This window comes from Moschus berezovskii, chromosome 24 (genome assembly GCF_049115385.1).
Source record: "Moschus berezovskii isolate FMDL1 chromosome 24, NW_MosBer_1.0, whole genome shotgun sequence".
Lineage (NCBI taxonomy): Eukaryota > Metazoa > Chordata > Mammalia > Artiodactyla > Moschidae > Moschus > Moschus berezovskii.
The window spans coordinates 44,618,589-44,860,398 of record NC_142483.1 but is presented as its reverse complement, the minus strand read 5'-3'; the positions used below and the strand labels follow the sequence as shown (position 1 = coordinate 44,860,398).

The 241,810-nt window shown below is 44.3% G+C and overlaps 6 protein-coding genes across 10 annotated transcripts; 2 read left to right on the top strand and 4 right to left on the bottom strand.

The window, feature by feature from the left end:
• Nucleotides 1–44,742: 44,742 nt before the first annotated feature.
• Nucleotides 44,743–67,513, bottom strand: TATDN2 (TatD DNase domain containing 2). Of its 2 annotated transcripts, none has more exons than XM_055414466.2 (8): nucleotides 66,688–67,507; nucleotides 66,123–66,554; nucleotides 58,593–59,087; nucleotides 52,032–52,901; nucleotides 50,041–50,168; nucleotides 48,703–48,886; nucleotides 48,110–48,285; nucleotides 44,743–47,731 (listed from the first exon to the last, which is right to left on the bottom strand). In XM_055414466.2, exons 2-7 carry the CDS (start codon nucleotides 66,546–66,548, stop codon nucleotides 48,145–48,147), a joined length of 2,244 nt encoding a protein of 747 aa, XP_055270441.2. In that variant the 5' UTR covers nucleotides 66,549–66,554; nucleotides 66,688–67,507; the 3' UTR covers nucleotides 44,743–47,731; nucleotides 48,110–48,144. The 2 variants fall into 2 exon arrangements, 1 of the variants encoding a protein (XP_055270441.2); XR_008684245.2 differs by lacking the exon at nucleotides 44,743–47,731 and adding an exon at nucleotides 48,406–48,501 and having other exon boundaries at nucleotides 48,150–48,285; nucleotides 66,688–67,513.
• Nucleotides 67,514–70,480: 2,967 nt separating this feature from the next.
• On the bottom strand, nucleotides 70,481–144,432 carry IRAK2 (interleukin 1 receptor associated kinase 2). Of its 2 annotated transcripts, XM_088831780.1 has the most exons (14): nucleotides 143,494–144,432; nucleotides 139,674–139,796; nucleotides 120,778–120,960; nucleotides 98,008–98,154; nucleotides 92,048–92,139; nucleotides 89,991–90,185; nucleotides 89,843–89,907; nucleotides 87,438–87,552; nucleotides 85,514–85,623; nucleotides 83,384–83,579; nucleotides 78,819–78,881; nucleotides 76,643–76,843; nucleotides 72,327–72,618; nucleotides 70,481–71,328 (listed from the first exon to the last, which is right to left on the bottom strand). In XM_088831780.1, the coding sequence occupies exons 1-14, from the start codon at nucleotides 143,756–143,758 to the stop codon at nucleotides 71,216–71,218; spliced, it is 2,160 nt and encodes a 719-aa protein (XP_088687906.1). In that variant the 5' UTR covers nucleotides 143,759–144,432; the 3' UTR covers nucleotides 70,481–71,215. The 2 variants fall into 2 exon arrangements, with proteins under 2 accessions (XP_088687906.1, XP_055270440.2); XM_055414465.2 differs by lacking the exons at nucleotides 139,674–139,796; nucleotides 143,494–144,432 and adding an exon at nucleotides 129,219–129,403.
• Nucleotides 144,433–148,966: 4,534 nt separating this feature from the next.
• Nucleotides 148,967–156,332, bottom strand: BRK1 (BRICK1 subunit of SCAR/WAVE actin nucleating complex). Its single transcript, XM_055414464.2, has 3 exons — nucleotides 156,174–156,332; nucleotides 149,894–149,976; nucleotides 148,967–149,622 (listed from the first exon to the last, which is right to left on the bottom strand). Exons 1-3 carry the CDS (start codon nucleotides 156,289–156,291, stop codon nucleotides 149,596–149,598), a joined length of 228 nt encoding a protein of 75 aa, XP_055270439.1. The 5' UTR covers nucleotides 156,292–156,332; the 3' UTR covers nucleotides 148,967–149,595.
• Nucleotides 156,333–158,407: 2,075 nt separating this feature from the next.
• On the top strand, nucleotides 158,408–162,858 carry FANCD2OS (FANCD2 opposite strand). The gene is made up of 2 exons (XM_055413370.2): nucleotides 158,408–158,610; nucleotides 161,873–162,858. The coding sequence occupies exon 2, from the start codon at nucleotides 161,881–161,883 to the stop codon at nucleotides 162,415–162,417; it is 537 nt and encodes a 178-aa protein (XP_055269345.1). The 5' UTR covers nucleotides 158,408–158,610; nucleotides 161,873–161,880; the 3' UTR covers nucleotides 162,418–162,858.
• Nucleotides 162,859–163,374: 516 nt separating this feature from the next.
• On the bottom strand, nucleotides 163,375–216,774 carry FANCD2 (FA complementation group D2). 3 transcript variants are annotated; one of them, XM_055414430.2, is made up of 44 exons: nucleotides 216,529–216,774; nucleotides 214,744–214,836; nucleotides 212,968–213,108; nucleotides 212,090–212,157; nucleotides 211,822–211,925; nucleotides 211,369–211,429; nucleotides 210,492–210,544; nucleotides 208,349–208,427; nucleotides 206,885–207,009; nucleotides 204,826–204,913; nucleotides 204,180–204,284; nucleotides 203,569–203,669; nucleotides 203,085–203,193; nucleotides 202,857–202,892; nucleotides 199,136–199,279; nucleotides 197,557–197,691; nucleotides 196,083–196,214; nucleotides 194,753–194,863; nucleotides 191,053–191,162; nucleotides 189,905–189,965; nucleotides 188,737–188,856; nucleotides 188,228–188,301; nucleotides 187,781–187,927; nucleotides 187,131–187,231; nucleotides 186,715–186,830; nucleotides 185,565–185,673; nucleotides 184,704–184,814; nucleotides 184,323–184,435; nucleotides 183,114–183,257; nucleotides 181,192–181,305; nucleotides 179,989–180,117; nucleotides 179,732–179,850; nucleotides 176,237–176,347; nucleotides 175,058–175,188; nucleotides 174,142–174,235; nucleotides 173,390–173,512; nucleotides 172,481–172,574; nucleotides 171,601–171,672; nucleotides 170,849–170,887; nucleotides 169,832–169,906; nucleotides 168,978–169,052; nucleotides 166,472–166,618; nucleotides 164,908–165,003; nucleotides 163,375–163,819 (listed from the first exon to the last, which is right to left on the bottom strand). In XM_055414430.2, the coding sequence occupies exons 2-44, from the start codon at nucleotides 214,805–214,807 to the stop codon at nucleotides 163,739–163,741; spliced, it is 4,362 nt and encodes a 1,453-aa protein (XP_055270405.1). In that variant the 5' UTR covers nucleotides 214,808–214,836; nucleotides 216,529–216,774; the 3' UTR covers nucleotides 163,375–163,738. The 3 variants fall into 3 exon arrangements, with proteins under 3 accessions (XP_055270405.1, XP_055270406.1, XP_088688085.1); XM_055414431.2 differs by having other exon boundaries at nucleotides 216,670–216,774; XM_088831959.1 differs by lacking the exon at nucleotides 176,237–176,347.
• Nucleotides 216,775–216,795: 21 nt separating this feature from the next.
• Nucleotides 216,796–231,494, top strand: EMC3 (ER membrane protein complex subunit 3). Its single transcript, XM_055414458.2, has 8 exons — nucleotides 216,796–217,115; nucleotides 221,529–221,586; nucleotides 221,921–222,014; nucleotides 223,424–223,528; nucleotides 224,246–224,327; nucleotides 226,303–226,382; nucleotides 227,158–227,240; nucleotides 230,837–231,494. Exons 1-8 carry the CDS (start codon nucleotides 216,961–216,963, stop codon nucleotides 230,963–230,965), a joined length of 786 nt encoding a protein of 261 aa, XP_055270433.1. The 5' UTR covers nucleotides 216,796–216,960; the 3' UTR covers nucleotides 230,966–231,494.
• The last annotated feature ends 10,316 nt before the right edge of the window (nucleotides 231,495–241,810 follow it).

Genomic DNA, 241,810 nt, shown 5'->3' with positions numbered 1-241,810 from the left:
GTGGCACTCTGGCTGGCAACTGAAATCCTGCTTCAAGCCGCTGCAGGATGAGACAGCTCTGTTTCTTTCCAAATAAGGTCACATTCACAAGCACTGGGGATGAGGACTTCAAAAACGTCTTTTTAGGGGCCACAATTCAATACATAAAGTCACTCAGATCAAGGAAAAGGAGATAAAGCCTTAGGCCAGCTCAGGACGGAGTTAGAACTGAGGAGTTTTGCAAAAGGCCAAAACGAGGAATGCCGGGAGCTTAAGTCATCCTGGCAACTCTGCTGCCTGAACAAGCCTGGCCCAGAGTATGTATTAATTATTATTAGCCATTTGTTTAACTGAGAAATGGACAGAGTGAAGAGAGGAAGAGACAGGGAAGGTTGGAGAGAAGGCCCAAGACACAAGACATTCACTCCCTACGTCATCACAGGCCACAGCCATCCTTCCTGTCTCACTGTAACCGGAATGGGGGATTTTGCACATTCATATTCCCTCCCTGGCCCCTGCAGCCTCTTAAATCTGTGACTTTGACCCCTGAAGTTGAGGGAGAGTTCGAGTGGGTCTCCCAGAACTCAATGGGTCATCTTTTGTCCATAAGCCATCTCTGAGGTTTGTTTTCATTGCTTTTTAAATAAATGTGGGATAAGGTATTCCTCGCCCCTCATAGACCCAGTTCAGGGTGCTCTAGTTAACATCATGGTGTTAGTAAGTTTCTTAATTTTATCTTTTATCATCAGATCATAATCTGCTTACTCAAACATTTGTAGAAACAGTAATGAGCTGTTCACAATATTGGGCACTGGGCCATCTGGGCCTTTTGAATTAGAAGCTTTAACCCAAGTCCTTTCTTGCTGAGTCTGCAGGTCTCTGGCACTCTGTGCCCAAGCATATCTAAGGCGCATGTAGATCTCCTGGGAGTCTTGTTAAAACACACAGTATGATTGAACAGGTGTGGGGCGACACCTGGGATGGGAAGCCCGTACTGACACCGAACGACACGGATTCAAACTGCTAGGCCACGAAGAGTTCTTCCACAATAGCAACCACAGTACCACCGTCGACCTCATACATCTGGCCAGGAGAGTTCCGCGCACTTAAACCTAACGCGGAAAGCAGCATATCACGGAGGGAAGGCTCCCCGCGTCTCTGCCGGCGACCGCCCCTCGAGGCCCTCGCTGAGCCTCTATTGGCCACCCGACCCAGGTGAGCGTCCCGTCACGTGAGGCCGCCGTCCAATCGCTGAGCTCCCTCGATCCAGCCTGGTGTCTGTCGCGGCGGGCGCACACGTGGCAGGAAGGCCGGAGGCCGCTTGGGCTGAGGTGTGCGCCGCTGCCTTCCCCGACGCCTCCCGCGGATTCTCACAGCACCTCCTGCTGCCTGGAGCGATGCGGCGCTGCTTCTGGGAAGTAGTCAAGTTCCTGTGCACCCGGGGCACATTCGCTTCGCTGAAGCTGGCCTTTGGAAAGAAGGTGGAGCCCGGGACGCTGCTGCGGCGGGGAAGTGGGGAAGGCGGAGGACGGGCGCTGCGCGGTTCGGGGTGGGGGGTGGAGTGGGGCTGGGGACGCCGAGGATCGCCTCATCCGCAGCCTGGCGCTGCAAATAGCGGGGGCAGGAGAGTATACGTCGACTCGAAGTCTCCCAGTCTTCATCCATTGTAGGTGGTAAGAGATTTCGGGGACTGAGGCTTGTTCTTTTAGCAGGAACGTAAAGTCTGCTCTCCGATTGGGATAGTCCGCTTTCGAGGAAAACGAACACCTACCTGCACACTCTGTGAATTTAAGCCGTTTTGCCTGAACACTACTTTCCACGTGACTCAAGATGAGAAGCCTGTTGCCCATCTCTCGCTGGTAAAATCTTTCTGTCTTTGCGCCAAGCCTTAGTTGCGGCACGGGGATTAGTTGCAGCAACTAAAAGTAAAAAAAAGAACCTTGGGAATTAGGGATATCTTCAGTAGAAGGGAAGACTGAACGAAACGTTTTGGACATTCCTCCGAAGCTGAGAATTCCAAAACTGGCTCCCCATGTCGGTAAAGGTGTGACTTTTTGCCTCTCGCATCAGGAGTCATAGGCCAGCTTCTCCTTGTTTCATTGTATCTGTGTACCTGGGGTTAGGCTGTGACCTGGACAGTAGGCAGTCTGATTCTTTAGATTTAAAGCTTATTTTGGGCTAATCCAATGGGAGCTGCTTGAGGTTGAGGTTAGTATCCTGTTGAGATTAGTATCTTGCTTGAAGTTAGTATCTGTTGGGTGGAATCCTTGGAGTGAGTGAGTGACCATGATGAGCCATGAGGTTTTCTTGTCTTCTCAGTTGTGCGCCAGGCCTTCATAGGCCTTTGTAGGAACAGGCTGCCACTGGCGCATAAAATAAGCAGGGTGACAAAATACAGCCTGTTATACTCCTTTCCCAATTTTGAACCAGTCCTTGTTCCATGTCCAGATTTGTTGCTTCTTGACCCACATACAGGTTTCTCAGGAGACAGATAAGGTAGTCTGGTATTCCTGTCTCTTTAAGAATTTTCCACAATTTGTTGTAAACCGCATAAAGGCTTTAGTGTGGTCAGTGAAGCAGAAGTAGATGTTGTCCTTGAATTCCTTTCCTTTCTCTGTAATACAACCAATGTTGGCAGTTTGTTCATCTGGAAGTTCTTAGTTCATGTACTGCCAAAGCCTAGCTTGAAAGATTTTGAGCATAACCTTACTTGCATGTAAAATGAACACAATTGTATAGTAGTTTGAACATTCTTTGGCATTGCCCTTCCTTGAGATTGAATGAAAACTGACCTTTCCCAGTCCTGTGGCCACTGCTGAGCTTTCCAAATTTGCTGACTTACTGCATGTAGCACTTTAACAGCAACATTTTTTAGGATTTTAAATTGCTCAGCTGAAATTCCATCACCCTAACTTTGTTCATAGTAATGCTTCCTAAGACCCACTTAACTTCACTGTCCAGGATGTCTGACTCTGGTTAGTGACCGCACCATCGTGGTTATCTGGGTTATTAAGACCTTTTTTGTATAGCTCTTCTGTATATTCTTGCCACGTCTTCTTAATATCTTCTGCTTCTGTTAGGTCCTTACCATTCCTGTCCTTTATTGTGTTCATCCTTGCATGAAATGTTCCCTTGGTATCTCTAATTTTCTTGATGAGATCTCTAGTCTTTCCCATTCTGTTGTTTTCCTCTATTTCTTTGCATTGTTCACTTAGGAAAGCTTTCTTATCTCTTCTTGTTGTTCTCTGGAACTCTGCTTTCAGGTAGGTCTGTTTTTCCCTTTCCCCTTTGTCTAACTTCTTTTCTTTCCTTTCCTCAGCTCTTTGTAAAGCGTCCTCAGACAACCACTTTGCCTTCTTGCATTTCTTTTTCCTTGGGATGATTTTGGTCACTGCCTCCTGTACAATGTTATGGATCTCCACCCATAGTTCTTCAGGCACCCTATCAGATCTAATCCTGTGACTATTTGTCATCTCCATTGTATAATCATAAGGTTTTTGATTTAGGTCATACCTTTATGGTCTATTGGTTTTCCCTACTTTCTTCAATTTAAGTCTGAATTTGACAATAAGGAGTTCATGATCTGAGCCACAGTAAGGTCCAGGTCTTGTTTTTGCTGCAAGAATATAATCAATCTGATTTTGGTATTGACCATCTGGTGATGTCCATGTGTAGAGTCGTCTCTTGCATTGTTGGAAGAGAATGTTTGTTATGACCAGTGCGTTCTCTTGGCAAAACTCTATTAGCCTTTGCCCTGCTTCATTCGGTACACCAAGGCCAAATTTACCTGTTACTCCAGGTATCTCTTGACTTCCTACTGTTGCATTCCAGTCCCCTATAATGAAAAGGACATCTTTTTTTGGTGTTAGTTCTAGAAGGTCTTGTAGGTCTTCATAGTATCATTCGGCTTCAGCTTCTTCGGTGTTAGTGGTTGGGGCATAGACTTAGATTACTGTGATGTTGAGTAGTTTGTATCTTATATCATGTGAATGACAGTCAAAATTGTTTGTTACCTGCACCCTCATCCTGTGAGTGACTTCAAGTATGAAGCTACTCAGCCAACTCTAATCCCTCGGGGCTTCCCTGGTTGTTTGAGAGCCCTCTCAGCTCTCCTGAGCCTGACTGCTGGACTCAGGTCTCCTTCCATGTTCCCTGCAAGAGAGAGGAATATCTTAGCCAGCAGGCTGGGGATGAGAAGGGTTGTCCCCAGCCTGGCCCCTCCTCCCCATGCATGTAGCACGTCATTGCTCTCCTCCATTGCTTGCTGCAGTTGACAGATGTGCTTTCTAGGGCTCCTTTGTGGCTCCTAGTGACTGGGCTCTGGACTAGCCCACCTCTCCAGCTTCTCCCTTGCTGCTTCCCTCACACTCCTGCTCACCATGCTTGAGTTACCCCCACCTCTGCGTCTCAGCAGTTGTCAAGTCCACTCCTGTCATCCCACCTCCAAGCTTTTGTGCTTTTTCTTTTGCCTTGGATTCCCTTCCCCTTCCCCTCTCCCTGGAAACCTCCTAGTCATCCTTCCAAACCCCCAGGGCACTATGTGCTGCTCTTTCTGAGCTCCCACAGGGACCAAGGCCAAGCTGTGATATACAGACTTGATAAGCCCCACTTTGACACATTGAATCCTCCAGGTTGGATCTCCTTGCAGTTCACGGGACTCTCAAGAGTCTTCTCCAACACCACAGTTCAAAAGCATCAGTTCTTCAGCACTCAACTTTCTTTATAGTCCAACTCTCACATCCATACATGACCACTGGAAAAACCATAGCCTTGACTAGATGGAACTTTGTTGGCAAAGTAATGTCTCTGCTTTTTAATATGCTGTCTAGGTTGGTCATAACTTTCATTCCAAGGAGTAAGCGTCTTTTAATTTCATGGCTGCAGTCACCATCTGCAGTGATTTTGGAGCCCGGAAAAATAAAGTCAGCCACTGTTTTCACTGTTTCCCCATCTATTTGCACCGGATACCATGATCTTAGTTTTCTGAATGTTGAATTTTAAGCCAACTTTTTCATTCCCCTCTTTCACTTTCATCCAGAGGCTCTTTAGTTCTTCCTTGTTTTCTGGCATAAGTGTGATGTCATCTGCATATCTGAGGTTATTGATATTTCTCCCAGCAATCTTGATTCCAGCTTGTGCTTCTTCCAGCCCAGCGTTCCTCATGATGTACTCTGCATATAAGTTAAATAAGCAGGGTGACAGTATACAGCCTTGACGTACTTCTTTCCTGATTTGGAACCAGTCTGTTGTTCCATGTCCAGTTCTAACTGTTGCTTCTTGAACTACATACAGATTTCTCAGGAGGCAGGTCAGGTGGTCTGGTATTCCCTTCACTTTAAGAATTTTCACAGTTTGTTGTAATCCACATAGTCAAAGGCTTTGGCGTAGTCAGTAAAGCAGAAGTAGATGTTTTTCTGGAACTCTCTTGCTTTTTCGATGATCCAGAAGATGCTGGCTTTTTTATCTCTGGTACCTCTGCTTTTTCTAAATCCCGCTTGAACGTCTGGAAATTCACTCTTCAAGTACTGCTGAAGCTTGGAGAATTTTGAGCATCACTTTGCTAGCATTTGAGTTGAGTGCAATTGTGCAGTAGTTTGAGCATTCTTTGACATTGCCTTTCCTTGGGATTGGAGTGAAGACTGACCTTTCCATCGTGATTATCTGGGTTGTGAAGATCTTTTTTATATAGTTCTAGCAGAAGATATTAAGAAGAGGTGGCAAGAATACACAGAAGAACTGTACAAAAAAGATCTTCATGACCAAGATAATCACAATGGCATGATCACTCACCTGGAGCCAGACATCTTGGAATGTGAAGTCAAGTGGGCTTTAGAGAGCATCACTACGAACAAAGCTAGTGGAGGTGATGGAATTCCAATTGAGCTATTTCAGATTCTGAAAGATGATGCTGTGAAAGTCCTGCACTCAATATGCCAGCAAATTTGGAAAACTCAGCAGTGGCCACAGGACTGGAAAAGGTCAGTCTTCATTCCAATCCCAAAGAAAGGGAATGCCAAAGAATGCTCAAACTACCGCACAATTGCACTCATCTCACACGCTAGTAAAGTCATGCTCAAAATTCTCCAAGCCAGGCTTCAGCAGTATGTGAACCGTGAACTTCCAGATGTTCAAGCAGGTTTTAGAAAAGGCAGAGGCACCAGAGATCAAATTGCCAACATCCGCTGGATCATGGAGAAAGCAAGAGAGTTCCAGAAAAACATCTCTTTCTGCTTCATTGACTATGCCAAAGCCTTTGACTGTGTGGATCACAATAAACTGTGGAAAATTCTGAAAGAGATGGGAATACGAGACCACCTGACCTGCCTCTTGAGAAACCTGTATGTAGGTCAGGAAGCAACAGTTAGAACTGGACATGGAACAACAGACTGGTTCCAAATAGGAAAAGGAGTACGTCAAGGTTGTATATTGTCACCCTGCTTATTTAACTTCTATGCAGAGTACATCATGAGGAACGCTGGGCTGGAAGAAGCACAAGCTGGAATCAAGATTGCTGGGAGAAATATCAATAACCTCAGATATGCAGATGACACCACCCTTATGGCAGAAAGTGAAGAGAAACTAAAAAGCCTCTTGTTGAAAGTGAAAGAGGAGAGTGAAAAGGTTGGCTTGAAGCTCAACATTCAGAAAACAAAGATCATGGCATCTGGTCCCATCACTTCATGGGAAATAGATGTGGAAACAGTGTCAGACTTTATTTTTTTGGACTCCAAAATCACTGCAGATGCTGATTGCAGCCATGAAATTAAAAGACGCTTACTCCTTGGAAGGAAAGTTACGACCAACCTAGATAGCATATTAAAAAGCAGAGACATTACTTTGCCAACCAAGGTCCGTCTAGTCAAGGCTGTGGTTTTTCCCGTGGTCATGTATGGATGTGAGAGTTGGACTGTGAAGAACGCTGATCGCCGAAGAATTGATGCTTTTGAACTCTGGTGCTGGAGAAGACTCTTGAGAGTCCCTTGGACTGCAAGGAGATCCAACCAGTCCATTCTAAAGGAGATCAATCCTGGGTGTTCATTGGAAGGACTGATGCTAAAGCTGAAACTCCAGTACTTTGGCCACCTCATGCGTCGAGTTGACTCACTGGAAAAGAGTCTGATGCTGTGAAGGATTGGGGGTGGGAGGAGACGGGGACGACAGAGAATGAGATGGCTGGATGGCATCACCGACTCGATGGACATGAGTTTGAGTGTACTCCGGGAGTTGGTGATGGACAGGGAGGCCTGGTGTGCTGTGATTCATGGTGTCACAGAGAGTCGGACACGACTGAGCGACTGAACTGAACTGAACTGTGTATTCTTGCCACCTCTTCTTAATATCTTCTGCTTCTGTTAGGTCTATGGCATTTCTGTCCTTTATTGAGCCCATGTTTGCATGAAATGTTCCCTTGGTATCTCTAATTTTCTTCAAGAGCTCTCTAGTCTTTTTCATTCTATTGCTTTCCTCTGTTTCTTTGCACTGATCACTAAGGAAGGCTTTCTTATCTCTCCTTGCTATTCTTTGGAACTCTGAATTCAAATGGGAATATTGTTCCTTTTCTCCTTTGCGTTTCACATCTCTTCTTTTCACAGCTATTTGTAAGGCCTCCTCAGACAACCATTTTGCCTTTTTGCATTTCTTTTTGTTGGGGATGGTCTTGATCCCTTCCTCCTGTACAATGTCACGAACCTCCATCCATAGTTCATCAGGCACTCTTGTCTATCAGATCTAATCCCTTGAATCTATTTGTCACTTCCACTGTATAGTCATAAGGGATTTGATTTAGGTCATACCTGAATGGTCTAGTGGTTTTCCCTAAGTATGAATTAGGGAATAAGCCTAATTTTTTAAGTATGATTTTGTCAATAAGAAGTTCATGATCTGAGCCACAGTCAGCTCCTGGTCTTGTTTTTGCTGTTTGTATAGAGCTTCTCCATCTTTGGCTGCAAAGAATATAATCAGTCTGATTTTGATATTGATCTTCTGGTAATGTCCAGGTGTAGAGTCTTCTCTTGTGTTGGTGGAAGAGGGTGTTCGCTATGACCAGTGCGTTCTTTTGGCAAAACTCTGTTAGCCTTTGCCCTGCTTCATTCTGTACTCCAAGGCCAAATTTTCCTGTTACTCCAGGTATCTCTTGACTTCCTACTTTTGCATTCCAGTCCCCTATAATGAAAAGGACATGCTTATTTTAGGGATGAAGAAACTCAGTCTCAGAGAGGTTGAGTGATTTGCCCAAGGTCACACAGATAATGAATGCCCAAATCACTAGGTCAGCCCAAGTCTGTGTGGCTCCAGGGTTTGGTGCTCTTAATCGCTGTAACTATCCTGGTTCCCTCATCAGCACATTACAGCCCTGGAGAGGTCCTGTGGAAGAGGAGCCTGATTTACATTGTCTACTAGCATTCTTCAGGTCTCAGAAGTCACCTCCTACCCCTTTGAAGGTCCCCGATGCTCCCAGGAGCAATCTTCAGGTCTTCCTGATCTAACCTGACCCCATTATTGTACCAGTGAAGAAGATGAAGGCCATGCAGAGGTCTGCAGTGTTCACACATGTGGGTCAGACACGCAACCAAGGCCAGACGTCAAAATTGCTGAGAGTTGGCCTCCCTGAGCAGTTCATGGAAAGGGCAAAAAGTGGATCTCAGAGTGTTGTCCTGAGCAGACCCTACCTCCTATCCAGACACCTGCTGGATACCTAAGGATGGTTGGTGCTGACCCAGACCCTCTCACTCTCAATTTAACAGGTGTGCCTGCAGAAGACCATAGGATACAATGAGATGTTTCTCTAAGATGAAGATTAGTCATTTTTCAAAGTGCAGAGAGATATATGTCTCCATCTAAGAAGATGGGGAACTGTTCACTGGGTCTCCTCATTTCAGAGCTATGTTATCTTGATAAGAGGATGAACTGTTTATCTGTATTGGTCTTTCTGCTGTGCACCCTGGATGATCAATAGAACCTTGCCCTGGAACTGACAATTAGATATCCAGTTTCAACAGCCCGTGGCCTGATTGATCAGTAATACTTTTTTTTCTGGTTTTAGAATTTTGTTTATTTCTCACTTAATGTGTATAATTCAGTAGTTTGTTATTATATTTACATATGTATCAGCCATTACCACTGTCTAATTCCAGACCATCTTATCACCACAAAAGAAAAATTCCCCAGCTAAAGATCCCACATGCCGCCATGAAGATCAAAAATTCTGTGTGCCACAACAGCCAAACAAATAAACACTAAAAAATATAAAATATCATTGCCCACATCTTAAAATTAAATATCCAGTCTTTATTTTTGATTTAGTCATACTTGTGATAGCGCAGAATAGTGGGACAAAGTAGGTGATCAAATTGTTAACCCCACTAGGGGATTATAGAAAAAAATGTACGGGAGACCCCTGTATATTAATGATGACTCAAAAAAGCAGGTTTGCTTATCCACAAAACCAGGCAGGCTTGATCAGCAACAGAACCACGCAACAGGGCCTGCCCCCAAACAAAAAAACAGTGGTGGCATGAGACCCACATCCTGCCCGGTGAGCTCAGTGTGTTAATGACCCCTAGGACATGCTCTCTGCACACAGAAAAAACATCAATTTAAAGAAAAGTGATATTTCACATGGAAGATCCTCATTATACTGTGACCTGAAATAATTCCTCGCATAATGCCATGACAGTCCTGGTTTCCTTTTCCATGCTCTGTTCTTTACAGAAAATCACTAAGTGCATCTCATACGCAAGGAGAGGCTGGGGCGGGGAGGCTGGAATAAGCTTCTCCATTATAAAAGAGAAACGACTCCCCACATTATTCACTCATCATTTTTGTATAAGCAATATATTTCTTCATTTATTCCTATAGTTATCTTCTAAGATTCATTTGGAACCCTATGTGTTTATTGAATATTTTATATTATCATTCACTGCTGTGCTGTTTGTCATTCAAGGTGATCTCCAATTGGCCATTGGGAACTTTTTCAGGTTGGCTCTCCTTCCCCTTGATGGGCCACCAGACTTTTGATTTAAGCATTATTTATTGCCTCTATAAGATCCTTCAGTCTCCTGTGTATTTCCAGTTTCCATGGTCAACTCAATATTTCTTGCTTCCTTCACTTGAGACTCAGACTTTTACTTTTGGGATAAAGTAAAAAAGAAAAAGTCTCTCAAAACTCTTCAATAATCTCTTTGGAAATAAATAGTAGATTGTAGTTGTTTTTTAGTAATTAATGCCTGGGATGAAGTTTTTCACAAATATCTTCTTCCATTTTCCAAAACTGGTCTCTTATTACATTGAAAAGATATTTGTGGTTCTGAGGAAAGATGAAGTCACATAATAACAAAGCCATACCTAGATTTTTTTTTCCTTTCTATTTTTTTGGCTGCGCCACATGTAGTATGCGTGATTTTAGTTCCACAGTTAGGGAGTGAACCAGTGCCCACAGCAGTGAAAGGGTGGTGTCCTAACCACTGGTCCACCAGGAAAGTTCCACAAACCCGTACCTAGGTTTATGACTACCTCCCTGCAGTGTAAGTACTGGCCGTCTTGACCATCACACTGAGCCCATCCTGGCATAGAAAGGAGTCAGGTGATAATTTTTTTCTTTCAATCTGAAAGGATACTCTCCATGATTCTCCTTTCTCAATGGAAGAAAGGGTGTCAGGAATTTAGGTATATATTCATGTCAGAGAAAGTGCTTCTTCAGGGTTTGATTCTGGTTTAGTGTCACAACCACACAGGAAGATGAAATAATTCTGAATCTTGGGCTGAACTAGCAAAAAAATTGGGATTATAATTTCCATCAATTTAGTGTAATTCTCAATGACTTTGATGTCTTGGTGTTGAGTCCAACTAATACTTCAGCCTGACTTTTAAGATACTCTTAAGGACTGAAACCAATTTGTTGTTCATATTAATGACTGGAATCAGACACTAAATTCTCAGGATTATGCAGGTATGTGCCTGTAACACCACATGTTTATAATAAAAGGAGTAAGGTGATTGTACAGAAATCATTATGTCCTGGGCAGAAATGGTGTATCCAAATGACAGTTGCTGAATAGAACAGTGTTCTCTAACTGAGGGTGTATGAAGTGCTTAATGGAGACAGTAAATTTTTTCCTACTGCAGATGTCAGTGGTCTGTCATTTTGATGAGATGGCCTTCCTTGTTGAAGAAAAGGAATCAATTCTTAAGCAGATATAACTGGATTTCAGAGAATAGAAGTCAGGCTCCAATGTATCTTGTGATATTCACTCTTTTTAAAAAATAATCTATCAATAAAAATGTCCAATTCCAATTCAATAAAATGCACAAGATTTTATACATGAGAGATTCAATGTTTGCATAACTTTTATGTTAAAATAAAAGGCCAATCTCTTTGATTACTGTTTCTTAATTCTAATCCCCTTCATTCTCTTGTTTCATAACTGCAGCGTATCCAGGTTTTTGGTTTTTTTTTATCTTGAACTTTGTTCAGTTTGCAGCAAGGAAATGCTAAAGTTTGTTTGTTTGGTTGAGTGGCAGGAGGGATCCTTGTTCCCACACCAAGGATGAAACCCGAGCCCCCTGCAGTGGGAAGATCCGAGCTTCAACCACTGGACCACCAGGGATGTCCCCAGGGTTTTTTTTTGGGGGGGTGGTGGTGGCTGCACTACACTGCTTTTGGGATCTCAGTTCCCTGACCAGGGACTGAACCCAGGCCATGGCAGTGAAAATGCTGGATCCTAAGCTGAAACTGCAATACTTTGGCCACCTCATGCGACGAGTTGACTCACTGGAAAAGAGTCTGATGCTGGGAAAGGTTGGGGGCAGGAGGAGGAGGGGATGACAGAGAATGAGATGGCTGGATGGCATCACCGACTCTGTGGATATGAGTTTGAGTGAACTCCGGGAGTTGGTGATGGACAGAGAGGCCTGGCGTGCTGTGATTCATGGGGTCGCGGAGAGTCGGACACGACTGAGCGACTGAACTGAACTGAACTGAACCACTAGATCACTGGGGAACTCCCTTTATTTATTTCTATTTTTAAAGATTTTTTTAACGAGCCATTTTTTTTAAAGTCTCTTGAATTTGTTACAATATTACTTTTGTTGTTTTTATGTTTTGGATTTTTGGAGGTGAGGCAAATATGACCTTAGCTCCCTGAGCAGGGATCGAACCTGCACCCCTTACATTGGAACTTGAATTCTTAGCCATTGGACTGCCAGGGAAATCCCCCTTTTGTTTTTCTTTGATAATTATTAGAGGATTTCCTAATCTTCTGAGATATATGTATATAAATTGTATTTGCACATTGGTCAGTTTTTAGTTTATTCTTTCCTGTGTAATTCCTGAGTATAATTATTAAACAGTCATTTATAAGGGAATGGCATATGATACAGTTTTATGTGCCAGAAGGAGCAGTAAATCATAATATAACTGTAAATGCATGCTTGTGGGCTTATCATATAAATACATGTATAAATACAATCTTACTCATGTAGTGGAGCGGGCAGTATTAAGGAGAAGCCTGTTAAATAATTCAAGGATGAAAGGGAGCCCCAAGTGTGCAATTATGTATCTGAAATAATGCATTTTCTTAGAAATAAATGCAGCCTAGAAACTGGGAACGGAGAAGGCAATGGCAAGCCACTCCAGTACTCTTGCCTAGAAAATCCCATGGATGGAGGAGCCTGGTGGGCTGCAGTCCGTGGGGTCGCTGAGGGTCAGACACGACTGAGCGACTTCACTTTCACTTTTCACTTTCACACATTGGAGAAGGAAATGGCAACCCACTCCGGTGTTCTTGCCTGGAGAATCCCAGGGACGGGGGAACCTGGTGGGCTTCCATCTATGGGGTCACACAGAGTCGGACACGACTGAAGTGACTTAGCAGCAGCAGCAGCAGAAACTGGGAAAAACTGCACAAAATGAAAAGCATGTGAGATGGCCATTCAGAACAGGTGGGGATTACATGGCCGTGTTCAGTGTATAACTGAGTGCCTGTTAGGGTCACATGATCAGTATTAAGACGGCATCACCTGCGTGCTTCCCCGAGCCTGTCTGTTGGTCCTGTGGGAGAGTCAGTGTTGCGTTAACTAGGTGCTCCAGGTGATTCTGAGGCGAGGCCCGGCTTAAGCACGTGGTCTTCTGAGTACATCTGTGAGCGCTGAGGCCAACTTAGAAAGAGGCAGCAGTCTGCTCTACGCAGGCTTGGGAGGGGGACGCCAGTGCAGCCCACATACCCTGCCTGCGGTGTTTTGGGACATTTGTGAAGAGAGAACACAAAAGGACAAACTCACAGCTTGGTCTCCATGTAGGACCTGTTTCTTCCTGAATCTCTCCTGGGACACAGGAGTGGAGAGACTGGCCTTTTCACCTTTGCAAGTTGGGCTTTGAAAGTTTGGCTTGTGGAAAGCGGGGAAGAAGCTGTGCTGACGCCATTCATGAGGCATAATCTCAAGACGCTGGTGTCATTCCTCAACATATTTTTTTTTTTTAACTTTCTGGCCAAACCCCACGGCATGCGGGATCCCAGTTCCCTGACCAGAACCCACATCCCCTGCACTGCAAGTGTGGAATGTTAACTACTAGACTGTCAGGGAAGCCCTCCTCAACATGATATTGATGAGAAAACAACTCGGAGCAGGAGGAAGAAGAGAAAATGGCAGCATCTCAGGTAAATATGCAGGAGACCTGGGTTCAATCCCTGGGTCGGGAAAATGCCCTGGAGAAGGAAATGGCAACTCACTCCAGTATTCTTGCCTGGAGAACCCCATGGACAGAGGAGCCTGGTGGGCTACAGTCAGTGGGGTAGCAAGAGTCGGACACAGTGACTAAAGCATCGTCACCAGGTAAATACCCTGCCCTGGTTTAGAGGCTGTGTCCCCTTTTCCTCCTGAAATGCCATGGATTGAGAATGTACAAATCAGTAATTCTCTCCTGATTTCTTGTCTAGAGAGGTTGTTTTCAGCCTGATTTTTTTCCCCTTTTATTCTTGTGATAGTCATGGCCAGCTCTTTAAAATACTCTTTTGTCCCAGAACCTTTTCTCCTTTGTCTGAATCCAGCCTACTTATAGAGGATGAAGAATTACCACCATGAGTTCATAACTTTCAAGTATTGGAAATATTCCCTTGGACATCAACAAGGGAATGTACTGGTATCCAAGATTCCCGTTGAGTTGGGTTTAGGTGTTTGGATTTTAGGTAAGTGGGAGAAAATGTAGTGATTATATCTGGATACATTTTTTATTTGGAACAGGATTGAGAAAATGCACATATAACTGACTGACTGTACACCTGAAAATAATACAACATCGTTAATCAACTATATACACTCCAGTATAAAATAAAGTTTAGAAAAAGAAAATGCACATATAAACAGGATGACCTTAGTAATCTTGAATCCCTCATAATGTTCTAACAAAGTTGCAGAGTCTATTTTCTATAGTTAGGAAAGTCTTGCTATTTAAGTGGACTGTTAGGAACACAGAATATGGGAAGTTTGTATGGATTGAAATTGGCAAACAAGTGACATTTTCATGATTGTTTCAAGTTAAGGTTTTTTTATTTTTGCCAGAAACGCCCACGCAGTGATACTGTGTCTTTCCTTGTGCTTTAGTTGTCTGCTATCCATTTATCCTCTGACTTCTGATCTTTACTGGTTCAGATGCTTTCTTGGAGATTCCAGCACTTGAGAAGTTTGTGTTTTTTTCCATTTAATCTTTAATAAGGATCTTTGAAATACTTTGTGAGGGGTGTGCATAGACCATTTCAGTTAATGTAGAAATGCCATTTCTTTTCTTTTTTTGAGCAGACGTTTTGTTTTTATTATACATCGAAATGTTGTTGCTTAGTTGCCAAATTGTGTCCGACTCTTTTGTAACCCCAGGGATTGTAGCCCGCCAGGCTCCTCTGTCCATGGGATTTCCCAGGCAAGAATACTGGAGTGGGTTGCCATTTCCTTCTCCATCCATTTCTTTTTCCTTTTGCTTTGCTTGTCATTGGTTTTGAAATATGAACTGTGTAGAGTTAGAGGCACTGAGAGTTGAGTGCAGCCTTTGGTTTGAGGAAAGGTAATAGTCTGCATGGGTGTCGCCCACATTCCCCATTGCTGTCAGCTTTAGGGGCTGACTCTGAGACTGAAGGGCTTAGGAAAACGGGGAAGGAGATGTAGGAGCTCATTTTTTCCCAAATCTGCCACATGAAAAAAGGATGGGGAGCTGTGGCCTTTCTGCATTTCAAGGGGCACCTGTCTCAGAGCATGGGAACAGGTGAAAGTGCAGTGCTGATGCCTTCAAAGATGCACAGGTGTGATTTCTTGCATAATATGGCCGGAGAAAGAAACCTCGAAATGGAGGAGGAAGAGGAAGGGGCAGGTTTTCAGGTAAAGTTTGTGATCCACATCAGAGGCTGTGTCCCCTTTCTTACTGAAATCCTGTGTACTTAGAAATTGTGCACATTTACTTCTGACTTCTGGGTGGTGCTGACAAATTTAGTTTTTAATACATTTTTTTTTCTAGTAATAGCCCAGGTTAGCTCTTGAGGATATTCCTCTCATATCCCACCGCCTTCTCTCCATTTTCTCCCTCCAAGGTCTCTTCAGAGCCTGAGGAATTCCTGCCATGAATTAGCAATGTGCAGATGTTGAAAATGTTCCCTTTTTTTCAGGTCCACTTAGGGGTGTGTTGATGCACAGGATTCCCACTGGTTGTGAGGGTGGGTCCTGGCCTGTCAGTGAAGAAGGAGAATGTGCAATGTCTGGGTCCTGTCTGGAAGCAGCATCAGTCTGTATAGACAGGATAACGAAAGTGCAGCAGTAAAACTGTTGCTGTACGACTTAGAATGACTCAGAGTTCTGAAAGAGAGAGCTCTCAGTTGCCTCAAGGAAGTCCTATTTAAAATACACCCAAGTACAGGACATGACAGTTATATATGGTTTTAAATGTGTTTAACCTGCTCTCATGATTAATTGTATTTTTGTGCCAAACTGCATAGCATGTGGGATCTTAATTCCCCAACTAGGGACTGAACCCACACCCGTTGCATTGGAAGGCAGAGGATTAACCACTAGACCTCTGGGGATATCCTTGATTAATGTGTTTTTTTTGTTTGCCATCATCATTGTTTTTTGTCAGAACTATCCCAGCAGTGATGATGTGTGCATTGGTCATCTGATAGCAGTTTCTCCCATTACAGCTAATGTTAATTTTATTCATTTGATTCCGGGGCTGTCTGCCAAGGTTCCTCGACTGAAAAGCTAATAATTTTCCCGTCATCATTTATAGGGTCTTGGAGGGATTTACTGAGAGATAGGTGTTAAAACCCACCACATCTCATGTGAATACTCGCCCTGACTGCTTCATTTTCCTTTACTTGTAGATGGCTTTGAAAAGTGGAGGCTTTCACCTTTGTTCAGGCTTCTGTAAGTAAATGTTCTGTAAATTGCAATTTTATTCCACAGTCATGTACAAGAATTCGTTTTATTACAATTTGTATCTCCAGGAAAAGAAAATGAGTCCTATAGTATATATTCAGGTACCTTAAAGTGCTCCAATCAGCACAGGTGAGAAGTAAAATCATTTTAAGGAAATAGGGGTTTGTTGATGCAAAAAAGAATCTTCAGGATGTTTCATCTTGTCCTCATGTCTTGAGTTGATCGGGCTCTTTCACTCTTGATCAGTGATCATTCTAGATATTTTAAATGAGATGTTGCCCACGTCTTAAAATCAGATATCTATTCCTTTTTTTAAAAAAAAAACAACTTTATTTTGTATTGGGGTATAGCCAATTAACAATGCTGTGATGGTTTCAGGCAAACAGCAAAGGGACTCAGCCGTGTGTATACATGAATACGTGTATATTCCTTAGTTTTGATTTATTAGTACTTGGAAGTAGAGTTAAGCAACTGCAAATTAGAAATGCTTCCTAAATGTTTTAAAGGGGCTGTCAGGAAATACTATTTGATGAAATAATTTTCTGTAACTTAGAGTAGCCTGTCTTCTCTACTGAACACTGTACTAGATTGGAAATTGTAGAATCTCAGGGATGAGTCATGTTCCTTTTTTTAATAAACAGGTCTTGCTATCTCTAAGCTGAACCTGGTCACCTTTTCTGAGCAAAGAGAGGAGCCCTGGGATGTGAAGAAAAGGAGACAACAGTCATACACCCAGGTACGTGGGGATGAATAAAGCAGATTGCGCAGGGATGATGTCCAAAGGCGGAGGAGAAACCGAGGCTGTAAAATGTTGTTTGGGAAACTCTGCTTCACTGGGAATTACTTTGCGAATCCAGGTTTATGTGTGTTGCCGTCACAGAGGTGCCTCTCCTGCTCCACTCGTATCATGCTCCTAAATCATCTCAGGGCTTTCCTTTTGCTCTGGTGATCTTCCATGGCAGTCGGGGTGAGAAGCAGAGGCTTCCCCCCGCCAGCAAGGGATGTTCTAACTCTTTTTCCATTGCTTAGGGGGGCCTGAGAAAATCTGTGCGTTCACAGAATTCCTTTATGGAGTTTGTGTGAGTTTCTCCTCCCTTATCTTGGGAGGTACTTGTCTCCTAGAGACACCTGCACATCCGCTGTGACACCGGGAATGTGAGATAGACTGACTGTCCCCCGTTCACGTCCGTGCGGAGCAGACTTCCCCAGGGCCCAGACCCTCTACTAGTCTCAGAAATGAACCTGGAGCCTCCCAGTGTATACCCAGCCTCATGATGGAATAACCTGTTGATCCTGGGTTCTGCCAAAAACTAATTGACAGCAGCTCTGGGGGTAGTTCTAAAAAATACACAAATGATCCCAGTGGGGAATCAAAGATGGAAATGACTTTGAACATTGCTTATCAGAATTTCCCATCTATAGCAATCACTTAGGGATCTCATTAAAAAACAGATACTAGGGCCCCACACTCAGAGGTGATGACTCTCCAAATCTGGGATGATGGTCATTAATTTGAAATTTGAATGACCACTGAAATTTCTTCCCCCAGACCTCATTTCCGGCAGGATTAATCTAGAGAAATCAAGAACAGCGCCTGAGTGCCTTACACACAACCACCCTGTCTGAACACAAATACTGCCATTTCCCAGTGAAGACCACCACCACCCCTTTCTGAAAAGAGGACATTCTCTGCTCACCACCTGCCAATTGAGCAGGACCTGGGGAAAGCAGTGGAGTCTGAGCAAGACTGTTGTGAGGGACAACAGGTATTCATTCACGAAAGGAATGTTTCATGAGGATCTACTGCATGCTCACAGGTATGTGTTTAAGACACCGCTAAGATCCACACATTATGAGAGCTGATTGTTGTAATCTGCTGGGGATTACCTGTTCATTATTGGGGACTGGGTATTCTGTGTTCATCTTTACCAGGAGGATTTAGAGGTCAGACTTGCCTTCATGGGCGTAGAGATTATCTTTGTTTCTTCTCTTTCATTATCATGGATAATAAAGATAAAATCTACCCACCAAATTTCAAGTCCTTTCCTCTCCTTCCCTTGGGCTTCTCTTGTGGCTCAGCTGGTAAAGAATCCACCTGCAATATGGGAGACCTGGATTCAGTCCCTGGCTTGGGAAAGTCCCCTGGAGATGGGAAAGGCTACCCACTCCAGTATTCTGGCCTGGAGAAGTCCATGGATTTATAGTCCATGGGGAGCAAAGAGTTGGACACGACTGAGCTACTTTCACTTTTCCTCTCTTTAATCTGAGTCTGAGCATCAAAAATTATAAATGCCAGATCCAGTCACAAAGGTGACAGAGTTTCCAGAACTTTATCAGAACTGTGGTCTCTGAGCTGCTCTTGAGAAGCATGACCAGAGAATGGGGGCGGAGCCATGGCAGGACATTTTTTCCTTTCATGGTCGTGTAAGTGATCATTTTAAATGGACTGTGAAATGGTGTTTCCTCTTAGGCTCTGCAAGTCTTGATTTTGGAAGAGGGACTATATTCTGGATGGAAACTCTGGAGCAGCAGAGCTGTACCCACAGTGTTAAGCCTCAGTGAGAAGCAGAAATCTGGGGCATCAGATGGGCTGCTGTTGATGTGGGATTTATCCTGGGTAACCAGTGTCCCTGATTCCAGTCTGCTCTTGGGGCAGATGCATTGTTAGAGGTACTAGATTCAAGTCACTGTTTCACCTGCATTCCCTGTGTGTGCCTGTGTGGAGAAGAAAAGGCAAAAAAGGGAAAGGCTGTCAAAAACCCTAGCTAGGATAACAAGTGAGGGGACCAGGAGGAGTGGGAAGAGACTGCACTGAGAGTCCTCAGCGCTGGTGCACCGGAGCGAGCATTCAGGGACTGGAAGAGGAGTGTGCCCCATGTGAAATGCGGCCCTGTGTGTTAGAGTACTAATTTATGCCCGTTTCAGATTCTAAGAGTTAATCTGAACCTGCCTCTTTTAGTTCCAGCACCCTCAAATCAAAGGTTGTTGAGAGCACTTTATCTGCCTGGTGAACTTCTACTCATCCTTCAAGAACAGCTTCTTGATTCGTGTCCTACTGCTTTTCTCCCCAGTGCTGGTCATAAATAGTTGTAATATTTCTACAATCTCCCACTAGACTGTAAACTCCATGAGGGCCTGGACAATGTCTTATACACAGTTCAGTACAGTCGCTTAATCTCGTCCAACTCTTTGCGATCCCATGGACTGCATCACGCCAGGCCTCCCTGTCCTTCACCATCTCCCGGAGCTTGCTCAAACTCATGTCCATCGAGTCGGTGATGCCATCCAACCATCTTGTCCTCTGACGTCCCCTTCTTCTCCTGCCTTCAGTCTTTCCAAGAATCAGGGTTTTTTCTAATAAGTCAGCTCTTCACATCAGGTGGCCAAAGTATTGGAGCTTCAGCATCAGTCCCTCCAATGAATATTCAAGGTTGATTTCCTTTAGGATTGACTGGTTTGATCTCCTTGCAGTCCAAGACTCTCAAGAATCTTCTCCAACACCACAGTTCAAAAGCATCAGTTTTTTGGTGCTCAGCCTTCTTTATGGCCCAACTTGCACATGCATACATGACTACTCGAAAAGCCATAGCTTTGACTAGATGGATGTTTCTCGTCAAGGTAGTCTCTGCTTTTTAATACACTGTGTAGGTTTGTCATAGCTTTCCTTTCAAGGAGCAAGTGTCTTTTTATTTCATGGCTGCAGTCACCATCTGCAGTGATTTTGGAGCCCAAGAAAATAAAGTCTGTCACTTTCCACTGTTTCCCCATCTATTTGCATGAAGTGATAGGACCAGATGCCATGATCTTAGTTTTCTGAATGTTGAGTTTTAAGCTAGCTTTTTCACTCTCCTCTTTCACTTTCATCAAGAGGATCTTTAGTTTCTCTTGGCTTTCAGTCATAATGGTGGTGTCATCTGCATATCTGAGATTGTTATTATTTCTCCCTGCAATCTTGATTCTGGCTATGCTTCATCTAACCAAGCATTTCACATGATGTACTCTGCATATAAGTTAAATAAGCAGGGTGACAATATATAGCCTTGATGTACTCCTTTCCTGATTTGTAACCAGTCTGTTGTTGTATGTCTGGTTCTAACTTGCTTCTTGACCTGCATACAGATTTCTCAGAAGGCAGGTCAGGTGGTCTGGTATTCCCATCTCTTTCAGAATTTCCCACAGTTTATTGTGATCCACAGAAAGGCTTTAGGGTAGTCAATGAAGCAGAAGTAGATGTTATTCTGGAATTCTTTTGCTTTTTCTGTGATCCAGCGATGTTGGCAATTTGATCTCTAAATCGTCAGCCTTTTTTAAATCCAGCTAGAACACCTGGAAGTTCTTGGTTCACATACTGTTGAAGACTAGCCTGGGAAGTTTTGAGCATTACTTTGCTAGCATGTGAAATGAGTGCAGTTGTGAGGTAGTTCGAGCGTTCTTTAGCATTGCCCTTCTTGGGACTGGAATAAAAACTGAACTTTCTAGTTGTGTGGCCATTGCTGAGTTTTCCAAATTTTCTGGCATATTCAGTGTGGCACTTTGACATTGTCTTTTAAGATTTAAAATAGCTCAACTGGAATTCCATCACCATGACTAGCTTTGTTTATATACATATATAATCATATATATGATCCATTCATATATATACATGGATCCAATCTTTCTATATCCAGCTATTTCTATGTCACCTTGGATTTTATCTCTGCATGTCTGTGTAGCTGTCTATTGTTAGAGATTACAATCTATATCTACCAATATATCTATGTAAACAATTTCATATCCCTGTATTTCCAGCTATACCTGTTGATCCACAAGTCTTATCTTTCTACATCTCCAGTTCCATTTTTCTCAGCATATATATCCACCTCCCTATGTTACTCAAATTTGGTATGTTGTCATCAAACCTCTTCAATTACCTCTCCCCTCATCCAAATATCCCTTTGCCAAGTCTCAGTGTGATATCTCTGGCTGGGAATCTGTTTCTGTTGGGGAAGCGAGTTCATTTGTGATGCTTTTGGATTCCACCTGAATGCTGTAGTATGTATAATATTCATCTTTATCTATATGATTTCCTGGAGTCAGTGTGATCATCTGAGGGACTATCAATGTGGAAGAACTGGCGTGATTTTCTTGGTGTTTCTGGCTGAGTCATCAACCATTGCATGTATGTAGGCCACCTTCCGTATCTACTCATCCATGAATGGACATTTTGGTGTTTACCAATCCACTCTTCTGTGGAGTGCTGCAAGAGACATTGGGGTTCAGGTGTGATGGAGGATGGTTTACTCTCAATAGCCGCCAGGGAGTGTAATTTAGTGATCTCCTGGTAGGTGTATTTTTCACCTCTGAACAAACCTGCAGGCTGTGTCTGTAGAGAGCCTGTTAACAGTCTCCACTCTGTGCAGCAACACGACGGGGTTCTGTTTTCTCGACGTGGCCTCAAACATTTGTTGTTTGTAGCGTTAGCGGAGGACCAGCGCCAGATGCCACCTCGGTTGTCCTTATGCATGGCCGTTGTCTTCGTGGTTGAGAGGCTGAAGAACTCTCCGAGCTCGTTGACATGTTGTAATAGTGAGGAGCATTTTCACCTTGAAATAGGTTCTGAAATTAGGCACACTTTTGCATTCTTCTAGTATTACCGACCACAGGATGTTTCTCCAGGGCGGGGGTTGGGGGGGATCATTTAGGGCCCGGCTGCTGCTGCTAAGTCACTTCAGTCGTGTCTGACTCTGTGTGACCCCATAGACGGAAGCTCACCAGGCTCCCCTGTCCCTGGGATTCTCCAGGCAAGAACACTGGAGTGGGTTGCCATTTCCTTCTCCAATGTGTAAAAGTGGAAAGTGAAGTCGCTCAGTCATGTCCGACCCTTAGCAACCCCTGCAGGCCTTGTGAATATCTCTAGCCTTAAGCACCAGGTTTGAAAGTTGTTGTTCCCAGAAATGTCCACAAGGCGGCAGCACTTCTTCGTGCCGGATCTAGGAACGGGGAGACGCTAAGCTTGAACCAAAGTTGTGTTTCTGGGTTGTACGTAGTTTGCACAGTGCCATGACAAACCGATAAGGGCTTGAGGGTCATTGCTCCCCTTGACCCTTCAGGCGCCCAGTCCCAGTCATATCGGAAGCCCTGCTAAAATGCTGTGCTGAGGCCCATGTCTCAGGAAGCTGAATTGAGTGCAAAGCAGAAGGCTGAGATGGGGAAGAGAACCCCGGGGGGACATGGAGACAGGGTGATTTTGGAAAGCTCTTTCAGCACACAGCCGTACGGCGTTTGTGGGTGTAGGGTAAGGGAGTTAGAAAAGGCGAGGTTCAGAAAAAGGAGGAGCCCGGCACTTTACAGGAACAGCTCACCTTTAAAGAGGCGAGAAGGGGCAGGTCAGTGAACTGCTGCACTTACCCAGGAAGAGAGTAAGTATATATAGGCTTGTATGTGGAAAGCTACTGTCTGAAGGGGGCCTGTTCTTCTGCAAGGTTGATCGGAGTAGTTCTCTCTTAAACGGCTGGGGCAAGGAATTGTGGAGATTGGCAGAGGCTGGCCCGGCTGAGAGTTGGGTGTAATCAGCCTTAATGTCCATTTTTTCTTCGGGTGAGTGAGTTCTTTGTTTTGCATAGAATGGTGGGGAGGACCTGGAGGGGAATTTAAACTCCAGGCTATTTTGAACCCCGTAACTTTCCGTCAGTGGGGGGCAGTAGGCTTAATGTGGGTGGAGGAGGGCCAGCCTGTATCTGAAGATTGAGGTGCCACGCACAGAGGACGAGGCCCTCCAGATGCTGGGAAGGGCTGATTTGCATACCCATCCTCCCAGCTCCCTCAGCCGGGAGACAGCCCACGCTTGGGACCCACGCCTGCCCAGGCCCATCGGATGTGACACCAGCGAGCCCATCAGGAAGGCGGGGTTGAGCACAGGCCTTGGGGTGTAGTTTCTCGCTGTGGTCTAGGTTGTATTTTGATGGGAGTAGAGTGACCTTGCAAGGGTGGCTTGTTGTCAGGTGCCCAGCCACGCGATCCCTCTGTCGGTATTCGTTCACCCATTCTCTCTGTGAATAACGTAATGTACGTTTGAGTAGAGTTCCATGTTTCATTCAGGAAGCTGTTCATTATCCTCTCTCTACCTGTCTATCCTGGGCCTCCACCAAAGCCTCAGTATACCTCCCTGTCTGTAATTCTGTCTTTCTCTTTCTGGCTGTCAGTAAATTGGTCTACCTGTGTTTATATCTCTGTCCCTTCATTTCTATCTGACATTCATCAGTCTCACTTTCTATGTTTCTCTCTGTGTATTCTTCTCTCAAGCCCGTGAATCTGGCTACCTCTGTATCCATCTGAGTCTGTCTCTCTGTAGCTCTGAATGTGTCTGTCTCTGTTTCTCTCTCCAGGTACCAATGCAGACAGGAAGCCAGCTGTTGGTCTGCCTCTGTCTCTATCCCTCTCTTTCTCTCTGCCTGTCCGCAGCTGCCGGCAGGCCTGTTTATCTGCGTTTCTGTGCCCTCTCAGCTCTGTGCGTCTGCATTTTATGTGTCTCCGTGGCTCCAGGCTCCTCTCTCCAGCTCTATCACAGTGTCTCTGGATTTCGTGCCCCTGAATCTCTAGATCTTTATAAACATTTTTATTTGTCTCTCCATGCATCTACATGATCAGGTATTTATTGATATATTTCAGTTCAGTTCAGTTTAGTCGCTCAGTCGTGTCCGACTCTTAGCGACCCCATGAACCACAGCATGCCAGGCCTCCCTGTCCATCACCAACTCCCGAAGTTCACTCAAACTCATGTCCATCGAGTCGGTGATGCCATCCAGCCACCTCATTCTCTGTCGTTCCCGTCTCCTCCTACCCCCAATCGCTCCCAGCATCAGAGTCTTTTCCAGTGAGTCAACTCTTCGCATGAGGTGGCCAAAGTATTGGAGTTTCCGCTTTAGCATAAGTCCTTCCAATGAACACCCAGGATTGATCTCCTCTAGAATGGACTGGTTGGATCTCCTAAGTAAATATATCAATGGCTTTCCAGCGCTTCAGCTCCCTTTTTGTCTGCATATCTGTCCACTTCTCTGTGTCACTCAAATTTGGTATGTTTTCCTCCCATGCTCCTCTTTTACCCTCCTCTCATTTTAGACATCCTTTTGCCGAGTCTCAGTTTGATGTCTGCGGCGGGGACTCTGTTTCTGTTGGGGAAGCGAGTTCATTTGCGATGCTTTGGGATTCCAGCTGAACGCTGTAGTTTGTATACTACTTATCTTTCTCTGATTTCCTGGTGTCAGTGTGATCAGCTGAGGGACTATCAACGTGGACGAACTGGCATGATTTTCTTGGTGTTTCTGACTGGGTCATCATCCATTTCATGTATGTAGGCCATCTTCCATATCCGCTAATCTGTGAATGGACATGTTGGTAATTTCCATTGCTTGACTCTTCTGTGGAGCCCCGCAGGAGGGGTTCAGGTGTGGACAAGGATGGTTTTCTCTGGACAGCAGCCCCTGAGTGTGATTTAGTGATCTCCTGGTAGGTGTATTTTTCACCTCTGAACAAACCTGCAGGCTGTGTCTGTAGAGAGCCTGTTAACAGTCTCCATTCTGTGCTGCAACGTGGGGCGGGTTCTGTTTTCTCCACGTGGCCTCAAACATTTGTTGTTTGTAGAGTTAGCAGAGGACCAGCGCCAGATGCAACTGCGGTTGTCCTTTTGCATGGCCGTTGTCTTCATGGTTGAGAAGCTGAAGAACTCTCCAAGCTCATTGACCTGTTGTAATAGTGAGACTTTTCGCCTTGAAATAGGCTCTGAAATTAGGCAGGCTTTTGCATTCTTCTAGTATCACCAACCACAGGATGTTTCTCCTGGGCGGGAATCATTTAGGACACCACAGGCCTTGTGATATCTAGATAGATGGATATAGAGGTAGCTGGAATCATGGACTTTAGGGAGGAATATAAACAGAGAAACATAGGTAGTGAAACTACTGGATGTATAGATAACGAACGGATAGAGATATCAATGTAAGTAGATAAATTTATTGATATCTAGATTGAGAAATAAAGACAGAACTAGAGATTTTCTCCATGTGGATAAAACAGAACCCCCCCCCCCCACCGTGTTGCTGCACGAAATGGAAACTGTTACAGCCTCTCTGAAAACACAGCCTGTAGGGTTGTTGATAGGCGAAAAATGCACCTACCAGGAGATCTGCAAATTGCACTGCAGGGCCACTATCCAGAGAGAACCATCCTTCTTCAAGACACCTGAACCCCAATGTCTCCTGCAGCGCTCCCCAGAAGAGACAAGCATTGGAAACTACCCAAAATATCCATTCAGAGATGAATACGGAAGGCAGGCTACATACATGCAATGGATGCTGACTCACCCAGAAACACCAAGGAAATTGCGTCCCTTGCAGCCACACTGAAGGACCCTCACACTGACTCAAGGAGACCAGTTGGAGAAGGATGAAGAGACTAGTGTCCCCAGCAGAAACAGATTTCCAGACAGAGACATCAACTGAGAGTTGGCAGAGGGATGTCTGGAACGAGGGGAGACGTAATTGAGGAGGTTGGGATTAAAACATACAAAGTTTGGGTGACATACGGAGGTGGAGAGGTGGAAAGACAGTGGGAGAGTTAGATAGAGCTGTAAATATATCATTCGATACCAGTTTATGTAGCTACATGGGTAGATAAAAATGTATATCAACACGTAGCTACAGAGAGATCAGAAGGCTGAAACTCAGAAAGAGTGTGAGAGAGATCTAGCTGGAGATGGGGAGACTGGATCCATAGAGTGATGGATAAAACAAACAAATTCACAGAGGATGAAGGGACATAGACCTTCCAGCAGCTGCAGAGAGAGATGAATACAGACAGAGGGCAGATCAACAGCTGGATTCCTGGATACATGGGTATCTGGGGAGAGAAAAACTCAGATACAGAGATAGAAACATAGCTAGCTAGAGAGACAGACAGACCTAGATAGATGGATACAGAGGTAGCTGGAATCATGGACTTAAAAGATGAATACACACACACAGAGACAGTGAGGCCGATGGATGTATAGATCACAAATGAATGGATAGAGACATAGGTAGAGAAATTTACTGATAGCCAGATAGAGAAAGAATTATAGATAGGGAGGTATACAGAGAGTTTGGTGGAGGCCTAGAAAGATAGTTAGAAAGAAAGTTAATGAACTGTGACTTCCTGGATACAACAGGGAGTTCTCCTCAACAGTGCATTCTCCTCATGAGGAACGCTGGGCTGGAAGAAGCACCAGCTGGAATCAAGATTGCCGGGAGAAATATCAGTAACCTCAGATATGCAGATGACACCACCCTTATGGCAGAAAGTGAAGAGGAACTCAAAAGCCTCTTGATGAAAGTGAAAGAGGAGAGTGAAAAGGTTGGCTTGAAGCTCAACATTCAGAAAACAAAGATCATGGCATCTGGTCCCATCACTTCATGGGAAATAGATGGGGAAACAGTGGAAGCAGTGTCAGACTTTATTTTTTTGGGCTCCAAAATCACTGCAGATGCTGATGGCAGCCATGAAATTAAAAGACGCTTACTCCTTGGAAGGAAAGTTATGACCAACCTAGATAGCATATTAAAAAGCAGAGACATTACTTTGCCAACCAAGGTCCATCTGGTCAAGGCGATGGTTTTTCCCATGGTCATGTATGGATGTGAGAGTTGGACTGTGAAGAAAGCTGATCGCCGAAGAATTCATGTTTTTGAACTGTGGTGCTGGAGAAGACTCTTGAGAGTGTCTTGTACTGCAAGGAGATGCAACCAGTCCATTCTAGAGGAGATCAATCATGGGTGTTCATTGGAAGGACTGATGCTAAAACTGAAACTCCAATACTTTGGCCACCTCATGCGAAGAGTTGACTCACTGGAAAAGACTCTGATGCTGGGAGGGATTGGGGGCGGGAGGAGACGGGGACGACAGAGAATGAGATGATTGGATGGCATCACCAACTCGATGGACATGAGTTTGAATGAACTCCGGGAGTTGGTGATGGACAGGGAAGCCTGGCATGCTGTGATTCATGGGGTCGCAAAGAGTCGGACACAACTGAGCGACTGAACTGAACTGTAGAGAATGTGCAAAGGAATACTTACGTCTGTACAGACAGATGGATCAAGTGGCCGTGCTCCTGAAAAGAAGTTAACTTTGCAAGTAAACTGTACTGCAAGAAAAGATAGAAATCACACAAGAAAAGAAAATTAAACCCAAAGGCCTGCATTCAACCCCTCCTTCCTGATGGGCTGTGGTGGTGTCACATCCATGGGGCCTGAGCAGACAGCGGTCCCAAGGCCAGGCGTGGTGAGGCTGCGGGAACTGCGGAGGATATGCCAGCTGCTGATCCCCCCACTGTATCTGGATTACCTGTCCCTACTTTTCCAGTCCTGTCGCCACTGCTGAGTTTTCCACATTTGCTGGCATATTGAGTGCAACACTTTAACAGCATCATCTTTCAGGATTTGAAATACCTCAGCTGGAATTCCATCACCTCCACTAGCTTTGTTTGTAGTGATGCTTCTTAAGGCCCACTGGACCTCTCACTCCAGATTGTCTGGCTCTAAGTGATTGACACACCATCACGGTTATCCAGGTCATTAAGATCTTTCTTGCATAGCTTTTCTGTGTATTCTTGTCACCTCTTCTTAATCTTTTTGGCTTCTGTTAGGTCCTTATTGTTTCTGTTCTTTATTGTACCCACGCTTTCATGAAGTGTTTCCTTGATATTGCCAGTTTTCTTGAGATCTCATTCTCATTCTGTCATTTTCCTGTTTCTTCACACTGTTTCTTTAAGAAGGCCTTGTCATCTCTCCCCACTATTTTCGGGAACTCTGCATCCAGTTGGGTATATCTTTCCCTTTCTCCCTTGCCTTTTGCTGCTTTTCTTTCCTCAGCTATTTATAAAGCTTCCTCAGACACCCACTTTGCCTTCTTACATTTCATTTTCCTTGCGATTGTTTTGGTCACTGCCTCCTGAACAATGATACGAACCTCCATCCAAAATTCTTCAGGCAGCCTATCAGATCTAATCCCTTAAATCTATTTGTCACTTCCACTGTATAATCATAAGGGATTTGATTTAGGTCATACCTGAATGGCGTAGTGGCTTTCCCAGCTTTCTTCAGTTAAGCCTGAATTTTTCAGTAAGGAGCTCATGATCTGAGCCACAGTCAGTTCCAGGCGTTGTTTTCATGGACTGTATAGAGCTTCTCCGTTTTGGCTGCAAAGAACAATCAATGTGATTTTAATACTGACCATCTGGTGATGGTCAGACTCCATGTGTGGAGTCGTCTCTTGGGTTGTTGGAAGAGGGTGTCTGCTATGACCAATGGGTTCTCTTGGCAAACTCAGCCTTTGCCCTGCTTCATTTTGTAATCCACAGTCAAACTTTCCTGTTATTCTGGGTTTCTCTTGACTTCCTGCTTTTTTATTCCAGTTCCCTATGAGGAAAAGGCTATCTCTTTTTGGTGTTAGTTCTAGAAGGTGTTGTAGGTCTTCACAGAATGGGTCAACTTTATCTTCTTCAGCATTGGTGGTTGGGCCATAGACTTAGATTACTGTGATGTTGAATGGTTTGCCTTGGAAACGAACCGAGATCCTTCTGTCATTTTTGAGATTGCACCCAGGTACCACATTTCAGACTCTCTTGTTGACTATGAGGGCTACTCCATTTATTCTCTAAGGGATTCTTGCACATAGTAGTAAGTATAATAGTCATCTGAGTTAAACTCGCCTATTCCTGTCCACTTTAGTTGGCTGATTCCTAAGATGTTGATGTTCAGTCAAGCCATCTCCTGCTTTACTATGTCCAATTTACCTTGAGTTCTGGACCTAATATTCAAGGTTCCTATGCACTATTGTTCTTTGCAGCATCAGACACATCTTTTACCACCATCTTTCAACCAGACCATCTGGTTTCTACCACCACCAGACACATCCACAACTGAGTGTCACTCCCCCTTTGGCCCAGTGGCTTGTTTCTTACTGGAGCTGTTAGTAATTGTGCTCCAGCAGCATACCGGATGCATTATGACCTGGCGGCGGGGGTGGGGTGGGGGGGGGCGTATCTCCCTGCGTCATAACTTCTTGCCTTTTCATACTGTCAATGAGGTTTTCTAGGCAAAAGTACTCAAGTGGGTTGCCATTTCTTTCTCTAGTTGACCACATTTTGTCAGAACTCTTCACTATGACCTGTCCTTCTGGGGTGGCCTTCATGGCTCGTAGCTTCACTAAGTTATACAAGCCCCTTCACCACCACAAGGCTGATTCATGAAGGGAAAGCTGGTGCTTAAGCGTGCTTAATATTCACAAGGCCTGTGGGACTATAAATGACCTCTTCCCTGCAGTTGGTAAATCAAAACAAATTCAGTACAGGGCCAACTCTTAAGATGCTATTTCAAGAGCAAAATTTTCCTCCCATCCTTTAAAGAAAAAAAAAATCACATGAAAATATGCTCAGCATCTTTGGGTTTTCCTTGGTGGTCCAGTGGTTAAGAATATGACTTCCCATGCAGGAGATGCAGGTTCGATGCTCTTGGGGAACTAAGATCTCACTTGCCTCAGAGCAGCTAGGCCCAAGGGGTGAACCCGTGGGATGAAACTACTGAGCCCACGTGCTGTAGAATTCATGTGCCACAACTAGGGTAGCCCATGCCACAATGAAGACCCTGAATGCTGCAACTAAGACGCAATGCAGCCCAAAAGAAAAATATATAATTTTTTAATTAGAATAAGGACCTACCATATTCCCTTCAGGCCTTGGTCACCTGGGCTGGTATCTCGTCCCTAAGCAGGCTTGGGTTCCAAGGCTAGACTCTCCTCTGACTGAGGGTGCTGGGGAGGTTGTACCAACAATGAGCCCCCTGGGACCTCTAGTGTCCGGTCCCCTCTGGATGTGACAACAATCTTTAGATCCAGGTGGCCCCTCCTGCAGCTAAACCAAGCCTAAAGGACCCCCCAAATGATGTTCGCTTCAGGCGAGAAGAGCTTTGAAAAGTCATCTGGTCTCCCATGTCCTCTGAGTTCCAACTTCCTTAGGGGCACCCCACTTACAAATAACCCCTCAGCATAGCAGCTCGGCAGAGATTCCAGTCCATCTGGAGGCGAAAGGAGAGGAAGGAGCAGTAATGAGACACAAGCCCTTGCATATTTGTGCTGCTTCAGTTCACCTCAGTTCAGTTCAGTCGCTCAGTCGTGTCCGACTCTCCGCGACCCCATGAATCACAGCACGCCAGGCCTCCCTGTCCATCACCAACTCCCGGAGTTCACTCAAACTCGTGTCCACAGAGTCGGTGATGCCATCCAGCCATCTCATTCTCGGTCGTCCCCTTCTCCTCCCGCCCCCAACCTTTCCCAGCATCAGAGTCTTTTCCAGTGAGTCAACTCGTCGCATGAGGTGGCCAAAATATTGCAGTTTCAGCTTTACCATCAGTCCTTCCAATGAACACTCAGGATTGATCTCCTTTACAATGGACTGGTTGGATCTCCTTGCAGTACAAGGGACTCTCAAGAGTGTTCTCCAGCACCACAGTTCAAAAGCATCACGTCTTCGGCGATCAGCTTTCTTCACAGTCCAACTCTCACATCCATACATGACCACGGGAAAAACCATAGCCTTGACTAGACGGACCTTTGTTGGCAAAGTAATGTCTCTGCTTTTTAATGTACTGTCTAGGTTGGTCATAACTTTCCTTCCAAAGAGTAAGCGTCTTTTAATTTCATGGCTGCAATCAGCATCTGCAGTGATTTTGGAGCCCAAAAAAATAAAGTCTGACACTGTTTCCACTGTTTCCCCATCTATTTCCCATGAAGTGATGGGACCAGATGCCATGATCTTTGTTTTCTGAATGTTGAGCTTCAAGCCAGCCTTTTCACTCTCCTCTTTCACTTTCATCAAGAGGCCTTTGAGTTCCTCTTCACTTTCTGCCATAATGGTGGTGTCATCTGCATATCTGAGGTTATTGATATTTCTCCCAGCAATCTTGATTCCAGCTTGTGCTTCTTCCAGCCCAGCGTTCCTCATGATGTACTCTGCATATAAGTTGCTGGTACACTACTCTAATTGACAACCCAGGAACAAGGCTTTCCTAGGGCTCTGGCTGCCCCAGTAACCAGAGTTGGCATGAAGAAATCCTGCCATTTTGTGGCCATTGCTCGCAACTACAACTTGCAAATTGGTGCTTAACTTTCATTCACAAGAGCTGTGGGGATGTAAATAAGTTGCTCCTACCCTAATAAGATGGGCTGGAGAGGCCGCCCAATCCAGTATTCTTTGGCTTCCTTGTGGCTCAGCTGGTAAAGACTCTGCCTGCAATGCAGGAGGCCTGCTTCAATCCCTGGGTTGCGAAGATTCCCTGGAGAAGGGAAAGGCTACCCACTCCAGTATTCTTCTCTGAAAAAAGCCATGAATGGAAGAGCCTGGTGGGCTGCAAAGAGTCAGATATAACTGAGGACTAAGCACGCACACACAAGGCATGGGGACAACCAAAATGTCCATCGATAGATGAACGGATAAAGACATGCTACATGTACTGAATGGACTATGCCTCAGCCAGAAAACAGGAGATGATGCCATTTGCAGCAAAATGGATGGACCGGGAGATGTCCACACTAAGTCCAGTAAGTCAGACAGAGAAAGAAATATCACTTACAGGTAGAATACAAAAATTGATACAACTGAACGAATTTACAAAAGAGAAACAGACTCACAGATTAGGGTTACCAAAAGGGAAAGCTGGGGAGGATAAATGAGGAGGCTGGGTTTAAGCAACACCCACTAATATTTATGGGCTTTCCTGGTGACTCAGACAGTAAAGAAGTCTGCAATGCAGGAGACCCAGGTTTGATCTCTGGGTTGGGAAGATCCCCTGGCGAAGGGCATGGCAACCCACTCCAGTATTCTTGCCTTGAGAATTCCATTGACAGAGGAGCCTGGTGGGCTATAGTCCGGGGACTCACAAAGCACTGGACACGACTTAGCGACTAAAACTTTCAGTAACATTTATAAAATAGATAATCAACAAGGGACTACTATAGAGGACAGGGAAGTCAACATTATGTCATAAGCTATGTGCAAAAAGAAGCCAAGAGAAATTTATATATAGATATGTATACTTATACCTGAATCACACTGCTGTACACTTCAAATAAACAACATTGCAAATCAACAATACTCCAAGATAAAATAATCTTTAAAACATAAAAGATGCCTAACAAAATTCCCTTTGGCCACAGGAACCTGGGCTATTAGCACATCCCTGGGGCCTGAGGAAGCTGGAGCCAAAGGCTGGAGTGCCACAGGGCTGACAGTCTAGGCCACAGAGCATGGAGAGCACAGGTCTGATCCTAACCAACCCTGAACCAAAGATCACCTCTCCCCAGAGGCCCCAGGACCCTGACCTGAAAACAGAAGTCACAACAGCAGCTGGGATTTACTGAGACCTGTGTGAAACAGCACAGCCTTCCTGTGTAGGCACATACCCCTCACCTTACTGATGAGCAAACTGGCAAGAAGTTCCGAAGCTACCACTGCCAGGATAAGAAGCTCAGATACACGTGGTGTTAGTTGCTCACTTGTGTCTGACTGTGACCCCGTGGACTGTAGCCCGCCAGGCGCCTTTGTCCATGGGGATTCTCCAGGCAAGAATACTGGAGTGGGTTGCCATTCCCTTCTCCAGGCAATCTAACCAATCCATGGATCAAACCCAGGTCTCCTGCATCGAAGGCAGATTCTTCACCATCTGAGCCACCAGGGAAGCCCTCAAATATATGTGGAGAGGGAGTTTATCTTCAGTTCAGTCGCTCAGTGGTGTCCAACTCTTTGCGACTGCATGGACTGCAGCACGCCAGGCCTCCCTGTCCATCACCCACTCCTGGGGCCTACTCAAACTCGTGTCCATCGCGTTGGTGATGCCATCCAACCATCTCATACTCTGTCATCCCCCTTTCCTCCTGCCTTCAATCTTTCCCAGCATCAGGGTCTTTTCAAATGAGTCAATTCTTCCCATCAGGAGGCCAAAGTATTTTAGTTTCAGTTTCAGCATCAGTTAACACTGGTTTAAGTTACACTATTCTCTGAAGGCCTCTGGGGTCCAGATCCGAGTGGGTTCCCACCCCAGTCCCACAGCAGGGGTATGCAGCGAGGTACTTTCCGGGCACGTCTCTGCTCGCTCAGTGGTTCTGACGTCCTTCACCCGCTTCCTTCCTCCCCAACCCAGCCTCAGCTCTTCAGGATGTGCTTGGGGTGGTTTCCAACCTGCAGGCACATTTCTGTTTTCAAAGATAATGGAGAGCCAAAGTCAGAGAGCATGGGTTTTTGCCTGTGGGTGGTGTGTCTCCCCACACCCGGCCCTACTTTCAGGCCTTCTGGGCCCCTAGGCCTGAGCTCAGGTAGCCCCCAAGGGCGAAGTCCTCCGGGTGACACGCTTACACTCTGCTGGAACTGAAGGAGGGGTTCTAGCCTCCACAGTGGGTGCGTTGGTGGTGAGAAGCTTCCCAGCAGAGGTACTGATACTCGGCCCCTGCAGTGCCCTGAGGGGCTCAGCCAGCCCCTCCTGGGCCCACACTGTCTCTAGCGTCTCCACAGGGGTCCAGTGCCCCCCGAAGTCCATCTGCATCAGGAGGTCACTGGATGACCGCTGGTCTGTAGGTGCCCAGTATGCTACTGGAGATGAGTGGAGAAATAACTCTAGAAGGAATAAAGGGATCCTCATGCGACGAGTTGACTCACTGGAAAAGACTCTGATGCTGGGAAAGGTTGGGGCGGGAGGAGAAGGGGACGACCGAGAATGAGATGGCTGGATGGCATCACCGACTCTGTGGACACGAGTTTGAGTGAACTCCGGGAGTTAGTGATGGACAGGGAGGCCTGGCGTGCTGTGATTCACGGGGTCGCGGAGAGTTAGACACGACTGAGCGACTGAACTGAACTGAACTGAACTGGACTGAACTGAACTGGACTGAACTGAAGCAGCACAAATACGCAAGGGTTTGTGTCTCATTACTGTTCCTTCCTCTCCTTTCGCCTCCAGATAGACTGGAATCTCTGCCAAGCTGCTATGCTGAGGGGTTATTTGTAAGTGGGGTGCCCCTAAGGAAGTTGGAACTCAGAGGACATGGGAGACCAGATGACTTTTCAAAGCTCTTCTCGCCTGAAGCGAACATCATTTGGGGGGTCCTTTAGGCTTGGTTTAGCTGCAGGAGGGGCCACCTGGATCTAAAGATTGTTGTCACATCCAGAGGGGACCGGACACTAGAGGTCCCAGGGGACTCATTGTTGGTACAACCTCCCCAGCACCCTCAGTCAGAGGAGAGTCTAGCCTTGGAACCCAAGCCTGCTTAGGGACAAGATACCAGCCCAGGTGACCAAGGCCTGAAGGGAATATGGTAGGTCCTTATTCTAATTAAAAAATTATATATTTTTCTTTTGGGCTGCATTGCGTCTTAGTTGCAGCATTCAGGGTCTTCATTGTGGCATGGGCTACCCTAGTTGTGGCACATGAATTCTACAGCACGTGGGCTCAGTAGTTTCATCCCACGGGTTCACCCCTTGGGCCTAGCTGCTCTGAGGCAAGTGAGATCTTAGTTCCCCAAGAGCATCGAACCTGCATCTCCTGCATGGGAAGTCATATTCTTAACCACTGGACCACCAAGGAAAACCCAAAGATGCTGAGCATATTTTCATGTGATTTTTTTTTTCTTTAAAGGATGGGAGGAAAATTTTGCTCTTGAAATAGCATCTTAAGAGTTGGCCCTGTACTGAATTTGTTTTGATTTACCAACTGCAGGGAAGAGGTCATTTATAGTCCCACAGGCCTTGTGAATATTAAGCACGCTTAAGCACCAGCTTTCCCTTCATGAATCAGCCTTGTGGTGGTGAAGGGGCTTGTATAACTTAGTGAAGCTACGAGCCATGAAGGCCACCCCAGAAGGACAGGTCATAGTGAAGAGTTCTGACAAAATGTGGTCAACTAGAGAAAGAAATGGCAACCCACTTGAGTACTTTTGCCTAGAAAACCTCATTGACAGTATGAAAAGGCAAGAAGTTATGACGCCGGGAGATAAGCGCCGCACCCCCCCGCCAGGTCATAATGGAGCCGGTATGCTGCTGGAGCACAATTACTAACAGCTCCAGTAAGAAACAAGCCACTGGGCCAAAGGGGGAGTGACACTCAGTTGTGGATGTGTCTGGTGGTGATAGAACCAGATGGTCTGGTTGAAAGATGGTGGTAAAAGATGTGTCTGATGCTGCAAAGAACAATATTGCATAGGAACCTTGAATATTACGTCCAGAAATCAAGGTAAATTGGACATAGTAAAGCAGGAGATGGCTTGACTGATCAACATCTGATCACAACCTGGTCGGGTGGCCAGCACTGCCACTGAGGGCTCTGTGGCTCTGGGGAGCCTGTGGCCTTTGGGGCATTCGATTTTCCTCCTTATGAAGTAAGAGGTGCAGCCTCCCGGGTCTTTAAGGTCCTGTTGGGTCACTCCTCCCCTCAGGAGCCTTCATAGCCTCTCTCCTCCAGATCCAGCCCCAACGCCTTGTCCCAGCAGCTCCTAAACTGTGCTTATCCTCCCCTGGCATCTCCTTCGAGACCTTTCCTTATGATCCATCCCCCTCAGAGGGTGCTCTGCCACCCTCCTCTGAGCATCCCACCTTCTGACTGGGGCTCCACACAGTCTGCACTCATGCCTGCTGTTCATCTCTGCTCCCGCCCGCTGCCTGCCTCAGGACTTCCCTTCAAAGCTCTGCTGCATTGCCAGTGGAATGCTTCCTACCCTCCCAGCCAGAGCCCGGTCAGAAGTGAATTCTTCCTCCAACACACTAGAAGGTCTACGCAGACAACTCACCGAGCCCTCAGGAGCCCTCGCCTGAGCATCCCGTGTCATGAAGGGGTCCGGGGCTGGCATGGAATCCCCCACGTGGTTGGCGAACTCTTCATCCGAGAACATCTGACGTAGCAGAGGCTGGCCAGGGTACAAAAAATAGTTGTCATCTGCATGTTACTTGACAGGTTATAAAGGATTTCACACCATCATCTCAGTTAATCCTGAAAGCCACTCTGAGAGGCAGCCCTGAGCAGGGGGACGCTGAGTGACCTCCCCGAGGCCAATGTGTCTGTGGTCACCTGGGCAGCACCAAGTCCCAGCTCTCCTGCCCCCCGGGCCCCCTCTGCTCCCTCTCAGAACCTGGCTGGGATTGGGGAGACAAGCCCACACATTAGGAAAGGCTGAGCCAAGCCATCACCACCACCCAGAAGAAAGCACTGGCCTTCAGCCCCTGTTGGAGATGGTCCCTGCCCTGCTCTCGTGCAGTTTCTTCATCTGAAAAATGGCCTTCCCTTGGAGAGGCCTGAAAACTCCACGAGCTGGAGTCCTACAGGCTTGAGGCTGTGAGAGCCAGAGCAGAATCGCTTATGGATTGCAGCAAAGGCCAGGGCAGGACACGCTCCTGAGATCGAGTGATCCTGTCCCTGGAGGAAGGGAACAGTAGACAGGCCAAGGCCGTCGAGCAGCAACACCGGGCAGGACTTGGGGCCGCCCCGCTCCCTCCCACCTAAACTCAGGGCTGAGCATGCCTGGGGACAGGAGGAACAGACAGCCACCCCACGGGGCTGCCCCAGGCCAACCCAGCCATCTCTCAGGGCATCTGACCTCCGCTGCTGATTTCTACCCAGAGGACATCACGAGCGTTTTTAGTTCCCAAGGAATGTTAATCAGCACCCGGAGGCTGGGCTGCCCTGAGATGGGACTGCTGTTTAAAACAAACAGGGGCTTCCCTGGTGGCTCCGTGGTAAAGAATCCTCCTGCTGATGGGCTCGATCCCTGGTCTGGGGAGATGCCACAAGCTGAGGAGCAATGGAGCCATGCGCCACGACCACTGAGCCTGTGCCCGCAAGCCTGTGCTCCGCAACATGAGAGCCCCCACTTGCCGCAACTAGAGAAAACTCCATGCAGCAATGAAGACCCAGTAAATGAATCCCAGGCAGGCACTCTGGCGGCTCTCGTCTGTAGGGACCTTTTTTTTTGGGTTTATCCCGCTCTGACAACTGAGTATCTGCAGGGCCATCTGAACACAGTCTCCTGGGACCTTGCTGGTTCAACTTCCTCATCCCTCCTCAGAGCCTGGGACAGAGGACTTGGGGGTCCCGCTGTCAAACATTCCGCCTCTGAATGAACATTCTTGGCAAAGAGCACCCACGTCCTTCCCCTGCTCCTGCCTGGGGGAGGCAGGCACACAGGGGCTAAGCTGTCTACTCAGCAGTTGCGGCCCCAGGTCTAGGTCGGAGCCCTAGGGCTGATTGCAGGGCTCGGGGCACAGGGTAGGGCAGAGAGGGGATGGAAGGAGGGCAGGGCAGGCATGTGGTCCGGAGTCTCTCCTTCAGGCCCGTGTGTCCCCAGCCAACTGAGGCCATGCCTGCCCCGGGGACCGTCTGCAGCCTGCTGCACTCTGGGTGGACTTGGCCAGCGTGGGCTCCAGCTCCCTGAGCCTCAAACATCAGAAAGTGCAGGTGAGACATCTCCCCACAAGCCCTGAATTCTGAATGGGGAAACTCCTTCCAGCCCTGCCCAGAGCTGTGTGACTTGCAGTGGCTGACACACTCTGGGCTTCAGCCTTCCCCCAGAGCACAGAGGGGGCCTCTAGGTCTAAACGCGGGCCTGTATCTCGCTCTGTTTCCAGACGGACAGGGGGGCTTAGGGCCCTATGGAGAACACCTCCTCTTTCCAGCAGAGAAAGAAACCCAAGAAGCCAGCAGTCACACCAAAGCCCCGAGGCCCTGGGAGGCTGGCTTGGCCCAGAAGTCAGGCAGAAAATGCAGAAGATGAACTGTAAATCCAGGTGGGTCTCTGCAGTTTTATGCCTCCGGCAGTGGAAGGGACAGTGGACTCTGTACCACTAGGCTCTGGGAGGTCTTTGCCCAGCAGGCAAATACCTAAGTAACTTTGCTGCAGCAGGATGAGCCCCAGCAGAGAGGAACGGAGGTGCCAGCAGACACCAGGCGATCACAAAGGGGAGCCAGCAAACACACCAGGAAGAAAGCGCTGCTCATAGACTGGAGACGTTTCCCTAGAGAAAACTTTCTGATGGACTCAGGGACCTCTCAGACCTTATCTGACTTTATCTTATGGGGGGCAGCATCATGAACAGGTGAGCTGGGGGCCCAGGTCTCACTGAACCCCACCTGTAGACGAGGATGGAGCCCACCAGGCTTGCTTAGGCTTTGCTGAATTGTGCACGGAGGGGCACGGAGGACTAGGAGAGAGAGGGCGTGACGGCGTTTCATAAGGGACCCCACCTGTGTGGGGAAGGTGGGTGCAAGGAGGTGTGCGTGCTTAGAAAACCAGCGAATGGTCCCGACAAGAGTTAAGGTAGAGAAAGACCTCTGTACAGGGAAATCAGAATCCCCCGGGTGCCTGGTAACTACTGTGCTGTGCCCACACCTCGGTCTCTCTTTCCGCTGCTTCACCCTCCTGCTTAGCATTTAATCTCTATAACCACCCGTGAGGTGAGTGAGGCTGGCCTTAGGCCCTCATTTAGAGACAAAGGACAGAGGTTCAGCTGGGAGAGCTCACTGGCCTGAGGGGCCACAGCCTGGGTGGGGCAGAGGTGGGACCCCTGGTCTGGGGGGACTCCAGTCCCCAAGCCTTGTATCCCCATCACCAGTCTGGCAGAGAGAGAGCATGTAGCCCAGGAAGTCTCCTCGGCCTCCCTCCACTGACCCCAGCCTCTCCCCTGATCCCTGAGTCAGGGCTGAAATCCCCAACCCACAGCCTCTGACCCTCGCCAGGCGCCTCCTCCCACCACGTGTGAGATCCCACCTGTCACATTGCTCCCGACACCAGTCTGCAAATCCTTAGACTAAAATGAGGGAACTTTCCCAGTACACCAGCCAGGTCCAGCAGGGCAAGAGAAGCCCAAAGGCAGCTCAGGTGCAGAAGTTTCTAGTTTCCACAGAGGGAACATCAGGCACTGCTTCAGCTAGAACTGGGAGTCGTCCGCAAGTCCGGAGGTGGAGGGGGCCGTGACACAGGCCACGGCTCTGGCTCTGCTCTCCAAACCCCTCCAGTCCTGGGGTCCTGTCTCGATCATCGCAGGTTCCTCCACTCCCTCTGAACTTGTTTCCCAAAATGGAGTTTCAGACCTAGACGCTTTCGAGACCAAGTCCCACCCGCATGCGCCCAACCGCCACGCACCAGATGAGACGCTGAGGCCGCCTGAAGCCGCTCTCCCGCCCAGCCGCCGCTGCGCCTCCCGTCAGTTGCTCCTCGCCCGGCTCCAGGGTGCAGTCTGGCCTGGCAGGTCTCCAGTTCGGTGCCCCTAGAGCTGTGCAAGGTCTGCCTGGGTCATCTGACCACTCGCATCAGCCAGGGGGTGGAGGGAAAATGAGTCTGCGCTGAAGGGAGGGAACAGAGGGGCTTCAGGTCCCCCCAGATCAGTGATGTCATCACTCACTCCATCTTCATGGAGACGAGGTGGGTGGAGGTACGTTTTAAATAGGGAACCAGCACGTATCTGTTGTTTTATTAACATCTCTGAGCATCTCTGCTCATCTGTGAAATGGGAGCCACAGTGGCCCCTACCTGGAGGAGAAGGGCTTGACCTGAGCCTGACTAGGATGAGGGCTGCACGCCAGGCGCGGTGGCAGCAGCACTGGGCTCAGAGGGGCTCCCGGGCTGATGGGTTCCAGTCTGCCGTCTGGCCCTTGCCACCACCTCCCTCTCCAGCCCCGGGCATGTCATACAACTTCTTAGGGCCTTAGCTGCTACACCTGAAAATGGGGCTGACACGTCCTGAGTGGAGGGCAGGGGGCAGAAGGACCCCGGGCTCCTTTTCAGCCCCAAGATCTCTTTGTCTACTCATCCAGAATCTCAGTGCCCAGCACCGCCAGGAACCCACGTGGTTACTGGGGTAACGTGAAGGTAAACAGTCTCCACTACCCAGGAGAAAGAGCTCTGAGCGTCAAGAAGCCATCTCACAGGCTGCTGAGCAAGGAGGGCTTGTGGGGTACCCTCCCTGTAGAAAGGAAGAGATGGAGCCCAGCAAGAACAAACTTGGCTCAGAGGATCCTTCGAGGAAAGTGTCAGCTTCCTGTCCGATTTTCCACAGAACAAGGAAAGGCCTGTGCAGTCGAGAAGAAGACCACCTCAGAAGGGAAGAAGGCAGGGGGCAGGCGCCGCTCCGCAAGCTAGTGCTGTGTCCACCAGGGAGAGCCCTGTCCCCAGATCACCCTGCCGGCATCTGAAACTCTACCGCTGGCCGTTCAACCTTCTGCCTTCCAAAGCTGCAGGGATGGGGGAAACTCATTCTAGGGGACCCCACAGCTTTTATCAGTAACCCCCTCAATGGTAAGGATGGAGGGTGCAAGGTAAGCCCTTAGAGATGGTGAGGACCAGCAGTGACGCATATGCACTGTCATGGGTGAAGCAGGCGGCTAGTGGGAATTTGCTGCAGAACACAGGAGCCCAGCCCGCTGCTCTGTGACAACCTGGGGCGGGGAGGGGGCTTCAGAGGGAGGGGATACATATACTTATGGCTGCTTCATGCTGTTGTACTGCAGGAACCAACACAGCATTGTAAGGCAATTATCCTTCAATGTAAAAGATGGTGGGGGTAATAAGACCGGCCCAGGAAGGAGGGTAACCTGGCTGAGGGGTGCCTGCTGGACCCCAGGTCCTTCTCTCTCCCTGAGAGCCCTGGGCCTCCACTGGGATGAGGGTGGGAGGTGAGGGGCGGGGGTGGGAGGGTGTGACCTCTGACAATTCCTGGGCCTTTCTCCTATAGTTCAGTGCCCCCTCTGACGCCGGGATCAAAGCTGTCAGGGGCTCAGTCCCACCAGCACAGTTAGACCCTGGGGAAGTTTCTTCAGGATGTCCTTTGGAAGAAGCCCATGGTAAGTCCTTGCCCAAGTCAGGTCAACTCCAAGTTTTTGCTGGAGTCCCAGTGTGAGTCTGCCTACGGGTAACAAAACAGAAGTTTTCTTCCCCACCCTTGCCTCTCAAGCTTCTGGTTCCTCTGTCCCAAATACAGTCATCCCTCAGTACCTGCAGGGGATTGGTTCCAGGACTGCCCCCCTCCCCCCTACATTTAGGGGATGGACCCCAGTCACACAGTCCACACTCCGAGGCCAGTGCTCTCCCCCTGACAACACACCACCTCCATCACCCTGTGGAAGAAAAGCCAACTGTGACGGCACCAGCAGGACAGTGGGCAAAGCGGCAGGGCTTTTAGGTGGGCATTTTTTGTTTTTTTCCAGCTACGCTTTGAGGCACGTGGGATGTTAGTTCCCCAACCAGGGATGGAACCCGTGCCCCCTGCCGTGCAGGTGCAGAATCTTAAACCCTGGACCGCCCGGGAAGCCCCAGACATGGCACTTTGACTTGACCTCTCAGTTTTCAGAAAGCCCGATCGGCAAGTGACCGACCCTGAGACCAGCCACCTCTCCGTTCTCCCAGAAGCGCTCAACTGGATTCCAGAACACCTTCAAGACCACACCCAGCTCTGAGGGGTACTAGCCCGAGGTGAATCAGTGCTCAAACTGGATGCTGAAGGTGCAAAATGTTTACTTCACCAAAGAGGAAGATTTCACATTTCACTGAAAAACAACCCCCAGCCAGCCAATTCTTGGTCTGTGGTCAATGGGAAGAGAAGAAATGAACATGTAGCAAGGAGGTGTGCATGCTTAGAAAACTAATTAGAGCCACACCCACAGCGGGGAAGTAGGAGCAGCGGACGGGGGACAGAAAGGAGGGAGGAAGGAAGGGCGAGACAGGAAAAGAGGAAGCCAGGCAAGGGCCCTTTAAATGCCAGAGCTGCTCAAGTGCAAGGAAAGGTACATGGAGAGCTTCTTAACCACCAGTGAGGCCTGTGTGAGCAGGGGAACTTCTGGTGACGCCATCAGAGCCACTGAACTGACGTTCAAGGGCAGAACAGATGCTGGGAATGTGAAAGCCCGAGTCTGAAGCTGGACACAATTGGGGTGCAAACAACAGAGCCACTGCCAGACATGGCTGACCTGACCTCTTCCCCTTCCTCCTGGTCCATTGAGAAGACCCGGCACAGCAGACACCACCTCACGTGGCCAAGGCTGGCCATTGCCTTGGCTCCTTCATCGATCTGGGACACTAGGGTGACGTCCCAAAAGCCTTCCAACCCTAGCTCACAGCTGAAGTGAGCCTTGATCCTTAAGTTCCACCACTGAAGTCCAGTAACGACCCAGTCTTCCCGGGGGAATGTCCCTTATCAGTCACGTGCTCTTTGGTGTGAACTGCCTCGAGCTAGTGACGAAGGATGGGTGATCACGGGGAGAAGCACAGCCCACCTCAACATATGCGCACCCATTAAACACACGGGACAGCCCTCTGTGGAGCTGGGGTGACGGCCACACTGGAGAAACCCTTGTCACAGGGGGCGAGCCAAGTATCTTCTCCAGTGAAATTCTGGCCACCAAGCACTTAAGACAGCCCTGTAGCACAAACCACTCATCATACTTGATGGGCACCCCGATACCCCCACCACCATCCCTCAGCAAGGTGCCATGCGTGGCCCGTGGAATGTCACCATGATCAGGCAACCTCTTAGAAGTGCAGAATCTTGGGCCCCATCCTTGCCCTAGAAGATCAGGATCTGCTTTTTAACAAGACCCCAGGTGCATATATAATGGCTTAATGCCCACAGGGTCCTCCTGTTCAGGCAGCAGAGCCAGGTGGCCCCACCTGACTTAAAATGGGTGTCAATTCTCATATGACTTTGGAAAATGCAGGGGACCCTCAATGAAAGTGAGATTGAATGAAAAGGCTGTCCTGTTTCCTCTTTCACTTACCTCCCTGCCCCCAACTCTCTAAGCTGCAGCTCTGCCATCAACTCCATGCCTGTCCATTGGGCAGACCACACACACACACCCCTTTCATCTCAGGAAACCACACACACCTATTTGGCTGTGTAGTGACTTAGCTCACTGAGCTCTTGCCTCTGAAAGCATCTGTCTCTAAGGGATGACCCCAGTTTGAAAGGCATTATCCCCATTAGGGGGGCTTCGCAGGTGCCAATGCAGGAGACACAGGAGATGTAGGTTCGGTCCCTGGATTGGGAAGATCCCTGGAGAAGGAAATGACAACCCACTCCAGTATTCTTACCTGGGAAATCCCACAGACAGAGGAGCCTGGCGGGCTTCAGTCCATTGGGTGGCAAAGAGTTGGATACAACTCAGCACGCACACACCCCCACTAGAGGAATCTAAGGTATTGGAAAGCAGGTGAATGATTTGGGTGGAGGAAGCGAAGTCCACCTCCAGTGAGCCAGCTTTACTTTCTGATGCAGAGACCCACATGTGGGCCTGGGGCTGAGGCACATCCCAGCTCTAAAACTTAGCAGGGGGGCTAACCTGATTGTTGCTAGCAATGCCCAGAGCCCTTTTCTCAACATCCAGAGGAGGAGCTAAGGCCCAACCATCATCAAACAGCCCAAGAAACCACCTCCTAACCTGGAGGAGCAGCAGCCAGTCAGGTTTCAGGAGAGGATGGGTGCCAGGCTCTGAGGAACGCTGGTCACCTGTTGCTCTCCCACTTGCCCAGGTCATTCATTCCAGAAACAGATGTTAAGCACCCACTCTGGACGGGGCTCACTGAGCTGGCCCAGGTAGCGTGGTGGGGTGGGACGCTATGGGCCTCAGACTCAGACCCAAATGTGAACACCAGCTGTCTGATCCAGCCCGTGACACTGGACTTCTCCGGCTCCTCCCGTGTAAAACTCACCTCCCTGGTCACTGTCAAGACTGAACACAGAATCTCCCTGGAGGACATCTGCACACAGTAGGCATTCAACTGTCCTAGGGGCCACCTTTTACTGCAATCCTGCTGTGCACCAGGCACTGTTCTAAACATGTCTCACATGAATTTAATGTAATTTCAGTTAATTTCCACAACAAACCCACTTAAGAAGACTGAAGTTTAGAGGAATTAGGTGACTTCCCGAGGTCACGTAGCGAACAGGTTTCCGACTTACCCTGAGCTGTGGGCTTGGGCCTAGGCTCCCCCACGTTCCGCTATTCTCGACCAATGTCACCCTCTTGCCCTGCTACAGCCTTTTGTTTCCATTTTTCATTTTCGTTCATAAGACATGGGATCAACTTGGAGTAGGCCAAGGACAATTTCAGGTTGACAACTGGAAGAAATAAAAACTGATCGCAGGGAAAACAGGGGACACACTTGAGAAAATGGAGCATTTCAAGCATCCCACATCAGCCTTCTCGGACCTTCTCCTGCCCATGTCACTTCCCAACAACATTAACTTCCGGCTCTCCGAAGCAGGTATATTTACGCCCCGGGCTGAGCAAGTTATTTGCGCAGGAAAAACAAAAACAACAACAAAAATGTCCTTATGAAAAAATTGTTTTATAAATAATATGCCCTGTACATTAGAATGACAGCACGTGTATTTAACTTCTTACACACTTACAGGGGTGTAAGAAATTCCCTCAGTGTACACAGAGTGAGACCCATGCTTAGCAACCACACTTTGGTCTGAATTCACTTCCAAACACTGTTGACAAACGAGCATTTAAAGCAAGCAAGAGGGCTGCCTGGCCACTGGCCAACAGTTCTGCTGCCGTTCTGGGCACTTTGTTCAAGCACCATACAGTGGACATTTGCCTGGATTTTACAGAAATGAGTGACATAAAAATGAAAGTGCTCGCAGTAAATGATTACTATTGGCCCCAAACTTAATGCCCAGAGAAAGATGTAAAACACCAGGAAGGCCAAGAGTAGATTTCCAGCCGCACAGACTGTCTCTGTGTCAGGCAGACACAGCTGCCGTGCGCTCAGCTGGGACGGAGCTGAGACACAGTGAGGAATGTGCTGGAAATACACAAACCAATGACTGTGCGTCCCAGATGAGGCATCAACAGATTCCAAATTCATCAACTGTTCTTGGAACAGAGCCTCCCTTTGGACAGGCTTACTATTGGCTTGAGCACTTGTGTCCAAGGATACCTTAAGACAGAGCTTCAAGCCAGGAGGAAGTTCTGTTTCACTGCGTGAAGTTTGCCCAGAGGCACCAGAGTTCACAGTCCAGAGCTCACAGTGCAACGGAGTCATCAACAACACCCTCTTTATTCCATTTTTTCCCCCTCCTGTTTCATTGCTTGGGAACAAAGAACGTGTCTGTTTTTCAAGGCTAAGAAGCAGAAGTGTATCTGGGTGTTCCTGGGCAGTAAAACGACAGTAAATCCTCAGAAGCAGCAGAGATGTGGAGAAGGTACCCAAGCTGCTTACTTCCAGCTGAATTCTGCTGAAGCACAGACATATTCGAGAAGGTCTCCAGACCTCTGGATCCTTAGGATACAACGCTAGGAAACAATCAAACCACTGCTAACACTCTGAGAAATACAAACAAACATGGAGACCATGGGAGCTGGCTGATGATCCATCACTTTATTTTCAGAAAGAGATGGCCAAAGGGGACGAGGGGGCAAAGATACAGAGGCATTCCAGCAACACAGCAGAAACAATCCAGTTGGCCATCCAAAAGCTAAATGAAAAACAGTGCCAACTGGTTTTCACCACCCCCACCCCGCCTGCCACAGGTCACGTTTCACTGTGTAACAGAAATGAGAATCCTTAATCCTGGAGATAAAAGTAGATAGCACCTGGTGCTTCACCTCGGCAGGGAGACTGCGATGGCTCACATACATCCACTGAGCTGTCACTCTTAAATCACTGCACGCGGGCCCAGCTGGTTTCCCTCGCTGGTGTCATGATTTCTAGGCCTTGCTGTGAAGGAGACGGCTAAGTGGCAGTTCATTTGGGGAACAATGAAGCACTCTGAACCACTAAGTCCTCCACATCTTCCAAGCAGGAGAACAAGGCTCTGGATGCCCCAGATCTGAGGCACAGCTGATCCGTGGAAGGTCGACAGTGAATCAAGGCCCACTTCCCAGGCCAGCAACTTAGGTACCCGGGCAAGGAGGAAATACCACACACAAAACGCCAAGTCCTTTTCCTTGCAGCTCATGAAGTTCCAAAGCACCTTTCACAAACACCCAGAGGGATCCAGCACAAGTGACGGATCTTACGATTTCAGCTACTGGTCCCTAAGAAACGAAGGACTCAGGGTGGCCTGTCTCACTGAGGAAGCTGGGATAAAAGGATCATTTTGTGCCAAGTGCAGAGCATCCTCACTCTTAACCTCTGTCTTAACCTTCCAGGGTCTGTATGGAACATACCTTCACAAGGCACCAGCAGGGCATAGAGCACAGCTCAGAATTTGAGACGGCCTGGCTGCTCAGAGTTCAAGGAGGGACTGACTTCCACCATGGAGAAGGAACACAGTGGAGGCCAAGGTGAGGGAGAGCCCCAGGACGGGAAATGGGAGATTCATGGACATCAGGCCTCTTGTTCTGCATAGGGCTGGGCGGCGCCAGCAGAGCTTTGGAGAATTAAACTGGTTTACCTCGCGACCCGGGTGGGGCGCACAAGGGGCCATTACGAGAGATGGAACAGAAGGAATATTTTTGGTCCAACGCTGCAGGAGAAGGGGGCAAAGTGGAGGCCAGCGGGCTGAGACCCCCGAGGGCAGGCTAGCAGACAGTTTCTGCGGAAGACTGGACCCTTACCAGTTAGTTCAACACAACTGAGCTGCAGCCCTGGGGGCCTCAGTAAGGGGGAAGAACACCTTCCCTGGGGTCCTTGTCCTCAAATAGGCTTCCTCCTCAGGTCCCCCAATCGATCCAGGTTTTCCTCAGCCAGGACTTGCCCTGGACGATGAACGCCCCTCGGCCCTCTCTGTGTCAACAGCAGTGGAGCCAGTGAGACCGCAGCGGAGGTCCCTCAGCCAGTGCTGACGCGGAACTGACACCGGCGACAGCGCGGGCCAGACTGAAGTTATCCAGGGGAGCGAGGGGCTCCTTCACCGGCCACCGGAGCATCAGCCTCCAAGACAGGTCTCCGGCCAACATCCCCAGCGATTCCCCACTCGGGAGTTGTGTTTAGAGTGGAGAGCCACACCACTGGCTCAGGCGCACTAAACGAGGAGCAGTGTGACTTCAGACAGACTGCCTGCGCCATAAGCCGTGGAGACAGGCTTGGGGTGGGCGAGTCTGCTGCGCCCTCACACGCTCCTCTTCTGCCCGGGTCGCCCTGGAGCACCGCGGCCGGGAGGCCAGCCCGAGCCCCTCGCCCACCCACCCCACCCTCCTCCACCCACACCAGCCTGAAGCAGAGGCCTCCGAGGAGGTCCCAGGAAAACACCCAATCCAGGTTTCCTCCGTCCCAGCTGGCTCGCCAACATCCTCGAGCGGGGACCCACAGGCAGAGCTCACACGGCCTTTCTCCTGTCAGGCCGCTGGTCATCCTGCAGGGTGTGGGGAAGAGAAAAGGATGAAGGTTAAACTCAACCTCAGGGGCATCCCTGGTGGCTCAGCAGTGAAGAATCTGCCTGCCAACCCAGGAGATGCAGGTTCAATCCCTGGATTGGGAAGATCCCCTGGAGAAGGCAACCCACTCTAGTATTCTTGCCTGGAGAATCCCATAGACAGAGGAGCCTGGAGGGCTCCAGTCAATGGAATTGCAAAAGAGTCGGACACAACTGAGTTAGCACACGAACTCAAGTTCACTCAAGACAGACCAGGCTCATTGCTCACCCCATGTTTACCTGCTCCACATTTATAGAGACCAAGTCATTTTTTGTCTTGGTTTTGCAAAACTACATACATAATATGATCTTTCCCACCTTTTCGAGGAGACTCCTGGTGGCACCCTCCCTGCTTAGAGACTGTAGAGGCGGCAGGTGTTCTCACGCAGGGTGGCCAAGGTGCTGGCAAGCGGCAGATCTTTGACCCTGGCGATCTCTCGAACCGTGTGCAAGGCCAGGCCCGGGTGGGCGTACTGGCAAAGGCTCTTGGGAACCTGGAAGACACCAAGCATTCAGGACATCGCTGTGCTTTCTGTGCATAGCTGTCAGGCACATGTCCCTCCCCGGCCCTTCCCGAGCAGGGCCTCTTTGGAGCTGTGTAGAGACCCCTTTACCTGCAGGTGCAGGGAGAGTCCCAGTCATGGGGGCTCTGGGTGAGCAGGGTCCCACGTTCCTTGGACAACCCTCTACAGGGTAGGGCTTTGCACTGCCTGGAAGAGAGTGGTTACCCTTCAGCTTCTCAGCCCCCTAGACTTTGGTTCTGCAAAGCAACAGAGAGGAGACATCTACACAGCCAAAGGCGGGACCTGGAAAGGTAATGGGGGCTCTGGTCCTGCCAGCTTTGCATGGGTGACCGCCCGCCTCCCACCCTCTCTCCTCAGCGCCTCAACTCAGCTTGAAGACAGCCCTACCTGTCGAGGCAGGAAATAGGGAGCATCCGTCTCTACGATGATCCTCTCCAGCGGGATCTGTTTCAGAGCTTCCCGGGCCTCCCAGGCAGAGGAGTAGGTCAGGACGGCTGTGAAGCCCACAGACATGTTGGGAAAGTGCTCCAACAGGGGCTCGATGACCGGGTAGCTGCCGGTGAAGCAGTGCCTGCAAGGAGAATCCCACATCAGGATTCTCTCATCACCCACTCTGCCGAAGCCCCAACTCCCTCTAGACATTTCACCTCTTCTGGGTTAATTTTGGTGGACAAATTCCCAAAAATGCAAAGACTGCATCCAAGGGAAGGACTCATAATCGACACAGTCAGAAGCAGAACTGACAGCTGCAGCCCCTCTGGATCGCGACGACTGTGGGCAGAATTTACATCCACGTAACTGAAGAAACCGGAAGGGGCCTACAGGTGAATTTTTCTTCTCTTAACCTGATACCTGTCCATGTTCTTAGTATCATACACATCAGCCCAGAAGGGCCGAGTGACTGTGCCTCGTCTCATCTCTGGTGGCCATTCCACTCAGAGGCGTCACTCTTTGCGCCTGGGTGCCTGGAAGGCAGCAGTCTCGAGATCTGACGGCCCCACACTCTTCAGTCACCTGTCACAACCGGGCTTGGGATCTAGACTGTGTTTCTTCAGTTAACCCATCTCATCCATCTTGGCATCACCTCTTGGCCCCTTTGTAGCCAGAGGCAGCTAAGGGCCCGTGCTCAGGCTCCCTGTGGCCACTTCAGCCCCACACCCTCTGGGGAGTCACCAGCGGACTGCCTCTCACAGCTCCTCCAGGGCCCCCTTAAGCCAATCCCATGCCCAGAACGGGCACATGGCAGGAGGTTGGTGAGTTTACCCAGCTAAAGAACCCCTAGATAACATTTAGAGAAGACACCTCCTGGACTTTAAGGGGGGTGGGGGGGTGGGAAGGGATGAGCTTTCAAACTGCAAGCAGGAGAGAGAATTTCTCTTCCAGTGCCCTGGAATGTTCTCTGTGTGTTCAGTCACTGGACCCACAGCAGCTTCTCCCCAGACCAACAGCTCTCGTTTCTGAGAGCCAAGCCTCCGTTACAACCTGCTTCATGGGTCACAGTGACTCAGGGTATGAGCTCAAACCATATGGAGCTGTCATTTTTTATGTAAAAAGTGGTCAAGTTTCAGAAATTTCATATGGGTCAAAATGATAATCTCTTGAAAAGATTCTATGAAAAGACCTACCATTATCAATGCTCTTCTCACTGCATTTGTTTTTCCCAGTAACATCCTAGACAGAGGGACGTGGTCACTTCATTTGCCCGCTGAAGTTCTAGGCTCTCACCTGTGAATCTTGTAGTCTGGAGGCACAAATTTTTTCATGATTTTCAGCAGATCTTCATCAGCTTCTCGGCAGTGGATCACCAATGGCTTCCTTAGAGACACAGCCAGCTGTAGCTGCCTCTCAAACACCTGGGAGAAGGTAGCGACAAACCCTGTGGGTGAGGGCCATTCTGGATGTCTGTTACCTCCAGAGCAGCCAGTCCAGTGGGCAACCCCCACCATCTCCCATCCTTTGTTTTTAAACTCTGAAATGCATAATAATAGCTAACACCTGACTGCTTACTAGGTAGTATTATTATTTAGGTGTATTATAACCTGTAATCCTCAAAAACACCCTATGATAGGGTGCTCAGTCCATCAGGTAAAGAAACGGAGGCTTCGAATGAGGTCAAATAACTTGCAGTTGATTAGCTGGAGCACCCCGATTCAATCCTGAACCCAGGCTCTGCATGGAGCAACCACTAGGCAATGCTTATTTGGGGCTCCAGGGGCGGGACAGGGCTCAGGAGCATCACTCCAAGATAAGTGACCTCTCCACTGTCTCCGCCCCTACTCCCACTCCCAAGAGGGAATCCATCACCTTGCACACCTTTTCCTACGCAAAAAGTTCCATGGATACATCTGCACGATGCCTGACTCTCAGAGGTGCTCAACTATTTGTGGAAAGAATAAATACTAAAGTTATTTCCCGCAACTTGCTTTCTTAACCAAAATCAGATCTCCTGCTAGGTGAATACCTACAGATGCGTTACATTGAAAACACACACACACAAAATGCTCTTAATATTTCTATGAGTAGTTTTTTTCAATCATAGAATATAATTCATGTTTGAATTTTTCACATCAAATTAGAAGATGTTTTTGAGTCAGGTGATTCACTTGAGAATGACATTTTCAAGTCCAACACTTGTACTACCTCGTCTCAAGATAGTGGCAATGAGCCAATACCGATTCTGACATAACTCAGGTTTAACCTGTGTTTTCAACTAAAGGAAAGTGAGCCAGGAAACCAACAACATGGAATGCTTTCAAGGACTTTAACGAAGAGCTAATCCCACTACCAACAGCCCACTGGAGCCTTCTCTAACATATCTGCCCTCCTTGAACTCCTCCAGAGGCAGAAGGCTGCAAGAGATTCTAACTTCAACACTTGCTTCTAAAAAGCTACTATTTACATAATCAAACTATTATAGACAGGGTGAAACATTACATGTTTGTTAAAAAAGCCTATTTTTCAAAGAATATTTAATGAAGTGGGAACATTTTCACGGTGGAAAAAACATTCAAACTACTACTTTCCTCTATAAATCTCCTAAATCCTTTTTTAAAAGGCATGTGCATACAGCACTCATTTCCCTGATTCTTTGACAGGTGCTCATAAGACATGCCACCAACTGTCCCCTGCAACTCTCCAAGGGATAGCGACAATAAAAATATGAATTCCAAAACACATCTGAATTTCAAAAACTATTAAGAAGAAAGAATTGTTAGGGTGCAGGAACAGTGGCTGCAATGGAGCACATGTCCTCCCCAGGAGTCAGCTGAAAAAGAACAAGAGGAAATGCAGCTCACTGCGAGGGAAAAGTCATGGTCGCTGTCTCTCCTGGATTTTGGGAAATGATTATCTTTGCTCATTTGTGTGTTCTGCAAATATTCTGCAATGGGCACACTAACTTTAAAATCAGAAGAAAAACATATTGTTTAGTTAAACAAACAAAATGTGTTGCTTCCCAAGAGGAGTGGAAGCTTTGACATTTGTATCATTAGCTGTAAAGGTCATTCAGCCCCTACCCGCCTCTTCTTTCATAATACAACTGAAAGGAAAGAAACAGCTTGCGAAGCCTTTGACCAATGACATCTGGGGTTGGGGAGAGGGGGTCTGGATAAGAGCAATCACGTGTTTGGAGATTCTGATTCTTTAGTTCCCAAAGTGGAGAAACCCTTATGTAACAGCTGCAGGAGGAAGTAACACTGCGAGCAAACTGACGTTACCTTGTGCTGCTCCGGGACAGGCGTGGTGCACTTGTGAGAGTAATCCAAGCCCATCTCCCCAAACGCCACGGCCTTGGGGTGCCTCAAGGCCTGCAGAAGATTTCTTTCTTGACTCTCACTGTAGTAACGTGCAAAATGCGGGTGACAGCCAAAGGCACCCCACACCAGATCCTCCTGCAACAGGTCCTCCCAGAGGCCATCCGTCAGGGTGCGAGGATCGCAGAAGTCAGAGATGCAGCCCTGAAACTCCTTAGGGAAGGAGCTGCTGTAAATCTTCCTGAACTTGGTGAAGGTCCCTTTGAATGATAGCTTGGAATAGAGCATGTCCAGGTGACAGTGGGTGTCGATGAAACCCTCCAGCCTGGGCTCCCGACGGCTCCTGGGCAGGGAGCTAGAGGCAGGTTCCTCACCCGGACGGGGCAGCACGTCCTCCTGGAATGTTCTTTTCTCCTTCATGTGTCCTTCTTCCGAACTTCTGGAGAAACGAGATGAACGAGACTTCCGGGATCTGCCTTCCTCGGCAGCCTCAGGCTCCCTGGAGGTGAGCGGGGGGCTCACCGTCGAGGCGGGGGAAGAGCCCCGGCCGCTCCTGCCTGCCTGCGTCGTGTCGCTGCCGCCACTGCCCATGGACGGGTACCCGGGCGTCTTGGGACCGCTGGCCCAGTAGCTGGCGTAGTCACACCAGGGACTGCTGTACAAGTGAGCCGGGTACATGACGTAGTCTGTGGGGAAGGCAGAAGCCTCTGGAACTGCAGAGGGTTTTAGGGAGACGGGCTCCTCCTGAGAGAACCTGGCCGTGGAAATCTCCTCCACGTCGGACCAGTCACTTCCTGAAGAGGTGCGCTCCATCACCACCTCCCGGTCCTTAGGCTGCAGAGAAGAAAAGAGACAGAAGGTTTGCCTTTGTCCTGTGTGAGGACAGCCTCCCGTACTCGGTCACCTGCCAAACAGAAGCCCTGGCCGCGGTGATGGCACGGCATTGACTCCTCAGCCCACTTTGTCATCTGGCTTCCTGATTACTTCCCAGAAAGTGAGCCAGGTTACCATGGAATAAACTTGGGATCATGGTGTCATGTGCCCTCCCTGGAAGGGAGGCTGTGCCTACATTCCCTCTGTGAAGAACCCCTCTTGGAAAAAAACTACTCTCTAGGACATACAGGGTATGGGGGGGGTGCGGTTTTTAGAGAAAAGCACCGCTCAGCATCTCATCACTAACAGCAGGTCTGTTGGACATTCAAAATATACCACCATGCAGTTGGAGTGGTTTGAAGGTGTGCCTGCAAATTCTTTGACTTTACTCTCCATTGAAAGGTGGGGTCTGTGACCCCTCCCCTTGACCCTGGGCCAACAGAGCCAGAAGGGACTGCAGCTTCCAGGACTAGGTCAAACCAGTCTTGCTCCTCTGGGGGAGGTTGACTACCGTATGACTTCTGAGCACCCACATGCTAGAGAGGTCACAGGTAGGTGCCGAGCACCAGCTGCTGGACATGTTCACATGTGAGCACGTCAATAAAATACCTCTCACATACACTAACAGATAATTAACATCTTTGCAATCTAGCTCTTCAAAATAGATTTTACTATTTCCTTTTCCCCCAACAACAAAAGTTAATTTGATTAAAATTATAAAAAATGTCCAAATGGAAGGTGAGGGTTTCTCCTCAAAATAATACTTCCCTTTTCTGAGGGTTCACTTCATATTCAAGTCCTCACAAAGTCTCTTGTAGTACAGATAGAGTCTTTTATTTGAAGAAGATAAATGACCCTAAACAAAACTCAGTCAAGCTAATTTGAGAATTTAAAGAGTTTCCCTAAACTCTTTTTTTTTTTTTGAAGAGGGGAGATGGGAAGCAAAAAAGGTTAACAGATTTAATAATTATTCCTGGGGGTATGACCTCACAATTCTGTGCTAGACATCATTTTAAACAAAGGTTTTAAAGATAGTTTTTAGTTTTCTATAAAGATAACTTTTTAAAAAGCAATAAGGTAAGTGGTTATACATGAAATTACACTGGAAATTTAACTGAACAAACTGAATGCAAAGGGAACAGCTACTTGCAATGTGGGAGAGAATTTCCAGGGACAGAATAATAGAAACCAAAAAGTGCTACATCGTATCAGTGAGATCTCAGCTACAGGAAACTCTACAAGTCAAATGGCACCTTTTTTTGTTTGATATATGTAACAACAAAGAACATGGGGAAAGGGGAGGAGGGATCTACAGAGACTGGGAGATTTAACACTTGAGAAAATGACACATATGACTCTTACATCCTGCTTCAGACAAACTGAAACAATCATGAAACAGGGAAATTTATGAACTGAACTGAATCACTGACTGGATACGTGTGCTCAGTCGCTCAGTCGTGTCCGACTCTTTGTGAGCCCATGGACTGTAGCCCATCAGGCTCCTGTGTCCATGGGGTTCTCCAGGCAAGAATAATGGAGTGGGCTGCCATTCCCTTCTCCAGAATGACTGGATAGTTGACCCTATTAAGGACCGGGGGGACAGGGCAGAGGGAGAGATCAGAACTGTACTTATGCTTCTTTTTCCCTAAAGGTCCTAATTAGATAAACACTAAAATATTTATGGGTGAAATGATATGGTAGGTCCAGTTTTCTTTCAAATAATTTGTGGAGAGAAAAGGGATACAGAGCTCAAACAAGACAAGATTGGCAGTGAGTTAACACTTATTGATGATAAGTAATGGGTAGGTGGGTAATTTTCATAAGTATTTTGAATATCATAATAAAAACTTTAAATGGAAATAACAGCAATTAAAATTCCAACTCAGATGGAAGGGTAGAGATGTCTTCTAGCTGCTTCACAAACTATCATCTGAGGATACTGGTTAAAAAAAAAAAAAAACTAATTCTGCAGGTCCATCTCAGACCTCGAGTCAGATTCTCATTCATCTCATCAGGGAAGTTCAGGAAATCATATTACACGACTCAAAAGTAACTCCAGTGACAACAAACACTATGTCAGAGAAACATGTGAAAAGGTTCAATAAAACAAATATGAGGGGGTGGGAAATGGCAGAGTGGGGGGAAATGACTTCAAAAAATGCACATGTACCTAGAAACATGTATGATAAACACACTTTGAAAGACTTTATAGTCAAGTTGGCCAGGAAAAGGTTTTGGATTTCCTTTTTGGGAAAATCAACAATTACCTATACTCAAGACGGCCTAAGGTTCAAGTGCATATGGTGAAATTTAAAGTTGCATTTATGAAGAGTCTACTATACACGAGGCACTGAGCAAAGTATTTTCATGTATTAATTTAGGATTCAACAAACTTCAACCCACAAGCCAAATCCAATGCACTGCCTGTTGGTTTAAGTAAAGTTTTATTGGAATATAGCCAGGCTCATTCACTTAAATATTGTCTATGGCTGTTTTGATGCTATTAGAGAAGAGCTGAATAGTTGCAATGGAGGCCTTAAAAGCTCAAAAAACCTAAAATATTTACAATCTGGTCCTTCACAGACAGAGTCTGCTGATCCCCGTATTAGTCTGTGATAACACTTAAAGAATCATGCCTTTTTATATAGAGGAAGAAACGGGGGCTCAAAGAAGTGACTTTCTCAAGATTACAGTATAGCCGGCAGAGCCAAGATATGAACTCGTATGTCTGATCTCAACACTCATCTGCTGCCCTACCCAAATATACACTCAACAGGCAATCTAAGTGTCCAGTCTGATAAACGGGAGTTTGGGTTCAGAAGTTTGGAAAGTTCACCCATACCAGGGAACTCCAGGCAGCGAAACAATGACCTGCATTAGACAGGAGACCCAGGCATTACACACTGGGTTGGCGGGAAAAGTAGTTTACAAAACCTACTGCTCTTGGGGTTTCCAATTAAATACAGCACGTGTGCGTTTGTCCTTCCTGCCAGAAAACTCTTATTAAAGTTATAGGAAATGGACTTGAAAAAGCATAAACCTATGAAGAGAAAGCATACAGAAAAAAGAGCAAAGCAAACTAAAAAAATAACCAGATACTAGAAAGCAGATAGAGGAACAGTCACTGGATAAGCAGATCACAGATGGCCAAAACCTAGGCCTGCAGTGAGAAAAACCCCGAAACATGCTGAATCATACTACAGGACCCCGGAAGACTCAGGAATTGGAGGTATCAGAGCTCTCAAAATGCAGGTGAGGCTGGAGATGAAAGTAAGAGGATTTGTGAAGTTAGAGCCCCAGATCCTTGCTCCCATCCTGTACAGATGGGTCTGCCCCTTCCCCGCCCAGCAAAACATAAGGTTCGCGCTTGGAAAAGTTAAGCCAAGGAGCCTGTGGAAGAATCAGGGACAACAGACACACAGCTGAGGGACATCACATGTTAGATGCTGATGAACCCAGGCGCCTCCCTCAACCTGACTCCTAAAACACTAGCAGCTGGACCTGTGCTCCTGAGCAGAACACTGGAGGATTTGTCCCAGCGCCCCCCCCGCCCCCCGCAGCCTCCGATGATAAAACTACAGGTGACCACCTGATGTTAAAGGCAGCAGTTGATAAGCCCACCTGGGCACCAAGACTTGCTACTGGCTTTTAATGCTTCACTGTTAAAATAAGAACAGATACCCGAAACATCTGAGGAAAAGCCTACCACAAAAGATGACACCAAAATATTTAGGGGGAAAAAAACAAAAAAACAGAAGAAAACTCTGAAAAAGTAGTGCGGAAAGAAAACTTTGAAACAAACTTTTAATTCAAATTCTCAGAGAAACAAGAGAAGGTATTATTACCTCAAAATGAAACAGGATGTCTAAAAAAGGACAACTCAAAAAACTGAGCCAGTGGTTTATAATTTAAGTAAGCCCAGAATTTTAAAAGCATGTGTTATCATCACATGCACTCTCCTTAATTATGCAGAAAGAAAGCAGAGATGACAGGAGACAGGAAAAAAGCAATCGTAAGGAATCAAAAGGAATACACCTCAAAAAAAAAGAAAGGTGGGGAGCAGGCTACTTATGTGACAATACTGAGAAGAATTTTACAGCACTGTTAGGGGAAGCACACTGACTGAAACCGCCCCCCCTGGCCAGCCACCACAGTAACCATTTGCACGAGCTCTGTTACTACAGGAGGTCCTGGTAAGGAACACGGGAACTAATAAGCCACCAACAACCAGAAGAGTTCGGGAAAGGTCAAAAGGAGACACCACATGTCCAACCACCACCTCCCAGAATCCTCCTCTCTGGCACCCATCTTGGCTGAACAAGGCGTGCACCACCAGGAAGGGCTCGGAGTCAGAATGACTGGCTAAAGACAACCCGGAAACTGATCCCATCACCATAAAACCCGAGACTGCGAGCCAGTGGCAGAGCTGTTCTCCTGGGTTCCCTTACCCTACTGCTCTCCACCCGGGTGCCCTTTCCCAATAAAATCTCTTGCTTTGTCAGCACACGTGTCTCCTCAGACAATTCATTTCCGAGTGTTAGACAAGAGCCCAGTTTCTGGCCCTGGAAGGGGTCCCCCTTCCTGCAACAGTACTAGCAGTTTGGAGATGAAACAGTCATAAGAACAGAGAAGACTACAGGAAAGAAACAAAATAAGATGAACTTCAAAGCAGATCAACTTTTATAAGATCGGAAATGTAATCAGAGTATACGAAGTCAGCTATGAATGCGGTCATAATAATTGTAAATAGATTTGACTAAAAATTGTATCATGAACCAGGGAGCTACAGGAAGGCAGAGAGGATACATTTACACATGTGGGTACCCTCGAAGTGTAGAGAACTAAATTCTCATTTCCTGTGCAGAAAGTCCACAGATGTTCAAATTTTAAAAAAATAAACAATGTGAAATTACTTAGAAACACGGACTAGAAGAGATGAAAGGGACTACCTCCGAGTAGCAGTCATGAAGGATGGGCAGAGATGGGAACCACAGAGGAATGTTTTTTCCCTCCGAATCAGAAGCAGTGTTAAAAACCTTCAGTGTTATTCCGTGTCACTCTGCTTCCTCTATAGCAACAGAAGTTTACCTGAATGTAGCGTTTCCCAGATGGAAGTCAGTCTGGAAAACCACTCTCTTGCAAGTGTTGGCCAGATTCTTCTCAACAGACATGAGCAGATACAATGGGGACTACTTCTGAGCCAAACTCTTAAAAGGGAGAGAATGTACTTTGCTCTTCTCCCCTTCCTCCTGGCTGCAATGTCAATGTAAAGTGTGGAACCTGGTCACAGCAGCTCAAACCAGAAGATGGAAACCACTGAGGGGCAGCAGAGAGTCAAGCAGAAGGCACCCGGGTCCCTCACCCCGTGGACCCATCCTCTGTAAGGCAAACTTCTTAAGTCAATGTTATTTTGGCCTTTGTTACACAGGAAAATCTGTATCTTAACATATAAATTCTAAAACAAAGCTAGCACTGAACTGAGGTTTCTTAATAAACCTGAAAGGCATGATACAAGCGAACTATCACTTTGTTTCCTGAAGCCCTGGGTAAGTCAAGGACTGTGTTGAATAAGTAATATTTATGATCAAACTAAAAAGACCAAGGACATGTAACAAAACTCAAAACTCCCTGCTTGACCTGAGCTTGACTCACCTTCTGGCCATTCAAATGCGAGTCAGAGTCGTCCAAAAACTCCAGGGGTGGAGAGCACTCTTTGGTGACCATCCTTCGGCCACCCAGGGGCTCCTCGCTGGGTCTCTCCTGAGGGTCTATCACCACCCTCATATCACAGAAGCTGCTCTTCTCCAGCACAGCGTCCCCCTCCTCCGCTCTGACCTCTGGGGTGGACTCTTTCTCCTTCTGAGGAGCAGCCACGCTGACACTCCCGGCCGGTCCGTCTCCGCGGCGGGGGCGCTCTGCCACGTGGGGTTTTGCCCTTGGGGCCGCCTCTGCCTTCCTCTTTGGCATGGACTTTCCCAGGATGCCCTGGATGGCCTTTAGGTAGATCATGGCAGAGCCCTGGTCTCGAAGTCTATCCCTCTGCCTTTTCTGGACCTTGTGTGGTTCCTCCGTTGTACCATTTTGACCCTCCGCTTCCACTGCCAATTCAGAATCCACGGAGCTACGAGGGCTATCTTTGGAATCAACCTGGAGGAAGAAAATGAGAAATTATGAAAGGTGATTTCATATACGAAGCACTTAGCAAATGAGACATTAGTAGAGACGTCATGCCAGCCCTCAGCACATTCAGCCGCTGTTAACCATTTCAGTAGAAACTGGGCTAGAAGAGCCAGCTAAAAGAGGTGAGGGGGCTATCTCTGAGCAGCAGTCACGAAGAATGGGCAGAGATGGGTACCACAGAGGAATGCCTCCGCCCATCCTTTCTCTACAGCTGCCACAAGGAGCTCTACAATCTGGCAACATGACACTGCCCCTACAATGCTTCAATGGCTCTGTGTCTGCCCGACGCCTGAGTGTGACCCCGGAAGCTCCCCTCCCCGGCTGGCCCCCAGACTTCCTTCCAGCATCATCTCCTGCCTTTCTCCACTCACCCAGGTGTCCTGGGAATGAGGGAAGCACTGGAGAAGGGGGGAAGAAGGGCCCTGGAATAAGCAGTGCACCAAGCCATCAGAACAGCATTTCATAATCCTTTTTGGACACACACTGTTCTTGTTTCCTGAAATGTCCTTGTCCATCGAGAGAACTCAAATGACACCTCTTCTGTGAGGACTTTCCCAACGCTTAGTCACTCACTCCTCGGACCCCTCGTACTCCAAATATCCCTGTTACCACACTCCACGCATCGCACTGTGCTGAACTGTCTCATTCTCTGCACCACCAGCCCCAGCACAGCCTCACCCAAGCACTGGACCTCCACTGAGTGAAGCAGGAGACAGGATCCCCCGGGAAGGTCTCATCACTCAAGAGCCAAGATGCGCAATGCTTTCTCGGGTCTGGGCTGCGTGACCCTCTAAAGGGCCCCTCACAGCAAGGACGCTGCCCTCTTCATGTCCCTGCTCCTCCCATCTCATGATGGGCCAGGATGAGCAGGTGCTCCCAGGAGGGCAGCAGCCTCAAGAACACTGGCTGTGAAGTCAGACTGACCTGGGATTATACTGCAGCTCTGACCTGTACAGGCTGTGTGGCCTTGGTCCAGTCACTTAACCTTTCTGAGTCTCATTGTCCCAGGGTCTACATACATAGCAGGTGCTCAAATATTTGTTCACTGATATCTAAGCATTTGTTAAGACTGAAAGATAACATTGCCATCAACTATACTTCAATTAAAAACCAACAAGCAAGCTTAAAATCTTAACGGTTTAGCATAACTATGGCTTCAGTTCTCAAAAAAATAAAACAGCTAACACTACCCACCTCACAAGACTAAGAATTATGTGAATGCACCTGATGTGAAGTGACTCACTGGAAAAGACCCTGATGCTGGGAAAGACTGAAGACAGGAGGAGAAGGGGACGACAGAGGATGAGATGGTTGGATGGCATCACCGACTCGATGGACATAACTTTGAGCAAGCTCCAGTGAGGGACAGGAAGGCCTGACATGCTCCAGTCCATGGGGTCACAAAGACTCAGATACAACTGACCAACTGAACTGAACAGAGGTCCAATATCGAGATTTACATTTGACAAGCTCTAACTTCCCAGGCGGCATTTGGTAAAGAACCCACCTGTCAATGCAGGAGACGTAAGAGACACGGGTTCAATCCCTGGGTCAGAAAGACTCTCTAGAAAAGGAAATGGCAACCCACTCCAGTATTCTTGCCTGGGAAATCCCATGGACAGAGGAACCTGGCGGGCTACAGTCCATGGGGTTGCAAAGAGTTGGACCTGACTTACCGACTAAACCTCCTTCTCCAGCACATCATAAAGTTCAGACTTTTCCTTCCACTCTTCCCTCCCCAAACTGAATTAAAAATTTGGACATGTCATCAACAGATGGAGAGAGATTTCACGTTCCCAGGTTGGAAGAAACAATATTGTGAAAATGATTATACTACCAAATGCAAGCAACAGATTTAATGCAATCCCTGTCAAACTACCAATGATATTTTTCAAAGAACTAGAACAAAAAACTTCACAATTCATATGGAAACACATAATACCCCGAATAGCCAAAGCAGTCTTGAGAAAGAAGAATGGAGCTGGAGGAATCAACCTTCCTGACTTCAGATTATACTACAAAGCTAGAGTCATCGGGAGAATGTGGTACTGGCACAAAAAAAGAAATAGAGACTAATGGAACAAGATAGAAAGACCAGAAATAAACCCATGCACCTATGGGTAACTTATTTTTGACAAAGGAGGCAAGAACAGTGGGGCAAAGACAGCCTCTTCAATAAATGGTGCTGGGAAAACTGGATAGCTACATGCAAAAGAATAAAATTAGAGCATTTCCTACACCATACACAAAGATAAACTCAAAATGGATTAAAGACATAAATGTAAGACCAGAACCTATAAAACTCTTAGAGGAAAACATAGGCAGAACATAAATCAAATGATGACGTAAATCAAAGCAATATCCTCTAATGACCCACCCCCTAGAGTAATGGAAATAAAAACAAACAAGTGGGACCTAATTAACCTTAAAAGTTTTTGCACAGCAAGGAAACTATAAACAAAGTGAAAAAACCACCTCAGAATGGGAGAAAATAATAGCAAATGAAACTGACAAAGGATTAATTTCCAAAATATACAAGCAGCTCACACAACTCAATACCAGAAAAACAAACAACCCAATCAAAAAGTGGGAAAAAGACCTAAACAGACATTTCTCCAAAGAAGACATACTCGTGGCTAACAAACACATGAAAAGATGCTCAACATCGCTCATTATTAGAGAAATGCAAATCAAAACTACAATGAGATATCACCTCACACCGGTCAGAATGGCCATCACAAAAAGTCTACAAACAATAAATGCTGAAAAGGGTGTAGAGAAGAGGGAATGCTGTCGCACTGTTGGTGGGAATGTAAGTTGATACATCCAGTATGGAAGACGGTATGGAGATTCCTTAAAAAATTAGGAATAAAACCACTATATGACCCAGCAATCCCACTCCTAGGCATATACCCTGAGGAAACCAAAATTGAAAGAGACACATGTACCCCAAGGTTCACTGCAGCACTATTTACAATAGAGAGAATATGGAAGCAACCTAGATGTCCATCAACAGATGAATGGATAAAGAAGCTGTGGTACATACATACCAAGGAATATGACTCAGCCATACAAAGGAATGCACTTGAGTCAGTTCTAATGAAGTGGATGAACCTAGAACCTATTATACACAGTGAAGTAAGCCAGAAAGAGAAAGTTAACCATCATATACTAATGTATATATATCATATATAGTGAATCTAGAAAGACAGTACCGATAAATGTATCCGCAGGGAAGCAATGGGGAAACAGACAGAACAGAATTCTGCACACAGGGCGGGGCGGCAGGGAGCCAGAGGGTGAGACATATGGAGAGAGTAACACGGAGACTCACGTTACCATATGAAGAACAGACAGCTAGTGGGAATCTGCTGTATGACTCAGGGGACTCAAATGGGCTCTGATCAACCTAGAGGAGTTGGAGAGGGAGATGGAAGGGAAGTTCAAGAGGAAGGGGACATATGTATACCTATGGCTGATTCATGTTGATATTTGACAGAAAACAACCAAAGTCTGTAAAGCAATTATCCTTCAACTAAAAATTTTAAAAAATTCGGATATGTCATTCTAAAGACTAAACATAAGGTAGATGAAGGTGCTCATAATAGAGACATTTAACCTTCTCTATAAAGTAAACGAAAATCATCAACTACCATTAGAATCTGAAGGATTTCCCTGGGGGTTTAGTGGTTAAGAATCTGCCTGCCAATGCATGGGACATGGGTTAGATTCCTAGTCTTGGAACTAAGATCCCACATGCCACGGGGCAACTAAGCCCATCTGCCACAACAAACCAAGCACAGACCAAAAAAAAAAAAAATCTGAGAAAACCTTGCCAACAATTATCCTGGAGGTAATAAGGCACAAACAAAGGAGATGCTGGCGAGCAGGAATCTCTAATGATTCCAAAATGCCAGACCATAGCTAGGTCTAAATGTGTACCCCACAAAATTCAAATGTTGAAATCTGATCCCATGGTGGTGTTATTCTGTGTGTTCTTTGGGAAGTGATTAGGTCATGAAAGTGACTAATTCTTATTGACAGGATTAGTATCCTAGTGAAGGGGCCCCAAGACAGCTTCCTTGTCCCCTTCTGTCATGTAAAGACATAAAGAGAAGTCTGTGACCCAGAAGAGTGAAGTGAAGTGGCTCAGTCGTGTCCAACTCTTTGCGACCCCATGGACTATAGCCCACCAGGCTCCTCCGTCCATGGGATTCTCCAGGCAAGAAAACTGGAGTGGGTTGCCATTTCCTTCTCCAGGGGATCTTCCTGACCCAGGGATCGAACCCAGGTCTCCCACATGGCAGGCATACGCTTTAACCTCTAAGCCACCAGGGAAGCCCAGGTCCTCACCAAGTTGGCACCCTCATCTCAGACTTCCAGTCTCTAGAATTATGAGAAATTTCTGTGGTTTATAAGGTACTCAGTCTGTGGCATTTTGTTACAGCAGCCAGAATTAACCAAGATAAACATCTTGCCCTCGGAATATTCCATGACCTGGCAGAGACTTCTGTGCTGAGGGGGACACACAAAGCTCATCATGGACCTCTCCAAGTCCACGAAGCAAATGCAGAAGGGCAGGTGGATGGGTGGGAAGAAGGCAGGTGAGTGGTGAGGGGGCTTTGACTTGTTAGATAAACAAGTCTGCAAATGACTGCAGAAAAAAGTGGCGGAAGAGGGGCAGAGAGAGGGGAAGGTCAAAGAGACATTTTCAAATTCATCAAAATGAGTAAAGTACTGCACCTTGTTTTCAAACTAACAAACCCTCTCTAGGGAGAGCACTTAGCAGTGCTAGAGAAGGATAGTTGGAATTGATCCTCTCAAGTCTCGTAGTGTACTGACATGAATGATCTTCCAAAAGCGCAAATCTGCCTTCCCTCTATACAGAGCTCCCTAATGGCTTAGAATCAATCCAAATTCCCTTGGCTCGTAACACCCCACTGCAAGCTGCCCCCTACCTAGCTCCTCAGCCTCCATTCCACCAAACCATATCCTGAGGCAGTCTCGTGACTTCTTCAGGCCTCCCTCCAGACACCATGCTCCTGAGAAGCCACCTCGTGGGGCCACCGTTCAACAGAGTGCTTGACACACAATCCTCACTTAAGTGCTTATGACTGACAGCAAGCCAAGGGAAGAACCCCAAGACTTCTGAGACAGGACCAGACTGCTCATCTCTCCAAGGTAAACCGTGCCAGTGGTAAAGCAGGCCCTTGAGGCCTGGAGGAGAGACGTGTCTGCCATTACATGAGACCACGCCCCAACAGGGGCCACACCCTCAACTCTCCAGTTTCAGCCCCAGAGAACTGGAGCCCAGCACGCAGCACCCCTGAAAGACTAGGCTAGATTCTTCCTCGCCTCACGACCTGGTTATTGAGATTCAATTTAATCAACTGATCGTTTTACCCTGTACCCCAAACCACTGAAACTTCAGCAAGGATAAATGACAAGATCAAACTAGCCTCATGTTTACCTCATCTACATGTGTCACATTACATATACTTCATATTACCTATACTTATGTCAAAGACAAAGCCTTTCAACTCACCATTAAATTTTTAAAAAAAAAATCAATGTGCCCATACAAGGGTTCTGACCGTGAGGGCCACATTGAAAACACATGGACCACTTCTCCTAAGGATAACCACCTGCCAGCAAGGACACAAGAGTTAAATACAGCCTCACTTCTCAGTTCCACATCAGAAACCACTCAGCAAAGGCTTTAGGACAAACTGTTTTCCTTCTGGCTGGTTCTGGGTTTTTTCATGATAACTTTATTTAGGGACAGCCCCTCTTACCCAAGTAAGACTTTGTCTTTCTTTGCTCCTCCATGTACAGAACTCCCCACCTTTAAAGGCCCATACCTCCAAAACCTAGAAAGCATATCCCAAGCAACTGGAAACACTGCCTGGCACAAGCTGCTGCTGCTGCTGCTGCTAAGTCACTTCAGTCGTGTCCGACTCTGTGTGACCCCATAGACAGAAGCCCACCAGGCTCCCCCGTCCCTGGAATTCTCCCGGCAAGAACACTGGAGTGGGTTGCCATTTCCTTCTCCAATGTGTGAAAGTGAAAAGTGGAAGTGAACTCGCTCAGTCGTGTCCGACCCTTAGCGACCCCACGAACTGCAGCCTACCAGGCTCCTCCATCCATGGGATTTTCTAGGCAAGAGTACTGGAGTGGCTTGCCAGTACAAGCTAGGACCTCGATAAATATTTGATCAAAACCTAATTAAAGAGGTGGCTGACGCTCACACAGTAGCCGACAACAAAAACTAGGACTCGTCTCCTCCCTCTAACCCGACTGGAATAGACTGAACATTTCCAAATTCACGTTCAACTTTCTCTCTCACACACACAGTGCAGGTGCTGAGGAAACTTAATTAATCCTTAAAAAAAAAAAAAAAGTGGGTGAAATGCACCTCCTCCGTGAAGCACTCCTCAGCCTACTCCCCAACATTATGAAACCCTCCTGTGTGTTCCCACTGGGGAACTAAATGTTGAACCTCTAAAATAACCCTGCCCCACCATGCAAAAGCCTAACGTGCTAGAAAGCATAACCTTGGTGAAAAGCCACACCAAAAACCAAATCCTTTTTCTTGGTTCTCTGCCTCGAGGTACATGGCACAACTCCGTAAATGACCAACTAAATTACATACACCTATGTCTCTGGAGCAGGCCAGCCATCTGGCACTGATCAATCTCCACCATGACTGACAGTTACAAGCACGTGAGAAATACTTCACTACCAGGAAGCTGCGCCCACAGCCGTGCAGAACCTCAAGAATTTTAAAGTAGTTTCCAAGTGCTGGCAAGTTTGCAAACTACCTCTCCACGGAACTTCAGGCCATCCCCTGGTGTCTATCCAGTTTGCGCTCAGCCCACTGGGAAGACCCCAGAGATCTTAACAGACATCTTTTTCTTAGCATCCTTTCACCAAAACTCCACCGCCAACATCTCAATCCAAGTGGAAAGGCTTTGCCGTTTGCAAGGCGTTGGGGCCACTTACCTTAAGGCTGCAGGCTTCCTCCTCGAGAGAAGCCATTTCTTCTAGAGAAGGTCTGACAGAGCGCAGAGGGGATCCCCCTGACGAACGGAACCCCTGTGAGCTCGGAATCAGGCCTCGTTTGCAGGCGGCCCCACCCACACCTGGGCCAGAGGAATGGGAGGAGGAGGAGGAGGTGGAACTTCTGCGGCGGGAATGCGAGGAGGAGGTGGAACTCTTGTGGCGGGATGAGCCCCAGGACACATCGTCCTCCTTCTGGGCTTTCAGGCGCTTGGGGCTGCTGGCCCCTCCTGAACGCGACACAGAGCTGTGAGCTGGGCGGCTGGAGGGGGCCACATCACTGGGCTCCCGGAGGCAGCTGCGCTTGCGGGAACTCCGATCCGAAGTGCTGCTCCAGTGGTGCTTGACCTTGCGCCGCTCCGACGCCATGGGCACCTGCAAGGTAAACAGGCGGCCGGGAGTCCACCACCACCCCTGCTGGCTGTCCCTTCTTCAGCCTCCCGCCTTCCCGGGAACCCCTGGGGGAGGGCAGGCTACTAGGTCACAGCTAGGGGACGACTTCACTGACCTTTCCCCTTTTCTACTGCCCATCACAGTTCTCAAGGTTTCAGAGACGCTAAAGCGCTTTGGAGAAGTCCAGAAGGTCCCAGGATTTACTAAAGGTTTCCTTCGATTAGGTTTCCGAACCCACAACGTGCTTCCGCGATTACCAAGAGCTTCAGTTTGCACAGCGCGACTTCGGGGATGTCAAAGCGCTTCCGGAACTACGACGCGCTCTGATCGAGTTTGCAATACAAAGCCCTTCGCAGATGTCAGAGCTTCAAACGGCTACAGGGCGCTGTTAGGTCCACACCTGGAGGCCAGTTCTGCAGCCCCTGGGCGGGCCCGCGGCCGGGAGGCCCGGAACGCCGAGCGCGGGCCGCAGAGCAGGGCCAGACCGGCACGCAGCCCGCCCTGCCCCCGAGGCCCAGCCGACCAGCCCCGGGCCGGAAGGGGGCGAGCCGCCGCTCAGCCGGCGGCGCCCGGGTCCGCCTGCTCAGAATATCCCCGAGTCTGCCCCGAACCCCGTCCCTGCTCTCGCGGCCCGGACGTCGGTTCCGCAACCTGCACCGCCCGGACGCCCTGCCCTGGCCGCCCGCTTGCCGTCCGCCCCAATCCTGCGGGGCCGGCCCTGCCTCCGCCGGAGCCGGGACCACACCAGCCTCTGCTGGACCCGCCTACCGGAACGAGCCGTGCGGCCCGCAGCCCGGCGTGCGGCGAGGGCGGCTCCTGCTCTGAAGAGAGGGCGCCCATTGCTCAGATCAACGAGGGGCGGAGCTCCGAGCAAGACGGAGCTCCTCTGTTGGTCAGTAAGTCTGGAGGCAGAACCCTTCGCCTTACGAAGCTCGTCCATTGGTAGGAAGCTAGACGGGCGGAGCCACACACGTTAGCTCGTAGAGCTCGAAGCAGAGGCGGGGTCGCAGTTCCTCAGGCCTGCGGATAGTGGAGGAAGTGAGCACCGACTGATCCGTGCTCCCGGGGCTGTTCCCTGCTGCTCAGCGCTCTCCCCTTTAGCAGGACTCCTTCAGATTCAGATGCGCTGATCAAACCCACACTGGCGTCATCACTCCATTTACAGAGCAGGAAACTGTGGTTCAGAGACCCAGTAACTGACGGATTTGGAATTAGAAATTAGAAACCACGGCGGGGGGGACAAAAGACTACACAAAAATGTAAACTATCCTCTGGCAAACAAACATCAAAGTTAAAAAACAAGGTACAAACTTGGAAAGATGTTTGCAACACATGGCAAGGGGCTCATGTCCTTACTATGTAAAAACTTTGGCAATAAGATAAGTGGGCAAAAGAAATGAACTGATGAACGTAATAATCACAAAATTGATTAAATTTCATGTTGCCATATGAAAAAATGGCTCCATTTTCACTCACTTAATGAGTACAAATGAAATTATGTTTTCACCCATTAGGTTCAGTTCAGTTCAGTCGCTCAGTCGTGTCCGACTCTTTGCGACCCCATGAATCACAGCACGCCAGCCCTCCCTGTCTATCACCAACTCCCGGAGTTCACTCAAACTCATGTCCATCGAGTCGGTGATGCCATCCAGCCATCTCATTCTCTGTCGTCCCCTTCTCCTCCTGCCCCTAATCCCTCCCAGCATCGTCTTTTCCAGTGAGTCAACTCGTCACATGAGGTGGCCAAAGTATTGAAGTTTCAGCTTTAGCATCAGTCCTTCCAATGAACACCCAGGATTGATCTCCTTTAGAATGGACTGGTTGGATCTCCTTGCAGTCCAAGGGACTCTCAAGAGTCTTCTCCAACACCACAGTTCAAAAGCATCAATTCTTCGGTGATTAGCTTTCTTCACAGTCCAACTCACATCCAGTGATTAAAAAGCATGATGATATTCTCTGCAGTTGAGGATGTGCAGAAATGCACTCCCATACATCACCAACTGACCTTATACTGATGTAACCTGTTTGGAAGGTTTAGTTGCAGTAAGAATGAAAACAATCTCAGTATCCAGCAAGTGAAGTTAGTTGTGTAAATTACAGAATAACCATACAATGGAAGAGCAGGCAAAAAGTAGGAAGTTCTCCAAATGTACTGTTGAGCAAGAATAGCCAAGAAAGACAAGAAAAAACAGAGGATCCAGATTAAATGAAAATACCCTGTGTGTAGCAAAAAATGAGAAGTGGAGCCTCAAGATACAAAATGTTTTATGTCTGAGTAACCACTCTGTGTGCTTCTAATAATTTTATTGATATAATTTACATACTATAAAGTTGACCAATATATAATTCTATTATATTTTCGTATATTTAGAGTTGTGCAACCATCACCATAATCTAATTTTGGAACATTCATCACTCTAAAATCTTGTGATCATTACCACTTCCCTCCCCAAACCACTCCCTGCTCCCCAACACACACACTCCTAATTTCTGCCTCTATGGATTTGCCTGTTCTGGACGTTTCACAAAAATGAAAGTATATTTGTGTAAGGTCGTGAAAACAGGAGTCTCAAGCTGTAAGGAAATAACCCAGACACCAAGGGAAAGTAACAAGCTTTATTGGCAGTGCGCTCCCAGGCAGAACCCACTGACCGCAAGAATGGCCATGAGGAGTTCTGCCCCGAACAAAGGCAGGGTGCGATTTTTATGTCTTCGGGGCAGGAAGTGGCATCATATAACCTGGACAGGCCTAAAATAAGGTAAAGCTTGGGAACGCGAGATTGTGAATGGTCAGCTAGTCGAGGTGGCGAGACCGGGTTGGTCACTCTGGAGGTCAGGAAGGAGGGTAGATCTCCGCAGAGGGTTATTACATCAGAGATTCCTCAGTGGTTTGGCGGGACTTTTTCCCCTCCGGCGGGGGATGAAGAGGGGAAGAAGGAGACAAGATAGCCACCAGGAAGGGGAAGCCAAGAAGGCCACCGGGTCCGACCTTACAATATGTTTGGCTTCTCTTAGCATTATCTTTTCAAGTTCACCCATGTTGTATCAGTACTTCATGTTTTATGGTTGAATACAATTCCACTGTATGCATATGCCACACATTCTGTTGATGGGGCATTTGGGTTGTTTCTACCTTTTGGCTATCATGGATATTGCTGTTATAAAAACTGGTGTCCTTTTTGGGGTACATAACACAGACTCTAGTTGAATCCTCACAGCCACCAGAGCTTAAGACAAAGGTGTCAGTAGAAATCGCTGTCCACCTGGGCTGGAGCCCACTCAGATTTCTTATGTACTAGTATAAAGCTGACTTTGCTGGGGGGCTGTTAAATACCCTTTTACTATCAAACCTATGAAACTGGTACTTTTTATCCTCCCCCATTGTACAGATGAGGAAACAGAGGCTCAAAGTAACTCCCTAATTTGGCCCAAGATCATCCAACTATTAACAGTCAACATTTTAGAGCCAGTGTCCAACCTCTTAGCTACCCCACTACACCACTCATGGATGCAGAGAAACTTCTCCATATCATCTGGACAGACAACTAATTATGATACACATTAGCTTTACCAATGTATTTTTATCTTACAAAATAAAAAAAAATCACTATGTTAGGCTTATTTAAAATAGGATACACTGAATTTAAACTAGCATTTTAACAAAAAGACTTGCAACATGACTTTTCAGAAATAAACCCATTGCATAAATGTTAGTTGAATGACAAAAGTAGACAATGTCCTTTTTAAAAATTTATTTAATAAAACAAGATGTGCATTTTCCAAGTATTTCTGTAGCCATGTCACTACCTCTTCCTCCCCAACAGCCCAGGGAGGGAGAATGAATGAATGCATGTTACTTACAAGGAAACTGAGGTCCCAGAAATTAAATGCTTGACTTAATTAGCAGCAGAATCAATCATGAAACTTGTTCCCCTGGTTCTTCATCCAGCCATAAATAACACATACTCTCTAAATAACAGCTCCATTTAAAGTATTATTGTTAGTGGGATGGGAAAAAAAAGGTGAAGAGTAAGCATTAAATAAATATCTGTGAATTGCAAGATTTCCAAAAGAGAAAGCAGAGAAATCTCCAGTGCCTTCTGTCAAGTGTCTGGCATGTGTAAAACTTGAGACCTTGAGGAAGGAGTGAAGAACCGAACTGGGATGCAAGTTGAAAGTCTTTGAAGTCATGGAAGTTTGCAGGTGGCTGGTGGCAAATATGACCTAGACAGCTTAGCTTCGGAAAGTGCCATCAGCACTCAGAACGCTCCAGTGGTTGTCGAGGGTTAGAGCCAGGCAATGGCGTCTGCGGGGGTGGTTATCATCACATACTCCCAGAACCACAAAACTGCCCACATCCTGGGCTCACGTACCAGGGTTTCCACTTCCGTGTCCTGATAACCCAGAGCTCTGATTGACAAATCCCGGAAAGGAAGAGGACCTCATGGGTTTTTGTATCTTGGAAAGCTGAGTCCTATCTCCCCTGACTCACTCTGAAAAAGTGGAAGTGTCTTTCCACCTGACCCAAGGGAAGCTGATGTTTGGAGTTTCCTAGGAGATCTCAATTCTTCCTTAGATCTTTTTCTTGATCTGATGTTCATCTTTCCAATGGAGGACGAGGGTCCTCAGCTGTGTTCAAGTCATCAGGGGCCAAAAAGCTCAATGCTATCCAGTTTTTCTTCTTTGTAAAGCAGGATATTCTCCATGAGTTTCCTTTTGGCCTCATTGATCTCGATTTTCCACGAAGTCTCTGTAGCTGACATTCAATGTAAAGAAAAGCAACTTGAACACAACGTAAATACCTTTTGTGACTACTGACAGCTGGAAATAGTTACTATTATTGTAATTCTAAGAAAGTCAGACTTGGTCAGAGTTTTTCACTTAAATCGGGGTTCTGAATCAGGCCTAAGTGGAATGAGCATTGCCACTGCTTCTGCCTTTGCAAGGAAAACCTGCCACCTACCCCTGCCTTTCAGAGAGGAAGGGCTTCCATGTTTCTCCCCTGGACCTGGGGGGCAGTGTTAGAATGAAGCTTACACTCTCTCTTTTTCCTCTCACCTCCATGTAGGAAGAGGAGCAACAGGAAAGGTCAGAGTCTGAGACACTCACGGAGCCACATTTACTAGGGGAAGAGGATGCTGAATTGTAAAGGCCTTCTGAATGCTTATTTCAGAAGAAACCTGGTGTATCTGGACCCAGGAGGCAGAAATAGAAAGTATCTTTGTAAGCAGCTGGCAAGGTGTGAAGTGAGGATGAAAAGGCAGGCGGCAACAGACCACAGGAAGCTTTGCTAAGCAAGTCCCAAGGAGAGTTTTTACTTGGTCTCTAAGTGCAATGGGAACCACAGAAGGGCTTTGAACGAGGGGTGACAGGAGTTGTTTTTAAAAAACCACCGTGGCTGGTCCCTGGAAGAAGAACTGGTGAGGGACCAGAGCAGATCAGGGAGGCCACAGGGAGGCTGTACAGTCATCCAGCAAGAGGAAAGTAGCTTAGACGAGGGGGAGGGTTACGGGGACAGGCAATGCAAAGAAGCAGATGGAGGTGAAGGGTATTTAGGTCAACAGAGAGGCCTGAGTGAGGGACTGGACATTGGGGCTGGGGGGAAAAGGAGGATGACTCTCTTCATCCAGTCAGCTGGCAGGTGGACAGCTGAATAACCAAATTAATGCGTGAATGAGGGAGAAAAGGAACAAATGACAGGCTGAGTTAAGGGACATAAATGACCATGTATAAGCACGGAGACACCACGCTTACCATCCTGGGGAGACTCTGGAAGGGCACAGGCCTCAGCCAAGGAGTCGGCTTCCACTGCTCCACCAGCCAGCAGCATGCTTTCTTCATCTGCTGTCGAGGGAGGCGAGGAGGTAGCCCCAGCCCAGGGTGCAGCCCTCACGGAGTAGGAGGTGTTGAAGCTGGAATTGTCCACATCATCTGTTTCTTCTGGGGTGTTGGAGGAAGAGCCTGTGCCCTCGGAAAGCCCACTGTAAGGGAGTGAGGTCTCCGGATCTCTCAGCTGCTCTTCCACAGCGGCCACAGAGCTACACACCTTGGGGAAGAGACACAAGAGCACTCATCAAGAATTCTTCCTGAAATTAAACATCTAACAGATCTCCCAGGCAGGGGGACAGAGAGAGATGCTGAAGAACTAAATGATTGTTGCTTTGCCTGGAAGAACAGCAACCTTCCTTTGAAAAGAGCTGACCTCACCACCGTCCACCTCAGCACATGACCCAGATGGGTTAATCTCAGTATCGCATCCCTGTGACCTTAATGACTGGTCCAGATCTGAGCATGTGACCCAAGTAGGCCAATCAGAATCCTTCTCTGGGACTCTTGCACCTTTTATTGAGGAAACACTGTCTTTTCCTTCCCAGTGGCACAACCAGATTCCCCGCCTCACAAAGAAAATGTGTTTACAGTAGAAGAAACTGAAGCTCCCACACAGAGTAAAGCAGGGGCTAGAGATGGGGTGGTGTGCGGGGGTAGAGAGAGTGAGCACAGGGCCACAGGCACAAGAGGTTCAATTGTTGTACTTTTGCTGCTTGAGGCCCTGGGCCTAACTGCCCCAGCAGTGCCTATCCTGCCTGTGGTGGGGGTAAATGAGCCACTAAATTGCTCATGCACAGGCTCCCTGCTTCCTTCTCTCTCTCTTTCTGTCTACACGTCTGTGTGTCTGTATCTGAGAATTTGAATTGAGTTTCTATCACTTTCAACTAGAAATGCCCTAATATAGATACTTCACCTGAGGGCTTTTCTGCTTAGGGAGGTTAGGAAGATTAAAGGCAGGCAGGGAAGAAATATTTATTCCTTACACATGTACTCTGTCTCATACAAATGGCACACAAACCTACCCTTAGTAAAAACAACAAATCTCAGTTGCTCAGTGCCTTGCAATTTACAAAGCACCTTTGACACACGACGTACAATGAGTTTTTATAAATAAAAATTTAAAAGATCAGAGAGGTTAAGTTCCTTGCCTAAGGTCACCCAGTCAGTGAGTGGCAGAGCTGACCATTAAACCCAAGTCTGCTTGTCTTCAAGTCCAAGCCTTCCTGATCTCTCCTCTTCCTAGCTTGGTTGTGAAATACTGGGGACAAGGACCATTTCTCATTCCTCTGTGTATATGTATAGTGCCCTGTCCCTTTTATTCTACATAGCAAATGCTTCCTCATGCTTCAAGGCCCAGTTTAAATGTTACCTTTTGAGATAAATCTTCACAGGATGTGCCCAATAAATACTTGTCAAGCTAAAAACTACAAAACTACATAACTCGGTTCTGGCCTATGGGGTGTGAGAAAAAGTGAGGTGTGCATTTCCAAGTCACACCCTTAAAAAGAAGAGGATATGTTCTCCTCTTAAACTCCCTTTCAGTAGTTGGGATGTAAATGTGATGGCCTGAGCTAAAGCAGCCTTCTTGGACTCTGAAATGGAAGCCACATGATAAGGATCAGTTCAGTTCAGTTCAGTTGCTCAATCGTGTCCAACTCTTTGCGACCCCATGAATCACAGCACGCCAGCCCTCCCTGTCTATCACCAACTCCCGGAGTTCACTCAAACTCATGTCCATCGAGTCGGTGATGCCATCCAGCCATCTCATTCTTTGTCGTCCCCTTCTCCTTCTTCCCCCCAATCCCCCCCCAGCATCAGAGTCTTTTCCAGTGAGTCAACTCTTCGCATGAGGTGGCCAAAGTATTGGAGTTTCAGCTTTAGCATCAGTCCTTCCAATGAACACCCAGGACTGATCTCCTTTAGAATGGACTGGTTGGATCTCCTTGCAGTCCAAGGGACTCTCACGAGTCTTTTCCAACACCACAGTTCAAAAGCATCAATTCTTCGGCGCTCAGCTTTCTTCACAGTCCAACTCTCACATCCATACATGACCACTGGAAAAATCGTAGCCTTGACTAGACAGACCTTTGTTGGCAAAGTAATGTCTCTGCTTTTTAATATGCTTTCTAGGTTGGTCATTGGAGAAGGAAATGGCAACCCACTCCAGTGTCCTTGCCTGGAGAATCCCAGGGTCGGGAGAGCCTGGTGGGCTTCCGTCTATGGGGTCACACAGAGTCGGACACGACTGAAGTGACTTAGCAGTAGCAGCTAGGTTGGTCATAACTTTCCTTCCAAGGAGTTAGTCTTTTAATTTCATGGCTGCAATCAGCATCCGCAGTGATTTTGGAGCCCAAAAAAATAAAGTCTGACACTGTTTCCACTGTTTCCCCATCTATTTGCCATGAAGTGATGGGACCAGCTGCCATGATCTTAGTTTTCTGAACGTTGAGCGTCAAGCCAACCTTTTCACTCTCCTCTTTCACTTTCATCAAGTGATAAGGATAGCAGAGCCATAATACAGGAGCCTGAATCCCTAATACTGCGACACTGCCACATCAGCTCTGGACTGCCAACATTCAAACTCTTGAGCTAAAAAGAATAAACTTCTATCTCCCTTATTTTGGAGTCTCCTCATCATAGCAGCTTCTTTGAATGTACTTTAACTGATACCCTGAACAAAAGAATAAAACAAATGAAGGTTGAGGGAAAGAGATCTTTTTAAAGCATAAGTCTGATTATGTTCTGCTCCTGCTTAATACCCCCAGTGACTTTCTCAAAATCCTGACTGTGCCTGCAAAGCCCTCTACTGTCAGGTTTTTATCCCCAGCAGCCTCATCACAAGCCACTCTGCCCCATGTACTCTGTGTTCTAGCCACTCTGACCTTCTACCAGGCCCCTGACCTTGCTAGGCTCTCTCTCAATTCAGGCTATTTGCATGTATTGTTCCTTCTGCTTGGATTGCTCTTCATTTGCTTACATATTACTTCTTTGGGAAAGTCCTGGGTGGGGCTCCCCTGTCATACACCACTCACCAGTTACTGCACAATGTCTGTGAACTCTAAGAAAGCAGAACTGGGCTTGCCTTGTTCCCCATTTATCCCCAGGGTCCAGCACGCCACTGCTGAATAAGCAAATGCACTCAGGTAGCTGGAGCCAGCCCAGGCTGAGAGTCGGGACTTGGTCTCTGGCTCCTGCCACGTCCTGGTGTAAAAGATCATGAACCTGAGGCTGAGCCAGGAATCCAGAGGGCTCTGACCAAAAATCCCTCTGGCCTCATCCCCAATTCTCTGGGTCTCGACTTCGTCTGTAAAATGGGAGGCTTGGCTATAAGCATTGGTGCTTGAAGGCTTTATTGTTGTTGTTGTTTTTCCAGCTACCAAACCCTTTCCTCAAATAAAATACTAAGAACCCAATACAGTTGTGAGAAGTGACAATGGATGTCTGGTTGGAGTCATAGGTAGGGCCTGCAGCTCTCTTTCTGCTAAAAGGTACTCCCAAGGAGCCCCTCTCTGCCAGACACCACTTAAAAATCACTCAGTGGGATAACCTCTAAGAGCCCTCTCAGGCAGTTATTTTGTCTTAAAAAAGACATAGTAAATTTGGTTCCCAAATTTATACCTACTACCAGGGAAACCACCTCTGCATATCCTATCCATAGGAAAATGTTTTATCTGCTGCAGTGGTTGATTTCTGGTGTGTCTGCCTAGTCCATAGGCTAAGAAATGATACCTTTCTCTGGGACCTGGCCCTGCCGCCTGCCAGGCTTGATCCCCTGGCCAAGAGGTTTATATACTGAACGCCAACCTTACCTGATTGCCAACAGGTGGACACCTAACTCGAGCTAAGCCAATGAGCTTCTCTCACTAAGAGGCAGAAATTGGGGCCTGGAGACTTGGCCACTTACTGAAAACAGAACTATGACATGTAAATGAATATGGCTGTATCCCCTGACCAAGAGGGTGGAGGGAAGGAAAAGGGGCCCACAGAGAGGATGAGGAATAAAGCAGGTTCAGGGAAAGCAGATGGACTTCTGCTACATCTGAGAGTATGGTCCGAGGCCTCTGACTCCAGCTTAGCTGCTGTCAGCTCCAGCAGACACTGCTGTTTGCAACCAAATGTGGCTCTGGAGTATGAAATCACTTCTTGGTGAAGGGGCTGGTAAAGGGATCGTAATGAGCCCCTGGTAAAGCCAACTCACAGACAGGGCTCATCGCTAGGGAAGGGCTGAGCTTCAGGCTCACCTCTGCCAGGCTGGCGTTGCGCTTCCGCAGACAGAGGCAGGCGGCCATGACCAAGGCTTCGGCGTGGGCCTCCAGCAGCCTCCCTGCTCTCTTTTCCAGGTATTTCTGGCAGATCTCCTTGGCCATCTCTTTCTCCACACCCGTCTTCCTGGAGCAGAGCGATGTGGTGCTGCTGGGAATTTCATGGAGCAGTAAATCTTTCTGTGGGAAAGAGTGGAAACACCCCCATGTGAGGTAAAGGGGTGTAGGGTCCAGACACACATGCCCCACCCACCTCCAGGATGGCACCAGAGCTGCAAACACTCCAAAAACCAACATGGTTTTTCAAAAATAATTGCAAGGATTCTAGAAACAAGTAAAACAGCCAGAAACTGGAGAACGGCTAAATTCCCCACATGTACAGGGCATTTCATAGCACACTCATATCATCATGCAGGGGCTTAACCTTTCTAGGCCTGGGTTGCTTCATCAGGAAAATGGTTATAAGATTAACACAAATTAAAAGACACAGTGCATAAAGTGTGGTACTTGACACAGAATCAACATTCAATGCTCTATTAGTGATTGTAATTAACAGTAATAATAGCTACCATTTATATAGTACAGTATAGCATAATTATAGTACAATATAGTATAATTATACTAATAACTCACCTTATTAACATTTACAGGAAAATGTTAGGATGTAGGATTCTGGCCCATATATATTTAATAGGAGATGTACTATATAAGTAATACTATGTATATTTTTATATTTTATAAATTTTGTACATGTTATATTTTATGCTACTTAGCAGAAATCTGAACTATGCATTAAACAGAAGATATGCTATATAAATAACAATACATTTTGTATGTATGCATTTACTTATATAAATAGGTTATAAATATATTACTTGTATTGATTAACTAGATTAAATGTAGGAAATTAATACACCATCTGAAACAAATGAGAACCTATACAGAGTGATTGCCCTGAAGTTACGGTGTAAGGAGACGCTCTCCAGTTGGCTACTGCCAATGAAATCATGGGTCTCGTCCCGTGGAAGTGTGAAGTCTTAACCACTGGACCACCGGGGAAGTCCCTATTGTCATTCTTTATTTCTTTATTTTTGGCTGTGCTGGGCCTTCTGCATGCGGGTTTTCCATAGTTGGGGTGAGTGGGGGCTACTCTCTAACCAGGGTGCGCAAGGGCTTCTCATTATGATGACTTCTCTTGTTGCAGAGTACAGGCTCTAGGGCTCATAGGCTACAGAAGTTGTAACACATGCCTCTAGCTCCCTTGTGGGGAGCTAGACCAGGACCAGTGATCCTAGCTCATGGACTAGGGATCAAATCTCTGTTCCCTGGAGGATTCTTAACCACTGGATCTCCAGCGAAGTCCCCACTATTGTCACTTTTTTAACCAACTCCCAACTGAATCCACTTGCCAGTGCAGGAGACGCAGGAGACTTGGGTACAATCCCTGGGTTGGGACGATCCCCTGGAGGAGAATACTGCAACTCATTACAGTATTTTTGCCTGGAAAATACTACAGACAGAGGAGCCTGGCAGGCTATAGTCCATGGGGTTGCAAAGAGTAGGACATGACTGAGCACTCATACACACATATATAAAATGTCAAACACAGAGTTCGGTTATGTCATTATATTTTTGAAATTGACATTATACACATACACGTGTATATTTGAATGACAGATGTTATAAACCTACAAAATAGAAATTATTTAGAAATTATTATAGAAACCTAAAAGGGCTGAAATTTACTTTTACCAATTTAAAGACAAATGCTAGGACTTCCCTGGTGGTCCAGAGATTAATACTGTGTTTCCATTGCAGTAGGTGTGGGTCTGATCCCTGCTTGAGCCCACATGCTTCATGGTGTGGCCAAAAAAAAACAACAAAACCAAACAAACCCTATTTGATTGCCTGACAGGTAGACAGAAGAAATAGATTCCCCCCAAACATTCTAAACTCTATTTTCATGCAAAAGTAGTTGTTGTCTGGCTGGTAAAGGGGGAAGGTTACAGCTGCTTTGCACAGGTACAAATCAAACTCTGGATTGAGGCCTCATTAGCATCTGTAAAATGGGTACAGATGGGTACAGTGGAAGTTCCTGCCCTCCCCACTCCTCGACCCCTCATAGCTGGGAGCCAGAAGGGGTTGGTTCCCTTACCAAGTAAACTGGGTTCCGGTTGTTATCCATCGCAGGGATGCCTGTGAGGACCTCAGCTAACACCTGGAGAGAATACAGAGTTAGCACGGTTCAGACACACACGCACAAGTTCACACAGGAGATTCTGGCCAAGAGAGAAGCTTCTTCTCAGGAATACAGTCTGAGCTTCAGGCCTGGCTCTGTCATTTGCCAGTATAGACACTTGCCCCAAATTTGGAATGTGTAAACATCACTAAACACCTCCTCTAGCTAAACACCTCCTCTAGCTAAACACATCACCCAGCTGCTAGGAGAGGTTTAAACTGATAGCAAAGCAAGGAGGATGAAAACCAAATGTGTGTGTATTACCGTCAGATACACACACACAAACAGACACACACCCTTCTCTCTCTATATATATATAAACATCTATCTGTATACATACATACATATGTATACACATACACTATATATTAAAGATATTTTCATTTAAAACCCATCAGAAATAGTAAGCAGGCACTGCTATGTTAATCTCAAGAAAAGCAGGAATCCACATGCAGATATCTATTCCAGACAGAAAATCTTGGCAATATCCATAGCATTTTCATCCACAGGGTTTTATTAACATTATTTGCTCATTAATTAATCCATTCATGAAAGGAACACAGTCCTGAGCTGGTGTAAGCCACCACCAAACTGACAAACTGTGATTTGTATCTTAATAAATGGGAGACCTGCTTTGAACAGAAATTCTCAGCAGCGGAAACAGCACACTGGCTAAGGGGTCTACAGTCACACAGGCCTGAGTTCATATTCCAACTCTGTTCCTTACATGCTTGGGTGATCTGTGGGCAAGAAACTAAAATCTGAGCCTGTATCCTTATCTGGTACACGGTGATCTAATGACTGTATATATGAGGGAGTGGGTATTCCAGCTTAGTGTTAAATCTCCCTCCAACAACTCTCAAAGACAGAAATAAGGTCCAATTACTGCCAAGAAGTACAAGCTGGAATCAAGATTGCCAGGAGAAATATCAATAACCGCAGATATGCAAAAGACACCACTCTCATGGCAGAAAGTAAAGAGGAACTAAAAGCCTCCTGATGAAGGTGAAAGAGGAGAGTGGAAAATGCTGACTTAAAACTCAATATTCAAAAAATGAAGATCATGGCATCCAGTCCCATCACTTCATGGCAAATAGATGGGGAAACAATGGAAAGAGTGACAGACTTTATTTTGGGGGGCTCCAAAATCACTGCAGATGGTGACTGCAGCCATGAAATTAAAAGATGCTTGCTCCTTGGAAGAAAAGCTATGACCAACCTAGACAGCATATTAAAAAGCAGAGATATTACTTTACCAACAAAGGTCCGTCTAGTCAAAGCTACGATTTTTCCAGTAGTCATGTACGGATGTAAGAGTTGGACCATAAAGAAGGATAAGCGCCAAAGAACTGACTGAACACTGGTGTTGGAGAAGACTCTTGAGAGTCCCTTGGACTGCAAGGAGATCAAACCAGTCAATCTGAAAAGAAATCAATCCTGAAAGGAGTGGTGCTGAAGCTGAAACTCCAGTACTTTGGCCACCTGACGTGAAGAGCCTGATTAGAAAAGACCCTGATGCTGGGCAAGATTGAAGGCAGGAGGAGAAGAGGACAATAGGGGACGAGATGGTTGGATGGCATCACCGACTTGATAGATGTGAGTTTGAGCAGGCTCCAGGAGATGGTGAAGGACAGGGAGGCCAGGCGTGCTGCAGTCCATGGGGTTGCAAAGAGTCTGACACGACTGAGCTACTGAACAACTGCCAAGAATTCCTCTTCTACCCTGAAAGGGCCTGCAGCGTTACTAACAGACTGCAGTGGCCAGGAGGGGGCAGCAGAAGGCACTCCTGCAGCTGGCAGAGGGAAGCCAAGAGAAAAGAGACTCCAGTTGAGGTCCTGCCAAGACTGGAAAGAAGAACAAGAGAAATGAACAGACAAACTTCCTCTGCCTCTTCCACAGGGCAGGCCCTGTGCCAGGCCTTTTACAAAAATTACTTAGCACTCATCAAAAAAACCCAGTGACTTACTACTATATAGCACAGGGAACTACATTCAATATCCTTGGATAAATCACAATGGAAAAGAACATAAAAAAGAATGTATATACGTGTATCACTGAGTCACTATGCTGTATAGCAGAAATTAACACATTGTAAACCAACTATATTCAATAAAAAGATAAACAAAAATAACAATAACAACAGAGAAAGGCAGTGTTCCCCACAACAAGAACCAAAGTTGAAAATCATACCATCCGTCAGCAGCAGGGCTGAGAAAAAGATTGAAGGGAGCCAGTAGGCACTCACTTAATGAATGAAAGGGAAAGTCAGCTGTTACATCAAGATCTGAGTTTAACAGTCAAGCATAAACAGAAATCAGGAGTGAGAGTGGGAAGGCGGGGATAATTATAATAATTAACAATACTCCCCAAAATAATAACCATATTGATCAATGCAACATACTCTGCTAACCAGTTTATACATGTTATCTTATGACTCTCATTCATCTCTATATGTATCATTACCTCCATTTTACAGAGCATAAAACTTAGGCCCAGAGTTATCGGTGATACCCTAGGTCACGCAGCTGAAAGTAGCTGAGCTGGGGCTCAAACGCATGCTCTTCAGCTCTACACTGTATGTGCCTGGAAGCCTAGGGGTTTAGTTCCACCAGTTCTTATGGGAGGAGGATCCTGGGCTGACCCTGCTGAGCTTCGCTGAGCACCCCCCACAGTGGGGCTGGTGGAGGTGAGGAGACGATGAGGCAGGAAAGAACTGGGGGACAAGTAAACCAGAAGGGCTGATGGGCCAGGAGACAGAGGGAAGCAGAATCTGGTATGTGGAAGCTGGGCTGAGGGCAGAAGGTGGCTCAGAGGAAGGGCATTAGTGGAAGAACCAGACAGACTGTGGTCAAAGAGAGGAAGTGCAGAGTTTGAGGCTGGAGACGAAGAGAGAAGGCAAGGGCCAAGATGCAGCTATTGGCTCTAGGCAGAGGTCAACCAGAAATCATCACTTTTCTCAACCCAAACTTCCCAGACTGGGATCCCCGGGTATCTGATGTTTAGAGATGCTAAGAAAACAAGGTTCCATAGTCAAGGGAATTTGGGACATGCTGCATACCCTTGCCTCACTATTACCAGATTAGAGACCATAACCACATGAAAGGCCCTGGTTAATTTTTATGGTAACTTTTTTTCTGCATAACCTTGTTCAACCCAGCATTTCTCAAACCTATTCAGTTCAGTTCAGTTCAGTCGCTCAGTCGTGTCCGACTCTTTGTGACCCCATGAATCACAGCACGCCAGGTATTTCTGCTTCATTGACTATGCCAAAGCCTTTGACTGTGGATCACAATAAACTGTGAAAAATTCTGAAAGAAATGGGAATACCAGACCACCTGACCTGCCTCTTGAGAAACCTGTATGCAGGTCAGGAAGCAACAGTCAGAACTGTACATGGAACAACAGACTGGTTCCAAATAGGAAAAGGTGTACGTCAAGATTGTATATTGTCACCCTGCTTATTTAACTTATATGCAGAGTACATCATGAGGAACGCTGGGTTGAAAGAAGCACAAGCTGGAATCAAGATTGCTGGGAGAAATATCAATAACCTCAGATATGCAGATGACACTACCCTTATGGCAGAAAGTGAAGAGGAACTCAAAAGCCTCTTGATGAAAGTGAAAGAGGAGAGTGAAAAGGTTGGCTTGAAGCTCAACATTCAGAAAACAAAGATCATGGCATCTGGTCCCATCACTTCATGGGAAATAGATGGGGTAACAGTGGAAACAGTGTCAAACCTATTGGAACATATCGAAACCCTTTAAACACATCAAACCTATTGAGATCTCAGGGAACTGGTGTATTATAGAAATGTGCTTTGGAGATTGCTAGACTCAGACCATGAACTCTTGGGGGAGGGACTATTTTAGTTACATTTATAGTCCAAGTGCCTGGCACACAGTAATGACGGACAGCAGTGGTGATTAGGACATGGGTTGGATGGCTGGATGGATTCTGAATGGATGGGTGGCTGTTGCATGAATGGTTGGATAATAACTGGACTGATGGATGGACAGATGGACTAAACAGACAGATGAACAAACAAGAAGAAATAGACAAGTGAATGGATAATTAGATGGCAGGCTGAATGCACATCAGGGAAACTATCTGTAACCTATTGGAATCTGGACACTCATGGGGAGGGGGAGCTTTACTTCAATGGTTGGCAAACTTTCTCTAGAAAGTAAATATTTCTAGAGATATGTACTTTCTAGACTAGATGGTAAATATTTTAGGTTTTGTGAGCCACAAACAATTTCTGTCACACATTCTTTTATTATTGCTGCTGTTGTTGTTATTCAGTCTATTCTTAATTATAGGCCATAGAAAATAGGCCATAGGCCAGTTCTGACCTGTGGGCCATAGTTTGCCAATTCCTGCTATACTTTGTGGAACATTTCTAGTTTGTGCTTACAGAGGAGCCATGGGAAGGACAGATGTGTGCAGGCCTTGATTTGAGCACAGAAGGAAGCTCTTACTATTCCACAGCTGAATATGTCCACTCGCTTTGTCAGCTGCCCCACTCTGATGAAATCTTCCGGAAGATATGCAGTGGAGGCCTGGAAAAGGTGGGTCTTCATCATGGTGTATTTTGATGTTCTGTTGACAGGACATGGGTGAGCCATCGAATGAGCCAGCTTGGGGGTGAAGTTTTGGTCTAGCAAAACATTGGAGCTGTGGGAAGGAAGGCAGAGAGAACCTTCTTGTTTGCAGGTGGACAAGAAGAGGTTGCCTTGGAGACCCTTTTGGAAAGCAGCTTAGTAGTGAGCAATGCCAGCAAGCGAGGGTCACTGAAGACCCTCAACAATTTTATGAGCCAGTCCTGATGTGGGGGTGGGGATCGGGAGCCCACCTTCACCAGCAAATGGGGATCAAGCTAAGATCAGTCCTGCTGCCCCAGAAATGGCATCTGGTGGCTAGAGAGGTGTGGCCATCCTTATCCCCACGGCTGTCAGCCCTGAGCCCAGAGGCTGTACTGGCTCCATCTCTTCTGAAGCTGTTCCAACCCCCAGCTATGGCCTTGCTGACTCAAGTCTAAACGTCAGCATTCTTTGGGACTGGAGCTGCTCAGATCATGGGGAATAAGATGAACAGTAAAAATATTCTTAGACTTAAGCATCTAATCTACAGGAATGAATACTTTCAGAAAGTACTCCAAAGGAAAAAAATTTAATTTTTAAAAACTAACCTACATGTATAAAAATATTCAAACTGGGGACTTCTCTCATGGTCCAGTGATTGACTTCACCTTCCAATGTGAGGGGGTTTTGGGGGAGAATGGATATGTATATGTATGGCTGAGTCCCTCCACTGTTCACCTGAAACTATCACAGCATTGTTAATCGGCTATACCCCGATACAAAACAAAAAGTTAAAAAAAAAAGATTTCGCCTTCCAATGGAGGGTGTGTAGGTTCAATCCCTGGGTAGGGAGCTAAGACCCCACATGCTTCATGGCCAAAAAAAATCAAAATATAAAACAGAAGCAATATTGTAACAAATTCAATAAAGACTTTAAAAATGACCCACATCAAAAAAAAAAAAAACACCTTTAAAAGAAATATTCAAGCTAACCCTAAATGGTTCTTAAAAAGTAGGTACAGAGAGCAGTTCTCCTGGGTTCCCTGACCCTGCTGCTGTTCACTTAGACACCCCTCTTCAATAAAGCCTTTCGTTTTGTCACCCCAAAAAAGTAGACACCAATTCCAGTATCGGCTATTAGGAGTCGTTATGTAAATTATGGGCAAATACCTTCAATGGAAGACTAAGAAGTACCAAAAAATTGATGACAAGCAACGTGAGGAAATGTTTAAATCATGGGGGAAAAGAGACTATGAATTGGTAATCAGGTAATAGTGCTATCCTACGGCTGAGATATCTGTGTTGGCAGGGGCTGGAAAAAAAAAACAGCAGAGAAATGGAGGCCATGTGGTGAGTCAGGATGACCTCTTGCCCCTTCACTTCCTTTCTTGCTATTACAATTGTTTGCGCAATCCAATAAAAATCAGCCGGGAGAAAAGAGGAAAGGGCTTCCACTGGCCAAAAGAGGAGCGAACTCTGGGGAAGTGCGAATTCTATGGTTTCGAGGTCACTGTTGCCAGATCTTCTGGTATCTTCTGGAATCCCTCTCCATGTTCCTAGTCTTGGGAGCACGGTACTGAGATTCTGGGGTGCACACCTAACCTGTGTCACAGTATCTGTGACAATGGATGTACGAACGAGAGCAGGTCTCAAAAGCCCAGGGAGCCTGGCAGTCACAGCCCACAGCTCGAGGACCCAGTCCAGATCAGCTGCTGGAGGGGAAGTGAAATATGGCAGGGGAATGGAAGGCTTGTGGGGAAATACCAACAAACTTGTTGGGGAAATACCTTTGTTTTGGAAAGACAAACATGGAGACAGGCAGTCATGCTGACAGCAACCAGGGACAAAGTACACCCTAGAAACACTGATGTTTCAAGGAATAGTAAAGAAAAAGAGATCCAAGAGAGGCAAGGAGGGGCGAGAAAGTCAAAGAAAAGAGAGACCAAGGGAGAGGAATGGGACCCAGCAGTGTGCGTGGTCTCATCCCTGTCACCCCAGCCTGAGCGGGGCTCAGCCCTCCTCTCTCACCTCTTGACATTGCCGTGGATGATCTCCAAGCTGTGCAGGTGCTCCACGGCATGAAGCAGTCCTGAGCAGATGCTGATGCGCTGGGGCCAGGGGAGAGGGTCTGAGCCACCCTAAGAGAAAGAAAAGGAGGAGAAGATAGTGACATCTGTGCCCTTCAAAGTCTCAGTGGACTTTAAAGTGGCAGAGTCCTGGGATCCCGTGTCTCCTCCAGCCCTCAACTCCTCTACAACAGGGCTCAGCCAGCATGGTTCACTGCCAGGGAACTGGTTTTGACATCAGACAGATCTAGGTATAAATCCCAGCCCAGACACACACTAGGTGTGTGACTTTGGAAAAAAACACTCAACGTCTCTGAGCCTCAGTTTTTTCTGATATAAAATAGAAACGTTAATCCCTATGCTTTAAGGTTGCAGTAAGGATTCAAAGGAGTGAATGGTATGCCCCCAGCATAGTGCCTGCCACACAGTGGGTGCTCAATAAATAGCAGCTTTTTTTATCATGACTATCATGCAGCAGTTCTGGAATTCTTCTCTAAGAGAGGCTGCTTGGGAGAGGAGCTAAGGACTTTATGTTGGCACATTAAGCACATGAGCAGATTTTAAAAGTATTTGGAGAGATTTCACGAGAGCTGATAGAGATTATGGGTGATCTAAAGCCCTCTATACCTCCACTGTTGTTCTAAGACTGAATGCCCAAGAAAAACCCCTTCTTATTTTTTAGGTGACCTCTTAGATTCTACATCCTCTAAGAACTGGCCTTGCTAATATATTTCTTCTCAAAAACTCTAGAATCTGGAGCCACATGAACCTCGTTTAAACTCTTGCCCTGATACACATCAGCTGTGTTTCTTTGGGTAAGTTATTTTGCCTCTCTGTGGAAGAGACTCCTCTTTTTGAAAACTGGGGAACCTCTGGGGTTGTGGCAAGGCCTGAATGAGATGTACAAAGCGATTATCACAGTGTCCTGCCCACAGTGAGAGCTCAGCAAAGCTAACGATCATTCTTATACCATGAATAACTACTTTGTCTGATCCCTCCCAAGGGAAGCAATAATTCTCTTGTGGAATAACTTTTGTCACTCTGTTTGAGAACTTTATGAGAAGGAGGCTTGTTTGTCTTAAGATTTATAACATTAATAGATATAACACTCATATGGTATGATATGCAAAAGGTCAAATGAGTATGTGGTAAAAGTTTGTCTCCCAACCTGAGCCCTGTCTACATAGTTCTCCCCAGATCTCTCCATAAATATTCCACACGTTCACAAACAAATAGGAATTTATTAGAATATCATTTTTAAGAAAAATTTATCTCCACTTTCCATACTCTGTATCTGTTCATTCTTTTTCTTGTCCTAGTGCATTGGCTTGTACCTTCAGAACAATACTGGATAATATAGCGCTATGGGTTACCTTTGTCTTGCTGCTGCTGCTGCTGATAGTCACTTCAGTCGTGTCCGACTCTGTGTGACCCCATAGATGGAAGCCCACCAGGCTCCCCCGTCCCTGGGATTCTCCAAGCAAGAACACCGGAGTGGGTTGCCATTTCCTTCTCCAATGTGTGAAAGTGAAAAGTGAACGTGAAGTCGCTCAGTCGTGTCCGACCCTTAGCGACCCCACGGACTGCAGCCTACCAGGCTGCTCCATCCATGGGATTTTCTAGGCAAGAGTACTGGAATGGCTTGCCATTGCCTTCTCCGACCTTTGTCTTACTCTTGACTTAAATGCCTCTTTGTCAAAAAACTTTTTAAATAGGTTTTTCCTGTAAGATGTTTAGCCAGATCTTATCTATCTTGTCCCAACTCCTCTACTTGAAGGGCCACTCAATGGCCCCCTTCCCCTCTGGATTCCTTTAAGTCCTTAATCCTTGATTCTATAAGTGAGTGCTGCCTAGTCCTGTTCTTTGACCATGACCCAGCCCCTTACCTGACCCTGGAGTCTGTCCTGTAAAGAACCATTTGCCATGTATGGGTAAATCAAGCTGTAAAACTGTTCTCCGGTGCAGCAGCCCAGCAGAGGTAAGACGTTGGGGTGGCAGCATCTGAAATTAGTTATCAGTGCAGGCATGAGGAGTCAGACAGAAAGAATAATCAAAGACTGCTCCATTTTCTACCTCCTCCACCTCTTCTGTCCTCTCCACCCGCTGAGGACACCAGGAAGCTCCCAGGTACCAAATGCTCTGACTCCTGAGGGTAGAGAGATGACAACTGCATGCCTTCAAGATGCCTGAAATCAAAGAACTCAAAGTACATGATACCCCAACCACTTGTGATTCTTCACAAAATCCTCTTCTGGTAGATTGAAAGTCACTGTTCCCTCCTGACCTCCTACCTCTCTGACAGCTCTTCCTCGGCCTTTTCCACTAAGACCCTCTTCCTTTGCCTTTCTCTGAAACCTGAGTCTCCCTGGATGGGCTCATCATCTCATTGTATAAGCTGCTCCAACAGGGATCTCTCACCTCTACAAAGTGCACCCTCTCTATGAACCACCCCTACATCTCTCCAGGTCCAACCCACAGCCCAGACCTGAATGTCAGTGTGCATCCCAAAGTTCCAGGTCAACAACCTAGACTCAACAAGTTCCAAACCTGATTCTCCAGCCTCAGTTATTTGCTCAACCAAGGGCACCACCAACCATCCAATTTCCTAGAAACCTCCTTACCTCCCCCATCTAATTAGTCACTTTTCATTGTCATAAATAGCTTTCAAAACACCCCCTTCATTCTCCCCTCCTCCACCTCAAGGCAGACCCTGATGGACTCTCCCAAACACTGTTTCAAGGACCTCCTGTCTGATCCCTCAGCCCCTCTCCAGTTCCCACTAGGCCATCCTACTGTACTACTGCACACTTTTCACCCTCATTAGCTATTTACATTTCGCTCTCCCCATGGCACCATAAACTTCCCCAAGGCACAGGCTGTGTTTTCTTCATGTCTGCACTCCCAAGAACCAAGAAAGGCCTTGATGACTCACATTTGCCAATGAATGAATGAAGCAATGGCTGCTTACTCCAGGAAGGCACTATACCCAGATGGAAAGGGAATCAGATTTCCAGTTTCCATTAAGAATGTGTGTGTGTGCGTGTGTGTGTGTGCGTGCATGTGTGTGTGGATAAGGTTGTGTATATATGTATATGTGTGTGTGTTTGTGTGTAGTCATACATATATAGGAAGAGAAAAAGGACTAAAGAAAAAATATAAAAATCTGAATAATGTAGTAGTAATTTACAGATGCTATGGAAAATCGGTGATTTCTATTTTCCTCTTTAAAACTTTATTTATTTCTTAAAATACACCACAATCATCACACACTGCTTGCCCGAGACTGCATATTTGGCAGAGAAACTCGGAGAGTGACTTGCCAGCTTGAATGACAGCCGGTTTCCAGCACACTGCAGAGGCCTAGTATGTGTGTGTTAAATCCATCAGGCAATGACAGCGGGGACAGGACAAGTGTCCAGGTCTGCAAATGTCCTTCCCCCTCTCTTTCCCAGTCCCCCTGCCCCCACTAAGCTCTGTGATGGGAGGTTCACTTTACTTCTCCAGCCTCAGTTTCGTCATCTGTGAAATTCAGGTTTGAGGATGACTTTTGAAGGCCCTTATTGCTCAAGACCAGAGGTAAGAAAATTTCTCTATAAAAAACTAGACAGTAAATATTCTAACCATGGTAGGCCATCTGGCCTCTGGGACAATTCCTCCACTGTGCACGATCATGAAAGAGCAGCCACAGATGACACGGAAATAAATGAGCACAGCTGGGTTCCCATAAACTTCATTATAGATGCTGATATTTGAATTTCACGTACTTTTCATGTGTCATGAAATGATCTTCTTTTTATATGTTTAACCCTTTAAGAATGTAAAAACTATTCCAAGCTCTCAGGCCATTGAAACAGAGCTAGACCTGGCTAAGCCTGTGGGTCATCATTTGCTTTTAGAGTTGGAATCAGTACACTTCTGCGCATATCAAAAAATGGGACAGAAACAGATTCCTCCCCCCTGGAAGAAAGGAGTTGAGCCAACTGAGCCGAGGTTCTTTCATAATTCTAATCCATGCACATAGTGGCTACAGAGAAAAAGCATGGAAGGAGTCAGATCAACCAACCAAATTCCAGCTCTGCCACATACTAGCTGTGTGATCTTGGACAAAACACTTAACATCTCTGTGCCACAATTTGTCCATGTGTAAAATAATGTGATAATAGTAGCCATGTTACAGGGTTCTTATGAGGATTACATAAAGAAAATGCTTAAAACTTGTTGCCACATAGGAAGCACTATATACAGGCTAGCTATCATCACTATCAAAGTATTCTCCAAAGAGAAGGCTTACCTACGACAAATTTGTACCTCTGCCTGGAAGAATTTTGCAATTGATCCTGGACCTGAACAGGCCATCTGTGGGAAAAGACATTGAAACATAAAAAATCCAGCCTCACTATGCAGCCTCCACCTCTTACTGGAAACAAAGAAGTGCCCACCTCTCTGAGCTTCTTGAAGATAAACGGTGTGCCATGCTTTTGCCCTCTGTAGACATCAGCAAAGGTCCCCTCACTGATTTTGTGGCTTGGGTTGAAGTTATCAGTTGCCTGGATCACATCTACCTCACTCCAGAAAAGGTCATCGCCAGCCAGGCTTGAAAGTGTCTCTTGCTTAGGAATAGAGGCACTGAAATCCTGGAAATTCAGAGAGAAGAGACAGAGATTAATATGGAAAGTACTATTTTCCCTACCACCTCAGCGAATCTCAGAACAGCAGAACTGAGGGGTGAATGGGATCATCTCATCCAGTGAGGAGGAATACAAAAAGGACAGATCCCAGCTCCACTTCTAACTTGCTCTGTGACCTTGGACAAGCTACTTAACCTCTCTGAGCCTTCACTGCCTCATCAGCAAAAATGAAGATAATCATAGTACCCTGAAAGGTAAAATGACCTTTCTACCTATAGATTAACTACAATGTGAGTATTCCCAGCCCACGGTCAATGTTTCCTTTATTTTTTATTTTCAGTTTACAAAGGTGAGCATCAGAGGGTCAAACAACTGAAGTCAGATTCCACTCCAGGTCAGTGACTGGGCCGGTACCCCGGTCCTACACATGGTATACATGCTGAGAAGCAGGACACAGGTCCACATAACCTATGTAAGTCTAAGAAAGACAGCCCTCCTTAAAATAGGTAAACATAAATTTCCATTTTTTAAAGTTATATATGCTTTTATAAGGAACTCCCAGGTGGCACAGTGGTAAGGAACCCACTAGCCAATGCAGGAGATGTGGTTCAATCCCTGGGTCGGATAGATCCCCTGGAGTAGGAAATGGCAACCCACTCCAGTATTCTTGCCTGGGAAATCCCATGCACAGAAGAGCCTGGCGGACTATAGTCCACAGGGTCATAAAAGAGACATGACTGAGCATGCATGCACAGCACAGCGTAGGATGCTCTTATAAACAGTTTTAAAGAATTAGAGCCAGGGGCTAATTATGCATGATCCTATTATCCTCTTAACTGTTATTCAAGTTTGGTGTAATTCTTGCCAGTTAGATATATGAGGATTTCTTTTTTTAAGTTGGGATTGTGGGAATTCCTTAGAAGTCCAGCAGCTAGGACTGTGCACTTTGACTTCAGGGTTCGTGGGTTTGATCTCTGGTCTGGGAACTAAAGATCCCATAAGCTGCAGTTCAGCCAAAAAAAGAAGAAATATAAAGGATAAATAAATAAAAACTGAGATCATGTCACACATATTGTTTTGATTTCTGGTGTTTTCTCTTAACATTACTTGATGATTATTCTCCCAATTATTCAGTTGTCTTTAAAAATGATTAATTATTAAACTATAAATCACTTTGCTTAGGTGACAGTCCTATTTATGGAAGAGCTCCACTGACCAGATCCGTGTAGCACTGGCTTTCCTGCCAGGCACCAAGGCACTTTTAGGGGCCCATGAAAATGTCTTAACATAATTTCTTTCAAAGTCTAAAGAATAAAAATGTACTTTTTACCTTGAAGAAAATGTTGAAATTTTTAATCCAACTTGGATTATGTTCATCTTTATACCACTGCAGTCATAAAATATGATTTTAAAAAACAAAAACATTATTAAATGAAAGAAAGAGCCCGGAAAGGCAAAAAGTGCTTAAGATTTACAAAGTCACTTGTGACCCTGGACCCAAATCATTAAAAATTCAGGATAAATCAGATATATTTTGTATTGAAAAAAGGTTGGAGGGAAGGCATGTTCTAAGCAAATGACTACTGCTACCAAGATATTTCGTGGGGTGAGGAGGATGCCAATTATCAGCTCTCATTTAAATACAAATAATGGAAAAGCTCATTAAAAACTAAAGTGCACCGTCTCCCCGACCCCCTCTCCTGTTTTATTGAGGGTCAGCACTTAAGAGTCTTAGAAGTTCAGAGTAATTCGATGGGGTTCTCCCCTTCACTCTGACCCCTAACCCCCAAACTGGTCTCAGGGAATAAACACGTTGCATTTTTGAAAGACAGTCAAAGCCGGGGGTTACACTCAGGGTGGGGGTTTACCTTTGAGTCAGCTGAGGCAGGCTGGTCGGTTTTTAAGGAAGGAGAGGCATGTTCAGGATGGGCTGGGAGGCTGACTCTGGCTACAGTAGGTCCTGGAAAGGAGAGACAGTGGATCAGGCCTCGGCTGCTGGAGGAAGGTGGGAGGGGTCCCTGACTGGTCCCCAGACCCCGCCAGTGTCTCATTCACACCACTGACACTGTCGATCCTGACGGCAGCCATTTCCTGACACCCAGGCACTAGCCTGCAGGCTGCTCACATGTCACCCTGTGGGAGATTTCTGACAACCCTGTGGGTTGGCCCTATACAAAGTCCCCCTGTGACAGGAGGAGGAGAGGAGGCGCTGGAGGCGGCTGGTTGCCCAGGGCCACACTGATGGCAAGTGGCAAAGTCAGCCTTCAAAGGGAGCTCCGTGTGCCTTCGACTCCTAGCCCTAACCCACCTCCCTCAAAAGCAGCTGAGAAGGACACAAGTGAATCAGCTACAGAGCCTGACTGCTAGAAACCTCCATGTGGCAGGAATGGCAATAACCAGCCTCCCGGGGGAGAGGCAAGAGAGGTCTGCCTCAGTGAGTTGTGAGATCAAGGAAGGTTTCACAGAGGAAGGAACACTTGACCTGGACCTCCAAGAGGGGAAAACGTTTGCAACAAGTAGCTGTGAGGGAGGGAGGGCACCAAGGCCGTGGAACCAGCCCATGAGGAGGTATGGCAGTGGGAAAGCCCAGGCTGTGGTAAACATTCCAGGCACGCTGGGTTAGCACACACTGAGAATATGCCGGGCTCTGTTCCCAACACTTCCCTGACCTAATTCGTTTCACCCTCTCAACAGTTCCAGGAGACAGACTCATCATCTGCTCTTTACAGGTGGTGAAACTAAGGCACAGAGAGGTGACCCCACCTTTCCAAAGACACCCAGTCAGTGGCCCCAGAGTTTCTGCTTTCATTCTCTTAGTGAATGGAGGAGATTCACAAGAGACACAGGAAAGTGGACCCTGGCCAGAAGCCAGAGCTTCAGATGTCATCGTCTGGAAATACCCAAGTGGTCTTACCTCAGGGCTGGCCTCTGTGTAACAGGGGGCCGGCCCTTCCAAGGGAACCTGACTTTGGCCCCAGGGTAGCAGACCAAATCTACCTGCTTCAAGTATGTCTGGCTTACATCATTAGGAAAAGAGTGATTAATGTGGAACTTTGGCCATAAAAATTAAATCAGAAGACTGAAAACAGCACCATGGTGAAGCTAGAACCAGCTTTTCAAAACTATTTACCCAGGCAGCTAGCAGAACAAAACTCACCTGATACAAAGTCTGAGGCTCTTTCATTCTCTGAGAGGAGGGGCCACCCTAAGCCTCTCTCCCTGAGTTTTCTGCTGCTTCTAGAGGTTTTTTTTGTTTGTTTTTTGCTTTTTTTTCAGCATTGGCTATATTTGGAAGGACTACGCTTGAGAAGGTACCATGTTGGTACACCCACACTGCACCAGAGACCCCCAGAATGGGGGTAGTAACAATAAACACCCCTCCCCAAAATACACAGGTGTACACACAGTCACACATTCCCTCTCTGTCCCTCAGTGCACTGCAACTTAAACTGAGCTTCGGAATAAGAGCTATAGCTCAGACACGGATATTAAACTCTCGGCCAATAAAAAGGAAAAAATAAAACCAGAATAAATGAATAAAGAAGATGGGGTATTTTTACTCAGCCATTAAAAAAAATGAAAGGGAAAAGGTTGAGGTAGAGATAAATTCGGAGCTTGGTTTAACAGATACACACTACTATATACAGAATACATAACCAACAAGGACCTACTATATAGCACAGGGAACTACACTCAATATTCTGTAATAACCTATAAGGGAACATAACCTGAAAAAAAAAGAATAGAAATATATATTTGTATAACTAAATAACTCTGCGGTATACCTGAAACCAACACAACATTGTAAATCAACTATACTTCAATTAAAAAAAATGAAAAGGTAAAAGAAATAAAGTAAGTAAAACCAGCAACAGATTGCAGACCAGCTGCTGGTAGTATAACTGACCAAAGACCAGCTGTTCATTCAGATCCCACTGTGCATCTGCCCCCAGGCTGAGCTTGCCACAGCTGCTCCACCCCACCCCCACCCTTGCAGACTGGGTGCAGAGGGGCGGCTCCCTGGGTGGGCGCTCCACCCACAGCTGCTCCATCTTCAGAGGCCTCCACTGTTGCCCTGCCATCTCTTGGGCTCGGCTCAATGCCCTTGGCCTGAGTCACAGTGCTCATAGTCGTCCTCCTCCTAGGCGTGGGTATGCGTGCGTGCTGCTCCACGCTGTTTTTTTTCACTCTGCTCTAATTCACATCTTAAGTATTCAGCGTTGAATCCTAGTCTTTGGTGCATGTAATACACGCTCTAACACCTGTGTTCCATGTATACTAGTGGGCAGAGGCTCCACACTCTGGGAACAGCTGCTCCAGGCCAACTCAACTCCCCCGCTGCTTCTTTCCTGCATTTCTGCACAATCCGTTCTTCCCACCCCAGGGTGGCTGCACTAGGCTGCACATATGGTCCCTCACCCTTTCCCACTGCCCAGCAATACCCAAGGTCAGCAGTGGCCTCACACAGCCATGATTCTCTGGTCTGATACCTGGGGTTTGCTCTGGGGGCTGCACCAGGCCTCTCAGTGTAGGAGGATTGCTAAGGTCTGCTCTCGTGACACAGGAGAGGTACTAGGGGTGGTTCAGTCTGTTTGCTCTCTGGTTTGGAGAGTGGGGGAAAAGGAAGTGGAATTTGGGCCAGTACTGCAAAGCTGAGAAATCAGGTAAGAACAAGCCTTTGCTTTCTTTGAAAACACTCATGGAAGACACTGGTCTACACAAATGTCATTTCCAAAACACTAAGAGTTCATCTTTCGCGTGCCATTTCCCATAGAAATTTTTCTAGAATGTTTGCTTCCTCAAGCCGAATGCACCGAAATCTTGTCCTGCTGAGTTGCATCACTGCAGGCAGGGTGCTGTATCTTATTTCGGAGTTTTCTGGATCCTGCCCTGTGTCAGCCTCTCCTGCCTCCCTGTCTCTTTCTTGGTAGCAGACAGAACTGAGCTCCAGTCCTGGCTCTGTCGTTACTAAAGATTTGAACTTTGGTGCGTTGTGCCTCATTTTAGCTTTCTCAGATGTAAAAATGAAGAACAACAAAAGAAAACAGTAATGTCCGTTCTGTGTAGAGTTTTTTTCCAGATTAAAAGATGGCACAAAGCACAAAGATCAGCCTCTGGTACCTATGGGGTACCAAGGCTGGTCAAAGTACATATAGAATGAGAGCAAGTCAATTCTGATGGACAGCGATGCCTCTCCTATAGGTAAGGTTTTGTGACAGTTAATTCAGCCGCTCAGTGCCCTTTTCTCTGAAATCTAGCTTTGAGCACCTGTTTGAGGAGGTACTGAGGACTGCCCGTGGCTCATCTGCTTGTGTATTTTCCTTTTCCATATCTCTCCCTACTTCCTCCCCACCTACTGCCAGGGGATCAGGAGACACAGAGGTTAAGATGTGAACGCTGGGACAACTCACATGAGCTGAATCCCACTCCCACCGCTTGGTCAGCCACGGAGTTTTCACAGGTTATGTCTCCTTCCCTAGCTATCAAGAGCCCTCCGCCCTAGGTTGTCAAGCTGATTCAGTGACTGCCAGCAGGCACCGTTCCCACCTGTCAGTCCTCCTCCCCAGCCACCTTTGCCTCCACATTCTCCACTCTCCACTCCTGTGAGAGAAATAGCTGGAACTTTGGGGCCCAACAGAACCTTGGGGTTTTCCCAAGAGAAGACCAGCTTTGGGTTATTTGAGGAAATTAATGATCACACCCATATTTTCAGCTTGGGCAAAGACAGACAATAGACTTCCTGTCTCAGTCTACAGATAGTTATCATCCTGACTTGTCTAACATGTCCTCCCAAGTGCCATTCAAGAAAGCGAAGGGTGCGAAGGCGGGCAGAGATATACGGTGCTTGTTTCCACAGCAGCCGAGCTTAGGAACCTCCAAAGAAGCTGCTCTGTCAGTAATCTTCTCAAGCCTCACCCGCATTCCCCTAGAATTTCCCTATTTTATTATTTTCCTTCCCTTTGGCTATCAACCACTGTCATATGAGCTGTAGCACCATATACCCTTATCTTTAATCACTGGTCAGAGTTCTCCCCTTAACAAAAAAAACTCTTTAGCTGTAGGAAATAATTCAAACTACTTGGACTAGAATTAACTTTTCAGACTCAACCTAGCTGGGGTGTCTGGAACATTCCTAAGATCAGCTAATGCTTAATGATCATCTACACGGTGGCAACCCCAAGGCATATGATTACTTCCCACACAGGATGATGTGATTTCTATTATTATGCCCATTTCTTAGATGAAGAAAATGAGTTACAGAGAGGCTAAGGTAGTCAGTCTCCTGCTGGTGAAGACAGAACTGGGATTCAAATATAGGTCTGCCAGATGCAAAAGTCCATGCCCGCTCCTCTCAGCTGACACTGACCCTGGCTTCGGGGCCACATCAATGAATTTGGGAGGTTTCATGGATTTGGGGTCTCTGGCTCTCTTCTCAGGAGACTGCAGAAGAACAGAAGGTGGGTGGGACTCTGGGGGAGACGTGGGAAGGATGGCATGAAGAACAGGTCCCCTGGGGAAGTCACCTGCTGGCTGAGTCCTTCCCCAGGCACAAGGAGGTGGAGACAACTGAAGTGGGCTGAGCGGCTTTGGGGCAGTGGTGTGTGCAGTGGTTGGGGACATAAGCATTCAAATCACATGGCTCAGATGCTACTTCCTACCCACATGATATTGAGCAAGTCACTTTCACACTCTGTACTCAAACTCCACAGGACAAAGCAGCAGATCTGTGCCAGGCAGAGGGGAGGAAGGCTGTGGGGCAGGCGGCACCCCTGGGCAACCCCCAACATGGCTGCAAGGGCCAGGGACCTGGGGTGGGCAGATGAAGAGGTCACTAGGCTCCCTGCCCAGAGCCCGTGCTGGGTCTTGGGAAATCAAAGGTAAAATATCTGGACCCATAGCATATGAACTTGATAGGCTATAGGAAATAATTCAGACTACTTGGCCTAGAATTAACTTTCCAGACTCAACCTAGCTGGGGTGCTTGGAAGGTTCCTAAGATCAGCTAAGGTTTATAAGCATTTACACGGTGGCAACTCCAAGGTGTATGATTCCCTACCACACGGGATGATAACCTCTCTGTGTTTCAGTTTCCTCATCTGTGAAATGGGGAGAAAAATAATACCAAACTCCTACAGTCAGCTGAAGGTTAAAAAGATCAACATCTTTGAAGGGTAAATTTAGAACAGTGTGTAACACATACAAAGCCCGCTGTTACTGAGTTTCTTTGTCCTTTTTACAAAAATGGGGGACTTCCAAGGTGGTGCAATGGTTAAGACTCTGCTCTGCCAATTCAGGGTTCAACCCCTGGTTGGGGAACTAAGATCCCACATGCTGTGCAGTGAGGCCAAAGAAACAAAAAGGTCATAGATGGCATATATCCTTTTGTCATCTGACATTTTCAACCTCAACACATCACGGGCCCATTTCCATGTGTATATACATGCGCTCTGTTGTGTCCGACTCTTTGCGACCCCGTGGACTGTGGCCCACAAGGCTCCTCTGTCCATGGGGATTCTCTAGGCAAGAATACTGGAGTGGGTTGCCATGCCCTCCTCCAGGAGATCTTCCCAACTCAAGGATCAAACCCAGGTCTCCCGCATTGCAAGCAGGTTCTTTACCATCTGAGCCGCCAGGGAAGTCCATGCATACTCATCCCTATATTATTGTTAGCAGGATTTTACTGTTACCACCATCTGTGATTAATTTTGCCACCCACACTTGTTGTTTCCAATTTTTTGCTATTATACTCTGAGCTAAATAGCCTTATAGATAAAACAGTTCCTTGAACTCTCCTTTAAATTAAAAAATTAAGTTAAATTAAAACTACCTGAGCCTGGAAAGGTGGGTGGCCTCACAGGCTGCCCCGTTTCTTGCTTATCCTCAGTGTTTCTTACAGAAGCTGCCAAAGGCTTTCCTGGTTTCACAGTATCCAAGAAGTCTGGGATGGAAGACTTGATTTCAAGAACTGGTTTCCCTGAAATGAGGTAGGAAGAAAGAAAGCTATTATCATTCAATGAAGTGGGTTAGCCATCGAGAGGTTGGATGGAGAAGTCAAGAGACTTGGTTCAGAGTCTGGGCTTGGCTTTAAATTCATGTGCCCCCGAAAGCTGTTTCCTTCTCTGGGCCTTGGCCTCCCCACGTGTAAGGTACAGCGCTTGGACCCAACAATCTCTGCGACTGTCCAGCTCAGGCACTCTGAGTCAGACACACCTGACTTCCAATCCTACCAGCTGTGGGGCCTTAGATAAGTCACTTTCCTTCTCTGAGCCTGTTTTTTCACCTATGAGACAGAAGTGATAGTCGTGATAACATCTGCTTGCTTCCCTCACAGGGCTGTTGGGAGGAGGGAATGAGAGTGCAGACATGAAAGGGCTCTGTAGACCATAAGGTTCCCCGAACACATGGGGGAACTCAAAGACCTCCACCCCGCTGAGCCCCTTAGTATACTTAGTTGAGCCCCTAAGTATAAAAGTACTGCCAGTCTTCCAGCTTCCCCTTCCATGAGCAGTGCAGACATGTACATCCTTCCCTGTTGTAGAGATGGGAAGCCAGAAAATAGCAGCCACGTCAACTGCGAGCCATGATGTCTGATCAGCCCCAGTTCTGCAAGCATGAAATCCTCCCAAGGTCCTTCAGTGCATCCTGCCAGAGATGAGGACTCTGAGGCCTGAGCAGGTTAAGTGGCTTGTCCGAGATCACACAGCCTGAGTAGGCAGGACTGGCTAAAGGAGCCTGGGTGGAGGTCAGCTGCCTTTTGAGAGTAATCACTTCCTCTTTGCAGAGATTTGGGAAACCCCAAAGGTGCCGGAGGGTGTGTTTCCACCAGCTTTCACAGAGCCTGCTCCTAAGAACCGGCTTCCTCTCCACTCCCACAGCACTGCCGTCCTCTCAGATTGGTCCCAGCCTCCAGCTCCAGTGGCCTCCAGAGCCCTCTCCAGGCCTCATCTTACTGAGATACCTTCCTGGCCCCGCCACTTCCCTGCTTAAAGCCCTTCTGACTCCCCACTTCCAGGATAAAACACACACTCCTCTGACACCCTCCCCACTGCCTCCCAGACCAAATCCAAATTCTACAGCCCTGCATTCAAAGTCCTCCACCTCCCAGTGGTGGGAGGTGGACCCATATTTTTTGAGAACAAAAAAACAGAGTGCCCTGAAGTGTGTGGAAGACCGGCCACTCGCTCATTCTCACATGAGCAGTGGGTGGGGCTTCAACGAAACACCTCCAGCCTTTGGGTCTGCAGGAGCATTTATTCTAACAGGTAAACTGCATCTTGGGGCTCCCCGGGGTGGCTCGTCAGTAAAGAGTCTGCCTGCCAATTCAGGAGACTCAAGTTTGATCCTGGGTCTGGAAGATCCTCTGGAGAAGGAAATGGCAACCCACTCCAGTATTCTTGCCTAGGAGAATTCCATGGATAGAGAATTCTCCTAAGCTAGGCTACAGTCCATGGTGTAGCAAAGAATCTGACACGACTGAGCAGGCACACAAACTGTGTCTCTCTGTAGATAAAACCGATCATTGCTATGGGAGCAAACTTCTCACACAGGAGCTTTGGGACTAGAACAATAATAATGCCTAAATTAACGACACTGCACGTGGAAGGCCATGCAGATTTATTTGATGTTCTCAACAATCTCTGGTGGCTGACAGATATCTCTGCCTTTTATTTTTGAGCATATTGAGGCTCAGATGGGTGAAATGGTTTGTTCCCAGCCAAACAGCCGATGGATTCAAACCTGGGCTGGTTTCACTGTTATTCACCCAGCAAGGACAGAACCACTTACATGCAGTGTCCTCAGCACTCCTGTTCCCTCTGCAGGTGGCTCGGCTCTGGGGCAGCCCCACCCAAGGAAAAGCAGGACAAAGGGTACAGGGTGCAAGCAAGTGAGGAAAGGCCAGAGGGAATGCACAAAAGTATCCAGAAGGCCGAATGAGGGATAATGGGTGACTTTTTCCCTGTTTCCTTTACTGGCACTGACATACTCTTCCTTTAAATGGAACTATCTTATAAGATGGAATTCCCAGTTAGCTCAGCTTGATAAAAAATCCACCTGCAATGCAGGAGACCCCAGTTCAATTCCTGGGTCAGCAAGGTCCCCTGGAGAAGGGATAGGCTACCCATTCCGGTATTCATGGGTTTCTCTGGTAGCTCAGATGGTAAAGAATCCGTCTGCAATGTGAGAGACCTGGGTTTGATCCCTGGGTTGGGAAGACTAACAGGAGGAGGGCATGGCAACCCACTCCAATATTCTTGCCTAGAGAATCACCATGGACGGAGGAACCCGGCAGGCTACAGTACATGGGGTCACGAGGAGTTGAACACGACTGAGAAACTAAGCACAGCACAGCACCTTATAAGACATTTTTATCTTATAAAGAAGTAGCAGAGTTTAGCTGCTCAGAGTCCAGGTTTTGGCAGGGACACCAGTTTCATCACCTCCCAAGTGTGTTGACTTTGGACAACTTCCATGAGACTAAGAGGAGTCAGCATATGTTAACTGATTAGCTCAAAACATGGGAACTTAGTGGTGGTGGCGTTATCATATTTTTTAAATACTGGGTTATCTCTTTGCTAAAAAAACCAAACTTATTTATTTAGCTGCACTGGGGCTCAGTTGTGTCATGTGGGATCTTCGGTTTTCATTGTGGCATGCAGGATTTTAGTTGCTGCACATGGGATCCAGCTCCCTGACCAGGGATTGAACCCAGGCCCTCTGCATTGGGAGCATGGAGTCCCAGCCACTGGGACTTCAGGTTGTCTCTTAAGCAGCCCACATACTGGGTGTAAAGAATGTAGGGCTGGAGTCTTTTCATTTTCATTTAACATAACTCTAAATCATTCACAATTTTTGTTGTTTTCCTGCATTTGTTTTTTTATGTTGTGGTAAAATACATAAAACATAAAATTTATCATCTTAATAATTTTACAGTTCAGTGGCATTAACTGCATTTACACTAAACACAGCTAGAGAGAAGCCAGTATACCTGCAATGAAGAGCCCACATGCCACAATTAAGACTCGACACAGCCAAATAAATAGATAAATATTATTTTAAAAAAGAAAAGTGCATTTACACTGTTGTCCAACCATCACCATCATCCATCCAAAACTTTTTCATCTTCCCAAACTGAAACTCCATCCTCTTCCCAAACTGAAATTCACGCCACCCCATCTGGGGGCCCCAGAGGTCATACACTTCATTTCTCCCCACCTGGGGTCCTCAGGCACCACGCTGCCCCCATTGCCAATCCCATCAGGGAGAGGCCCTTGTGATCCCAGAAGGTTCCTCCCCAAGGGCAGCCCTGCCAGCAGGATTCATGGACTCCCACGTCTTTGCTTGTGTCACACACTGCCTTCCTCAGTTGCTGGGTGACAGTTTCTTATAGAGACTGACAGTGGGGACAGTCACCAGTGGTGAAGACTGATTCCTGGGAAAATATGGAGCAGAAGCGAACACCCTAGGAGCAAGGGGCCCCCGGGCCTCTCAGAGCCCTCTTCTACCCTCTCTGGCCTGGGGAGATGGCCCCTTGACACACCCCGCTCTCCACCAACTGCCTCGTGTGGGTCTCATATTTCTCAAAGGGTCACGTCCAAGCTGTCCTCATGACAACATCTGTGTATGAGGCAGAGGGCCAGAGGTGGCTCTTCTGTAGCTCCAGTTCCCCTTGCTCTGGGCCAGTCGGGCCTGCTGGTGAAGGGGATCCCAGACAGCCCACCAGAGCAGGAGATGCTCCCAGATATTCCGCTTCTAAAGGTCCCACCTGCACCCCAACTGGCACCTTCCCCATCCGAGGCCTGACTGAGCCTGTTGCGTCATCAGTCAAATGGGAGTGAAGGTGACCATCCCGGCCTGACCTCACTTCAGTGACCTATCCCTTTCCCCTTTGCCTTTCTGCACAGACTTTTGCCTCTCGGTCAAGATCTATTTGGTAGGAACACCAAGGCCACCCACCCATCTGTGGCTGACCTCTCTGGCCTCCACCCTCAGGAACAGAAACGGCTTCGTTACATTCTCACCCTAAGGAGAGTGTGCAGTGACATGCGGGAGCCTACAGCTGGCAATGTGGGGCTGGGGCACACACCCAGCAGGGGCTCCAGCCTGAAAATGAATTCGTCAGAGCATTTCTGCTAAAGTCCACTCGAGTCCCACCTAATCACACACAAGGGCATAGAGGACAGCAGATGGAGCCCAGCTTCAGGCCTGCGATAGCAATCAAATTGAGAAGCTTTAGTTTCCTGTGAAACCCCCGTCTCAGCACTCTGTGGGTTTTCAGATGGTTTTGAGATGTAGACAATAAATAAACATGATATATCTTCAGTTTGACTCTTGGGTTGCTGGTGCCCAATCTGAACTGGAAAGTGCAGGGCATGCTTTTGCTTGTCTATTTTCCTACCATCAAACCCAGGAGTGGGAGAAACTGTGGCTTTTCCCCTCTTACTGCCTGGAAACTGATCCGTGATAGCTGAGCGGACACAATGCCCACTCCTTTGGGCCAGTACATATAGCAGAGTGTCATTGAAATAAAAATAGAATATCAAAGGCAGGATAGGGCAAAGGAGGTCATAAGGCTCACACAAAAGGGTCATGATGATCTTTAAATCTCACCAGTTTCCTGTCTGCTAAGACCAAAAAGCAAGTCAGTGACATCATTTACTCCTATTTCTGATGTACGGGAGCAGCCTCACACTTCCAGGAGACAGCACTCTTTTCTCCGCTGCAATTACATGTTCAAAAAGAGTCCACACAAAATGTTGATTTTGCTGGATCATGAGAACCAAAAATAGGAATTGTGATCACCAAATAGAAGCAAGAGAAACTGTGGGGAAGCTTCCAGAGCCAGCCCCTCTTAGGCTGGATTTCTTAACCTTCTGAGCTTCATTTGCATCTTCTATGGAGTCAGAATAATTATAACCCTTCTATCCCAGGACAATCCCAGGACTCAGTGGAACCAGATACAAAAACCAGATACACAGCTGGGCCAGTGACGGGAGAGGGCACAAACCGTGACTCAGTCATTCTCTGTCCTCTCTTGCTGCTTAAAAGACACAGAGGAAGAATCTCTGGTCCCAATTTAGGTTCTCTGAAGAAAGCATCTGGGGTGGACAGTTAGTTCCAACAGTTTAAACCCTCCAGTGGACATGTGAGTCTCAGTGGGCAGTGGCAGGGCCTTGAAGGTGCAGTGGCCGTGGTGCTGAGTATTACAGAAGCCCAAATAGAGGAGAGCTGTGCCCTGCTTCTGTCCGCTTTGTCGTTGGCAGCTGCCCTGCTCACACCCAGGAGGACAGGCAACTTGGGGTTCTCCTGTCGAGACCCCTAGAAATGGGAGGAGATGCCAAAGCTCAAAGTAACATCTTTGGTGGCTGTGGGAGCCAAAGGGTTGAGGTGTTGGTTCTCAGATCAATTAAATCAGAGTCTGGATGTTTTCAAAAGCTCCCTAAAAAAAAAAAAGAAAGCTCCCTAGATAAGGCTCAGAATGGCGGGTTTAACCCAGAATGATGAGGATTGAGCTTCCAGCTCCAAGGGGCAGAGGAAGGGAGTCAGAAGCGTTTCTCTCTGCTCTCTCCACAGTTCCCAGGGGACAGTGGGTCTGATTCCTTTTTCTCTCCGCTTTGTATTTTCAGGATGCCCCACTCTTTCTAATGAGCCACAGATCACATGTGCTGTGGAGCCCAATAGTGAACTCAGGGCTTCCAGCCCACTCATGCACACTGCAGTCAGGCTCGTGGGCAAAGGAAATTCTCCAAGTTTCATCTGACAAGTGGGATGAGGAACTGTGCCCTCCGCCCCCAGAGATGATGAAATAAGTAAGTGCTCAATAGTTATAAGCTACTACTGTAATTTACTATTGTTATGATCATCACCCCGAGTTTAGGTCAGGCGTTTTCTTCTCCTGTGTTTTCCCATACGTGTAGCCTATTGAATTCAGATGACAACTCTGGGGGGAAGGCCCAGTTGCTATCTCTAGGTAATACATCAGCAAAGTGAAACCTGACATAGTTCTCTTGCTTATATTTTGTTTATGGAGGCCCCACTTCCTTTGGTCGAAAGGCTTATGCATGCTGGGCCCTTGGCAGAGGGCCCTGGGGTCTCCTCGCCAGGGCTGACAACTCGGGAACATTTGATACAGTGGCAAATCCGGGAGCCACGCGCTTGAGCAAAGGGCACTCCAGCTGCCGGCAAGGTATTTCCCCGATGAGCAAGTCTGGAATTTCCCCCACTCTTCACAGCCCTCAGCTGAGGGGTGTTACCTCAAGGTAAACAGTGATGTAGTATTTATATATTTGTCTTTATTTTTTGTGTTTATTCTGACTCATGTGGCTTAAATAGATCCCTTTGAGAGTAAATAAAAGTGATTCAGCCCCTAAGTGAAGAACCCAGGTGCCGGCTGGCCACGGCAGAACAAACAGAACTTTCTGGACCCTCTCTTTTCCTTTTCCTTTCCCTCCCTGGGCATCCAAAGTCCATACACACACAACCCTAGAAACTCCCAGCTCAAGCTAGACATGAAGTTAGGCAAGTCAGAGGACATGACCTGTCTTCCCAATCACTCTATCTAGGATCCTCCATTGAAACTGTTCCCCAGCTGCTAAAATGACTCATCCATCCTCATTCACTTACTCACTGTGTTAGGGACAGGGGATGCCGACTGTTATCAAAACCCACATGATAGTTCAAGGATATCTAATTATAAACTGGGAGGAGTTCTGCACTGAAAACAAGCTGGAAGAAGGGAGGGGTGCCTGACACTTACTTACATGGGGTGTCCAGAGCAGGTTTCTGTGGACAGGTGCCATTTAAGTTGAGACTCAGAAGATGAGAGGGATGAACCACGGAAAGAATGCAAGGGAGCTGGGGGTGGGGGGGTGGGCATGGACCAGCACTGTAAAGAGAAGGAACAGCATGTGCACAAATCCTGAGGCAGAAGATAGTTCGGGGTATCTCCTGAAATGAAAGACGACCCTAGTGGCTGAACTGAATGAATGGGAGGGTGGGGGGAGTAGCCAAGATGAGCTGAGAGAACTGGGCAAGGGTTAGACCCTGTGAGGCCGCGTGGACCATGGTGAGGTAGAATCTTGTAATAAACCCCTTTGAACTGAGCTACCCTAGAGCTGAGACGGTGCTTACCAAACAGTCATTTGCTCCCCTCAGACCCCAGCCTCCCTCGCAATTAGGTTGGGGCCACGTGACTGGTTCTGGCCAATAGGTGTTAAGTGGAAATGCCATCGTCACTTCCCAGACAAAGCAAGCCTCGTCCATACCGTTCCCTCCACAGTGACTGTGGAAACCATGCATTCCTGATGACCTACCAAGTGCCAGAAGGCAGGAAGCAGCCCTAGACTCTGAGAAATCGATCTTTGCTACACTGAACAACTAAGATTTCCAGGTTTATCTGTGACTGCAATGTACCACAGCCCATCCTGATTAATGGGCAACCTCAACGTATGGCTAATGCTCGTAACCCAGAGGAGCTGCTTTCCACAGCGTTGCATAGAGCGGGAGCTCAGTAAACCGCAGCTTCTCTTCCTCCAGCTCCCACCCGTCCTCTCTGAAAAACTGGGGACTGGTTGAAAGGCACCGCATGCGCCTCTCTGTCCATGCTCACGGACTCCCAAGAAACCCACGGTGATCAAAGCCTTGCTTATTTCCAGTGGAATCACTAATGTGTGGAAGGAGGGTCAGGAGACCATGCTGAGTCACACAGCAAGGATGTTCAAAAAGCCTAGTGCCACCTATGTTCTGAAGCTTCCCCCTTTATGAGACAATCAGACAGGACAATGTCTATGCCTGTCTTTCAGAGGGGAAAGTGAGACTTGATGCCATCTGGTGATGTCCCCCAGCAGGGGTTAAGGTCAAGCAGACCTGCATCCTTTCCCAGCCCATTGCTTACTTGCTGTGTGGCTTTGGGTCACTTACTTAATCCCGGTGTCTCAGTTTCCTCATCCATGAAATGAGAATAGCAAAATTTGTGAGGCAAGATACTTGCCCAGCACATCAGGTGCTAAATAAAAGTTACAGCTAGCATTCAGTTATAGCATGACTCCTGGCTGCGATGTGGTGGGAGGGGGTCCGAGGACTTGAGTCCTTCCCACACTTTGTTGTTCCCTAGTGGTAGGAAAGGAGAGGATGTTGGGGAAATCTCCAGGAGAACACACACACCAGCCCTGTCTGGTCCTTGCAACTGCTCAGCTTCTTTGGGAGAGAAAAGGTTTGTTCTCTTCCATTTCACTTTAGGAAACTGGACAACAGACAGAAACTCCCCACCCAGTGAGAACCCAGCTCCAGGAAGGAAATGACGTTGGTTGAGCCACCAAACAAAAGTTAGAAACTGTGAAGGTTGCTCAACTAACAAGAGACTGTGTGAAAACTGGGAAACTTGAAAGAACAAACTCCCAGGAAGATGACAGCAGCAGATGGGAAGAAGAAACCTGCTTCACCTCCCTTGGAGTCCCTTCAGGTTCCAGAAGCTTCTTGCTCTCCTATTCAGCCGACACCTGCAACATCAGAGGCCCCTGTTCCTCACCACGGCCAGAGCAGTGGAGTTACTCCCTCCCAAACCTTCTCTTCACTCCTGATGAAAGCTGACCTGACCATGGCCAAGCATTGCTCCTTTCCACCACTGGGCCTTTGCACACACTGTTCCCTCTGCCTGCAAATGCCTGTGTGGTTGGCCCACCCATCCTTTGAGTGGAGACTCAAGTTTCAGTTCCTCAGGGAAGCTTCCCCAGATGAGATCAAACCTTCCCCTCTCCCACCCTCCTACCTACCTACCCACTGGACCTACACTTCTCCACTGAGCACTCCTGCTGCAGCTGGGTACCCAACTCTATGCCATCATCCTGTTCATACCCAGCTCTCAACTAAACTGCAAACTCCTTCAGGTTGGAGAGCTAGTCTGTATTTTCATTGCTGTGTCCTCGGCACCTAGCGCGTGGTGGGCACTTGATAACATGTCTCAGTTCACTGCTGACTCTCGTCTCCAGATTCTGTGTGTCTAACTCCCTATGGGAAAGAACAAGGGAGAGTTTCACCTCACAGGTCAGGCACAGCTGGTTTCATGCCTTCATGCTCAGAGCTAGAGCCATCAGACCACTGCTGTTGGTAGGTTCAGCTCCTGTGCCCACCTTAGCGGCATTTCATCAGCTCTGAAGCTCAGCCGTTGAGGACAGCCAACCTACCTCTGGCTGGAAGCCCACAGCTCTGATACTTTGGCCTCTGCCTTGATTCCAGCTCCTGAGACCCCAGATGCCAGCACACAGCCCTCTCCCTAAGCCTGGTGGTCAGGAAAAGTCCCCATCAGGAGAAGGACTCTCAGGTTTTAAGCCCCGGGTGATGGCTGACCCTAGGTCCCAGGGTCAGACTCTTCTGATGCTGGCCTGACCATGTGAATGCCGCCCCTGATGCCCCAGGTTCTCCATCCTGAGGCTCCCCTGGGATGCCCAACAATTGCACCATGGCCACCATTTACCAAAGCAGTGACTCCCACAGTGTACTGGTTCCGTGGGAATATTAATAAGTATCAAATGAAAAGAGGGCTCCGTAATCAAATGTAAATGGAAAATACTGGCCTGAATAGGTTCCTTTGTTATAGAACTTATCAGAGCCTTAAAACATTGATGTGTATCTTAGGGGGCACTGATAAAGCATACAGATTGCCCAAGGTTATTTTTTCATGAACCTTTTGTTTGCAGGGGGTAACTTGCTGGAGAGCACGAGCAAGTGATTTGGGAAATGCTACTCTAAACCATGAGTCACACTGCGGACATCCTATGCATATGGTACTTTCCCCATCACAAGAAGACATTTTTCAATCCAATACAAAGGCCCCATTCCTCTTCCTATCCTGACTCAGAGACTGGGGCTTCACTTAAGATCCTGCTCTTCCCTATGGGCTCAGAAGAGCCTGGATGTGAAGACATCCATGGAAAGTCACTTTATGTCTGGTCTCTGCCAGAAGTCGGGAGGTGAAAGTGGAAAGGGGAGAGTAATAAAGGGCAACGTAAAGTCACTTCATCTTACAAAGTGAAGCATCAAGAGGTACTGCCTAGGCACTTCCCTGATGGTCCAGTGGTTAAGAATTTGCCATCCAGTGTGGGGGATGCAGGTTTGATTCCTAGTAAGTGATGCTAAAGCTGAAACTCCAATACTTTGGCCACTTCATGTGAAGAGTTGACTCACTGGAAAAGACTCTGATGCTGGGGGGATTGGGGGCAGGAGGAAAAGGGGACGACAGAATGAGATGGCTAGATGGCATCACCGACTCGATGAACATGAGTTTGAATGAACTCCAGGAGCTGATGATGGACAGGGAGGCCTGGCATGCTTTGATTCATGGGGTCGCAAAGAGTTGGACACGACTGAGCGACTGAACTGAACTGAACTGAACTGAAGGGAGCTAAGATCCCTCTCGGCCAAAAAACCAAAACATAAAACAGAAAATACGTTGTAACAAATTCAATAAAGACTTTAAAAATGGTCCACATCAAAAGAAATCTTAAAAAAAAAAAAGGCACTGTCTAGAGCTGATGGAAAATTCATTAAATATGTAATGATATTCATTAAAAGTTAGAACAACAAACTACACACTATAGAGGAACTAAAAATCCATCTACAGATTACAGAGGATATAAATGTATTGCTATAAACATATTGGGAGGAATGGGGAGAGGAGGTGTGTATGTTGCCGGCCAAAATCTTAGCCTTCTCTGCCCACCAAAGTTAAATAAAAAATATGAAGACTGAGTTTGGAGGAAATAGACGGCTTTTATTCTCAGCCAGTAGACAGGAGAACATAGTAGGCTCATGCCTCCAGAACTGCGTCCCTCCTCCATGAAGAGTCTAGGGACTTCTATAAGGCAAGGGCTTGCAGTCATGAGATGGTGATGAGGAACTAAGGTGACAGGATCTTGATTTCTTCCTCTTGCATTGTTTCAAAGACAGTCATAAACTGGCATTGGTAATCCAATAACTGAGTATGATAGGGGGCTCTGCGACCCTATTTTTGATGTGTAACTACAAGGGGAAGGGTAAACACCAGATAGGGGATGTATTTAGCATAGAGTCAAAGAAGAAAATGTGCATTGTAGCTCCTGCAGAGTTAGGGGGCAGAAAAGCAAACTTAGTTACCGAAATGCAAAATTAAGAGCAGTTAGACTGAAAAAACAAGGAATGTTCAGGCCTGCTCACTGATTTTTATCTTTATCTTCTTTGTTCTCAGAAAAGGGAAAAAGAAAAACTCATAGCTCTTTTTTCCTTTTTACTGCAACATGTAGAGCCAAATTCTCTTCTGGGAAGTTAATGGATAATATTTAAATTGATATATATGAAAAGAACAGGATAAGCCCATTATTTAGAGATAGTGCAAATGTGGTGAGAATATCCATTCCCCTTGTCTTCCTGCATTCTAGAGAGAAAGCTGCCTGGATAAAAACCACATTTTTAAGCTACATTCAGACTTCGCCTGCAGCTAATTATGGTCATGTGACTAGGTTCTAGTTAATAGAACTTAATGAAGAGATGGGAATAACAGACCACCTGACCTGCCTCTTGAGAAATCTGTATGCAGGTCAGGAAGCAACAGTTAGAACTGGACATGGAACAACAGACTGGTTCCAAATAGGAAAAGGAGTACGTCAAGACTGTATATTGTCACCCTGTTTATTTAACTTATAAGAAGAGTACATCATGAGAAACTCTGGGCTAGATGAATCACATGCTGGAATAAAAACTGCTGGGATAAATATCCATAACCTCAGATATGCAGATGACGCCACCCTTATGGCAGAAAGTGAAGAGGAACTCAAAAGCCTCTTGATGAAAGTGAAAGAGAGTGAAAAAGTTGGCTTGAAGCTCAACATTAGGAAAACTAAGATCATGGCAGCTGGTCTCATCACTTCATGGGAAATAAATGGGGAAACAGTGGCAGACTTTATTTTTGGGGGGCTCCAAAATCACTGCAGATGTTGACTGCAGCAAGGAATTAAAACGCTTACTCCTTGGAAGGAAAGTTATGATCAACCTCAGTTCAGTTCAGTTCAGTTCAGTCGCTCAGTCATGTCCGACTCCTTGCGACCCCATGAACCACAGCACGCCATGCCTCCCTGTCCATCACCAACTCCCAGAGTTCACTCAAACTCATGTCCATCGAGTTGGTGATGCCATCCAGCCATCTCATTCTCGGTCGTCCCCTTCTCCTCCCACCCCCAATCCCTCCCAGCATCAGACTATTTTCCAGTGAGTCAACTCTTTGCATGAGGTGGCCAAAGTATTGGAGTTTCAGCTTCAGCATCAGTCCTTCCAATGAACACCCAGGATTGATCTCCTTTAGAATGGACTGGTTGGATCTCCTTGCAGTCCAAGGGACTCTCAAGAGTCTTCACCAGCACCACAGTTCAAAATCATCAATTCTTCAGCGCTCAGCTTTCTTCACAGTCCAACTCTCACATCCATACATGACCACGGGAAAAACCATAGCCTTACTAGATGGACCTTGGTTGGCAAAGTAATGTCTCTGCTATTTAATACGCTATCTAGGCTGGTCATAACTTTCCTTCCAAGGAGTAAGCGTCTTTTAATTTCCTGGCTGCAATCAGCATCCGCAATGATTTTGGAGCGCAAAAAAATAAAGTCTGACACTGTTTCCACTGTTTCCCCATCTATTTCCCATGAAGTGATGGGACCAGATGCCATGATCTTTGATCTTGAAAGATGATGCTGTGAAAGTGCTGCACTCAATATGCCAGCAAATTTGGAAAACTCAGCAATGGCCACAGGACTGGAAAAGGTCAGTCTTCATTCCAATCCCAAAGAAAGCGAATGTCAAAAAATGCTCAACTACCGCACAATTGCACTCATCTCACACGCTAGTAAAGTCATGCTCAAAATTCTCCAAGCTAGGCTTCAGCAATATGTGAACCGTGAACTCCCAGATGTTCAAGCAGGTTTTAGAAAGGGCAGAGGCACCAGAGATCAAATTGCCAACATCCGCTGGATCATGGAGAAAGCAAGAGAGTTCCAGAAGAGCATCTATTTCTGCTTCATTGACTATGCCAAAGCCTTTGACTGTGTGGATCACAATAAACTGTGGAACATTCTGAAAGAGATGGGAATACCAGACCACCTGACCTGCCTCTTGAGAAACCTGTATGCAGGTCAGGAAGCAACAGTTAGAACTGTACATGGAACAACAGACTGGTTCCAAATAGGAAAAGGAGTGCGTCAAGGCTGTATATTGTCACCTTGCTTATTTAACTTATATGCAGAGTACATCATGAGGAACGCTGGGCTGGAAGAAGCACAAGCTGGAATCAAGATTGCCGGGAGAAATATCAATAACCTCAGATATGCAAATGACACTACCCTTATGGCAGAAAGTGAAGAGGAACTCAAAAGCCTCTTGATGAAAGTGAAAGAGGAGAGTGAAAAGGTTGGCTTGAAGCTCAACATTCAGAAAACAAAGATCATGGCATCTGGTTCCATCACTTCATGGGAAATAGATGGAAAAACAGTGGAAACAGTGTCAGACTTTATTTTTTGGGGCTCCAAAATCACTGCAGATGCTGATTGCAGCCATGAAATTAAAAGACGCTTACTCCTTGGAAGGAAAGTTATGACCAACCTTGATAGTATATTAAAAAGCAGAGACATTACTTTGCCAACAAAGGTCCATCTAGTCAAGGCTATGGTTTTTCCCGTGGTCATGTATGGATGTGAGAGTTGGACTGTGAAGAAAGCTGATTGCCGAAGAATTGATGCTTTTGAACTGTGGTGTTGGAGAAGACTCTTGAGAGTCCCTTGGACTGCAAGGAGATCCAACCAGTCCATTCTAAGGGAGATCGATCCTGGGTGTTAATTGGAGGGACTGATGCTGAAGCTGAAACTGCAACACTTTGGCCACCTCATGCGACGAGTTGACTCACTGGAAAAGACTCTGATGCTGGGAAAGGTAGGGGGCGGGAGGAGAAGGGGACGACCGAGAATGAGATGGCTGGATGGCATCACCGACTCTGTGGACATGAGTTTGAGTGAGCTCCGGGAGTTGGTGATGGACAGGGAGGCCTGGCATGCTGTGATTCATGGGGTCGCGGAGAGTCGGACACAACTGAGCGACTGAACTGAACTGAACTGAGCTTCAAGCCAACCTTTTCACTCTCCTCTTTCACTTTCATCAAGAGGGCTTTGAGTTCCTCTTCACTTTCTGCCATAAGGGTAGTGTCATCTGCATATCTGAGGTTATTGATATTTCTTCCGGCAATCTTGATTCCAGCTTGTGCTTCTTCCAGCCCAGCGTTCCTCATGATGTACTCTGCATATAAGTTAAATAAACAGGGTGACAATATACAACCTTGAAGTACACCTTTTCCTATTTGGAACCAGTCTGTTGTTCCATGTACAGTTCTAACTGTTGCTTCCTGACCTGCATACAGATTTCTCAAGAGGCAGGTCAGGTGGTCTGGGATTCCCATCTCTTTCAGAATGTTCCACAGTTTATTGTGATCCACACAGTCAAAGGCTTTGGCATAGTCAATGAAGCAGAAATAGATGTTTTTCTGGAACTCTCTTGCTTTCTCCATGATCCAGCGGATGTTGGCAATTTGATCTCTGGTGCCTCTGCCTTTTCTAAAACCTGCTTGAACATCTGGAAGTTCACAATTCACATATTGCTGAAGCCTAGCTTGGAGAATTTTGAGCATGACTTTGAGCGTGTGAGATGAGTGCAATTGTGTGGTAGTTTGAGCATTCTTTGGCATTCCCTTTCTTTGGGATTGGAATGAAGACTGACCTTTTCCAGTCCTGTGGCCATTGCTGAGTTTTCCAAATTTGCTGGCATATTGAGTGCAGCACTTTCACAGCATCATCTTTCAGGATTTGAAATAGCTCAATTGGAATTCCAATACCTCCACTAGCTTTGTTCATAGTGATGCTCTCTAAGGCCCACTTGACTTCACATTCTAAGATGTCTGGTTCCAGGTGAGTGATCACGCTATCGTGATTATCTTCGTCGTGAAGATCTTTTATGTACAGTTCTTCTGTGTATTCTTGCCACCTCTTCTTAATATCTTCTGCTTCTGTTAGGTCCATACCATTTCTGTCCTTTATCGAGCCCATCTTTGCATGAAATGTTCCCTTGATATCTCTAATTTTCTTGAAAAGATCTCTTGTTTTTCCTATTCTGTTGTTTTCCTCTATTTCTTTGCATTGATCGCTGAGGAAGGCTTTCTTATCTCTCCTTGTTATTCTTTGGAACTCTGCATTCAGATGCTTATATCTTTCCTTTTCTCCTTTGCTTTTCACTTCTCTTCTTTTCACAGCTATTTGTAAGTTCTCCTCAGACAGCCATTTTGCTTTTTTGCATTTCTTTTCCACGGGGATGGTCTTGGTCCCTGTCTCCTGTACAATGTCACGAACCTCCAGCCAGAGTTCATCAGGCACTCTATCTATCGGATCTAGTCCCTTAAATCTATTTCTTACTTCCACTGTATAATCATAAGGGATTTGATTTAGGTCATATCTGAATGGTCTAGTGGTTTTCCCTACTTTCTTCAACTTAAGTCTGAATTTGGCAATAAGATAACCTAGACAGCATATTAAAAAGCAGAGACGTTACTTTTCTAACAAAGGTTTGTCTAGTCAGGGGTATGGTTTTTCCAGTAGTCATGTATGGATGTGAGAGTTGACTATAAAGAAAATTGAGGGCCAAAGAATTGATGCTTTTGAACTGTGGTGTTGGAGAAGACTCCATGGACTGCAAGGAGATCCAACCAGTCCATCCTAAAGGAAATAAGTCCCGAATGTTCACTGGAAGGACTGATGCTGAAGCTGAAACTCCAATACTCTGTCTACCTGATGTGAAGAGCTGACTCATTGGAAAAGACCCTGATGCTCGGAAAGACTGAAGGTGGGAGAAGGGGATGACATAGGATGAGATGGTTGGATGGCATGAGTTTGGGTAAACTCCAGGAGTCAGTGATGGACAGGGAGGCCTGGCATGCTGCAGTCCATGGGGTCACAAAGAGTCGGACACAACTGAGTGACTGAACTGAACTGAACTAAATAAGTGATAAAAGTGCATCTTTCAGCTTATTGCCTTAGAAGGAAAGAAAAGTCCCCACTCCTTTCTGCTGCCTGGAATATGGAAAAGAGAAGAGGAGCTGAAGCGAGAATCTCAAACCACAAGCTGGAAACCACGTGTTCAGGATAGCAGGATAAGGTAGGAAAAAAGCTTGAATCCCTGATACTGTGGATCCACCCTATCAGCCTTTTTGCCAACACACACACTACTAATGGAGAGAAAGCGTCTTTTAGTTTAACTTGTTATTTTGGCCTTTCTTATAGGAGCCAGGGTTTCCCTGGTACCTCATCTAGTAAATTATCCGCCTGCAATGCAGGAGACCTGGGTTCAATCCCTGGGTTGGGAAGATCCCCTGGAGGAGGGCATGGCAACTCACTCCCGTATTCTTGCCTGAAGAATCCCCAAGGACAGAGGAGCCTGGCGGGCTACAGGCCATAAGGTCTCAAAGAGTCGGAAACGACTGAATGACTAAGCACAACACACAGGAGTCAGATCAATATAATAATGTTAGAGGGGGCAAGGACCCAGATATAGCAGGCTGGAAAGCTGATTACTCTTCTTATACCAAAGCAAAACTGTCACCCGTGACCCTTGGAAGGCAGTCCATGTGCTAAGAAATCCCGTAACTCTAAATGGAGAAGCTGAAAATGTTCTGAAGGTTGGTGTATGTGGCTTCTTTTTCAAGAGACCTCCAACAAAGGGAGAAGAACTCCCATAGAGCCAGACCCTGTTAAAGCAGAGATGAAAATGATGATGCAGGCTGTAGTAGAAAATCCAAGTTGACCAAGAACCACATCCCCTGTCAGGGGTCCCAAAGGGGTGACAGCATGGCCCCAACCCTTCTCATCCACACTCCATACTTCTCAGTCCACCACTATCTGCCAGACACAGAGCCCAGAAGCAAAAGTCAAAAGAAGAACACTTCCGTCCCATCCCAGTTATTGTTTCAGGAGGCCTCAGGGGAGGCTCCAGGTGTGCACCTTAATTTAGGGGGCAGTGGAGGGGGACAGGCTGAGTACACAGGCCACTAAGTAAAAGATCAAAGCTTTCAGGGCTAAGAACTAAGCTATCCAGGTTGGATCATTAGCTGTGGTTATCACATACAGAACTGATTAGAAGCCAAGAGACCAGAAATATCTAGCATTTCGAGGGAAATATATTGCCAAAGAAACCACAAGCCTGGTGTGACAAAAGCTGGCCATTATTTGACCCCACAGCTTCTCTGAGGCCCCCAAACCACTTCTCCCCAGGAAGGGAGCTGTAAAAGCCATGTAGCCCCCTACAAGGGCAGCCTCTCCAGGTCCCACTTCCGATGAGACCACAGATAACAGGGAGCAGGGAAGCTCCACCAATACTTACCTCACCCCTCAAAACAGGGTCAGAAAATCAGAGAACCAGGTGCTGGAACAGCAGTTCTTAAACCTTTATCTACACCGGCAGTCAAGGTAAGGCCCAAGAACCTGCATTTGTAACAAGCTCCTGGGGGATGCTGAGGCTTATAAGTCTAAGGAATACATTTTAAGAAACATTGGTCAACTAAGAAGAACAAGGGGCTGCCAGACGGACCAAGCAAAGGACTCACTCCCCTGCCGGAAGAGACTCCCTTGGGGAAAGGGTGAGAACATTGTGTTTGTGGGAAGAAGGATACATACAGATATTGGCCCAGAGCAAAGGGCCAAAGGGAGACAGCTGTCCTTCCAATATGGATCCCCTCGTCTTCTAGAGTAACAGACACTTCAGTTGTGCACACAGGCTCCCAGCTACAGATCACATTTCCCAGCTTCCCTTGCAACTGCATGTGATCATGTGACCAACCTTGGCCAATGGCCTGGAAGGGAGGTTACACTGCAGTTCCCAGGGGATCATGCCTTTCTTGTCAGCTGGAAGGCATGTGTGGAGGTACAGAGTCTTTTTTAAGTCTTATTTAAGTCACTGCAGTCTGCCCCTAGTAACAGCAATGAACCTGGGGTGCTAATATAGGAAACTACCAAGAAACAGCTAAAGGAGTAAAAAATGTTGACCCTGGCAAGCAGATTTGCCAGAAAAAGGAATGGTAAGGCTTCTGTACTAGTTTATTCTAATTTTTGTAACATTTAATGTCTGACAATTGAATATCAATGGTCTTGGCAATTAAGGCTGAGAAAATATCAAGGAACAGAGACCCACACACTCAGCTCTATACACAATGAGACCAGCATCCCTTTGAAGGACATGATTTCAAGAGACAGAACACACGTGTAGCCCTCCATGAACCCCACACTCAGTGTTTTGGTTCAGGTACAACCTTCGGAAGGTCTCTGCTAAATACAAATATATTACCTACAGTCCTAAGTCTCTGAGGCTTTATATGTGGGATTTTTGGTGTCTGGTTTTCAAGCTCTGTTTTACTCAAACCTAAAGTTCTCTGAAAAGTGGTGGGTAGAAGTCATGTGCTCAAACTGCTATGGGCAGCTGAGCAAGCTCATAAACAGTCTTCAGCAAGTAAATGCAAAGCAAGGTTTAACTAATGCTACAATTAGGGCTTCCCAGGTGGCACAGTGGTAAAGAATCCACCTGCCAATGCAAGAGATGCGGGTTCAATCCCTGGGTCAAGAAGATTCCCTAGAGAAGGAAATGACAACCCACTCCAGTATTCTTGCCTTGGAAATACCACGGACAGAGGAGCCTAGTGGGCTACAGTCCATGGGATCTCAGAGTCCCACAGGATATATGGACTAAACAAAAGCAATGTTACAATTAGGGAAGGGAAAACTGATCTAATTGGCTGGAATAACAGAAATTTAATATGCCTCACTCATGCCTTTTGTATCCAATTTCAAAAAGTGACGAAGATTTACGGCATCTTTTTTTTTCTAATTAAAAAAAAAAAAACAGAAAAACAAAACCCAAAAAACCCCCAAGACACAGAAAGGGGAAGCGTATTGCCTGAGGACTGAAAGCAATAGTGAAAACACAACCGAAATCCCAAAACAAATCTCTCTTCCTCAGGCAATTTTAATCAGCAGAGCTAAGGAGGACTGGGGAACAGAGGCAGACAGTCACAGTCCTGAGAGGTTACAGGCAGTTGGAACAGGAAAGTAGGGAACTGAGTAAAGTTCTAGCAAGAAAGGCTGACAGATAAATATTACTGTTTCCTGGAAGACCAAACACTGAGTGCAGTGAAGTTCCCACGAGAAAAGCTAAGAGTGAGGACCCTGATCCAGGCGCGCCTGGGTGTGACCAGACCTGTGCCCTTGGGGGAGGCTCTGAGCCATTCCTGACCTCAGTGTCCTCTTAGTGGGAGAAGGGGCTCCTTAGAAGCACCCACCTCAAGGAGGTTCTGGGAGGAGCCAATCTCAGCGCCTGGCACCTCAAAAGTGCCTAGTCAGTGTCAGCTTCTGAGTGTCACACTGCAATGAGTGTGTTTCTCTGAATCTGGCATTATGCTGTGTGTTGACCTCAAATTGTTAAGAATATGTTCAAGATTAGTCAACAGTCAGGTTTTGACGTCAACGGCAAGCTGGTGTGTCCAACGAGAGATGTGTCTCAATTCCTCAATTCCCCTAGGCCTCCAGACACCCCTGCAGCATCCCAGTACCCTAAACCAGTGTCCTCCCCAAAGTGGCCTAAGCAGGAGGTCCCTCCATTCTGGCTGACCTGACCCAACAACAGCTTTCCTACTCCACTCTGCAGTCCCCACTCTCTACAACTCTCTCTCTTTTTTTTCCCCTTTCTCTCTTTTTAGCATCCTTGGACAGGCACAAATTTCCTTACCTCTTTTTGATCCCATTTAGAGTTTATCACTAATTCTATCAAAACATGAAAAATGTTTGAAAGCACATCTACTCAACTCAGAGTGTACCACATGTCAGGTTCTGGGGCTGCAGACAAGCCAGAGAGGGATCTGCAAGCAGCTACACAGGACAGGTGTTGGTCACATCAATCACTGTGTGTGATAGGCCACCCTGATAGCTCCTGATTTATCCCTGAGGATGGAGGTCTCTAAGTCCCTACTCCTCCTCCTGGAAGCCCTCCCTGATTCCAGAAGGCAGGTGCTGAACTGAGGTCTGTTGGTTCAGCCAGGTTATTCCCAGCTCAGGAACCCCAGATAGGACAATTCCAGGGCCCACAGGGTCTCCCACAGGCCGGTGGGGTTCTGAATGCCCTTCTGGCTACCTCTCACACCAGCTTTATGCTAGTTCCTTCAACACCCCCGGACCTTCCCTCTACCCTGGGCTCTCTTACTCCAACTCCTCTCATGGGTGCTTTCTTTTCACTCTTCCAACATCACCTACTCAGATGGGCCTTTCATGACCTCTTGCTTTCCCACCTGTATTCCAGGACCTCGGACAGCACCAGGCACTGGGCAGGGGTTCAGTAAGTACCCGTGAGAGGCCAGGCTCACTGCCCCACACTGAAACGGTCTCTTTGGGAACATGGGGTGGGGGGCCCAGGTGTAGATAATCAGGCCCCCTCATCACCCTGCCTCTGCTGAGCACTGGCTGAACACCAGGCCCTTGACATATTCTATTTCTTCAGTTTCACTGACACCCTTCAATGCAAGGAAGTTATTATTTATTACCTGTTAATATATTTCCAGATGTTCAAGCAGGTTTTAGAAAAGGCAGAGGAACCAGAGATCAAATTGCCAACATCCGCTGGATCATGGAGAAAGCAAGAGAGTTCCAGAAGACCATCTATTTCTGCTTCATTGACTATGCCAAAGCCTTTGACTGTGTGGATCACAATAAACTGTGGAACATTCTGAAAGAGATGGGAATACCAGACCACCTGACCTGCCTCTTGAGAAACCTGTATGCAGGTCAGGAAGCAATAGTCAGAACTGTACATGGAACAACAGACTGGTTCCAAATAGGAAAAGGAGTGCGTCAAGGCTGTATATTGTCACCCTGTTTATTTAACTTATATGCAGAGTACATCATGAGGAACGCTGGGCTGGAAGAAGCACAAGCTGGAATCAAGATTGCCGGGAGAAATATCAATAACCTCAGATATGCAAATGACACTACCCTTATGGCAGAAAGTGAAGAGGAACTCAAAAGCCTCTTGATGAAAGTGAAAGAGGAGAGTGAAAAGGTTGGCTTGAAGCTCAACATTCAGAAAACAAAGATCATGGCATCTGGTCCCATCACTTCATGGGAAATAGATGGAAAAACAGTGGAAACAGTGTCAGACTTTATTTTTTTGGACTCCAAAATCACTGCAGATGCTGATTGCAGCCATGAAATTAAAAGACGCTTACTCCTTGGAAGGAAAGTTATGACCAACCTTGATAGTATATTAAAAAGCAGAGACATTACATTGCCAACCAAGGTCTGTCTAGTCAAGGCTATGGTTTTTCCCATGGTCATGTATGGATGTGAGAGCTGGACTGTGAAGAAAGCTGATCGCCAAAGAATTGATGCTTTTGAACTGTGGTGTTGGAGAAGACTCTTGAGAGTCCCTTGGACTGCAAGGAGATCCAACCAGTCCATTCTAAAGGAGACCAATCCTGGGTGTTCACTGGAAGGACTGATGCTAAAGCTGAAACTCCAATACTTTGGCTACCTTATGCAACGAGTTGACTCACTGGAAAAGACTCTGATGCTGGGAAAGGTTGGGGGCGGGAGGAGAAGGGGACGACCGAGAATGAGATGGCTGGATGGCATCACCGACTCTGTGGACATGAGTTTGAGTGAACTCCGGGAGTTGGTGATGGACAGAGAGGCCTGGCGTGCTGTGATTCATGGGGTCGCGGAGAGTCGGACACGACTGAGCGACTGAACTGAACTGAATATATTCCCACCATGGCCATATCTGTAGGGGGGCAGTTTGTAACACTGGTACTGAGTTCACCAAAACTTAAAATATACAAACTTTCAATGCAGCCATTCCAATGTTGGGAAAATCATCCCACAACTAGATTCACATGTGTGCAAATGAGGTGTGTGTCCCAACACTGTATACAATAGGCAACTGCTAGAAGCAACCTGAACACCTATCAATAAATTGCCATACATACGTCATAGGAATACAACGTCAGTCCTGACAGAAGATCTCAATAGGAAACAACCTGGAAGATCAACTGCCAGGTGAAAACAAAGGGGACATCTGAGTGCATGGTCTTCTCTCTACCATCTGTATTAGAAGTGTTGCAGATACATATAAACATTGGCCTAGAAAATTTCTAGGAAAATAGACAAGAAATTGTAACCAGTGGTTACTTCTTGGGATGCCAAATTGGGAAAAGGGATGAGGACATAAATAATTTTTACTGCCGACTTTCTTGAATTGTTATGTTATAGCTATTTTTAAATTTCTATTTACTTTTGCAACACAGAACCAACATTTAAAAGATGCAAAGAGTCTGACAATAAAAAGTCAATAAAATAAAATCTCTCTCCTGGCCACACCATTCCTCTCTCTGGGGGTGACCACTGTTATTAATTTCTTACTTGGTGGTAAGAAATGTTTTTAAGATCAGGAAAGCTTTTAAGGCCAGAAAGCACAGCTCCTGCTGGCTGTGAGGGGACTTTGGGGACTCACAGTTGAGGATGATCTGGGCGGCGCGGTAGAGCTCCAGGTGGCACAGGAGGTCCAACAGCTGCTGGACGGTGGCCTGCCGCATGCCCCACCACCACAGCAGCTCTCGTGTGATGCTCACACCCTGGGCCCGCTCCATGGACTTGATCTTCCGCAGCTGGGTCAGGTCTGTGATCACGTAGGAGGCTGGAAGGTGAGCACGATAAAATACTTAAGAGTCAGAAGGGCAGTCCCCCCACCAGAGGGTCCCCATGCTAGCCCGGCTCCATCCATCACAAAGCCACCTACCCCTCACTCTACCTGAAATTCCACCATGAGTTGGGCTCCAACGGCAGCCCAAGTCATTCAACACTGCCAGGACCAGCATGCTCACACTTGAATGTAAATGTCACCCTGGGCGGCCACGCAAGACTTTAGGAGAAAGACCACTGGACAAGAGGGTCAGGGGCCCTGAGCTTTAGCTGCTTATTTGCTATGGACAAGACACTTCCTCAGGGGGATGGGAGTCTCGGTTTCCTCAAGTGTAACAGAAGGTGAAAGAACTCTGCCTGTCTTCCCTTCCAAACAGAAGCCCCATGTAGGCACTGTTTGAGCCTCAGAACAGAGAAGAATGCCTGGCACAGAGTGGGGGCAGGGCCAGGACCAAAGTGAGGCCGTGGAGCCAGCGGGGGGGCAAACTCTAAGGAAGTGCTCACTCTCAGGGCTGGTCCTGCACCTGAAGCAGCCGGAGAGTAGATGCCTCCTATAGTTTTGCCCTGGGCATCTCATTCTCCTCACCTCTAAGTCCCAGCCCTGGCAGGGGAAACTGGATGAATGAATCAATGAATCCACAGCCTGCCGTCCTCACAGAACTGTTATAAGGAGCAAGAGAGCCATGGATCTAAAAAGTACTCTGCCAACTCTGAAGCACTGTACAATTTACAGGGGGGTACTGTCTACAATGGGCTTCCCTGGTGGCTCAGCGGTAAAGAATTCATCTGCAATGCAGGAGATGCAGGAGACTTGGGTTAGATCCCTGGGTCGGGAAGATCCCCTGGAGGAGGGCGTGGCAACCAACTCCAGTATTCTTGCCTGGGAAATCCTATGGACAGAGGAGCCTGGCAGGCTACAGTCCACGGGGCCGCAAAGAGTTGGACATGACTGACGCAATGGAGCACACATGCACTGTCTACAATACTAAAACTAATGCATGCCTTCTTTTCATTTTTTATTACAAAGTTAATGGTTGTTTGCTAAAGAAAATTTGGAAAATGCAGGGGCAAAAAAGCTAATAAATGACACAGTATCCCACTAGGATACTTTCCATTTCTAAGACTCTCCCCTTTAAAACATACAGGTGTGCTTCTGGATGCAGTTGTTGCCAGACTGTAAGAAAGAATGTGTAAGTAAGACCTTACTTACTAACATTATACCATAAGCATTTTTCAAGTTGGTTACAAGCTCTTCATATTTAGCATTTTTTGAATGGTCACATAGTATTCTGCTGAGTTTCCTGAAGTGAGGGAGGCATTTACTTATTTATTTTTAAACTGGGACAAAAACAATCAGACTTCAGTTTCAGGATTTCAGAAATCATGGAGCAGACATCTGTGTGAACATCAAGTCAGACATTCATTCAACAAAATATTATTGAGCTCCAGGCCTGTGACAAGCTCCAGAGATACAGTGGTAGGTCAACCCGAAGTCCACAGAGCTTTTCTGTTTGAAAATATACAAACATAAGTGAACTGAGTGGGAAGAGCAAGACGAGAGACTGGGATTACATAACGATGGAGTTCGAACGCCAGGCTACAGTGTGAACCTGATCCTAAGAGCCACGGACACCAGGACATTATGAAACACCTCAGAGCTGGGGAGGGACATGATCCTATTGTACAGTCCCTGTTCCTCTGGAGGAATGGAGAAGGCTGTGACAGCCTCCCACAGACAGAAAGCCTCAGGGAGAAGTGCCCGGTTAGAGATGGAAAGTTCCTGAGTTGCAACCTTAGTCACTGGAAACCCCAGGCCAGATTCCTGGTCCGCGGGATGCGATGTCAGCAGGGTGAGGGGCTGCTTCCAGTGGCAGAGAGAAAAGAGTGGAGGGAAGAGGAAGGAACCCCTTCCTCCCAGCCCTCCGTGCACACAGGCTCACCTCCCGCTCTCTGGAGGCAGCATGATGTCATGGGAAGAACAGAAGCCGCCCCCAGGGCTCCATTGCGGCAGCCCTCACTTCTGTGGGCTGCACTTTCCTCACAGGCAATGTGGGAGGAAGAGGAATTAAACCCGGAGTTGCCCTGCAGTGTGGACACTGTAGCTCCGTGAAAGTGACATCTCTCACAGCGCTGACCTGTCAGCATTTAACAGGACCCTGAAATCAGAGTCAAGACAAGATAGAGATCTCAGCGGGATGAGTCACTGCCGAGTGCCCTGCTGAGTCCTTGGCTCTTTGCCCAACACTCACAAGCAGTACCTGGTCATCACCTGTGGAACATTTGGAAACTGGGAGAAAATCAAAGCCCCCATGATCACCCCACTTGGAAGACCCCAAGGAAAGCACTGGTTATACTCTTGTAGGCTCTCCTATCAGAAATAAAAATACATGCTTATGTCAGCAGGGTGGATGTTACAATCACAGGCTCAGGGACCAGACACTGCATTCTTCTCTTTTTTTTTTTTTTTAATATTTATTTGGCTGCACCAGATCTTAGTTGCGGCTCTCAGGATCTTTAGTTGTGGCATGTGGGATATAGTTTCCTGACCAGGGTTCGAACCCAGATCCCCCACATTGGGAGTGCAGAGTCTTAATTACTGGACCACCAAGGAAGTCCCTAGACTTTGGATTCTGAGGCCTGGGTTCCTATCTTCTCTTTGCTACTTATTTGCAGTGTGCTTAGGGAAGGCTTCCCCTCACCTCTCCCTGTGCCCCAGTTTCCTCATTTTCAAATGAGGAAAACAATGGCACCTGCTTCAGTGGTTGTTGCAAGGATTAGATACATGTAGGATAACATACCTGTGATATAAATGCTCGCTGTAATTGTTAAGCCATCTATACTCTATGAAAACCTGCTTTCATCCCCAATGGTTAACACTACGTGATGACCATCCCTCCTGGTCTGGGATCCTGACTCCTGCAGGACACAGGAGAAAACCTTGCCCATCTTCAAAGCTCTCTGGAGCAGAGAGGGAACAGTCTCCAGAAATGATCTGCCCTTGGATAAAGTGCTCCTTGTCTGGACTAACCAGACTCCTTCCTGGTTGAGGGAAAGGGAGAGTGTCTTGTCCCCTAAGCCTCTCAGCAACTCATCCCCATTTTACAGATGAGGAAACTAAAGGCTCAGAGAGAGGCAGTCACTTGCCTGAAGTCACACAGCTGCGCAGGGACAAAGAAGGGCTGTACACAAAGACTGGTATGTGCAAGAGAGAGGAAGAAGGGGAGCCATCTAACAAAGAAATCCCTGCCCCAGGGCCCCTCGAAATACACCTGGAATGAGTGAAACTGTAAGAAGCCTGTTTTCCCCCAAGGGGAAACATCAATGCAGTCACAATCATAGGGAAACAAACAGGAGGCAAACACATTATCTGCCAAAATTGTCAAATCCAAAGAGTTTGCATATTTGTGACTGTATGATTTTTGAATCACTTTATGGATTTTTCCACCTCCATTCTCCAGTATCACAATCTGCCCTAAGGGATGATTGCTTCTAAAAGGACTGGCATTATCTGTAACAGTAAAAAGCTAGAATGCCATTAAAGAAAAAAAAAGAATAAATTGTGGAATTTGCAGTAAGGTCTTTCAACAACAAAAAAGAGACTAGCAGAAGCCGAGACTCTTTAGGGCTAAAAGGACAATCACAATTACTTGTGCTGAACAGAAAACCATGAAGTGCTGCCTTGGCAAGGAGCTGCTACCTGGGGGTCATGGCTGGCTCCCAGCCCAGTGACCTCTGACTCAGCACAGACACAGGGCTCCAGGCCATCTTATGTCCTCACTATTCCCACATCCGACAGCCCATCATTCACTCAAGTGGTACTGAGTGTCTGTGCACCAGCCGGGCACTGCCCCAGGCACTGAGAATATAGAAGCAAACCAGACAGGTGATGTCCCTGCCCTTACGGCGCTTACATTCTCTGGGGACAGACAAACATAGACAAATAAGGAACAAGGTCATAGCATGTTAAGAGAAATGAAGAAAATAAAACATAGAGATGAGATTAAAAAAAAAAAAGAGGAGACAGTCAGCTTCTCAAACAAGGTGTCATATGAATTGAGAACTGAAATATGCCCCCCAAAGATGTCAGTGTCCTAAACTCCAAAACCTGTGGATATGGCACCTTACATGACAAAAGGGACTCTGCAGATGGCATTAAGCTAAGAGCTTTGAGATAAGATTATCCTGGATTATCTGAGTGAGCCTGAGAGTTTTACATGAGGGAGGCAGGAGTGTCCGATTCAGACACTACAGAAGCAGAGGTCAGAGAGAGTTGAAGTCTTTGACAGTGGAATAGGGGCCACAGGTCAAGGGATGCAGGCAGCCTCTAGAAGCTGGTAAAAGCAAGGAAACAGATTCTCCTCAAGAGCCTCTGCAAGGACAGCTGCCCTGCCAACATCTTGGTTTTAGGCCTTCTGACCTCCAGAAATGTAACACAATAAAGGCTGTTTTTAAACCATTAAATTGTGGTAATTGGTTACAGCAGCAATAGACGTCTAATAGAGACTAGAAAACCAGCCCTGGGGAAGAAGGGGGAAGAAAGTCCCAGACAGAGGGAACAGCAGGTACTAAGGCTCTGAGTCTGGACCAAGGAGGCTAGCATAGCTGGAGCAGGGTGAGCAAGAGCTGGGTGTGGGAGGAGAGTCACATAAAAGTCAGTGAGGCTCACATTGTGCCAGATGGGGCGGGCCTGGTGAGGAATTTGGATTATAACCTAAAGCACAATGGGAAGCCTCTGAGGACCATGAGCAATTCTGGTGTCTCCAGAGTCTAAGGTGTCAGAGGTATTCTCCACAGAGGATGTACAAATGCACATTAAGAGACACCCAATACCATTAGTCATTATGGAAATGCAAACCAAAACCACAGCAAGAAATCACTTCACACCTCCTCGAACTGCTCCTCAGATGGCTAGAAACTCAGAAAGATGGACAGTAACAAGTGCTTGGATGGAGGGGGACATGGAGAAATTGGGACCCTCATACAGAGCTGGTGGGAATGTAAAATGGTAAATGCATTTCTGAAAATAGAGTAACACTTCCTCAAAGTGTTAAACATAGTTACGCTGTGACTCAGTAATTCCACTCCTAGGTATCTACTCAAGGGAAATGAAAACATACAGCCACACAAAGACAGACACAAATGTACACAGAAGGATTATTCATAATAGTCAAACAATGTAAAGAACCCCAAATGTCCATCAGCTGTCAGATGAATAAATAAAATGAAGTACCCCCATACAATGGAATATTATTCAGTAATAAATAAAAATAAATTAAGCACTGATACACACTAAAATATGGATGAACTGTGGAAAGGTGCTAAATAAGTCAGGTGCAAGGAAGTACATATTTTATGATTTATTCCATTTATATGAAATGTCAAAAATAGGCAATGCCTAAAGCTGGGGGGAAACAGGAGATGTGTTTGGGGGTGTTGGGAGAGATGGTTGAGGGGTATAGTGTTTCTTTCTGGCGTAATTAAAATGTTCTAAGGGTCGCAAAACTGAACTGAACTGAAGATTGATATGGAAATGGATATACAACTTTGCATATACTAGATGCCATTGGATTGTACACTTTAAATGTGTGAACTGCATGGCAGGTGAATTATACCTTAATGAAGTTGTGCTGTTTTTTTTTTTAAATCGTCGTATATGGAGAACAGACTTGTTGCCAAGAGGGAGGGAGATGGGGGAAGAATGGATTGGGAGTTTAGGATTAGCAGATGCAAAATGTTAAATATTGAATGGATAAAAAACAAGGTACTACTTTACAGCACAGAGAACTATATCCTATAATAAGCCACAATGGAAAAGAATTTTTAAAAAATATATAAATATATATAACTGAATCAGTTTGCTGTACAGCAGAAATTACAACACTGTAAATCAACTATAATTCAATTTTTAAAATTTTTAGTTTAAAAAAAAAAGGAAGAACTTCACAGGAGTGCCTTCTAAATTAACATCCTAGAAACAGAAGTTGTTCTGGCCTTCATAACTGAGGCCAACACGGAAAAAACTAGAGAGAGTCTCTTACATAAAGTGTTTGTCCACTAGCCAGGAAACAGTCAAAAGTAGTTGAATCACAGATCATCTGAACAAAGGGTCACAGTGCAGTCTAGAAAATCAGATGATGACAGACATTCTCAGAGATGCCCTGATGTGTTACCCACAGACTACTTCTGCAGGGAGGAAAGGGGAGGCTGAGGACCAGGGAGGGGAAAGATACAACTTTTCAGGGGCCTGATTTGCTCATTTAACCTAGTACATCTGCTATTTTTTTCCCACTAAACAGTTAATAAAAATACACATTGAAATAAAAATCAAAGTCTGTGTTGCTAAAGAATACTGCTTGGCAAGGAGAAATAATTGTGATACAGTGTAAGTGAAAAAAGTAGGCTAGTAGAATGTACAAAAGTACATGATTTTTAGAAAAGAGACATAGGCATTTAGAACAGTCTTTGGGACTCTGTGGGAGAGGGTGAAGGTGGAATGATTGGAGAGAATGGAATTGTAGCATGTATATTATCATAAGTGACCAGTCCAGGTTTGACGCATAAATTTTCCTCTGTTCATTTCTTTGCATTTGTGCTTTTTTAATAAAATTCTTTTAAAAAAAAAAAAGAAAATGTATATTCATAAATAAATATGCTTACGGAAAAAAATGCCTAGAAGGTATAAGACACCTAGCACTCTGTTGGAACATGGTGAGAAGCCAATTCATGTTACCAGCTACAATTATTGTTATTATTGGCACCCAAATGATAGGAATGGTATCACTGAGTGGCAGAGTTTGAGTTAATCTTTGTTTCCCTCAGTATTTTGCAATAAGCATGTATTATTTTTGTGACTGGTTTAAAGCAGGATTTCTGAAACTCAGCACTGACACTTTAGGCTGGATAGTTCTTTGAGGAGGGGGCTGTTGTGTGCATCATAGGACAATTAACAACATCCTTGGCTTCCCTGGATGGCTCAGATGGGAAAGAATCTGCCTGCAATGCAGAAGGCCTGGGTTCGATCCCTGGGTTGGGAAGATCCCCTAGAGAAGGAAATGGCAACTCACTCCAGTATTCTTGCCCGGAGAATTCCATAGACAGAGAAGCCTGGCTGCAGTCCATGGTGTCGCAAAGAGTCAGACACGACTGAGCTGATGACACACTTGGCATCTACTCACTATATCCCCCAAGCTGCGACAACCAAAAATGTCTCCAGATATTAGAAATGTTCCCTAAACGGGTCAAAATTGCCCCTGGTTGAGAACTACTAGCTTAAAATATATATTATTTCCTCAAACTGAATGGATAACAACATGCATGTTCATTTTGTTATTATTCTTTCCACCATACACAAATATTACATTCTTTGTTCAAATCGTATATATCATAATCTCTCAGTTTTTTAAAATACAGATATTACCTTTCAAATAAAGTGGCACCAGTCGCATGCTTTAAAAAAAAAAAAAAAAACTAAGAATGGTCATTGTTAATACTTCCAAGAAACTGACACACAGGTGTCAAGAGCTTTTTATACAATTTTCATTCCTCACAACCACCTTCAGTTTACAGATTAAGAAACCGAGACTCAGATTAAGGTTAAGCAACTTGCCCAAAGTCACCAGTCGGATGTGGTGGGAGCCTGGAGTACAGACCTCTCTCTGGGCGCCTGAGGACCACATGCTCAGCATGCCCCCAAATGCCAAGCCCTCAGTCAATCACCAGGCGCAAACAAAGAAAATACACCAAGGAGTTAAGGATGTCCTGGCGGAGCCAGACGCCGGGATTTAAAACCAACTCCTCCACTTAGGAACTGCCTGGCACAAGTGACTCTCACAAGTGGCTGCCCTCACAAGTGACTCTACCTCTAAATCCTTTTCCTGGTCTGTAAGATGGGGTAAGAGAAATATGCACTTTACAGGTTGTTGTGGGAATTAAACGAGATAATCCGTGTCAGGTGCTTGCGTCAGGGCCCGGCACACAGTAAGCACCAGTCATTGCTGACAGCAATAATTTTCAGCTTTACCGTAAACAGCGAAGTGCAGCCGGTCATTACTTAGCGACAGACTGAGTAACAGCAGAAATCGTCCAAGATCACCTCACACCTTCCAGATCACCAACAGAGAGGGGGCAGCGCCTGCCCGAGGATACACAGGGAGGCCCGGGCCCAGGAAGGCAGCACAGAGAGCCCCTGACATCAAGGACCACGGCAGACACGCAGGCAGGGGGCTTAGTGGGGTCGCAGGAGGGACCACTCACCGAACTGCATCCAGTCCCACTCGCTCAGCGTGTCCATGTTGCGGCACAGGTCGTCCAGCACCCAGGAGGGCAGCTGGTAGATGTAGCAGGACATGGCCAGGCTCTGAGGGCTGGCGGGCAGGCGGACTGACAACTGAGCCCGACGCAGCCAGGACTCCGCTTCTGTACCCGCGGGCCCGTGGGTCCACCCACCGCGGGCCGCCGGGAAGTGGGCGGGGCCGGCCTTGTGTGAGACTGCCCCCTGGCGGACACTGGGGGCGCGACGCCTCCTGGCCGGTCTGACCAGTGGCTGAGAAACCAAGTCGGTCAGAGCCCGGAGGAGAAACAGGCCCAGAGGAGAGGAAACACCTTTAAGACCACACGGGAATTTCGTGGTGATCCCAAGAGACCTTCTGATTCCACCTCCAGGGCTTTAGCCCCTCAGCCACATTAGACTCATTCAAGACATAGTCTATTAATAACCTGCTATAAATTGGGCACTATTCTAGGTGTTAGAGATGCAAAAGAGCAGAAAACTAGCAATAAATAAAACAGCACTGAATAAGTAAGTTACAGGAAATGCTAAAAGGTGCTATTGTTGTGGGGGGGAGTACTTTAAGAGGAATCAGGAGTCCAGAGGAAGCAGGGGTAGGACTCTTCACAGGAGACTCAGGATAGGCTGTGATTTTAAGGGCCAATACTTATTGAGCAGCTACTATGTGCCAGACACTGCTCTAGGGGCTGGATTCTTTCCTCCAGAGAGGCTTGAGTAGTATGGGGCCTAAGCAGGCCATCTTATGGACATGACTGTCCCCATTCTTTAGAATAAGTTCTTCAAAGTAAGGTCTTCGTTATCACTAATTAATAGAGTTGCCACTTACCTATCAAGAACCAGGCATCTAACACATATTACCTGGGTGTAGATCCCTACAATGATCCTACAGAATACATTTATCATTTCCCTTCTACAGATGAGGAAACTTAGGCTTGAGTCAGTTGTAACGTATCCAAGCCAAACTGGTCAAGAAGCAAGATTCAACCCAAGTCTGATCCCAAGGAAGGGCTCTTTGTTCCCTATTTTGTTCTCCGAAAAATTTCCTGTGATCCTGAACAATCCATAGTTTCTCCTAATTAGCTTTTCCAAGACCAACACCCTCCCTACCAGGGTCAGTTAAAAACAGTTAGTGAACCTAAATGTAATTAGTGATATAGTTGTGCCATTTTGACCTGTTCATGTTTGCTGCTGTTAAGTTGCTTCAGTCGTGTCCCACTCTGTGCGACCCCATAGACGGCAGCCCACCAGGCTCCCCGGTCCCTGGGATTCTCCAGGCAAGAACACTGGAGTGGGTTGCCATTTCCTTCTCCAATGCATGAAAGGGAAAAGGGAAAATGAAGTCGCTCAGTTGTGTCCAACTCTTAGCGACCCCATGGACTGCAGCCTACCAGGCTCCTCCATCCATGGGATTTTCCAGGCCAGAGTACTAGAGTGGGTTGCCAGTGCCTTCTCCATGTTCATGTTTGGCTCCCTTGAAAATACAAAGGTTTGCAATCCCTGCTACACCTTAGAATCATTTGGGAACTTTAAAAAAGAACCTACAGGCCTAACCCTACCTCTGTCCAGAGATCCAGGTGCAACTGTTCTGGGTTGGAACTCAAGCACTGGCATTTCCAAAAGCTTACCAGGTAGTTCTACTTATGTGAAGGCAGAGTTGAGAACCCGTGGGACATCAGGAAGATGGAAGTGAAAGAAGGCTGATAAAAAGGAAATAACCAAAATAATGCTTTTCGGTGTACTTTGCACATATTTTTTCTTCTCTAATAAAAATAATTTTATTGGTTTTTCTGATAGTATATAGTATATGATCAGTGTCCTAAACCAGGAGGGAAATTAAGTAAAAAAAGCCAGTCCTAGACTTTGTTCCACCTGTGTAGGGGAAAACCCAGTTCTCCCTTCTGCATTTCTTTACTTTTGTAACTGAGCAGGACTGTGCGGGGCGCCTTCTCAGAACAGATCCCACTCCCTTGCCACGTCCTCTGCCTCCATCTTGTCTGTAGAAAAAATTTAGCCTCTTAGACCCTCCATGAGTTCCAAAGAGTAAATTTAATCAGAGAAGTGAGAAAATGAAGAAAGGTAAAGAGTCAAGTGAGACAAAATAATAATAGTTTAGCCATTAATCAAGGACTGTTACTTCCTCCTCTAGGGCTACACATAATATTCTGAGCCAAATTCTTTGAACTGTTTTGTAGATACTGAAACCCACACCAGATGGAAGAAGTTAACTATATGCTGCCCACAAGCATGTAGACTCCAGGCCAGTCAGAATTAGAAGGCTGATGATGTTAATTCCTCATTATCTCATCACCAACCAATCAGAAGAATATCCATTACTGAATCATACACCCCACAACCCCCACTTCCTCACCCTATCTTGAAAACTTTTCTTCATTTGAAAATGAATGGATACACGTATAGGCATAACTGCATCACTTTGCTGTATACCTGAAAGTAACACAACATTGTAATCAACTATACTCTTAAATAAAATAAAAGGTTTAAAAAAAAAACAAAAATCTTCTCCTGAAAGGCTTCAGGAAGTTCAGGTTTTTTGAGCACTAGCTGCCTGGACTCCTTGTTTGCTGCTGCTGCTGCTGCTAAGTTGCTTCAGTCGTGTCTGACTCTGTGTGACCCCAGAGATGGCAGCCCACCAGGCTCCCCCGTCCCTGGGATTCTCCAGGCAAGAACACTGGAGTGGGTTGCCATTTCCTTCTCCAATACATGAAAGTGAAAAGTGAAAGTGAAGTCGCTCAGTCGTGTCCAACTCTTAGCGACCCCAAGGACTGCAGCCTACAAGGTTCCTCCGACTCCTTGTTTGGTGCCCTGCAAATAAACATAGGAGTTTCCTTCACCACAACTCAGTGTAAGTAGGCTGGCTTTACTGCATGTGGCAAATGGACCCAAGTTACTTTCAGTAACACTATTACACACTTCACTTGGGACACTTCTAGTCACCAAGTGAGGGAGAGGGGGTAGTTTCCCCACAACAAACAATCCTCTAGGACACCAGCTGGTTGTTCTACAATTTAACTCAATTCTAACACTATCTACTGGGAGATAGTGTCAGATCCCAGAGGTTAAGGGCTCAGTTCCATGAAACTGTCCCCACCCGCTTCAGATGCCAGTCCCATTACATACCCCAGGTTATTCATTATTTCTGTCCAACATGGCTACAAATCAGAGGTCCCCAGGACCCCTCCTTAAGTTCAATTAATTTGCTAATGGCCCAAAGAACTTATGGAAATACACTTACCACTTTATTAAAGGATATGATAAAGAATTCAGATGAACATCCAGATGAAGAGAAATATGGAGTTAGATCTGTTAGATCCTGTGTCCTAGGCTGGAGAAGGGTGGCATGGGCTGAAAATTCCATGCTTTCTTCCAGGAGTCATATAAGAGCCAGCCCAGAGTCCTCTCATTAGATTAAAAGATGCTCCTAGTGATCTTATCACTTAGGAATTTGAATTCAATGGTTTTAGGAGCTGTCCTATATATATATATATATATATACATATATATGTATGTATATATAATTTTTTTTCCTGATATGTCAGAGACAGAGACAGAGAAATGAACACCTTCCCATAGTCTCATCCTGGAGGGACAACCATTATTAATAGTTTGGTGTATATACTTTCATGTATTTTTAGACCTCTATAAAATTAACTTTTTAACATAAAAATTTTAAAAACACATTTAATTTTCTATAAATATTTTTCAACTAACAGCGAATAGTTTTTCATGTCCATACATAAGAATCTAACTTTTCCTTTTTAACAGTTTATTTAGGAGCACCATACGCGATTTGGCCCATCTCCTATTAATATACATTTATTTCCAGTATTGGACTCTGTTCCAGAGGTGTCTGCTTTCTCATCTACAGGAAAGGTAGGGGAGTCCTAAAGTCTATCAAAGAAAACCATAAACCAATTTTTGGAAAACTGATGCCCTAAGGACATAGTAGACCCTTCTCCAAATTCCCTTTACTCTCAGCATTTGCTACAGGACAAGGGTAGTCCAGATCTGCTAGAATAACTCTCCACTCTAGTTTCCATCCGATCGTTTCTGAGCACTGGATAACAGAAGCACAAGTTCTTAGTATTTCCAAGTTAGACCAGGGTATCTGACCCTGCTCCTTCAGGTGAAGAATGTCATCTTATATCCTCCCTAGCAAACTGCTACTTGGTTATCCTTCGCCCAATTAATTCTCCTTCAATTTATCTGAAGATAAAATAATTTGCTAAAATGATTTCCTCTGAGTCTTTCAGAAATCTTAGGTCTGTTGTTAACATTTGTGGGTCCAGTCCAGTTCTCAGGGACTCAACTCTTCCCAACTGAAACAAAACAATCTTTTGTGTTTTCTGCCTGAATGGGGAGACAACATATTGCTATTTATTTGTATGTTGACATGTACTTTACTGAGGTTTCATGTTCCAAATTCTGAAACAAATTTTGCGGGTTTCTCTCTCATTTAGGTGTCCAGTGCTATTGCCCAACACTTTTGGTTACCATCACAAGCATATCTGTGAATCTCTTCTGTCTGATATTATAAAAGGGATAGATGTCATTATAAATTTGTCCAAACTCACAGAATGTACAACATCAAGAGTCAACTGGTTTGATCTGCCTGTGGATTACTGGGTATATGTGGTGACGGGGGAAGTCTCCAGGAAAATGTTCTGTTGAGGCAGGGAGCTTAGCTGACAGAAAGGGGGAATGGTGAAGGGGTAACAGGCAGCCCAGTGACTAGTACAGAGCGGGGCTGAGGTGCTAACAGGATACAGAAACCTAACGTGAAATATCTGAAAAGTTCATACTGGTGTTCCTATTTTAGGACTGTAAAACACTGGCACTTATTTCATGTCCTTAGTGAGCTGAGCACCCTGTTTTCATCTTCTCAATATACAGTGAGTCCTAGTGAGATATTAACCACTTTTTAGGTTCACAGCATAATTAAGAGGAAGGTACAGGATTTCCGATATACCTCCTGTTCCCACACAAAGTCTCTCCCATTATCAACATCCCCCATAAAGTGGTGTATTTGTTAAATTGATGGACCTACACTGACACATCATTACCCCTAGTCTACAGTTTACCTTAGGGTTCACTCGGCATTGCACATTCTGTGGGTTTGGATATATATATATATAATAATATATATCCACTATTATCAGACAGAATAAATTTACTACCTAAAAAAATTCTCTGTGGCCTACCTATTCATCCTCCACCTCCTCCAACCCTCTCTGCCCCGTAAATTTTTTTTTAATTATTTATTTTTGGCCACACCAACTGCACATGGGATCTTAGTTCACCATCCAGGGATCAAAACCATGACCCCTGCATTGGAAGTATGCAGTTTTAACCACTGGACCTCCAGGGAAGTCCCCCCAATCCCTTTTTAATCCAATTCTACCTTTTCCAGAATGTTGTAGAGTTGGAATTATAAAGTATGTGACCTTTTCAAGTTGTCTTCTTTCACTTAGTAATAAGCATTTATCTGTGTCTTTTCTTGGTGGACAGCTCCGTTCATCTTAGTGCTGAACAATATTCCATTATTTGGATGTATCATATATGCATCTATTCACCTACTGAAGGACACGTTGCTCGTTTCTAAATTTTGGCAATTATGAACAAAACTGCCACAAACATCCACGTGCAAGTTTTTGGATGTAAGTTTTCAACTCCTTTGAGTAAATATCCAAGGAGCATAATTACTGGATATATGATAAGCATTTAATTTTGTAAGAAGCCACCAAACTGTCTTCCAAAGTGGCCATATGATTTGGCATTCCCATTAGCAATGAATCAGATTTCCTGTTGTTCTACATCCTCACCAGTATTTGGTGTGGTCAGTGTTCTGGATGTGAGTATTTGTGTGTGTGTGGGGGAGAGCATTCTAACAGGTGTGTGGTAGTATCTCACTGCTGTTTAATTTGCAATCCTCTGATGATGTACTATGTGGACCATCTTTTCTTTTTTTAAATACTTTTTTGGTCACACCGTTTGGCACGTGGGATCTTAGTTACCTGACCAGGGGTCAAATTCATACCCCTTGCATTGGATGCATGGACTCTTAAGCACTGGACGGCCAGGGAAGTTCCTGGAGCATCCTTTCATATGCTTAGTTGCTATCTGTGTATCTTCTTTAGGGAGGTGTTTGTTAAGGCTGGTTCTATTTTCATGGAAAAAAAAAGCCTTTGTTCCCAATGTGAATGCTTTTCTTCTTCATCCTTTTCTGTAGTGCTTAAAATTTTTAGTGATATTTCATCTTTACAAGAAAAGAAAAGCTACAAGAATCAAAGTTCTAAACAAAATCCAGGGTTGGAAAGAAAAGGGACAGAAAACCAGGTTGCTTGTGTTTCCTCTCCCCAAGGCCATTAAACAGTCTTCACACCTCTCCAAGACAGAAGAACCTGGCAAATGACATACTACCTATTTCCTTTACTCAGCACCATTTACTGTATCCAAAAGAAACTTTAAAAAACAAAACAAAACTGAAAACAGGTAAGGTTACAGTCTCTCAAGAGCAATACATTTAATACATTCATTAGATTTCAAATGAGTACATACATGCTACAGGTTTTCAATTTTCTTTGGACAACACAAAAACACAGTACTCAAATTGCAAGTTTTAACAGGAACATTTTGACACAAAGGCAGGTTAAAAAAATAAAACCAACATTGAACTAATCCAGCACCAACAGACTTCCTTAAATCTCTCATATTATCCTACTTTTAAAATCATATGGCTGCCTTCTATACCAGCATATTTTCTTCTCTACCCAACAATTCAACAATAAAAATTAGATTAAAAATTAGAGGTGTGTCACTAAGTGAATAACGCAACAGATTTAAAAAAAAAGCCCCTTATTTGTTGAATGTTGAAAGAGGAGAATATGATTAGGTGGAAAAACTGTAAGGCATTTGATTCATTCACTTCACTCTGATATCAAAGCACAGGAAGTGCGCTCAAAGGTTAGCAGAAGGATTTAATAAGGATGGTAAGAAATAGTCCCACATTATTTATAAAAGGAAGGCTTCACTCATGAGTATGAAGAGCTTATAATACCATGGAAAAATATTTTAAGTTATAAAGTTAAATGAGAAAGTAGAATATAAAACTGTATATTCGGTATGATCTCAACTATGTAAAACCAAGCCAAAAAAAGGCTGAAAGTTCAAAATGTTAAGTTAGTGGTTGTCTTTAAGCAATGTATCTACCTGGATCTTTTCTTCCTTTTATTTTTCTGTCTCTTCCAAAATTTTCTCTACTGGGGAGGATCCTTTTTTTTTTTTTAACGATTAGCTACCAAAACAGGATGCCTGATAGAAGTATTGAATTCAAATTAATGAATTTAAGTCCAGCCTATAGGAAAGGATCTGGGCATGTACAAAACTATAAAACATTCCAGGCTACTCTCTAAATCCACACTGTGTTAGTTGTAACATCCCAGAGGCTAGAGGGCTTCTTCGTCTTCTCCTCTAGCCAGGTGCAGTGTCACCAGATCCTGCCTGATGAAAAACTGCTGAATTAAACAGAAATGTCATGGATTTACAAAAAGGAACAGAAATACCCACACTTGGCAAAAACCTATTTATAGTACAGGAGTAGCTCTTTAATACTATGATTAAACAAGGCAATGGCTATTTTCTCCTATCTCCTGTGCGGATTCAGTTCAGTTCAGTTCAGTTCAGTCGCTCAGTCGTGTCCGACTCTCCGCGATAGCAAGTTTCAAAAAGCTATCACCACAAGAACTGCAGAAAGCTAATCCTGGCTTAGAAACAGAAGTAAAACAGCCCTGTGACAACAATGGACTAAGAAAAGTCAAAATTTAGAAAATTATAAAAAAACTGCTTTCTATAAAAATGATTCCCTTTTAAACATCTGTTTACTGTATATACTTTAAGGTCCCCACTATCACTCCCCCTCAAAAAAAAGGTCAAAACCTCTAAACACTTTCTACCAAAGGACCCACTGGTTTGTTCATTCAACTAACACAGATGGAAGGCTCATAATATGCGAGGCACTAGAGTCTCAAAGAGCAGACAGATTTTCCCCCGCCCCAAGGACATTTCTGTCTCTGAGTGGGGAGGCGGGCACATCACCAACCACAACACAATGAAAAGCAGGCACCACTGCTTCCTTACAACTCAAGAATAAGCTACAATTCTCACTGTAATTACTTCCACAGAAGTCCTTACACAGAAACTTTCCTGACTCACTAGGAAGCAAAGATGAAACCACTTTTCCTTGATAAATATTTCTACAAGAGGCAGGCGTAATTATTACATTTTGTGATATTTGCCCTTAAACATCACAATGCCTTGTAGTGAGGTCAGTTAACTTTAAGCAATGGAGCATTTTCACTCCAAGACTGAGACACCTTTAAGCTGAGAAAAGGTGACCAACCCTAGCTCTAGATCAAGACTTGTTCGGACCGTCAAAAGCCGAGACCCAGGAGTGTAACTGGACTAAAAATCTTCATCCTCCTCTGCCAGCCGCTGGTTTTCAATATGCTCCTGTGTCAGCCGCACCAGGTCCTTCTGCACATTGGGGTGGTCTTCCAGATCTTCGTAGAGGGATCGTGCAATGTCCAGTCTCCTGTAATCCTCAGGCTTGACTAGGCTTCGCACAACCTGGAGGCACCGCTCTTTCAGGGTATACACTGTAAGGGTAGAAAACCAACTCTCAGCAGCAGACTCAGGCCTGGGGATTGAGCACTCACAAGGCTTGGCCAACCGAGCCGATTACATTTTTGACAGCTGGACCTCATGTTGGACAAAAAAAAGTGAGTACATGGGTTGTGGCAGAGTATAACATGACGGCTCCAATAGACATCTCATAGCATTCATGACCCTGTGGAGGAACTTCCCTTGAGAGTGGGCTGAGCCTATGATGTGCTTTAATTAAGTGAATGTGGGCAAAGTGACACTGTGGTGATTCTGGGCTTCAGCCTTAAGAATCTCTGGCAACGATCGCTTTTACGCCCTCAGGAGCCCCGAGTTATGCAGCGAGAGAGACCACACAAAGAGGGCCAGGCTCTGAGATGACACGGGAGAGAGGCCCAGCCCTCAGCCAACCTGCCAGCAGAAAGCAGCCACAGCAATGACCACCAGAGAGTAGAATAACCCCTGAGTTGAACTCAGCCCTGCCTGCAGAATTATGAACAAATAAAATGGCTGTTGTTGGGTTAGGGGTAGCTGTCACACAGCAAAAGATAACCAAAACAGCATATAACTGGAATTTGGGGGAACTCAAATCCTATGTTTTTGCCACAGCTCACAGCTTGCAGGATCTTAAGTTTCCCTGATCAGGGATCTAACCCGTGCTCTCTGCAGTGGAAGCACAGAGTCCTAACCACTGGACCACCAGGGAAGTCCCCCAAAGCCTATTTTTTTTAGTAATTAAAAAATTTTAACTTTTCCTAGAATAGCATTAAGTAGCAAACGGAAAAAACACCGCAACAAGTTGTGAGAGAGACACAGAAGAAAGGGAAAATATTTTAGTATTTTAAATGGTAGTTTTCCCGATTTTTGGACAAAAGGTCCCACATCTTCATTTTGCACTGGGTCCCACATATTAGGAAGTCGGCCCAGCTGCCGACTACTCTGTTCCTCCTGAGGCAGGTCTCAACCTTTCCTAATTGAAACCTCCTTCTCTCTATAGCCTTTTGGGGATTCCAGCTGATTGTCTCTGATTTCCTCAAATCCTATTTTTAACTCACTGGGGAACTTACTCATTAAAGGTCTCCTATAAGGCAAAATTTCCTGCATTTCAACTTACCAGTGTGCACTTCTGTATATCCACTGCCTCAAAACAAAATCTATATACACATACTAGTTTGAACCTTATGAAGCCACAGGTATTTAGGTTTTTTTTCTTAACACAAAAGATCAGTTTCTTAGGGTTCAACCTAATAAAATCACTTGAGTTTTAAACAAGTGGTAAGCTATGAAGCTAATGTTCAATTTGGTGCAGGTTTTTTTTAAACCCCTGACTGGCACAGTAAGCTTGACTGGATTAAATTACATTAAAAGATACAACACCAGAAGTCATAAATAAGCCATGATATCTCATTCTCTACACGTTTTTTCTCCTGAAATTCCAGGGCATAATTCTACTCCAAGGCCAGGGAAACAAAATGCACTCATAATTCTACAATCAGTTACTTTAATTTAGTCCACTCCTGACAAGCCCAAAGAGCTTCTGAGACACCACAACATCTTTGTTCAACATAGAGAATACCAGTAAATTACTTACATTTCATTTATGGTGGAGAAAAGGACAAAGAAAAAGTTGGATACCTTGCCCAGCATCAGGCAAAAATCACTAAGGACTGAGCTCCTTCTAGGGCCTATCCTCTACTTAGCACAACAGCCTATCTTTTAAAAAGTAAGATGGAACATCGGTATACCTGGCAGTGTGATGTTGGCAAAAATAGGCTGCCCATCAACATTGAGAGATGGCACAAAGAGCTCAGTTTGGTTAACTAGAAGCCCATCAGATGTCCCAGCATCTCGGAAGAGCCAAAGGTGACCTGTTAAGACAAGCAGAGGTTAAGTAGTCACATATTTACTGCTTTCATCTCCCCAGACTGAAATACTTGCCTCTCATTGTGCTTGAATACCATACAAAGCCCTCCCAATAATGTTATTCTATTGAATCGTCACAAAAGGCAATGAAGACAGTAGACAGAAGGGCAACTACACCAGGTTCCAAAATGAAGGCCCTTTCTGCTACCCTGGTGCAAAAGAAAAGTATTTGAACTGCAAATAACATCCAATGGTGCAAACTAAAAGGAGAGAGGTCACCAACTCCTCAGATTTGTGCTTCTCAAAAACAATAAGGTACAAAAACATCACACTGAGAGAAAAAAGCCAGAGAAGGGTATGTTCTGTATGAAGAGATGAAACTAATCAAGGATGTGAAAAATCAGAAGAGTGGAAAGGGGCAAGAACTTTCAGGGATAATGGAAATACTCTAATCTATAACTTGATCTAGGTATTGTTCAGTTCAGTTCAGTCGCTCAGTCGTGTCCAACTCTTTACGACCCCATGAATCACAGCACGCCAGGCCTCCCTGTCCATCACCAACTCCCAGAGTTCACTCAAACTCATGTCCATCGAGTCGGTGATGACATCCAGCCATCTCATTCTCGGTCGTCCCCTTCTCCTCCCACCCCCAATCCTTCCCAGCATCAGAGTCTTTTCCAGTGAGTCAACTCTTCGCATGAGGTGGCCAAAGTATTGGAGTTTCAGCTTTAGCATCAGTCCTTCCAATGAACACCCAGGATTGATCTCCTTTAGAATGGACTGGCTGGATCTCCTTGCAGTCCAAGGGACTCTCAAGAGTCTTCTCCAACACCACAGTTCAAAAGCATCAATTCTTCGGCGATCAGCTTTCTTCACAGTCCAACTCTCACATCCATACATGACCACGGGAAAAACCATAGCCTTGACTAAACGGACCTTGGTTGGCAAAGTAATGTCTCAGCTTTTCAATATACTATCTAGGTTGGTCATAACTTTCCTTCCAAGGAGTAAGCGTCTTTTAATTTCATGGCTGCAATCAGCATCTGCAGTGATTTTGGAGCCCAAAAAAACAAAGTCTGACACTGTTTCCCCATCTATTTCCCATAAAGTGATGGGACCAGATGCCATGATCTTTGTTTTCTGAATGTTGAGCTTCAAGCCAACCTTTTCACTCTCCTCTTTCGCTTTCATCAAGAGGCTTTTGAGTTCCTCTTCACTTTCTGTCATAAGGGTGGTGTCATCTGCATATCTGGGGTTATTGATATTTCTCCCAGCAATCTTGATTCCAGCTTGTGCTTCTTCCAGCCCAGCGTTCCTCATGATGTACTCTGCACATAAGTTAAATAAGCAGGGTGACAATATACAACCTTGACGTACTCCTTTTCCTATTTAGAACCAGTCTGTTGTTCCAGTTCTAACTACAGCTTCCTGACCTGCATACAGGTTTCTCAAGAGGCAAGTCAGGCGGTCTGGTATTCCCATCTCTTTCAGAATTTTCCACAGTTTACTGTGATCCACACAGTCAAAGACTTTGGCATAGTCAATGAAGCAGAAATAGATGCTTTTCTGGAACTCTCTTGCTTTCTCCATGATCCAGCGGATGTTGGCAATCTGATCTCTGGTGCCTCTGCCTTTTCTAAAACCTGCTTGAACATCTGGAAGTTCACGGTTCACATATTGCTGAAGCCTGGCTTGGAGACTTTTGAGCATGACTTTACTAGCGTGTGAGATGAGTACAACTGTGCGGTAGTTTGAGCATTCTTTGGCATTGCCTTTCTTTGGGATTGGGATGAAGACTGACCTTTTCCAGTCTGGTGGCCACTGCTGAGTTTTCCAAATTTGCTGGCATATTGAGTGCAGCACTTTTAAATGCTAGGATCTGTGTATTTTACTGCATGCAAATTAGAAAAAATGGATTTAAGAAATAAATACATCTTATGCAAAAAAAAAAAAGAGAGAGAGATGGGGACAGTTGGAAGGAGACAAAAAACCCCAGGCCTAAGATTCTGTTCAAGGAAGGAAGGAGGTTGTCTCAGAATAAAAACAGCATGAGATCTTGGGCATGTTTACATGACAATTTGGAGGCAAAATTTAAGAAATGTCAAGTGAGAAGTAACGTTTTTTATTGTGGTAAAATATACATAACATAAAATTGGCTATTTTAACCATTTTTAAATGTATAATTCAGGAACATTAAGTACATTCAGGAGGTAATTTTTTTAATGTTTGTATTAAATCAGGCACAGATAAATTTTGGTACAAAAGTCACACAATTTCCCGGATAAAAGACTGCAGAAATGTGGATCTCTGTGACTTCTTCCTCATTAAAAAATATATATATATATTTTTTTTTTTCCTAGGATACTACGTGGCCTGCAAGGATCTTAGTTCCCACCGGGGATCCAACCAGGGCCAGCAGAGAAAGCACTGAGTCCTAAAACACTGGTGTGTGCTTAGTCGCTCAGTCATGTCTGACTCTTTCACCCCATGGACTGCAGCCCGCTAGGCTCCTCTGTCCATGGGGATTCTTCAAGCAAGAATATTGGAGTGGGTTGCCCTAGCCTCCTCCAGGGGATCTCCCCAACCCAGGGATTGAACCCAGGTCTCCTGCATTGCAGGTTGATTCTTTACTTTCTGAGCCACAGGGAAGCCCAAAGAATTCCCGTTCCTCATTTAGTATTAGGAGAAATTTGGTGTAAAAGTTTGAAGAGAATCACTGACTATGCTACCCGCAAGGAAAAAAGATTCATCAAGATCCTCTGAGAAAAATAGCGAAATTTTAGCAAGCGTTAACTTCTTTTTGAAAACCAAGGGAAGATTACTGCCTCCTTAGGCAGTAAGCCCTAGACATCTCCAGCCTGGGTTATTACAACAGTTTTCTAACTCTTACCAGTAGTCTTCCCCTTCCAAATCACCTTGCATCCTGGGGAAGCTTTTCAGTATTAAATCAGGCAATGTCATTTCTCTGTTTAATAATTTCCAATGGCCCCCATTTTCCTAGCGGTAAAATCATCTTTCAGACTTCCTCTCCCACCATTCCATACCCTCTCCCCTCTCCCAGGTTCCAAGTGTCAGGCCATGCGGTTCTCTCTGTCTACAGCTCTCAACTCCTGTCTTGGGTTGGTCAGATTCCATGCATCTTCCAGAATTCTCCTCCTTTTCTGGGAAGCTCCCCTAACTGAAAGCACACACCCTTCTCTTTCACTGAGCAGATGCAATGCTGTGCTCCGTTCCTACTGCAGCAATTATGACACTGGCTTGTTCTTATCTATTCATGCATTTCTCTCTTCTCATGGGCAGAAGAGACACTTCTCCATGAAGGCAGGAATCCGGCGCGGACCGGCTCACTGGGCACACCGAAGAACGTCGGATTTCCCTAATCACAAACTGAACAAACGGACCTGAGGGATGGAATACACGTGGGGTTGATCGTCAAAAGGAAGTTACTCAGTCTTAGAAAAGTACTCGGTCACTTACTAGTTGCGTCAACTTGAATCTGTCACAACCTCTCTTGGGGCCTCAGTTCCTCGAGTGTAAAATGGGAATAAAAAAGACAATAACAGCTGCATCCCCCGAACGGGAAAGGGATTCGGTGAGACCGAGCCACCGTCACCGTGATTCTCAGGCCTAAAGCGCGGCTCGCTGCGCTCAGCTCAGGGGGCGGCGCGGCCGGGCGCGACAGAGCGACCCCGGCCCGCCTACCTCGGTAGCTGTGGATGCGGCGGCCCGTGCCGGGGGGCAGCGTCGGGTAGGGCTGCGGCTCGCCATCGAAGTTGAGCCACACGGGAAGCACCACGCGCGGGCTGCGGTTGCAGAAGATGACCTGGGACGGCTCGCGCGTGTTCACGGAGCGCAGCACCGGCCGCAGCCGCCCGGCCTCCATCTCCCGCTCGGCGCCGGGGTCCTCTGCACTCGCCTCCTCAGCGCCGGCCTCAGCCTCTTCCGCGTCCCCCGCCTCCCGGGGCATTACCTCCGAGAGCCTAGACTACCCAGGCCTCGCGGGATTCGCCGGCCGCGCGGGGCGGGGCGAGGGGTGCGTGCGCGTCCCCGGGCAGGCGTACGTGCGGCTTTCGCGCGCTCTCGGTGGAGGATGGAATACAGGCTAGAGGCGGTGCGCATGCACAGATACATCACCTAACCTTAGGGGACTAACCTCGCGGCGGAGGGTGGCGCTAGGCCATTTTGCCCCAGGGTTTCCTCTGATTGTTGGATTCTTGTGCCTCCTATAGGTTTTTCACGCATCGTTTCTTTAGCTTCATTCATTGCCTTAAGACCGTCATGGTTTTTGCCATATTCTCCCTACCATATGCGCTATTTTTTATTTACTAATTTTTTCAATCAAGTTGTTTTGTCTCCATTTTGGATCACAAAATTTGAGTTTTGTACAGAAGAACAGGATAAAGTGAAAATTTCCCTTTCATCCTAGTTTCCCCAACCACCTCAAAAGAATCCCTGGAGGCAATAAGTATCATCAGTTTTTTTGTACTTCCTTTCAGTTTTTCTCAGTTCAGTTCAGTTCAGTCGCTCAGTCGTGTCCGACTCTCTGCGACCCCATGAATCACAGCACGCCAGGCCTCCCTGTCCATCACCAACTCCCGGAGCTCACTCAAACTCATGTCCACAGAGTCGGTGATGCCATCCAGCCGTCTTATTCTCAGTCGTCCCCTTCTCCTCCCGCCCCCAACCTTTCCCAGCATCAGAGTCTTTTCCAGTGAGTCAACTCGTCGCATGAGGATCCCTTTACTCCTTCTAGAGTTATTTCTCCACTCATCTCCAGTAGCATACTGGGCACCTACCGACCTGGGGAATTTCTCATTCAGTATCCTATCATATTGCCCGTTGATACTGTTCATGGGGTTCTCAAGGCAAGTATACTGAAGTGGTTTGCCATTCCCTTCTCCAGTGGACCACATTCGGCTGTGGTCCCAATTGAACACATCTGAGAAGGAATTTTATATCACCACCATCAATGCAAATTCTTTATCATTTGCCATAAAAGAATACAGAGAAAATAAGTTAAAACAAGTTATTAAACAAACACAGACCTTAACACTGACATTGTATCATTGCGAACGTTTACATATTTAAGAGGAAGGAAAATGTATTTTGGGTATTCTAAGTCCAAGCTACAGGCTATGTTGTTCTTAGAGTACATTTTACACTATGCCAAACAAGTAGAGAGAAAAAGAAAACGTACACGTTTTCCAAAACAACTAGTGATTTTTTTTTCTTCTACTTCTCGGCCTTTTCAAATTTTTCTTTTACTATATATTTTGCCTTATTTATGCTTCCCTGGTGGCAGAGTGATAAAGAATCCATCTGCCAAGCAGAAGATGCAGGTTTGATCCCTGGGTTGGGAAGATCTCCTGGAGATGGAAATAGCAACCCATTCCAGTATTCTTGCCTGGGAAATTCCATGGACAGAGGAGCCTGTTGGGCTATAGTCCACGGGGTCCCAAAAAGTTTGATACAACTTAGCAACTAAACGACAATATTTTGACCAATTAAAAAGTAGAGTAATAAAGCAAACACTGATAATCTCACCATATAAAATTAACAGTACATTGTCATATTTAAAGTTAAGACAACATAAATTATGAGGCCAAAATTCCTTTAACTTCCACTGTTTCCCCTCCTTCTTCAGGAGGCAATAACTACCATGAGTTTGATGTGTCTAACCAGGCTATTTTTTTCCCCCTAAATTTATTTTAAATTTCCATATGGTAGAGTTCACTCTTTTTGGCATATAGAGCTGTTTTGATAAAATGCATAGTCATGTAACCATCAGGACAATCAAAGTACAGAACAATCCACCCTCTCCCACCCCCAAAAAATGAGTGTAATCAAACCCTACCCCCAGGCTTAAGTCTTGGCAACTATTGATACATCTTTCTTCCATCTCTGTAGTTTTCCAGACTGTCATATAATGGGATCACACAGCATGTAGAATTCTGAGTCTGGCTTTTCACTTAGTGTGCTTGAGATTCATCAATATTGTAGAACATTATCAAGTTTATTCCTTTCCATCGCCAAGTGGTACTCCACAATACACTCACCAGCTAAGGGACACTGAGCAATCATGAATAAAGCTATAAGCATTTCCATACAGGTTTTATGTGTGTGTCCGTTAAGTTTTTGCTTCTCTTAGGTGAGAATCATCTACAGATGAGACTGCTGAGACACAATCAGTGCACGCTTAACTTCGTGAGGAAGTGCTCAACTGTTTTCCCAGAGTGGGTTATATCATTTTGCATTCCTACCAGCAGTGCATGAGTGTTCGTCACTCCACATCATGCCTGCACTTACTATTATCAGGATTTTGTGCATTTTGAAAGATTTTAGCCATTCTGATAGAGTACACATGGTGGTATCTGGCTGAGGCTTCAATTTATATTTTCCCAATGACTAACAACGTTGAAGATCTTTCATGACCTTGTTTGTCATCCTTTTGTCTTTGAAGTATCAGTTCAAATCTTTTGTCCATTTCTTTATTAGCTTGTTTTCTTAGCTGTTGAGTTTTGATAGTTCTTTTATCCAGAACGACTTTGTTCATGATGATGAGATGACTGAGAACAATCCTGATTCAGAAAAGCTGGGCACAATATTAACATTTAACCTCTCTGAACTCCTAGTCTCCATATGGGTCAAATCAAAGCAGCTATCCTATCAACATCTTAATTTTGTTATATCAAACATTTTATGTTTAAATTTAAAAACCTCAGTGACTTAGTATGGATTAAAATGTAAACCATAATTTTATCATCATCAGTGAGAGTGAAATGTATCAGAACTCTACGTAAGTTGAAGGGACACATTGGGGACAAAATAAATGGAGGTTTAGCATAACACTATTTATGGGCTGAAATGACCTATGTGCAAAGATGTGTATAACCTGAGAATAAAATCCCAATTTCTGGAGCCTGACCAAATACGGTCTTTCAGAAGGAAACCCACAGATAGCTAGGGAGAGTGCCAGAGCTGATAAAATTCCTTAGCAAGACTTCCAGAAAAGACAAGACACAAGCCTTCAGAGAAAGAAGCTGGAAGAAGTGAAACAACACAGACATCAATGTGAACAGCATTTGCTAGACAGAGCCAAGAAAACCCGTGAAGCCTTCTTTACCAAAGGAAGGACAGCGAAGAGGCAGGTGAAAGTAACATGGGTGTGTAGCAGCTTAAAAATTATTTAATAGCATTGCACTAGGAATGAGAAAGTAAGTTTTAGATCTGGTTTTAGATCTACCACATTCAGAAGTAGAATCTGAGTCAGATACGTCTAGGTCTATATTCTAGCACCTTTACTTACTCTGTATGACTTGGCACAAGTTTTAGCCTCTCTAAAACTCCGGGAGTTGGTGATGGACAGGGAGGCCTGGCGTGCTGTGATTCATGGGGTCGCAAAGAGTCGGACACGCCTGAGCGACTGAACTGAACTGAACTGAAAGAAGTGCATGGAGGGACTTCCCTGGTGGGCCAGGGGTTAAGACTTTGCCTTCTAGTGCAGGGGTTGCAGGTTCGATCCCTGGTAGGGAAGCTTAGATCCCACAAGCCTTACAGCCAAAAAACCAAAGCATAAAATAGAAGCAGTATTTTAACATATTCAATAGAGACTTAAAAAATGGTCCACATCAAAAAAAAAAAAAAAATTTCATGAAGAAAGCCTACGTGTTAGGGCTTGAGGATTAAAGACATAAAGTACACACAGCACTTAGCACATCTAACACACAGTAGCACTCAATAAATTATAGATAATGCTAGTTATATATCCCTGAGTGAGCTGAGGCTCAATATATAAAGGGGGTTATTACACAGGAAAGCACTCTGACAGCTCAAGGTAAGATGGAGCAGTTACCTCTACTAGAGGAGGCTGGGCTCACTGGTTCCCCTACCAGTTGGTTTTCCCTACAACCAGTAGCTTACCATTAGCAACATCGTATTATTTAGGGCACTATTTTTCTTTTAGAAATATTACTTTAATATCTAAAGAATGTCTATAGCACTATAAAAAATTATCATTTTCACATGTCATCTAAGGAAGATTACCATCATTTTTGCCTCTATTACTATCTCATTATAGTCACTGAATATAGTAGGAATTTGATAAGTATCTGTTAAACTGACTGCAGAGCACCAGATAATCTAAAACCTGAACTTCAGGAATAGTAACTTTTTTATCCTAGAAAGCACCGGGAAGATATTATAACAATCTCAAGCAACTGTTAAAAGCATATCAGATGAGCTCAATAATGTTCAAAAACAGCCGTTACCAAAGTAAAGGATGACAGTTTTGCCTCCATTGTAACATCACCTTTTTTAAATAAAGGTCCTGCTTCAGATGGTCTTCCAAAGGTCTACACAAGGATCTAAGCACAGATGTGTGCTTGCAGCTTGAGCTCTGCAAGTCATTTCAATTGCTATTTACTGACTGCCTGCCTTCTGCAAAGTACCCAGCTGGACAATACAAGACTAAGGTGCTCATATATACTGTAAGATGCAGACGCTAAGTCAGAGAACAAGATCAAACTCAGGGCTGAAGTGGTGTTAGCGCGGCAGGGTGGGAGGTACTGCGAAAAGCAACAGTGAAGCACTCAGTGAAAGGCAGACAGGAATACTTTATGGAGGAGGTTTGCCTTAAGCTAGACCTTCAGTGGCAAATAAGATCTGAATGGGGAGAAATGACTTCTATGTGACTAAAATGAAAATTCTAAATGGGGCTTAAGCCTAGTGGGTTGGCACAAGCTTACAGTAAGCTTTGATGCTAGAATGAAAAGTTTTAGACACTTCGGTTTAAACAATTTCCTTTTTAAAAGTAAACATTTCGCTTGTACCTAATAAAACTCATAGTCTGCCACGGATGGCAGTTAAAACTGTGTAGATGCTAGTATTTCAATGGACAGTAAGCATCACACCTGATTCAACACTGTATATTTTATTGGAGCATAAAGTCCCTACATAGTAAGTACTTGGTAAATGTCTGCTGAATGACCAAAGGATTCCTAGGATGAATGAGCTCAAAGTCCAAATATGGGGGCTCCAGCTTGCAAACCACCTAGGCTTTGATCAAACGGCTACATCTGAAAGTTTTGTTAGATTAAGAATCCCACACATCAGACTTCTGTGGAAGAGGTGCACCCCGTCTCTAGCGCCTCTCCCCACCACAATCACAGCAGTCAAATAAAGTTGAGGAGTTTATTAGGGAAATATGAGAGGTAAAGACACCCCAAGTGACAGACAGAAAACTCTGAAAATGTCCCTTTTCAAGCCAACTGGGGGCCTGGCCTTGACCTCCCAAAAAGGACAAGAAACTGGTGGGTTAGCAACAACATTCTCTGGCAGCCACCTCTCCAGGGCATCTCAGCCAGGACTGCTTCCCACCCCCAGCCAAAGGTGGGAAGAAGACAAGGACTGTTTATAGAATCAATGCGCAGGCAATGAGAGCGATAAGGAAAGACTGAGAGAGAGACAGAAAGAGAGAAAGAGGTGGGGAGGACCTTGACAGCGTCCCAGGCTTTTGGCTCTCAGTGCCTCAAATGTGTTGACAAGTAGCTCTACAGAACGTTACTGAAGAGGTAAAATGCCTAACAATGTTTCCGAGAGGTCCCCTGGACTCCTCCCCACACGCCACATCACACTGCTGGGTGTACATGGCAGAGCCCAAAGGCCACACTTTTGAAAAAAAGAAAAACAAGAATAAGCCCTGTTGTTCTTTAAGGAGAGAGGAAGGAGTTGAAGGCTGCTGGGGCCTTTCCCACGAGAGGCTGCGTGCTGTAAGAGCAAACTTCCCAGCAGCAGCATGGCACAGTCCTAGGTGAGGGTTTCACCTTTTGTCACCTGTCAAAGGAAAACTGACAATTAGATAAACTCAAAAGCATTAGCAGGGTCTAAAATTTTATTAAATTTTTATATCCTAGGTAGCTAGGGAGTGGTAGAAAAAGGTGACAGCTTCGGAGTCCCAGAAAGCAGGTTTAAGTTGGGGCAAGGTACTTAACTTCTCGAAGCCTGTTTCTGCTTCCAGGTTTTTGCAGCAACAAATGAGAATGTGCATTCTCTCTCACACAGCCACGCCTGCCTCATGAGGAAGCCCGGTGCCCGGCATACTCACCCTGGCTTCTATGTACTCTATTCTCCGTTCAAGAGCTGTCAATTTCTCGTTCAGTGTTGCGAGTCTTGAGCGACAAGACATATCTGGTAAAAGAAGACGGACGTTCAGGATTAATGCCATTCCAGACGCAGACATACACCAGCCCCCTAAGATGGAGAGGAGGAATGCTGTATCATGCAAGGCACAAATGGCAGCGAGTAGGCAAAGCAAGGCAGTGGGAGAAAAGGTGAGAAGCATCTTAAGAACACAGCTGCTTAGGGAGGATCTGCTTAACCTCCTACCAAATGTGACAGGCAGAGAATACTGCACTCCCCCCCCAGACTTTAATCCCCAGAACCCATAAATACGTATCTCATAGGCAAAGGGACTTTGCAGATGTGGCTGAGGTGAAGGACCTTGTGATTCTGGATTACCCAGATGGACCCCATGTAATCACAAGCCCATAAACACAGACATGAAAGGCACGAGAAAGGCAGAAGAAGGACAAGAGATGTGAGAGGGACTCAACCTGTCATTGCAGGCTCTGAAGATGGAAGGAGGAGGCCATGACCCAAGGGATGCAAATGACCTTTAGAAGCTGGGCGTGGTCCTTAGCTGACAACCAGCAAGGAAATAGAGATCTTATTCCTACAACTGCAAGAGAATGAGTTCTGCCCACAAGCTATGGGCAAGGAATGAGCTCCTCTCCTAGAGCCTCCACCTGAGGAGGGAGGCTCTGGGCTGACACTGATTTCAGCTCAGCAAACCACTGCTGGACTTCAGATGTACATGACTTAAGATAATAAATGTATGTGGTTTGCGCCACTACATTTGTGATAATCTGTTATGGCAGTCATAGAAAATAAAAAACTGATACACCAAGGCTAGACAGATGGCCACTTGATAATTAATGGGCAAACCTCCTACCAAATGTGACAGGCAGAGAATACTGCACCCCTCCTCAGACTTTACTCTTTTCCAAGAGATGGGAAATGACAAGAAGAAGAAAATAATCTCAACAGGGAAGAAAAGCAGAGGCCAAGGAAGCAGCAGACCCTAGAACGAGAGAAGGTGTGGTGCTGGTGAGCTCGTGGAGGCCCTGCCACGCTGCTGCTCTCGGAGCACATGATGACCCAACAGTTCCTGCACAGGCCTTTCGGAACAAGAGAAAACCTGGAGAGTATCAAAAACCCTGTGGGGCCCGCCTTCCATCTGCAAAAAGTTCCTTTTCTTCCTCTAACGTTTCCAGTCTCTTTTACCACCTTGCCCAAAAGGAAACCTAGATTTGCCCTAAGATACCTTTTCCCGTACAAAACTTCTCTAACAGAAATCACTTGACCACTCTTCCTCCAACTGTTTTCAACATTCCAGGCACGCTAATTATTCCCACCCTCCTCCAACACTGATGCTCAGTCATCACTCAATAATCCTCACTTCTGAAGTTCTAAATATCTGCTCTCCAAGACAGTCTCCCACCCAGTGATTTAACACTTAGCTCACAATCCTCCTTTTCAACTCTTCCCTAGATGTTATGCAAAAGTACTTCAGCACTCAATTTAACAAATCTCCCACACCCTGATTCTTGCCTGACTTTCATTTCATCAAGTCCAAATCTTAACTCATCCTGCCTCTCTAAGCATTCTCCTTCAAGTCAGGTCAAAGTGAACCTCTGAGACGTCTTTGCCAAGTGGACATAATCCTCCCTCTTCTGTAAGGATTTGCCTATCTTGGACACTGTTCCTTCTTCCTTTAAATATTGGTTTTTTTTTTTTTTAAATACCAAAACCAGTTTGTACTGGGGTATAGCCAATTAACAATGTCAATTAACAATGTTGTGATAGTTTAACGTGAACAATGAAGGGATTCAGCCATACAAATACATGTTCTTGGCAGGGTGGTGGGGACTGGGGTTGTGTGTTTGTGTGTGTTTAATCTGCAAGTGATGCGGCTTCTAATTCCCAGGCCCAACAGGACATGATCTCATTTCAGCCTGGTTTTTAGAAGCTCAAAGTCTATTCAGAGTGAGCACACATGTTATCACTGACAACCTGTCACTTCCCATAAAAAAAAATGTCATGGCCAATATGAAGGGGTGGGGTGGTGAGAGGGAGGGTTCCTTCCTGGGTGCCTGTTCTGCTCCAGCTCCGTCAATCTGGTGATGAGTCAGAATCCAACAACAACACTGTGTTACTGGCCTGCACGGATAAGCACTGCCGAAAATTTAACATGCTGAACTCTAGAAACTTCAGTCATATTTCAGATTCCATTAAATACATACTGGTTCAAACAAAATACTGGGAAAGCACCTGGCAGCTGGACAAATTTGAAACCACAATGCATTTATATGTACATTATCATCAGACTGTAACTGAAAATGCCACGTGTCCTCATCAGGGTGTTTAATGGTGTGCATACATGACCACCGCTAACAAATGCCAGTTATCAAACAACTTCTCTGAACTCTTACTGCACATAACTTTAGCCTACAAAAATCAACAGTCTTTCTCATAAGATCTTATTTCTCCAAAGTGAAAGTGTTAGTCGCTCAGTCATGTCTGATTCTTTGTTACCCTGTTGGCTGTAGCCCGCCAGGCTCCTCTGTCTATTGGATTCTCTAGGCAAGAATACTGGAGTGGGTTGCCATTTCCTTCTCCAGGGAATCTCCCCAACCCAGGGCTTGAACCCAGGTCTCCCACATTGCAGGCAGACTCTTTATGGACTGAGCCACAAGGGAAGACTATTTCTCCAACAAAATTCTAAACCTCTTAGAAGTGGCTCTGTCCATTTATTCTCATTTATTCCTTTCTCAGAGCATCTGACACACAGCTGGAGTCACAACAGGCAGGAATATTTGTGGCTAAGTATTAAAAAATCGAGATTTAAAAATAGCTGCACATTGTCTTTTTGGTTACATGTCTCTGCATGTATTAGCATCAGAGTCAGGAAAAAAAGGTTTAAAAATAAAGTTATCATTTGTAACAATCTATTTTTAGAAACTTCATCCATTCAACGTACAGAATAGGCCTAGTGTTAGGATGCTTGTGGTACAAATGATGCTGTGCCCTTAGGTCCCAGTGGTCCTCCCATGTTTAAAGAGAAAACCACAAATGGATCAAAACCCTACCCTCACCAGCCAGAATCACAGGGTAAAGCTGTTGAGAGTCATTAGGTATCCTGGAAAAACAATTCCCTCTCCAAAGCACATGGCCTACACAGCCTATTATGGTCAGGGTGAGAACTGTAGGCTTGTCGCCATTTTCAAAGAGCTACAGATGCCCCCCTAAAGGAAACACCGGCTAAACTTCTGTGCCGCCAAAACACATTACACGCACGATACAAGCCCCCCAGCCACACATCAGAATGGAGGAGTCATGCAAATGGCTTAGAATGGGAAAGTACATCCCACACTCATTCATCCTGAGTTATCCAATGCCAAGACAATGTACTCATCTATCTTTATGATTTATCCAGTTTCTCAGCCTGTTGGTCTTTGTCTAAACTCTTATATCGTGATATCGACAATCTTTGGGACCTTGCCTCAGGTGTATCTAACTGCTAAGTCAAATTGCTTTAACCTTTAATTGTGCTTCCTAATTATTCCTACTTGTAATTAACTGCTCTTTTCTTTAAAAGGGCTAAATCCACTTTCTAAAATCTTCACAAATCACCAAGTAATTACTAATGTTAGGCCATTAACCCCACCTTAAAGGAAAATAATGGCCGAAGCCAAGGGAAGCCATTTCTTCCAGCTCTTGAAACATGGGAATCCTGTGTGTCTATTTCCTTAGTCTAGGACTTGCTGGAAACTTGAAAAAAAAAAAAAAAGAGAGAAAAGCCTTTGTTTTCTATCTGATAAAATGTAACTCACATAAACTCTCATAGCAGCATATATTTCCTTGCTTATATAGCAAGAAAAGAGACATTTCTCATCCACAAATTCTAAGCTCAAATGCTTCAATTTTTGGTTAGTTCCAAGACTCACCAACTAAAACTACTGTAACATGTCAAAAAGTTTTATTCCAGAGATGAATGCATGTTTATTATATGTTTATTAATATGATTGAAAGTGAAAGTCACTCAGTCGTGTCCAACTCTTTGCAACCCCATGGACTGTATGTAGCTTGCCAGGCTCCTCTGTCCATGGAATTCTCCAGGCAAGAATACTGGAGTGGGTGTAGCCATTCCCTTCTCCAGAGGATCTTCCCAATCCAGGAATTGAACTGGGGTCTCCCACATTGCAGGTGGATTCTTTACCAACTGAGCCACTGGAGAAGCCCATAAACACTGGAGTGGGTAGCCTATCCCTTCTCCAGGTGATCTTCCTGACCCAGGAATCAAACCAGGGTCTCCAGCATTGCAGGCGGATTAATATGATTAAACGCTCAGAAATGAAATTATTACGTTATCTAGATACAAACTGGGAAACTGAGATACTAGGTCACTTTTAATTATGAAAAACAGCCCCGGTTTAACTTATTTTAGATGCTTTATTTACTGAATTGACATTCTTAATACTCTGTTAGGATATTCTGTGTCTGTGTATCTCATATTAACTCCTACCATATAAATGAAGTCTTTTACTTCTGGTTTTAAAAGTAAAGGCTCTCAGTACTTCCTTGGTGGTCCAATGGCTAAGACTCTGTACTCCCAATGCAAGGAGCCCAGGTTCAATCCCTGGTCAGGGAACTAGAACCCACAGGCCACAACTAAAGATCCCAGTTGCCTCAACAAAGGTCGACCAGCACAGCCAAATAAATAAATATCTTCTAAAAAGTAAAAATTATTTGTCAGTTATTTGTCCAACCACGTTCCACTGCCTCTCCAGTCTAAGCCAAAGTTTCAAAGACACCATTCTGTCATTACTCTATCCCTCCCTGAGCATGGAATATTTTGTTTTATCTGGTCCTTCCTCTGAGGAAAAGCTATGAGTATAAAGTGCCCTAAAGAACCCCCATAATAGTTTAGCTCTCTAGGGAAGCAGAAGAGACAATCAGGAGAACTAACACTGGAAGAGTTTGCACAGAACTTTAAAAAATAATTTCAGGATACATGAGCTCTATGATTTCTTGACTACCATTTCCTATTACAACCACCATGGTAAGTTATACGTGTGAATTTGTGTCACTGACATAAAATTTATCCTATTCTTGTCCCTCATTAATACTAACATCACTCCCATTCCGAGTGAGGAAATCCACCACACCAAGACACCTTGTATGTAAATATATTAAAACATAAACAATATGCTGCTTTGTTCTGAAGCTGTCATTATTTCATCTTCAAGACAGCAATTCTTTAAAGGCAGGAAAATGATGCTTTTTCCCCCACCGAGCCTAAGAGACAGCCTTGTACTCAAGACTTAGTTTCTCTTGCGGATGCCTTCTCATCAAACTTTTGCTCTGTCCTTAGGATGTGTCAGGTTCTCTAACTAGAAAATAATTCCTTTTGAAATCTTTTCTTATACATCATTGACCCCTCCTTAATCTTAACCATTTAACACTGATGAAAGAATGGACCAGAAGCACACCAGTTGGAAAAATGTCATTCCAATTCCTTTCTATGTGTTGACATAGAAAGTCTACCGAGTGCTCAGTTCTGTGAAAGAAACACTTGAAGAACAGGAGGTAGGGGTCTCTACTACGGGCTTGCTGTCCAGAAGGATGTGGGACAAAGCGGAAAGAATTTAAGACTGTCACGAGTAGGCTAATGCCTAGGAAAGATTTTGCTAGAAGCAGAACACCCACTGTCGGTTTCATACTAGCAACGCAGAGATGTCCATGGCGTGCCAAGATGTGGACCTTACTTTGCCCTCATGTGCTCCAGCTCAGCACAGGACAAAAAGGGACTAACAGGAGGGGCCGCAGGGGCGACTAGAAGGCTCGATCCGAAAAGAGACGGGAAACGTCTAGAGTCTTTACAGGGCAGTGACAAGATCATGCCGCGTTCTGAGAGCCAAGTGGGAACTGGAAACGAAGCACAGAGGAGGAAGGGAGGCGACTGAAGAGAAGAAAAGGCGCAGACGAAGGACGGGGTTGCCAGGACGTGTCCGGGAAAAGGAAAGACTCGATAATGGATCCGGGGAAAAGGCAAAGCTGCCGATGAGCTCAGTCTGGGGCAGGATAACCCCACAGGGACTGTCCAGTGGAGCCCGGGATCAGGGCGAGAGGGGGAAGGTGCGACCTGAAGGAGGAAGCGAAAATCAGCAGGAGCCTAGGGCACTCAAGACTCCCCTTCAAAGCTTCTCAGCGCCCTCCCTCAGCGGGCTTCCCTCTTCCCAGCCTCCCCCTGCTCGCCCGCTGACCGAATGAGTTGAGAAAGTCTGCGATTTTCTTGATGCTGCTGGTGATGACCTCAATGTACTCCCGGTTCGCCCAGTCCTGGTGAATCTCCCGCTGCACCGGATCCTCTTGTCCCGCCATGGCTGCGGCCCGAGGAAGCGCGACTGCGCAGGCGCCTCGACCCTCCAGGCCGCCAGCGCGCCTGCGCCGCTCTCCCATCCCCTTGCCCGGGTACCCACCACTCCCAGGGCCTGTGGCGCGCCTGCGCGTCGTCAAGTCCTCCGAGGCGTCTTCGCTTAGCTCCCACGCCCCTGAACAGACCCGCCCCACGCCCACGAGGAAAATAGGATGCGCAGACGCAAAGATCCCCCGCAATTGCCCACCACTCCAACCAGTCCATTCTAAGGGAGATCGATCCTGGGTGTTCGTTGGAGGGACTGATGCTGAAGCTGAAACTGCAATACTTTGGCCACCTCATGCGACGAGTTGACTCACTGGAAAAGACTCTGATGCTGGGAAAGGTTGGGGGCGGGAGAAGGGGACGACAGAGAATGAGATGGCTGGATGGCATCACCGACTCTGTGGACACGAGTTTGAGTGAGCTCCGGGAGTTGGTGATGGACAGGGAGGCCTGGCGTGCTGTGATTCATGGGGTCGCGGAGAGTCGGGCACGACTGAGCGACTGAACTGAACTGAACTGGCGGTTACGGTCGTTGCGGCGGCGGGGTGGGGGGCGGCGCATGGGGCCGCATTCACCCCTTCTCTCAAATGCTTCAAAGTAAGCTTGCGATCTATGTCCAAACCAAGCTGGGCATAGCCAATTAAACCACATTAAATACAAATCATTTTAAAACTGCCCTTTAAACAACAGAACATGAGGTGCCACTTTGCAATTATCAAATGAACATAACGTTATTTTTTTCAGTTATGAAGAGGCTGAGGGGAAATCGGTAAACGTCGCAACTAGCTGATCACACTGTAAACTGACGGTCTCTTCAGAAGGAAATCTGTAAATTGAAAGCAAGAGCTGTACACATTTTCAAAGTTTTTAAATTATTTAACAAAATTATTGAAAAAAACACTTTCAGCGCAGAGGTGTTCTTTGAGATAATCTGTTTTAAAAATCTCAACAGTTGGGGAATGACTGAACATTGGTATAGCCACTCAGAGCAGTATTATGCAGTCATTTAAATGCTAATCCGGAAAAATACTATGGCAGCATAACACAGATGATAAATTGAAGGGGAAAACAAAATACACTTTTTTAAAAAAATTGCAACTATGCAAAATTATTCAAGAGGAAAATAAAAATAAACTTACTGGGGTAAAAAGTGGTAAGTTAAAATAATTTTAGTCTCCTCCAAGATTCATCATTCTCCGTCCCTTTCCCCTCTCTGCCACCAACCTTCTCCAACTGTCTCCACTTATCTCTCCTTTCTCAGGGACACACATACACACAGTGACCATCTGACAATCCTTGACAAGTCCCTCAAGACTATCTGGTCTTCCAAACCAGGGTCTCAGCCTGACCCCATCCTGGAGAGGCCAAGTCTCTCCCCTTCAGCTTCACCTAGTCACACAAACCTGACAGCTGTTTGCGCTGTGTCCCCTGGGTTCACAAAGTGCATGGGTGGTTTCTGGGGAAGGGAAGGGCAGGTGGGCCATTAGTTAATTCTTCATACAGATACTGCCCCCTGCCAGGCACTGTGATAGTCAGGCACTGTGGATAGAGGAGTCAACTGGGTAGACCTCCCTTCCCCCAGCCTTCCAGAGTAATTGTTTGCAATGAAGTTTAAAAGTAGCCAAATCACTCTTTTACTAAGGTGAAAGTGTCAGTTTTACAGCTTTCTGAGAATGAGAATCTTCCTTTTTGAAGTTCAACAGAAAGCAAAGTTTTTGGTTGGGAAGTCAAGGAGACATGTATCTTTCTCCATCTTGACAGGGGAGCACCTGTCTGGGTCCTTGCATTGGGATTATTCAATGCAGCCACAAAAGCCTTCAGAACTCTGGGTAACTCAGAGCAGGGTTTAAAGGGTAGCGCTAACCTTTTAATACTAACCACAGCTCCCCGCTCCCCTGACATTTATGCAGGCAGGTTCCTGGTCAGTCTTTGAAATGGTCTCCGTAATCCTCTTTGACCAGATAAATCAAAGGCACATCTCTGTGGCGAGGTGGGGAAGAGGTGGAGGGGAACAGAATTCGGTTCAGCACTGCTGAAGGCTGAATCCCGGACCAGGTGTTCCAGTGAGATGGGGGCTCCGAGCGAGCGGGGCGCTTCGATCGCCCCGCCTCACCGCGCCCCTTCCGCGTTTCGGGCTCTCCCCGCTCCCCGCTACCCCTCCCACCCCGCCGCCACGGTCCTGGGTCACAAAGGTTGTTGCCAAGCACCCGGTGGAGAAAAGATGCGGCCAGGGAACAGCCGCCGCCACTCTGGAGCGTGAGGCCCGCGGAGTTCAGCAGGTGAGACCACGGCCCGGATGGTGGGACCGAGCCCGGGGCCCCACCACCACCTCCGCCTCGGCCAGATCCGTCTGGCCCCTGCCCCGGGGTAGGGATCCCCGGGAGATAAGCCCCTCTTCTGACTGGGAGGGGGAGCCTGCCCCTCTTAGGGCCGCTCCAGCCCCTCGGGATCACAGTTCATAAAGACCTCAGCTGCACTTTGACAGCTGTCTTCCCCGTCCTCAGGTGCGGAAATGAAGGGACGGGGTTTCTTGACATGGGAGGAAGGGTATGAAGGGAAAATCTTTGGGGCTAGAAGCAGGTGTTTCCTACTTGGGAGCTCTTAGAGCAACTTGAACAGACTGTCTAGGTTCAACTCCTCCTGAAGTGGATGATGGAGGTTCGTGGCTGGTAGAAGTGAGCAGTGAACTAGCTTTATTTGCTCCTTATGTAAAAGTGGTGGAAGGGACCTGGGATCAGACGCTCTCTTTCATCCCATGTTGGTTCTGCTGAGTATTTCGGCTGGACATTTGATAAAGTCTTTTCCCTCTGGCCCTATTTCCTCTCAAGAGACAAGGAAGAAGGGCTCCTGCACTTTTTTTTTTCCATATCATATATTCAGAGTTAACACTCTCCACCCCCACCTTGCCTTGATGGGGTACCAGAGCAGCCCTCATCCTGGATGTGTGCTCTTCGAGTCAGAATATCAAGTACCAGAAGCCTTTCACAGGCTGTTTCGAACAGATAACTATCCCTTGGTTGTCACTTTCTCATCCTAAGGCAGCCCAGATATTTGAACACAGTATGCACAAGAGCTTGCATACCTCAGGAGAAACATTCCCAGCTGGAGGAAATCAACAAATCTTCTTTCTACTAACCACTGTCAGGGGCAGGTCTTCTGTTTCAAATGTCACCAACAATTCTCTTTTCAAAACAAAATTTCACTGTCTCATAAACTATGGTGAGGGTGTCAAACTTCTTCTGGGCCATTACTGGGTGGTAATTACTGGGTGGCCATTTGCTGCTACCTTTGTGGAAGAATAGTGAAGGTACAGAGAAATACACTTGACGAGAAAGAAAACGGTCTGCTGTGCTCCTCATCATAGTAGGTAGGTGCTGAATAAATGTTACATCTTTCTTGAATTCAGTGAAATCCTTTATATACTGACGATTTCAAAGTAGAAAGATGGAAAGTCCAAATTCTACTTGGGTAAATTTTGAGTTAGCAACATATCCTCTACACCTTTTCATCTTCAAAGAAGAAAGGAAAAAATATCAACCAGTGGGTCTTTCAAGAAAAAAAAAAAAATACCCAGTGAAGTGAAAGTTGCTGTCATGTCCGACTCTTTGCGACTCTGTAATTCTGTATAGACCATGGAATTCTCCTGGCCAGAACACTGGAGTGGGTATCCATTCCCTTCTCCAGTGGATCTTCCCAACCCAGGCTTCGAACCCAGGTATCCTGCACTGCAGATGGAGTGTTTACCAGCTGAGCCACCAGGGAAGCCCAAAAAACACACACATAGGAGAACCAGAAAAATCTTTAAAAACTAAAAAGGGACTGGTCTTGGGAACTTTTTCCCCTCCTGCCTGGTGTAATTCCTCTGAGGTGGTGTATAAGTACCTTAGGGCTCTGAGAGAGCTGGTCACTTTTGTCAAAAGAGGTTCTGATCTTCTGACTGTCCATAATTAAGAATAGTAAAAGCTGAAGTTCCTTAAAGGAACAACGTAAGTTCTCAAACTGTAAGGTGCATCAGACTCCCCTGGAGAGTTTAAGCACAGAATGCAGGGGAACTGAGAATCTGCATTTCTTCCATGTTTCCACAGGATGTTTAAGCTGCCAGTCCCAGAATCATACTTTGAAAACCAACAGTATAAAATACCTGTGATTTAGTCACAAATATCTGGTGAGATAGGCCTGAGCACCCATCCACAAATAATGTCTCACTATGGAATGCCAGCAGCCTCTGCCACCTGAGAGGCACAGATTCTGTCTTTCAGTTCAGTTCAGTTGCTCATTCATGTCTGACTCTTTGCGACCCATGAATCACAGCACACCAGGCCTCCCTGTCCATCACCAACTCCTGGAGTTTACCCAAACTCAAGTCCATCAAGTTGGTGATGCCATCCAACCATCTCATCCTCTGTCTTCCCTTTCTCGTCCTGCCCCCAATCTCTCCCAGCATCAGGGTCTTTTCCAATGAGTCAACTCTTCGCATGAGGTGGCCAAAGTATTAGAGTTTCAGCTTCAACATCAGTCCTTCCAATGAACACCCAGGATTGATCTCCTTTAGGATGGACTGGTTGAACCTCGTTGCAGTCCATGGGGCTCTCAAGTCTTTCCAACACCAGTTCAAAAGCATCAATTCTTCGGCAGTCGGCTTTCTTCACAGTCCAACTCTCACATCCATACATGACCACTGGAAAAACCATAGCCGTGACCAGATGAACCTTTGTTGGCAAAGTAATGTCTCTGCTTTTTAATATGCTATCTAGGTTGGTCATAATTTTCCTTCCAAGGAGTAAGCGTCTTTTAATTTCATGGCTGCAATCACCATCTTCAGTGATTTTGGAGCCCCCAAAAATAAACTTCTGACACCATTTCCCCATCTATTTGCCATGAAGTGATGGGACCACTTGAGCTTTAAGCCAACTTTTTCACTCTCCTCTTTCACTTTCATCAAGAGGCTTTTTAGTTCCTCTTCACTTTCTGCCATAAGGGTGGTGTCATCTGCATATCTGAAGTTATTGATATTTCTCCCAGCAATCTTGATTCCAGCTTGTGCTTCTTCCAGCCCAGTGTTTCTCATGATGTCCTCTGCATAGAAGTTAAATAAGCAGGGTGACAATATACAGCCTTGACGTACTCCTTTTCCTATTTGGAACCAGCCTGTTGTTCCATGTCCAGTTCTAACTGTTGCTTCCTGACCTGCATATAGGTTTCTGTCTTTAGCAGTTATCAACACAGCACAGATCCTAGTACCAAACAGGGCTACTCTTGGACAAATCAATTTCCTCATCTGTACCATGGGTAAAATCCTACCTTCAGAGGCTTGTGATTAGGTTTAATAAAGTACACACAGCAGTTACCAGATTCAATACTTGTCACTATCCTCTACTGCGCTTTATAGAATTACTTGTAGCCTAACAAGTACTGGAATCTGTTCATGAGAACTACAGAGTACGGTAAAGTTAATACTGAGACAGAGATGTGAATTTGAACAGCCCTACCCTCACCAAAAGCATGCTAGGGAAATTCCATGTTCTGATTCCTCTCCTCTAGGACTGTCAATGGCAGGATACCAGCTCTGGTCACCATGGACCCCACTGGATGAGAGCTTCCAATGGCTGCGGCATACAACACCTACCCCTTCTTCCAAGCACCCCTTTAGGGCTTCCCCCTGCTTCCCACATACCCCTTCTGACCTTGAAGTGCAGCTGTGCTTTCAAGAGGTCACTCTAGTCCTAGACAGCCCATTCCTGGAGCCTGGGGTGAGTCCCAAGTTGCCCTGTCACACATCAGAGCTCCGAACCATGAATAACAAGAAAGGGCTGGTCAGGAAGCCTCAGCCTGTCCGCCTCAGTGGAGTGGATTCTGTCTTTGGCAGGGTCATCACGGCTCAGCCACCAAAGTGGACTGGGACCTTCAGAGTTTCAGACAAGTCAGCCTTTTGCAAAATCATTAGCCGGGAGCACCAGTGGCCCACTGGACTTAAGGAACCTCAGATTCAGATGACAGTGACCATGTGCAAACAGATGTTACGCTCCATCCTCTTGCTGTATGCAACATACAAGAAGTGCACCTTTGCCTTGCAACATTCCAAGTAAAGGGTCCCATCTGATCCCTGTTCCTCACACCATGCCTTTCCCTATGTGCCTGAAGCTTACATAGAGCTGTCCCTGTAAAGGAAACTGTGCTCGCCCCAGCTATTTTGCTTTTCAGTCAGGCGGTGACAATTCAGGAGCCCCTCTCCCCCCTTTCCCTCCAAAAATGGGCCAGTGACAGAGCAAGGGAGGAGAACATTTCCACTGTAAAGATGAACAACCATTTGAAAGAGAGTCAAACTAGCACTGACATGTACATGTGATAAAGAATCATTAAACCATATATACCAATGAGCCTACTGTGAACTCATTTCAACACTAAAACCACAATGAGGTGGAGAAACAAAGAATGTCAAGGAAGGAGATTATGGATTCCTATGTACATGAGGATGAAAGGGTCAAAAATGTTTGTGTAGGTCAATGATTAAATAACCTCCCCCACCAAAAAACAACATAAAAACCTAACCAGACACACCCTAACATTACTGGAGAGTATGAAAGTAGGCAGAAATATTAACAAATATTAAATATTAATAGTCTGGCACTGAAATAACAGCAGAAGACATGAAGAGTTCCCCATTTTAGCTGAAGTGTATGCTTAATGTTCTATTTTTAATCAACTACAAGTAATTTTGTAGTATTCTTGTAACTAGACTATAGGTATAACTCAGAATAATGTGGAAATAAAAATTATTTATGCAAAGTTAACTGAGTTGGATGCTGCCCTTTTCACCTTTATCTTATATGTCTACATAACCACCAAAAAATTTAAAATGCAGCCAAACATTTGACTTTCTCTGAGCACTAAAAGAAATCTGTCATTCCTCCAAAAAGTGACACAAATGTGTTTTCATCTCAAATAAGACAGTCCTTTTAATAGGGAACATGTGATTTTAATTCTTATTTCTCGGCACAAACTCCAATTCAGTACCACCTACGAAGGAAATTCCAAAAGGTAGCTGAGGCAGAACTTAGAATTTATTTGAAAACTGGTACAAGCTAAAATTGCAGAATAAATCCAGAGTTTCAAAACTAGCTCCCAAAGCCTAGAATCATGACTGTTCTGCAGCACAGCACTGCCATGTTCACCCAAATAGATAAGTAATGCTACATTCGTCTTTAATATAGTAGACATTAAGCCACCATCTTTAACGTTAGTAGACAATCTGTGAAATCCACAATTGAGTTGATTCAATAGAACCCCCTTTTTAAGGACAAAATAGGATGCTTCCAGTTAGAAAGGCAGACAGGCAGCAGATCTGTAACCCTGAACACAAAATGGTAAGTTGTTGGCAAAGACGGGGAAGGAGCATCTTTCTGTAGTCTAATCAGAGTCATCATCACTCTCATCATCATCACGCTCTTGCTCCTTTTCTCCATCACTTGCTTTATCTTCTTCGCCATCCTAAGAGGCAAAGGAGAATTATTTTAGGTCATCTGAGTAACCCCATGACTTGCAACACTGCTCCCACAGCATGTACAACTGCACTGTTTCACCGTTAAAACCAATGATAGGTTTAAACCATTCTTTTGAGAAGAGAATCAGAGGCTGCCCCATTCTTGTATCATGGCCTTGAAGCCAAGATGATAGACAGAGCCATTTTGATACTAAGGCCATTCAGCAACCCAACCATGTGTGATTTTTAAATAAGCCCACAGCCCTCCAGCACTATAGCATGTATGTGACATAGGAAGAAAATGGGCATTCAGTATAGAATGAAATGTTGGTTAAATTCAAAATACAACAGGAATCCAGCATAAGATTCTCTCTGATCTGCAAAATCTAATCTGAGAGGTGTGCTTAGGACAAAGCATCAAAATAATAGAATACTGTCTGCCTCAAACTTTTTTATGAGAACAAGGTGGAGGTATTCGATACAAATAGAACAGAGAAACATGTAATAAAAGAATTTTTCATACTAAGTGATCTTTTTGCAGCCTCAAATGGCATTACAAATTGTATCCAGAGCAGGGTTCTTAAATCTGAGATTCTCGATATCTATAACCTGCCCAAATTGTAAGAAACTTTTATAAATATATTTTTCTTTGCTTTGAAATCTCAACAGCATCAGGAGTAGCCCAGAAGAGCATAAGAATTACCACTATTATTTTAGTCCTCAGTGATGACAGCTTTTGATTCTGTGCTTTGGCAAACGCCAAAGTTTTGCATATTCAAACAACATGTTTAAATGGTTTAACTCATTCTTCTCAACACTCACAAAACACTTTGACCTCTTCCTATCTCCCCTCTAAAATGGTTTCAGATACGAATTCAGGGAAAATAAGAGGCTATAATGGAAGGGAATTTTCAACTGTATAACATACAGCACAACTTGAGATACTCAAGAGTGATTATAATATTGTGTGTGTGTTTCTATGTTTCTTCTGGCCCTCACAGAATTCACCTAAGTGCAGAAGCCATTTTTAGAGGGAATAAAGATGGCCACAGAAGGAAGGAATTATAAATTCAGGCAGGAAAAGTCCTGCACGTACCTTTGCTGCTTGGCTCTCAGAGACCTGGAATGATGTATCACCCTCACTCTCATTTGCAGTGCTCTCCTGGGAATTCTGGGATATAATCTCTTCACCCTGAATGTGAATGGGACAAGACAAATGGTGGGTTATAATGATCACACATGGGTCTCAAGGGGAGAAAGGCTTAAGTTTATAGGCAAGGCAAAGAAAGTCATTCAAACCTGATCAAACACAGACACCAACCTGTGATCCAGCAGCTGAAGAACTGATCATCAACCCAAGGCTTCTGAGATGCTTATGGCTCTCACACAATATGTAGTTTTACAAAAGATTCTAGTATCTTTGCATTCTAGTATCATACTAGTTTTACAAGACCAGATTGTATTGGTGACTCAGGTAATGCTCAATATGATTCTAAACCTTCTCAAATACCTTAAAGTATGTGAACATGAACATCAACACATCAACTATATACAGGGCTTCCCTGGTGGTCCAGTGGTTAAAATCCTGCTGCCAACGCATGGGATACGGGTTCATTCCTGGGTCTGGGGACATCCCATATGCCTCACACACCGTGCACCACAGCTACTGAGCCCACGTGCAGCAGTTACTGAGGCCCAAGAGCCCCGGAGCCCAAGCTCCACAGTAAGAAGCCACTGTGGTGGGCAGCCTGCACACGGCAACTGGAGTAGCCCCTGTTAAGCTGCAATGAGAGAAAGGCCTCGAGCAACAATGAAGACACAGCACACCCAACGAAAAAAACAAATAAATAATTTTTATAAATTGAATCTAAAAAAAAAAAAAAACCCACACCAATCACAAATGGTCATTTAGAGGCTGAAAGATAGTATACTAAAGTGGTTTAGGAATACCAAATCTGGATGAGGACTGTGTGGACTCAAACCTTTTCTCCACAAATATTGCTGAATGGCAAGTTACTTCACCTCTCTGAGCTTCAATTTTCATGGTAACAAGAGTACCTACCTAATAACACTGAGGTGAAGAAAGGAAGCTAATTCTCTGGGCTTTATTATTTTCATGTATAAATTATGAGACTCAGATATCATAAACATGAATGAGAAGGGCTTGGGCTGTACTTGAAAAATGGTGTTAGACCAAAGAAAGAGTATTGCCCATCAGTCAGACAAGTGACAGAACTAAGAAACGCTTACTTGTTAAAATCAGTCAGAAAAAAAAATCAGCACAGAAAATAACTTCAGGAATAGAACAGACTAGTTTTAGAGTGAAAAAAACAAAACTAAACAACAAAAAAAAGTTTCTCCACAGTTGCAGAAAAAGGTTTTCCTGATCTGCTTCTCTGTCTGAGACCTTTCCTACTAATACATCAATGGTATGTTTTGGTGCCTCTGCTGCTGCTGCTGAGGGGTGCAACCTGCAACCCTTGGGGCCAGGGGCCCAAGAGTAAAGTAACTTTAAGAGCTGAACAGTCACTTAAGAGAAAAGCAGTCGTGAGTATTGAGAGAGTGGAGCTTAGGGCACCTTCCTTAGATACTTTCCAATGCTCTCACAAAGAATAGAAGAGGAGAGAAGGAGGTTATCATTGGTAGGGGCCCAGGCTTACCTGCAAGTCCCGATTTTTAAGATTGCCCAGCCAGAAAGCCTCTCTGCAATTGTTGAGGATAAGCATGGCTTTCACTCGGCAAACTAACAGTTCCAGGGTCTTTTTGAGAAAAGGCACATGTTTGGTGAGTTTTGTGTCCTGGTGAATCTGAATGGAAACAAATGCAACCAATTCATCCGCATTTATCATCATGCATTCACATTTCCTATACAGAAACTTTCGAATTCCTAACACCCTGAACACTGAACAAGAGCATAAGCCCTGCCAGTATAGACCGGAGACATTCCCCAAATAGTAGTCTGATAGAGTACTCTGAAAATTCTCTAAGCCAGGCTTCAACAATACATGAACAGTGAACTCCCAGATGTTCAAGTTGGGTTTAGAAAAGGCAGAGGAACCAGAGATCAAATTGCCAACATCCGCTGGATCATTGCGGAGAAGGCAATGGCAAGCCACTCCAGTCCTCTTTCCTGGAGAATCCCAGGGACGGCGGAGCCTGGTCGCCTGCCGTCTATGGGGTCGCACAGAGTCGGACACGACTGAAGCGACTTAGCAGCAGCTGGATCATCGAAAAAGCAAGAGAGTTCCAGAAAAACATCTATTTTTGCTTTATTGACTATGCCAAAGTCTTTGACTGTGTGGATCACAATTAACTGTGGAACATTCTGAAAGAGACGGCAACACCAGACCACCTGACCTTCCTCTTGAGAAATCTGTATGCAGGTCAGGAAGCAACAGTTAGAACTGGACGTGGAACAACAGGCTGGTTCCAAATAGGAAAAGGAGTACGTCAAGGTTGTATATTGTCACCCTGCTTATTTAACTTATATGCAGAGTACATCATGAGAAACAATGGGCTGGAGGAAGCACAGGCTGGAATGAAGATTGCCGGGAGAAATATCAATAACCTCAGATATGCAGATGACACCACCCTTATGGCAGAAAGTGAAGAGGAACTCAAAAGCCTCTTGATGAAAGTGAAAGAGGAGAGTGGAAAAAGTTGGCTTAAAGCTCAACATTCAGAAAACAAAGATCATGGCATCTGGTCCCATCACTTCAAGGCAAATAGATGAGGAAACAGTGGAAACAGTGGCAGACTTTATTTTTTGGGGTTCCAAAAACACTGCAGATGGTGGCTGCAGCCATGAAATTAAAAGACGCTTACTCCTTGGAAGGAAAGTTATGACCAACCTAAACAGCATATTAAAAAGCAGAGACGTTATTTTGCCAACAAAGGTTCATCTAGTCAAGGCTATGGTTTTTCCAGTAGTCGTGTATGGATGTGAGAGTTGGACTGTAAAGAAAGCTGAGCTCCGAAGAACTGATGCTTTTAAACTGTGGTGTTGGAGAAGACTCTTGAGAGTCCCTTGGACTGCAAGGAGATCCAACCAGTCCATCCTAAAGGAAATAAGTCCCGAATGTTCACTGGAAGGACTGATGTTGAAGCTGAAACTCCAATACTTTGGCCACCTGATGCGAAGAGCTGACTCATTGGAAAAGACCCTGATGCTGGGAAAGATTGAAGGTGGGAGGAGAAGGGGAAGACAGAGGATGAGATGGTTGGATGGCATCACCGACTCAATGGACATGAGTTTGAGTGAACTCCAGGAGTTGGTGATGGACAGGGAAGCCTGGTGTGCTGCAGTCCATGGGGTCGCAAAGAGTCAGACACGACTGAGCGACTGAACTGAACTGAACTGAACTGAGAGTACTCTGAAGAGAATGGTAGCTGTCCTTTAAGCTAAAGCAGCCTAGAAGACATATCACCAACACCTCTCAGTTCCTCATCATAATCTCTCATTGATCAATTATCAATGAATTTACCTAAAATATTCTTGAACACATATTATACTGACATTAATCAATAGAAAGTACCCCTGTTTAGTGGAGGGAGTCCTTAAAATTCCACTAGTCAGCACCTTAAAAATTTAGAAGCAGGGGAGGAAGTGAATGACAGGAACTGGGTGGAAGAATCATGGGCTTGCCAGTGACTTCACAATTCCACAGTTCTGTGTCCCTTCAGACAAAAAGTGACAAGGGCTCAACTGTACACTTTAAGTGGAAAAGTCCATGAATGCTAAAATATTCTCAGAAGAGACAGATCTGTTCCTTGACTAGGAAATAATACAGCTGAGAAGTTCTAAAAACAGCTGCTTTTAGAACTACTTCTCATCTCCAGTAAAGTCAGCACTTCCATAATATTCCTCCTGCCCAGAGTATGGTACGTAGTTACACACCCACCAACATTCTCTCACCAAAGAAGAGGTCCTAGAGGAAACAGGGCTATGGAGTTTGAGTCAAATTGCAGAAATTTCCCTCGAGATGATTACCCAATCTCAGCCAGCAGCTGAGGCTTTGACCAGTCTGATAAACTGCTGTTAGACAGACATAGTCTCAGAAATAAAGACTTAAGAAGGGTAAAAAGGGAAGAAGGCACTGGAGCCCATGGATCTCCAAAGAGCAACCACAGATTAAACCAACAATTGTGACCTGCTTTCCCTCTTACCTTGGAATGCCCACACAGGTGATGAAGCAGTCTCGTGCTCAACTGAAAGGTTTCCAGTAAGCTCAGAACATCTTCCTACAACCAACAACATGCACAAATGCCATATGAAACATTCTCATTTCATTTTATGGGCAAGATATCCTTGCAACCAAGAGTACCAAAGAGGATCAAGCCTCAGGTGCCAGCCATAGATGGATAATCATCTCTTTTTCAAATTGAGGTAGTGCTGATTTACAAAATTTTACAAGTTTCAGGTGTACAACACAGTGATTCATAATTTTTCAGTTTATATGGATTTGACGCTCAACCCCAAGGAGCAATGCTCACTGGCTGTCCTCCCCCTTTCCCTTTCTGAGCTATGAGGGACCAACCGAATATTGTGAGTGTTCTGCACAGTTCAACTTGGTAAATATACGCAAGAAATCATCTCCTGGACTTGCCTGGCGACAGGTCTAGTGGTCAGGACTCCGGGTTACAGCACAGTTTATTGACACAAATGAGTTCTCTTTCCTTTTTTGTAATTCCTGAGACCAGACCCAGAGAAGTACACAGAAACAAATGACACACTAATAATGTGAGGTCCTGGGACTGCAGTAGCATAATAAAATCAGGCTAAAAGAAACAACCATCCTCAGATCTGGAGCAGAAGTCGGAAGGTGGGTCCACTATGGAACATTCAGTCCATCTCCCAGGGCATCTCTGGGAGAGCTGAAGTAACCAGAGGCACCTACGTCAATCTGTGGCCCAGAACCGGGGTAAGTGGGCTATCCCCATGGCTGCCCAGGAGTTGCTGTGGACGTATTTTCTGAACAACTATACAGAGCATGCCTTTGCTCTCTGCTCTCAGTTCTTACCCGGTGTTTTCTAAAACTGAAGTCTAGGAGCGGCATACACTGCTTCAGAAATGCTTCCACAAAGAGACGCCCATACTGAGGAAGAGAAGAGGTAAGCTGGTGAGGACCTCTAGCTGAGGTCTTTCGTGGGAAATGCCCCTGCCTGAGGCAGCATAGCATTTCCCAGACCAGAGTGTTTATTTTCTTTTATATGTAAAAAATAAATCGGAAAGGGTTCAAAAGGTTAATTTAGAGAATATAGCTTAATGCAAAGGCTAAAGAGGCCTGTTACATCCTGAATTAAGCAGACTTACCTACCGCACGCACAGTCAATGTGCAGGGATATTGCTCAGCTTCAGAACAAGGGCAAAGAGAAACTGAGGGGAACTCCAGCTCCCAGAGGACAACTTACTCTCCAAAGGAAAAAACTGCGTAGAGCTGAGGAAGTACATGACCAACTGCCCAATTTACCCATCAGGAAAAGGACTCCCCCTTCTCAGCCATCCCTCACACTGGCACCAGTGGGGGGTGTGAGGAGAGAGGAAGAGAGAAGCCAGGAGACAAGAGTATGGGGCCCCATCTACTGGAAGGAACTGCTGGGAAAGGGGATAAGCATTCTCCCTACTGCCTTCCTTAGCTCTTAACTCAATGTGTTTATCACCAAATCTAGGGCTAATCCAGGATATTCCCCTGGAGGATACCAGAAGGCCAGCTCCCACATCGATGAGGCCACCCACGGGCTTTAAAAAGAGGAATCACCCACTCCTCCTTCCTTCCTGTTGACAGGGAAGGAAAGGCAGGGAGTGACTACTGCTCCTTAAGCCAATCATCCTATTTCTAAGACTAAGTTTTCAAACTCATAGGAAAATTGGCTTCTCTGATTATCCAATTAATATAGAAAAACATATCTATGGTCTTTTCTAGACTACCTATCAGCAGAAATTCTGGAGAGTGGCTTGTGGGCAAAGTATTAAGCAATTCCACTCAGCTGACCCAAAGGAAGAATAAACACTAAAGAGGGCCCAGTCTATTGCTCACCTTCAAACATGCATACAGAACAGGACGACTATCAAACACCTGGAAAGATGAAGGACAAGAAACCAGAGTTGAGCTCTGCTCCTCTGAGCAACCCAGCCTCTTCCCCACCGCGCAAAGCACAGCTGAGTGTTGTACAGACGTCTCAAATGAAGGAGACATATCAACATGTTAACAAATCAGTCACAAAGGAGAATAAAGTAATCATTGTAACTGAAGTTCAAAAAAAGAGGGGAGCGAAGAGGAACAAGGAATCGATTCCAACAGGGGTGTTAAGAAGATGGCACTGCAGAGATCCCAAAGCCTGACGGGAAGCCTGAAGAGAGAGGCAGAAAGGAAAGAAAAACATCCTAAGCTGGGGGAACAGTGTGGGCAAAATCATGGAGTGGGGGAGAGCGGGAGTGTACATGAGGGATAAAGAAGGCATTCAAGTTGGAAGACGGAGACCACGGGGAATGTGTTCAGATTCACGGTGCGGTGAGAGAGCGTGGGGGAATGACAGGGCGAAGGAGTCATTAAATAGTAAATACTATGGCACAGACTGGAAGGAGGAAGGCAGAGAAGGAAAAGACACTGCACAGGAAGCAGGGAAGGTGTTATCCAGGATGGCCAGGGCACAGGGAGGAAGATGGGGGAAGCAGGTGCCCAACAAAGGGTGGGGAGAGGGGCTGAGAGGGTCCATTTTTGAAGTCAGGCCCCTTGGCAGTTTCTGCAGTTAGCCAGTGAGATGGAACAGGGAGCCTCTCCACACTCACCTTTATTAGGTTAATGAGGATACTGAAGTCTCGAACAGCCATGTTCCAGTAGAGGAGCTTCTTTTCATGAATCTGGGGGCAGCCAAATAGACAGGCATCTTTGAATTGCAGCCAAATACTTCTTTTATCATGTTCCCACTAATACAAGGTTCTTGAACTACAGAGCTATACAGAGATTTTAAATCAATTATCCTCCTAAAGAGATGTGGCAACCAGTGAACCCACAAGATGGCTCTGACGCCTGCCTATATAAGGTATCACTTGGAGAAGGAAATGGCAACCCACTCCAGTGTTCTTGCCTGGAGAATCCCAGGGACGGGGGATCCTGGTGGGCTTCCGTCTATGGGGTCACACAGAGTTGGACACAACTGAAATGACTTAGCAGCAGCAGCAGCAGGGTATCTTATTGAGACTTTCTAAAAAGACAACTCCTCTTCAATAATTTAAAAGTAGGAAAAAGCCTCTGCAACATATCCCTGTAGTTTCTCTGATTCCCTAAGCAAGCTCTTGCTCCCAGCAGGCTAGCTCTGTTCTGGTTAGCAGGTTGCCAAGGCCTAGGACCACAGCATATGAAACAGGCTTGTTCACCTCATGCCAGCTCACAAGTTGCAGCTGGGTACATGAGGCTGCAACCAAAGATATTTTTTTCCAGACAGGTCTATGGAGTCCAAGGTTACCGCCAGGAAGTAGCCAGGGAAAACAGCTTAATATTCACTTCCAATTAGAGGAAAGGAAATCAAGAACTCTTTGAAAAAAGTTCTGGATCTCAGTAAGTCAAAGGAAATAGCTTAGAAGAAAATTCTAGACCCAAGGAGAAGAACCACCAGCATCTTCCGAATAATCCAGAGTCTGCTTCCTGAGGTGGGACAATTTGACTCACCTGCTGTGAATCTGCTGCTGTTCCAGCCTGAAGACCTTTCACTGTCTTCTCTAGTTCAGCCATCATTACTCGGAAGAAAATGACGAACGTGGTCCTAGAAGAGAAAAGTATGACACTCACACAATGATGCATTCATCACAAAGCAAGTCCTGGGAAGAAACCAGAGAACCCAAAGTGATTTCCCTTCCCACCTCTTGAAATATGCTTTCACTAGGGTCCACTCTAGGAGGATGTGAGAGCAGGAAGGATTTAGAAATGAGCCAAGAAGACGGCCTGTGAAACCATAGGATTAATTTCATGAAGGGAGAGTGTGGTGGCAGAGAAAGAGCAGGAAAGTAGTGGTCAGAAGATCCAAATTTAAGTTTCTAGTTCCAAGCAAGTTCCCACTCTAAAGCTCATTTTCCTCGTCAGTAAAACAGGGGTAATGATATCTACCTCACAGATTCATCAAAAGGATCAAATAAGATAAGTAATATAAGAGTGCATTATAAACTATAAAGACCATATGAATATCAGATAATCACTGATACTATGAGACACCAAACCCATTAAGTGAGACATATATCGTTAGACATAATAATCACTGTATCCTTCTAAAGGTGGTTAAAATATTGGAAAAATAATTTCACATATAAAGGGTAAAAGCACTGAAAAAAGTTTGGAGATTAAATATCCAATGTTTCTAAAAACTGTAACTACTGAAAAGTCATTCCTCAATAACATCCTTTCATATGGGCTGGGTGAGGGCTGCGTGAAGAGAATTCACAGCAGACATTCTATGTGCTGAACAAATGACTGCACATACCTTCTGTATCAGAACTAGATGAAGAGCAAGGTAGTTATTTGGAACCTACATACATTAGTATGATTCTAACTTAGGGAAAGGACTAGAGGAGAGTACTCCCTTACCTGGTCAGCGTAGGGAACATGGAAGAAGAGGCTTCTTTAGGAGAGTTGATCAGTTCTGGGACAGCAACACCAGCAATCTCCTCTATGGCCTTTAGTACACTGTCTGTGTGTGCCAGGTAGATGCTGCATTGATAGCCATAGGAGTATGAACACATGTTACAGAATTTCTAAATCAAGATTTCTTTCTTGAGACATACCCAGGCACTAAGCTTTAAACCAACTATTAGCAATTATTTTATTAATTTATTTTTCACTATGCCACATAACCTGCAGAATTTCAGTTCCCTGGCCAGGAATTGAACCAAGGGCCACAGAAGTCAAAGTGCTGAGCGCTAACCAGTGGCTCACCAAGGAATTCCCAGCATTTATTTTTAATAAAATAAAGATTCTAATTACTTGTCAGGAGTAAAGGAAATGTTGTCTCCAAGACATAGACATCTTGGAAGTGATGGTTATGTCTTAGATATGGTAGGCAGTAATAAATATCTGACTCAAGGGTTAACAAGGCAGGATACAACAGCAGACTCCTCCACTTCCTCTATGATTTGATTTACTAAAGAACTGACAGTATAAAACACAACTAGAGGATCTGAAAATCCACATATTCTAAGTTACATTAATTTTACACCTATTTCACTGCTTCCAAGTTATTGTCAACCATAATAAATTTCTCAGTTTTTGACCAGACAAGGGATCCGAACAGGGGCAAATGGAAGGCTATTTGGCTTTTGGACAGAAGCTGAGCCTCTTACCCAAGCAAAGCCTGGAGTTGGTCATTAGGAATGCTGCTCCTCTCTTTCTCTCCACTAGGCCACACTCGACAGAGGAACTCTTTGGCCAGGGAAGCTGTTGGTGGAATAAGACAAATTTCATTCATGGAAAATGAACTTCATTCTTGTTCTGCAGTCTTTGGGGGATGATAATTGATCAAAAAGGTTATTCTTTTATATTTACTATGAAGTTCCTAGGCTAACAGACAATTTTGGAAAATAAAAAGCTTTCATGAGTTCCTGCTCTATTAATAGTCCTTCTACCAGAAATAAATTCATTTCTCTAAGACCTAACTTGTCCCACAGACACAAAGAGTACAGGAATGCTGCTGGGCAGTGGGAAGTCCATCTCGGGTACTCTTTGGCAGGCCAATAAACAATAAATAGTATGGACCTCCAAGATTCATATAAAACCCTCCCCCTTTAAGCAACAATAATAATAAAGGTTTTGCATTTTCTTCATGCTTTCTGTGCTGCCAATTAAGATTTATCAGTGAGATGCATTCTAAGAGCAATGTTAAAGATAGTTAAAGAAAAAGATCAAGGATGGGACCAGACTTTTCTTTACACTTAATCCTGATTTCTCCTTTCTGTCCCATTTTATTAACTTAATGGCTTATGTTTTTCTGTCAAATGTCTCAGATACTTAATAACAACAACAAAAAAGGATATGAATAAACAAAAGTTAAACAGGAAATCCAGCCATGTAAACTAACCACACTCAGTTTAAGCCATGTCAGCAGAGCTCAAACATAGCTCCCACTGGGACTATGTCCTTCTTGGTATAGCAAGAGGGCATATCCACAGTGATGGAGAGACTTGCTTGTAAAATTTATAAGGTTCTAGGAAGCCCCAAGTGTACTAATCTATTCATGAAGGAAAAAAGAGGATCCATCACCAATTTGTCTTTTGTTCTCAGTAGGAGCTGTAGATTTCTCCAAAATGACCATCAAAAGTCTAATGAGATAAAGAGCACATTGGAAACTGGGAATGCTGGCATGGAAATTCTGCAAGTAATGGAAGCTCTGCCTGTAAAGAGACAATGAAAAAAAACAAAACAAAACAAAACCATCACAAGTATTACAGATGTGTCTAAATCCATGAGTTATACAAGTCCCCTGAAATGCTTGATGGTCTAAGCAGAATCCTCATTTGCAGGGTGCTTTAGTAGAACCTTCTTTCAAGATCTTACAAAAAAATGTAACTTTGTATGGAGAAACCCAGGGTGCAGAGGCCTGACCCAGTGTATGGGGTGCTGGCATTAAAGAGGGTCATGTATGCCAAGATATTCAAGAGCTAGCCTAGGCCATGCTGACATGTGCAACCCAGGGTAAATTATTTGCTCTTTAAGGCAATAGGCAACACACTGAGTATAATATTTAAATTATGGGTTCATAGGGACAAGGTGAAAGGAAATGATAAGGTAGAGCTTCTGATACATGTATCATATGTGGTTAGCTTTTCGTGTTCTGAAGTAATGGCAGATGAAGAAACACAATTAATCTAAAATCGTAGTTAAAATCAGAGTCAACTACTGACTGACTGGTGGGAAGTCAAACAAATTTAAAAGAACTGTACTGAAAATGAAATAAGGTTCTAAAGGCAGACTGCAGACTCAGTGATGGCCTAGGCTCTCAGGGGAGGTAGGGAAAAGACCAAACGGCTCTGGGAGAAGCTAGGGTAGAGGCTGAAACCATGCTCCTTAGAGCTCCTTCTCATCTCCTGTGCTCTCTTCTTTCAAGATGAAGGAAGTGATAACTGACTGCTACCTAATTATCCAACCCAATTAGGAGACAAAGTAGGTACCTGGATAATCAAGAGTTGACTACAGATGGCTAACACTTTCATCATCGCTAGGTGAAAATGCAAACTGTACAGGATGAAGGATGCATGAGGATTTAGTCTGATTTATTCAACAGTTTCTAAAGCTTCAGGATATATCTGAAGACACATATGAGAAAGCTCACATAAATGAGGAAAAGGCACTGAAAACACCAAGTTATCTCCAAGAAATCTTGCCTGTTTTATTCCTAGGAATTTCTTTAGATAACTCTCAGGGACATGCAGTCCAGCCCACCTGAGCAGCTCCTCCATGGACTGGTCACGCTCTCCTGGCTTCAGTCGACTAGTAAGGATCCCAAGGGCTGAGTATAGTAAATTATTATTTTGAAGTTGACAGAATCCACTCCTAAAGGAAAGTCAAGGAAAGGTAGCTGAGCTCAGTTTCAGAAAGATTATGTGGACAGCATTTAAGTATCCTGGCCACTATTTTGTACATCAATAAATCAACAGAAAAAAAGAACTAAAGTACTGAAAGTACTCAAGTGCTAAATCCAGTCACAGCTCTGAATACCAGACTAGAAGCTGAAGGGCACCCAAAACAGTCTTAAGGATCTAACAGTCCTCCTCCTAGGTTTATTTCCAGGGCAGGGGGCGGGACGGGGGACACTCACTCCATTTTAGAGATAACTGTCAGTCTTCTCAAAAAGAAAAAAAAAGAAAAACCAGGAATAATTTTGTGAAACTGCTTAAATCAATGTCTAATCCATACCAGATTAAGTCAAATCTTGACATTTCTGTCTTCTGATTATCTTTCCTACTATCTCTTCCTTTCCAAGCTAAGACCATCACTCTAGGTGAGGCCCTTGTAATCATCCCATGCATGGATCACACCAACATCTTTTCACTGGTCTTTCTGGCTGCCTCCAGCATGTTGCTGCCAAAAGGATTTTGCTAAAACACTGCTTTCACTATACCATGGATGTGATCCTAAAACTGCAAAATTGCTTCCCTGGACAACATTCAAATTGTTTTGCCTAACCTTCAAGGCCCAGCACAACCTGACCCCTTGGAACTTTCACTCCTCTAGAAACATTTCCGCATCACCAGTGGGAGTCTCTCTTCCTTTCCACAAATTTATTCTGAGGGCCTATAATGTTTTTTGGGTTTTTTTCCTGAATAGCTTTATTAAAGTGTAATGGACATACACTAAACTGCATGCATTTAAAATGCTGAACTTGATCCGTGACTTATATACAAATCAAGAAACCATCACTCCAATGAAAATAATCAACATATCTATTCCTCCTAACAGTTTCCTTGTATTTTTTTGTAGTCTACCCCTCCTTTCATCCTCCCACCCAATGAGAGGCAACCACTGAACTGTTTTCTGTCACTACAAGATTATATGCTTTTTCTGAAACTTATAACTAGAATCAAGTACTACATGCACTTACAGTCTTGGTTTTTATTCAGTATAATTCTTTCTTCATCCATGCTGCTGCACTTAGTATTCTACTAGAGAGACACTACAATTTGTTATCCAGTCACTATTTTATGACATTTGAATTGTTTCCAATTTGAGGATATTACAAATGAAGCTCCAATAAATATTCATATACGAGACTCTGTGCAGACATATGCTTTCATTTCTCTTGGATAAATCACTACTTTTACTGGCAGTAAAATGGTTGGGTGGTATGGTAGGTGTACATCTAACTTTCTGATGAACTGCCAACGGTTTTCAAAAGTGAGTATACCATTTTACAGTCATACCCGCAGCATGTGAGAGCTCCAATTACTCTATATCCTCACCAGCACTTGGCAAGATAAATCTTTTTACTGCATCCGTGCTATAATTTTAATTTGTATTTTCTTAATAACTAACACTGCTGCATATCTTTGCATGTGTTTATTTGCCACTCACATATCTCCTTGATTAAGCGTCTGTTCAAATCCTTTGTCTGGCACTGTTTTTAAGTACTGAGGATGTGATAATGGCTGGTCTAGGCCTTCATAGAGCTCACAGTCCAGCAGGGAAGACAGATGAACAAATAATTATAGTAAAATGTGAGAAGCTTTATCCTAGGAGTATTAGAAAAGAAGTGGGGATGAAAGAGACAGAAAGATTTACCCAGTCTAGGGGTCAGGGAAGATGGTCCTGAGGAACTGAAGTTTAAATCCAGATCTCAAGGATGAGTTAAAAAAGACTGGGGGATCAAGGAAGGTGAAGATCCTGGCAAAAGGATGGGTATGTGTGGAACCTTCCAGGGAAATGCTGAAATTATTTCAGTATAACTGGAGGGCAGAGTGCACCACGGTGAGTAGAATAGCAGGAGTCATATAATATAAGTCCTCAGAAGCTAAGGAGAAGTGACTGAATTAAAGAGAAACCTAATGGCAATTGGAACAAAGTGGGGCTAGGATACGATCAGATTTATGTTGGGAAGATCACTTTAATTGCTGTGTGAAGAAGGGACCAAAAGAGGAAAAGTGGAAGTAGAGAGACCAACTGTAAGGCTGTTCTAGGTCTGGTGAGAGGTAACAGGAGTCTGGAAGCAGTGGAGAAAGAGAGGAAAGTTGGCCATCTAAATGCAATCTAGAAGATAAACTCAACAGGATTTTGTGATCAGATGTGGAACAGAGAAAGGGTAGAGAGAAGGAAAGGGACAAAGAACAACTCCGGGCTTCTAGCTCAGGCAACTGGTGGTGCCATCTGTCTCTCCAGGGAAAGCTGAAGGAGTGGTGGCGAGGATGAAACACGCTTTGGATGTGATAAATCTGAGCTATCAATGACACAGCTATAAGGAAGAGCTGAGTAGGCAGCTGGGAGTTAAATGCCTGTAGTTCAGAAGTTAAATTTTAGCCCGAATTTAACCTTGGCTGATCCAACCAGTTCATTCTAAGGGAGATCGATCCTGGGTGTTCATTGGAAGGACTGATGCTAAAGCTGAAACTGCAATACTTTGGCCACCTCATGCGACAAGTTGACTCACTGGAAAAGACTCTGATTCTGGGAAAGGTTGGGGGCGGGAGGAGAAGGGGACGACCGGGAGTGAGATGGCTGGATGGCATCACCGACTCTGTTGACATGAGTTTGAGTGAACTCCGGGAGTTGGTGATGGACAGGGAGGCCTGGTGTGCTGTGATTCATGGGGTCGCGGAGAGTCGGACACGACTGAGTGACTGAACTGAACTGAACTGAACTGAGACTGCCCAGGAAACCTGTATGAGAACAGAGAGGCCAACACCCAGCCCTGAGGAACAGAAGCATGTAAGGGACACACCTCCCTCATTTCTACCCTTGTCCGAGCCGTGCCTTAATGTTTCTTCCTTTACCTCCCCAAAGCCATCTACCTTCCAAGGGCCCCATGAAGTCCCATGATTTCATGAAGGCATCCCTAGACACTCTGGCTTACATTGCCTGCAGCTCTTTACCACACAATCTGGAATTTATCTACAACTTGTTGAGTAACAACTTCTTACAACATTCTCTCTGGTGCTATTAGGGAAAGGGTGCCACAGCGAACTAGCCAAGAATCAGATGGCTAGATTTGTTATAGGTTAGAAAAGAGGAAGTCATCTGATTTTCAAATGAGTTAATAACAGATGAAGTGTGCCAAACCAAATTAAATGATGCAGACAAAAACACTCCAGAAAGAGTAAGTGTCATACGGACATAACCTTTTGGAGTCCTTTTCTTCTTTTCTACACCTCAGTGCCTTGGTAACTGTCAGGTAGAAGCAAGAACATTCTTGATTATCTCTACCTACCATACTTGCCACATACTCACCAAGCAAAAAGCCCATGAAAAATCTGCAGTACCCTCAGATAGCAGGAAGACATTGTGTGGTACTCCTGACCTTTAATTCCAGGTCCATCAACTACACCATGATTCTCAGCGGTTAAGCACTACAAGGGAAAGGTGCTTTTAAGATTGTTGCTTTAGCAATTGCCCTCATTTTTCTTTAAGATTTTTCAGCGAAAAATGAAATCTCTTGTTCATTTAGCAATTTCTAAGTCTCTATAATGATAAGACAGGCTTCTGACCTGAAAATAGTTGTGAATGTTCTCCAGATGGTTACACATGGGGTTCAGTAGTTGAACAACCCTAAACACAATTTCTGAGGCAGATCTCTGGTGGAGATGTGAGAATCCAATATTCCGGTTTCCTTTGCTCTATAATAAATTCAGAGTTACTAGGGAAGAAACTGTTGGATAACTTCTTTGAAACTAAGAGTCTGTATGGGGTTTAATCAAACCTTGTGCCAGCAGGTAGAGTGAAAAGATGAAACTAGGGATATATTTTGACAGAGGAAACTCAACTCAATCTTCAAATTACCAACAGATTGGCTTTTATAAAGTGCACAGTGTTTGAGAGGGGACTTCTCTGGTAGCTCAGCTGGTAAAGAATCTGCCTGCAATGAGGCGACCAGGTTCAATTCCTGGATTGGGAAGATCCCCTGGAAAGGGACAGGCTACCCAATCCAGTATTGTTGGGCTTCCCTGATGGCTCAGATGGTGAAGTATCCACCTGCAATGAGGGAGACCTGGGTTCATTCTCTGGGTTGGGAAGATCCCCTGGAGGAGGGCATGGCAACCCACACCAGTATTCTTGCCTGAAGAATCCTCATGGACAGAGAAGCCTGGCAGGCTACAGGCCATAAGGTCTCAAAGTCAGACACAATTGAGCAATTAAGCACAGCACAGTGTTTGAGAAGTACAAACCCCAAATTACTAACGAGATAAAGCTCACACAAAAATAGAAATCATTTAGTCTAATAAGAATGTAGACCAAATACGAAATTCAAGAAGAATCAAGTAACTGGATGTTTTAAACATTTACACCTAAAACTTCCACATTTTGCTGTTCCTACATCCATTTGCTTTCCCAGATGCTACACGCACTTGTCCACTAGATACACACTTGAGCTTGTGGACTGTTCTAGACAGCTAACTACTACGCTGAGCCTTGGACAAGGGCTTTTCGGGAGGGTATTAAAACCAAAACACAAGCAAAGAACAGGATTCAGGAATTCTCAGGGCATTTGGAAATACATCTTCTGTTTTGGGCGACTTTTTGTTTTCTCAGTTTTAGAGTTCCTTTCAAAAGCAAGGTGACTGTGGGCTGGCAGCAGGGCTACCACCACGCTACCCAAAAACGGTATCAGAGAAACTGACAACTTATTCACTACTAAGACCTCTTTGTTTCCAAATCCACAGGACAGGCCCTGTGCTCCTGTCTGTATTAACCTTGAGGAAGGGGACTCTCCTGGCCACAGGTGTTAACATGTTGTCCAGCTTCTGGGCGAGATCTTCCAGTAAGAAAAGCAGTTCAGGGGGCTGAAGTTGCACAACTTCTGCAGCCTGTTTCAAAGAAGAAGGAAAGAATAATTCCCAACATGCTCTAGCCCATTGGGGGATACAGTTCATGTTTTTACTGTCTACAATGTGTAAAGAATCTGATCATTACCAAAAGAAAGGGGGGAAATTCCACCCCCTCACATAAATGGCTGTTGTGCTCTGTCAACAAATCAAAGTCATGCATTTCCTAAGTAAAACAAAATCTAAAATTATTAAATAGGAATGAGGCAGTATAGTTTTAGAAGACACACTTTTTCTCTAGAAATAAATGCCTCTGGTATATCCTTCCAGCTACGGACCAGTGATGCCTTTCCTAAATACCTTGGGATTAAAAAAAAAAAAAAAAAAACTAATTCAAGGAAATTTTGCTTTTCTCTGTTCAGTAAACAATTCTTTCGCATTTTCTCTCCCTAAAATGTTTCACTACTATTAAGATAAGACTGGCAGAATCGTTATAAATGCATTGCACTACCAGAAACAGAATGGGTCCAATGCAGTCTAACTTCAAATTTTTCACTTAACCGTACATTTATGGAGAATCTCCAAGTACAGGTTGATATAAAATACTGAAAAAACAATCAGTTCAGTTCAGTTCAGTCGCTCAGTCGTGTCCGACTCTCTGCGACCCCATGAATCACAGCACGCCAGGCCTCCCTATCACCAACTCCCGGAGTTCACTCAAACTCATGTCAACAGAGTCGGTGATGCCATCCAGCCATCTCATTCTCTGTCGTCCCCTTCTCTTCCCGCCCCCAACCTTTCCCAGAATCAGAGTCTTTTCCAGTGAGTCAACTCATCGCATGAGGTGGCCAAAAGTATTGCAGTTTCAGCTTTAGCATCAGTCCTTCCAATGAACACCCAGGATGATCTCCTTTAGAATGGACTGGTTGGATCTCCTTGCAGTCCAAGGGACTCTCCAGAGTCTTCTCCAGCACCACAGTTCAAAAGCATCAATTCTTCGGCGATCAGCTTTCTTCACAGTCCAACTCTCACATCCATACATGACCACGGGAAAAACCATAGTCTTGACTAGACGGACCTTTGTTGGCAAAGTAATGTCTCTGCTTTTTAATATACTATCTAGGTTGGTCATACATTCTTATAAAAACACACATTCTTATAAAAATCTATGGCAAAAATCCATACCATTTCTTATAAAAAATTTTTTTAACCTGGAAAACCTCTACCTTCTGGTGAAATCCCATATCAGAAAGTACCTTCTCTATGTAAATGTCCTCCACTTTCAAGTTCATTATAAATACCATTCTCTCCTCAGAGTTTCACTGGTACTTGGTTCAGATCATCCACATAGCATGTACTATTGGTTGTCTGCTTCCTTTATTAGATTATGAGCTATTTGAAGGCGAGCATCATGCTGTATGTACTACTGAATTGCAAACGTCTAGGTGAGTGGCAAATACAAAAAACTGACTCAACAAGTATCTCACGGACACCGAACAAATATCATGAAAAAGTGAAAAGAAAACTGAGTAACTATAAACCAAAATAGTGCTGCTTTATAAAAGTAGTCCAAACAGCTGGTTAATAGTAATCTAAAGCAAGGATCACACCATTAGCATGATCTTCTGTAATGTCTAATGTACTATAAAAGAAAAAAAAAACACCAAAACTTAGATTTATAAACATCAAGATGATGAGGATAATTATTCATCTACACTTTCACATATAAAGGCTTTGGAAGCCAGAGTCCAACTTTTCCCAGTGTCATGGTGTTTTCTGTGAAACAGGAAGAGAGCTGAGGAACTTCCTAAAAAGAGATTAAGTTCTGGGACCTCAGTTCTGTCACTTACTTCAGTGTGCATTTCAGTATCTAAGATGAACTTGGTCACAAGCCCACAACGCAGAATAGAGAAGACCTCAATGTCCAGCTCTCGGAAAAAAACGTGGTAATTCTGTAATGACACTGATGTCTTTTCTTCTTTCCCTTTGAATTCCTAAGAAGTACAAGTAATGAACAGAACAAGGCTTCTATATTAATCTAATTTTAAATGAAGGTTTCAAAGTGCAGTTAAGCATTTACTTTATACAAAAAATGACACTTCATTACATTCTTTTACTAAGGTCTCAAAATATTCCTGAGACAGAGCACCCAGTGTAACACTGAGATACAGGCTGCACATCGAGACTCATGATTGGTATCCACTTAGGGATTAACTATTAGGCAAATCAAGGCACTATGGTGTGGACCAGAAAACTGTGAGCTTAGGGACCAAAAAATCTGGCTTCAAACCCTTGCTCAAGCACTTATTAGCTGTATAATAAGTTACAAGTTATAATTAGTTGAACAAGTCACCTACTCGCTCTAGGTCTTAAGTTTTCTCATCTATTATATACAGGTATCAACACTAAACTTGATTTGGGGAAGATTAGAGGAGTTATACATAACAAATACTCACTAAACAACTGCTAAAGAACAGAAATAACTGGGATCCATGTCGTTTAAGCAATCTGACAAACCAACTCTGTCAGTGGTACAATTATAGGAAATTGTTAAGTATCTGTATTAAGAAACTGTATTAAGCATTTCATGTTATCTCAATTCACTGAGAAGGGAATAATCTGGGATCAGAAGATGAAAAAAGGCTAAAAGAAGTATATTTAGAATACATCCAAAGACAGAATTTGATAATTGCTATGAGATAATTCAAAGTACTCCTGGGGTGCAAAAAAGGGAGTATTATGATGAAAAAAATAATGAGAAGAACCAGTGTGTGGTAGTGACAAATATTTCAAGTCTCACCCAACCTCTGCTACTGAGAGAGTCACTCCAAGGCCTAGCAGAGTTTGTTCACCTCTCCTTTCAATAATTTTTCTCTCTGTAAAATGCATAAGATAATGCTGCTGCTGTTAAGTCACTTCAGTTGTGTCCGACTCTGTGCGACCCCACAGACAGCAGCCAACAGGCTCCACCGTCCCTGGGATTCTCCAGGCAAGAACAATGCCCTTGCTAATCTCACTGGGTTATTACACACCATCATGGAGACCCATCATTCCAATACCTTTTCCTGCTGGCTCCTCTCAGCTGGTGTAGGGTCACATTCTGAATTATCCTCCTTTGAAAGCACATCAGGGGAGGATGTTTTGCTGCCATCTGCTTTTCGTTTCTTTCCTCCTTATGTTTCAAAAGGAGAAAAGTAACTGAAATAATCAGTAATCTTGTTTGCAAAATATCACTGCCTTCAAGAAACAACCTGCTAAAGACTACCTAGAGATGAAGAAGGTTAATTTTATAACCCGAAGTTACAGTTCATTGATAACCATGCTAAAGAAAGAGTTCAGTAATATAATCTCTCCCATTACTGATGCTTTGATGCACATAACCTCTAAGTCAACTCAACACAACACATAGGAGGACACGGAATAAGAGGAAAAGAAAGTACCTGTCTTTCCTTGCATTCTGATTTTTGCTGAAACGGCAGTACTGGTATGAGGTGTTACTTCTAAAGTTTCCAAGTCAAAGTTTGCAAGGGGAGGAACATAGTCTGGGGTGACTGAAACAGAGAGCAGGAAGCTCTATGTATACCAACCATACACCACCATTAAACTTGAATGATAATCACCCAAGCAGCTAAAAACTATTTTCCAGAACTACCAAGCATGAATGACTATGTATCAGATGCTTGCAGGTCATCTGACACTAACCATTTTGGCACAGTAAAATGGCCAAAGATAACTTATAGAAATACTGCATTAATTGATTATGGTCAACTAACATAAAATCATTCTAAATAGAGATATAAAGTATCCAAACAGCTAAGAACTAAAAATAAACTTACACTGAAAATCTAAAGATATTAGCAATGTCTGATCACATAGTAGATGTTTTACACACAGTTATTTAGATGAGAGCCTGAGGGAGGCTCTGTGTTTTCCCCAGAAAATCAAGCTAGAACTGTAAAACAAGTTTTCTTAATGGTCGGAGGGTATCAAGAGGCCTCTCAGCTTTACTCCTGATGATGTTCAGGAAGGTAAAGGGCACAGGAAGTTTGACATCTGAAGAGCAAAGTAGTTTACAAAAGCCCAACCAATGTTTTGTATCTTATCTTTTCTCAAACACCAAGGTCTCCTGGAGAAAACAATGGGAGTAAAACGGCTGTATTCATTTTTTAAACTTTCTGTTGAGCAGACATTTTCTTGGCCCACATGAATTAGGGGCAGCTATCACTGAGTCTGGCTTACAGGCTGTCTTCTATCTCCTCACTATTGCCCAGCAGGGTTCCCAGCCGGGACCCTTCCCTCACCCGCCAAGTGCTTTTCCAGGAGTTGCTGCAGTTCTACAATGTGCTTTAATCGGGTGAGCACCTTCCCCTTCATCTCGGGCAACTTTTGCCGACAGAAGGCATTTACAACCTGTAGAAGTACAAATCATATCTGTGAACTGTTCAGATTTTAACCTCATTTGCATTATTCAGCAAGGGCTAAAAGAGCCATTCAGTGAAAGGATCTGTGAGCCTAGTGAGCAATGTCAAAGTCTCAGCAAGGTGCTGTGGAGAAAAAAAGCCCTGGGCCAATACAGGAGGATCTAACTTTTAATACCATTTCTACTTATTCCTAGTTAAGTAACAAGGCAGAACTTGTTACTTAACAGAAGTTAAGTAACTCTCTGTAGCTGGAGAGTACAACCTTTGGTGAAACAAGTCCAAGGTCTCCTACTTACTAGTTGTGTGACCTTGGCCAACTCTTGACCCTTTCTGAGCTTCTATCTCTTTAAATATAAAATGGGAATGCAGTTGTGTGGATTAAGTGCGAATAAAGAAACTAGCCCAGCATTTGGCACATGGGTTTGATAAATTTTAATGACTTTGAACTCTCTGTACAAGCAATTTCATATGTATAAAACAAGGATAGTAATACCTACCCTGCCTGTACCATAATACAGTTGTCAGGATAAGAGATCATTCAAGTGAATAAATATTCTTAGAAACAATATGCATGAGAAAGGAAATGTGATATAGATATAAGATGTTATTGTTATTTTCAATATATTTCATTATTATTGTGCATTTCATTAAGTACAAATATATTCTAAAGGATGGTGAAAACTATCTTCACTTGATCTCACTAAATCGAAATATTAAGCGCATACCTATAAGGAGGAACAGTATTTTCACAGTGGAGAAGGTGAAGTTATTCCATGCAGGAAGCAGAATAGTGTGAAAAGACTTGGAAGCAGTAAAGCATGGGCACCATTAAGTGAATTCTAAGCATTTTGATTTGGCTACATCAAGAGGTACATGTGATTAAGGAAGGGTGGGACACATCGCTAAAGAGACACACAGGGGTTAGAGGCTGGTGGACAATTTTTAAGGAGTCTCATGGGAACCAAGAAAATAGTTTCCTTTCTAGAGAAATTACAGACAGTAGATGAAACGTCCCAGTAACTCTGCTCACCTCTCGGAACCAGTTGAGAGTAAGAAATATGAGTGAACACAGGAATGAACGTTCTTTAACAGACATGGACTGGAGTCTCTCTCCAGGCTCCAGGTCAGTGAGGAATATAGGACAATCTGAAAGAGAAGAACAAACATTTCTAATCTCTTTTAGTTGAAGTCAACAGAACCTGAATGATGCCCCCAGAGCTAGGTCTCCTTCTACTTATTTCCCCCTTTAATGAGTATTTGAAGGTCAAGTTTCAGTTAGTCTCAAAAATACCCTCATACCATACAGCATCAACAAATATAATTTAAAAGTCTCTGTGAAGTTAGGAAATTCCCTCCCTTCCCTCCATAGGTACCAATGTACCAGTTCCCTAAGTTTACCAAAGAAAGGTTACAAAGAAGAAAGAATCTGATAACTTCATTCTATACCTAATAAACCGTCAATCTCCTCCAAATTTCCATTATGTTGTCTGTCCACACAAAGTCTCAGTAACCGGAAATAGGGAGCCAGGCATAACGGAGAAACCAATCTGGGAAGGAAAATCCATTTCTAGATCACAGTTTATAGACATATTAGTCCATGTTCATAGAGAGCCAGATCTTATAATTAACAAGTTTTACCCAAATAAATGTCTACTTTTAAAAACATGACAAGGAACATAGTGGATGCTCAGCAAATAAATAATGAACTGAATAGGAAGAAGACACAGGTAAGAGTGAAATGTCCACGCATTAAGATAAAGTACAGGTAACACGGAAGGAAGGCACACGACTGGCAAAAGTAGACAAACATATTCCCAGGTGGGAAAAAGGAACAGAAACAAAAGGAGCCTCGCAAAGTATCTGTTGGCTGTCATGAGCCATTGCAAATCCCAATCCCAGGATCTGGGAGAAAACAAGGAGTCTGATCCATTCTTGGTAATGCATCCAAATACCACCTGTCTTAGGAGAAATCCTTTTCACTCAAGTTGCCAACAGATTACAAGAACTGTGACATTCCTTGTGAACAAGAACTATGGCATTCCTTGCGAACATTCAACATACCAACAGAGGTTTTAGAGAAGAAAAAGTATACTGACTTTTGGTCTGATTCCTGCGAAGGCAGTGTACTCCCATCTTTCACAAAGTCCTGAGAGAACAACAGTGGCAGGAGGTTGATGACAATCCCATCACAACTATCGTAGTCTTCTAGTCCGTAGAGTGCTTTCACAGGAAATGGATAATCACTGTGAACAGAACCCAGAATCTGAGGTCCCAGCATCAGGGTATGGCAACTCTATAGGAAAAACCACTAGAACAAACCAATCTTCTCTATTATGAGGAGAAGTGAGAAAGAACAAGTGGGGAATCTTCTACCAATCCTGGAGCTGGGACTGCTGGGGTGTTGGGGTTGGGAGGAGGGAAGCTGGAGGAGTAAGAAAGACTTGGATGAAGTCAAAGACATTCTGAGATTGGTACCAGCTATCGACATAACTAACAAAATTTCTTTATCAATATAACCATATCAGTGCGTAAACAGCACTTACCCTTCTGGAACAACACAGGCATCCACCACAAACGCATCTTGGAAATCATTAAAGATGGTCTCCCCAAGCCATTCCTTCAGGAAGCAAACAAACAAAAAGGTCTGTGTAGCCCAGGGTGTACATCCTATAAAGTCCTAAATAAACTTAACCTTTCTGAAGCCTGTTTCCTCATTTCTGAAAAGAAAATAACAGTGATACATACTGCACTATTCTGGTGTGGAATAGACATAATACATGAAAAATGCTTAATACAGTGCCTGGCACATAATAGATGATGGCTTTTAACAACATCATTAACCAAATGATCATGATTCTCACTCTTAGTATGTGAACGAGGTCTCAGAAGAGAGGCCTGGGGCAGAGTGAGTCAGAACAGCTTTCCCAATTAGAATATGGGAAAACTCACAGGCAGATCTATTTTTGCAATACAACAGAGAGAAGGATTTGAAGAATGTATAGTAAAGCAGCCCTTGAGCTTCACTGTTTTAAGAAAAGATACTTGGCCTCACCAGGGCTTCTGGAGCCAGCCTCTTTCCATGGATAAGGTTGGCAAATTCATCATAATAAAGTCCAGAGGCCTGAGGAGACTGCTCACTGCAGGAATGAACCAACTGTAGCAAGGAGGTCACCTGAAAACAGTCAAAGAAAAAGAATGGACCAGTCCTTGAGTTGCTGATGCCTCCTAATTAAAAACTATTCACCCCATTCAACAATAAGTTTTTTCCTTTCCAACTGCATTGGCAAAGCTCTCATCACCACCTCTCACCTGAGGTTTCTCCTAAGCCTCCTGACCAATCCTTTCTTTTCAATCTTATCTCTTTTCCAATCCAGACACATGAACCAGATTAATTTCTCTAAAGCAAAGTTTGGATTATGCCATTTCTATGCTAAAACCCTTAAGGACTACCTCTGTGTAAAAATTAAATCAAAATCTTTTGATTCACATTCAGAGCACTCTGTTTTCTATCTCCACACTAGCTGCATCTCCAGCTCTCCAATTATACACTTACTTGTCCCTACGCTCTAGTCAACCTGTTACTCATCAAACATGGCCCACCAATTTTGCTCTCTAGGAATTTACAATTTAATTAGGAGATCAGATATAGAATTAAAATACAACCCAAGCCAGGGGATTTTAAAGGTCAAAAGAGTCGTATATATTGCAAAATCTGTGAGTTCAGGAAAACGTATTTTGAAACAAGAAGCACTCTTTGCTAAGGTGACAGTTGTTCAGTTGCTTAGTCGTGTCCAGCTCTTTGTGACCCCATGGACCACAGAATGCCAGGCCTCCCTGTCCTTCACCATTTCCTAGAGCTTGCTCAAACTCATGTTCACTGAGTTGGTGATGCCATCCAACCATCTTGTCCTCTATCATCCTCTTCTCCTCCTGCCTTCAATTTTTCTCAGCATCAAGGTCTTTTCCAATGAGTCGGCTCTTTGCATAAGGTGGCCAAAGTACCAAAGCTTTAGCTTCAGCATCAGTCCTTTCAGTAAATATTCAGGACTGACTTCCTTTAGGATTAACTGGTGTGCTCTCCCTGTAGTCCAAGGGACTCTCAAGAGTCTTCTCCAACACCACAGTTCGGAAACATCAATTCTTTGGCACTCAGCCAACAGTGGCCAGAAGGAATTTCTCAGCTATTCATAAACATATCCAACTCCAAGACAAGAACTCACCTGGGTGCACTGCTCACTGCTCAGGTCTCCACTCCCTGGGGTCAAACTGGAAGATCTACTTCTAAAAACAAGTTATTTTAGATTCACATCTGTAATATTTTGCAACAACCAGCAATAAACTTTTAAAAATTGCCTTCCCTAAGATTAGGGTGGAGAGGAAACAGAATGAAAGCACAGCCAAGTATTTATTAAGGCCTTACAAAAGGTGGACTAGAGCAACTGAGGGCTACCTTAGATTTTCTTTAAGTGTACACTAACTAAACTAATGAAAATCATAGAGCAAGCACCTGGCATTATTCTATTCAATGCTCTCAACAACTCCATGAAGTAAATACTATTAATATCTTTACTTCACACATTTGAAACTATAAAGGCACAGAAAAGTAAAGTGACTTATCCAAGATCATTCAGCTAAGAACAATGGAGCCAGTATTTGACCGCTGGCAAGCAGTATGGCTCCAGAGAATGAACTTTTAACCAGTATACTATGCAGCCTCTACAGATTACTAATGCTAACTCTAAGGATGTTTCTTGAGTTCCGAGGAATTCATGACAAATCCTTTCCAAGAAGTATGAACTGAATTTCATGACTTCACAACGGTAACAACATATCAAGCCCCAAGCTTCTATTAGATGCTACAATTGTGGAATCAAAGAACTAGTACTAGGAGGGAAAATCCACAAGAAGACTTTACTTATATCACAATTAAAATAAATTAATTAATTAAAAAAAAAGAAGACTTTATTTATATCAAACGAGGTGTTCCAGACAAGAATAACACAGTAATGGAGAAACCTGTATTGTCTAATGCTTAAGATTGGAGCAGATGCAAAAAAATAAAGCATCCCAGGAGGATCAAGGTTCCCCTTTTGTGGAAACATTTTCTAAAACTTAATTTCTTAGCAATCCCTAGTTTTAAACAATGAGAATGTAATGACTATGATCACAATTCTGCAAAAATTATAGGTAGCATAAACAGTCAAGATTAAAAAGAACATGGAAAAGTAACAACAAACATTTGCTAACTTCTATTATTGTTTTAATTTTTCTGTTATAATGATGTCTAAACAACATAACACTTTATTTTGTAAGACAGCAACTCAATTAACTGACCATGAGCCACAGAAATCAGAATTTCCGTACATACCTATCTGCTGCCATGATGCCAGCCATGGTGACAGCACCAATAATACCAATAAGCTTGTATTTGAATACGGTGCTAGACAGCTGTTTTCGTATCACCAGGTGCATGTCATCCTGCAAGGAAATAATGGTGATGATGTTGGAATGGTACAGCAAAAGAGTCAAATATTAGTACCAAACAACCAGAAAAGCAAGGTTTCTATCATTTATTAACTGTGTGGTCTTTGATGAGTCATTCAATCTTTTTGAGTCTCAATTTTTTTCATCTATAGAATGAGAAAGGTTTTGCAAGGATCAGAGACCAAATTACAAAAAATTCCAAGAAGAGAGGCTGTCATATGGTAGACATTCAATAATAATAGCTATTACTGTTACTGCTGGGATAGTTGCTTTTATATGGATAATGTGAATTATCATGTCGTTGGCCTCTCGGGCAAAAGTAATCAAACAGAAAAGAAAAGTGGTTAAGAATAAATTTAACAAAGGAGGCAAAAGACTTGCACATTGAAAAAACTGCAAAATATTACTGAAATAAATTAAAGAAGACCTAAGTAAAAGGAAAGGTATTCCATGTTCATGGAACTAAAGACTGAACACTGTTAAGATGACGATATGCTCATTCAATGTAATCATTTTTAAAATTCTAACAGTATTTTAAAAATATTTCTTTTTTTAGGCTGCACCAGGTCTTAGTTGTGGCTTGCGGAATCTTCACTGCGGCATTAGGGTTTCTTAGTTGCATCATGAGGTATCTGGTTCCCCAACCAGGGATCAAACCTGGGCCCGCTGCGTTGGGAGCTCAGAGTCCTATTCAGTGGTCCACCAGGCAAGTATCTCTAACAGCATTTTTTACAAAAATAGAAAAACCTATACTAAAATTCATAAGGAATTTCAAGGGACCCCAAACAGCCAAAATAATATTGAAAAAGAAAAAGTTTGGAGAGTCCACACTTTCCAATTTCAAAATTACAAAGCTATAGTAATCAAAACATGCTACCAGCATAAGCACATTCAGACCAATAGATAGAATAGATCGTAGAAATAAATCCTCACACATATGGTCAACTGATTTTCCACAAAGGTGCCAAGACCACTCAATAGAAAAAGACAAACTATTCAACAAAAGGTGCTAGAGAAAACTGGATACCCACACACACAAAAATGAAGTAGAACCCTTACCTTATACCATATATAAAAATTAACTCAAAGTGAATCAATGATTTAAATGTAAGAGCTAAAACTATAAAATTCTGACAAGAAAACTTGGGGGTAAATTTTTCATGACTTCAAATTTTGCAATTTTTTTTTAAATGAGCATGACACCAAAAGCACCAGCAACAAAAGAAAAAAGATTGAGTGCACTTCATCAAAACTGCACCAAAGGATCAAGACTGAAAAGATAATCACAAAAAGGGAGAAAATATTTTCAAATCATTTATCTGATAAGGGACTAATATCCAGAATATATAAAGAATTCCTACATGTCAACAACAAAAAATAACCCATTTAAAAAGTGAGCAAAATGGGGAAGGGCATGGCAATCCACCCCAATATTCTTGCCTGGAGAATCCCTTGGATAGAGGAACCTGGCAGGCTATAGTTCATGAGGTCGAAAAGAGTCCAACATGACTGAAGCGACTTAGCATTCAAGGGCTACAGATCATTTTCTGAGCCATATCCTTTAATATTGGAGCCCCTATCGGTTGGAAGAGGTTGATTACATCGTGACCAGACTATAGGCACAACATAAGCTGCTCCATCTTATACAATTCTGAGAGTTCATCTCAAGGAAATAGGAACAAATTGACCCTGGAAGTGAAGATTAACTGTACTTAAAACAACCAAGATGACACTGGTCGAATCACCCATGAACTATTTCAAGATGACTGTCAGAGATGACTGTACTCCTCTGCATGTAGCCACCCCTCTCCACCTGTGTATTCTTGAAATTCCCCTTTAAAATCTCTTGCCTTCTGATCAGCAATGGGGATTTGGTTCTTTGGAACATGAGTCCAGCTTCTCACCAGGATTGTCAACTTTCCCAATAAAGCTATCTTTGCTTTTACCCAAAAAAAAAAAAGTGAGCAAAAGGACTCGAATAGACTTTTTCTAAAGAAGATATACAAGAACCAATAAGCATACAATAAGATGTTCAACATCATTAGTCATCTGGAAATTAGAAATTAAAACCACAATGAGATACCACTTTACACACACACTTATCAAACAAGTGTTGATAAGGATGTAGAAAAACTGGAACCCTCTATTGCTCATTAGACTGCAAAATGGTATAGCCACTATGGAAAAGTTTTGTGGCTCCTCAAAATGTTAAACGTAGAATCTTCATATGATCCAGAAACCTCACTCCTAGGTATATACCAAGTATATACCAACTGAAAACAAGGACTCAAAAGAAATACTTGTACATCAATGTTCATAGCAGCATTCTTCAAAATAACAAAAGGTGGGGAAAATCCAATATCCACCAAAGGATAAACCAGTTACAGTCTATATATACAATGGAATATTTAGCCATAAAAAGCAATAAAGTTCTGATATATCCTACAACACAGAGGAACTGTGAACACATTATGCTAAGTGAAATAAGCCAGACACAAAAGGACAAACATTGTATGACTATTTAAATGAAGTACCTAGATCACACAAATTCACAGAAAGTAGGTAAGAGGTTACCAGGGTATAGAGAAAGGGAAATGGAGCGTTATTGCTTAATGGGGATAGAATTTCTATTTGAAAGAAAAACTCCTGGAGACAGATAATGGTGATGGTTGCACAACACTGTGAATGTACTCAATGCCACTGAACTAGATAATTAAAACTGGTTTAAAACAGTAAAATTTATTTTATGTATGTTTTACCACAATTAAAACATAATGATGTAGCTCTATTATTCCTGATATGATGAAATCTTCAAATTATACAGCTAGATCAAACAAGCAAGACACAAAACAAGAGGATAAGGTGTGGAAAACAGGGATATGGGTAAATACAAATTTGTCTATGCTCAGCACATCTCAGAAAGCTCTAAGCTAGTAACACTGATTGCCTTTAGGGAATCTAAGCTAGAGGACTGAGAGGGAGGATACATTCTTCACTACCTTTCCATATCTTTTGAATTTTGTACCATGGTGTATACTATCCTTGCCAATTCTTTAAACTTAGGGGAAAAAAAAGTTGTTCAAAGACCAGTATGGATTACTGCTACAAGGTGGCACTGAAGATGCCAAAGAACTATGAGTTGATTCCAACCCAATCTTACTTTAGACACTTTGCTTGGCTTTGGCTTTTTCAGTGAATGGTGTTCACAAATGAGAGAAGGCCCAGATGGAGTTCACGTTAGATGCAGATGTTCCTTATGGAACAAGAGTATTCCCTGTTTTTCCATGGCACCTGGTACAGTACCTGAATGGCTTTTCTTACTCAGTTTCATAATGAGCAGATTACAAGCTCACTTCCATACTAACAGACTGAACTCCTAAAGGGCAGGTCTAATATATATCTACTGTCTCAGTGCTTGGCACACAGTAGGCATTTAATGTTTGTAGCAGGAAAAGAATAAACAAATACTAGGATTATGGCTATGTACTTTACTTATACTACTACACAGGCTGTGGGAATTTTTGTTCAACAAATTTCAACTATAGAAGTTTAAAAGATTCTTTCTCAACACACTTGTCACTTACCTGGATGTGACTACTGGCTTCATGATCTTTGCTAAATGCCAGTGTGCTGAGAATACAAAAGAGTTTTCTTATTTGCTGAGGGGACATATTATCCAGATAATCCAGAGTGCCCTGGGAGAAAAAAATGTCAACGATGAGATTAGCAACTAAGTTTTCTTTTTCCTTTAAATAAAAAAATTAAAATTTTCATAAAAGGCATACACACAGATAGCCAGGCATGTTTCACAAAAGCTCAAGTTCTCTAAAACTATGCCTCAGAGCCCAAAGGATTGATATTCTACTTAGTCATCCTAACATAGCTCCTAGTTCTCCCTATACTTTTTCTGCACGCTTCCCTTTTTCTTAGTGAAAACAATATTCTGCCAAAAGTTATGTCTCTGACCTTACTTCTCAGCTTGTACTCCATGAATTACTTTTTCTTTCTTTACAGATACGGAAGGACTTATGTCAAACCCCATTAAAACCCTTTACCAGTGGCTCAGAGAATAAAGCGTCTGCCTGCAATGCAGGAGACCCGGGTTCGAGCCCTGTGTTGGGAAGATCCCCTGGAGAAGGAAATGGCAACCTACTCCAGTATTCTTGCCTGAAGAATCCCATGGACAGAGGAGCCTGGCGGGCTACAGTCCACAGTGTCGCAAAGAGTCGGACACGACTGAGCGACTTCACTTTCACTTTCTTGTCTATAAAATAAAGTTGCAACTCTTTGGCTCAGTATTTAAGATCCTTCATAATCTGGTCTTCGCCTCCCACCTTACCCTATCTACCAATCATGCTGATCTTACTTGTCATCTCTCAAGCACACCATGGACGTATGTGCCAGTTTGCTTCCGTTCAAACTATTCTCTGCCTAGATATACTTTCTTTATTCTTTCTTGACAAATCTCTCCTACCTTTCAAGAATCACTCTAATATTATCTCTTGTTTGAAGATTTCTCCAGTTTCCCAGGCCAAATTAAGTATTTCTGCACTGGTGGATCTACAGCACTTCATTAAAGAATTCGTCATGTTGTATATATAGCGATTTACTTATATGTCTTACTTTCTATCATCAAAAGCAAAGACTACCTTTCATATCCACAGCACCCAGAAGAGAGCCTGCTGGCACACCATTAGGTATAAAGAAGTATTTGCTGAATTAATAACAATATAGACAGATGAGTTATTTTTTCTGTTATTTGCCCCATCACCCCACCTTCATCCCCTCCACTTCTACATTATAGTGCTCAGTATCTAGCATAAAAAATAAACTGCTAACAAGTTATCACGTGTCTCTCAAATATATGTAAGAAAGAAAAATGATTCCATATATGTCAATGGCAGGAGTAGATACCTTCACAAAGACAGCATTCAGCCTCATAGCAGATGGGCTTAAAACTACCAACTCGAGGAGGATATCCAATGCAGCATCAACTTCGACTGCATTTCCACTGCAGACATGGGTCACTAGGACACCAATCACTTCCTATGCACAGAAAAGTCAACAGGACTGTGTGAAGCTAAAATACAGTATGGTCATCTAAAAGAGGTTTGTGCCCAAGGCCATTCCAATCTCAACTTGGTTAAAATCCCAACCCACCTCATTCTATCACCTACTTCTATAAACTAGTTTCCATTAACATTAGAGTCAGGAGGTTTAAGATTATGTCTAACTACACCACCATGCAGTCTTGATTTACTCCCCATATTTTACTAGTGAGCACTATCTAATCCCTCTGGATTTTTGCTTCCTGGTGTAATCTTTCCTTTTACTGATAAGTGTCAAATATTACCGATTAAATTGTAGTTGTACTTTATTAAAATTTACGGAAAAGGTGGCACTCAAGAAGCTAAAGGTTTTAAAGTTTTTTTTAAAGTTAGACATATTGTTTCAAGTAAACGTGGGTCATGATGGTGTCTCTAAGACATTAAGATGGTTCTCCACAAATGTCTTAGCTGTCACTCTTCCCTTCCTTTATACTGCTGTTTCACACCAAGTCACATGGTTTTTCTCAAATGCAGTAGCTAACTCATGCCAGGTGTCTATTACTCCACTTTAAATGTGCTTTTTTTTCTGTCTTAAATTTTAAAAATTTGATACTATTCATTTTTAAATTATCTTTTTGGCCATACAGTGGGATCTTAGTTTCTTGACCAGGGATCAAACCCGCTCCCCTGACATTAGAAGTGCAAAGTCTTAACCACTGGACCACCAAAGAAATCCCAGTATTCATTTTTAAAAGTTCCCCTTTCAAATGTGCTTTCTTGTTAATAAAAGTATAACATAAATGACCAATACAAGACACTTTGTTCTTTGTTCTCCTAATCACTTTCCGCAAGTCCAGCCTTCCCTCTCTGGATGTGCGCTAATAAATGTGGTGTCTGGTATTCATGGAAACAGGGTTAGGCCCTCAGGTATTTCTCTCTCATTTCTTTCTCATGACACCTTTTTCTAAAGAACAACTTCAGGATCAACTGGCAGTAGATTATTAGCAGGTAAGTTTAAAACTGCCATTCCTGTACTGTGAACACTACATGATAACCAATCCAAGGCAAATGTTTGTTTCAAGTAGACTGGAGTTGGACCTTCATTTTAGACTGAGAGAATCTTAAAGCTCAAAACACAGAGTTAGATCCTCAAGTCCAATCCCTTCATTCAGAGACTAGGACTAGAACTAAGCTTTCCCAGCTCCCAGTTCCGAGTTCTTCCTTCTTCAATGCCTTTCAACCAATAAGAAATAAATATTGGATCACATGCAAGTCATTTGGGATGGCATTTCTTTCCTTTTCCCTGTTCCCTCCTTCCCAAGATAAATACTTCAACATACCTGCTGGCAGTAAGTGTCAAAAAACATAAATGAATATCTGTATAGAAGACTGCCGAACAAAATTATGCTCTGGTCTAGGGAGTGCAGCAAACTCTGAGCCAGCGACAAGATGGATGGACAAACATCCTTAAGAACCTTGAGGAGAGAGGAGTAGAGGAAAATGAAGCTGTGGGAGAGACTTCACCATCACAGCACCTAGAGCTGCTACTGCAAACCCCTTTAATATGCCAGAGTTCTCCCTAATTTTTATTTTAATTTAAGGAACTTTAATCTTTGTTTTACTCAGAATAATCCTTCATTCTGAGCTTCTCTTAGAATCAATGAAACTCAATACACGGATAAGAACTGACCTTTAAACTCAAAGAAGTTACATCACAAGCCTAATAGCTTGTAATGTGCCCAGCTTGGGACAAGAACCCAAATCTTCTAAATTCAAATTTCCTCACTTAATCATATTGCCTCCCCGGGGATACAGTGGGCCTGTTCTTCCCTGGTTATGATTTAAATCAGTCTATAACATTCAATCTAATTAAACTGATTTCTTTTAAAGTACATCAAGAGGAGAACTGATTATATCCTAACAAGAAGGCAGCAGATGGACATGAATGGAACCAGAATAAACAACCAGTTATTAAGTTCAGTTTCTTTATATGGGTATAATGCCTTACTGAGGAAGATGCAATAAAAATTATATAGGGTTTCTGCCCTGTACAAAATTATAGACCAAAACACACATCAGAGCACAAATAAGGACAGAAACGACTGTAAGATAAAATAACACAAACTTTAAATCCATTCCTAAATAATAAAGTCTTAAGACTCAACTACATATTCTCATTAATTCCTAAGCCAAGTCCCAAACCTCTGGTTCACCCAGTTTTCTAAGAAGGTGTACACTGTTAATATCCTAAATATTCACCCGGAAAATATTATAGAAAATTTTCTAGATTATAAAATTCCACATCAAATGGTTTATACTTCAACTAGAATGATCACCTAAGGGTCATATGCTCAATGGCTAAAATAGTGATAATTCAATAGATATAAAATTATGTCTCTACTAGCATTGCTCTGATAATGTTATACTCAGGGGATTTTAGAAACTACTTAAAACAGGATACAGAAGGCAAGTTTGTCAAAAGTTACAGATCACAGAGAGCTAGACAATTAAAATGAGTTAATATAAAATTAAGATTCAAAAGTCTCAATGGACTTGAACAATGGGTTGAAACTAGAACGATAATTTCTAAGGAGATGTGATGTTCTCCATTTTAGGTCAAAAATGAAATTATAGAAGACCTGAATTACAATATTTCCTATAAAAGAGAATACAGGGTTTAAGTCGAAACAATTTTGTGCTTTTTTTGCTAAAAAGATGAAAACCAATCTTAGTTTGATTTTATTAATATTTATAATGTCACAATAATCCCACTATGTTTTGAAACATACTAAGCTCCCTGTAAAAGATAATTACCAAGCAAAGGTGGACAGTGTCATGATTTCCACACAGGGTTCAGTTTAAGTTAAAACAAACTCTATAACTTTCAGACTAATGCTGCCCGATTTCTCTGACACTTACCAAGTAATGAATATAGAATGTACCCTGCAGCAGATCTTCTTCAAAGCAGCCTGATCGAATCTTATTTCTTAGCACCCTCTCAATGTACTTCTTTGTCTGAGAATTGGTGCTATAGATGATGAGAAGCATTGCCAGGTCAAAAATCTGTTGTCAATAAATATGCACCAATAGGAAAACCGTTTACTAAATCAGTACATTTACTACAACAAAACAGCAGCTCTCAACTTTTTCCATTAAGAAAAACACTACTCATTCACTCAACATAATCCCATAGGAGTACCTACAGTTTCATAAAACCTAGAAGATTTTTCAGAGAAATGAAGTGTCACAACTATTAACCACTGGTATCCTTTAAGAAAATATTGAAGGGCTTCCCTGGTGGCTTAGTAGTAAAGAATCTGCCTGCCAATGCAAAAGACACAGGTTCAATTCCTGATGAGGGAAGATCTCATATGCCACAGAACAACTAAACCCATGTGCCACAACTACTTAGCCCATGCTCTAGGATCCCAGAGCCATGACTACTGAATCCCAAAAGCCAAAGAGTCCATGCTCTGCAACAAGAGAAACCACTGCAGTAAGAAGCTTGAGCAGAGCAACTAGAGAGTAGCCTCCACTTGCTGCAACTAGAGAAAAGCACATGGAGCAATGAAAAGTCAGTACAGCCAAAAATAAATAAATAAATAAAATTATTTTTAAAATATTGGAATACAAGTAAAAGTAGTATTATTACAGAAACAACTTTGAATACCTTCACATTTATTAAAGAAAAAAAAATCACTTGTCAAATTCAGTATACATTTTCATTATTATTAGGAAAATTACTTTGTGAAAAGTTAGAGACTGAAAATGTCTGTCAATATGAACATGGTTATATAAATTATGATGGTCATTTTCAACATATTATATGGCCATTAAAAATGAGATATACTATATTTTTTGACAAGGACATGCACAATATATTGTGAAGCAAAAGAAAAGCAATCTGCAATAATCACAGTAAGATTACATTTTTATAAAAACAATATACAAGTACAAATATGCATAAGTATAAGAGTGAGCATGCTTGTGCTTGCACACATATACAACTCAGATATGAATAAGAAAAATCTGGAAGAACGAAAATCCAGAAGCGTGGCAAAGAGATTTGAGGTAAGATTTATTTTACAGATATTTAGATACTTGTGATGTTTTTCTCTCCCTAATTAGCTTGTATTCAGTTCAGTTCAGTTCAGTCACTCAGTCGTGTCCGACTCTTTGCGATCCCATGAATCACAGCATGCCAGGCCTCCCTGTCCATCACCAACTCCTGGAGTTCACTCAAACTCATGTCCATAGAGTCAGTGATGCCATCCAGCCATCTCATTCTCTGTCATCCCCTTCTCCTCCCACCCCCAATCCTTCCAAAAAAGGAGAGGGAGAGAGTTTAAAAAGCCAAGCAGGACAAAAAAGGAAAGAACAAACTAACTGGAACTTGCACAACTCAACAGCAAAAATACAATCCAATTAAAAGATGGTCAGAGAATTTGAACAGCCATTTTTCCAAAGACATACAGACAGCCAACCAACAGGAAAAGATGTAAAACATCACTAATCATCAGGGAAAGGTAAATCAAAACCACAATGAAGTATAACTTCCCATCTGTTAAAATGGCTATAATCAAAAGGACAAAGAATAACAAATGTTAGACAAAACTAACAAAGGAGGGACAGGAAAGGGAACCCTTGCGCACTGTTGGTGGGAATATAAATTGATGCAGCCACTATGGAGAACACTGTGGAGGGGCCTCAAAAAAATAAAAATAGAACTACTATAGATCCAGCAATCCCACTTCTGATTATGCATTCGAAGAACACAAACACTAATTTGCAAAGATATCTGTACCTCCATGTTCATTAGAGCATTATTTACAATAACTGAGACATGGAAACAACTCAAAAGCCCACTGATGGAATGGATAAAGAAAATGTGATACACAGAGAGAGAGAGAGACTATTATTCAGTTATAAAAAAGAATGAAATCTTGCTATCTGCAACAACACGGATGATCCCTGAGGGTATCATTCTGATATACATCAGACAGAGAAAGACAAATACTGTATGATCTCAATTATATGTGGAATCTAAAAAATAAAATAAAAATGAATCTATAGATACCGAGAATAGACTGGTGGTTGCCAGAGGTGATGGGAGGGAATTGGTAAAATGAGTAAAGGTATAAATTTCAGTTATAAAATAAACAAGTCACAGGGATGTAATGTACAGCATGGTGAATACAGTTAATGATACTGTATCGCACATCTGAAAGCTGCTGAGAGGAGATCTTGCAAGTTCTTACAAGTAAAAAAACTTGTACTAGCAGTGTATGGTGATGGACATTAACGACTATTGTAGTGATCATTTTGCAAATGACTTACACAAATAACAAATCCTTGCATTGTATGTCTAATATTATCAATTTATCAATTTTATCTCAATTAACAGTAACATATTTTTAAAAAGGTTAGATGTTCTAATTAATAAAATCAAAAACCAACAAATTACTGGGACATCCTTTCACTGATGGCCCAACTCAGACACCAAAATTAGGATAGGTTATAGCAGAAAATACAGCTATTAAAAATGAAAATAAAGACAATGCTGCTGCTGCTGCTGCTAAGTCACTTCAGTCGTGTCCGACTCTGTGTGACCCCATAGACGGAAGCCCACCAGGCTTCCCTGTCCCTGGGATTCTCCAGGCAAGAACACTGGAGTGGGTTGCCATTTCCTTCTCCAATGTGTGAAAGTGAAAAATGAAAGTGAAGTCGCTCAGTCATGTCCGACCCATAGCGACCCCATGGACTGCAGCCTACCAGGCTCCTCCATCCATGGGATTTTCTAGGCAAGAGTACTAGAGTGGCTTGCCATTGCCTTCTCCGAAAGACAATGCAGAAGCACACAAAACATTTATGACACAATGTGAAAATTATACAATGAATAGAAATCTGCAAATACAGCTAAGCAGGAGGCCAAGGGTTATGCAATAATAAAATAGTTGTCTTGGATATTTTGATCCCCCTCCTATCCTACCACCACAAAAAAATGAGTTTTTCATTATTTTATTCAATATCACAATAGCTTTTAAAATAGTCATCCAACAACTGAACAATTCAATTAACAAAACCCCCCAAAACAAGAGATTTCAACTAAAGAAAATCCTTAAACGGAACCAATCAGCACATAAGGAATTCAATCATCTGGCTTCTTGACTGAAGAAAACATCTCCAGAGTTAAGACAGATTCAGTATCATCACCGCGATAACAGATGGACTGTTTGGTTCACTCGTCAGGTAAAAGAAAGTAAAACATGAAATGCTACTATCTTGACAATTCCATGTGAAATTGGAGGAAGGGCAATCAGACAGAGGGACCTGAATACCTGACTCATGACCCAGGTGACTCCAGTGCTCATCTCCTCATGGGAGGGGATTCAGCTTCTTTGACTGCAATTCACTGTGACTGTTTGGAATATTACTACTTCCCCTTGTGGATGTTTTATTTCATTGTATTGCCAGAACAAAGACCATCTGGCAAGCTATCCTTTCAGGTTATCTTCCTCAAGCAGTTAATGTTTACTAGAGCAGACTGGAAGATGCCAGAGCAAATAGAAGGGAGGAAAGCCAGGCAATATCACTAATTTTACATCTATAATATTTAAAATTCATAGAAGATGAACATTACCTTGTGTTCAGTCTCTGAGGGAATCCTTTCAATTGCCTGGAAAAATAAGGGACACAAAAATATTACAACACACAAGAACATGTTTGAACCAATCTGCTCATCTGGCAAACCATCATTTATTATTTCTACTTGATTGACTTTAAAGATTTTTATTTCAACTACCTTTACTTACACATCCATCACTGATTACCACCCACTTCTTCCTCAATGTTCAAAGATCTCACTCACCTTAATCCAGGCTTCTGAAATGATTTTCTCGTATCTAATAGCTGACTTTATTACATCGAAGAGAAGAGTAACACAGTCTTGACCACTGTTTTCTTGATTTCCTGAAAAACTACAAGTAGCAGAGGGAAAGGAAATCATTCTTACCAGAGAAGGACTTGTAAGACCTGGATTCCTGCTTACTAGGCACGTGCCTTAAAACTAGTCACAACTTCATGCGTAAAATGGCTAATAAAAATTTACTGCAGTCTATCAGAGATTGATGTGAATAGCAAAGGGAATACACACACACACACACATTCATGTACATATACATACTTATACATAAAATATTATTTGAAAAACAATAGCAGTACATTATTATGGTATTACTACATAATTTGTAGTTGTAAATATTAAGATCTTCTGTCCTGGCTCCACAATAAATGTCAGAAAACTTTCCTTGCTCATGTGAGAAAAAGGGTGTTAACTGTCGATGAGTTTATACCTTGCTTGTCCTTTATTTCTCAACCTGCTTAGAGAAACCTGGAACTGTGAAGGCAAAATACAGTGCTGCAGATCCAACTTCTCTCGAAGCTCAGAAATTACCTATAGCAAATAAATGTGTTAGCTGTGTGTTTTGATCTTTCACAGCAGCTAGGCACAATCTATTTTTCCAACAGAAGAACTGTAACATTATCCTGAAAGACTGAGGAAGAATTATTAAATTAAATGAATTATTAAACAAGGCAGTTTGAAAAAAACAGTTGATGAAAATAACTAATGTGACTACAGTACGACATGTTCTTTAAAATTCCAGAATTCCTTGAGGCATTACACTGAAACAGCAAATATAACCTATAGCAGCTAATATAGAACAATCAGTCTGACTAATAGATCCATTCTCTCCCCTGAATACTATCTGGACTAATTAATTAGCATTATCAATTAGTTTCAGGACAGAGAAAAGCAATCAGAACCTTTTAAACAATTTATCTTGATATATCTTCCTCTAGGTTAGGCCTCTTTTCACTGCTGAGTTTCACAAGAGCACCACAGCTATTCTCTGTACTGTCCAGGATCTAACACCCCAGTGTTTGTGGGGAAACAGCAAAGTACCTCAAGTGCATCTGTGGGGGTTATGGAATGAAGAATGAATTTGATGATCACAGGAAGGTCGTCCAAACTGACAGATGACAGCTTACCCATCACTAACTGGCGGACCTAAATACAGAAAAACACAAAAATCTTACATATTTCCATGTTAATATCTCAATCGAGTAATGATTCATTAGGTAAAATTAGGAAAATTATTTCTCTCGCTCAGCTTCTCACTTGCAATTTCAGAAGAAAAACACATTTTACTTTTTTCCAAATTACAAGCTCTCAATTGTTAATGCTATGACTTCTTCAAATACAGACAGGTGATAAATATGAAACAGTTATTATCTTACACTTTGGAGCCTGAATTTTCCACTGGCCACAGAAAGGCATAAAAATTTGTTATTCCTATGAGAGTAGTTTGTAACTATGCAGGCAACACAGAAAATTTCCACTGAAACTTAAACTGCTTAAAAACAGTTCATCTATCACGGTATAGCAAATAAAAATCATTAAAAAAAAAAAAGAAGAGTAGGTGTCATTCAGCACTGTTTCAAAATGAAATTTTCATTATATACAGTTGGTCCAGGGCAATGAATGATTAATATTGGTTCTGGGAGGCGAGAAGACTACTTCTGTTTCTGGAGAGCAGAGTCCTCCGTACCTTAGTCAGGAGCTTTGACTCAAGCTGGAGGCTAGAAAGGACATCCAGGATCGGGACAGTGAGCAGAGTATTCTCTGTTAGAAGGTCGCTGTGAACAGTGGAAAAGAAATTATGCAACTTTTAACAGAACTGAGCAAGTAATGACTTGGGAAAATCATCCAAGGTATGGGAAGAGAGGATATACTTAGCTCCCATTAAATTCTGTTTGTAGTATGTTTCATTAGAGTAGCAAAATTATAAGTCTGCCCAGGCATGTTATAAAGCCGCTGGAAAAGTAACTTGGAGCAAGTTTTGTGAATGGAAAAGTAGTGTTCAAGTCACATTCTGCTTCAAAAAGTTGTAACAAATACAGATGAATTAAAAGAAAAAAAAAATTCTCGAGTAAAAATAATACATGCACATTTTGAAAAATTCAAACAACAACAAGAAACCCTATCTCATCATCCCCACGACTCAGAGGAAACCACTGTTGAGTTTGGTACATATCCTTCCTCAGAAAAGGAAAAAGAAAAGCCACAATTAGAATGAAGTGAGATAAATATAATACCTATATGTGCAGGGTGCTACAGCAGCACAGAGTAGAGAAGGACAGCAATGGATTCTAAGGGAAAGTTACACAAAAGGACAGGCAGGCAAAGTGAGGGATATAGCTACACACAGAAGGAGCAGTCTGCCCAAAAGTACAAAGGCAAGAAATAAGGAGGTATTACAAGATGGCTGGGAGAAATATCAATAACCTCAGATATGCAGATGACACCACCCTTATGGCAGAAAGTGAAGAGGAACTCAAAAGCCTCTTGATGAAAGTGAAAGAGGAGAGTGAAAAGGTTGGCTTGAAGCTCAACATTCAGAAAACAAAGATCATGGCATCTGGTCCCATCACTTCATGGGAAATAGATGGAAAAACAGTGGAAACAGTGTCAGACTTTGTTTTTTTGGGCTCCAAAATCACTGCAGATGCTGATTGCAGCCATGAAATTAAAAGACGCTTGCTCCTTGGAAGGAAAGTTATGACCAACCTTGATAGTATATTAAAAAGCAGAGACATTACTTTGCCAACCAAGGTCCGTCTAGTCAAGGCAATGGTTTTTCCCGTGGTCATGTATGGATGTGAGAGTTGGACTGTGAAGAAGGCTGATCGCCGAAGAATCGATGCTTTTGAACTGTGGTGTTGGAGAAGACTCTTGAGAGTCCCTTATACTGCAAGGAGATCCAACCAGTCCATTCTAAAGGAGATCAATCCTGGATGTTCATTGGAGCGACTGATGCTAAAGCTGAAACTGCAATATTTTGGCCACCTCATGCAACGAGTTGACTCACTGGAAAAGACTCTGATGCTGGGAAAGGTTGGGGGCGGGAGGAGAAGGGGACGACGGAGAATGAGATGGCTGGATGGCATCACCGACTCTGTGGACATGAGTTTGAGTGTACTCCGGGAGTTGGTGATGGACAGGGAGGCCTGGCGTGCTGTGATTCATGGGGTCGCGGAGAGTCAGACACGACTGAGCGACTGAACTGAACTGAACTGAACAAATTGAAGTTTTTAATTACTTCTAGGATAAATACACAGTTGCATTATCCCTTCTTCACTGCTGCTCTATCAATTAGAATTTTTCACATAAATGTTAGAAAGCAATAAGGCTCTGCAATGGATTGAACACAACAATGTACATTAGAATGAATCATTTAGGGACCAAAGAACGTGGATGTTTAAAAGGTTCCACAAACCATCTGGATGTGCAGTCATGACTGAGGACACCCGTGGGTAGAGGAAATGCTGACAAAACAAAAAAAATGCTAATAAACAAAGGAAAGTTTACGTCTCCACAGATCAATTTATATATCTAATCCTAAGCCAGACTTCATATTCACAACAGATACATAGATCTACTTAAATATATATTCATTATTAGAAAAACAAGTCACATTCAATATCCCAGTAAGACAAATATCATTCTCTTTGATACCGAAAGAAACAATATTATTACTCTTTTTATACTGCGGCAACAGGCTCCCAGAGTGAAGTCGTGCTCAAGATGGCAACAAGGTGCTTACCCACCTGAGCTCTTTCCCCACATCAGCATGCTGGGAATCCCCTAGGATCTCAGGCAGGCTGATGACAAAGTCATGTTGTAGGTACAGCGGAGCAACACTGATCAGCTGCATGATCTTGGTGGTAAGATCCTGCAGTGGAGGACACTATTATAAGAATTGTAATACAGTATCCAGAATAAAGAAAGACTTCCTATTCACAAAATGTAGAGTTGGAATTATTTTGTGTACAATATGACAACTACACATACACCCAAGCTCAAAATCTAAAATCAGAAGTAAATCACCTAGAGATTTTTCACAAATGAGATGGTATCTATATTGAAAAAAAAAAGTAGGCTGGATGGCATATTATCTAATATCTTTATTTCACTTAATATTTATACCTCTATTTCCTTTTTTAAAAGGTAGGGATCTGTTGCTCAAGGATACACAATTAATAAGTGCCAGACCCAAAATTCCAGCCCAGATGAGACTCCAAAACTCATGTTCTTCCAAATAAAGATTTAGCCTTTGAATGTGACAAAACTTAGTAGAATGATTTCAAGAACTCTGAAGAATAAGCACAAGGCTCCAAATAGATTCATCTTTACCAAGGTACTTGATAACAAAACTCCCGAAGAAATTTTCCTCAATATGTAATGAAATCAACACATCTACAGTGAAGTAGGATGGTTTCAGATCTCATTTTTTTTGAGAAATAAAACATAATAATCTCTGTATTTTAAGAAATTTGTGAATTCCTTCCAAATAATTAATTTAATAAATCACATCCAGTCATCATAGTTATGGGCTTCTCTAGTGGCTCAGCTGGTAAAGAATCTGCCTGCAAAGAAAGAGACCTGGGTTCGATCTCTGGATTGGGAAGATCCCTTGGAGAAAGGAAAGGCTACCCACTTCAGTATTCTGGCCTGGAGAATTCCATGGACTATCTATGGGGTTGCAAAGAGTCAGACAAGACTCTTTACTTCCATCAAAGTGAGATAAATTTCTTTTTTTTGAAGACATTTAAAGGATGAAACAAACATGATTTTGAAACTACTGCTGCTGCTGCTAAGTCACTTCAGTCGTGTCTGACACTGTGCGACCCCATAGACAGCAGCCCACCAGGCTGTCCCGTCCCTGGGATTCTCCAGGCAAGAACACTGGAGTGGGTTGCCATTTCCTTCTCCAATGTGTGAAAGTGAAAAGTGAAAGTGAGGTCGCTCAGTCGTGTCCGACTGAGTGACCCCATGGACTGCAGCCTACCAGGCTCCTCCATCCATGGGATTTTCTAGGCAAGAGTACTGGAGTGGCTTGCCATTGCCTTCTCCGGATTTTCAAACTACAAAAGCTCAAAAAGCTAATGGATAGAAAAATATGAATTTCTTGTCCAGAAAGGCAAAAACCCCTGCAAATTCCAAAGGCTTGGTGTTAAGTGTAGAAAACACACTCTCTAAAGAAAAGAGACCAAATAAATCCCCAAGCCTACCTTACTATCCACAACTCGGTCTAGCCACTTCAGCTGACTGATGATGAGTCGAGGCATGCTGATTCCATCACTGTTCACTCTGAAATGTTAGGGTGGATGAGAAATCAGGAACGTAGCCTGTCTGACCTACACAGCAGCAAACATTAATATGGCATATAACATCTTAGCCATTCAATTAACATTCACTAAACATTAACCACGGGTTGCACGCTGCAATCGGAGAAGGCAATGGCAAGCCACTCCAGTACTCTTGCCTGGAAAATCCCATGGATGGAGGAGCCTGGTGGGCTGCAGTCCGTGGGGTCGCTAAGGGTCGGACACGACTGAGCGACTTCACTTTCACTTTTCACTTTCACACATTGGAGAAGGAAATGGCAACCCACTCCAGTGTTCTTGCCTGGAGAATCCCAGGGATGGGGGAGCCCGGTGGGCTTCCGTCTATGGGGTCACACAGAGTCGGATACGACTGAAGTGACTTAGCAGCAGCAGCACGCTGCAATAGACACACAGGTGATATAAAGAAAAATAAGACATATGCATATATGTTGAGAAAGATGTCTGGAAGAAGATGCACTGAACTGTTAGTGACTACATCTGAGGGATGAGAGGGGAAGAAAGATCTGGAGAGTATCTCTTAAAATACATAAACAATTTTTAAAATAAACATTATTAATAATTGGGTAAGAGAAATTATTTTTATAAGGTAAAAACTAATTACCTAGATGTCTGAAACAGCAGAATGTTTTTTACTGGTATAGAAACCTAGAAGGTCAGATGAGATTATATCTGTGAAAGTATCAAAAACCATCCATATACGGATGAAAAAAAGTTGGCTCAGTACTATTTCCCCTAAGATGATAGTCTTTGCCTTCTTCCCAGCCTCCTATGTCTAAGTTTTGGATTACCTCTTCTTGACAACACTCTCAATCTTTGTTTATAATAGTCAAGTTTAACTAGTAAAAAAGAATAGCCAGGACACAAATCATCTAGTGCAATCCATTCAGGCAAAACATGAATTTTTAAAGATAAACCTTCAAGTTTACTATTACTACTATCAGACAATGAAAAAGCACATTTTAAAAAGGAGAAAATAAAAATGACCCGAATCCTCTCATCCAGAGATGTCCATCACTGACATACATATGTCTATGTAAATGTATATACATGATTTTTTGTTAACAAAATATTGAGTGAACTGTAAATATGACTTGCAACCTGAATTTTTTTAATTAGATGGTATTACATAATCCTTTTTACAATTTTTAATATCCACATGATATCCCTATACTAATTTACTTAACCAATCCCTTATACTTGAAAATCTGTTTACAATTTTTATTTTAAACAGCAATAATAGTCATTACTGTTTTCATTCAGAGCTATTAGCTAATTCAGGATAAATTAAGAGGTATAGCTGAAAATAAAGCTTTTGATACACACAACCTCCTGATCTTCAGAGTGATTACACTGCTTTATATATGTTTACCAGTGATATATGAACTGGCTTGTTCATTACACTCAACAAGGGAGATCCTTTCGAGTAAAAAAAAACATATTATTTGAAATTGTTGTCTTTGATTATTAATGAATTTAAGCATTAAAAGAACATTTAATGCTCTTATATTTCTTCTCTGTGAATTATCGATTCATGATCTTTATCTACTTTTCTATTAGGCTGCTCTTTTTTCCTAACTTATTTTTTTAAATAAACAAACAAACTGTATTTTTCTTTTTTGGCCATGTCACATGGCTTACAGGATATTAATTCCCCATCCAGGGATCAAACCTGGGCCCCTGATAGTGAAAGCCTGGAATCTTAACCATTAAAGTACATTTCTAAAAAGTGGCAGCACACATACAGTATAAAACTAAAAAGGTAAAGAATAGTATTCAGACAATATCTGACTCCAGCCAACTGGCTCCCCTCCTTGGAAACAATCACTAACACCAGTTTATCATGCATTCTTCTAGGAATACATAAGACATGCTACGAAAATTTCAAAGAAAGTCACCCCAGTTAAACTTGAGTAGTCACTTAAAAATCTGGAGTCATGATAAATATGAGCTTCAGAGGTACCAATGATGTTTCAGAGCAATCTTTTCAGAGAAACATAAGTACACCAGGATATATAACTTCACTTACTTTTCAAAAAGAAATTCTGGCAACTTTTCAAATAAGACTCTGATAATGGCAGGCTAAAAAAGAAGACATAGGGAGTTAGGAGATGGTCTCGAAACGTACAAAATAAATGTACAATTAGTGGTAATTCTCTCCATCAAGATTCTTGGAGGCAAAAACCTGCTAGAATTGAAATCCTCATTTTTAAGAATGTCCACATGAGTGCTGCCTATATTTTGAACAGAACCTGTTGGAATACAAAAATTTGTCAATAATCCACCCTCTGAAAAATTGCAAAATGACTATCAATACTAAAATAATCAGATAATCAATAGTATGATTAATTATAATGACAACTGTTAACCCATGACATGCAAATTTTAACAGACTATCAAATAGTTTCCAAGAAGGAAGATTTCTCTTCAGGGGAACAAGACAGCTCTTATAGATTTAAGTAAACTAAATGATATTCAAGATTTCCAATGAAAAGGAAAACAGAATGCTAAGATTAACAGTGGGAGAGATTGTCTACTAAATAGAGAAGAGGAAAATGGCAAAATCTAGTTAATAAGCAAATACAAAGCTAAATGGGAGATGATGCAGATGTGAATATAGCAGAGACATACGTGGTATACAGAGCAAATAGCATGAAGCTTTACAAAACAGGAAGCAGAGGCTGACCAGACAAACCAGACTTCAGGATATAATAGGCTAATCAGCTCAGTCCAAACCACAGATATTGCTCTCCAGATTCATCTCAGCATCAGGTCTTCGGGAAACTGCTACAAACTCAAAGGCTCCTATTAACCCTGCTCTACCCTTTGCTCCAGCCATTTATACTTGGGCATACACCACAAATCACATTCATGAGATGTTCACACAAAAAGTGGCACAGCCTCACCTGTAATATGTCAATCCCCAGAAGCAATTTAATGAGGCTCTTACAGTAAGATGTGCCCGTGCTGTTAAAAAAAAAAGAGAGAGAGAAATTTGTTTTCTGTTTTGTGTTACTGTTTTCATTATTCTTTGTCCATAAAATTGGTTAAATATGTAATTTTCTAGGAGAAATTGTCCTGTTAGAGAAGAAATACAGCACATGAGAAGACAGCTCTTAAGTCACAGAGAGATAAAGAGTTGAAATTGTTACTAACAGAGGTGAGATATATTCTAGAAAACATTCTGGATTCTTAGTATCCTGAACTTAATAATTTAAAGGTTAGGCTCAAACTGAGAAAAAGACAGCTATAAATCAAAAGCAAAAATCCAAAAAAACACGCATTCTATCCAACCTCCCCACACCCCCCAATCCAACTAGTTTAATATTTCAGCAAGACTCGATGACTCATCTCCACACCTGGTTTCCTCATCCTGCAGATGTTCACAAGACAAAAGGCAGTTCCTGAACCTGTCCTGGTCCTCAATGTAAGACTCCAGGCCACTAACGAACTCTTCTATTATCTTGGTAAACATTCAAAAAAACAAGAGTAAAAATTTTAGTTTAACATTTCCTGTGGTTCAGCTAAAATCATTCTAGCACATTCAACTTTATGCCAGTGACTTTAAATTCCCAATTGAAGAGTACTGCTGACAAAAAAAAAAAGTACTCAGGAGAAAATACATACTGTGGGATAAGAAGGATGTTTCCTCAGAGTCTGAAAGAGTTTCTTTTGGAAAACGATTTGATCCACAGCTATGAGAAAAGAAGACTAGTTGGTCTCCAGTGTCTTGAACACTTCTGACTATAGTCTCCCTTTTCTGAAACCTAGGTTCCTGTCTGATGAAACCAATAAAGGTATTCCCAACCTAATAAAACCACAGCAAAACAGAATTAGCATTAGTAAAGGATAGCTACTAAGTCGGAGAAGGCAATGGCAAGTTACTCCAGTACTCTTGCCTAGAAAATCCCATGGATGGAGGAGCCTGGTGGGCTTCGGTCTATGGGGCCGCGACGAGTTGGACACAACTGAGTGACATCACTTTCACTTTTCACTTTTACACATTGGAGAAGGAAATGGCAACCCACTCCAGTGTTCTTGCCTGAAGAATCCCAGGGATGGGGGAGCCTGGTGGGCTGCCGTCTATAGGGTCGCACAGAGTCGGACATGACTGAAGCGACTTAGCAGCTAAGTATTAAAAAAAAAAGATGCCATACCCTTAGCTGAATGGAATAATCTATGCTCCCAAAGTAGGGCCTTATATCGCTTTATTTAGAAATTTTCCTCTGAAATTAATTCTGACCCAGATAAATACTCTCTGGGTATTTATTTTTTCACAAGAAAACAAAGTAATACTATATGTAACATTCTTTCTTAAAAAAAAAGAAAAGAATTAGACATACTTTATTTAACATGCATTAACTAAAATGTAACTTCAGTTTCATCCTTGTCTCCAGACAGATGGTGCTCCCATTTCTAATCTCCACTGCCTCTCTAGAAAATCCATTATTCAGCTCTAAGCCCTTTCACTATACCCAGAGAAAAGATTTTCATTAAAATATTACCTAGTTGGTTCTGACTCTCTCCTATTTTAAGAGTAATTCCTGATGCCTTGAGAAACTTTACAAAGACATTGTCATTTTCTTCAACTTCATTGTGAACATGAGATTTCTTTGTCTTTTTGGAAAGTGGCTGCTTCCTGGCTTCTGAAAATAGAAAAAAAATTCAAGAATGCAACAAAGAGTAGAGCAAAGCTTAAAATGTAAGCCCTACAACAATAACCCTAGGATAGTTGATGGATTCCTGAGAGACTATATTGGAAGTGATGCTGCAGTGAAATTTTATCTCTAACAAGGGTCAGCAATAATGGCTTGCAGACAAACAAAACAATTAACAAACAGAATTATTCTCACCTATCAAGTTTTCTTTTGAAGAATTCAAAACATGCCACCTCTAACAAGAACAACCATAGAAATGTTTTCCACCCAAATTTTAAAGCAGCCAGGGTCTCTCATGTACTCTACAAACCACTGCAATAGAATCATTAAGAAGCTTATTGGAAGCATATTCTTAGGTCACATCCCAGACGTACAGAATCAAAATCTCAAGGCTGGAGCCTGGGAAACTAAATTTTTAATAATTTGTATTCTGCAGGAAATAATCCTTACTCGCACCTAAGCTTGAGAACCAATGATCAGGATGCAGAGGTAGAAAGAATGTGACAGATTCTCCTACGTCATATCTTTGAGTACAAAGTTCAGACTGATTTCATCCCAAGACTTTCAATCCATGAGAAGTAATTAAAAAAAATAAGCAAACATAAACAAAAAGGTACCCAAGGTTCAGTATGATTATCTACTCTTCTCCCTTAATGAAGCAAAGTTAGAATTGCCTTAGTAGAGTAGATGAGTACAATAAACAAAAGACTATCAACCACTTCTCACAGGAATACTTAGGACTTCTGTCAATTGCATTCTCATTATAGACAGAGTCTGTCCCCTTTTTTTGCCTCTGCTGTGTCTGCTTTGATATGATGCTATTCCTTTCTATAATACCATCACAGCATTTATTGAGATCATAAAGTTTTTTTAAGGGAGGAAAGATGACCACAAGATTTTTAAAGGGTTAGGGGCTTCCCCGGTGACTCAGATGGTAAAGAAGCTGCCTGCAACACAGGAGACCCAGGTTCAATCACTGGGTCAGGAAGATCCCCTGGAGAAGGAATGGCTACCCACTCCAGTATTCTTGCCTGGAGAACTCCATGGACAGAGGAGCCTGGTGGGCTGGAGTCCATGAGGGTCCCGATGAGTCGGACACAACTGAGCGACTAACACAATAGGATGTTTTGGGCTTCCCTGGTGGCTCATTGGTAAAGAATTCGCCCGCAATGCGGGAGACCTGGGTTCAATCCCCGAGTTGGGAAGATCCCCTGAAGGAGGGCATGACAACTCATTCCAGTATTCTTGCCTGGAGAATCCCCAAGGACAGAGGAGCCTGGTGGGTTGCAGTCCATGGGGTTGCAAAAAGTCGGACACGACTGACGACCAAGCACAGACTATGTAGTTATCTTTGTGTCCCAGCACCTAAAGGACTTATGATAGATAAGTTCTTATGTATGTAGATTCCTCTTATGTGGAGACTGAAACTCACAGACTACAGGCATGCCCAAATTCATACATGCAATTAGAGGTAGAAATTTCAAATCTCCTGACACTTTATTCCGTGTGTCCTATCTATTAAGCATTGATGACTCCAACACTTGAAAGGAGGAAATTTATATCCCTTTTAGTGCCTCACACATTTGCTACAAAAAATAAAGCAGCCAATGATTAGACACTTACCAGAGGCATCTTCTGTCAGCCTCTCTTTATCCTCTGACACTGATAGTCTCCTTTTGGAAATCATTCTGACCAAAGTCTTCTTCAGTTAAATTACTTTGCAGAACAAATCAGAGAACATAAGTTACTCTGTAGAAGCTAGATAAATTCTGAGAAGTTAAAAATATTAGCTCAAAGATAACAATTAACGCTCTATCCAAAACCAAAGACTTTACAAAATGCTATCTAAAGCCAGATCTTGAGAAAATGTCAACTCCTCTTTCTGGTTAATATTTGCTTACTTTCACAACTTGTCTACCTAGTTGTTTCTTTAGCCAGATCACTTTTCTCTTGCTGAAGAATAAAACCCATAGTTCTCTGACACTGAAGATCCTTCACCATTTAGCCCCAATTTACTACTCCTTTAATCATTAATACAAAACTCCAATGTTGAGGACTGGGCTAGGTGTTCGGGTTACATTTGTGAACCAAAAACGATTCCTGCTCCAACTGAAATGCTGTTATCTGCCTGGAAATTACTCTTTCTCCTTAAAGTCTCAATCAAATGTCTTCTTTCTTGAAAACTGGACTCCTATCCCCAAAGGAGATTACTCTTCCAGCTTTCCTGCTCCAAAGTATATGTAAAAAACCCTAGGACACACTAGACTGAGGGGTTCCTTGAGAGCAGGAATCCAGTGTTATTGATCTCAGGTATCCCTAGGGCCCAGGATGGTAGTGTAGTGTAGTCGCTCAGTCGTGTCCGACTCTTTGCGACCCCATGGACTGTAGCCCACCAGGCTCCTCTGTCCATGGGATTCTCCAGGCAAGAATACTTGAGTGGGTTGCCATTATACCTAGCACTAAAAAAAAAATTCTGAGAATATTCGCTAAATGAAAATGGCTGGCAGGAGGGTAAATACTAATATCTAACAAAAACTACTAAGTCTTTTATATCTAATACTTCGTTTATTTCTCACAAAACTTTTTGAGGTAGGTACCATTACTCTCCCCTGGTGGCTCAGAGGTTAAAGCGTCTGCCTTCAATGCGGGAGACCCAGGTTCGATCCCTGGGTCGGGAAGATCCCCTGGAGAAGGAAACGGTAACCCACTCCAGTATTCTTGCCTGGAGAATCCCATGGACGGAGAAGCCTGGTAGGCTACAGTCCGCGAGGTCGCAAAGAGTCGGACACGACTGAGCGACGGTAACGGAACGGAACCATTACTCTCAAGACAGCTGAGTTCGATCCCTGGGTCAGGAAGTTCCCTGCAGTAGGAAATGGCAACCCACTCCAGTATTTCTGCCTGGAAAATTCCATGAACAGAGGAGCCCGGCGGGCCACAGTCCATGCAGTTGCAAAGAGTGGGGCATGACTGACCCACTGAGCGCACGGGCGCACATGTGAGCCCGCACACACACACACGCCATTATTCTCACATTCAGTGGCAGAGCTGGGATTCCAATTTAGCAATCCGGCTCCAGGATCTATCTGCCTCTTAACTACCACCCATAATAGTGGCTTCCAACAATATTTACCATTTACTACTTACCAAGCGTCATGCTAAGCATTTTCTTTATCCTTTGCCTCATTTACTATTTATAAGCATTATCAACCATTTTACAGAAGGAAAAACTAAGGCAAGTCATGGCCTCTGGACTTCAGGGGACACGCTCTTAACACGTGCTAACCCGTCCAGCAGTCTCAAAACCCCGAGGGCAGCCTGGACTAGGTCCTCCGGGGAGGGGCGAGGGGCGGGGATGGGGGGTCAAGTCTCTCCTCACTTCGTCTTTTTAACGACGCAGGAAGGTACCTGGAGGTATTATCCCGCGACTAGACAGCTGAGGAAGCTGAGGTTGAGGGCACGGAGGGAAAGGCCAGGCTCTGTTGGGACCGAGAAACCAGGCCGTAAGGTCGCGAGGCCTCGAGAGACGACGACCGCTGTCCCACTCACCCGCGGAGAAGGCGTCGCCGGCCCTCCTCTTCGACTTTCCCGCTCGGTAGGACGCCACCGTGACGTCACTGCAGCGCGCCCTCGCCGTGACGGGAAACGTCCGCGCCGGAAGTGGGTGGCCCGGCGGCCCGGCTCGGGGCAGGACTCAAGGGACAACGCCGCCGTAGGGTCCGGGGCTGGCCTGGCTGAGGGCGGTGAGAAGGCCCAGAGAAGGCCTCAACTAGGCCCCGGTGCCCCGACGAAAAGAAACCAACCCGGTTACACTCGGCCGGGAGCCCACTCTCTGTGAAGATGGCGGGGCCGGAGCTGTTGCTTGACTCCAACATTCGCCTCTGGGTGGTTCTGCCCATCGTTATCATCACCTTCTTTGTGGGCATGATCCGCCACTACGTGTCCATCCTGCTGCAGAGCGACAAGAAGCTCACCCAGGAACAAGTCTCCGACAGGTCAGCGCCCTCCCCTCTCCGGCAATCTCACTCTCTCGTGACCTTGGGCGAGAAAGTTCAGGGGTTATGTCAGTTTGCCCTGCTTCATCAGGCCCCCGCTAGCTGAGTTTCCTTGGCTGAGTTATCCTGTGTTTCACTTGCTCATCTACGAAATGGGGATGATAACAGGACGTGCCTTATAGAACAGAAGTGGGGACTAAATTTTAGATGATGTCTGTAAAACATTCCTCTAGATAGAGTATAAGTTTCCATGAGCCTGAATGATCACAAATGGGACATTTGGTTTCATAAAGTAAGGTTTTGCTGTCTCAGAGGTTACTAAAATTTTTCTAAAATGTGTTAAACCAAAATTGAGAAATATATAAATCAAAAAACATTAGGCCATATTTGGGAATAGAATTATATAAAAACTGACTTTCAAGCTTGTAGAATATAGTGACTTTTCGGAAAGGAAAAACAAATAGATCTTTAAGAATGTGAAACTCCAGTTTGAAAAATACTGACTTTGAAAACTAGAGTTTTATTTTAAGAAAATGTTTTTCACTTGCACATTAAGACTGCATAAGATAAGCTTTACCTTCATCACCAGTTGTGTTGTTGTGCTTAGTCGAGCAGGGACTTATTTTTAGATACTAATGGAAATAAAAATGCGAAATTCAAAAATTCGTGTAGAATTTGCAGACCTTAAGAGAAACTGAGTATTTAAAATATACAGGATAATTTAAGTTGGCTTTATTTCAGGGTTTAAATGCCTCACATGATTCTCAACCCCACTTCTGCAAAATTGCTCAGCAGTATAAATAGAGATCTATCTGAGTTTCTGTTCAGCCTATGGAAGTCCTGAATTCTCTATAGTGAACAAGGTTTTCTTGACGACTTACTATGTGCCCTGCACTGTGCTGTATGCTGGGGGGTACAAAATATGACAAGACCCTACTCTCAGGGAGTTTTAGTCCAAGTGATAAAACATGCAAAGGGAAAATAGGAAATACTATTATTTTAGTGCTCAGGGTACACTAATTACAGTGGTAATCACCTTAAGTGACATATGTGAAGAATTGAGCTTAAAATCCTTTAATATTTGCTTTTTGCTCTTTAAAAAAACTGTGGTAAAATGCATATAAAATTTTCCACTTTCTTTTTTTTAAATTTGTTTTTATTTGTTTTGGCTGCGCTGGGTCTTCATCATTGCATGGGCTTTTCTCTAGTTGCAGTGAACCAGAGCTGCTCTGCTTGCAGTCCGCAGGCCTCATTGCAGTCGCTTCTCGTTGCAGAAGACTGGCTCTAAGTGTGTGGGCCCAGTAGTTGTGGCACACAGGTTTAGCTGCTCTGCAGCCTATGGGATCTTCCCTAAGCAGACTGAACCCATGTCTCCTGCGTTGGCAGGCAGGTTCTTTACCACTGAGACACCAGGGAAGCCCCACTTTGACTGTTTTTAAGTATACAATTCAGTGCCATTAAGTACATTCACCTTGTTGTGCAACTGCCAGCACTGTACACTTCCACAATATTTTCCTGACCCCTAACAGAAACTCTGAGCCTATTAAATAATAACTGATTTCCTTCTCTCCCAACTCCTGAGACCCACCATTCTACTTTATCTCTAAGTACTTCATTAAGTGGAATCATACAGTATTTGTCCTTTTGGGTCTGCCTCATTTCATTTTGTATAATGTAGTCATGGTTTGTCCATGTCGTTGCAAGTGAATGGATTTCCTTCTTTTTCGTGGCTGAATTAATGTCCCGGTGTGTGTGTCTACACATATATCATGTTGTCTTTATCCTTCCAGGATTTTTTTAAATTATTATTTATTTGGGGTTGTGCTGGGTGTTCTTTGCTGTGTGCAGACTTTCTCTGTATGCAGAGAGTGAGGGCTGCTGTCCACTTGTGATGCATGGGCTTCTCCTTGCTGTGGCTTCTCTTGTTGCAGGGCGCAGGCTCCAGAGCATTCGGGTTTCAGTAGTTGCAGCACTTGGGCTCTAGAGCTCATGGGTTTCCGTAGTTGTGGTGCACAGGCTTAGTTCCCCATGGCATGTGGAATCTTCCTGGACCAGGGATTGAACCCATGTCCCCTGCATTGGCAGGCAGATTCTTCACCGCTGGACCACCAGGGAAGTCCTTGGGGTTGTTTCTGTATCTGGGCTATTGTGACTAATACTGCAATGAACACAGGGTTGCGTATATATATATACATATATGTATATATAATGTGATTCTATTTTTATTTTTTTGAAGAACCTCCATATTGTTTTTCATAAAGGTTGTACCAATTTACACTCCCACCAACAGGGGTCTCCTTTCCTCCCCCCTTTTGCTTTTAATATAAAGATTACAATACAGTGGAACCCTTAAAAAGAAAGGAATCATGTCACATGGTTACAGCACAGATGAACCTTAAAAACATGAGGCTAAACAAAAGAGACCAGATACAAAAAGGTAATATCTTTTATGATTCCACTTATATGAAGGATCTAAAATAGTCAAATTCACAGGAACACAACGTGGAATGGCGGTTACTAGGGGCTGGGAGATGGGGACTGGGGACATGATTGTGCAATGAGAAGAGAGTTTCAGGTTTGCAGGATGAAAAAGTTACGGAGATCCGTTTCACAACGGTGTGAATATGCTTAACACTACTGCACTGTTTGCTTAAATGTGGTTGAGATGGTAAATTTAGTGTTAATGTTTTTCACCACAATTTTAAAAAAATAGCGCTGAGACTCACTCACATAGTCCAGCTCTTGCCAACCTCTCAGGCCTTGTCTCACCACGTTTCTGTAGTCCTCTTCCAGCCATATGGTTTTCCCTGGTCCTCAGAGACAGCTTACTCCTGCCTCAAGGCTTTTGCCCATGTTCCAGCTCTTTGCCAAGGTTGTCTCTACTCGTCTTTAAGATTTCAGCTTAATCATACGCCCTCAGGAAAGCTTTCTCCAAGACCTTGACTTCTTAGACTCAGTCACATCCGCCTGTTAACACACTCAGATTATCCGTCTCTCTTTCCTGGTATATAACAGATGGATTTGACATTTATTCCTGTGGTTATTTGATTACTATTTTTCTCCCCTACTAGACTTTAACCTTCTTGAGATACTTGCCTTTTTTTTTTTCTTTGGTCACAGCATGCAGGATCCCTGACTAGGGACCCAGCCCATGCCTCCTTCAGTAGAAGAGCAAATTCTTAACCACCAGACCTCCAGGGAAGTCCAGGATACTTGCTTTTTGATCGCTGTTGTTCATGTCACCTAACATGGCACCCAGAAGCTCGAGAAGTATTTGTTCAATGAGAATAAGCCTGTTGCTGTGTACAATATGAATGGAGGCGTAGGAAATTTAAGGGGCTCACCCAGGATCACATAGTCAACAAGTGGCAGAGCCAATATTTAAACCCATCTGTCCAACTCCAGAGCTTAAATTTTTACTAATTATTCTAGACCCAGTGTTACTTAAAGGACCAGTTTTGGTTTTTGAATGTTCAGTCTGTCACAGGCTAATGCTTTGGTAAAAATTTTTTGACCACATATTTGGATGTTTGGACAATGTCAGATTACTATAAAAGTTTCTAAACCTCTAGTCTCAGTATCTGTTCTCACCTCACCACAGACCAGCATTGGAACACAGGCCACATCATGAACAGCTTTAGTCCAGCTCCCAGGGAATAGAACATATCACCTCTCAACTCTTCAGGCTTGTGTCTACAGCGTTTTGTTTTGTTTTGCTTTTCAAAAAGGATTTCCATTAAGGAGGTTTTTTTTCTCCCCTCATTAAAACAACTTTTGAAGACCTAGAAAAATTAGCATTTTGATCTCTTCTGTTTGATGTTTGTTCTAACACCGCCCACTTGGTACATTTTGTTATCTGTAAGGATCAGCTATGTTCAAATATCACCGGATAATTTCATTTATTAATTCAGTAAGTATTTTACTGAGAGCTTACCAATATCTGCACCCTGAGTAGAATTTGTATTTGTTGTCTGTCAGGTAACAACCCTGTCAAGCCCTATAGTCATTTCTGTGGTTTGGTTTGGTTTTTAAACTTCCTTCTTTTATCCTCACCCTTCCTCCCTTCTGCCCCCAGGTCTTTTGAGTAGCATCCAACTGCTACTCTTTTTACTCAGAGACAAGTTCCTTCTTAGCTCATTATAAAGTAAGCATACTGTCCCAAATGTGCCTTCCTCCAAAATCTTAGTTCAGAAAGAGTCACTCGTGAAAACTTGTGGAAAGCTGAGTGTTGGGTTAAGTATGTCCTGCTGGTTTTAAGGACACTTGTATTTTGAAAAGTTTCCGCACAGAGCTATTGCCAAATAGGCCTTCTCTTGTGTTTAAATAGGTTTTCTACTTTATTCTCTCATTTTCTTCTAGAGTTTCACTTTTAAAAATCTCATTGTCTTGGTTTGTTTGTTTTTTTTCCTTCAGTCAAGTCCTAATTCGAAGCAGAGTCCTCAGGGAAAACGGAAAATACATTCCCAAACAGGTACTCATTTATCTTTTATTACAAGCTCCGCAATTCACTGTTGAGGACAGTAGATATATGAATGTTTTATAAGGGGACTCTTCGGGGAAAGCTGAAGGCAGGCAAGTCAGTAATTAAGCTGTGGCCTAGTGGTGTTTGCTGTCATTGTGACCTTGCTCTTGGGAAATTGTTTTCAAATGTGACTCAGCTAAAGTGTCAGGTCGGCTGCCAAGTAGGCTGCCAGTCTGAGTGTAATAGCATATTCCAAGGGCCTTCTGACTAAAGTTCGGGGGAATAATTTGACAATGCTCTATGTCACAGTTTTAAGACTTAAAAAGTTCTTTTTTTCTACTAGTCTTTCCTCACACGAAAATATTACTTCAACAACCCAGAGGATGGATTTTTCAAAAAAACTAAAAGGAAGGTTGTGCCGCCTTCTCCTATGACTGGTATGTTTATTCCCCTCTCTTACCTTTAAGGAAGATTTTTAACATGATAGGGGGATGAGCAGGGAGGATATCCTTTTATTTTAAATTTAAATGGTATAATATAGTAATTAAAGGGAACTTAGGGATCATCGGATATAGGGATCTACAAAAGTGGGGATTCTCTTTTTCAAATAAATCTTATACCTTGGGAACTCCATTGTATAAAGTGGAATTAAAGGCAAGAGCTCTCGGCTAAGGGGATGGGGAGTAGGGCCATTGTCCTCAGGTCTCTCCCCTTTGCTGTTCCTCAGGACCCAGGGCCCTGAGGGGCACGGCTGGAAAGCATTCCAGTCCCAGGTCCCACCCAGTGCAGTCGTGTTGCTGGCAGAGGACTCCCAGATTCTGCCTACATGCTTCCCTCAGTGATTCATTTCTTTGTCAGACATGATTGCTTGCTCTTCCCCTACAGTTTTTCCTCTAACAGATTTCTTACTTCCTCTGATCCCAGTCATGTGAAAAATACAGCATCTTTAAAGGAAAACAAAAATAACATATTATTTGGTTTTACTTACCCCTTTAATGCAGTACCTATTTCTTTAGGTTAGATAATCAGTATCATAAACCCAGACAGAAGGTACTGGAATTGATTTCAATAATAAGTCTTTTAGCAAACCTACAAGAAACAAAAGACCAATAAGTATATGGAAAGATACTTGACATCACTAAAATCAGTGGAATGCAAATTAAAACACAGTGTCCTTTTAACCCATTAAATTAGAAACTACTGAAAAGCTTGACCAAAGCTGCTACTGTCGAGGTCATGGAAAGTGAAGTCCTCTTACTGTTGCTAAAAGTCAGTTTTAAATGGTCAAATCCCTTGGCCCAAAAATTCTTCTAAGAGTTTCTCTCACAGAAACACACAAATTTGCAGATTTATGTACAAGGAAGTTGTTGACAACTTTTTTTTTTTTTTGCCAATAATAATCTATAGATCTAACCAGAAGTGATGAGTGTAACCACAGTGGACGCCTACGAAGACATTAAAAATAATGAGTCATATTACACTAATATGGAAACACAGTATGTTACAATATGTTAATTTTTTAAATTAAGCAGAATAGTAAGCATAGTATCCCTTCATGTATATATATACAGAAAGAAACTATTGTGTGTATATACATGTATGGGTATATATGTATGTTTATATTGACATATAAAGATAGAAGAATAGACAGCAGTTAAAAGTGTTTAGACAGTAGGCAGAGGAACTGTCCACATCCTGTGCTTCTATGTCGTTTGAATTTTTTACAATGAACTTGTATTACTTGTATTAATTTTATCAAGTAAATTTAAAAGTTACAGGAAGCAAGGAATAAATCCCTACCAACAGTGGTAACAGCTATTTGTAACAGCTTGTTTTTCTGTCTTAGATCCCACCATGCTCACAGACATGATGAAAGGCAATGTCACCAATGTCCTGCCTATGATTCTTATTGGTGGATGGATCAACATGACGTTTTCAGGCTTTGTCACAAGTAAGTTACAGACTCAGGAGACTTCAAGTTTACTTCATCTTTGATCCTTTCCCATGACCCTACTCAGAAATTCAGGTGCTGCTGACATACTACTGTCCAAGGTCCTACGTTCTCAAGTGGAAACTGATAACAGTTTTTAAACAAAAAAATTGATTATGCTCTAATTTCATGACTCTTATCCCAAAGCGTTCATACATTCATAAGATGGGTGCTTTTTTACTAAGGGACTCAAATGAGTGGCTTACTAATTTGTATCCAAAACTAGTTTTGTGTCCTAATGAGTAGGAGGACCGGAAGCCTGTTTCTGTCTTGACTTCATTTTTGAGGTGTTGGGGTCAGTTGTTTGTCAATTTGTTTGTGAACCGCTTTGATTTAAATGAACTTGGTGTCTCAGTAATGTAGTTCTATGTGCGTATATATTCCACTTTGAGTTTAACAGACTAGTGCTGGTTTCTTTTCCAGATTTTGGGGCACAGCTCAGTTTGAGCCCCTACTTCTTAAGCACTGGAGAATCTGGTGTTGTTCAAAGAACTAGAATAGAGTGACTTTTGAGTGATAATTCTTCAGAAAATGACATAAGTCTCTGTGGAAATAAGTTTCTAAACACTGTATGGTACAGAATTCCCACCTCCTCAGGGAAATATATGCATCACACTTATTAAACTGTTCTACAGAGGAAGCTGGGCGTGATTCTGAACTTTTTCTTTCTTTCTGCAGCCAAGGTCCCTTTTCCACTGACTCTCCGTTTTAAGCCTATGCTACAGCAAGGAATCGAACTACTTACATTAGATGCCTCCTGGTAAGGACTTTCTCCTGTTGAGTAAAAACACCAACCAAAATCTAAAACAGGGATCTCTTAAACAATAGGATTTCCAGTTTGCCTGCCTTACTGGAATAGGTTTTTGGAGTTTTTCTCATTGAAACTGTACTCAGAATGCCCCAGATTATGGTAACTTTTACATGAGTTTTCTTGCAAAAGGAGAGAATGTATCAAGTTCTTTCCCCTAGTTTCTTAGGTCTTAAGAGCTCAAAAAAGTAGACGTGTGCACCCCAAAAAAGTTAAAGGCAAGAACTCTGACCAAACCAAATTTTTTAACAATAAATGCCCTGGAACTTATGGAAGTGGATGTTGGTATTATTTGTTTCAAAATACATTACTTCCAATAACAACATTAATTCTTTTCACTGGTACCAGTCACTGTGCTAGATACATTCCATATATTATTTTATTCTCGTAGCAACCCTTTGAAGTGGAGCCATTGAGATTTGACCACAAGTCTGTCCAAATCCAGCACTTGTGTCTTATTTACCGTTCTGTTTTTTATATCAGATTAATAAAACCCCAAATATGAAGAGCTCTTAGGACAGTGCTACAGCCTCTGGAACACAGTAGTGCTTCTTCATGTGGTCTCTGCAAGATTATTTTGTCTGTGGCTTCCCAGAAACTAGCATCTAATGGAAACCAGACAGGGACTTCCTTAGTGGTCCAGTGGTTGAGAGTCCACCTTCCAATGCAGGGGTCACAGGTTCAGTCCCTTGTCAGGGAACTAGGATCCCACGTGTGGCAGGGCAACTAGGCCAGCACAACCATAACTCGAGAAGCCTGCACACCACAACAAAGACCAGCGTTGCCAAATTAAAACTGAGTAGGCTAGAATAAAATAGAACAGCCAGACAGTAGGAGGAGGAGAATGGGCAATAGTGGTCACCACTGCTGATCCTGACTGACTCCTGGTTGGAGCAGTCTATGGTTGTTTGGGAGGGACACGATCGACCCGGCACTGGGAGAGTCTTGGCCGCACACACGTCCCCCAGAGGAGAAAAGCTGTACTTACTGCGAGGAGCACAACTGTTCAGCTTTGACCTTCCAGTCTCCTGCGAGCTAAACACGCACTTCATGGGGTGGAGAAAAGCTGTTTTATCTTTTCTCAGCACCTGGACACGTGTGTTTCTGACATGCTTGTGTGGACAAAGGAGCCTGGAACCACATATGAACTAGCTTACCAATCTGAAAGTTTATGTACAGATAAGTGTGACCCAAGTATTGGAATGAAGTGTGGGTCCTTTCCATCTGTATCATTTCTTACACTCATTTTAGTTTTTTATTATATGCAAGCATATTAACTTCACTGGGGCAAGGTGGGAAACCTAACCTAAGGAGAGCTTTGGGATATAGTTCAAAACTTGAAATGGCTTTTCCAGTCACTACAGTCTTCAATATGAAGCCTACTGACACTTGTGGTTTCTTTAGAGAATGGGATTCAGGACAGGAGGCCTCTTTCAATTTATATCTTACTACTTCAGTATTATTTGCATTTATTATATGCATCAATAACAAGTATGTGTTGTTGTCATGATTACAAATAATAAATGGTTTGAAAACCCACTATGTAGCAGGATAATTAAACAAAACTTGTATTCCCTGATAAAATGAAGCCCACCAGGTTGAGTTCAGTTCCTGTTACTGAATGCCAAAGAAGGAGCCATTAACCTCCATATATTACCTCATTTTACCCTCATGGCAACTCTCTGAAGTGAGTGGAAGAATTGAGGTTTGACCCAAGTCTGTCCACAAGGCTCAGCTGTCCGCTTGCAGAGAGCTGTTTGTAACATGGCCTTCACAACATGTATTTCTTCTTTGGTTGTGCTCTGGATGACTATTGGCTGACCCCAGGAGATTCCTTTACAGACTCTGAACAGCTTTGGGTGGTAGAAATGTGTGAACTAGTTTATTCTGAAATAACTACCTACATTGTTTCACTTTTGCTTCCTAGGGTGAGCTCTGCATCCTGGTATTTCCTCAACGTCTTTGGGCTTCGGAGCATCTACTCTCTGATTTTGGGCCAAGATAATGGTAAGAGGCAATTACTTCGATAGCTGAGTCATTCATACCAGGGCCAGAGTGATTATGTAGGCTGTGTTGTACTGAACAGAGTGAAATATGTTGCTTCATTCCCTAAACTTATTCCTAAGTTTCTGAGGTATTCTGAGAGTCTTAAACATCCCAAGGTCAGACTGAAGATCTGAATTCTCCTCATTAATCACGGGGACAGTATTTAGTTATGCAGAGTCTGATACCCTCTTATGAGGGATCCAGCACCAGCCTGTAAATGTAAGCCTGAAGCTGAAAGAAGGCTGGTTTGATCAGTTTGCCCATTGACTGGAGACCAGTACTAGTCCTGGCTCTCTTACTTAAATAGCTGGGACCCTGGGCAAGTTCCTTAACCACGCCAGTCCTCTGTTTGCCTGCCTGTGAAGTAGGGACCTGAATAACTGACTTCTGGGTTTGCTGTGAGGAGGAGGTAAGGTGGACACATGGAGCACTTAGTGAAGTGCCTGGCATGTCAGTGTTGCTCAGTAACTCATAGCTATTGCTCGTGTTATTTAAATTTGAAATAAAGGTTAGAGCTTCCTTTAGTTAATCTTCTTTCTCCTGCTGTTGTCACGTCCATTTTTTGCAAGAGGTAAAGTGACTTTCACAAAGTGTGTGACAAGGCCAGTCAATGAACTGTCCATGGTTCTCTAACCCACTGCCAAGCATCTAAATGCTGTGTGAGAACCATTCTTCCCTGAGGGTCCTGGGTGCCTGCTGTGCCCTGGCACTCACTGGGGTGTGTCTTCCGCTGCAGCTGCTGACCAATCACGGATGATGCAGGAGCAGATGACCGGCGCAGCCATGGCCATGCCCGCAGACACCAACAAAGCTTTTAAGGTATACTCAACTCTCTTCCCAGCTTCACTGAAGCTCAAAGGTGTTACCAGAGTTACTTTTAAAGATGAATTCCCTGAAGTGAGTGTGGTATATATATGGTTCCATCATTTTAAGTTTAGTGAAAATGTATTTTCACTTACATGTCTCTTATTCCAGAAACAGAATCATCTGATAAGTAAGTTAGAGATTCTTGATACTTGAGGTGGTTTTTAAATGCTCACCCAATTTAATCCACAGTGTAAATGCTCAGTCAGAGATTCCAGGTAGACATTTGGAATATTTTGAACTTTTTTGGACCCTGATATAAATTTCATTCAGTAAAATCTAAATTGGGAGACCTTGGCCGTCTAGTGGTTAGAACGCCACACTCTTTTAACTGTCGAGGGCCCAGGTTCAATCCCTGGTAGAGGAACTAAGATCCCACAGGCCATGTGGCTTGCCCCCCAAAAAAATCTAAATTATTTGAGCCTTTCATACAATGATTCTTAAATTTGTAAAATCCAATATAATTTTACACAGTGAAATCTCACTAATTTTTCATGATGAAAACTAGAAATAGCGAGAAATTTGCTCATCTTGATGAAAGATACCTATGAAAGACCCACAGTTAGCATACTTATACTGGAAGCTTTGCCCCTAAGAGTAGGAACAAGACAAAAGATGTCCACTGTGACCACTTCTATTCAACATCATTCCAGATGTTCTAGCCAGGGCAGTTAGGCGAGAAAAAGAAAGAAGAAGCATCTAGATTAGAAAGGAAGAAGTAGAGACTTCCCTGGTGGTCCAGTGGTTAAGAATCTGCCTTCCAATGCAGGGGACTTGGGTTCAATCCCTGGTTAGGGAACTAGGATCCCTAGGGCAGCTAAGCCCACATGCTGCAACTAGAGAGGCCCATGGATTGTAGTGAAGACACAGTGCAGCTGAAATTAAAAAAAAAAATTTTAGAAGTAAAACTGTCTGTTTGCAAGTAATGTGGTCTTTTATATAGAATATCCTAAAAGGAATCCATAAAAAAAACTATTACATGTAATACATTCAACAGGGTTTTCAGAAATCACATAGTTCTACACACTGATAATAAAGAATCTGAAAAATAGAAATTAGGAAAATCATTCCATTTATAATAGTATCAAAAAGGATAAGAATAAATTTAACAAAACAGCAATACTTGTACCATGAAAACTGAAAAATATTGCTGAAAGAAACTAAGAAGCCCTAAATAAATGCAAATATATCCATGTATATATTATCTTGACTTATTATTAGCGAGGTGGCAGTACTCCTTGATCTGTTGATCTACAGACTCAAAATCCCACCAGCTTTTCTTGCACAAATTGGCAGTCTGATCCAGAAGATAATACGGAAGTGAAAGGACTTCAGAACAGGAGAAACAATGTTGAATAAGAACAGAGTTGGAAGACTCAAGACTTCCTGATCTGAAAACCTACTTCTGAGCTATAGTAATCAAGACTGTGTGGGACTGCCGTATGGACAGAAATGCAGATCAATGGAAAAACTGATATTCCATTCAATAGGGACTTCCTTGACGGTCCAGTGGTTAAGACCCTGTGTGCTTCTGGTGGAGGAGGCACAGGTTCGATTCCTGACCAGGGAACTAAGATCCCATATGCTGTGCAGTGCGGCCAATAAATTTAAAAAGTTTTGTTGTTAAAGAATTGAGAGTTCAGAAATAAATTCATACATGTAGATTTTTGAGAAAGGTGCCAAAACAATTCAGTGAGGGAAAGAATAGTTTTGCTATTTATTCTGTACAGAGTTTCAGTGCTCGCTTCGGCAGCACATATACTAAAAAAAAAAAAAAAAAGAGTTTCTGTTTCAGGGAATGAAAAATTTAGAAATAGTTAGTGGTGATGGTTGCACAACATTGTGAGCCTAAAAAATGCCACTAAATTGTATACTTAACAGTGGTTAAAAATAGCAAATTTTGTGTCATATGTATATCAATATTTACCACAATAAAAAACATTTTGAATAAAAGTTTTTAAATGGGTCAAGGACCTAAATATAAGAGCTAAAACTAGAAAGCTCGTAAAAGAAAATATTGGTGTAAATGTTTGTGACCTTAGATTAGGCAATGATTTCTTAGATATGACATCAAAAGTATAAGCAACAAAAGGAAAAATAGGTAAGTGGAACTTTGTCAAAATGAAAACTTCTGCGTTTCAAAAGACACTATTAACAAAAGTGAAAAGCCAACCCACAGAATCGGAGAAAGTGTCTGCAAATCATATATCTGGTAAGGGTCCAGGATTCTGAATAAAGAACTCTTAGAACTTGACAATAAAAACACGATCCAGTAAAAAGTTGGCAAAGGATATGAATACTCATTTCTCCAATGAAGACGTACAAATACCCAGTAAGCTAATAAGCACATGAAAAGATGCCCAACATCATTAGTCACTGGGGGTTTTTGCAAATCAAAACTTCAGTGAGATACCACGTCACACTCACTCGTATGGTTATAATAAAAAAGATGGACAATAACGAATGTTGACAAGGATCCAGAGACATTGGAACCCTCATACGTGCTGGTGATTGTGTAGCTGCTTTGGAATGCAGTTCTTAGCCTTTCCTCAAAAAATTAAACACACTTACCATATGACCCAGCAGTTCTACTCTCAGCTAAACACCCAAGAGAACTGAAAACATATTTTCACACAAAAACTGAGTACAAGCATGTTCAGAATACTACTGATAATAGTCAAAACTAGAAACAATCCAAATGTCCATCGTCTGATGAACAGATAATGCAATGTCTAGACAATGGAATGTATGCAGTGGAATATTAGCCATGAAAAAGAATGAACTGCTGAGTCATGCCACAACAGAGAGGAACCTTAAAAACATGCCAAGAGGAGGGAATTATAACCAATACCCTGTAATAAGTCATAATAGAAAAGGATGGAAAAAAACTAAATGTATAACTGAATCACTTTGCAGTATGGCAGAAACCAAGACAACATGTAGATCAAGTATACGTCAACAAAATAATTTTTTAAAAAAGTGTTAAAGAAAGAAACCAGTGACAAAAGGCCACATACTGCATCCAGAAAAGATGGCACGATTCAGAAAATGAAGTAGTACTTGCCAGGGGTTGGGGGAGGGGATAATGGGAGTGTCTGCCATGACAAGTGTTCTGGAACTACATGATAGTGATGGTTGCACATCTTTATGAATATAATAAAAGCCACTGAATTGCATACATTGGAGGGATGGATTATGTAAATTATTATTATTTTTAAAAACCCATACCTGTGAGCTTTTATATTGCACATTGTTTTGTAGAGCATTTCTTAAAGACCTACTAATTAAAGGCAAAACTAGTCAGCATTAATAGAATACTTGAGAAATGTAAATAGTTGCCAGCTCCAGGGACCTGAACAGATTGTCTCTTAGCCTAGTCTCCTATCTGTAACTTAGGGGTGGGGGTGGGTGAGGGGACAGCAGCACCTCCCTCATAGGATTGAGTGAGTGTCACATGTGCAGAACTTGATCCCGCTCCAAGCCCAAGCACATCAGCACTGCTCCTATAACAGCCCTTCTCTCCCTGCCCCCATGTTTCTCTTCCTTTGCAGACAGAGTGGGAAGCTCTGGAACTGACAGATCACCAATGGGCACTGGATGACGTCGAAGAGGAGCTCATGGCCAAAGACCTCCATTTCGAAGGCATGTTCAAAAAGGAATTACAGACCTCTATTTTTTGAAGACCAAGTAGGGGCTAGCTGTGTCTGGAACTTGGAGTAGCGCTTAACCTTATAACTTTCATTTGAGCTGGAGCCTCTTGGAATGACAAAGGGGGTGCATGAGCTGGCGGGGGTGCAGCAAGGATTGTTCTTGTCTGAGGCAGGCCCCCCTTCATGTTTGAACCCAGAAGAAACATGAGGAGTGTATGCTGGGTGACTTGCCCAGAAACAGCTATTTTTAAAATATTTTAAATGTTCCTTCTGGTGACTCTAGTAATAAAAGTAAGACAAAGGGGGGACACTCAAGCTAGTGATAATATTAAAAAACAGCAAAAATTCAGTCTATGGAAAAAGCATTGTTAATTTAACCTAATTGTTACGTCCAGTCATTCTGACATTTAAACCTCAGAAACTCCTGTTTTCTTGGAATCCAAACACCCGGCATTTCACCTTTAATTTTTTGTTAATATTTGTATAACTTCCCTTTCACAAATAATACATTTTCATTGTTGAAAATTTAGGACCAATGGATAAACAAAATGAAACTCTCTGTGTTGTTCATTTTGTGCCTGCAAATGACATGAAAAGCAAATGTGTCAAAACCTTACTCAAGCTCTTTTTCAGAGTCAATACCCTGGGCCAGGACAGACTTAGCAAAACTTCTCTCTGTCTTAATACTATCAAGTAAAAATTGATGACCCTGAAACACTGCCAGATTCTCAAATGCCATTGGGATCCTCAAAGACTTCAGCAGTTAAGTAATGTGGGGTCTTGATCTGGAATTCATAATATATTAAATCCATTGTCAAATGAGTGGAGCTGTACTATACATGGCTACTCCACTGAATGAAAGACCCCATGTCCAAGTTATCCTGGATGAGAGAGAGCTTACATATAGTTTTAAGAAGGGAGAGAGGGTGATTGCTGGCAGACACAGAGGTAAGGGTTGCCCACGAATAATTTCTGTTGGGATTAACTGTCCCAGGGAGGTGGCAGAGGGCCTTTTTGGTACCAAGAGGTGAATGTAATTAATCGACACATTGAATGTTGTAATCAAGAACAAACAACTCGACCCTACAAATTAAATCATCCTGTTTTGTTGTCTTTGCCTGTGAAAACATTACCTCTGTGGGTCACTCGCAGCCTTCTGCCAACAGTTATGAGTATGTATTGTGGACCAGTGCTGGATAGTCTAAAATGGAAAAGATGGAACTCTTGTCCTCAGGAACTCATAAGAGAGACACATGAGAAATTGGTGGTTCTTAATCATTAGAGTTGGACTGTGAAGAAAGCTGATCACCGAAGAATTGATGCTTTTGAACTGTGGTGTTGAAGAAGACTCTTGAGAGTCCCTTGGACTGCAAGGAGATCCAACCAGTCCAACCAGTCCATTCTAAAGGAGATCAATCCTGGGTGTTCATTGGAAGGACTGATGCTGAAGCTGAAACTGCAATACTTTGGCCACCTCATGCAACGAGTTGACTCACTGGAAAAGACTCTGATGCTGGGAAAGGTTGGGGCGGGGGGAGAAGGGGACAACAGAGAATGAGATGGCTGGATGGCATCACCGACTCTGTGGACATGAGTTTGAGTGAACTCCGGGAGTTGGTGATGGACAGGGAGGCCTGGTGTGCTGTGGTTCATAGGGTCGCGGAGAGTCGGACACGACTGAGCGACTGAACTGAACTGAACTGGATCATTCGTTGGGTCGCAATACCTCTTTGGGAATCTGATGGAAGCTCTGACCCTGCCCTCCAGAGTAACAGACATGGGCACAGACCTCTAGGGTAACCCCAGGAGCACCAATAGACCCTTTAAAGCCTATTCATAGTGACACACTGACCCAAGGTTAAGAAATGCTAATATTTAAGAGTTGTTAAAATATTAAAGGAGCAAAGATTCCCAGGGGAGCTAACCTTTTGATCTGGGTCTTGAAAGAGTTCTGCAGTGTAGAAAGGCATCCCAAGCAGAGGGAAGAGAACCAGCCAAGGCCGGCAGATGAAAATGTCTATAGTTCACTGCTTCCTGACCAAGTGGGGAGTGGTATGGGATATACAGAAAGGTCTGAATCAGGCAGGGATGGAGACAGTACGGGGACTGGGTGGAGGACCCTCTTTTCTACAGTGTGTCCTCGGTCTGCTTCTTGACCCACACAGTCTGTCCTTTTCCCTGTAGTGAAGTTGGGTGGGTGAAACGTGTGAGACTGTTCTCACCCATTATGGTGGTAAATGTGTATGTCCTTGGCACCAGCAAGTCAAAGGGAAAAGCCAAGTTTGTCTTGGCAGGCTCTTCTCAGAACCAGCACACAAGTTCAGGGAGCACTGCCTATTATGTCCACTGCTTGGAGTTTAATTTGGATCAGACTGCTAGGTGAGCATTCCACCTTTACCATCAACTAGGACTTAGCACCCAAAACCATTTAGGGCAACCTGAAATGTCCACTTACTGATAATGGAGGTATGAAAGGCACCTTGCATGGAAGACTAAAGATTGACAGTCAGTGGCAAAACACAACTCAGAAAAATAATGATGACTTAGCTTGGAGGACAGCAGGTAAACCTGTGCTTGGAGGCAAAAGCCAGTATGGTTCCCCTGTATGGTCTGAGGAGCCTGCTGGGCATTGGGTATATGTGAGAGACATGGATTACTGTGTGAGGAATATTGCAGTGGCAACTGGCAGAAACAACTCAATCTGGGTTAAGCAGTTTTCTTTTTTTTCTTAATGAATGTAAATTGGTTCAAAAACTAAAATGCCCAGTGATCAGTTACTTCGGTGCAGCTGGAGCTGGGGCCTCAAATGTTATCATCCAGACTTAGTTGCTTTCTCAAGTCTGCTTTTTTCTATTCTCAATTAGTTTGTTTTTTCACGGAGACACCAGCTTTGTAACCACAGTGAAAAGCACCCCTGGGAATTCCCTGGTGGTCCAGTGGCTAAGACTCTATGCTCCCAATGCAGGGGGGCCCAGTTTCAAACCCCGGTCAGGGTATTAGCTCCCATATGCCACGGTACGTGCCTCAACTAAAGATCCCGTGTGCTGCAAGTAGGACCCAATGCAACCAATTAAAAAACTACACAAAAAAGACATGATGCGATGAGGCAGAGGCAAGGCCAGGTGGCAGAGGGCTTCTAAGTCACCCCTCAGACACGTACTTGGTCCTGATGTTACTTTAGGAGCCTTTGGGAGGGACTGGCAGGAAGGGATTTGCTGCCGTCAAGATGATTAGCCCCCCCTTTGCTTGCTCTGCCTCAGTGTGTGGCTGTGCGTCAGGCACTTTCCCTCTCTGGGCCTCAGTCTCCCCACTGTGACCTCACCACCCTGTTACTCTCCGCTTCTACCCCATCCATTTCTTTCCCAGCCCAGATCTGCAGCCACTGTGGAAAACAGTCTGGCAGTTCCTCTAAAGCTCAAAGTTTCCATGTGATCCAGCAATTCCACTCCTTGACAGATAGCCCAAGAGAAATGAGTACATATATGTCCACACAAAAACTTGTACACAAACACAGTAGCATTATTCGTCACCACCACAAAGTGGAAACAACCCAAACAGCCATCAACCAAATGTGTAATTGTGTATATAGCTGAATCACTGTGCTTCACATCTGAAACTAATACCACATTGTAAGTCGACCGTACTTCAATAATAAAAGATAATGATAAAATGTTTTGTACTTGTGGTGATAGTTACACAGCCTTGTGACTATAATAAAAACCACTGAATATAACACCTTAAATAGGTGAATTACATCCTATTAAGTGCGGCAGAGGCACCAGAGATCAAATTGCCAACATCCACTGGATCATGGAGAAAGCAAGAGAGTTGAGGAAAACATCTATTTCTGCTTCATTGACTATGCCAAAGCCTTTGACTGTGTGGATCATAATAAACTGGAAAATTCTGAAAAAGATGGGAATACCAGACCACCTGACCTGCCTCTTGAGGAACCTGTATGCAGGTCAGGAAGCAACAGTCAGAACTGTACATGGAACAACAGACTGGTTCCAAATAGGAAAAGGAGTACGTCAAGGTTGTATATTGTCACCCTGCTTATTTAACTTATATGCAGAGTACATCATGAGGAATGCTGGGCTGGAAGAAGCACAAGCTGGAATCAAGATTGCCGGGAGAAATATCAAAAACCTCAGATATGCAGATGACACCACCCTTATGGCCGAAAGTGAAGAGGAACTCAAAAGCCTCTTGATGAAAGTGAAAGAGGAGAGTGAAAAGGTTGGCTTGAAGCTCAACATTCAGAAAACAAAGATCATGGCATCTGGTCCCATCACTTCATGGGTAATAGATGGGGAAACAGTGGAAGCAGTGTCAGACTTTATTTTGGGGGGCTCCAAAATCACTGCGGATGCTGATTGCAGCCATGAAATTAAAAGACGCTTATTCCTTGGAAGGAAAGTTATGACCAACCTAGATAGCAGAGACATTACTTTGCCAACCAAGGTCCGTCTAGTCAAGGCTATGGTTTTTCCCGTGGTCATGTATGGATGTGAGAGTTGGACTGTGAAGAAAGCTGATCGCCGAAGAATTGATGCTTTTGAACTGTGGTGCTGGAGAGTCCCTTGGACTGTAAGGAGATCCAACCAGTCCATTCTAAAGGAGATCAATCCTGGGTGTTCATTGGAAGGACTGATGCTAAAGCTGAAACTCTAATACTTTGGCCACCTCATGCGACAAGTTGACTCACTGGAAAAGACTCTGATGCTGGGAGGGATTGGGGGCGGGAGGAAAAGGGGACGACAGAGAATGAGATGGCTGGATGGCATCACCAACTCGATGGACATGAGTTTGAGTGAACTCTGGGAGTTGGTGATGGACAGGGAGGCCTGGCGTGCTGTGATTCACGGGGTCGCTCAGAGTCGGACACGACTGAGCGACTGAACTGAACTGAACTGAAATAAGGGTAAGCCCCTGGCTGTTGACATCAAGATCTCTCGAGGTCATGGTTACGAGGGGCTCTTGGAGACTCTCCAGGAGGTACGAGGAGGGGACATCTGTGAATGCTGGGTGCAGAGGGGTGTCAGGGGTGTGCCAGCATGTCCCTGAGCTTCTCCTGTGCTTTAACATCAGTCCTGGCAGCCCTCTTCCTGACCCTTTGCTCACCCTGATCCCACCATCCCCATCTCCCGGGCTCTGGAGGAGCCTGGGAAGGTCAGCGGGCCTCAGAAATCCATGTACTAGACCCAAAACACGTACTAGACACAAAACGGGCTAGTGCTCAATACGTAAAAGGTTTTATTCCTACAACCAGCTCACCAATTGCACAGGCAGCCCTGTGCAATCTTTTCCTTTCTTCCATTTCTTTGTGAATTTCTTTTTTGTTTTAAACTTTTTACTATGAAAAATTTCAACCATACACAAGAGCGGAGAGCAGAGTATAAGGACATACCCATCTCCCTTCACTGATAATGAATAATAATATTTTGTCAATCTTTCATGTATCTTCCAAGCCCTTTTTTTTTTTTTTTACTGTAGTGTTTCGACAGTAAATGTCAGATACGATACCGTCTCACAGATAAATATTTTAGTAAGTAGCTCTAACAGATGCTGCTGCTGCTAAGTCACTTCAGTCGTGTCCGACTCTGTGTGACCCCATAGGGGAAGCCCACCAGGCTCCCTCTTCCCTGGGATTCTCCAGGCAAGAACACTGGAGTGGGTTGCCATTTCCTTCTCCAATGTGTGAAAGTGAAAAGTGAAAGTGACATCGCTCAGTCGTGTCAGACCCTTAGCGACCCCACGGACTGCAGCCTACCAGGCTCCTCCATCCATGGGATTCTCCAGGCAAGAGTACTAACGATGAGGAAATGATAAAACATAACTCATAATACCATTATTCACCAAGTCCAAACAGGTTTATTGTTTAGTCCATGCTAAGGCCCAATCAGTGTTCAAATTACCCAATTATCTTCCAACACCTTTGTGTCCTTGCTTTGTCTGGATGAGGATCCCAACAAGGACCCCGCACATGGTATTTGACTGCTATTACTCAAGTCTCTTTTATAACATTTTCCCTTCCCCCTGCTTTTTTCAAGCTGGTAATTTGTTGAAGAAACTACGTATTTGTTATAGAAGTCTGAAAGTATTCTTACCTGGGATGGGAGACCAAATCTTTAGATTGTTTTTCGCTTCAAGGAAAGATTATGGGGAATGAATTAGTGACAGATGCATAGACAATTAAGTAAATAAAAACCCAAGCCACACTTACCCCAGGAAAAGCAGAACATCTAGCAAAGGAATTATAATCATAGCACACTCCTGATTCAGCTTGGATAATATGTTTCGTGGTTGGGCTATTATAAATGCAGATTGATGATATAAACAAAAGCGGCACAGGAAAATGTGGAAGGCAATATAAGAGCTAAATCTTCACGTTCCTTTGTGGTAGTCAAGAGGTAAAACCTAAAGCTGAAAAAAAAATTAGCAATATAAGTCTGACAATTAGAAAATACATATAAAAACCAAAGAAATAATCAGAAGTACCAGAAAGAGTTGAACTGGGAGTGAGAGGGAATAAAATAAAGGACAGTTGATTTTTACAGTGTGTACTGGATCATCAGACCTATTAATAAAAATATATATGTATTTTTAAATAGGGTTCATTTAGCTGGTATCCATGGAGGCTAAAATCTGAGAAAGTATAAGATTCCAGGAACCCTTGAGGCTCAATGTGGGAGTGTGACTGTTCTGCCCTCAGAGCTAAGACAGTGGCCGAGAACAGACAAAGCCTGCCAGACGGCACGGTCTCCCCCAGCCCCACTCCCAAGCTGCCTTTTGTTTCTCTGCTCTCTCCCACCACAGTGACTCACCAGAACAGAAATGCCAGCCAAGTGTCCTGTCCAAGCAGGAGATTTCATCATGGCTGTCACTCGCCTTTGCCTTTTCATTCTCTCTCCCCTTCCTTGGGAGCTTCCAAGGTACTCTGGGTTAGGAGCTCCCAAAAATTCCCAAAGCTGGGGGTTGGCTCTCCTTTCATCGGAGATCCTGGTCAGAGGCCTGTTTTTAACTTTAGTATATGTGCTGCTGAAGCGAGCGCTGGAGGCCTATTTTCAGATTCAAACTCCTAGCACAGTAAGTGCCACCGGGAAAGCCTGGGGTTTTCATCTCTCCTTCTCTCTCTGCGAGTCTTCCAGAGGGACAGGATAGTGTCATCACTCTTAAGATCACTGGCTCTTATGGTTTGGCTTTTTATTTGCTGTGTGACCTTGGACAAATTACATAACCTCCCTGAGCCTGAGCTTGCTGGCTGTAAAATGGAAAGCATAATAATATATCAAGTTGTTGGCACAGAACAGACTTGTGGACACTGTGGGGGAAGGAGAAGCTGGGACAAACAGAGGGTAGCATTCAAACACATGTATTAGCATATGTGACATAGACAGCCAGTGGGAACCTGCTGTGTGACTCAGGGAGCTAAAGCGGCATTCTGACAGCCTAGAGGATTGGGATGGGGTGGGAGGGAGGCTCAAGAGAGACGGGACATATGTAAGCCTATGACTGATTCATGTTGATATATGGCAGAAACCAACACAGTATTATAAAGCAATTGACCTCCAATTAAAAAAAATAATAATATAGGGTTATGGGGACTTCCCTAGTGGTCCAGGGTGAAGAATTTACCTGCCAATGCAGGGGACACAAGTTTGATCCCTGATGTGGGAAGGTTCCACGTGCTGCGAGGCAACAGAGCCTGTGTGCCACAGCTACTGAGCCCACGCGCTGCCACTGCTGAAGCTCACGCACCCTGGAGCCTGTGCTCTGCGACAAAAGAAGGCACTGCACTGAGAAGCCTGTGCGTCACAACTTGAGAGGGGCCCCCGCTCACCGCAGCTAGAAGAAGACTGTGTGCAGCAACAAAGACACAGCACTGCCAGAAATGAACACATGTTTTTCACAAAATCTAACTGGAAAAACAAATAATATCTAGGCTTGTTGTCAGGACTTAGAATAATGCATGTAAGGTGTGTAGCACAGCTCCTGGCAGACTAAGAGCTTGATAAACAAAGCTATGGACCATACCCCGTATGCTATGCTTGGAATCATCCCCCACCCATCCTTGCTGTCCCAGACTCCAGGATGAGGCTAGGAGCTCCTTTTAGAGCCAGAATACTGCTCACCTATAACTGGCACCCCATGCTCCCCACTTAACATTCCCCTCCACCCCTAGCCAGTCTCCTCTTTTCTTTGGATCAGCTTTCATCATGGGTTCTGGCCAAAGGGATCATAATCTCCTTGCTTTTGTCTGGAATCTCAAAGCCCCTACCAATCCACGGTTTGGAAACACAATGGGATTGGGGCTCCAGAGAGGCAGCCGGGAGCAGCAGCCTGATGATTCTGAGGGAATTGGGAGTTTGGGCACCGCCAAGCCAGTGAGACTGCAAGGGCATGAAATGGGGTCAAAGCACACAAACCCTGCCCTCCTTGGAGGAAACTGAGGAAAGGAACCAAGCCAGCCCCAAACCAGCTGAGGGAATCTTGACATTTCCAAAGGAGACGCATCAGTGAGTTTTCCCAGAAGGCACTGAAAGGAGGGACCTGGATCCCACAGCTTCCGTAATGGGCCCTTAGAACTGCCCTCCCACCAAGACTGCCCACAGTGGGAAAGACAGAGGTCCCTCAAAGGAAATTAGGATACTGTCAGAAGAGAGATCTTGGACAATGCCAAAAAACGCCAACTATCTGTTATACGTAGAATCAGGATCTAGATGATTTCCCACAAAATCAGAACAACTGGCTAGATCTAACAAGATAAGATAAGCAACAAACAAATGTAGAATCCTCTAGTGAGGATCAAAACATTAACTGCAGGGATTTCCCTGGTGGTCCAGCTGTTAAGACTGTGCACTTCTACTGCAGGGGGCAAAGGTTCCATCCCTGGGTGGAGAGTTAAGATCCCACATGCCATGGGATCTGTCCAAGAGAAGAAAAAAGAAATCAACTGCACACAAAGAGATGGGGACGACCTGGTCAATATTGAGAATAAAGTGATGCGGCTGCCAGAAACATTACTTCAGCATATTAAGAGGTGGGGTCATATTAATAGAGGAGTAGACTCTAGGACATGGAACAACAGACTGGTTCCAAATAGGAAAAGGAGTACGTCAAGGTTGTATATTGTCACCCTGCTTATTTAGCTTATATGCAGAGTACATCATGAGGAACGCTGGGCTGGAAGAAGCACAATCTGGAATCAAGATTGCTGGGAGAAATATCAATAAGCTCAGATATGCAGATGACACCACCCTTATGGCAGAAAGTGAAGAGGAACTAAAAAGCCTCTTGATAAAAGTGAAAGAGGAGAGTGAAAAAGTTGGCTTAAAGCTCAACATTCAGAAAACAAAGATCATGGCATCTGGTCCCATCACTTCATGGCAAATAGATGGGGAAACAGTGGAAACAGTGTCAGACTTTATTTTTGGGGGCTCCAAAATCACTGCAGATGCTGATTGCAGCCATGAAATTAAAAGACGCTTACTCCTTGGAAGGAAAGTTATGACCAACCTAGATAGTATATTAAAAAGCAGAGACATTACTTTGCCAACCAAGGTCCGTCTAGTCAAGGCTATGGTTTTTCCAGTGGTCATGTATGGATGTGAGAGTTGGACTGTGAAGAAAGCTGATCGCCGAAGAATTGATGCTTTTGAACTGTGGTGTTGGAGAAGACTCTTGAGAGTCCCTTGGACTGCAAGGAAATCCAACCAGTCCATTCTAAAGGAGATCAATCCTGGGTATTCATTGGAAGGACTGATGCTAAAGCTGAAACTCCAGTACTTTGGCCACCTCATGCAAAGAGTTGACTCACTGGAAAAGACTCTGATGCTGGGAGGGATTGGGGGCAGGAGGAAAAGGGGACAACAGAGAATGAGATGGCTGGATGGCATCACCAACTCGATGGACGTGAGTCTGAGTGAACTCCAGGAGTTGGTGATGGACAGGGAGGCCTGGCGTGCTGTGATTCATGGGGTCTCAAAGAGTCAGACACGACTGAGCTACTGAACGGTATTGAACTGAACTGAGACTCTAGGAAAGGGGAGGTGAACATTCAGTTTTATTCTCTCAGTTCCAAGAGTCATACTTTAAAGATAATATTGTTGACCTGGTAAGAAGCAAACAGAGGAGAGATGTCACCATGGTGAGATCTCAGAACCTTGTCTTTCAAGGGAAGGCTAAGAGAACTGGAAGGGTTTGGCCTGGAAGAATAAAATCCTAGAGAAATAACAGGTGACTTTACAATCCTGAAGGGGTTCCCACAAGAAAAAACAGTAAAGCTGGTCAGATGATATGGTAAAATGGGAAAAGCCTGAACTCTCCCCCAGAGTCAGAAAAGCTAGATTCAGGCTCCACCGTTTGCCAGCTACTTGAGACTGAACACTCTTCACACTACAGCATGTCAGACACAAATAAGGGCTGAGTATTGGTTTTCTGTGAAAGCTAAAGATAGGAAAACACTGGCAGAGATACTTCAGCTCAACCCTAGGAAGGATTTTCTTTTTTTCTTTTTAAAATGATATTATCATTCTTACCTCTGATTACAAAAGAAATACATGGTTGGATAAAACATTGGTAAACAGAAAAGCAAAATTAGATAAAAATTACATCAACCACTATCTGCATGAGTGCTCAGTTGCCCAGTCATCCTGGTAACCCAGTTGGCACAGTGGTAAAGAATCCGCCTGCCAATGCAGGAGATACAGGTTCAACTCCTAGGTTGGGAAGATCCTCTGGAGAAGGAAATGGCAACCCACTCCAGTATTCTTGCCTGGGAAATCCCATGGACAGAGGAGCCTGGCAGGCTACAGTCCATGGGATCGCAAAGACTTGGACACGACGGAGCACACACACACAATATCAAATAGG

What these genes read in the sequence shown, in the direction of transcription:
- TATDN2 (XM_055414466.2), bottom strand. Translation starts at nt 66,548, where the DNA reads ATGGCGTCGGAGCGGCGCAAGGTCAAGCACCACTGGAGCAGCACTTCG. An exon ending in CGCATTTGAATGGCCAGAAG is followed by an intron (nt 52,902 to 58,592) that starts GTGAGTCAAGCT and finishes TCTTCTCTGCAG; the next exon opens with CCTAAGGACCGGGAGGTGGT. An exon ending in CTGTCCCGGAGCAGCACAAG is followed by an intron (nt 50,169 to 52,031) that starts GTAACGTCAGTT and finishes ACCTTCTCCCAG; the next exon opens with GTGTTTGAGAGGCAGCTACA.
- IRAK2 (XM_088831780.1), bottom strand. Translation starts at nt 143,758, where the DNA reads ATGCCCCGGGAGGCGGGGGACGCGGAAGAGGCTGAGGCCGGCGCTGAG. An exon ending in CGCCCAGATCATCCTCAACT is followed by an intron (nt 98,155 to 120,777) that starts GTGAGTCCCCAA and finishes ACCTCATTTCAG; the next exon opens with GGAAACCAGTTCTTGAAATC. An exon ending in ATCCACGGCAATGTCAAGAG is followed by an intron (nt 83,580 to 85,513) that starts GTGAGAGAGGAG and finishes TCCTTCCCACAG; the next exon opens with CTCCAATGTTTTGCTAGACC.
- BRK1 (XM_055414464.2), bottom strand. Translation starts at nt 156,291, where the DNA reads ATGGCGGGACAAGAGGATCCGGTGCAGCGGGAGATTCACCAGGACTGG. An exon ending in AGACTTTCTCAACTCATTCG is followed by an intron (nt 149,977 to 156,173) that starts GTCAGCGGGCGA and finishes TTCTTTTACCAG; the next exon opens with ATATGTCTTGTCGCTCAAGA. An exon ending in TAGAGTACATAGAAGCCAGG is followed by an intron (nt 149,623 to 149,893) that starts GTGAGTATGCCG and finishes TTCCTTTGACAG; the next exon opens with GTGACAAAAGGTGAAACCCT.
- FANCD2OS (XM_055413370.2), top strand. Translation starts at nt 161,881, where the DNA reads ATGGCAGGATACCAGCTCTGGTCACCATGGACCCCACTGGATGAGAGC.
- FANCD2 (XM_055414430.2), bottom strand. Translation starts at nt 214,807, where the DNA reads ATGATTTCCAAAAGGAGACTATCAGTGTCAGAGGATAAAGAGAGGCTG. An exon ending in TCGCAGGAATCAGACCAAAA is followed by an intron (nt 187,232 to 187,780) that starts GTCAGTATACTT and finishes TTTCCTTCCCAG; the next exon opens with ATTGGTTTCTCCGTTATGCC. An exon ending in ACCTGTGTGGGCATTCCAAG is followed by an intron (nt 166,619 to 168,977) that starts GTAAGAGGGAAA and finishes GTTTCCATTCAG; the next exon opens with ATTCACCAGGACACAAAACT.
- EMC3 (XM_055414458.2), top strand. Translation starts at nt 216,961, where the DNA reads ATGGCGGGGCCGGAGCTGTTGCTTGACTCCAACATTCGCCTCTGGGTG. An exon ending in CAGGAACAAGTCTCCGACAG is followed by an intron (nt 217,116 to 221,528) that starts GTCAGCGCCCTC and finishes TTTTTCCTTCAG; the next exon opens with TCAAGTCCTAATTCGAAGCA. An exon ending in GTTTTCAGGCTTTGTCACAA is followed by an intron (nt 223,529 to 224,245) that starts GTAAGTTACAGA and finishes TTCTTTCTGCAG; the next exon opens with CCAAGGTCCCTTTTCCACTG.